The following is a 270,530-nucleotide window of genomic DNA, read 5'->3' as shown; positions in this document are numbered from 1 at the left end:
ATCCTAGGCCCTCAAAAGGCTCAAGCCTATTTCCAGGGAACACAGGATCGGATGTGCCCCAGGTTTGTCCTGCCCCTTGGCCAAGAATGGGTGTTCACAGCAGGTAAAAACAGAGCCCGGGGGTCACACATCATGCAAGGGCCCCTCACAGCATGTGATGCAGCCAGCATGAGAAGAGAAGGGGGCTGTCATTGGCCAAGATGACCCTCCCCACGGGGACACATTCCAACCAGAGATTCGAGACGTCTGACAACTTGGAACTTGAACCTGGCATTCCCGATAGCTGGAAAGGCACATGTGTTAAGGGAGCCCTTAGGACCTATTTTACTTAACAGCTATTAGCTTGATTTGAACTCCGAACTGTTGAGACCTGTGATATGTGGTCTTCCCTTTGAACCGCTGCCCGTGCCCTGCATTTTCAGGGACAGAGCTTCCCACCAGCACCAAGAACACTGCTGGCATTCAGATGTTCAGAAGATACTCACCGAACAGATGAACGTGGATGGCCGGGGTCGGGGATGGAGGGGCTGGGGCAGGTGGCTGTGAAGTGCAGGGCTTCTGCCCAGGGTCGTGAAAACGTTCTGAAGTTGAATCTGATGATGGTTGCGCAGCTCTGAATACTCTAAAGGTCACGGAATTGTGCCCTGTAAGGGAGTGAATTGTGTGGTATGTGAATGAGAGCTCAATAAATTATTAACAAAACACGACAACCCCAGAAACCTCAGAAGCATGCTGCCACACCACGACAGCGCCATTTAATGTCTAGTGCTGCATGCAATTCCTCCTGACACGTATACCTCTGATCCTTCTGGCAGCTCTGTGATGCAGGTACTCCCCTCTTCACTGTTTAAAAGGGGGATCTGAGGCCCATGGTGTTGGCTGACTTGCTCAGGCTCACCCGGGAAGCTCAGTAGCAGGGCTAGATCCAACCCAAGTACCTGTGGCAACGTGCTGCCTCATGGGGACATCCAGATGGGAAGGTTGTTCCCATGCTCAGACAAGAGGAAGCCAGATGGTGAACTTTCACGAAGCTCCAGAATGTCTCAACCCCACAGGAGGAAGGCTGTCATCCTAACATCCCACCACAAAACCGTGGATATGGTTTTGCATTGGTTAAATTTACAGATAGAATTCTGTAACAAGGCTACTGCCCAGGGGAGAGTCCCAAGTGTCCTGGGAAAGGGCCCACTGGCCTGACTTTCAGCCCTCTGGGAGATGTTTACCTGGTGCCTGGGTGGGATGGGTTGGACACAGGTGTGCTTGTCACATGGCAGTGAACCAGCATTCACACCAGACCCTCGTCGCTAAGGAGTGGGGGGCCCCCTGAGCAGGTGCATCTGAGGATGCTCTTGTTTAGATCTAGCTGGATCCTCTTTCTCTTCCAGCATCCAGATTCAACTGAACCTAACCTTCTTCCCTCTGCCTCCTCCCTGGGTTTCCCAGAGCTCTTGCTGCTAATTGTAGAGGATTCTGGGCATCAACAGTGTCTCCCTGTGCTCATTTTAAAATCACAGATACTCAACTATCGATTTCTTTTTTTTTTTTTTTTTTTTTTTTTTTTTTGAGACGGAGTCTCGCTCTGTCACCCAGGCTGGAGTGCAGTGGCCAGATCTCAGCTCACTGCAAGCTCCGCCTCCCGGGTTCACGCCATTCTCCTGCCTCAGCCTCCCGAGTAGCTGGGACTACAGGCGCCCGCCACCTCGCCCGGCGCGGTGGCTCAAGCCTGTAATCCCAGCACTTTGGGAGGCCAAGACGGGCGGATCACAAGGTCAGGAGATCAGCTATCGATTTCTAAATAAGCTCCATTTTCCTGCAATAGTCTTTGCAATATGCCTACCCAGATCTATTATAATTGCCTGGAAGACTGCTTTTCTGTATTTGTGAGGCCTTGTTGCTCTTGCACCCTCTCTGTGAGCTCCTGGAAATTACTCCAGATTCTCATTAAGTATGATCAAGGATGCTCTTTTAAACAAGAATAACCAGATAAAGCGTCCCTTTGCCCTTTCCTCCTTCCTCCATTCTACAGTCAGGAATGCATAAGAGACAGCTGGAGCTCTAGCAGCCATCTTGAGCCACGAGGCACACTAGAGGATGAAAGCAAAGGCTAAGCATGGTGAAGCAGAAATCATGAAGAAACACGATGCCCCAGTGACCCTGGAGCCATGACACCAGCCCTGGACTAACTACTTGTGGAATCGTTTTAAATGAGAGAAAAATCAGCACAATTGTGTACATCTGCTGCTCTTTTAGGCACTGCAATTTGTTTTGCTTGTTTTCAAACCTTTCATAAATGGAATCACGCTGTGTGCCCTTTTTTGTGTCTGGCTTCTTTCACTCATTCTCATGTTTGTGGATTCTTCATGTTGCTGCATATAGTTCTTGATGGACACATGGGTTGTTTCCAGCTTGAAGTTATTATAAACAATGCTGCCTTGAACATTTTCACACATGTTCCTTGATGCACAGATGTACACATTTCTTCTGGGAATATACCTAAGAATAAACAGCCAGATCATGGGACAGGCATAGGTAGGTGCAACCTTAGTAGACACTGCAAAGAATTTTCCAAAGTTTAGTCATTTGACATTCCCACTTGCACAGTATGAGAATTCCCCTTGCTCCACTTCCTTGTCAACACTTAGTATTGTTTGCCTGTTTTATTTTAGCCATTCTGGAACATGTTGTGGTATCATCTTATGGTCATTGGCCATTCAGATATCATCTTTTGCAAAGGTCCTACTCAAGTCTTCTGGCCAGTATTCTATTATGTTGTTGGCTTTTTCTCTTACTGATTTGTAGCTCTATTCTGGCTATGACTTCTTTGATGAATATATGGATTGCAAATATTTTCTCTCCTTCTGTGACTTGTCTTTTCATCCTCATAAGAGTGTCATTTGATGAGTCAATTTTCAAGTAATAAAATCCATCAACCATTTCTTTATGGTTAATAAGTTTTAGTCCTGTCAAGTCATCTTTGCCTACTCCTTTGTGTCTTTCCAGAAATGTTGTAAACATTATAGTTTTACCTTTTGTGTTTTGATTTGCAGTCCATCTCCCACACACTTTTGAATGATCCACCGTATACCCATGTAGGTGAGAAAACTGTTTATAATGGTCTGACTAGAGTCTAACTCAGCCTTAAACATAAACACCAAGTAGCTTTTGCACTTTTAATACACACTGAGTTTCCCAGAATGTAACTCCTGTGTAAATTTAGAGAAGATTGCATTTTGTTTTATTTGGAACTTTACCAAGATTTGAATCACCATTTCAGAAAAAATACGTCACTGACAAGGAAGTTGCCCGAGGCACATGAGTCCCCGATAACACGCCTGTGTCCAGCCGCATCCTAGGGAATTCTGTGCTTTATGCGCGCACACACTTCACCGGCTCTCAAACTGTTAACTATTAAGGAAAAGACGCAACAATTTTCAACTGATTTGTGTCGAACTTCTCTTCAATCCCAACACATTCTTTGTAACTTGGGGCATGTATCTGATCACTTCAAATATACCCTCTCAGGTGGTCCCGCCCGGTGCCTAGGTGTTGGCACACATACTATTTTATGATAAATCACCTTATTTTAATGTCTCTTTTCTATTACAACCAGGGAATTATATGAATTTGGGAAGAGATTATATGTGTAAATACATTGTATTTAGTGGCAAGATGGTAAGGGGGTTTTACAAAATATTTGCTATATGAAGGAGCCACATGGTCCATGTCATCGGCTTTGCCCAGAGGGCCTCACATTCCAAGTCAAATGAGCATATGGAGGTGTTTTCCTAGCCACAAGAGCAGTTCTTTTCCAAAGTGGAGTTCCCCTGGGGCCAACAGTATTTCTTCTCATTAAATGTGTCCCCCACAACCCCAGGACAAACAACAGGTGAATGCTCAAAGCCGCTTTGCCTGGGTCCCCCATCTACCTGCCTGAAATCACAGACCAGCCTGCTCTGGTTCTTTGCTGGGTTTAGATTCACAGTTACAAAGGTCTGAGATCAAGCCCCAGCTCTGCCCCAATCTAGCCATGTGGCTTTGGGTGGTGCGTCAACCCTCTGCCAGCCCATAGCATAAGCTTATTAAATGAGTCAAAGAAAACATACATGGCATAGTTATGAAAGTCACAAGGTAGTAATAACCGCGGATGCGTGCTGAGTGCTGCCTATAAGCCAACTCCTGCGCCAGTGCCTCAGAAGGAGAATCTACTTTCACCCTCACAACCCTGCCATGAGTGCAGGGACCATGACTCACCCCCATTTTACAGATGAGGAAAGCGGAGGCACAGAGAGAATAAGTAAACTGCCCCGGGCTACACAGTTGGTAAATGGCACAGTGAGAGGTGAAGCCAGGCAGTCTATCTCCCATTAAATGATAGCTTAGACCAGGCGTGGTGGCTTATGCTTGTAATCCCAGCACTTTGGGAGGCCGAGGCAGGTGGATCACTTGAGGTCAGGAGTTCGAGACCAGCCTGACCAACATGGCAAAACCCCGTCTCTACTGAAAATACAAAAATTAGCTGGGTGTGGCGGTGGGTGCCTGTAATCCCAGCTCCTCAGGAGGCTGAGGCAGAAGAATCGCTTGAACCCAGGAGGCAGAGGTTGCAGTGAGCCAAGATCGTGCCATTGTACTCCAGCCTGTGTGACAAGAGCAAAACTCCGTCTCAAAAAAATAATATAAATAAATAAAAATAAAAATAAATGATAGCTTGTAGGGGAAGAAGTGCCCAGAACAGGGAAGACACTCAGAAAATGGCAGCGCTCGGCTACTATGATGTGCACGTTAGTTGCATAGTTCTAAACACCTACATTGATGGGTGCCTCACTGCTCACCAAAAACTAGTTGCATGCCCTTGATTTAACTGCATTTAATATACACCACAGTGGCTGTTAAACAAGTTGATTTCTAATATCCCAACTACCTAAATTTGGCAAGGTTTGTTAACAGAATAAACACTAGTGAATGTGATGTTAATTTTAATTTCCTTGCCTGTGCTATAGGCAAGTCTGTGTTTGCATTGGAATGCATGCTGATATTTATCTAAAATATCCAATCCCATAAACAACAAAAAGCATACTATGTTGAAAATATTTCCAAGCCCCAGGCCACTTATGCCTGGAAATACTTGACACAATGAAGCACATCTACCCCCCTGAAGGCTGGTTGTAACGGTCTCTAGATCCTGAAGAATGTTGTCTGATGTAGACCAAGGTCAGGTATGGTAAATATAGTGGCTTCCAGCACAAAATAGACTCCACTTCCCAGCAGGTGTGGCTGCTGGAACGTTCCATTTTTGAAAACGGTTGCGGGCTGGGAGAATTTTAGGGAGCTTTGTGTGAGGTGGTGTCATGGTCCAGAAAGCAGCAGGACCCTGGAGTTTAAAGCTGACTTTCAAGTTGAGCCTCTGCTACCACAAAGTAGGCAAGAGGCCTCAGGCCCTTGAGGTTTTGCTTCGTTATCTGTCAAAGGAGAAGGTTGGGCTAAGAGGATCCCTAAAGCACCCTCAGGTCTGGACTTCCAGGATGCCACGGCAGCCAAGAAGTGTCATGCTCCCCACGATTTTAAATTGGTTGGTGCTGGATCTCATTGTGAACAAGTCAGAACTTGCTTCCCTCCTAACTGTGTGAGTTAGGCCCATCACTGCACTTCTCTGAGCCTCAGTTTCCTCCTTAGTATGATTAGGAATAATAATGCCATTCTCACAGGGTTGTTGTAGAGGTAACATTGGAAAGGCCTAAACATAAAATAGATGCTCAAAAAAATGTCAGTTTCTTGCTGCCACGCATTTGCCTGCCTTCTATTTTCTCCATGTTCCCCACTCTGCAGTCAGAGCAGCCCCACCTGTACCCCACGCCTGCCCATCCTTTCTTTCCCCAGAAGTCTGGAGAATCTAGATGTTTACTTCCTGTGCCTCAAACCAGCATCTACTCCTGCACCAACGGTCACAATGGAAACCACCTGATAAATCGATGCAATTACTTGTGTCGCGTTTGCACTAAGAATTCTAATGGTAGTATTTCGGAGCCCAGAACAGAGAGGAATCAGTCATTTAAAGATGGCAAGGTCGAAAGAAAAATTTCATTCTTTGATGTTGCTAGAAAAAGCAGCATTCAGAACGGTTTCTCTTCTCAATGTGCGTCATGCAAATGAGTAGCTGGTCTCTCCATGTGACTTGTTTGGTTCCATGATCTGTCTCTTTTTTCTCATGGCAAAATAACCCACTTTATTAGATCCATCTCAGGAGCTTTACCAGTGGGTAAAGTCTTAGAGCCGGGATTCTTATTTGCTTTCTCCTGTCAGCCACCCCAAATTCTTTTGGGAAGTAGGTGGAGCATAAATGAAAAATTGGTAAACAAAATTCTTTCTTTGGTCTCCTACGGACAGACCTCGGTCTCTTTGGGCCACTTCATGGCTCCCAAGCTGTAATTATTGGTTGCTTTTTTCAGTGTCCCTCTGAACCGACAGTCTTTAGTTGTTCTAAATTCATTTGGGCTCCTTCTGGACCCAGGAATTAAAGGTGACTCTTTATTCCTGTAAGTCAGAGACAGCCTCATCTAAGGAAACATTCCAGAGCTGTTTGCACCGCGTGTGGCGAGGAGGGCCAATTAAAGCTACCCCCAGCATCCTCTGAGTGAAGTTTGAGATGGCCTTGGGAGACAGGATGCTTCTTTGTGAGTTCCATCTCCAGCCTGGAGGATGTTTCCTTCCTGTAGCCCCGAGTCCTGGGGCCCTGGAGTCATGAAAATTAAGACAGAGCCCATTGGACCAGAAGAATGGGGGTGGTTTTATTGGCCACCAAGTACCCCTAACATCATGGGATTTGGGTAATGCCCTGAACTACTCCAGACTTCTGAAAGCAAGAGAGCCTTTCCCCAAAGACTCTCCAAGCTCTACTTTATCATAGTTGATTCCCAAACCCCCTTCACAATTCCTACCTATCCAACACACTACCTTGTGGGGAATTGAGTGGAGTGAGAGTCTGATTGAGAGACATTGCAATCTTTGGTCTTTAATAATAATACTGATAACAAATAATATCTATTGAGCACTTTGCATGCATTACTTCACTTCATCCTCACAACAACTCTCTGAGGTCAATACCATTATTATTCTCACTTCACAGAGGAGGGGACCAAGGCTGAGAAGGGGGAAAATAAGTTCCTGAGAGTTAGTAAATGACAGACATTCAAATCCAGACCTGACCGGCCCCAGAAGCCTCATTTTTAACCACCGCATGAGTTTTCTGCCTGCTTTGCCCTAACACTGAGAGGCTGATACTTCAGGTCCTGGTATCCGCATCAAACTTGGAAGACCCTAAGTGCATAGGCCAGATGGGAGGAGACACAGAGACCCCAGTGACTAGAAAGGCAGACTCTGGGGCCAAACGGCTCAGGTTGAAGATAGCCCCAATGCTTACCAACCATGTGGCCGTGGGCAAGTTACTTCATCTTCTGTGCCTTTGTGTTCCTGGCATGCACAGGAAGAATCATCTCTTATCAGATTGTCGTGGCGATGGAATGGGTTATACAGATAAACCACACAGACAGCATTTGGCCCATTGGATGAGCTCCATGAACTACCGGGTGTTTTTGTCGGCTCTACCATTTCTATCCCCCAATCCACTCAGCACACCTACCTGGATATCCAGTAGGCAATGCAAATTTGGCAGAGCCAAAGCTGAACTCCAGATCTTCCCTTCCAAGCCTGCTCTTCTCCCAGTCTTGCCCATCTCAGCACCTGACAACTGTATCCTTCCAGTGGCTGAAGTCAAGAATTTTGGAGTCATCCTGGATATGTCTCTTTCCCTCACAGCTCATTTCTAACTTATTTGCAAATCCTTTCAGCTTTACCTGTAAGTATATCCAAAGTCCAGCCCTATCTCACTATCTCCACTGATACCACTTGGTCCAAGCCAACACCATCGAGAGAAGCACCTCCCCTGGATGCTTCCAGAAGCCCTCTCCGGCTGTGCTCTCTGCTTCTGCTCTTGCCTGTGATACAGGAAGCATCACGTCACCCTACTCAAGACCCCATGTGGCTCCCCATCTCACCCAGAGAAAATGTCAACAATCCAATCATGCCTGCCTGCCAACAGCTGATCCCCTACCATGCCCCCTCTTGTTTATTCCTCTCCAGCCCCATGGGTCTCTTGCTTTCCCTCCTAGAGACTTTGGTCCTTTTTACTCCTGAGAACTCTGCCCCAGCTATCTGCATGCCTCATTCCTTTCCCTCCTGTGGTCTCAGCTCACACAGCACCGCCTCAAAACAGGTTTCCCTGCACATCCTAAGGGAAATAAGCCCTAAGTTGTCTTTTGACTGTGTGTGTCACAAACCACTGAATAATCAAACCTCCCCCAACCCCGACTCTGCTTTCTTCGCTTCTTCCCGGTATTACCTGTGGAACGGGCTGTCCTCAGATCAAATGCAAGAGAGGTAGAAAGGAGTGGCAGAGTGCTTAAGAAACACATCTAATGGAAATATGATTCCTTTGGTTATATAGGAAGATATTATATAGATAAATATGTTGTATGGCTTTTGCTGAATAGCACCTGATTGGTCAGGTCCAAATGCTGTTTTAGACCAAGTAATGCTGAGAAAGGCATTTTGGAACAAACTCAAGAAGTGCTCAACCTCCTTTCTAAAATAACACCTGAGATAAGGTTGGAAGTGCAAACTAGGGCCTCTGAATGAAGAGGTCAGATTGAACGCAAATAATCTGGCTGTAGTTCCCCAAGAAACCTTGCTAACAACCATCATGATGGGATTTTCTTTTTTTTTTTTTTTTTTTTTTTTTGAGACGGAGTCTCGCTCTGTCACCCAGGCTGGAGTGCAGTGGCCGGATCTCAGCTCACTGCAAGCTCCGCCTCCCGGGTTCACGCCATTCTCCGGCCTCAGCCTCCCGAGTAGCTGGGACTACAGGCACCCGCCACCTCGCCCGGCTAGTTTTTTGTATTTCTTAATAGAGACGGGGTTTCACCGTGTTAGCCAGGATGGTCTCCATCTCCTGACCTCGTGATCCGCCCGTCTCCGCCTCCCAAAGTGCTGGGATTACAGGCTTGAGCCACCGCGCCCGGCTGGATTTTCTTTAAAGACATAAACTTACAAGAAAAAATGAAAGAGGTGAAAACAACAAAACTTTGGGAGCTGGAAAGCTCGTGGATGAGAAGTAACTGATCAGCCCTGAACGAAGGTGAACCCCAACTCAACAGGCAGGAAAATCCATGAGCCCTGGATTTCAAGAACCTCCATTATTTTATACACTTTCCCTACAGCTTTGCTCTCAGTCCCAGCAGTACCTGTTGCCATGGATTCCTGGGTTTTTCCGAGCATTTACTGCGTAAACCCACTCGCTTCAGAAGAACTCAGGAGTCTGTGGCAATAGGTACTTCTGGAACTGAGAGCAAAGTTGTGGGGAAACAATATAAAATAATGGAGGTTGCTTGAAATTTGTTTAGAAAGAATTAAATGCCTGGATCCCCACCTCAACTCCATACTGCTAGGTGTCTGCTCCTTCTCCACTCTGCAGAAGACTGACCATTTGCTTTCCAGGGAGGGTAAAACTTAGGAACTCTGGACTGTGTGACATCAGATCTAGTAGAGACCAGGGGTATCATACATATTGGAAACAGGAGTATTCAGTGACTATGGACATACTGGATATTGAGACTCCTCTTTCCTCCACTCTCCCTCCCCTATTGGACTTCTAGAATGCTTGCAGCCATGCCTCTGCCCTCTAGACAGTAGGTTGGAAGGATCTTCTCTGCAAAGTCTGGCAAGCCCAAGTAGAAAGATATGAAGATAATCCCTGAGACTCCCCACAAAACCGGCAAAGCATAACACCCTACAATGAAGCTCACAGTCAAGAAACTCCGCCCATTCAGACAATTACAGATGAATAAACATCGGAGGGAAACCTCTGGATGTTAGGAAAGTCAGAGAACAAGGCAAACAAGAGTAACTTGGGAGAAACAGAAATTATGCAAGAAGAAAACCTCTAAGAATAATCACTGATAACATTTGGGAGGTAAGAAAAGACTTTGTACTCGTGAAAGAAAAACAGAATGCTATAAAACAAGAACACTATGGAACAAAAACTATTTATTGAAAATTAAAAATGTAAAAAGAGCAAAAAACCTTATAAAAAGATTGAAAGATAAAACTGAGGGACATTTTAAGAAAGGAAGTCAGAAAGAAGCCAGGTGCAGTGGCTCATGCCTGTAATCCCAGCACTTTGGGAAGCTGAGGCAGGTGCATCATGAGATCAGAAGTTCGAGACAAACCTGGCCAAGATGATGAAACCCCGTCTCTACTAAAAATACAAAAATTAGCTGGTCATGGTTGTGGGCACCTATAAGCTACTCGGGAGGCTGAGGCAAGGAATTGCTTGAACCGGGGAAGCGGAGGTGGCAGTGAGCCGAGATCACACCACTGCACTCCAGCCTAGGTAACAGAGCAAGACTCCGTCAAAAAAATAAATAAATAAAAATAAAAATAAAAAAAGGAAGTCAGAAAGACAAAGAGATGCAAAGAAAAGAAAAGAGAAAATAACTTGAAGATCAGCCCAAGAGAAGTCCAGCATGCACATAAGAAGAGTACTAAAAAGAAAGAATAGTGAACATAGGGCAGAGGGAGATTCATCAAAAACAACAACAAAACTAGAATATTTCCCACATTTGAAGAACATGAATCTGCAGATTGAATGGGAACTCTAAGATTGCAGCCTACTGGATGAAAACATACTCACACCAAGGTACAATATTATATAAAACTTCCAAAACACTGGGAATACAGAAAGGACCCTACCAAGTTTCTGAAGGAAGAAGAAAAACGAGTCACATGCCACAGTCAGGAATTAGAATGAGTTCAGAATTCTCAATGGCTCACAGGGAGAAAATCCCACAAAAAAGCAACCAAAAACAGGACAGTGACTTCAACATTTTAAAGAAAAATTATTTCCAACCTAGAATTCTATATCCAGCCCAATTATCACTCATATGTAAGAGTGGAATAAAAGTAATTCAGACAAGCAAACTCTCAAACAAAATTTCGACTTCTACATGCTTTTTCTAAGAAAGCCATTGCAGCAGCGTGTGCTTTATCAAATGAGGGAATAAACCAAGGAGGAGAAAAGGCAGAGGACGAGCCATCTGTGTTAATTTCCTAGGGTTTTGTTGTTTTCCACAACAAAGTCCAACAAACTGAGTGGTTTAAAACAACAGAAATTATTTATTGTGTCACACACCATTCCGGAGACTAGAAATCTGAAATCATGTTGGCAGCAAGGCCACGCTCCGTCTGTGGCTTCTAGGGAAAGATCCTTTCTGCCTCTTTCATCTTCTGTGGGGCCCAGGCATTCCTTGGCTTGTGGCAACAGAACTGCAGTCCCTGCCTTCTCTCTTCACATGGCTGATGGCTGTCTTCCGTCTGTGTCTTCACACGGTGTTCCCTCTGTGTGTGTCTGGCTCTGTGTCTCTTTTCTTCTCGTAAGGACACCAATCATATTGGAATAAGGGCACATCCTACAATTGCATGACCTCATTTTATTTAATTACATTGACAATGATCCTATTTCCAAATAATGTCACATTCTGAGCTTCTGGGAAGGATATGAATTCCTGGGAGACAATATTTCACCCAGTACAATATACAGAAACAAGAGGTGAGAGGAAGTGCTGGGATACGGGTGAACCATTAGCCCAGGCTGACAGCTGTAACAGGGGTAGAGATGAACTAGCCCAGACTGAGCAGGTGAGATTTCTTCAGGAAGCTGAAATTGAGAGAATTTATGAAAATGGGAACACTGAAAGGAGATTCAGGAGAAGAATTCGTAAGTAGAGAGAAAACTGAGCAAACGAAAATAGCAACAATAACAAGACAATTTTTAATTCCAGGGAAAACAAAAGATTGACTAAGGCATAGTTCTGCCAAGCATATATAAAGCTCTGTAAGAAACAGTGAATAACGGCCAGGTGCGGTGGCTCATGCCTGTAATCCTAGCACTTTGGGAGGCCGAGGCAGGCAGATCACAAGGTCAGGAGATCGAGACCATCCTGGCCAACACAGTGAAACCCTGTCTCTACTAAAAATACAAAAAATTAGCCAGGCATGGTGGCAGGCGCCTGTAGTCCCAGCTACTTGGGAGGCTGAGGCAGGAGAATGGCATGAACCCGCGAGGCAGAGGTTACAGTGAGCCGAGATTGTGCCACTGCACTCCAGCCTGGGTGACAGAGCAAGACTCCGTCCCAAAAAAAAAGAAAAAAGAAACAATGAATACTTCTCAAACCAAAATTCCAATATAAATATAAGGAGAAAGTGGGGAGGATGGGAAGTATTAACGTAGAAGTGGAAGGAGGAGTGATAAGCCTTCCACAGTGGCAAGTTAATGGGTAACACCAAAAACTGAAAAAGCTGGAAGCAGCAATTCAACCATATATAGAGATAGGGAGTAAATACGAAAAAAGTTGTAAACATCGTTCCTGGAGATGGGAAAATGGGAGGGAGGAAAACTGAGGCATGTAATTTGTCTTAACAAACCTTGCAAAACTAGTTGAACTACACATATTAGAAAAAAAATCCAAATGAGAATAAAAGGCACACATTGGACCAAATAATAGACAGCATTGTGCATTACACCCTGTATCATAAGTATATTTTATTATTAAAATATTCTATGGTGAAACTCTAGAGTCGGCTAACATGGTTCTCAATCAAAGGCAATTTTGCCACTGCCTTCCTCCCACCCCCGACTCAGGGCACATTTGCAAATGTCTAGAGGAGTTTTTCATCGTCACAGCTGGGGACGGGGGTGCCACTGGTGTCTAGTGAGTAGAGACAAGGGATGCTGCTAACAATCTTACAAGGCACAGGACAGCCCCCCCCAATAAAGAATTACGTGCACAAAAGGTCAATAGTGCCGAACTTGAGTTGCTTAATGGATGTGTGTCCTGCAGACTGCTGGGCAGATAAACCTTAAAATTCTGAAAATGAAGACATCATGGGAAGGCTGACTAACCTAGATTTTGGGGTGGCTTTAAAATGCCTACAGATTCTTTGATGCTCCTCTCTTCAAAAGATGGATTCTAATTTCACTCCCCTCCAATGTGGGCTGGGCTTAGTAATTTCTTTCTCTTTTTTTTTGTGATGAGTCTCACTCTCTCGCCCAGGCTGGAGTATGGTGGCGCGATCTCGGCTCACTGCAACATCTGTCTCCTGGGTTCAAGCGATTCTCCTGCCTCAGCCTCCCGAGTAGCTGGGATTACAGGTGCCTACCACCATGCTCGGCTAATTTTTGTATTTTTTGTAGAGACAAGGTTTCACCATGTTGGCCAGGCTGGTCTCAAACTCCTGACCTCAGGTGATCCTCCCACCTCAGCCTCCCAAAGTGCTGGGATTACAGGTGTGAGCCACTGCACCTGGCCAAGACTTAGTAACTTATAAACAGAATAAAGTGGGAGTGACCATGCAGACTTTAGGGACAAGATGCTGAAAAGCCAGGTGAGGCCAATTTCAAAATCCACACTAATCACCCTGTGCCACTCCACATCTCTTTGTGGAACACTTATTTACATTCCTTGAGATTGCTTGAATTCTTTCCCCTCTGTCTTCTCACTGAGAACTCTGCCAGTGTTTCCCCTGCCCCTCATACACACACACGCTTTTAAAAATGTCCTTTATTATTGTTCATTCCCGAAATTTAGTGTCTACATATTTCACTAGGGAGACTCAGAAAGCCCTTAGAGAAGTTGAATGCAGGGACTGTGAATTTAAAACTTCTTCAAGACTATTCCTCATTCTCTTTCCCCCAGGTCTAGATATGCAGTGATTCTGCCTGGCCACCTTCCTTCTCTCTCCACATTCCCCGCCCCTCCAGAGCTCCATGTCTTCTGGCAGAGCACCGCATTCTCTCAGCCCCATTCCCCCTGGAAAATGTGGAGTCTGCCTTGATATCGACACCCGTTACAGGGCTGTGCGTTTGTTCCCATGCAGCCAGCTTGAAGGTCTTCCAGACAGTGCTTGCATTCACCCATGCTCTGCATGGCACAGCCTGGCAGCTCCACAGGGCCTGGCACCCCAGGACTGTGGCTGAGGTTTGGGGTGCAAACTGGCATCTATGCTTCTTCCCCACCCCTACTCCCGACTCCCTAAATGTCTAGTAATTGAGAGTTAATAGCTAAGAAAGACAAGTACTTCCTTCCTGTGATCTAGAATAAACCGGGGGTGGGGGCGGGAAGAGATTACAACTTTTTTTTTTCTTTGCGGTTGTAGATAACTGTTCTCATCGTATTATTTAGGTCTCATTTGGTTTAAGTGGCATAAATCCAATTCCAACTGGATTTGGCAGAAACTGGAGTTTAATAACAGGGTATCAGGGTAAGCTCTAAGTAAGCTGAAGAAAGGGCAGGGATACTGCCAGATGGGGTCGCCATGTACAGTTGTGCAGGTTGCATGCTGCACAACCTCAATGGCCACTGTCACACAGTGGTCAGATGAAGGGCACTTCCTGGAGCTAGCAGGACACAACTTGTCTAGCTATTCTGTGTCTCTACTCCAGGTTTCAGAAATAACTGAAAGCAGGGTCTCAAATGCTACCAAGGCCTTGTCTACATCTCTGAAATCAGCTTCTCCCTGGGTACTTGCTAAATCCCTCTCCCTGAAGAATGGTTTCATTTGGCTTAGTCTGAATCCAATTCCCACCCTGGACCCATTGTCTCTGCCTAGCAGGAGGCAAGAGATATAAGAGCCTGGCCTCTGGGAATTTAAAGTTTTCAACCTCTACTTACTTGTCTTTATTTTCGGAACCTCCAGAGCCTTTCAGGAGCTAAGTAGCCAACAGTAGGTGGGATGATGTGGAAGTAAAATTGCTCCAACTCAGGAGTGGGTGTGAATTCACCTAACCTCCTCCAGGACATTCATCTGATGGGACCTGAAGAGTTTTGGCAAAGCGGGAGCTACTCACATATTTTGAATATTCAGGGGGATCCTGTGACCCTTGCATAGACATCTCCCAAGCTCCCTGTCACGAAAGCAAAATACGCCAAATATCTCCCCAAAGTAAGTGGCCGCTGATGCTTGGGAACTCCCTGGTTCAAGGGGTCAGAGAGAAGAAACAACACTCTGGTTATGTTAAAGTTCTCTTTCTTCTACCCCCTCCTGTTCTGTTTCTCCCCCAAGACAAGTTAGGCCAGTGCACCCCTCTTGCCCTTTCTAGCCCCAACAGACACTCTCCACATCCTTTTAGAACCCCCAGCCTTTCACCCCGACTCTGATCAGCCACCATAGCTCTGTAGTTTGAACATTAAAGCCAGGGAGGGACTCTCTTGGTGTCATGAAATCCAGGGGTTACCCTGAAAGGGCCAGGGGCGGGGAGGTGTGTGGAATGAGGGAAAACAAATACAGCTGCCACGTGCCCTAAATATTCTTGGATCATTTAATCCACACGTAACAAGGGAGTGCACGACTATTAATGACCAAAATAAATAGTCATCAATTACGATGATGGTAATTATACTTTTGAAATTAGCCTGGGAAAGGATGACCGAGGCAATTTTTTATTCCAGCTCGGGAAAATGGGACGCCAGCTGGGGCTAATAAGAGCTTTCATTAAGACACTGAGATTCATCCAGGGCTGCGAAGAAAGCCCTCTCTGTCCCCAGGCCCAGCCTGGCCCTGACATGCCTTCTGCTTTTTAACAAGAACTGAAAGGTGGCGAGACAGTTCTTGCCTTGGCAGGGGGCGAAGTCGGCCTCTGAAAAGGCAGTGATTATTCTCGACGGCGCAGCGTGGGGAGTTTCGTTTCCTTGGCCTCTGGTCTCCACGCGCCGGGGTTCCAGCACCGGTGATGTGTGCCTGGAGCCGATGGCGCCCGCGGGCTGCGGATGACCCGGGGCAGAGGGTCTGGCAAGGCAGGACGCGCCAGGCAGTTCGCAGGGACTGGCTGGGCGGGAAGACAGAGGGAGAAAAAAAAATGTGGTTTCTGTAAAAGGGGCTGTGTGTCCTTCCTCGCCTCCGGTTGCCCCAGGAGATGCTGCCGAGATGGCCACTAATATTTACCTGCCAGCCCTTCCATCCCAGATAACATATTTACCCAGGCACAGGCAGCGCCGCCTCTTCGCTCTGCTCCTCCATGCCTGGCGCCCTTGGGACTTTCATGGAAGTCCTCTACTGCTGGATCTTGCCTCAGTTTCCCTCTCTGCCTCACTCTTTTTCTCTCTCTGCCTCACTCTTTTTCTCTCTCTGTCTCTCTACCTCTTTCTCTGCTTCTCTCTTGCTATTTAGAAAGAAAGAAGGCCTCTCACTTACCCACCTAGTAGCACAGTCAAGAGTTTCAGGGTTGGTGGGAGTAAAATTCCCTTCTCTCTCTTTTTGGTTCTGATAGAGACAATGAACAGGAGGCTTACCACCTAAACATAGATCCCAGTCTCAGCTTAATTCAAAGGCTCTCAGTCAAGAGTGAGTCCCCTCCTCAGTCCCCCTACCCCAGGGACGTGGAAATTTTGCTTGTCACAACTGGGGTGGCAGATGCTACTGGCATCTAGTGGATAGAGAGGGATGCTGCTAGACGCCCGAGGATGCACACAATGAAGTATTAGCCCACCCAGAATGTCAACAGTGCAGGCTTAAGGGCTAAGTAAGCATCTAATCACCCCTCACAGGTTGGCCACCTGGAAGACTGTGTTGGGGGCGTAAGATCCTGAAGGCAACGTCCACAGCAGAGACTCAGGCAGAAAACAGGGCCAGCCAGAGGCCTCGCCCAGCCAGCAAAGTCAGCCAAGACAGTGACTCCGCCCCCCCAGGGCCAGCACTGGCCAGTCAGATTAGCAGCTCCAGAGAAACTAAGGCATGTTTCCAGGCAAACTAAGGTAAGAAGAGAAGATTGCAGAAGCTCTCTTCCCAACACCTCTGCCGGAGGTAGGAAGCTCCTCAAAGAGGCCTGAATTCAAATCCTGACTCCCCTACTCCTCATACTAGCTCTGTGAATTCAGGACAATCAGCTGGGCTTGCAAGACCTTCATTTGTGTATCTCCAAAACAGAGGGAATGCCCTTCCTTAAGACCCTAATGACATAATATAAGTTAAATGCTTGACACCTAGCAGGAATCCTCTACCCAGTAGCTATTGTGACTTTACGATGACTTTACTTTTACACCCTCCGTTCCCCACCATGAAGTATAGTTGCTTCATTATTTACAATCCTTCAGAATCAAACAAGCAAACGCAATACTGGAAGTTCCTCCATGGCCCTGTTTGCATCCTGAAAAAGGGAGCTGTCCCTTCTGGATGTATTTGAACAAGACTGCTCGTACCTCCAAGGGGCGTCTGGGAAAGGGTTCCTAATTGTATGGGAGATGGACCTGGTAGCCTCTTAAAATTCCTTTCAACTCCAAGATTCTATCTAGAATCCAGATCAACCCAGGCTCTTATCTCTAATTCATTTTTCCACAAAGAAAACCAAGCAGATTTTCTGTGAGGGAAATGCAGGAGAGATGTTACCTGTATCCCTCATAGCACAGTTCCTCCAGTTCTCATTAGACATACCTAGTCCTCAAGCTCCCCTCTCTCATGCTTCCTGTGATGGTCTTCCTCTTCCAAGCTTCCCCACAAATGCTCTGTCTCCTTTCTGTTGGGTCAAGCAATGCAGCTTTTCCCAAACATGTCTTCCCCATCCAGGTCAACTGTGGCTAGCTAAGAGAATCGACATCCTTAGCAGGCAGTCTGGAGACTGGAGAATGGCCTCTGAGGTCTGATTGTACAACCACAGAGATGGATCTGTGAATTCATTTCCTCAACACACAATTGTTTTTAGAGAAATTTCTGTAAGACAATTTCCTCCATCTTCTTGCAAACAAGTAATGACTTCTGTCTCCAGTTCCAAGAGCTTTCATTCCCTCCCTGTAGAAAAATTATGTTACCAAATATCTACATTTGTATAATATTTTTGAAGTTTTCTTGCACTTTTTGCCTATTGACTTTATGATACCTTTCGTCTGGACATTTGTAGAATCGACTGTCAATGCTGTAGCATTACAGCTGGCCTATAGTTGCCACCAGCTTACACACTTTTTGATAAATCAGCATGAAACATATTTTAAGATTGAGGTTTCAGGTTATGAGAAATTAATTAACTGCATACTTCTCTGCTTTGAGAAACTCAAAATTTACTGAATATCCTGCCAGTAAGAGAGTAGCTGAACTAGACTCCCTCTTTCCAAGGCTCTAGTTGACGACACACTTTCACAGTTGATTTACAATGTGGGGATTTCTCAGAGAGATCCCTTCCCCCGCCACACAGTTTAGCCTCATTCAGGTATTCCCACCAGGTTGTAGTCAGGAAATGTTCCCAACTCCTCTCGGGTCACATCTCAGGGAAACCTCCAAGGGCAGCAAGACCCTGGATGCAGCAATGTTGTTATTAAAGCACAGGTGTAGCCCTCTGTTGAAGGAAGTTGGCCTCCTGCCTTGGGAACGCAGCACGATTCCTTCTCAGCCAGGAGACAACTGCCTGAGCTGGACGTTGCCCTCTGGTGTTGTCCAGGTAGGCAAACTCCTGGCTCCTTATAAATCCCCCTTCAGGGTTAGACTTCTTAACAGCAATTGCAAAGCAGCTTTGGGGCGAGTCAAGGAAACTGGCATTGGGCAGCACTTGGAAAGTCACCCTGGCTAACACGCTGCCTCCGCTCAGGATGGAGACTTAAATGAAGGTGGGTGGATTTCACCAGGAGCAATTTCTTCCCAACCCTGGCAGCTGGGTAGAGAAGTGGGCCGTAGTGACTCAGAGGGGAGAGTTTGTGAAGAGCCTTTTTAGTGCACTTTGTTAGTGGCCTCATAAACCCGCTACACAGAACTTCATTCTGGTAGAAAATACCATGATACAACATAGCTTGCTGAGTGTTAAAATCCCTTCCTTTCATATTTCCTTTCTGCGCACCCTTCACCTTTACCCACTCGTATTAGCAGGCAGTCTTCTCATTCCTACCAAATTTCCCAATCAAATCAGAGAAGTTAGTTTGTGAGAGGAAATCATGTCACAGGCTCCTTGAAAAAGAGATACCGTTTCGTGGTTCTGGGGCATCCAGGTACCACAAAAGCTTTGGTGCCCTGTGTGTTTACATAGCCACACAGTAAGAGGATGGAAGGGGTCCCTAAAGGAAAGCAAACCCACATATGAACAGAGCTTTAAAGGTGCAAGCTGGGTAGGGCACAGTGGCTGACACCTGTAATAGCAGCTGCTAAGGACACCGAGGCAGATGGATCGCTTGAGACCAGCAGTTTGAGACCAGCCTGGGTGCCATAACAAGACACCCATCTCTATAAAAAATAAATAACTAAATAAAATAAATAAAACATAAAACATAAAGGTGCGTGCAGGTTCATTCGGTGTTCCCTCCTCATTTACTCAACTGCTCTTATTGAGCTCCTGCGTGGTTTCAGGCTTGTTGCTGTGGGCTGAGGACTCCGAGGTGGGGAGCACCCAGGTGCTGTGTTTTACACACCGATTGCTGCATAATAAACTATGCCAACACTTAGAAGCTGAAAACAACCATTTCATTATGTTCCTACGTTCCCTGGGTCTGGAATTTAGACAGGGTACTGCAGGGTTGGCTCCTGGATGTCTGGAACCTCACTTGGGGAGACTTGAAGCCTGGAGGAGAGTTGACAGCTGTAAACTGGAATTTTCTAAAGGTCTGCATTGGGATGACCTGAAGCTAAGACTGCAGAACACGGCATGCACCCAGTTGCTCCATAAGGCTTGGCTTTCCTTTAATGTGGTAGCCCAGGGTTCAAAGGATGAATGTCCCAGAATGAGGAAGCCGTATTATCCTTCGGTCAGTAATTACTTCACTGTATTCTATTGGTCAAAGCCATCACAAGCTTACATACGCACATACAAGGGGACATGGATACCACCTCCCCACGGAATAAGAGTCAAGGTCACATTGTGGAAGAGCGTGTGCGGTGAAACATTGCACATGCTCTTCAACGGTGGCAAAGCCACCGTTGAAAAATAAGACCCGCCATCCACTGTTCATGGCCACAGTCAGAAGTGCCCCTGGGTGCATCACACCCCTGTGTGCAATAGTCACTATTCATTCATTCATTCATTCATTCATTCATTCATTCATTCACTCACTCGCTCCTGTGTAAGCCAGGAGGCAGCCACAGCCTCATCAATTTTTGAAATCACAATAGAACTACCTACAGTTCCACAGCCCTGGAAAGCCCGAGTGTCCTCAAGATTCCTGCCATCTTCCCTTCTCCCTTGCCCAGTAGGAGCAGGACTGTGCAAATGGAGGTGTGAAACTCAACCATTGGTGGTGGGGGTGAGGCAGAGTGGATTTCCATTGCATACCTCATGCAAACAGCTTTAAAACTCATATGAGTTTGATGATGTTCCCCATCATCCTTTCCCAAATCCCCCACAACACACACACACACCCCACATGGGACTCCTCCCACTTTCCACCTGGCTAGCAGCCCCCAGCATCTGTGGCTCCTCTTCCCGTTGTCCAATCCCCAATCCCCACAAGCCACACTGGGGACTCCTCACTTTCCTCACCTCTGTTTGCAGAACTCTGCCTCTTCTCCCAGATGTGCTCACAGAAGCTTTTCAACATGCTGAGCAGAACTGACATCTTTCTAAGACTGCGGCCCACCATCTAAGAGAGCACTTCAGTCTTACCAAGTCCCACTCACTGATCATTCATTTAACAAACATTGGTTGGGCCCCTACTGTGCACCCAGCACTGGGTGGCGTAGTGGATTTAGGATTATACTATATACCTCTCTGAATTATACGGTGAGATGGCTGCTTTTACCTTATTGTTAGAAGGATGTTTGGAAATATTATTAATGTTACGTTGTTATTATTGTTATACTTTTTGCCTTGACAGAATGCTTTCACTTCTGCAAGAGATGTTGCCATAGGCTATGAGCTCTACTCCCCTGGCTTCAGTCATTGGCAAGCCAGTTTTGTGATTTTTGCTGTACGTGTGTACCACCTGTGTTTTATTGGCTTTATGTAAGTCTTTAAAGTGACTCACTTTCTCTACTTACAATTTTAAAAATTTTACATCATTACCGTAAATAGAAAACTATAATTCCTCACCATAAATGGAAGGCAACCCTAACATTAAATTCCATTTTAAACTACCCTATGAAATTTTAGCTAAATACAGATACTTGAACCTGCGCCCGCTCTCTCTTTGTTAAAAAGGGAGCATAGGATGTATTGGAAAAGCATGAAAGACAACCCTAGCACCACACTGAAATGTACTCCTTGGTGTAATCCACACAGCTGTAAAGGGAAGAGTGTTCTCCCTGAGGGATATAGTGTAATTTAATGTCACCTCTGTGCACCATCCACCATCGTCTCAGCTAACATCAGTGATATCTACCTAAATCAGTTGCAATAGCCAGATTCTGCTGCAGTAACAAACAACCCTCAAATCTCAGTAGCTTAAAACACAAAAATTATCTGTTTTCCATAGCCACTGTGGGTTGGCAAGGTTCCAGCTCATTCTCATTGCCCCGGATCCCAGGATGGCAACCACAGTCCTGAATGCTGAAGTTCACTATGTCAGAGGGAAAGAAGAGAGTGTCATGAAGCATTGCACTGGCTCTGGCTGCTTCTGCCCAGTAGTGAATACATGCTCCTGCTCACTCTTCCATGGCTAGGGTGAGTCACATGGCCAGCCCTGACTTTCCTTGAGCAGGAAGTACAACCTACCTCCTCCCAGGACAGACAGCCGGCGTCTCCTGTGAATAGCCACACTGACTTCCATCCCACCCCGTGCACTGAAAACGCTACCACAACTAGTTGGACCCCAGCCTCTCCAGGGACAGTGACCTCTACACAGCCCCCATACCCAGACAAACCAGACCACTCCTCATTCCCTGGTCAGACCCTGCACTGGCTTTCTCCCCACCTCTATCCACTGCCTGCCCCATCTCGACCAGAATGCCCTCTCCCTGCCTCCCATTCTTCTTACCCTTCCAGGTTCCACCTGCTCCTGAGGCTTTGGAAGCCCCCAAAAACTGAAAGCCATCTGAGCTGGAAGAGTTGGGCGCCCTCATTTTAGAGCAGGGTTTTTCTCCCTCAACACTGCTGACATTTGGGGCTGGATTATTATTTGTAGTAGAGGGGTGCCCTGTGCATTGCAGTAGGTTTAGCAGCATCCCTGGCCTTTGCCCACTAGATGCCCATGGCAGCTCCTCTCTCCATCTGAACAACTGTGACAACCAGAAATGCCTCAAGACATTGAATGTTTGCAGAGGGGACAGGATTTCCCCCAGTCAAGAACCATTGTTTTACAAAGTAGCCAAGAGAAACGAAATACTAACTACTGTGTCCAAGGTGACACGGTGCATTAATGACCGAACAGACTAAAGGAATCTGAGCTGTGGAGCATAGAGGGCAGGCTGGGCAAATAAACGAGGAAAATGGGCCGGGTTCATATTCTTTTGACACATTTGTTGTGTCTATTAAACGCTTCCAGAAAGATATATGCTCTTTCACAAAAAAAAAAGCAATGACGTAGACTTCTTGGTCTGTCTTTCATTTTTCAGCTTTTGATATAGACAAGAGTATAAGAAATATCTCATTTTCCTGGAGTTCTACCATAAGAAAAAGAGTGATGTCAATCCACTGACAACAGGGCTACTGGCAATGTAAAGAGAGAGAGACTAGAGAATGGTGAGACTGCAAAAATGGAGAGGAGGTGCCCCTTCTGATAGACCAAGTATTGTAGCTAGTTGTCAGGATCTTTCTAATGAGGCGAAATCTGGATTTGAATGAGAGATCCCTTGATTTTCAGAAGCTGGAAAATAATTTCTTTTTTTTTTTTTTTTTTTTTTTTTTAATCTGCAAGCCCAAACTATAGATCATGCAAAATACCGGCTCAACACCTGGGTCATGCAGGTCTGCCGCCTCTATATTACACAAGCAACCATGTTGTTTACTGGTGTAGACATCTGTCACAGCCACAGCTCACACCCTGCCCTGGGTGTCAGAGGCATCTAAGGGGCTTTGAACACTCCTGAGACATAGGCTTGTTGAACTGAAAGCCCCCATTGTGGGTCCCAGGGACTTGTGTCTTTGAAAACCTCCCAGATGATTCTGCTACACAGGTTTGGAAACCACTTCCCCCACTCCCTTCCACTCTCCTCCCCAGACCATGAGCTCCTTGCAGGGAGAGGGGAGGGGGCAGCATCTCATTCATTCATGTTCAGCACCAGCATGAACCTAGCACAGAGAAGATGCTCCTTAAACCCTCACTCATTCAAATCGAATCACCGGGAAGGCTGAAGTCGTCATTGCTTCCAGGCTTTTTTCTTGACTCTCATTAGAAAAAAAAAAATCTCTTTGGTATTTGGTTGCCACATTCTTGTATCAACAGCAACATTCCTTGGAAGAAAGATGGTCATGGTGGGCAGGAAAGGTCATGGTGGGCAATTGCCATTTCAATAACTTAAAAGGAGAAAGGATTTTTAAAAATTACTTTTATACACACACACACGCACACACATATATGAATATATATATTTGAGATGCAGTCTCACTCTGTCGCTGAGGCTGGAGTGCAGTGGCACCGTGTCGGCTCATTAAAACCTCCGTCTCCTGGGTTCACACAATTTTCCTGCCTCAGCCTCCTGAGAAGCTGGGATTACAGGTACCCACCACCACTCCCAGCTAATTTTTATATTTTTAGTAGAAACAGGGTTTCACCACGTTGGCCAGGCTGGTCTTGAACTCCTGACCTCAGGTGATCCACCCACCTTGGCCTCCCAAAGTGCTAGGATTACAGGCCTGAACCACCGCACTCGGCCTAAATATTTTTAAATATTTGAAAAGGAGAAGTAATTTTAAAAGGAGAAAGTCTATGATGTGGCTTCAGTTTCAGGAAGGCCGGATGGACTTACCTCCCGCCAAGTCCTCAGTCCTGGACAAGACTTCCTCCGGCTCCTTAGAGGGCAAACAAGCTGTGGCTTCTTCTCATGTGGGCCTCTCTGGGGAGAGACACTCCTTCAGCATCACTTATTGAATCCGGCAAATTTTAAACCCATCCAACCACAGTTCTAGCAGTTCCATACCTGGAACTTCCTTTTGAGATATGTTAAGACAAAGCTACAAAGATGTAGGTACAAGAATGTCTGTTGTGCAGCATTGTTTGAAGTAGCAAAGCCATGGACAAGACCTGGGTGTCCATCAATAGGGCATTGGGTGAAATTGACTACATACAGTCCGCCAGTATGACTAGTGACCGGCCAGCCTTTACCAGAGCTGGGCAGGAGTCACCACTCTGTTTAAGTAGGTCAGCCCTGCTAGTCTCTGTCATTGAAACTCACTCACGTCTCCCACAGCCCTTGCTACCATCTGCATTTGCCAACAGATTCACCTCTTTACCTGGTCACCATTTCTTTTCAGTCTCAAACTCTAGATTATAATTTTTGCAGACACAAGCATCATGCTCGCTTTATGAGCAGATATGAAGGTACTAATATGAGACCTATAGAAAGGTGGGAAAATGGCGTCGTGTTGGGGCCAGGCACAGTGCTGCAGCACAGATAAAGGAACCAATGGAGCCGTGGATCACCCAGGAAGCAACCTCAAGAAGCCCCTGCCATGCCTCAGCCTCAGGGGCCAGGGGAAGGGACAAGGTTCCCATAGCCCAGTGGGAGCTGGAGCTGTGGCCTCTGGGGAGTCCCACCACTTTGAGAATCACAGGCAGGTAGGGAAGAAGCAGGAGGGAGAGGAGGCAGAGTACATACCATGGCCTCTCTCTCCACCTGCCCTTCCATCCTCCAGCAGTGCCTCCCACCAGCCAACCCACCCAGAAGCCAGAGGCCATGGGGGCAGGGTGCTGCCATCTGTAGGGGTTGGCCTCCCAGACACAGAGCAGGGCAGGAAAAACAGAGAATAGTGCCTGGGCCAGGGGAGGGGAGGCAAAGGGAGAAAGACCACCATAAGTGTGGTTTCTGTAAAAAATACGTATGTATCTTTTCATGGTCTTGAAAACATCTGGAGACACACAGCAAACCACCCATCCCCAGCAGCTTCCTCTGGGAGTGGAATTTGGAGGTGGAGGAGGTGTGAGAAGGAAAGGATGATGTGACTTTGTGCACTTCTGTACTCTGGGAATCTCTAACAAGGAGCAGATACCTTTAGAATAAAAAAGTGTCATCCTCGACTCTGCAGTGCTAGCCCCTGGAAATACCAAGGAATGGACTCCTTTGCTGACTTCGTAGAACAGGCAGAGTGCCTCTGTGAACTGCTCCCAGAGCTGGTGGGGAGAACCCCCGGGGCACAGGCGTGGAAGGGAAGGAGGTGTGGAGGCTGGAAGGGGGTGTGGTGTCTGGGAAGGGCCAGCAGAGTGTCATGGCTGTGCTGCAGGCACGAGGGCAGGGCAGGGGCTGAAGCCAGATGGGGAGGTCAGCACATTCCCCTGAAGGGCCCTGAAACCAGGAGGAGGAGAAGGTTCACTCTGGTTTAGAAGGTCCTGTACTTCTGAATTCAGACAGTCGGGAACTTCGTTCCCAGCTCTGCCACTCAGCTGCAGCCCTTGGGCAATTCATATCACTTTCTGAGCCTCAGCTTCCTCATCAGGAAGACCTCTACCTTGTAAAATTGCTACAGGATTAAATGAGATATATGCATGTACCTAGTACCTAGCAGACCTTCACTAGACCACTGGCTTTGCTGTCACTGTCCTTGCTGTTACCATAGGCCAGGGTCACAGTGGATGCTAACCTGAGGTCCATCTGCTCAACTGGGATTCCAGGGAGAGAGATGTAAAGGCCCCAGGGTGAGGCAGTTGAAATTGTACATTCTATGGTCACACAGTGTCCCCCTCACCCCAGCCAGCTGTCTTTCAGCCTGTAAACAGATGGCAGGCGGGGTGACCAGTGAGATTGTGCAGATGGCACTGAGCAAATCAAGCTGCACTTTTGGGAAAACAAGTCAGAGGCAGGCCTTGCTGATGAGGGCCCCGTGGACAGTGCTGTCTATGACAGACAGCACACCCAGGGATGCCTCCAAGGAAAATCATGAGACGTACCAGATCATGGTGTGCCTCGCCAAGAACTATCTCCACCCTCAATTTCCATGGCCCGTTGCCATGGAGACATTGCAGATGGATGGAAGTCACCCTGCCAGGGCTCATAGCGTAGACTGTGTAGGCCCTCAAGGTCTGGAATCTCAAAAGGCATTGTCTTCTCCACTCCCTCCCCCTGGTTCTTGCCTGGATTCAAGGTTCCTTCACTGCTTCCTTCACTTGTACACTCCCCGCTTCCAAGGACCTTGGGACAGATGTATAGCCAGGAAGACATGGATGTTTGGACATGGAGCTGCTGCTCAGGTGATACGGCTGGGAGGATGGAGGGTGGGTCCAACCATGGCAGCATGTCCAACAGGGCCTTGTGCTGAGGAGCCAGACTCTGGCTTGGACCACATTTACAGTCCTCTCTGCCACTTCCTCTAAACTCCCTGCCTCTGCTCCCTCCGAACTTGTTCCTTGAACAAGCCAAGCTCTGCCAAGACCATGTCTTGGCACTTCTCTCTCTTCTTTACCCAGATGATTCCTTCCTATCGGCCAAGAGCTAATGCAGAGGTCACATCCTCTGAAAGCTTTCTCTGCTCTTTAACAGAGGTAATAATTCCCTCCTGTGTGCTGCACTGTGCTGGGTACAGACCTGCTCTATGGCACTTACCATATTCTTCAGCCATGTTTGAAACTTTCTCCACCTTCCACTCTAAGACTGGCTCCAAAGCTTTTACTAAAAAGGTGGGCACTCCTGATTTTCACCAAGAATTGGCAGGGCCATTCAAAACCTAGACTTATACTAATACTTACGCTAATATTAACACTCATGTTAATACCTCGCAATTTCTAAAAACAAAAACCAACATATATATCTATGGGAGAAGCATCGTCGTTTGCATTATCTCTAATGATGGGAATAATTCCATTGGGTAACCACTGTTATTATCCTTATTTTACAGATAAGAAATCTGCAGGCCAGAGAGGAAGGGTGACTTTTTCAGTCACTCAGCTGGTGATGACTGATCTCGCTCCAAGGGATGACATCAGCCCCCAAGTGCCTCTCTTTCCTTCTTTTTCTTTTTTCTTTTCTTTGCTTTGCTTTCTTTCTTTCTCTCTCTCTTTCTTTCTTTCTGTCTTTCTTTCCTTCTTTTCTTCTTTCTTTCTCTTTTTCTTTTCTCTTTCTCTCTTTTCTTCTTTTTCTTTCTTTCTCTTTCCTTCTTTCTTTATTCTTGTTTCTTCTTTCTCTTTCTCTCCTCTTTTTCTTTCTTTCTCTTTCTTTTTCTTTCTCTCTTTCCTTCTTTCTTTTTCTTTTTTCTTTCTCCTTTCTTTCTCTTTCCCTCTTTTCTTTCTCTCTTTCTCTCTTTCTTTTCTTTCTTTCTTTCTTTTCTTTCTTTCTTTCTTTTTCTTTCTTTCTTTCTTTCTCTTTCCTTCTCTTTCTGTAAGGTGCCCTTCCTGCTCCTGGCCATGCCCACACCTTCCCAGCTGCGCTCACACAAAGCCAGTGTTCCCCACCTTGTGTGATGGAGGAAGAGCTGCTCTGGGAAGGTTGTTTCCCATGATAGAAGCTTCCTCAGTCTTCCTACTTCTGTTGCTCACTTCTGCTGCTTTACATGCTTATAGCAATTTATTATCACAGGGATGCTCCGCGTCTCCACGTCTCTGTGGTCATCCAGGCCTTCAGTGCACATGTGCCCAGCGGTCTCCTAGTGTCTTCTTGGAACCTTCAGCATCTGTGCAGGGCCCTAACCTTGCTTCCATCCTACTGCACCCGGTAGGCATGCATGCAGAAGGAAATGAGCAAGGTGGGTATGATATCTTTAACCTAGCATCTCCCTATCTCCACCCCCAGTTCCGGGTAACCACCATTCTACTCTCTGCTTCCATCAGTTGGATTTATTTTAGATTCCACGTGTAAGTGAGCTCATGCAGCATTTGTCTTTCTGTGTCCGGCTTATTTCACTTAACATAATGTCACACAGATTCATCCATGTTGTCACAAATGACAGGATTTCCTTCTTTTTCATGGCTGAATAGGATTCCATTGTGTATATGTATACCACATTTTCTTTATCCATTCATCTCTCAATGGACACTTAGATTGTTTCTGTATCTTAGCTATTGTGAATAATGCTGCAATAAACATGGGAGTGCAGACATCTTTCAAGGTACTGATTTTATTTCCTTTGAATATTGTATTAGTCCATTCTCGCACTGCTATAAAGAACTACCCAAAACTGGGTAATTTATAAAGGAAAGATGTTTAATTGGCTCACGATTCTGCTGGCTGTACAGGTAGCATGGCTGAGGAGGCCTCAGGAAACTTTCAATTGCAGTGGAAGGCAAAGAAGAAGCAGGTACATCTTACATGAGCAGAGCAGGAGGAAGAGAGAGTGAAGGAGGAGGTGCTACACACTTTTAAACAACCAGATCTCATGAGAACTCACTCACTGTCATGAGAACAATGAGGGGAAGGTCGGCCCCCAAGATCCAATCCCCTCCTACCAGGACCCTCCTCTAACATTGGGGTTTGCAGTTCAACATGAGATTTGGGTGAAGACACAAATTCAAGCCATAGCAGACATATATCCAGAAGTGGATTTCTGGATGATGTGATAGTTCTATTTTCAATTTCTTGAGGAACTTCCATATGCTCTCTATAACTGCTGTACTAATTCACATTCCCATTATCAGTGTAACGAGGGTTACCTTTTCTCTACATTTTCTCCAACACTAGTTTTTTCTCTATCTCTCTCTTTTGAATAAAAGCTATTCTTACAGGTGTGAGGTGGTATCTCATTATAGTTTTAAATTGCTTTTCCCTGATAATCAGTGATGTTGAGCATTTCTGCACAGATTGTACCTGTTGGCCATTTGTATGTCTTCCTTCGGGAAATGTGTACCTGTTGGCCATTTGTATGTCTTCCTTCGGGAAATGTGTATCTGTTGGCCATTTGTATGTCTTCCTTCGGGAAATGTGTACCTGTTGGCCATTTGTATGTCTTCCTTTGGGATCTTCAGATCCTTTGCCCATTTTTTTCATCAGGTTATTTGTTTTCTTGCTGTTGAGCTGTTTGCGTTCCTTACATGTTTTGGATAGTAACTCCCTATCGGATGTATGGTTTGCAAAGGGTCTGAGATTCTGGGCAGTGCCTCTGAACTCTGGCTTCCTGGGTTAAAGCTCAGCTCTGCTTCCTGCCACCCTAGTAACCTTGAGCAAGTATGTTCTCTTTCTGACTCTGGCTTCTCTCCTCCACATATTAGGGATAATAATATGCCCTACACCTTAGGGTTTTTGTCATAAGAAAAAGAGGCCAATACAAAGATCTTGGTAGAAGCCCTCTCACATATGAGGTGCTCATTAAATGCTAGCTTATTATATTTTAAAAAGTGTTTATGTGCCAGGCAGTCTTCGCAGTAGGTTGGAGGCAGGAGGCCCAGAACCACAATTAGATTATTTTGATGTGGTGTCAGTGCCGGGATGGGAAGCCTGCTGGGATGGAGTGGCATTCACCCATCGCAGGTTTCAGATGAGGCTCTCCAGAGGAGACAGCACCAACTGAGACCAAAGGAGTGAGTACCCGCTTCACACTGTGCACTGTTTTGAGTTATTCTGAAATTGTTTCTCCCATGGATTTTTAAAATTTTACTTTAAGTTCTGGGATACGTGTGTAGAAGGTACAGGTTTGTTACATAGGTATACATGTGTCATGGTGGTTTGCTGCACCTATCAACCTGTCATCTAGGTTTTAAGCCCCACACACATTAGGCATTTGTCCTAATGCTCTTCCTACCCTTGCCCCCAACACCCCAACAGGCCCCAGTGTGTGTTGTTCCCCTTGCTGTGCCCATGTGTTCTCATTTTTCAAGTCCCGCCTATGAGTGAGAACATGTGGTGTTTGGTTTTCTGTTCCTGCGTTAGTTTGCTGAGAATGATGGCTTCCAGCTTCATCCATGTCCCTGCAAAGGACATGAACTCATTCCTTTTTATGGCTACATAATATTCCATGGTATACATGTGCTACATTTTCTTTACCCAGTCTATCATAGATGGGTATTTGGGTTGGTTCCACATCTTTGCTATTGTAAATAGTGCTGTAATAAACATATGTGTACATGTGTCTTTATAGTAGAATGATTTATGGATTTATTTTATCTTTTCCAACTTGAAGTCTTGAAGCCATCTCAGTTACAGGCATTCACTGTGTCTTACTCCTTTGTGTTGTCACTGCAGCCCACCATTGGGGATAACATTGCATCACTTATAGCTATACTTTATTGTGTCCAGCTAAAGGCCCATTTTTCCCTTAATATTTAGAAGAGAAAGAAGGAGGAAGAGATGAAGCTGCACTTGAAGGAGCACCTGCACGTGCCAGGCATCTCAGCTACGTAAGTTTCAAGCCACATGGTAGGTCTCTGAGGTAACCATGCTGTCATTTCCATTTTACAGATGAGAAAACTAAGAGTCAGAGAGGAAATGCACCCAAGTTGACATAACCAGAGATGACACAGCTAGGGCCTGTTCTCAGGTTCATCATAGCCCTAGGCATCCCACAAATGCCAAAAACACCATTTTCACATCATTATGAAATTTAAAAAGAAGACCATGATATGTCACAAAGGAAAATTAGGTTCAGCCCACAGTGGTTTCTACAGTCATTTTCATCTAACTCAGTTCCTTGTCATCCCTCTGATCATCTCTGATCTCAATAATCAGACAATATGTTAATGGCTCCCTTTCCATGAGCCAAATGGCATTATATTTGCTTCTCCAAGTTCCATTCAAGAAGCTGAACTTCATTTGCTTCCCTTATTTTTCCCTCCTCGGTTTGTCTCTGGCCTGGATGTAGTGCCTGAGCGCTGGAAGTCATTCCACAGCTCTTGGCAGCATCTCCACCTTGGCCTTCCCAAGACTCTTCTTACCAGCATCTGCCAAACCAGGGATGTGCACCCAAAGGGGCAGAACTGACTGGTCGGCCCCACCAGGCCCAAGTCAATAGAACTCAGAGCCCAAGACTTAATTTAGAACCCCCTCCCCACAACCATGTGCCTTGGCACACATGTTTGTGGCTATCTTTCTGGTGGGGATCTCTGCCAAGGTTATTTTCATGCTGACTGACACCTCTGTCTATTTTGGGAGAATATCTCAGGAGAGAAGCGGCTCGTGCCCAGGTCCCAAGACCTCTGGAACGTAATATTGGACCATCTATGGCACACTGGTTTTCTAGGTGACAGCCTGTCTATCGTGTACTCTGTAGAGACCTGGAGAAGTTTTCTGCCTCTCACATGTTAGCAGGACCTTGATGCTCCCAGCTTCTGCTGACCCACATTTTGAACCAGTCGATCCATCAACACAAACTATAAAAAGGAATGAGGGCCGGGCGCAGAGGCTCCCGTGCGTAATCCCACCACTTTGGGAGGCTGAGGCCAGTGGATCACTTGAGGTCAGGAGTTCGAGACCAGCCAGACCAACATGGTGAAAACCCATCTGTACTAAAATACAAACATTAGCCGAGTGTGGTGGCACACGCCTGTAATCCCAGCTTCTTGGGAGGCTGAGGTAGGAGAATTGATTGAACTCAGAAGGTGGAGGTTGCAGTGAACTGAGATCATGCCACTGCACTCCTGACTGGGCAACAGAGTAAGACTTCATCTCAAAAAAAAAAAAGGGATGAAGTACTGATGCATGCTACAATATGGATGAACCTCAAAACATTATGCCAAATGAAAGAAGTTAGACACAGAAGGCCACATATTATATATTCCACTTAAACAAAATATCCAGAATAGGCAAATCTATAGAAACAGAATACATGCAGATTGGTGGTTGCAGGCCCTGGGAAAGAGGGAAATAGGGAGTGACTGCTTAAGGGGTGCAGGGTTTTCCTGTGGAGTGATGAAAATATTCTGAAACTAGATGAAGGTGGAGGTTTCATAGCATTATGAATGCACTAAATGTCACTGAATTATCTACTTTTAAAATGGCTCATTTTATGTTATGTGAATTTCACTGCAACTTCAAAAGTACCTGAATCACTGCAGAAAAAAATTGACATGGCCAACAGTGTTACATACATGCATCAGGATGTGGAATAAGTACAGTAAGAAATCAGAATAAAAGGAGAATGGGGGTAAAAAAGGAAAATGAATCCTGGGTGTGGTTAACACCCAAGCTGGAAGCCTTTAGCTCTTATTCTGTCGTAAAAAGTGGCTACAAATTCAACCTGAGATTCCCAGCAGCTGAAGCAAAACAGAAAATATAAGTTTTTCCAAAATTTGCAAGGTCTAAAAATAGAATGTGTTGGGTGTTCAGAAAATGCTCTATTGAAGGTTGGGAGAATTTTCTCCCAGGGGTGCCCAAAGGTCCCCTGTGGAGCGCGAGAGGTCCAGGCTCCTGCTGACGATGGAACCTCTTGCAGACTCCTGTGTCTGGCCACTCACATGCCAATGCTGGAAAAAAACAATCCTCTCTGGGAAGAAGCAGCCTTGGCTATCTTTTCCAGTCCACTCCTTCCAAACCCATGAAGGAAGCGATCTCATTCAGAAAATTGGGGGATCTATGGACCCATGAAATAACAAAAAATGTTGCATCAGTCCCTTCACCTGATATCTGATGGGCAACTATGGGTGTGCTCAGCCCCATTGAGGCCCCCGGGATGCCATGGTCAGCAAAGCACACCTCATGAAGCCTCACTCCTACGAATGAGAGGTAGACATTATTTTTTAAAGATCACTGAAGTATATCGTTGTTAATAGTGTTTAGTACGAAGAAAAAGCAGAGGAAGCTATACAGAGGAGTGACCTATCATGGCAGTGCTTTAAAAAGGCTTCTCTTAAGATCCTGACATTTGAGACGAGACCAGAAGGAAGAGTAAGACCAGCAAAGAGAAGGGAAGGCTTCCAGACACAAGGGAGGAGCCCTGAGGGTGCCAGGAAGTAAAGGAGGGGCAGTGTCCCTAAGACAGAGAGTGACAGAAAGAGTGAAGGGAAAAAAAGGTAAAGAGGTGAGCAGGGACCAGGTTAAGGTGGATTGAAGAGGAGGAGAGATATGTGGGGTCACAGGAATGTCACATCCACCCACCCTGGGGTACAGAAGATTCAGACAGATGGCCACCAGGATGGGGAAGGAAGCCAGCTTCAAGGACCAAGGAATGTTGGGATGTTGGTTCATGCATCAGTCCCCAGGTGCAGGAATGAAGATTCCAGAATGAACCAGCCCCTTGTCCCACTGGTAACATTGGCCTGGAGAGTTCTTACTCCCACCTGAAACCTTTCCTGGCTATATCTCTATGCACCTTTGGAATGTGTATCCAAAGGGATGTTAACTTTTCTTTAATGTTTACCTCCAATATCTGTAGGATCTGTCCTTACATCCAAGGCAGCCTGGAGAATGCTGTTGGCTTCCATAGCAACCATTTACTGAGCCTTTGATACATGTTTGACCCTTGAGACATCACAAGTACTGTGCGAGATAGGCACGATTAGCCACGTTTTAAAGATGAGAAAGCTGAGGCTGAGAGAGTCTGGAGTGTTTGCTTATGTGACTCAGGTATGTGAAAATTTCAAATTTGAGCCCAGGTCTTCTTGACCCCTCAAATTGTTGCCTGTCAACCACAGTTCACTGACCACCTGTCTGATGACCCCTGAGGTCTGCCATGGTATACCTTCAAGGACTCTCAATCTTAGGTCCCATCTACTCCTCCAACCAGCTAGGAAACCTTAAGAAAGATACCAGGTGATTCTTTCTTTTTAAAATGAATGAATGCCTGACTTTGGGTGTCAAAAATGCATTCCTCCACACTTTAGCCCCTTGAGGTTCTCCATGAAAAAGAAACCCATGGTCAAATCCACTGGGGCAAGCCTGCATACTCAGTCTCCCTCTTGGTGATTCACAGGTGGTTAAGGCTTTGAGAAACCTGGCAATAGAGACCTGTGGCCTTGTGCACTCTGGCATTCCCTATACTTGTTTGACCATGGAATCCTGTTGGTGTGCAGTTTCTACAATCTTCCCAGGAAACCACATTCCCATGCACACACTTGAGCAGCACTAGATTTGAACATTTAAGCCCAGATTTGTGTCTTCTGTGTACCACAATGGGCTCTGGAAAAAAATCCAAGTGGTCATGATAAATCGATCTTGTCCTGATGGAAATCCTACTCTGGTGGGTGAGATAAACGTGTCTACAATGAATTACAGTATCATGTGCTAACAACTGCCTGTCCTGGTATTCCAAGGAACAAGCACTTCTTGGATGAAGGAGAGCTAGAAAAGATGTCAGAGTAGAGTTCTGGTATGACCTAGGGGAAGAAGCAATACATCCTGTGTGGGTGGGGACACATGGGGGTGATCAGGAAGACCTGACAGAAGAGGTCACCAAGTAGGGTCTTGAAGGATGAGCCAAAAAGGGGAGTGGAAGAAGGGATGATGAAAGCTTTGGAGCCAAGGGGATGGCTTAGCCAAGGCACAAAATGTTCAGGAAATGGTGAGTAATTTGACATAGCTGAATGGGAACCCAAGGAGGCGAGGAGAGATGAGGATCTGGGTGCTCTCTGAGGACATCCTCCCCTGAAAAGCTATGAGTGTATGACACAAGGACCCTCACTGCTTTTTCTAGATGTGTCTTGTCTGTGACCTACCCGAACTTCCTGATCTAGATTTTCTGGATACACTCTGCTGCTTTCCAAGGGTGATTTAGCCAATCTCTAACTCAGAAGGAGTGGAAAGACCATGATCAAAGAGGAAAATCCAGCCCTGAATTTACTCCCCAGTTTGCCCTACCTGGGTTTTCAAAGGTTACATCCAGCTCTGCTTACCAGTTAGAAATACTTTAGGCTGCAAGTAATAAAACTCCAACTAAAGTGACTTAAACAAGTTTTTCCCCTGTGGGACATGAAAGGCCCAGGGTGAGGTGGGGATGCTCATATCTGGGGGTTCCCCCTGCCCCACAATGGCCTCACTTCAGGTATCTGCCCCAGAGCAGTTCAGCCATCTAGGCAACCCAACTCCCACCACAGCCTTGAAGGAGTTTGTTTTTCTCACATTATACAGCTGGAAGCAGGAAGTGCTGGGATAGTCCAGCAGCTCAGTGAAGTCAGGACCACTTCTTTTCCATTCTCTTCAGCTTTTCATCGTTTTTTCAAGATGGTGGCTTTGGTTCCACACCTCATGTCTGTGTTCAAGGTAGAAACAAGGGAGAAAGGAGAAAGTGCACATCTTCCAAAGAGCTCCCAAAGCTCTCCCACGTGCATGTCTCATTGTCCACCAGGTGTTACAAGACTGCCTCTAGTTGTAAGGGTGTCTGGGAAAGTGAGTATGCCACTGAGAACTGAGTTTGTTGCTGCTCTAAACAAAGTCAGGGTGCTGTCAGCAAGAAAGGAGGCCATAGATACTGTATCACTGTACTCAGGCAATGTAATTCTGCTGCCCTCTTGGGTGGAATTCTTGGTGATGTAGACTCAAAAACACAGTTCAGCCCCTGGAAAATGATTGAGTCTTAGACATTTCTACAAACCACTCAGTTCCCTTAAGGTTAATGCAAAAAGAATTTACTGTTTAGCTGATTTAAAGAGACTCTGTGGGAATTTAACAATTTTTTTAAGGCCTCAGGAAAAAGGCACAACTAATTATGTGCCTTAAACATAACACACAGCAAACTGTGACCAGTGTACTTAGAGTTCAGGACAGCCCGTGCTCTTGGCAATGTGATGCTCTGCCTTTCTCAGAAGAAGCTGGACATCACAGCATCTTTAGAATCTCCCACATGTCCCTCGGGGCAAAGTGGGGAAGGGACTTATTGCTCTATTTGAGAAAAGGTTAGATACATTTAAAAGGAAGGGTGAAAATAGATACACAAGGAAGAAGAATACAAAGGCCAGGGAGGGCCTGCTGGGTGTCACATTATAGTTAGGTCTTCCTTTATTTGACTTTTGCCTGTCTGTGTCCTAGAATATTTTCATAATGAGGGCTTAATTTCCTACCCTTGTTTTGCCCTCTGCCTGGAGCCTTCAGGATACGATGATAAGGCTCCCCTCTGCTCAGTGCTTATTGTATACCAGATGCGATGCTAAGAGCTCTATATGCTCCATCTCATGCCCTGAAGAATAAGAACTATCATGGCCCCAACTGCAGATGAGGAAATAGGCTCAAAAGATCAAACTAACTTGCCCAGGACTATCCCGTAGCGGGTTCCAAGCTCCTCACCATCAAATGCTCAGCTCTGGCAGGTTCCTGTTCAAGCCTAAGAAAACAAAAGCTACTCAGAGGAGTGTTGAAGGCCCATGTCTCAGGGGAACTAGCCCAAACCTGGCACAGTTGCTTGTGGGAGCTGGGCGCCTCTGAGCTCCCTGCCAGATCTGATCCTCAGTACGCACAGCCATGGTCTGTTGCTCTGACTTCTCTACTCAGGAGATGAGCACATGGCAAGGGAACTAGTGAGCAGGGAGCTGCACCTCAGGTCATGCCTTTAGCCAGGCTCCTTAAACAGTAACGTCTGGCACTTGCAATGGTTCAGCAGAAAACCTAGGAGACTCTCAGTATAATGGTCGGCCCTGCAGTCTGGTGGGTTTGAACCTGCCAGCTGTGTGACCTTGGGCCACTTGCCTAATGGCTCTGAGCCTCATTTGCTCTTCTGTAAAATGGTGCCTATTCATAGGAATCCTGTGAATGCTGAATTAAATAATTCACAGGAGTAGTTTAGCATAGTGACTAAAGTTCTCAATCAATCACAGCTACTTCCATCAATAACTATCTACTAGTAGCTTCTGATTGCTACTCTAGAGGGTCGGCTCTATTCACCCTATTTTCAGGGTAGAGAGAACAAGGTGGTTTGCCCAGGTCACATGGCTCACAGTGACAGAGCCAGAACTGGAACCCAGGCCGGAGATGGCTCTGCTCACAAGCAGTGGTGTGTCCTTCAACAGGGGACACCCACGGTGCCCCTCTGTTGGAGCCACAGCAGGGCTGGAGGGAAGCAGAGTGTGCAGCCAGGAGAGTACTTGCTCTTTCCTTTGAATGCCAAAACCTCAAGGAATGGGCCTGGGCACGGCCTGAGCCTGGGCAAAGGTGACTCCTCACAGATTTCCTTTTTGTTCTAAGCCACAAACACAGGAGGAGCCTGCATTCCTGGAGCCTGCAAAAGAGAAAGCCATAAACTCACATGCTTCGGAGATGGCATCCGGCGCTCCCTGGGACATCTCCTCGAGGTGTCAGCACATCATAAAGCATTCCTGCTTGGCCCGGAGAACTTGCTCCTAATTTTGCCAAAGGTTCAGAAACAACAAGACACGTGGGTCTGCCACGGACTATTCCTGTTCAACTCTAGGGAGCCTCCAAGGCCTCCATCAGAAAACATTCAGGGACATTTTTCCAGGCCAGTGAAAATGTGATTCCAGGAGACTTTTTCCGAGTCCTCCTGCCTTCTTCAAATGGGCCAAGAGTCCCTATGCCCCTTTGAGCACCAGAAGAGTACAGCATGTATCGCACATAGTAGGGGGGGTGGCCAGAATGGTTTGGTTGTGAATTTTTCATTAGAATATCAAAATAGATGAACAGGCACTGGAGAAATAATCCTTTACAGATGTAAAGAGCCTGTACATATGAGGTGACAAACAGGGCATTCTGATCCCCATTCTCCAGAAGAGGCCATCAGGCTCAAGTGGAACAAGGGACTTGGTTGCAGCTACAAAAACCAGGATTGGACCCAGCTCTTCTTTTCCAGACTCCATGTTATTTCTGCCACAACCAGTTGCTTTCTCTCCACATCCGGGGTGGGACCAGGACCGTCCTCCCGGGCCTCTGAGCAACATGTCTGGTATCTGACTCCAGGAAGGGGGCACCTCATGCTGATGTGTGTCCTGAGCTCCATGGCAGAATAGAGGATTCTCCGCCACGGCGCTGACACTCAGTGGAGAGACAGCATGTACTTGGCAGGGCTTTTGTGGTGTGTTTTATGAATCCCTGTCTGTGCTGCTTCTCTTTGCCTACTCGCCGGTTGCATCTCATGCCGCTTCCCCTTGCTCCAGCATTCCCAGCCAATCTGACTTTCTGAGCTTTGGCCATACCCAGCTCGTCCCCACCTCAGGGCCTTTGCACACCTTGTTTCCTCTTCCCAGTTTGTTGTGAATTGCTCCCTCTCCCCATCGCTTTGGCTTCTCTCAACTTAAGAGTCGCCTGCTCAGAGAGGGTTTCCATGGCTTCCTGTATAAGGTAGCCCCCCCTTGTTTCTTACATAGATCCTATGACATCTGAGCTTATTTTCCTTAATTGTTCACTTGCTCTTTGTCTAGTCACTCGTGTGTGAGCTCCATGAATGCAGGAGCAATATCTGCCTGTGCTCACCATTGAATCACTTGCCCATGTAGTTCCTGGAATGGGGGAGGTGTCAGCACATCATAAAGCATTCCTGCTTGGCCCAGAGAACTTATGGAGGTACTCCATAAGTACTTCTCTTTCTTTATCCCCTCCCCTCGGCGCTTAACCTTCATTCCTGCTGTGGGTTGACAATGAATTTAAGTGCAGTTCCAACTGAACACTGAGGGTCCCTGGTGGCAGCAGGGTGGAGGGGAGAAAGTCGGGGAGCCAGTGGTTCTCAAAGGGTGGTCCCTGGACCAGCAGCATCAGCATCCCCTGCGAGCCTGTCAGAAATGCAAATTATTGGGCTGTTCCCCAGATGTACTGAATCAGAATCTTTGACAGTGAGGACCAACCATCTGTTCATAAGAAGCCCTCTAAGGAATTGTGATGATGAGTTGGAAATGATTTATCTGGGTCATGGTGGCAGCGCCTTATGCTCAGTGTAACAAGTATCTGTGTGGACCTCTAAGGCCTCGTAGAAGCACTCACTGTGACGTGACTTCATTCACTGCAGACTCCAGCTGAGAGGTTCTCCATTCAAGCCAGACCTGCTGAGAAGCTGGGACGCAAACAGATAGACCATCAGGAGCTGCCGCCAACTCTGGATAAGGGAAGTGACGTCACTGAGGTCTTATTGCAGAAAGAGAATTTTGCTACCTACATAGAATGGATTTTAAAGGGTTAGCGGCAGATATGGTCATATTAGTCTGGATACCCTGTGCAGCAGTTAGGACACTTCCAGCTACAAGTAATGGTTTATCAAATGGAGGGTGGCTAGAATAATACAGACCCTTATTATGTCACTTTCCAAGAAGCCCAGAGGCAGGCAGGGCTGTACAGAGGTATACCTACGATGCTAAGGTCTCAGGACTTCCCATCTAAACACAGGCCATCCTTCATGGTCACGAGGTGGCTGTTGCAGCCTCAAATACCACATGCTTACTTGGCAGCATCCTAAGCATGAAGGAAATGCATGGAATAAAAGGCCCTCCCTTTTATGAGGCCTGGAGTCCATCTTGTTATTAGGGAGGAAAAAAAATTCCCGAAGTCTTCTAACAGACTTCTCACATCTCATTGGTCAGATTTGGGAAGCACACCTGCCCCCAGACCAATCAACGACAGAGGAGGATGGGATTGCCCTGATTACCTTTGCACCATCATCAACAAAATTTGAGTTCTTAATGGAGGGGGAGGATGAGGGAGAAAATGAGGGCAGTAAATCTGATGGCACCTTTGAGGAAGTTTCTTTAGAAAGGAATGAGCTCAATGTGAAGTAAAACAACCAGGCACAGAAAGACAATGATTGCATGTTCTCACTCATGTTGCATGTTCTCACATCCAACATCCAATCCAAAGATTGCTTGTTCTCACTCATATTATTATTAAAAATAACAATAAAATAAGTGGATCTCATGGAATTAGAGAACAGAATGGTTAGCGGAGGCCAGGGACAGAGGAGGTGTGAGGGGGTGAAGACGAATTCGTTAATGGGTACAAAAATACAATTAGATAGAAGGACTAGTTGATAGTATGTGATAGAACAGTAGGGAAATCATAGTGAACAATATTTTAGTCCGGGTGCAGTGGCTCACGCCTGTAATCCTACCACTTTGGGAGGCCGAGGTGGGCAGATCGCCTGAAGTCAGGAGTGCAAGACCAGCCTGGCCAACATGGTGAAACCCCAACTCTACTAAAAATACAAAAACTAGTCTGGTGTGGTGGTGGGCACCTATAATCCCAGCTACTCAGGAGACTGAGGCAGAGGTTGCAGTGAGCTGAGATTGCACCACTGCACTCCAGTCTGGGTAACAGAGCAAGACTCTGTAATAATAATAATAATAGTTTATTGTATATTTCAAAATAGCTAGAGGAGAAGAATTCAAATGTTCCCAACACAAAGAAAAGATAATAGTTTTTTGTGATGGGTATCCCAATTAGCCTGATTTGATCCTTACATATTGTATATGTTAATCAAATTATCACATGTATCCCCCAAAATGCATACAATTTTTTTTTTGAGATGGAATTTCATTCTTGTTGCCCAGGCTGGAGTACAATGGTGCAATCTCGGCTCACTGCAACTTCCACCTTCCAGGTTCAAGCGATTCTCGTACCTCAGCCTCCCAAGTAGCTGAGACTACAGGTGCCTGCCACCATGCCTGGCTAATTTGTTTGTATTTTTAGTAAAGACAGGGTTTCACGATGTTGGCCAGGCTAGTCTTGAACTCCTGACCTCAGGTGATCTGCCCACCTCAGCCTCCCAATGTGCGGGGATTACAGATATGAGCCACCGCTCCTGGCCTGCTATTATATATCGATAAAAAATACCAAGAAAAAGACAAACAAGTTCAGAGCCCAAGAGCCAAGTTACAGATGCCAGCATAAGGGAGATGCCTTGTAGATAACGGAAGAATCTGTATAAGGAGATGTTGCTAAAATTTGAATGTCTGTCCCCTCCAAAACTCAAGTTGAAATTTAATTGCCATTGTAACAATATTAAGGTGTAGGACTGGCCAGGCCCAGTGGCACACTGTAATCCCAGTGCTTTGGAAGGCCAAGGCAGGAGGTTCACTTGAGGCCAGGAGTTTGAGATCAGCCTGGGCAACCGAGTGAGGCCCCACCTCTAGAAAAACTTTTACAAATTAGCCAGATGCGACGGTATGCACTTGTAGTCCCAGCTACTTGGGAAGCTGAGGTAAGGGGATCACTTAGGCCCAGGAGGTCAAGGTTACAGTAAGCTATGATCATACTACTGCACTCCAACCCAGATCCTGTCTCTAAAAACAAAGAAAAGGAAAAAAAAAGGTAGGACACTTGGACCAGGAGGACTCCACCCTAATGGGTGGGATCGGTGCTGTTGTAAAAGGGCAAGTTTGGCTCTCTCTTGCCCTCTGCCATGTGACGATGCAGCAAAAAGTCCTTCACAGATGCCAGACCCTCAACCTTGGACTTCCCAGCCTCCAGAACTATTAGTCAATACATTTCTGTTCATTATAAATTACTCAGTCTTGGGTATACTTTTTTTTTTTTTTTTTTCTGAAGCAGAGTTTCACTCTTGTTACCCAGGCTGCAGTGCAATGGCACAATCTCAGCTCACTGCAACTTTCACCTGCCAGGTTCAAGCAATTCTCCTTGCCTCGGCCTCCTGAATAGCTGAGATTACAGGTGCCCACCACCATGCCTGGCTAATTTTTGTATTTTTAGTAGTTCACCACGTTGACCAGGCTGGTCTTAAACTACTGGCCTCAAGTGATCTGCCTGCCTCAGCCTCCCAAAGTGCTGGGATTACAGGTGTGAGCCACCTTGCCCGACCCAGTCTTGGGTATTCTGATATAGCAACACCAAACGGACTGAGTTAGACAGGAAACATCAGAAGGGAAGGTATTAGGATGGGCACTAGACCCATGTTCGAAAATCAACTCCATGGAGAAGCAAAGCCCGAGGGGAAAGGGCAGGAGAGGTTTGGGCCCGAGAAAATGTCCATATGTTATACAAGCCGTTAGAGGAGGACAAGAAGAAAGCAAGCAGGGTGCTGTGGGCACCAGGCTACACAGCCCTGGGGGCCGTTTCCCTACTGAAAGCTTTCCCAGAGCTGAGGCTGCGGTGGAGAAATGCTAGAGGCAGCTCAGCCTCTCAGGAGCTCTCAAACATCCAGCTGGGCATGTGCTGATTTGGAAGCTGCCTCACATCATGGCCCTTTGGTTCTAATCTCAAAATTGATCTTCAGGAACCAAGAGTAAACTCAGCAGCCAGAGAGTTGGTGTGAAGAGCATGTAGGGAAAATCCAGGGGCTGACACTCCAATAGCTTCCTGTCTCAGTCCATCTGGGCTGCTCTAACAAAAATGCCATAACCTGGGTGGCTTAAGCAACATCATGGAAGCTGGAAAGTCCAAAAGCAAGGTGCCAGCCGATTCAGTTTTTGGGGAGGGCCCTCTTTATGGTTAGGAGACAGCCACCTTCTTGCTGTGCCCTCAGATGGCAGAGACAGATCATCTCTTTGGCATTTCTTCTTATAAGGGTACTAATCCTATTCCGAAGGGCCCCATCCTCATGACCTCCCAAAGGCCCCACCTCCTAATACTGTCACCTTAGGAATTAGGTTCCAGCATATGGATTTTGAAGGGATGAAAACATTCAGTCCACAGCACTTCCTTTCCAGCATGTGGCTCCATGGCTGCGAGCACTCTGTTTCCCATAGAGCAGCAAGGAAGTGGCTTTCACCCCCATTTCCTGGGTGTGCATACATCCAGCTAGGTGGGCCTTGCCTGCAGGGCAAGTGGTGAGCAGGCACTCAGGGCCGAAGGAGAAGAGAGCCCAGGCTGGCAGTGGGCTGGGAGGAAGTCAGGCTTGCGGATACCCTCCAACCCAACCCTGCCCACCTCATCATGGGCTCCACGAAAGAGGAAATGGATTCCAGAAAGGCTAGGGGTGGAGACCTGCTGGAATCCGTGAGGAGAACAGCAGAAGAGGGTCTCCAAGGAGAAAGGTTGCCTCCCACAGTGCCTGAAAGTGGGGGGGCGGTTCAGGGAAGATTCCAGCCCCTGACCTGTGAACCAGCTGGAAGCCAGGGAAACAGGGTAAAGCCGCTGGGCCTGGGGCCCCTGTCCTGGGAGTGTAAAGGTGGGGGTTGGACCACACAAATGAGCTCTGCGGTGAGAGGGCTAAGAGGCTGTTCCATAGGGCAGGGTACTTTTCCCTTCACCATCCACAGGCTAGTACTGGAGTTACAGAAGTGTCTGCCAGGACGAAGAAAAGAGGGGAGGATTTTCAGCAAGCTGAAGACAGGACAATTTCTGTGCAACCTTCTATGAACTAGAGTTCAGTTTCACTGGAAGCCTTTCTCTCTTGAAGTCCTGCGCCTGCAAGATTTACTGTTCTACAGGGTCTGTGTCAGCAAGGCCACCTGCTCTGCTCCCAAGGCCCTGGAATGGCCCTAGTCAACAGCTGCTGGCATGAACCCCCTGGGTGTATCTCCCTGCAGCAGGACAGCCCTGTGAATGAATGGGCAGCCGGCCTAGCCTCTGAGCACCCCAGACAGTGCCTCTCTCTTCCTGCCACTCTGCCTGCCCAGCCACCTCAAGGCTCAGCCGTGGCTGCCACTGCCCAGCATACTCCCGCATTCCCAGTCTCTCATCATCGCTTACAGAGAAGGCCTGGAGCCATGACACAGCACGCACAACCTTTCCACTTAGAAATCACAAGTCCAAAGTATCACCTGCTTTTTTAAACATTCATTGAGTATTTTTTTATGATCCTCTTTTATCTCTCTTGCTGGTTTATTAGCTCTGACTCTGTTTTTAAATATTTGTGATGGTCATACATTTACAATAAATTTATCACAGTCTACCTTCAGGTGATATTCTACTACTTCACATACAGCGTATACTTCCATTTCTCTCCTCCTGACCTTTATGCTACTGATATTAGACATTTTTCCATGTGTCATAAACAGAATCACTTGTTATTATAATTTTTCTGTAAATGCTCCATTATCTTCTAAAAGACTTCAATAATAAGAAAAAGAATCTTTAGTTTTCACACATGTGATTACCACATTTGCTGCTCGTCAATCGTTTGTGTTGATCTCGGTTTCTACCTTATATCATTTTATTGCCTGAAGGACCTCCTTCCGCAATTTTTTATAGTACACATCCGCTGGTGATGAACTCTACCTTTTAACGTCTGAGAAAGTCTTTTGCTTACATTTTTTTCAACAAGAATCTCATTGAAAAAAATGGACTTAACCAAGTCCAGTGTACATAATGTTTCCATTTTTTTTCTGGTTGTTTTTTAACATTTTCTCTTTTACACCGATTTTAAGCAACTTGCAGCAACATGGTGTCATTTTCTTCATGTTTCTTGTGCTTGGGGTTCACTGAACTTGGATCTGTGGGTTTCTAGTTTTTGTCACACATGACAAACTTATGTCTTCAAATATTATTTATGTCCCTCCTTCTTTTTCAGAGACTCCAACACCAAGAGCTTTTTGAGGTTGCCCACAGTTCACTGATGCTCTATTGACTTTTTTTTCTGTTTTATTTTTCCATATGTTTCATTTTATCCAATTTATTGTTGTGCCTTCAAGTTCATTCATCTTTTCTCCTGCAATATCTAATCTGCCAATACTCCCATCCAGTGTATTTTCCATTTTATGGTATGACCTACATTTGAAAGTATCACTCTGGCTGCTGGATGGAGAATAAACTAAAGGAAGATCAGTTTAGAGCAATTAGTATCAGCATCCATTGCTGGGAAGCAAGCTTTTCCAAAATTTAGCAGCTTGAAACAATAGTATACATTTATTATGTCTTCCAGTTACTATGGGTCAGGAATTTTGGAGTGGCTTAGCTTAATGGATCTGGCTTGGGTATTTCATAAGGTTGAAATACATAACCTTATGATCTAACAGTCTCAAAATAAACAGGCTTTACCAGGGTTGGAGGATTTGCCTCCAAAATGGCCTGCTTATGCCTGACAAATCAGTGCTGGTGTTGACAGGGATGTTTCTGTTTCTTGCCACATGGATGTCTCCACAGGACTGCTAGAATGTTCTCACAACATGGTGGCTGGCTTCCCAGCATGAGTGATTCAGAAGTGCAAGTGAGAAGAGCTTATATCTTTTATGACATAGCCTCGGAAGTCACACACCATCACTTCCATATTCTATTGGCCCCACAGACCAGCTCAGATTGGGTATGGGAGGAGATTACAGAAGAGCATGAATACTGGGAAATAAGGATCTTTGGAGGCCATCTTGCAAGCCAGCTTCCACAATAGGTGAGAGATGATGGTGACTAGACCATCTAGACCAGACTGGTGAAGATGGTGAAAAGAGGTCATATTTGGCACATATTTTGAAAATATAACTGACAGGATTTAGACTTAGATTATAAGTGAGTTGGGGAAAAAAACAGGGAATTAAGGACGACTCCAAGGTTTTTGGTCTGAGCAACTAGAGGGATGAAAGTGTATTTACTAAAGTGGCAGTTGGACATAGAAATCATTAGTACAGGAGAGAGGCTATGAATAGTACTGAAGCTATGAGGTTGAGAAAACCAGGTCCCAAGTATACTTAGAAAAGAAGAAGAGGCTAGGCATTGAGTCATGGGACATTCTTCAGGAGACTGACAGAGTCACCCAATGGTAGAGGCAGAACTTCAGGAGAGGAGGCCAAGAGGGAAAGTGTTTATGGGGGAGTGGTCAGCTGGGTAAAGTGCTGCTTGCAGGCTAACAGACAAGGACTGAGCATTGATGGATGGAGTTAGCAACATTGAGGCCAAGGGCGAAATGGACAAAGTGATTTTGGTGGTGTAATGAGGGGCAAAAGCCTGATTGGAGGGGCTAAAAGGGAATATGGGAAGCAAAAATGGATATTAGAAGTGTATTAGTCCATTTTCACACTGCTATAAAGGGCTTCCCTGAGAATGGATAATTTATAAAGAAAAGAGGGTTAATTGACGAACAGTTCCACATGGCTGGGGAGGCCTCAGGAAACTTACAATCATGCCGAACGGTGAAGGAGAAGCAAGCACCTTCTTCACAAGGTGACAGGAGAGAGAAGAGCTCAGGGGAAACTGTCCTTTATGAAACCATCAGATCTCAGGAGACTTACTCACTATCATGAAGACAGCAAGGAGAAAACCGCCCCCATGCTCCAATCACCTCCCACTACACTTGGAGATTACAATTTGGATTACAATTCAAGATGAGATTTGGGTGGGGACACACAGCCAAACCATATCAGAGAGTTTTGAGTTTTGTTTTATAGAGGATCAGAAATATAGGACAGAAGCTCAGTGGGGATCAGAGGCCAAATGCAATTTGCTTCCAGATGGGAGAGGAGCAACACATTTATATACCGACGTGATGTATGTTCACTGTTTCCATTTAAAGTTATTTAGCTCATTGCCTTGACTATTCCAGAATATATGTTGAGTCCTTTTTCTTTGCTTTATCAACTCTAAATACTGTCTCTTAACCCTAATATAAAAGATGAACATGTGTCTCAATTCTATTACCCTTTAGCTATCCCTCTCTGTCTCCCAAAGTTCAATTTTGTGTGTGTGTGTGTGTGTGTGTATTTTATCAATTTTGTGTGTGTGTGTGTGTGTGTGTGTGTGTGTGTGTGTGTATTTTATCAATGGGGCACCTTTACAACTTTAACTGACTTAAACCTCTCTTTCTTGTCTCATCTCTTCTCAGTTACATCTCAACTACCCACTTTGTAAGTTGAGGCTGTTAATAGTCTTCTCTTTCACCAGGCTTTGCTTTCCCACTTCCCATTCCAACTTCAATTCACTCTACAGCATTTACATTAACATTATTATATTAATATTATTTGTGTTGGCCCAAGTAGGTACTAAAATTAAATTGTCTTCTCTAGAAGTCATCTATCCACGTATTTACTTATTTGTTCATTTACTTATTTATTTATTTATTTACTTGTTTATTCAACATTTACTCACTGAGTGCTGCCACCTGCGGGCACTGTTCTAGCCAGTAGAGATACAGCATAATGAAGAAGACAGCTGATATCTTTGCCCCGTAGAGCTGACACTCTAATAGGGAGGCAGGCGTGAAACACATGAACACACATAACTCGAGGTGGGGATAAGTACTACAAAGGAAAATAAAGCAAGGTAGGAATTTAGACAGTAATGGACGAGGGGTATTTCTGATTGAGTGGTCAGAGTTTCTGAGCAGAGACCCATGGAGTGTGAAGGAAAAAGTCATCCATTGGCTGTTGATTTGAGTAGCTTACATCACAACCCTTGGGATGCCAGAAGGAAATAGCCACAAACACCATGGTCAAATGGTTTTTCTTTTCATGTTTACCTTATTTTTTTCTGTATAATTGAACCATGACATAGCATTTTAGATATTCCCATCTTCCTCCAACCCAGAATCATGACATCTCTTAACAAAAAGCGTTGCAAAGATAAGTTCCCAATGGCAGAACATCAAAAAATTTAAACGCTAAGAAGTTTCATTGCCACTCGCTAAATTTCATAGGTAAATGGTAATAATAATATCTGATCTTTATCAAAAATAGTTTTCTGTTGTGGCCAAAAACTAAAGGTGGGGGACCCCTCTGTCCCTCTTAACACACTCAAGAAACAGGAAAATGTCTTCATTTGAAAAAAAAGTTCAGGATGTCCCATCTTTCTAAAAGACTCTTACTTTGACAAGTTTAATGTAGTCCTGGTTGTCTGTGATGACATCATGGGTAAAGCAGTGCACTCAGTGAGAGCAGACAGGCCTTGATAAACTGAGACCTCTAGCAGCCCTGGGTAATGGAATCAATGTGCAGCAGTGAGGTGGAACTGCTGGATTTCTCACAAATTGATTGGGTCTGCAGACTACCATGATGAGAAAGACTCCAGGTCTTCTGAAACCATTTCCACTTCCAAAGAACTTTTTAAGCTTTTTCTAGTTAGCTCTAAGCCTATCTGCAAACAAGATGAGGTAAACTGAAGCATGCAATGCCAATGAATCAATCTAGTATTCTGTATACAAGATTGTCTCCACCACCACCATTGTGCAGTGCCTAAGATGAGAAATGGACATTCTGGAGGTCCCACCGTAATAGACTGAAGAACCTGGTGCCTGAGTATACTCACTGATTAGGATAGAAGTTTCACGCAACGGAGCGGACAGCAGAGTAGTGAGGGGGACAGGGGATGATTTCTCTCTTACATACCAAGTTTACTGAAGAGCCAATGGTCTTTAAAAACAGAATGCACCTGTAAATTCTGACTTCCACAATTCAGTAATGATAGAAAAATGTTTCAAGGATTTTGTAACAATGACTTTTGTTTGGGCAGTAAGATTTAGCAGGGGTCAGAGGAGAAAGAGTTTTCACTTTTAATTTTATTAACTTCCACTTATTTCAAGGTTTTTATAATGGTTCTGTAGTTCTTTGGTCATTTAAAACTTTATAAAACTAGTTTAGTTTTTATTATCAAAGTAAGTTCTAAGATCAGAAATCTGTCTCCTTCTCAGGATAAAACTTCATTAGAACATTCATTGGCCTGGAACTATATCTCCCTCAGGGCCCCATGCAGTCATTGTACTTTGGAAATGCTTTTAAAATGCTAAAATGATTAAAACGAGTAGTTAAAGTAAAAGGTCTGATGTATCCTCTTTTCTCACTTTTAAAGTATTTGTGAACATTGTGAACTCTTACTCTGACCATCAGGGGGTTTACAACTCAACATAACTCCAGAGTTGAACAGTAATCCAGATAGAATAAGAATCCAAAGAATAAAATATGCATGAGTAGACTTTTACTTCTGGCCATGAGGCAGGGAAGGGGACCAGATTAACCTTCCTGCCTGGAACAACTACAAAACTGGACAAAATATATGAAACAATAGTTTTCAAGATGTTGCACACTGTCTCAGTCTATTTCTGCTGCTGTAACTAAATGCCTTAGACTGGGTAATTTATGAATATTAGAAATTTATTTCTCACAGTTCTGGAGGTTGAGAAGTCCAAGATCAAGGTGCCAGCAGATCTTGTGTCTGCTGAAGGCTCACTCTTTGCTTCATAGATGGCACCTCTTACTGTATTCTCACATGGAAGAGGGCAAAAAGGGCCCAACAGACTTCCTCAAGCCCTTTTATAAGGGTATTCGTCCCATTCATGAAAGTGGAGTTCTCATGACCTAATCATCTCCTAAAAACTCCACCTCTTAATACTATTACACTGGGGATTAAGTTTCAACATGAATTTTGGAGGAGCACAAACATTCAAATCATAGAAGACGCCATGCAATAAATGACAGTGACCCCTGCAAGACCGAAAACACAGGGGTCTAGCTCTATATTTCCTCACCTTATTGCCTCGAGAGCATTTCCAGGATATGACATAGTTGTGGGGAGAACAAGGCAGGGCCTAGAGGATTCTCTGAGTTGAGGAGATAAAGCCAAGAGTCTATAGAGATGAAGGCAGCTAGAGTTTGCAGGGCACAACACAACACCAGAGAGGAGAAAGCTGCACAGAGAAAACTCCAGGGATCTGTAGAAGTTCTCTGTAAGTATTTAGCAGAATACTAATCAGGGTATGTGTGTGAAGAAACTCCACAAGTCTGGGGAGAGAACCACTCAAAAACTTAGTGGAACAATGCCTATTATAATTAGCCACACTGGAAAATCTCACATTTCACAGGGCATTGGTTACAGCACTAGGAAGGGTTTTACGTAAGTGGTGGAGATTATTAGTCCCAGACAAAATGCTTCTGTAGTCCAACCTAAAAAAAAATTAAAGCAAGACCTTAAAGGATCAAACTTTGTCCAGATAACTTCATCTCAAAGTAAAGCTCAAAAATATGTATAGAATATAAAAATATCTAGCAACCAAGATGGTAAAATTCATGTCTGATATCTAATCACAAATCACCAGGCATGGAAAGGAGCAGAAAAACATGGCACTTAAGGAGTAGAAAAATCAATTTAAACTGACTCAGAAATGACATAGATGCTAGAATTATTAGATAAGAACATGTCGCCGGGCACAGTGGCTCACGCCTGTAATGCCAGCACTTTGGGAGACTGAGGCAGGTGGATCACAAGGTCAGGAGATTGAGACCATCCTGGCTAACAAGGTGAAACCCCATCTCTACTAAAAGTACAAAAATTAGCCTGGCATGGTGGCGGGCACCTGTAGTCCCACCTGCTCGAGAGGCTGAGGCAGGAGAATGGCATGAACCCGGGAGGTGGAGCTTGTAGTGAGCTGAGATTGTGCCACTGAACTCCAGCCTGGGCAATACAGCGAGACTCCAACTAAAAAAAAAAAAAAAAAAAGAACATGTCAATAGTTATTATAATTGTGTTCCATGTATTCAAAAACTATAAGTAACATTAAATATGATAAGTAGAGACATGGAAGATATAAAAAAGACACAAATCAAACATCAAGAGATGAAAACTACAATGTCTGAAATAAAAAATATATTGAATAGAATTAGTGGCAGTTTAGATACTGTGGAAAAGAAAGTTAGTGAACTTGAAGATACAACAATAGAAATTATGCAAAATGAGACACAGAAGGAAAAACATTTTTAAAAATTAGAGAGGATTTTTTTTACTTGGACAACTTAAATTAGCCTATGTGTCATTTGAATTCCAATAGAGGAGGATGAGGACAGAAAACTATATGAGAAAATAATGGTTAAAAATTTTCCAAATTTGATTAAAACTAAAACTCATGAATCTAAAAAACACAACAAACCTCAAGCACAAGAAATATGAAGAAAACTTTAAGGTGCTTCATATGTAGATTTTCTTTTTTATTATGGTGAGTTACATTGATTTTATTTATATATAATACTGGATTCAATTGGTTAATATTTCACTGAGCATTATTTCATTTATACTCATGAGAGTTATTAGCCTCCAGTTTTCTTTATTATAATGTCTCTGGTTTTATATCAGGGTAAATCTGGCTTCATATTATGATGCTCAAAAAAGGTATGCTAAGTGAACAAAACTATAAAAATAGGGTATATACTGTACTATTTCATTCATATAAAATTCTAGAAAGTGCAAACTAATGTATGGTGACAGAAAGCAGATGAGCAGTTGCCTGGGGATGGGGGAGAGGAAGGTGTGGAGAGGTGGGGAGGGGTGTGAGGGTGGAATTCCAAAGGGCATAAGGAAACTTTTAGCAGAAGTAGGCATATTCATTATCTTGATCGTGGTGATAGTTTCACAGGTGTATACATGTGTCAAAGCTTATCAAAGTATACATTTCATATATACATAGTTTATTATGCACTGGTTATACTTCAACAAAACTGTTCAAATATGCAAGTTGGTTTTTTTATTCTAATACATTTTTTCTTGAATCATCAAAAGCATTTTAGCTCTTGAAATGTAACTCTATACAATTACCCACACAAGCAAAAGGGATGTAATCCCTGCACAACTAACACATATACATACGTATGCAAAACACCCTCATCCACAATTATTTGATTTTGAGATATGTTATGGTAATAATTGTCAGCTCTTTGACTGGGTGTATCCCTTTTTAATGCCAAAACATTTGAAGACTTCACTCAGGATGATTAGTATTATGTTAGTTTGCATTATTTGAGAAATGCATAATAACAATAAGCTTGTAGGACTTTAATAAAGCACTTACAGATACTTATTTTCTTAATCTCAAAGCATAACATATATTTGTAAAATAAGAATACATCTATTTTTTTGTAATCTTTTCTCTCACATTGATCCTTCTGTCTGTCCAGGCACTAAGACGGCAAGCATTCTCTGCAGCCAGGTAGTGTTGACCAGCAATGAAGAAATTAATTCTTAGTTCACGAGTTTCAAAGGAGATTCAGACCCTTCCAGTAAAAGGGCCACAGAAAGGACTCAGAACACAAATTCAGAAATTGCATAATGATGGAAAAGCCCAGCAAAGCAAGGTTTCCAATTGCAGAATGAGGCAGCATGCCTGGACTGAGATTAAGGACTCAGAAAGACACATTGGATGAAGGTGGGTGTGAAAGAAGAGGCCCTCCTCCCTGCCCACTACCCAGAGTGAGTTCAGAAACAAGGTTGAGAAAACTGTTTACGAATGGGTTTCATGATCTGAGAGCTCAGGGTACCTGTGCCTCTTGCCTAGTGAAGAGCCCAGCAGCTGGCAGGACCCTAAGGCTGCCCTTGCCAGGATGGAGCTGGAGCTGAAGAGGTATCTGAGTGTATAGAATCTAGGTAGAGGAGTTCAAGACCATGTCATGCAGTTTCTCACAGCCCAGAGGGACGAAGGAGTGTTATCTAATTCCTAGGTCCCGAAGAGGGGCATGGAAATATCCCACATTGCTGGCATGTGGGAACAGGCTACATGGGATAAACCAGGAGACTGCATGATGACTGCATGAACTGACAGCCAAGGAGCGGGTAGGGATGACCTTGTCTCTGGGGCTGCTGCGTGGTACAGGAGTGCTGAGGGCTGGTCCCCTCTTGACGCCAGGGCACAACCTCAGCTCCTCAGAATGAGATGCAACCCTGGGAGAGCCAGAGGGAGACTCTGAGATGATTAACACTGTTTCTAATCCTAATAAAATAGAACAGGAAAATCTTTAAAAGAGGTCAAGTCATTATAGGAAAACAGCCACATGTCTTTCCCAACTGATTTTGTGAGTTGAGAAATAGAAAAATGCTACCCTTAAGTGTTGACATGGGGTATGTAGAAATAATCTGTGCACGTATGGAATTAAAAACTTCTTAAAATAATGCCAGCTCTATCCTGTAAGTCGGGAAGAGCTACATCCTAATTTGGGTGTAAACACAGCACAGCAGTTGCTGAAATACATGACAGAGCTATGTACACATGATATACCCAAAGACCAGTAGAACGGAATAGAGAGTCCAGAAATAGACCTATGCAAATATGGCCAATTGATTCATAACAAAGATGCAAAGGGAATTTATTAAAGAAAAGATCATCCTTTTAAACAAATGTTACTAAAACAATTGAACATTCATGTGCCAAAAAAAAAAAACAACAAAATAAGAAATATGACTTATACCTCACACCTGTTCAAAAGTTAAAATAAATCATAGACCTAAATGCAAAACCTAAAAGAATAAAATTTTGAGAAGATATTCTAAGAAAAAATCTTTGGGATCTTGGATTGGGCAGAGTCCTTAAATATGACACTAAAAGCACAATCCATGCAGAAAAAAATACTATATTGGACTTCCTCGCATTTAAAAATTTTGCTCTTCAAAGTCACACACTCTCTCTCTACAGAGAGTGATGGTGGTGGTTCCGCATTTCTCTCTCTCTCTATTGGTTCTATTTTTTCTGGGGAACCTTGACTCAAATGTGTTTCAGCTGGCATATAAACAAACTACAGTACATCCAATAATGGAATACTACTCAATGATATGACAACAAAACAATGGACTACTGCCACATACGACATGGATGAATCTAAAATGCATTATGCTAAGTGAAAGAAGCCAGACTCAAAGGTTACACACAGTGTGATTCCACTTATATGACATTCTTGAGAAGGCAAAGCTATAGAGATGCAAAACAGATTAGTGGCTGCTGGCAGGGGGGAGGGTTAATGCAAAGATAGTTATTTGTGGAGGATGGGATAGTTCTGTATTTTGATGGCGGTGGTGATGGTTACACATCTCTATGCACTTGTCAAAACTAATAAAACACTGAAGAAGTAAATTTTACTGTATATTAAAATAAGATAAAATGGAGTGTGAGTACTGGACTAATACAAGGGGGCAGGAACCTAGAGCAAAAGTACTCTCCTTGTCACAAGGACGCTTCATATCTCCACCACCTCACCAATCCCAGAATCGTTCTACCTCAAGCAGCACTGCCCAGCAGAAGTATAATGCAAGCTCCATATTTAATGTCGTATTGGTTAAGTTAGAAGGTATAAAGAAACAAGCAAAAATAATTTTATATTTTTGTTTAACTCAATATTCCAATATAGTATAATTTTAGAATGTGCTCAACATGAAGAAATTGGTGAGATAGTCCTGTTTTTCATACAAAAGTCCTTGGAAGCAGTCTGAGGCCATCACCAGAGGCAGATGCTGGTGCCACACTTCTTGTAGAGTCTACATAAGCCCCTTTTCTTTATAAATTTCCCAGGCTCAGGTATTACACGATAGCACCACAAAACCAACTACTACACTGAGGAATGAAGAGAGAAGAAAGAAAGAAAGAAAAAAAGAAAGAAGGAGAGAGAGGAAGAGAGAGAGAGAAAGAAAAGAAAGAAAGAAAGAAAGAAAGAAAGAAAGAAAGAAAGAAAGAAAGAAAGAAAGAAAGAAAGAAAGAAAGAAAGAAAGAAAGAAAGAAAGAAAGAAAAGGAAGGAAGGAAGGAAGGAAGGAAGGAAGGAAGGAAGGAAGGAAGGAAGGAAGGAAGGAAGGAAGGAAGGAAAGAGAAAGAAAGAAAGAAAGAAATTGTTGGTTTCAGATGCTAGTTCAAGCTATACCTGAAGTAAGCCCTACCTCTGGATTGATCAGCAATATGAACTTTTATTGTTTTAGTCAGTTTGAGTTGTTTTCTATAAATTATTAGTGAAATATTCACAACAGATGCATTACCCAAGAAAGACTTTCCTGCTACCATCTTTACAAGTAACTCTCTAATCAGTCTTTGATAATATGGGACAATGTAGGCAATCAGAGTCAGAGGTTCAGCTTCCAGTTTAACCCTGCCACTTATCTCGAGCTGCACAATAACTATGACAGTAACTACAAGAGACTCTTTTTTTTTTTGAGACGGAGTCTCGCTCTGTTGCCCAGGCTGGAGTGTGGTGGCACAATCTCAGCTTGCTGCAAGCTCCGCCTCCCTGGTTCATGTCATTCTCCTGCCTCAGCCTCCCGAGTAGCTGGGACTACAGGTGCCCGCCACCACACCCGGCTAATTTTTTTGTATTTTTAGTAGAGACGGGGTTTCGCAGTGTTAACCAGCATGGTCTCGATCTCCTGACCTCGTGATCCGCCCGCCTTGGCCTCCTAAAGTGCTGAGATTACAGGTGTGAGCCACCGCGCCTGGCAAGAGACTCTTCATTAACTATGAGGTGCTCTACATATAACATTTTAATCTACAACAAGGAAAACAGAGACTTGTTTCTTATTTTACAGAGGAAAAATGAGGCTCATGGAGGTCAACGTAACTTGGACAAATTCTCAGCTAATAAGCTAGTTCCTTTTCTTCATAGCACAGATGTGATCATATTTATTTGTTTAGTTGTTTATTGTTGATCCCCTGCGCTAAAATGAAAGCACCAGGAGAGTGGAGCCTTTGTCTTTTTCAACCCTGGATCCTGGGTGCCTGGAGCGGTTGCTGGCACAGAGGAAGCCCTTAATAAAGATTAGTTGAGTATTAAATGAACAAGATTCAAACCTAGGTTTGCCTCCAAAAACCATCTCTTTTCACAGCTCCAGGTTGCCCCTCATTATCCCCTTGTAAAATAAATGGGGGACCCATTCACATGCTTAAAAACAAGTGTTCGTTTATGTGTCGCTTTTCATGTGCTGCTGTGGAATGAGCCTCCTCTAAGCTAGTGGAATGTCTTGAGTAACTTTTTGGTCTTTCTTCATAGGCCCTATCATGTAAGCCCTTTATTAGTCATCCTGGGTCTACTCAAGGCATTTAATGATACATTTTGTCAGCACCGTGAGTAAACAAACATTTAATCAAAACCATCTTGGTGGCAGAGACAGAGCTAGATTCTTTACAGGACATTAATCACCTCATTCCATCCTTACCGTGCCTCTGAAACACAGGAAGCAGCACCCCTGTTTGGCAAATCAGACTTGAGGTCCAGAAGATGACATGCTTTTAAGGTGGCAAACAGAGTAAGGATTATCTGACTCCAAAGATTTTACATCTTTCTTTAAAAATCACATGTTATAATTATTCTGATTAAGATTGTGAAACTTAGAATTGGATTTGGAGTTTTCATCAGAATATGCCAAAAAGGAAAAATGGACATTCAGTCATGATCATTTCAATATACACATTTGAGCACCTACTACAGTGCTAGGTGCCATGCTAGGCACTGGGGACAGTGTAGAACAAAACAGGCTTCACCTCTTCTCTCTTGGTTCCTGTAAAATGGCTGATACCTGTTCAGTCATTTCAGAGCTAATGCTCTGAAATTTTGGTGTTGGGTCTATTTGAACACTTGGTGCATTAAAGTAGGCTAAAATGCAGCAATAAATGGGCCTTGTATTAGTCAAGGTGGGCTAACTGCATTCGAAATAACCTTAAATATCAGAAGCTAAAACTAATAAAAACTGATTTATCTTTATGAAAAGCCTGATGTTGTATTCCTAGGTGGCTCTTCTCCAAGCGCTAATCCAGGGACACAGACTCCCTTCACATTGTGTCTCTGCCATCTTGTGGCTTCAGAATTGCCCTGGTACCAACTGGCTAGAGAATAAATGGCTTTACATAGGAGATTTTTATGGCCTAGGCTTTGAAGTATCATCTATCTTTTTCCCCAAGACCTATTTGCCCAAACTGAGTCACCTGACCAGCTCAACTGCAAAGGAGGCTGGGAAATGTAGAGGAGCTCATAGTATTTAGTGCATACCAAGAGTCTCTTTCATAGACTCCAAAACATCTATGAAATTTCAAAAAAGAATTTCAAAACTTCCAAATTTCTAAATATAATCCTTTCTGGGTAGCAGGGATTCAGGTCAGCAACAACTCTACTCCATACAGTCATTCAGGGACCCAGGCTAGTGGCAGTTCTGCCATATTAAAAAGTTCTCACAAGAAGTTTTAAGACCCAGACCTGAAGTTGCGCTCATAACCCCCCCTCACATTCTACTGGTTAGAACTCAGGCACATGACCATATCTTACTGCAAAGGAAGCTAAGAAATGGAGTTTATATGCCAAGCACAAGGAAAGAAGGACGGATTTTTCTAGATAGCTAGAAGATGCTACTTCACTTGGATTTTTTTAACTAGACCTGCCAAATACCAGTTACTGTGCATCTCTCTCATTGATGTCCTTTTCTTTTCTTTTTTCTTTTCTTTTCTTTTCTTTTCCTTTCTTTTCTTTTCTTTCTTCAGACAGAGTCTCACTCTGTTGCTCAGACTGGAGTGCAGTGAAATGATCTCAGCTCACTGCAACTTCTGCCTCCTGTGAAGTTCAAGCGATTCTCCTGCCTCAGCCTCCTGAGTAGCTTACAGGCATGTGCCAACACGCCTGGCTAATTTTTGTATTTTTCGTAGAGATGGGGTTTCACCATGTTTGCCATGCTGGTCTCAAACTCTTGACCTCAGGTGATCCGCCCACCTCAGCCTCCAAAAGTGCTAGGATTACAGGCATGAGCCACCACGCCCAGTCCTGATATCCTTTTCTAATCCTCTTCTTCTGTGACTTGGCATGTGTATATCTAGCTATGTCTCCAACCTGACATATCATATGGTTTCCTAATTCTGGCCTCTAAGTAGAAGTCCTTTATTTTAACAAGGAGGTAATCTGAGAAATTATTGAATGTGCTCTCCACAGCAAATGCCATGTTCTTTTGAAATTCATTCATCCGGTGATAACTCACTTAGACTTTTCTCAACTAGAGGAGGGCAACGTCCTGTCTGTTTTTCAGCACTCTATTCCCAGTGCTTAGCACAGTATTCCTGATACACTGCAAGTAACCCAATAAATATTTTCTAAATGAATGTATAAATTTTTCTTTCATCTCAGAATCTTAAAAAGTTCATATTTGATACTGGGGTAAAAAAAAAAAATTCCCTGATGATTCGTTATATGATGACACCTCCCAGAACCCTGGGAGGGCATCCCTGACCGCAAAGCTCAGCTCTTCCTAACTCATTCACTCAGATCGCACTTCTTTTTTTAACCATAGCAAACTCTGAAGAAACCACATACATTGAAAGGTCTTTAATTTTTTTTTTTTTTTTTCCTTTCTGGGAATTGCTGATCTATGTGGAAACTGGAACAAAAGAGATGTCAGAGTCTGGCTAATCCTCACTTTACAATTTTTGTCATCATTGGCGATCAAGATGGAATCCACCACGGCTGAGAAATGTGTTGCTGTGAAATGAGCCCGTAACTGAGCTGAAAAGATTTGTTTGACTTCCAGCTGAGCCACTTAACAGATGTGTGGTTTCTATAAATCACTCAAGGCCCTGAGTTTCAGCTTCCTCTTCAGGAAGCAAATACAACACCTTCTCTGTCAATACCACAGGATTGCTGTAAAAATCCCTTTTGTTTATTTAATAGATATTTATTGGTGGCTAACTATATGCCAGATATTGACCTAGGTTCTGGGGTTCTGGACATACATCCGTGAATAAAACAAAGTTTATGTGACTCACAGCTTATGCTGAAGGGAAACAGTGTAAATAAATCAATCGATGAACATATAATATACCAGGGGTAGATAGGGTTATGGGGGAAAATCACACAGAGCAAAACAGATGAGGGTCATGGAGGAAAGGAGCTTTGATTTTTTATATAAGATGGTTCAGTCTGGGACATTAGAACCGACACCTGAAGGAAGTGAGTGAGTGTGTCATGCAAAGATATGAAGGAGGAGGAGGCACAGCATGGTCAAGGCCCCTGAGGTGACGGTATGCTTGGTGTTTATGAGGAATCCCAAGGAGGGCAATTAGCTTAAGCAGGGTGAATGGGCTGGATCAGAAAGGTAGCACGAAACTAGATCAATCAGGGCTCCACAGGCCATGGCAGAGACTTCAGCCTTTACTTTGATTGAGATAGAAAGCCCTTTCTATGTTGAGCACAGAAGTGATGCATTGTGCCATTGTCCTTTAAAGATCATTTCAGCAGCTGTGTGGAGAAAAGGCTGCATGGAAGCTAGACTGGAAGCAAAGATGCCAGTTAGGAAGTGACTGCAATACAGCAGGTGAGAGATGGCAGAGGCTAGGCTCAAACCGATAGCAAAGGAAGTGGGGGAAAGTGGTCATATTGCGAATATATTCTGAAGATAGTATAAACAAGTCTTCCTGATGGATTGGATGTTGTTGTAAGAGAAAAAAAGAGTAATCAAAAATGACCTTAAAGTTTTGGCCTGATGAGTGGGAAAATGGAGTTGCTCCTTCTTTTTTTTTTTTTTTTTTTTTGAGACGGAGTCTCGCTCTGTCGCCCAGGCTGGAGTGCAGTGGCACGATCTCGGCTCACTGCAAGCTCCGCCTCCTGGGTTCACGCCATTCTCCTGCCTCAGCCTCCCGAGTAGCTAGGACTACAGGCGCCCGCCACCTCGCCCGGCTAGTTTTTTTTTAGTTTTAGTAGAGACGGGGTTTCACCGTGTTAACCAGGATGGTCTCGATCTCCTGACCTCGTGATTTGCTCGCCTCGGCCTCCCAAAGTGCTGGGATTACAGGCGTGAGCCACTGCGCCCAGCCTGCTCCTTCTTGAGATGGGGAAGACTGCTGGAAGAACGCAGAAGCTCTCACTATACTAAGACCTCTGTTTTTGAAACAGTAGTTTGAGATGCCTGTGGACGTAGGCTTCCCAAAATGGTGCTGTATGGTGGTGGCTATATGTATCTGGAGTTCAGGGAAGAGGTCCAGGTGGAGCCATCACCTTGGGAGTTGGCAGCCTATTTAAATCCTTAAGAAGGGGTGAGATCACTTCAAGAGTGAGTTAAGAAGAAATAATTCTGAGGTGAGTTAAGAAGAAATAATTCTGAGGACTGAGAGGAAACTTCAATATTTAGAAGTCTAGGAAAAGAGAGAGGCACAGCAAACAAAAACTAAGATAAGAAGAAGCAAATGAGGCAGAAAAAGGAACGAGATAGAGCAGAGTGAAGAAAGTGGGACTGGAAGGAGGGCCTGACTTTTTTCCATTTATGATGCAGTTTGGCCAAACAGCATGATGGTAGATACACACCCAAATATATCAGTAATCGCATTAAATGTAAGTGGATTAAGTAGTTCAATTAAACATCTATAATTATCAAACTAGATTAAAAAAACAAAATCTATATGCTGCTTACTAGAGCTACACCTCAAATATAAGGATATATAGTCATTAAAAATTAAGAGATGATATAAGATTTACCATGCAAACACTATCCAAAAGAAAGCTGGTATAGGTATACTGGTAGCAAAATAGACTTAAGGCAAAAAGCCTGATTAAGATCAAAAGTTTCAGGTTTCATAACAATAAAAGGGTTAGTCCCCCAAGAAATTGTCAGTTTATATCTACGTAAAAAACACAACTTCAAAATATAAAAAAACAAAAATTGACAGAATTATAAGGAAATCTAGGCAAATCCACACTCATAATGAGAGACTTTAACAAATTTTCTCAACAAAATATATAACAAGCAAGAAAAAAATCAGTAAGAATATGTAAGATCTAAACAAAACAATTAACAAATTTGATATATTGACATGTGAAGAACACTGTGCCTAAAAAAAGTATACTGCTTTTTCAAGTGTACATGGAACGTTTATGCTGGCCAGAAACGGAGTTTCAACAGACTTCAAAGGATTGAAATCATACAAAATATGTTCTCTGACCATGGAAGAATTAAGCTGGAAATCAATAACAAAATAAGTAGAAATTCTTCAAATACTTGGAAATTAAGCAATATATTTTTAAATGGGTCAAAGAAAAAATTTCAGTGGAAACTGGAAAATATCATTAAGTAAATGATAATGAAAATATGACATATCAAAATATGGAGGATGTGGTTAAACTTCTACTGAGAGAAATTATAGCCTGAAATACATAAATTTAAAAGAAAAAATATGTAAATCAATAAGCTAGTTATCTATCTCAAAAAGAAGAAAAGAATAGAAAATTATGTCTAAGAAAACCAGAAAAAAGAAAAAATATTAGTAGCACAAATTAATAAAATATAAAACAGACATTCAAGATAGAAAATCAGTATGTCCAAAAGTTGGCACTTGTAAAAGTGAAATAAATGTTAGATTTCTGGGAAGTCTTATAACAAAGTAATAGAGAAGACAAAAATTACCAGTTTTGTCGAAAAAGAAAACATCATTCCATGTCCTGCACATGTTAAAAATATAGTTACAGTTTACTATGAACAATTTAATGTTAATAAATTAAAAATTTTAGATAAAATGGAAAATCCTTAGAAAAACAAAATTAACAAAAACTGATGTAAGAAGAAATAGAAAATCTGAAATAGTCCTATTTCTGTTAGAGATATTAAAGCTGAAGATAACAAAGAAATCTCTAAACATAGATGACTTTCCTCCAAATAAATTACAATGAATTTCTCAAAATATTTATGGAAGAAATCACACCAAGCTTATATAAACATTTGCACAGACTAGAAAAAAATATTTTCTAGTTTGTTTAATTAGGCCATTGTAATCTTGACATCAAAAACTGACCATGACATAAAGGAAAATTATGCGCCAATCAGTCCTGTGAACAGTGATGCAAAAATACCAAACTAGCAAATAGGATTTAGTAAAATACAAAAATAATAATGAATAATGAGCAAGTTGCATTTGTTCCCAGAATGAAAGGTTGGCTTCATATTTTAAAATTACTATAATTTACATTAACAGAATAAAAATAAAATCATCTGATCATCTCAGTAGACACAGAAATAGCTTTTGATAAAATTCAACACACATTTATGATTTTAAAAAACTTGAAATCCCCTCTGCAGACAGGAACAGAAGGGAACCTCTTTAATCCCATAAAGAGTGTTTAAGAAAGAAAGAAAAAAAAAAAAAAAAACGCTACAGAAAGTATTATACTTAATGGCAAATGTTGAAAGCTTTCTGCCTGAGAATGAGAATGAGCAAGAATGCCTGTTTTCGCCACTTCTATTAAATATTGAACCATAGATTCTGGCCAGTGCAAAAATAAAAGGCAAGGCTGGGGGGCTTGGGGGGAAAGGTATACAATTTGGGAAAAAAATCATTATTTGCAAAAAAATATTAATTTGTTCATAGTAAATACAAAAGGACCTAAAGAAAAACTATTATCATTAATAAGTGAATTTTGGAAGGTCATTGAATAAGAAGATCAATTGTATGTATGTATGTAAAATTCAATTGTATTTCTATATAAATGCAAAAAGCTGACAAACTTTAAAAGAATATTGTTTATATTAGCATAAAACATTAAACATTAGTGAAATAAATGGAGATCTAAATAAATCAAGAAACATACGATATTCATGGATTAGAAGACTCAATACTGTAAAGATATCAATTTAACTCAAAGTTAAATATAGATTCAATGCAATTCAAACCAACATCCTGAAAGGGTTTTTTTGTGGAACTTAATGAGTCAACTATTAAATTTATACTGAAATAGGACATAAATGCCAAAGCAATTCTGAAGAAAAAGAACAAAGCTGGGAGTCTTCAACTATCAAATAACAAGACCTATTGCAAACATGGTATGTTAATAGCTAAAGGATATGAAAATAGATCCATGAAATACAATACTGAGGTCAAAATAAAGACCCACACTATGCAGTCACCTGATGTATGAAAAAGGTGCCACTGAAGCACAGTGGAGGAGGAGAGAACAACGGTCTGACTTAATAATCATACTGGGTCAATTAGATATCCATATGGAAAAAATAAATTTTGATCCCTGCTTCACACCACACATTTCCAGATGTAGATCTAACTGCAAAAAGTAAAATTATAAAGCTTCCAGAAGAAAATATAGGAGACGATCTTTACAACCGAAGATTTATCAGACACCTGCGCGTGCGCGCGCACACACACACACAAACACACACACACACACACACACAAGCATTAACCATTCAAGAAATAATTGATAAACTGGAACTATTAAAATTAAAAACTCACATTTGTATAAACAGCATTCAGAGACTGAAAAGACAAATCAAAGTAAGAAGAGATATATGTGTCATATATATGTCAATATATTATTGTCTTGCAGGAAATTTTACATATTCTATATATAAATCAGCTAATACATGCTAATTCATGCATATGCAATATATAATATTTAGCTAATACGTGCATATGTAATATATAAGAAAAATGAAAACGACCCAACAGAAAAATGAACAAAAGACGTGAATAAGCACTTCTCAAAAGAAGATATCTTAATAGCCAATATAAAAAGGTGCTCAACCTCATTAGCCATCAGACAATGCAAATTAAAACCACAGTGAAAATACCAACTCCAATGCACACTCATCAAAATGGCTGTAATTTTTTAAATCTCCGTAATACTATTCACTGCAGTGGGTGTATCACCAGACAACTGCTTTGGAAAATTAGTGATATCTACTAAAGCTGAATATATACATATACATATGCTCTATGACACAGAAATTCCACTCCAAGATATGTGTGTGTGTGTATATATGATACATATATGTGTATACGTATGCATATATATCATAAACACACACACAGACACACACACATATATCCTCAAAAGCCATATACAAAAATATTTCTAAGAGCACTATTCATAATAGCTAAGAACTACTGGCATAACATTATATTTGCATTGAAAACATATAGGAATAAATCTAACAAATAATGTGTAGGACCTCTACACATACAAACATTAATGAGAAAAATTAATAAAGACTTAAATCAATGGAAGAACACATCTAGAAATAAATTTAATGCCACTCATCAAAAGTAGAATGGAAAAAAAATTGTGGTATATTCAAATATTTGAATAATATACAGCAATGAGAATATACAACTTATAACCTCACACAACATCCCAGATGAATTTCACAAACTAAGGTTGAGCAAAAGAAGTTAAACACAAAAGCACACACATTGTATGATTCTATTAAAGTTCAAAACCAGACAGAACCAATTTTTGGTGGTAAATCCAAGAGAATAGTGGGGAGGGTGGTGCCTGGGTAGGGCACATGGGGCCTCAGGGCACTACAACGGTCTCTCCTTTGATCTGCCTGCTAGGTACATGGGTGAGCTCAGTTTGTGAACATTCACTGAAGCATATCCTTATGGTTTGTATGCTTTTATATATGTAGGCTATACTATCATAAAAGTTTACTAAAATATAAAAGGGGGCAGATTAGCTCTGTCACTTATGACGAGTGTCACTTAGGACCTCAGTGCCCTGAGGCCTTGGCTTTCGAACATAAACAACTATTTATGTACTCACTCATGTATTCCATTTCCAGCAAATATGCACCAAGCACCTACAGCGGTGAGCAAATCCACGACACCACTAGCCCTATGGAGTTGATATTTCAGTGGAAGGAGATTGACAGTAGACCAGGATATATAGTTCATGTGTTCCCTTGCTCTCTGACTTCTGGGGAGGACTGGCAGGAGTCCAGAGCTGAGGACGGGGGAGATTAGTATATTCATTCCCCCAGCTCCCTCCCTGAGGGGTGGCCACGGGCTGACCATGTCCCCTGACGGAGGCCCCGGCTTCCACCTGGCCATCCCTCCACCCAGCCTCCCTCTCTGGGTACTGACAACTGTCCCCTCCACTTGCCCCTTCAAGCCCAGGGACAGTGTCAGCTCCCAGCTGAGGCCAGGATCCTATAGCATCTCTATTGTTTCCCTAAACTCCTCCCCACCTTTATAAATAGCCCTTTTTAAACATCTCAAGTCACCTATTTTGAGTGTCACTTGTTTCCTATGAGAACCCTGATAGATACCCAGGATTAATTCCGGCCAAGGAGAAAAAGAAATATGAAAGAAAATAAAGGAAAATAAAGCAAAATGACGTCATGGAGAGCAACTGGTTGGGAGGGGGTTACTTTAGAGAGGGCAGTCAGGAAATGCCTCACCGAGAACAGACACATTGGAACTGGGAGCTGAATGACAAGGAGGAGCTGGTCATAGAAGATCCAATTAAATATTTCTATTTGTCTTTTGCAATCGTGATCATGCCCCGGGGTTAAACAGGTTCCTTTACTGCAGACCTTCTCAGAGCCTTGAATGTGCTCCCGGGCCCTATCATTCTCCAGGAAGGGGTAACCAAGCAGCATTTCTCAAACTATACGTTCAACCTAGAACACTTTTCTCTACAGCAGTCCTGTCCCTTAGAAATATAATGCGTCACCAACGTAACTTTAAAAGTTTTAGTAGCCACATTAAAAAAAATAAACAGAAGAAGGTGAAATTAACTTTGATAATATGTTTTCTTTAATCCAATACATCCAAAAGCTATCAATTCAACACATAATTAATATAAAAATTTTAGCGAGATATTTTACATTCTCTCTTGAAGACTAGTGCTGTATAAGGCTTTACAATCAGTTGTGTTTTGTGTGCTTCCAGCACATCTCAGTCTAGCCACACTTCGAGTGCTCAGTAGTCACATATGGCTACAATATTGGACAGTATTGGACAGTATACTGTAGAGCGTTGGATGGGGCTCCTGCTCTGCAAGGCGCTCTTGCTGACCTGAAAAGGGACCCATGGCCAAAGCCTCCCCTCGGGTAAAAAGCTAGGGCATGATAGAACCTGTAGATCAATTGCAAAAGGTGATATCCCAGAACATTTGTGAGGCATTTTGGGAAACATCTCAACCTGTAGAAGAATGAATGGGATTGTTAGTCTCAAATACAAGATAAGACATCGGGTCAAATATTTCTGTTTGTACAGTACTGTTCTGCTCATCTTTTGTTAGGGGAACAAATCATCCTGAAACTTGGAGGCTTAAAACAACACCAATCATTTGTTACTCATGATTTTGCAATTTAGGCTGGGCTTGGTGGCAACGGCTATTTTTTGCTCTATGTGGCATCAGCTGGGGCATTTTGGCCAGGGCTGGCAGATTCATTACCACGATGATTCACTCACATGGCTGGCAAGTTGGTGCTAGCTGTGGGCTACTTCAACTGGGCTGTCAGTATATGAAGAAGGATTGTGAGCTTCTCTATGTGGCTGCTTGGGCTACCTCACAACATGGCTGCCATGTTCCAGAAGGCAGAAACAGCCAGCCCTGTCAAAGACAAGCCTTGTACTGGCACACATCACTTCTGCCCAGATTCAAGAGTGTGGAGAAACAGAGCTCGCCTCTCAGCATAGAGAGACAAAGAATTTGTGACCATCTTAAATCCACCACAGATACTATAGTACTTTTACATCCATATTTTTAGTTGATCCATCGAAACAACATTTTTTAACTTTTATAATTTACATATTAAAGAAGCTTGAAACAAATATGACATCTTAATTATTTATGTATGCATGGAACAAAAATGTCTGCTATTGTCATCTTGGTGTACTTTTTCCTATTTTCCTTAATTTTTAAAAAATTAATAGACTTTTTGAGAACAGTTTTAGATTTACACAAAAATTGCATAGAGAATACAGAGTTTCCATCTACACCCCACCCACCCCTCCCACACACACACAATTCCCCTATCACTAGCATCTCATATGTGTGGTACATTTGTTATAATTAATAAACCAAGATTGAAACATTATTATTAACTAAATTCAATGGTTCATTAGGGTTACCTTAGTTTCAGCTTGATGTCGTTTTTGTGTTCCAGGAGCCCATCGAGGGTGCCACCTCACATTTAGCTGTCACATCTCCTGAAGTTCCTCTTTGCTGTGACACTTTCTCAGACTTCCCTTGTTTTTAGCAACCTTGGCAGTTCTGATGAGTACTGGGCAGGTATATTGCAGGATGCCCTACTATTAGAATTTGTCTGGTGTTTCTCTCATGATTTTACTGAGGGTATGGTTTTGTGGAAGGCAGATCACAGAGGTAAAGCACTATTTTCAGCACGTCATATCAAGGGTCATGTTATCCACATGGTTTATAACTGCCGGTGATGGCCTTGACCACCTGGCTGAGGTAGTGTTTATCAGGTCTCTCCACTCCCCACTGCCAAGTTTTCTCCACTTTGCATAGCAAACTCTTTGCAAGAAAGGTGCTATGCACAATCCATGCTTGAGGAGTGAGCAGTTATTCTTCACCTCCTTTAAGGCAGAATAGCCTGGCGCAGAAGCTCACACCTGTAATCCTAGCACTTTGGGAGGCTGAGGCAGGCAGATTGCTTGAGCCCAGGCGTTCAAGACCAGCCTGGATGACATGGTGAAACCCCATCTCTACAAAAAATACAAAAATTAGGTGGGCATGGTAGCATGTGTCTGTGGTCCCTGCTACTCAGGAGGCTGAGGCTGGAGGATCCCTTTATCCTGAGGAGGCAAAGGTTGCAGTGAGCCATGATTGTGCCACTGCACTCCAGCCTGGGCAACAGGGTGAGATCTTGTCTCTAAAAACAACAACAACAACAACAACAAAAATAGCTACATAAATTACTTGGAATTTTCTCACATAGGATATTTGTTATTTTCTCCTCCATTTATTAATATATCAATCATGTGTTTATATCAAAATGGACTTGTGGTTATTTATTTTATTTTATATTTTAGGTTAGAATGCACTACTACTTTATTTTGTTGCTTAAATTGGGCCAGCTTTGTCCCCTGGGAGCTCCTTCATTTACTAGGCAATGTTTTGATTGGATATTATCATCACCATGAGAAAGGTGATTCATTCAAGTGATGTAACAAGCAGAGGGCAGGACAGCCCCTCTCTGGCTTCTGACTGTCCTCTGCAGCACACTCAGCACACCTTGGCTCCTTCACTGCTGCCCAGGCCAAGTCCCGGAGGACTGGCTGAAATCACCATACAACCCCTCCAAGAAATCAAAGCGGTCCCCGCTGGTTGTGGGAGGTCCTCTTGTGCATGGCCTCTCCATGTTCTGAAAGCTCTTAGTCAAGGAAAGAGTAATTATATACCTCCAGGGATACACGCACAAAATAAAATCCGAACAGCACCAGGTCATAATGAAGGGGTTCACCGCTCCATAAATAGTGTTCCCCTAGTCCTCAGCCATCTCAGAAGCAAATTAGAACTTGCCTCAGATTCTGGGTGTGAATGAACTCACTGCCCTGCCTGACCCCCAGCACCCATAGACATCACAGGAGTGCACTGAGGACACTGGGATGTAGATCCAGGAACACTCACACAAGCCCGGCGTACAAGAGCTGAGCATGCAGCGACTGCTCTCAAAACACACAGTCACTCTGGAGTCTCGAAAACAATCCTCACGTTGGCCACAGATCCCAAGGAACAAGAGTCCTAGCTATAGGCAGCGATTGCCCAGATACTTCTCTTTTTATTCAGCAGAGAACAATCTTGAGAAATAAACCGGCTCTGGAGGAAAGAATGAAAACTCCCATCACAAAGAGGGCCGCAAAGCAGACTCATCGTTTGAAGAAACCTTCACACAGGGTCAGATACTTCAAAGGTCTACGTTGTGTCAATGGATTAAATATGTGGCTTCTGTGATGGGGGGAAGCTATTTCAATCCATATCTCTATGATGTGCTCAAATAGTCATTCAAATACTCAAGAAGAATTTCAGTACCCAAGTTCTCATTCACATAGGGCGAATTCCATATAGACGGCTTTTAAAGGCTTTCTCGACACAGGAAATTCTTTTTCATTTTATTGTTTTTAAGTCCAACATCTCTTTCCAAGTATTTTTAAAATAAAGCTTTATTATAAGCTGCAGGCCAGGAGTTCAAGACCAGCCTGGGTAACATAGCAAGACCCTGTCTCTACAAAAAATTTAAAAATCAGCTGGGTGTAGTGGCATGTGCCTGTGGTCTCAGCTACTTGGTAGGCTGAGGCAGGAGGATTGCTTGAGCCCAGGAGATTGAGGTTACAATGAGCCATGATCGTGCCACTGCACTCTAGCCTGGGCGACTACAGGACGCTGTCTCTAAAAAATGACAACAAAAATTCAAAAATTTTATAAATATAAGATATTTCAAACATACAAGCAAGTCTGGAGAATACTACCACATATTTTGTAAGCTCTAACCAAATTTATTGTCTTATCATGAGGCCATTTTTCCCACCCATCTTTTTTTAAAAAAAGAAATAAAACAGGCTAGGCATGGTGGCTCACACCTGTAACCCTAGTACTTTTAGAGACCAAGGCAAGTGGATTGCTTGAGTCCAGGAGTTTGAGACCAGCCAGAGCAACACGGCGAAACCCCATCTCTCTAAAAATTACAATTAGCCAGGTGTGGTGGTGCACTGCACTGTAGCCTGGGCGACGGGAGTGAGACCCTATCTCAAAAAAGAAACAGAATATTTCAGGGCCCCTCACAGCCTCTACATACATCCCCATTTCTTGTCCCTCTGCCTCCTTGCCCTCCCCTAGCTAGAGCTGCTATTTTTGGTCATTCACATGGGGGTCTTTTTTCCTTTCCCACCACACCTTTATCCTCTCCACTGGGAGCCATCACTGGGAAAGCATACTGGGAAATGCCCTGCCACGGAACTGCTCAGCCACAGAGCAGACTGGCAGCTGAGACAGCCTGGCAGGAAGAGGAGAAGACCAAGGATGAAAATCAGAGGGTGGAACTGGAGGCACAGGGCCTGGGAACGGCACTGGGGACCTCCTAAAGAGCATTTCTACCTTCAGAAGGCACGATAGGGTGCACCAGATAATAAGATCTGTTTTGCCTCAACTCTCCTTGTTTTCCCTAAGTCGCGTGCCCGTGATGAACATGATTCCACATTTTAAAAATCTTACACTCTTTCTCTTAAGGGACTGGGGGCCGAGGCGGGGGCGTGGTCCAGAGCTGGAGCACTAGAGAATGGCACAGTATTAAGAAACAGTGAGGGTGAGGCCAGTGCTGATCTGGTTGCGCAACACTGTTGAGGTCCAATGATGTACAAAGTGTTATCGGACTTGTAAAAATTTTTTTTCATAAGCTAGGAAATGTTCTGGCAGGCTAATGAGTTCCAAAAATCAACTTTCAGGACCTCAGCTGATGTCTTAATTAATGCTATATGGATGAGTTCTTGTAGGAACATCAGTGAAAATCAAGCCATAAACAAGAAAGAAAAAAAGTACGGGGCAGGGAGGAGGAACACACTGCTTTGCTAAATTTCCACCCAAATTAAATTTTGTTATGGAACCTTGAACTGAACCTAGCCAAAGAATTTTCAAAATATCACTTGCCAGACTGGTTAAACTGGAAGCACGTGGAAGCACGTGTCTGTTTTCAACACTAGAGACCCAGACCTCAATCCGGACTTTGAATTGCTGCATCCCCTCAAAGCAAAGGAAACCATGGGGGTCCTGCTTTTTGCCAGGCACTGCACTGAGTGTTTCCTTTTCTACGGCTTCCTTAATCCTCACAAAACCCTCTGAGGATGGCGTGAACGCCATTTGATAGATGAGGACATTGAGACTCAGACAGGTTAAGCGACTGCACAGGTAACACAGCCAGGAAATAGTTTAGATACGGGCTGGCCTTGGATAAAACACAACCAAATGTGAGCGCCTGTTTTTCTCAGTGGTCTCTCCTGTGTTCGGTGTTGGCTGGGCTGTTTCAGTTTGCAGGGAACAGAGGAGTGCCCAGGTTCTCTCTGGACTTGGGGCTGGACTACAAGAATCCAGAGGAAGTGCAGGAGCCTAGGAAGCAAATGCTTCTTGGAGGATCTAACAGTGCTTCTGCGGAATGAGCAACATGGCCACAGATTCTGCAGACTGCCCCAACGCTCTCACTCTCGCGCGCTCTCTCTTCATCAGAGCTTCTTGCCGCCCTCTGCATCCACCTATTTCCAGGTTTCTGCCTCCTGCTCCACATCTTGACTCCCACCAGACGCCCATCTGTGTGCATGTGTCTCTTTTTCTCAAAGGACAAGCTGATGAGAAATCCCCCAATCCAGCATCAACATTGTCATATGTCCAACCAATCCTGGATCCAACCATGTGTGACCGCAGTGGCAAGGTCACGTGACAAAAATGTGGCTAATTATGCGGAAGAAATCACTTTTTCAAAGAAAGGAGGTGTGAGTGTGGTGTCTCGGGGCATTCGCTATTTGGTTTATGTGACTGTGAGTGACTTCAAACAACAGATATTTACTTTCCCACGGGACAGGGACACCTTTCATGGTGTCACAGGTCTGCATTCCCTCCAAAGACTCCAGGGGCAACTCCTTCCTGGCCTCCTTGGCTTCTGGCTGCCTCCCTCCAGCCTCTGCCCCTGTCTTCACGTGGCCTCCTTCTCCCTGTGGGACTGTGTGTCTTCTCCTCTTATTACAAGGACACCAGTCATTGGAGTTCATGCCCACTGGAAATCCGGGATGCTTTTGTCGTGAGAACCTTAATGAATTACATCTACAAAGACCCTATTTCCAGATAGAGCCACATTCTGAGCTTCCAAGGGGACATGAATTTGTGAGCTACACTATTTGAACATGACGGTGTATCTCCAAGACACTGTAGCGCCGGCCCCCAAAGTGTACTGGGGTCGGAGAGAGTGGAGGCCACCCCTTTGCTGTTTCTTTGGGATCTGCCTCAGTATGGCGCCAGGTACTAAGCAGGTGGCTGTTGACCGGCCTAGAGTAAACCAGAAATAAATTCAGAAAAATCAACCGATGCGTGACTTCATTAAAGTTCCCTCCATGTATACAGTTCTGTACCCACCATTGGCATCCCCTAGTCATCACTGCTGCCTGGTAGCAATGTACTGGGTATCCCACACCACACAGCACTGTTTACAGAGATGTGGATTTGTGACTCTGTCCTCTCCTCAGGACAGAGGTCAGCCCCATAGCTTCCCCAGCCCTACAGTTCACCTAGTGCGACCTCTGCAGACCTAGCTCTGTCTTGCAGTGTTCCCCTGCCCAAGAGCTAGCTGAGTCCAAAATCCACACAAAGGGCCTCTTCAGGTTCCCTCCCAGTCCTGTTCCAGCTCAGCCTTGTTCCCTAAATGTTCTCTGGTGGGAAAATAAACCAAACCAAACCCCAGAACCCTGGGTTGGTTCTCAGTGATATAAAAACTATTTGGATTTGGTTCGAGGTTGAGCAAATGAGTGCAGTTTGGTCTGGTTTTTGGTTCAAGGTTCAGGCCAAGTCTCTGCTCCAGACAGAAAGAATGTCCCTGGAATGAATGCCTCTTCCAACTAGGACTCAACAGCTGAAAGGCCAGGGTGTCCAATGGAGGCCGCCGGCTCAAAGGACTCCCAGGGACCTCCCTGCAGCTTCCAATCCAGGCCCCCAAGGCCTCAGGGACTGGGACTGGCAGCACACCTGCCCAGTTCTCTGGGCCCATGCCACCTTCCATGGCTAGAAGCAGAAGGGCATGGCCCCACAGGCTAGGCACCAAGGCAGCTGAGCACACACCCTCAGCTCAAGTGCCTGGAGGCAGGGGCAGCTGGGGAGTGGGTGCCCCTACATAAATCTGCCACAGTGGCCACATGGTGCAGCACCTGCTCCCTCTCTCTGGTCGGGGTCTAAACTCAAACAGTGCCCAGCAGAGAACCCAGAGAACGAAATAGAACTTTACACTGAGCAGGAAACAACAGGGAGTGGTGGGTACTGTGGGAGCCACGCAGAGGTATGCACATTCAACCCATCGCAGCCTGAGTTCAATGCACAAAGCATCCAGCTGCAGCTTGCTGGTTGGAGCAGCCTGCCAGAGGCACACACCACGGCTTCCAGAGCAAGCAGTCCTGTGTCCAGAACAGAGTTTCTGGGGGCCATTCTGCTCTTTCCCGCCCCAGACAGGAAGCCAGGCAGGGCCAAGGACAGGGCATCAAAAAGCCTCATCCCCAGGGAACAACTGCAGGGGACAGAGCAGCTGGGGGTGTTGGGGACACCTGGCAGTGAATCATCCCTGAGGAATGTTGAAAGGAAAACACAGTTGCACTCTAGCCTCCCTCCCACTTGGATCCACACATCAAAGGGGTCCTCGGATGCAGTGAACTTACTGGGCTGGATTGATCGGGCTTGCCCTGAATGTTGGACACCAGAGGGCTGGGATGGAAAAGCAGACCCTGAGAGACTGCGCCAATTCTGGGTTGTGGGGACAGACGCACCTCCAGCTACCACGGGGGAGACCAAGAAACACTGGCAAGGGAAGCAGAATGAAAGCGCGCAAGAAGGGCTCTAGTCCAAAACTCCTCTTTCTCAAGGTTATTTTTCCTAGCCTTGCCCTTTAAATCACCATCCAAACAGCAGCCTTATCAAAGGCAACTCAGGTGTTCCCTGATAGCCCAAAGCCTCTGCCCAGGCAAAGGGCCGCTTCTATTCTGCCTTGGATAGAAATCACAGCCTGAGACACAATCCAGAAATATTTCCGTGTGCTGGGCGCCCGGAGAGGATTAGACAGGAGCACATGTGATTTCAGCTTGGGTGTACTCGCCTCTCAACTATGCTTGCTACGTGCTGGATTCAATTATAGGTTTTCTTACACTTATATCTTCATTAGTTCTACATTGCCGAGTGGATGGAATGTGCTGTCAGCTTAAAAAAAAAAGTGTTGGTTTTTCTTCCCCCCAAGGATTCAACACTGTCCAGTCCTGTTAAAAAAAGAAAGGAAAAAAAAAAATCTTGGCTCACGCATACATTGCTAATGGGTATGGAATTGATTCACAAGTCCCCAACTCTAGTTATATAAAAGTAATTACTGCAACCTAGAGTAATTGGTTCCATATCCAATGTTCACAGAAGGCTACATATGTATATGTCTGCGTGTGTGTGTGTGTGTGTGTGTGTGTGTGTGTGTATTTAGGATTGGGAGATTAAAAAATTTTAAATGAAAAAAAAAAACATATTCAAGAACATTTAAACTACCCATACATAAACCCCTAAAAAAATTCTTTAACTGTGATAAAGATCTTGAAACAAACAAAAACGGCAGAGCTCACAAAAGATCAGAGCCCTTAAGATCCAAGCATTTCAAGACTGGAGAACAGGCCATTGGGTGCAGGAAGCCACGCAGAACAGGATCTCCAGCAGCCCGAAGGCCCATCCCACAGCCGGCCACTTGCAGCTTGTGGTGGTCACTTCCTGCTAGGTGGCGCAGCCTCCTTCCAAGCACCCATGGCCTCTGTCCATGAGTTGCTTGTCCTATTTGCGGCTCGAGAACAAGAGTTCTCACTCTGTCTCCCAGGTGGGTCCCAGAGGGCTGGAAGGCATTGTCCTAAGAGGACACAGCAGGGGTAGCGTGGAACATTCCCATACAGCTCCAGGAGCACTTCAGGGAGGAAACAGATCCACGGAAAAGAACTGTGGATAAGAAGGAACCTTTGTGGGAGAACAAGAAGACACCAAGGGTTGGAAACCAGGAAGGAAGTTAAAGTCAGGCCTTCCCCAGTGATGTGGATCAATTCACAGATTTGTGTCATGGATCTAAACGTGAGACTTGACATTCATCTCTGTTACGTGTCACACTTGGTTGGAGCCTAAGACCTTTGGCACTTTCTTTCCATCATCTATAGCATCAGTTTTCTATCCTGGCTTTGTTTCATCTGCAAATATGATAAACCTGCCTTCCATATCTTTATTGAGACCATTCATGAAAACGTTGAATAAGGGAAAGCCCTCCCCCTACCCAGAGTCCTCCACGCAGATAGGTCTCCATCCATTCATCAAGAAGTGTTGTTCAACAGATGCACATTCACCTGCCCACTCTGCTGTCCATCACGCAGTGCCCCATTTTACCTGCATGGGGGATTTAGGGGACTGAGAGGAAGTAACAACTCGGAAATCAGGTTGCTCATGATGTCTTCTCTTAGTTTGAGTTCACGAAGAGTCAGAAAACACGGCGTGCTAAAATGACCTAGTGGAGCATGCGAGCAATGCTGTGGACCCTGGCCCAGGCTACTATTGCAAATTCCACACCAAAACTGGAGGGACTGTTGGTTTCTCCTTGTGTTGTCTCTGGCCAGCCTCTGCGGATTCTCAGCCTGGCAACACAGGCCTGTTTAAAAAGTTCTGGCTACTATGCGGGGTCTGCTACACACTGCCTTTGATCCTGGGGTCTGGACTGAAGCTCAAACTGTGTAATTTTTGTTGGATTCTGTTCATGCCTCCTTCTCACCTTTGGTTTCATCAGTCTGGAAGAGTCAGTCTTCCAGAAGTATGTCCAGGCCACCAGGGTCCTTGAGGGTGTCTCCTTGATATACAATCCATAAGGAGAGGCGACAGAGGCCTTCCTGCCTGTCTTTCCTCCACCAGGAGGCTCATCCCAAGGACATGAGACATTCTCAAATAGGAGAACAAAAAGGTGTTAAATGTTTGAAATCAATAACAGGAAATCCAGTTAACTCCCAATACATTTAGTTATTTTTTAAAAGGCAGTGTGATTTTGGGGGATGCTCCACAGACAGAGGAGAGTTTAGATTCAGAACAGCTGTAGTCCGAAGAGCCCATCAGTCCCAGAGACCTAGCCTGAGTGGGGCCTGGGGTGCTTCTCCCCACAGTGGCGGTGGCAGTGGTTCACGGCTGTCCCAGTGGAGCGGTCAAGCTACCACGTGTTCCCTTTTCACAAACTGACAGCAGTTATGATAAGAAAGAATTGTGTTGCCTATTTGAGAACAGAGTCCAGTAGGACAAGTGAATGAATTTCAGCTCCTTGTCTAGCTGGCTGGGAGGCAGCTGTTTCTTTGGAATGTAAACCCAGGTAGGGGCTGAGAGCTTAAAGTGGAAATGTATCTGCCACGGTCTTTCATGGGAGAGTGAAAGCACGGTCTAAAGGCAGATTCTTTCAGAGTCCTGGCCTCAGTTCCCTTCTCTGTAAAATGCTAGAGGCCTTGGGCAGTCGTGAAGATTTAGATAATAGTACAAGCGGGTGCACTATGGGGGAAAGAAAGCAAAGGAGGAGAGAGAAAGAGAGAGAGAGAGGACATCATCTCACCATCCACTGCTCTGTACTGCCTGAGGCTAAACCAACTCACAGAGAAAGGCCGAGGCTGAGATAATTGTGTTCATCCAAAAAATATTTATTGTTCCAGATACTGTTCCAGGTGCCTCAATTACATTAGTGAATAAAACAGATGAAAATCCCTGCTTTCGTGGAGAGAAGTGATGCTGAAGCCTGATCAAACTGTGCCTGAAGCCCTATGGTCTCTAGACATTTGAATTACAGGAGCCAACACATTCCTGTAACATGTTAGCCAGGTTGAGGAGTTTGTTTGTTTTTGTTGTTTTGCTTTATTTTTATTTTTGTTTGTTATTGTTGTTGTTGTTACTTGCCATGTGTCCTAACTGCTACTGCCATCCTCTAGCCATGGTGGCACCTGAGCAAAACCCTGGGTCTGGTCACATTTCACTCCACATTCAAGTTCAGGAAGGGCACAGAAAACAAACTGTTTCTGTCTCTTTCTGAAAAACCAGTCACCTCTGGGTGGCACACAGCTCTTATAAATAGCCGGGAAGCAGATTCATGCTGAAAAAGGAATTTTAAAAATTTCAAAAAAGATAAAAGGAATGGGGAAAAAAAGGAAAAATTCCACAGGAAATTGAAGAGGAATTTGGGAGATAGAATGTAACAAGCTTCACTGGACCACAGCCAGAACAACTGGCTGGAACAAGCCTCCCTTATTAAAAGCATCAGGAGAGCCTGTGTGTGCAAGAGCACTGGGACCTCCCTTCCCATGTCCTCATGTGAGAGCAGTTTAATGAATGGAATTTCGGGTATAATTTGTATACATTGATAAGCGATGTATACAAATTTTTATTCATTTTGTCCACTGAAAAGCACGTGGGAAAGATAATTCTCTGAACTCTAAAACCTCGCAAATGTCTTTTTTAAAAAAAAGAATTAGTGTTTCGTTCTCTTTGTCGGGTTTACTAAATAAAGAATCCCAGTTGTCTTAAAGTCTCATGGAATATGTCCTCCCATAACTAAGGAGCAGGACTAAGGATTCTGAAAAAATGTTCTAGAAAGATTTGTGAAAGCAACACACATGCCCCTTCCTTCTACTAGCAAGCAATCTAACAGGTAATTGCTGCCTTTTAATAAAGCCCTTTCTTCTACTTTGTAAGTTCCCATGGGCATTTGCTGCCTCACCAGCATCTGCACCTCATCTTCTGTTAACGGCACCCAGCTTCTCTTGGAAAACCAATCTTCCTCCTCTTTCAGGCCTGTAGTTCAGCCAGGTCTGACCCCAGGTCTTGGCTACAAGGATGGACATGGGACCCAGACCCAGCCAATCAGAGCACCACATCCCTCCCTCCACCCACCACTACATGGAAATTGGTTTGGGGATGGTCACGTGGCCCAAACCGAGCCAATGAGAATCAGCCCAACAACTTCTGTTAAATTACTGCGAAAAACATCATCCCTTCTACTGAGGCTGCTTAGTGATAGGCAGCAAGCCAGAGTTACCAGGGTGCTAACGGGGATGTGGCAGAGGGAGAGATGCAAACCTGATGATGCATCTGGGCCTCCAGATCCAGCTGTGCCTGAAGGAGGCGGGCTCTATCTATGAATTCTGTAAGTCTACAATGATACTTGAGTTCTTTTTTTTTTTTTTTTAATCTTCTCTCTCTCTCTGCATTTTTTTTTTCTGGCTTGCTATGATTTGAAGGTGTCCCCTCCAAAATTTATATGAAATGTAATCCCTCTGGGGTTGTATTAACAGACAAAGCATTCAGGCACTTTGGGAGGTGATTAAGACATGAGAGCAGAGCCCTCATGAATGGATTCCTGACCTATCAAAGGGCTGGAGGGAACTAGCTGAGGTCCTTCCTGCCCTTCCTCCTTCCGCCGGCTGAGGACACTGCAACAAGGCACCACCTAGGAAGCAGACAGCAGCCCTCACCAGACACCCATGCCAGTGCCTTGATCTTGGACTCCTCAGCCTCCAGAACTGTAAGAAATAAATTTCTGTTCCTTATAAATTACCCAGTCTGGAGTATTTTGTTATAGCAGCACTAATGGATGAAGATATGGCTTCGGCCAGTCTGTTATGCTTTTATCATTTTCTTTGTCTTTGTTTTTGTTTGTTTGTTTGCTAGTTTGAGACAGGGTCTCACTCTGTAGCCCCGGCTGGAGTGCAGTGGAGTGATCATGGCTCACTACAGCCTCAACCTCCTGGGCTCAAGTAATCCTCCTGCCTCATCCTCCTTAAACTACAGGTTTAGTAGCTTAAACTACAGATGTGAGCCAACCAACCCAGGTAATTTTTGTATTATCTGTAGAGATGGGGTTTCACCATGTTGTCCAGGTTGGTCTTTAAGTTTTGGGCTCAAGCAATCTGCTTGCCTCAGCCTCCCAAAGCACTGGGATTACAGACGTGAGCCACTGCCCCTAGCCCCGCTTGTAATATTTTCAGTCAAATTTCCTAGCTCATTCATAAGCAAAGGCTGCCTGGACACAATACAATCAATCATGGCAGTTTAGAAATAGCTTGAGTTCGCCGTCTCCATTCCTCAGGCACCTTCCAAAGGCTTCCTCTCTTTAGAAAGATGCAGGTTCACAACGCAGCCATCCCTTCACTCTCTCTCACTACCCATCCCAGTGTTCCCTAAGCTGTGTTTGGAGACCCCACCTACCTCCAGTGACCCCCATCAACCTTTACATCTGGCACTGTTGCTGAGGCCCAAGCCATTTTTCTGGAGGAACCCAAACTCCAGCTGTTGCAGGAAACATCCTTGTGGAGATAGACAGGTGACCACTAACTGGAGTCCTGGAATGCTTGACTTCAGATAAGTTAGGAACCCTCTCAGGAAGAGCACCGTGGAAAATCAGTGTGTCTTTCACCACAGATGTGTTCGAATTCTTCTCAGACAGGTTGCTGAAACCCAGCTCCCTGAGTCCTACAGCAAGCTCTGGGTGATTTCTACAAAATCTCATGATCACATCTGTTCATGTGTGTACAAATGCGTACATGACCACATTTCTATGTTCTTTTTGGGAAAGGCTGTTGAAGACCCTTTTTGCGGGGGCAAATGCATTGAGGAAAAGCCAAACGGTGGCTACTAGTGGCCCTTAAATCGAGTAGTGTTCACAGGCACACCGAGGAAGGCTGGCCTCAGACCCTGAGCACTGCCCATGGCCTTCCAGGGACAGCTGTGGGCTAGGGGTCTACCAAAGTTCAAAGGACATTTGCAACCACCTGCTCTGAGTGGGGCATGTGCTAGGCTGAATAATGGCTCCCAAAGGTGCCCATATACAAATTCTTAGGACCTGTGAATGTTAGTTATGTGGTGAAAGGGACTCTGTGGTATGTGTAAGTCAAGGATCTGGAGATGGGGAAATGATTCTGCATTATCCAGGTGGCTCTGTCTCATCATAAGGGACGCAGGAGAAGTCAAGTCAGAGAAGGCGATGGGATGACAGAAGAGGCTGCAGTGATGAGCTTTGGAGATGGAGGAAGAGGCCCTAAGCCAAGGAATGCGGGTGGCCACCAGAAGGTAAAAAGAGAAAAGCAACAGATTCTCCCCTAAAACCTCTAGAATGCCAATACCTTGACTGATTTTGGACTTGTGACCTCTAGCACTGCAAGAGAATAAATTTGTGTTGTTCTAAGGTGCTAAGTTTATGGTGACAGAAATCTAATATAGGTCCCATGACTCAAGGAGCCAGCAGGACCCCCTGTTCTCAGCACAAGCAGGCTTCCTAGGGAGGGTGCTACACAATGGCCAGCCTACCCCACAGAAGCCAAGACACCTTGGTCCCCTCAGCTCTGTCTCAGAGCCCTGCTGATGGAACTGAGCCAGCTGGAGCCTGTGAGGGGCAGGGCACTCAAGGTTACTCCACCAATCACCAACTCATCTAGAACCGAATGGCTGTGGCATCTCCCGCTACTCCTGCAGGAAGCACCATATAGGAGAAAGTCCCCCTGACACATCATGGAAGACGTGCATTAAAGACGTGATGACCAGATGAGAGAAAACCATGTGCGTTCGTTTCCTACAGCCACCGTAATGAGTTACCATTAAGTCAGTGGCTTTAAATAATTAGAAATGTATCCTCTCACAATTTTAGAGGTCAGAAATCCAAAAGCAGTTTCTTTCATAGAAAACCAAATATCTCATTTTCTTACTTAGAAGTGGGAGCTGAACCTTAAGTACACACCAACATAAAGTTGAGAGCAATAGACACTGGGGACTCCAAAAGGAGGGAGGGAGAGAGAGAGGGAGTGAGAGAGGGAAGAAAGGAGAAAGGGAGGCAGAAAGGGAGGGAGGGAGGGAGGAAGGAGGGGATGGGCTGAAAAACTTTCTATTGGGCACTCTGTTCAATTATCTGGGTGACAGAAGCCAAACCTCAGCATCACACAATATGCTCATGTAACAAACCTGCATATCTACCCCCTGAATCTAAATTTTTTTAAAAATCAGTTTCACTGGCCAAAGTTAGAGAATTGGCAGGGCAGATTCCTTCTAGAGCCACTGAGGGGAGAAACCGTTTCCTTGCCTTTTTCTGCTTCAAGAGGCTGCCCACATTCCTTAGCTCGTGACCACTTCCTCCCATCACTCCAACTCCTCGCTTCCGTCATCACGTCTCCTACTCACTGTAGTCCTGCAGCCCTCTTATGGAAACTGTCACGATCACACCCAGCCCATCCAGATAATGCAGGATCATCTCCCCATCTCAAGACTCTTAACTTAGTCACATCTGCCAAGCGTTTTGCCATATAGGGTCCTGGAGATTAAGACATGGACATTCGAGAGGCCATTACTCAGCCTACCTCTCGCCCTGGCACCCCCACCCATTCTTCACCCTCTCTGCCCTGCTCTGTGCCCTGGCAGGCCAACCTCTGCAGCCTGCATCACCTGCCCCTTGCCCTGTGGTTCCCAGCTTGGTTTGGCCAATAGGAGGCACAGTCCCACTCCCCACCTGCTCCACTGCAGGTCTAGTCATGGCTGTTTGCCCACAGCTTCTGGAAGGCAGAGCCCCTTTCCATGCCCCAGCTGTCTCTGGGCTCCAACAGCACCTGTCCCTCTTTTCCCATTCAGTTTTGGAGTGGTCATGGCTTCCTGCCAGGGCTGACCCCTGGGTGCCTCTCCATTTCTTACTGGTCCCCTTTGTCCTGCCCTGAACTCTGGTGTAACTCTCCTCTGTGTGTGCCACCTGTTTCCTGCCAAGACCTGATGGATGCAAATTGTCAGATGCAAACCCATGTTCCTTATTAGAAGAGCTTTATTCCAAAGGAGACTAGAGGTAGAGGGAGTGTGCAAACAATGACATACAGTCACTTACCAGAGGGGAGGGGGTGGTGGCCTGTCTGCCCATTGACCAGTCAGGGTATCCATCAGAGTAAACCTGGGTTTCAAATGAAATCACCTTGGCTTGTGGTATGGTTTGGCTATGTCCCCATCCAAATCTCTTCTTGAATTGAAGCTCCCATAATTCCCACATTTCGTGAGAGGGACCTGGTGGGAGGTAACTGAATCATGGAGGTGGTTTCCTCCATGCTGTTCTTGTGATAGTGAGTGAGTTCTCACAAAATCTGATGGTTTTATAAGCATCTGGCATTTCCCCTGCTGGCACTCATTTCTCTCTCCTGCCGCCCTGTGAAGAGGTGCCATCTGGCATGATTGTAAGTTTCCTGAGGCCTCCCCAGCCATGCAGAACTGTGAGTCAATTAACCCTCTTTTCTTTATAAATCACCCAATTTTGAGTATTTCTTCTTTTATAGCTTGACAGACAAGGGTGCCCACCAAGATGAATGACAGTGTCTGAGATGTGGACAGAATCCCAGTGCTCAGAGCAATAGAAGTTGCCTAGAATGTAAAGGAACATCTTTAGCGAGTCATGGGAACCAAAATAGAGGCCAGAAGGAAGAGCACAGGCTTTGAAATCAAATGTGCCTGGGTTCAAAACTTCCTAGCTGTATGTCTGTGAACACATCTTCGCCGCTGAGTCTCAGTTTTGTCGTCTGTAAGATAGGATCATAAAGCCTCCCTAAAGGGCTATCATGAGAACTAAAATAACAGATGATACAGAATTGGGCCTGGTCCATGGAAGTCTTCAGTAGCAACCATGTGTTGTTGTAACCTTTGCTAACCACGAGAACTAACTAACTTTAAGACTATGCTGGTAATGTTTATTAACTAGTACATGCTTACATTGACATACCATGTTCATTGGTGTTTATTTTGAACATCTCACTTCCCCTTACAGATTGTTCATAACAAAGGACAGCACCAGCTTGCCATTTTGACAACCACACTAAGACTCTCAGACTGGGGTTTACCATATTAACTTGTTGACCTTTCAAATTAAATTCAAATTCAAGTTAATCTTTCTGAATTGCTAACCAAACCAAAAATTTCCAAACCTCCATCTGAAGAACATGAAGACACATTTCACAATGAGGATATACAGAGAGCAAATAAACACATGAAAAGGTATTCAACATCACCAGCCACTAGAGAAAGGCAAATTAAGACCACAGTCAGATATCACTAGACTCCAAGTAGAACAGATAAAATTTTAAAATAGTGACAATACCAAGTGCTGGTGAGGATGTGAAGGGACTGAATACATATACTGCTGATAGGAATGTAAAACAGTACAACCACTCTGGAAAATAGTTTAGCAGTTTCTTTCGAAACTAAGCATCTACTCATCAAACGATTCATCAATTGCACTCCTGGGCATTTCTCCAAGAAAAAAATGAACATTTACATCCACGCAAAATACTTGCACATAAAAGTTGCCTAGAATGTAAAGGAACATCTTTAGCGAGTCATGGGAACCAAAATAGAGGCCAGAAGGAAGAGCACAGGCTTTGAAATCAAATGTGCCTGGGTTCAGCTTTATTTGTAAGACCCCCAAAACTGGAAACAATCAAAATGTCCCTAAATAGGTGAATGGTTAAACAAACTGCATCTATTCATACCCTGGAATACTATGCAACCATGAAAAGGAATGAATAATTTGTTGCATGCGGTAACTTGGACGGATTTCAAGGGCATAAGGCTGAGTAAAATAAGAAGAAGCCAATCTTGAAAGATCATATACTCTAGGATTTCGTTTGTATGACATTCACGAAATAACAAAATTATAGGGATGGGAACAGATTAGTTGTTGCCACAGGTCAGGGATGGGGTGAGCACGACCGTAAAGGGGTAGAGATCTTTGTGGTGACAGAACAGCTCTGTACCTTGATTGGGGTGGTAGCTGCACAAATCTACACATATGATGAATGACATAGAACTATACACACCCCTTGTATTAGTGTCAACTGCTTGTTTTTGACATTATACTATAATTATGTAAGATGTAACCATTGGGAGAAACTGGGTGAAGGATAGGAGGAACCGCTCTGTAATATTTTTGCAACTCCCTATAAACCCATAATTATTTCAAGTTAAAAATTTAAAAGCAAGTATTAAATACAAATCTATCTACACACCAGACTGAATCTGAAGCAAGTCCATGCACTTCCTGAGTCCACTTTCTGGAATAGAAGCAGGCCTCGACCCAGGCTCAGAAGCCAGCACGGGCTGAGTTGCTACTTGCTGCAGCCAAGGCTTTCCCTACTGACCAAATGCTGAACAATGTGGTCACTCCTTCCCTCATGACAAACCCCCACAGTCAGCCATTGGCTGGGACACAGAGGGGCTGTATGTTTTATAACACTGTTCATGGCCACAAAACTGCCACTCCTACTCCTTGGAAATCAGCCAAAAACTCAAAGCCACTTCCTTTCCCAAACATCTTTCTTTGGGGACAAGGTATATCTTTGATTACCCTTCACTTCTTTTCCTGCCTCTTTGGAATTTGGGGAAGCAGGCTGAGGACCCCTCCCCCCACCCCACCCCCACACTTTAGGTTTTGATGGATGGAGGGAACCAGAAGAAAAGGAATCCAAAACCACCTGATGCATATCTAAAGGCTGCTCTTCACCGATCAGAGAGTGGGTCTCCATTGGGATGGTTGATTTCATCATCACTGAAAACCAAGCAACACTGATACAAGAGATGTGTATAGTTTTGTGTCATTCATCACATGTAGATTTGTGCAGCTACCACCCCAGTCAAGGTACAGACCTGTTCCATCACCACAAAGACCTCCCTGGTGCTGACACTTTATGGTCACGCTCACCCCCATCCCTAACCCATGGCAATGACTGATGTGTTCTCCATCCCTATAATTTTGTTATTTTGTGAATGTTATATAAATGAAATCCCAGAGTATATGATCTTTCGAGATTGGCTTATCGTTATTGCACTCGGCCTTTTGCCCTTGAAATCTATCCTACCCGCCAGCAGACAGGTGCTCAGCGCTGTAGCCTCCCGCTCCCTCCAGGCCATGGGCCTTTGAGAAACAAACGCTCTGAACTTCCATCTCTTGGAACCCTGTTCTAAGATATTGTTTCATGACAACCACAGGACGAAAGTATTCTTCCTCTTATCAATAATAAGAATCTGAGGTCATCCCACTGGTAACAATTGGAGCCAGGCTTTAGACCTGGTCTATCTGATTCCCAAGAAAGACAGAACCCCACTCTGTGTAAATAGTGCTGTTTCCATGCAGACTGCAGGGCCCTGAGTTTAATAAGTTCATATCTGGATCCTACTAACTGGAATGCTCACTATCCAGAGTCTTAACTACCTGGGATTTGTTTTAATCACGTGTGATAAAACACACAGGCACAGAAATGATTTTCAATAAGAAGTTTTGTCTCACAGTTCTCTGGAAGCAGGAGGTATGGCACACCACACAGGGCCACGAAGGGAAGCGCCAGGACAGTCAGGAGGGCAGAGGGAGAGAGAGGGAAATGTGGAAAAAGGGGGAAACTTTACTGTGCTTTTTGCGGGAAGATATGGGTGAGGCAGGGCAAGCAGGCTTAGAATGGGCTAGTCTGAACAATTTTAGCAGGCTTTGAGGTGTGAGGGTGGGTGTCCTGCCCTGGGATAATTGGGGCAGGTGGCCAGTGGCCTAGGGCATAAGAGCCTACATAAAGGTGGTGGTGATGCCAGGAAGTGGTGGGCTCTGGATTGGTTTGTTTGCATAGGAAAGGCACATTTGCAGGCCAGTGTTTTACTATCTTTAGGAATTGGCCAAGCCCTCCAGTGTCTGCAAAATCTCAACATGACAAAGTGTCAAGTATAGAAACCAGAAAATGTGGTTATTACAAAAGTCAATGAAAATAACTGCAAGCCAAATCAAAACCCACCAAGGACAGGAATCCATTTTCAATGGGGAGTTCTCTCTGGGAGAAACCAAGCTAGGTTCCTCTGTCCATTCTGTCCTTGGTGCTTGTGCTGTCCTGGCGAGAAGTCCAGCCGTGTCCATTCAGGGTAATGTGCTTGTGTGCTCCCCTTCCCCCAACTGGACCCTTGGCTGAGACTTTAAAATTCTAACTATGCATTCATGCAAGGGAGCTAGGTGGAAAATGATGGGCTGTGGACAGTCCTCGCTGGTTTTTACCCAATCTAGAAAGCAGCCAAGTGCTCAGGGCTGCCCTCCCCTCCCACAGTCTTTCCTTCTGACCGACAGGACAGAATGTTCCCTGTCCCCAGAGACCAAACAAAGGCATAGGAAAATGGTTGCCCCAGGACATGGCTGTTAATATGCCAACAAACTATGCCTTCTGTCAAGATGTTCTCATGGGCAAAAACTTCACACAAAGCCTCAAGAGACAACTCCTGTCTCTCCCTAACTTAACATCCATACCTAAAGAAAGAGCCTCCTTTGCAGTCCTTCCATCATCATCATCACCATCATCACCAGGCTACCATGTATACATGCCACTCTGCTTGCTGTATCTCATTTATTCCTTCCAACAACGTTTCAATCAAGTATTATGTTTATTCCCCATCATGCAGATGAGGAAACTGAGGCTTAAAAGATGAAGTAATTGGGCCAAGCTCATTTACGCAATTCAACATAGGTCCTCATGGTCTTTCCAACAACTGTTGTCCGTACATATAGCCACCATCCTTCTCAGCAAACTAACACGAGAACAGAAAACCAAATACCACATGTTCTCACTCATAAGTGGGAGTTGAACAATGAGAACACATGGACACAGGAAGGGGAACATCGCATACCAGGGACCGTCGTGGGGTGAGGGGTTGGGGAGGGATAGCATTAGGAAAAATACCTAATGTAGATGATGGGTTGATGGGTGCAGCAAACCATCATGGCACATGTATACCTATATAACAAATCTGCACGTTCTGCACATGTATCCCAGAACTTAAAGTATAATTTTAAAAATTTAAGTTTAAATTTAAAAAGGCCCATTTGCAAAGACAGCACCATAGACTAAGGAGAAGCTTTGATTCGGAATAGCAAAGCTTCCCACCCTCTCCATCTCTTCCCATATATCCAGGTCAAAGTCTCCTAGACTCAGGGGAAGGAGGAGAGATTGAGGTGAAGCACAGGGAAGCACAGGAAGAGAAAGGAGTATCCCATCTCCTGGCTCTGGACTTGGCCCAAAGAAGATTCAGAGGGTAGCAGAGGCCCTGTGCAGTTTTCCCCAAACTTCAGTCACTTACGTATCACCCCGTGTATTTTGGCTGTGACTTTTCACCTGTGGTAGTATTTACTTACTATTTTTCTTTAAATCGACTGTTAAATAATTCTTTTTTAAAACTTCCTCCTAGCCAGTAGTTTCCTGGAAAACAGAAACTTGATCTGCTAGTTATATTTTTTCTGATACTCATGAAAATAACTATGCTACAATTTACATTTCTAAATGTTTGAATTGATATTCACCTTGATGGTTGCCCCGCTTGGGAAAACAGTGTGTTCATGTCATCTCTCTCAGGTAACATAACTATGCTTTCAAATCTGAGCCCTGGAGAATGGAGTGTATCACTGGAGGGGGATCTTTTGGAACGCCTCGGTAACCAGAAGGAAATGGTCGACCAGCGTGTGGTATGTGTCAAAAATGCCAAGAAGAAGACCAGAGCTGAAAAAAAAATGCAAGGAAGAAAAGGCTGAAAACATTATGTTCAGCCCCGGCTCTCACTAAAACATCATGTCCTGTGAGACCACTAGTTTGCCACATGCTGGAAGGAAATGCCTGCAAGGTATTCCTGCGTATCTTCATGAGCTTACTCTCTGAGAAGACCCTGACCTTTGAATCTCATAGATAGCAAATGGCCGACCTGTGGCTCCCTTCGGAAATGATAGGCATGCACCCCCACAAACTACTTGGTTTTGCTCTGTCTACAACCCCTCATGCCCACAGAGGCCAGGCAGATAGCAAACGAAGTGTACCTGGTGTCACAAAAGCTACAGTGTGCACAGGATGAGAAATGGTCTCTGACGGTAGCCTCAGGAAGGGGAGGCATGAGGGGACGGTGAGGACCGAGGGAAACTGGGCATCAGCTGATTATTTCGTGCCCCAGCAGGGATCTACTTTGGCCAAATGTTCAGATATTGTTTAAGGAAGCTGGAGAAAGATACTGTTATGTGTGTGCTCTTAATTTTAAAGTACTGAACATCCAAATTAAAAAGAAAGAAACTCTATAGAGGACACCATATGGACCAAATTTGGTCTAGAGGTTTCTAGTTGTAGCCTCTGTGTTTGACCTTGGACCATAGCTGCCTTCTCTGTGGAGATGAAACCTTATGCATCTTATTTTATAGTCCCCACAACGCCCGTGAGGATGGCCTAGGTGTCCCGATGTTAGAGGCAAGGATGTAGCATTGTGGTTATGAGAGCAGGCCCCAGAATCTGACTGTCTGGGTTCCTCGGCTGTGTGACCTTGGGCAAGTTCCTTCATCTCTCTGTGCCCCAGTTTCCTCATCTACAAAGCGAAGTTGAAAACAATGATAGGATGTCAGGAGGTGTAGTCAAAGGAGATTATGAATCTACCTCGTTAAGCATATATTAAGCATCCAAAAAAGTATTGGTTCTTGATATCGATAAGTGACTTGTTTGAGGTCACACAGCTTCTACATGGCAGAGTCCAGGTCTGCTGACTACAAAGCCAGTGCCCTTTCCATCAGACCACATGTTTCTCTATCACACCAACAGCAAATTAGGTCGCCTGCAAACCCACAGCCCGGTTTACCACCATGCCCAAATCAAACTTCCAAGAAAGTTACTCTGACACACTTTTAGCAGAATGCATAGCCATTGTGTCACAACCTGGGAAATTAGGTTCAGGTGAAACCTCTGTGGGGCCACAGGAGGAGCTCAGTGTGTGAAGCCAGGCAGGCCTCAATCCAGACCCAAGCTGCATGACCTCCCTCTCTAGGCCTCAGTGTCTCAATCTGATAAATGGGTATAATAGTGTTACTAATAGTTACCTGCTGCAGTGTGGTCTTAATGAAACAACATGAGGCCAAGCTCTTCAGAAACTGAGAAGAACCACACCTGCTAATGTGGTAGCTAATGTCTACAATTATTCAACTCTTACATGGTAAGAGAGTCAGCAGTCCTGGGTTTGACAGGACAAGGCCAGGCTGCAGAAGATGGAACCAGGGAGTGGCTCTGAGCCTCCTGAACCAAGGCTTAGAGCTGGAAGGGAGCAGGGAAGGGGTCTGCATTCATTGCCAGGATGTTGAGAAGACCAGACTGGATGTGAATCTGGGTGGGGCAAAAATTACTTCTCCTTACCGAGGAATAAAGAAGTCTAAGCCTCCCCTTCCAAATGGGAAAGACAGAGTAGATGAATTAATTATTACTTAATTAATGAATGAACTGTTAAGTAAGAAAGTGTGGGAATACAGGACTCAAATGGACACAGCAGTTTTTAAAAACCGATGTCTATAAATAGGATACCTTTGTGCATTTTATTGATGTTCAAAAGAAAATAACTGTAAGAAAATAATGAACTCTAGTTTACAATATCCATTCTAAAGTAAACTAGTTAGGGGGTGTGTACTGATGTCTGCAACTTACTCTGAAATGCACCCCCAAAATTAAGATGGATGGATAGCTAGGAGAGCTAGACAGAAAGTTATAAGATAAAGCTAAGTAGACTAAAATGTGAACGCCTGTAGAATCTAGGTGACAGACATTTGAGTGCTTGCATTAAAATTATTTCAACTTTTCTCCACTGTTTGAAAATCTTTTCTTTAAGTTCTTAGAAAACTGGATGCTTACAAAATAATTTTAGTGGTAAGAAAAATAGTTACATTTTAACCTTAGCGGGAAAAGCAAAATAACCATCTCAGCTACATAGAGACTCCTCTGCCACCATGATGGGATTTAAGCGCTTGAGAAAAGACACCCTTTTGAAAAAAGAGGGGAAAAAATGTCACCCAAAATATTATCATTGGAGATGAGTTCATTTGCACCTTGACGACTTCTGCCTTTCCAGAATCCAGAATCCTCTTTTCTGGTTAGGGTGTCCTTAAAGAAAACACCCTCAAGTTATTGCCAGTGTACATAGAAGGGACAGGAAAACTGGCAATCAGCTGAGAGTAAAATAGATTTGGGTAACAACAAGAGGTAAGAGGCCACCACTAAGGAGTTGGGAATAGGGTTGGATAAGGACTAACCCCTTTTCTGAACACAGTCTCCTAGTGACTGCATCACAACATTGCTGTATTGTGTCATACGGACAGGAAAATTGAGGCACAAAGCTGTTAAGAGACTCGTCCCTGGTCACAGAACTCTAAAAATATAATATGATCACTAGGAGCAGCAACTTCACCACCTCTGCTGTGGGTTCTGCTCTACCCAATGCACCTGCCCTAAAGGACAGGAAGTCAGTGGGAAGCCAAGAGCAGGTATGCCCAGGAGTGGGGTGGGGAGGATACCAGAGGAGCTGCATTCCTAGGCTTTTGTGAAGGGCATTGACTCCATCCCACTATTTCCAAGTGGGCAAACAGCTCTCTGGTTCTCTGCCATTACTGTTCGGGGAAGGCATTCTAGCCTCCGGGTTGGGGTAGACAAGGAGCCAGCAAAGTTACACACACCCCATCATTTTCCCTTCACCATCAGTCCCAAAGCAAACCTTTCTGCCATCATGTTCACCTGTCACTTTGCTGATGTAGAAATATTCAAGGGGTGGGCCATGGAAGGGTGGGAGGGAGGCAAGGAAGGGGAACAAGGGTTTTCTGATCAGGTCCAAACACTCAGTGAGATGACCAAGGCACCTCCCCGTGACCCCTGAGATGCTCCAATGGCAAGTCAGCTTGGAGCCCACGATTCCTGAAAATGCTTGTTGAACAGCCTCTTGGAGAGTCAGTCAAGCTTGGAATTGCTCAGAACATCTTTGCCCATTAAAATGCCTTTTTTTTTTTTTCTTTGCAAAATCTGGCTGTTCTTCCTAAAATGTTTTGACTAGAAATTTTTTAAATGTCTTCAACATATTTCTGGGCCATTTTTTGAAACTAGGGGGATTTCAACTGCCACTCCCCCCAGAGAACTTTCCCTGCTCCACACCACACCATGAAGCAAGGGTCCTGAGTCAGACAGCACAGGTCATAAAGCTAGAATCATTGTAACAGCATCCCGGGCCAGGGACACAATGCAAGCATGTCACTCACCTTTGACGAATAGAAGTGGCCTCCCAAAACTGGGTCCAATCCAGGAAAATAAGCACTGGGGTGGAAGAGGTAAAATGAACAACTAAAGCATTTCAGATGACAGTTCAGAATCACTCAGTTGACAAATATTTATTGAGCATCTACTAAGTGCCAAGCCCCCAGGTACAATGCTCAGCTGTCTTAGAGCTCATGGTCTATGATTCATTCATGTGCCCAATCTCCTAAGACGTGCAACATCTAAGCTGCCCTCCAGGCCCTTAATGGATTTATGTGCTAACTGAGACCACTCAGACAGCAGAGGAAGGGTGTATAACCAAAGCCATGCAGAGTGACAAGGACATGACTACATGGGAGACCGGAGCCCACTGCAGGGTGGTAAGAACTCAGGTAGGCAGCAGAAAGGAGGCCACTTGGGTTGCAGTTAATCCCAAGACAAACCCTGTTTGCCACCCAGTTCACAAACTTCTCTTCCTAGGTTTTGAGACCTCACAATGGCTAGCTGACAGCTTCCAGGAAAAGGGGAATTCATGATGTCAACAATAGGAGAAACCGGATGAAAGAGCAGCAGATTCAGAGTCCTGGGGCTTCCTGTTTTGCTGACGTGAAACCCCCTGAGAAACCTTCTGTCCTGACTACTCCAAGACACTCAACAAACATCGCTTTTGGTTCTTCCCAGAATCCTGCCAGTTTGCCAACTGTATGGATGTCCATGGGACCCTGCTGGAAAAGATGTCCCCAAGCACCTCGACTGTGAAACTGTATGTCAGATGGGTCCCCTCTTCTCCACAGAGCAGGGAGGAGGGCAGTTTGCAATAGGTAGTTTTACTTGGCTCTGTCTCTCTACCACCTAAGATGTGAGCTGTGACCCTGGAGTCCTGGAAGGATGTATCTGGACTTCTTGGAACACAGCAGGCTCCCTGGATTCTTGAACCCAATGAGAATTGAGATGCTTTGTTTTGATCTCTGCCCTGAGCCAGGGACGATCAAAATACTCTGGATTTGTACTTAGGTAGGTAGCTCCATTTTTAGGCAAAACTGCACAGGGCGACTTAACTGGTGTTGGCACGTCCCGGGGTAGCATCCCTTGCTGCCCGCGCCCAGCCTTGTAAGTCTGTGCCTTGGCTCATCAGCCCAAAGCGGGACATGAAAGACTCACTGAGCTACTGAGCTCCGTCTTTAATGACATTTTAAAAAATGTTTAAGAACCACCATAAAAATCCATTGGATGGCATTTTTTTTCCACTTTGGCAAAACTAGAGTCATAGTCTATGTTATTACAAACTCAACCACAAGAGAAGAAAGTCGGCCAGTCACAATTTAGAAAATCACATTCCAGTAGGACTGGAAGCACATATTAGCTGAGCAGAGATGTGTCCAGTCACATCTGCCTTTTTCCACAGACACAGCTCCCCTAAGTCACTGTTGAGCAACCTGGCTCACTTTTCCAAGCAGCCTCTGCGTGCTGGAGATTGACCTGACATGATTCTGTTTCTCCAACCTACAGACAGGGGAGCCTTGCACTTGGTATAGTTTGAAGAGCCGCAAAGAAGACCCCATTGACTTGGTAGGACGTGAAGTGACCCACTTCACTCCTTACCAATTTAGGATTAATTGGATGGAATATTAACTTTGAAAGTTCCCTTATAAATGTGGAGTGTCCCTGGGAGGGATAATGTATTTAAGCCACATAGCCCATCCACACTTTAGCATGAAGTAGTCTAATCTTTTCATGAAGTATCTACTCTGAACCAGGAATTTAAGTAGTTTCCTTAGACAGTCACATAACCAGACCTTAACAAAATTAAACTTTGTAAAATTTTGATGAGGGAAAGTTTGGACATGTCCTAGATAGCAAGGGGTTAGCATGAGGATGCTATATGGACAAGACCGCCAACATTCAGAGAGGTAGAGGGCCAAGGAGAAAGTGATTATCTTGTATGGGGAACTCAAGGCAGGCTTCAGAGAGGTGACATTTCCGCAGATTTTGAAGGACAAGGAGCAGACCAACAGGTAGCCAACATAAGGGAATTCTGGGTAGGAGAAACAGCATGGGGCCAGGCTCGGTGGCTCCCGCCTGGAATCCCAGCACTTTGGGAGGCTGAGGTGGGCAGACCACCTGAGGTCAGGAGTTTGAGACCAGAGCCTGGCCAACATGATGAAACCCAGTCTCTATTTAAAATACAAAAATGAGCCAGGCATGGTGGTGGGCACCTGTAATCCCATCTACTTGGGAGGCTGAGGCAGGAGAATCACTTGAACTTGGGAAGTGGAGGTTGCAGTGAACCAAGATCCTGCCACTGCACTCCAGCCTGGGTGGGTGACAGAGGGAGATCCCATCTCAGGGGAAAAAAAAAAAGAAAGAAAGTAAAAGAAAAGAAATGAAAAGGAGAAACAGCATAGGAACATGTACCAGTGTGTAAAATGACACTGTGTATAGATCAGTCTGAATTCCAGCTAGAATACTCAAGAGAATTCAAGATGAGTTTAGAAAATGGACTATTAACAAAGGTGTGTGTACATTATAGGGAAACCACAAGAGATAGTGTAGGAGTTGTGGGGGCTGGGGGTGCTGCACCACCCCTAGATGCAAAAGATGGAAGGAGGCAGTAGTTATCTGAATACAGCAAGAGAAAATTATGTAGAGAGGGCCACCTTGAAAGGATCTGAGACTTCTTAGGCACCACTGAGGGAATACCCCCACCTCTCTCCTCCCTCCTCAGATCTCTTGTGGGACCCCTCCCACCATGAGCAACCCAACCACAAGCCAGAGGTTGGGGCAGGGCAGCCTGGCCAAGCATCCCTTGCAGTCAGACTGCTGGGGTACAGAGCTGGGCAGAGACAAGTAGAGTGAGGCTCTGGGGTGGAGGTAACTGGAAAATGCCCAATAGAGTGTATGAGATGTGGCTGGAACATGGAGTATGGGTGAGATGGGAGACAGAAGGACATGGAGCAGGGATGTGACCGCAAAGGACCTGTTGGGCTGAGAGCGAACAGGAACATTGAACTCCGTGGTCATAGAGCCCCCGGCCTGTGCTGCAAGCCCTGGATGCAGTGCCCATCAAACGACCCCTGGCAGCCAATAACTTCCCAAGTTGCACTTTGGAAAGTGACCCCAGCCATTTTTATCTCCTGGAGCTCTGGACACTGCAGGTGGGAGCCTATGGAAGCAGAAGGGAAGTGTCTACCAGTGGCTACCCCAGGGAATACCACCAAGTACATCTTGAACCAGTTAAACCCAGTCTATCTCTTGTATTTCTAGTCCATTCCACCTTTTTTCCCTGCTGACGTATAAAGAGGGCCCTGAGATGAGAAACTCCACAGGCGCAGGTTTCCCAGAAAGACAAGAAATGTCTGCTTTCCCCCAGGGACAGCGCCAGGCGGCCAGCCGAGAAGCCAAGTCAGTCCTGCCCTGTAAGGCTTCAGAAAAAAGACAAGCATCAGCCCCTCCTGTCTGGGAAACATTCAAAGCAATCTCCGAAGTGATTCATTAAAAGTCCTCCTATGGCAGAAGACCATCACCCAGATGTGAAAATAAACACAGAGGGAAATTCCAGCATTAGAACGGTGTCAAGTCTTTAAACAAATGCATGGCTATTTCAGGGAAGGGAAGAATCTTCTGACTATCTTTCCAAGCCCTCAGAATCCAAGTCAGACTCTCTCCACAAAGCAGGCCAGGCAAATTCCCACGATGCCAGACTGGGAAAAATGTGAAAACACTCAGTTGACTGTGGGCACAGTGACTCTCTGGGGCCCTTCCCAATTGCACTTCTCAGCAACCCCGCTCCCCACGCCAGGGCCAGCCACCCAAGCTTACCAAGCGCCCAATGGTGCAGCCCTCAGCTCAGCCTTCATAAAGCATAAGTTAAAGCAGAAGCAATCCTTTCATTCTACTGAAATAAATCATCACAGAAAAGAAATGGGACATGAACCAATATCAAGCAAAACAGAGAGTGTATATATACCAATAGAAATAATAAAAATAATAAAAATGGGGGCCGGGCGCAGTGGCTCATGCCTGTAATCCCAGCACTTTGGGAGGCTGAGGCGGGCGGATCACCTGATGTCAGGAGTTTGAAACCAGCCTTGCCAACATGGCGAAACCTCGTCTCTACTAAAAATACAAAAATTAGCCAGGCTTGGTGGTGGGCACCTGTAATACCAGCTACAGGGGAGGCTGAGGCACAAGAATCACTTTAACCCAGGAGGCGGACAAGGCAGTGAGCCGAGATTGCACCACTGCACTCCAGCCTAGGCAACAGAGCAAGACTCTATCTCGAAAAAGAAAGAAAAAAGAAAGAGAGAGAGAGAGACAAGAGACGAGAAGAGAAGAGGAGAGAGAGAGAAAGCAGAAAGAAAGGAAGAAAGAAGGAAAGAGGAAAAGAAAGAAAGAAAGAAAGAGAGAGAGAGAGAAAGAAAGAAAGAAAGAAAGAAAGAAAGAAAGAAAGAAAGAAAGAAAGAAAGAAAGAAAGAAAGAAAGAAAGAAAGAAAGAAAGAAAGAAAGAAAGGAAGGAAGGAAGGAAGGAAGGAAGGAAGGAAGGAAGGAAGGAAGGAAGGAAGGAAGGAAGGAAGAAAGAAAGAAAGAAAGAAAGAAAGAAAGAAAGAAAGAAAGAAAGAAAGAAAGAAAGAGAGAAAGAGAAAATATGAGCATGCACACAGAATACGTGTTTTCATGTCCAGTGTCTGGCAGGGTGAATGGTACACAGTAGACATTTGATAAACATGAAGGAAGGCAGGGAGGGAGACTGTCAACTCAAGTTGTCCTGGAACCCACGAGTTGCTGAAGCACTGACCATACTTGGGGTACCCAGTAGAACCACAGCTGACTCGCACTCACCGCCAATTAACTGGTAAGATTTGGAAAAGCCTAAGTTCCTTAAAGCCAAGTTCAAATCCTTCCCATCATAAGATATCAAACTGCTCCCACACAGCTGGAATTTATTCTGTTGTGTGTGTGGTAAAATACACATAACATGAAATTTACCATCTTAACCATTTTTAAGTGTTAAGTGCAGTGGCACTGAGCACATTGTGCTATTATTAGCCCCATCCACCCACAGAACTCTTTTCATCTTGCAAAAGTGAAACTCCATACCCATTAAATAACTCCCATTCCTTACTGCCCCCAGCCCCAGGCAACCACCATGCTATTTTCTGTCTGAGTTTGACTATTCCGGCATCTCATGTAAGTGGCATCATGCAGTATTTGTCTCTTTGTGTCTGGCTTACTTCACTTAGCATAATGTCCTCTCAAGTTTCATCTATTTCATAGCACAGGTCAGAATTTCCTTCTTTTTCGCAGCTGAGTAATATTCCACTGCCTGTATACACTACGTCTAACAAGATTATCCATTCTTCTGTTGATGGACACTTGGTGGATTCCTCCCTTTGCCATTGTGAATAATGCTGCCACGAGCATGAGTGTGCAAGTCTATCTCCAAGACTTTACTTTCAATTCTTTTGGGTATATACCACTGATACTACATTTTAGCAATGAAATTTCCCCTGAATGAGTCAATCATCTAGCTGTCAAATGAGTCAAGAACACAGCAATGGTGAACTTATTCACACTTAGATTAGACTGTACCCTGTGCATACAGAGTTATGAACCTGTGAGAACCCCTCTCCCAGTCACAGGCAGCTACACATTCTCAGTGAAGATCAGTGCAAAGGGCAGCATTCCAAAGCCTGAGAGACTCAGGTGCAAATCTCAGGACGAGCCCTTATTAGCTGTGTGGCTTATGCAAGACAGTGAACCAAAACATTCCTCAGTCTCTTCCCTGCAAACTGAGGATAGCAAAATACTCTTCTCCTCCCATCAGTGAAGTGAAGGCTATCGAGAAAGTGTCCAAGGTGTCCGGTGTGTTGTGAGCGCTCCGCAAGCACTGCACTTCCTCAGCTCTACGATGCCCCTTCTTTGTTCACAATTTCACATTGCTACAGTCATATTTCCAAACTCAGGGTGTGCATTACCAGACACCAGCTCTTTCACTGCTGGTGCATTGACTGGACTTAGCCAAACGTCTCTGAACAGATCATAGAATTTTCCTAAGAAGATTCTGCGTTCCTGCAGGAGAGGGATTTGGTGGGAAGCTTGCCCCACGCTGCACACCTTTTCCAAGCTGTGCCATCAGCATTCCCTACAGTTCCCTTCGCCACTCTAAAGCTTAGGAGAAATAAAATCTGGCCCAGCCACCCATTTATTCAGCCATCCATCCCACGTTTACTGAGGGACTGCCCTATGCCAAGCGTGATGTAGCTACTGGAAACCAGGAGATGACTAGAACAAGCCTCTTCTCCACAGGAAGTCACGGTGGAAGTGGGGGAAGAACAAAAGTAATAAGAATAGCAAACACTTATATGGGGGTGTGCGCTAGGCACTGCTTCCAGTGCCATTGCCTAACTCATTAATTCTCCCAGCAGTCCTGCGAGATAGTACTGTTATGACTTCCACTTACAGATGTGGAAACAGAGTAACAGAGAGTAACTTGCCCAAGTTGCACAATTGGTAAATGGTAGAGCTGGGATGTGCATTCCAGCCCTATGACTCCAGAGTCCATACTCCTAACAGGGCTGAGAGTCAAGAAATTTTAACCTCGGGTACTACACAGGCACCAACCAGGATGAACAAATGCCAGGGATTTTGTGATGCTCTTATGTGCCTGCTGAAACTCAGCAAGCCCTGCACTAACCACGTTTAACCTCTAGACTGTAGGAATCTAAGTTTAGACTAATGGGAGTCCTATGGTGGAGGCATGAAGGAAGATCCCCACCAGCACCCAAGATTCAGCAGGCCCAGGAGTCCTTGGCCAACAATCACTGACTGCTTGTGGAACTTGAACACCTTTGCAGGTTGACAAGTGGTGAACCTGTAAATAGCTCTCCTTAGCATGGTTCTTCATAAATCACCGAGGGCCGTTGCCACACATGGGATTTCATGTAACCTTCAAGACAGCCTGTGAAGGAGGTCTCATTGCTTTCCCACTTGACAAAGGAGTAAAGTGGGGCTCAGTGGGGTGAAGTGGTGCAATGAATTCCAGGCCGCAAATGTACACCTATCTGTCAAAGTCCCCTCTTCAGCTCATATAAAGGGATTATTCTCAAAGAGAACATCTTTGACCCAATTCTATATGCTTGCCCAAAGCTGGGCTTGAATCCCACGTCTTTGCCTCCCACCAATGAGCAGCTCAGCAATCAGGGTCCTTTCCTTTATTTTCTGCCTGTTGTCCCCTTCTCAAGGTATCCACCCCCGGGCTCCCTGTTCAACCCGCGCTATCAAAAACAGAACCCCTTTGGCTCTCCACTGCCTTGTCCTGCTCCGTTCTTCTTCAGGGCATTTATGATCATCTGGAATAGTAGTAGATTTATTTGTTTAGTGGCTGTTTCTCCCTAACAAGAATATAAGTTTCATGAGGGTAGGAAATGTGTTTGTTTTGCTTTTTGCTGTGTTCTGGTGCATTGTACATGGTCAGTCAGATTTCATTGAATTAACGAACACGTAAATGAATGGAAGATGGGTTAATGAATTACTCTCTTGTCTAAGAAGCCAGAAACAAGGGCCAGGAACTCACCTGGGACTCTGCAGCTGTAAGGTTCCCCCAGGCTTGGGTTCAAGACTAATAGAAAACCTTGACCTCTTGCCTTCCCTTTCCCAGTCTCCTCCTCTTTCAAGGGCACTCTGAGTTCAGGGTTCCTTTCGAGCAACACCTTACAGCTTCAGATCTTTCTCACTTACCCATTGCCTCGCACACATGCACACTTCCCTACTTTTACCCCAAAATAGAAGCAGACCTGGACTATTTCCTCAGGTACCTTGTAATCCTGTAACCTCATTCATGCACAGGCATTGATGAATGATAACAGGTAACAGATGTAATTTTTAAAAGGGGCCCTCCAGTGACAACATCATGACACACTAGAATGGATAACTGCAGGAGTTTCTGGTGTCCTGGAAACCTAACATATCTCATCATACACACAAAAAATTGTCTGTGGATGTCATTCATTCATTCATTCATTCGATCGTTCAGCAAATATTTACTAAGTGCCTTCTGCTTGCCAGGAAATGTCCTGGGTGCTGAGAATACACAGTGAGCAAGACAGCCAAGGTCACCGCTCTCTGAAATCTGCCATCTAGTTGAAGAGGCAGAGCAGTAAGCAAAGACCTTGCTGAGGAGTTTCAATTCTTACTCTTACATTACAACACAAGGTGGTAAGAGCGCTAACAGAAATCTGTGCCAGGACCAGAGGCAGTTACCAAAGGCATGGGGAGTCAAGGAGGCCTGCTAGAAAAACTGCGGTCTCTGATGGCTGTTGATGGTAGGCTAGGAGTTCACCAGGGAGCCAAGAGGTATGGGCGTTCCAGGGTCTGCAACGATGCAGAGGTCTGAGGCAGCACAAGCAAAGCTGGCTCTGAGCCCAACCTGCTCCATGACACCTTCAAAAATTGCCGAAGCTCAGCACAGCCAAGGCATGTGTGCCAGGCAGGAGGAAAAAACAACAGGGCAGGGTGTCCTTGGGACAGATTAGATGCCAGTAATTCTTCCCTCCCTTTAGAATGTTAGAAATCAAGTATGTGTTCCTGGGGTTCTCATTCTCTATAAAATTGCCCAATTTCATTCTTGTAATAACCTACGAGGCAAATCAGCAGCCTCTGCACACAATTTCCTGTGCCGCCTTGACCCTGCCATATCCAAGGAGCTGTTTAAACAGTCTGCTGTCTTTTCCCCTGAATGTCAAGAGAAAGACAGCCGATGGCATCAGCAGCCACAACCATTATGCACGACCTGAGAGTTTTCTTTGACCTGCCAACTAAGGTAAGTGCCTTTTTACAAAGATACCCAAGACTTCACTTTTAATTCAACTTGAACCCAAGTTTCTCTCCAGAGCACCATCTCCAAAATCCTCAATTGCCCAGTGCAAAGAATCATAGCTCTTTCCTTCTCTGGCTTTCTCTGATACAACAAGCTTACAGCAACCGTCAGAAAAGAAGGCAAGTAACATCTGTGGTGGAGACCAGACTATGAAATTAGTTCAAACATACAGCAAAGCACTGTGCTCACTGCAGAGAGACACATGCTGTTCCGTGGACATGAGCCCATTCATGAGTCACCATGCATAATAGGGCATTGTTGAAAGTGTTGGGAACATGAAAAATTCCTCACTGCCCAGTTTGGCTCATGCTGGAGCTATGTTTGCCTTCAGAAATGAAGTCAAACAGAGTTGGCTTAACTTCCAGTTGCCAGGCCCAAAGACCACGGGGCCACCATGTTTATTATGCTCATTTTTGTTTATAGGAGTTGCCCTCTGAGTTGTGTTTAAAAGGATGTTTTTTGTTTGTTTGTTTGTTTGGGGTTTGTTGTTGTTGTTGTTATTGTTGTTGTTTTGAGACAAAGTTTCACTCTTGTCACCCAGGCTGGAGTGCAATGACGCGATCTCAGCTCACTACAACCTCCGCCTCCCGGGTTCAAGCAATTCTCCTGCCTCAGCCTCCAGAGTAGCTGGGATTACAGGTGCCCGCCACCAGGTCTGGCTAATTTTTCTATTTTTAGTAGAGATAGGGTTTCACCATGTTAGCCAGGCTGGTCTCGAACTCCTGACCTCAGGTGATCCTCCTGTCTCACCTCTCAAAGTGCTGGAATTACAGACATGAGCCACTGTGCCTGGCCTGTGTTTCAGGGTTGACTTCTCATCTGCATGTACAAGGAAAGTGAATTCTTTGACAAAGGACATGCACAGACCTCTGACCCTCCCAAAGGGTCCCTGAACACAAGAAGGACTGTTTTAAAGCCCTTCACAACACAGCTCTGTGCTATCAGGTGGATTGGCAGGAAAAAACTTGCCCATGATTTGGTGTGAAGAAATACTACAGGGTCTGTAGGCAACAATCCTTCTGCAATAATGCATAACATCTTTCATTTCCCGAATATCTATTATTCAGTGCTTAATATGCGTGACTCCATTTCCTTCTCACATCCCTGAGATACAGGCAGGTCACATCAGCCTCATCTTATAGATAAGGAAGCTGGACTCTGAGAGGTGACAGAACATGTCTATGTTACAGAGCTAATGATTTGCACAGCTGGGATTTGAACCCAAATACACATAGACTTATTTATATATGTATTTGTAATCAAGTAAATTATGTATATCTTTATTCTAAATATGTCTAACATATACATTAATGTCAATATACATATTTATACACATACATGTATGTTTATTTTTTGCCCGCCTGAGAAAAACCATGTTAGGCTGACAAAGTGTTCTGCAAGTTCATATAGATATAAATAAATATATTTTATATATTTTATATTTTTATTTCTTGATTTATAAATGGATGTTACATATTTCTTCATCTATTTAGAAGTAAACACCTTTAGTTGTATGTGTGTGTGTATATATATATATCTTTTTTTTTTTTTTTTGGACGGAGTCTTGCCAGGCTGGAGTATAGTGGCGCGATCTTGGCTCACTGCAACCTCCACCTCCTGGGTTCAAGCAATTCTCCTGCCTCAGCCTCCTGAGTAGCTGGAACTACAGGCACCCACCACCACGCTGGCTACTTTTTTGTATTTTTAGTAGAGATGGGGTTTCACCATGTTAGCCAGGATGGTCTCGATCTCCTGACCTCGTGATCTGCCTGTGTAGTTATACTCTTAGGTATGGTTAAGGGACACTGGAGCTATGCTGCCTCTCCAGCACAACATCACAGGACGGGATTGTGGGGCAGGAAATTTGACAGTGGAGTGGTATTGATGGCTGGGAGAGTGGTACCTTTTGAGCCTTAAGTAAGGGCAGCATGAGGACCCAGTTGCACAGATCCCAGGCCTGAATGCCTGTCTCCCTGTATTCTTTGCACCTGTCTCTATCACAGCTCTTATCACATAACTCAACATGGAGGTGGTTCATTAGAACAGTCTCCCCCACCACATCCTGGATCCACCAGGACCAGGCCCTCTATCATAGTCTTTGTATCTGCCACAACACCTGGAGTGTGCTTGCACTCCAAACATTTCCATGGGCTGCATGAATGGATGGATAGATGGTTGCCTAGATGCATGGATAATTCAGCCAACCTGGGTTCAAGTCCAAGTGATACATGGTGATACATGCTTAGTTTGGAAACCATGTTAGCTGACCTTTAACACTGATGACAGGGTCTAAATTCTGTGTGTCTCATGGCGGGCTCGAGACAGGGGCTTCAGAGCACCCAGACTCACAGGGAGGAGTGAAGCCATGAAACATGACTTTCCAAAGTGGCCCTTGTCCACCATATACAACATTCAACACCTACTGGATGCCTATTCAGTGCCTAGTACTACTGGGTTAGTGCCCTGGGAACTAACAGTTCCAAGAACAGAGGGATGGGCTGGTGTGGGGGCAGGAAAACTTGAGTTCAGCATTGTCTTTTTAAAGTGTCAAGTTCTATGCATAGAAATGAGTGTAGACAGAGCTCTCCTGGTTTGCTTTGAATAAAAAATGAACTTGGGAGCTTCCTAAAAGAGAGAAGACCCTTGCATGGATTCTTCTGTTAAGGGTACACAAGTACACACACTTGGAGCAAATTGCCTCTAATTTCCCATCTAATCCTGACATTGCTTGGTGCCATCACTGGGCATGGGACATACCTGAATATGTATTTCTCTGATTAAAAACTCATTCGTTAAATCAGCCTAGCCGTGAATCATTTCACCTGGAAAAGCTCACCCTCGTCTCAGAGCAGTTCTGCAGGGTCAGCAGCTCCTCAAGCTCCCCAAGCTCTCTCCTGTCAGTGAGAGCTGGTGAGGGGCGTGGTGGTGGCCCCCGAGAAGGGCTGCAGGTGGAAATTCGGTGGCAGTGGCCCCATCAGCTTCTCTATGTCCCAGTCATCTGCTGCATGAAGAGAGGGTGGGGTGGATGAGGGCCAGTTCCACCCCAACTCCAAGCCTGAACCCTGCTGTCTCCGTGGATGGAAGAGGGAAACATCATCACTGTGTATGAAGAAACCAGATATATATCTCCCATGCTTGCTGGGAAAAAAGTACCCAGATGCGTATAGCTTCCCATGAAAGCCAAACCAAAAGCAAATAAACTAGTGAAATTGAATCCCAATATTTCCTTTTTGCAAACTGAGTAATTTTCCTCTAACTGGACATCCACTAGGATTTTCCCAATTTCTTTTAGTTGCCTAGTCTAGAATGTGATTTCATTGCTACTTGGAGACATTCCACAAAGACACAGAAACAAAGTAGCAGTGGGTGGAGATTTCCATGACCCACAGAATGGATTTCCCAGTTGAACACGAGTAATGAATACCATGTATTAAGCAAGTATGACATACACCGCAGGCCCTGTGCTCAGTACTATATGTTTACCATCTCATTAAGTCCTGATTGTGGCTTCCTTATGTAGGTGTCATGGTTTCAGATGAAGAAACAGAGGCTGGGATCAGGTGACTGCACGTCACAAGACAGAAATTGCACAGCTAGTAAGTGCCAGAACCAGGATTCAAGCCCAGAATGTCTGACTCCCACACTCATACTTCACCTGACCTTCATCACATCCCCATCCCAGGCATTAGAGGTGCAGAATCTTGGTGCCATCCCCATCCCACCTTCTGGAGGGTCCTTTCAGTCCGCATCCCTGGGCCTGAGCCACTCCATCTCTCACTCCTTCTCCTCAGCCTGGTGTGTGCTCCTGCCTTCCTCCTCCTCCTGCTGAATTCATCTCTGTCCTTCTAAAGCCAGGTCATATATTTTGTCCTCCAAGAAGCCTTCCCAGCCTTCATCCATGTGACGCCTCCTTTCTCTGATCTCCCATGTAAAGGTGGTGACATACAACTTGACCTTCAGCTATCAGCAGATGATAGTCAAAGGAATCATTTGACTAACAGGAATGTTTTTCACCTTGTCTATTCCCACCCAAGTGGGAGCTGAGGTACACAGCCACCATCCCTTTCGATGTCAAGACCCCCACTCCCTATCTCCAGGTGGGCTTTCAGAATAGAGTGTGTCCACCAGCCGAATGGGACTTGGCAAAGTCTCCAGTGCCATTCTAATGGGTGCCATTCTGTTGGTGATCCACAAGTGACCATTAGGCCATATGCTAAAGTGACCACACAAGGAGCTTTCAGGGGTGCCCTGGCCAAGGGACATCCCTAGATGTCAGCAGAGCCCCGGGGGCATGGGCTCAGCTCCAAGCCTCTTGAAGCTGACTTTCCTCTCTCTGCCTGGACACCCCATCAGGTCTCCCTGTCCCATGCTCAGCCCCACCAACTGGGAGGCCTTCCCATGGTCCGGAGTCTGGAGAGGCCTGTGAGGCTCTTCCCTGATTCTTGTTCTAATCCTAATGTTGCAGAAGAAGCTGTGCCATTTCCCCTCAAGTCCCCACTTGTGATCCACAGAGACCTGTTTTTGTTGTCTCATCACTGGATGTAGATGCAGGCAAGAGAGCAGGCGTTTAAAACCAGCTTCTAAAACCAGCCCCTCTCATCACATTCTAACTGTGTAAACTCCGTCCAGGTCTTCACAGCAGCTATGGTGTGAAGAATAAGTGAGTTCACACACACACAGCCCTCAGAGCAGGGTTTGGCACGTGGGAAGCCCTCCATAAATGCTGGCTGCAGTTATTACTTCTTGCTCTTTTTATGCCTATGGTTAAAACCTGACTTCTAAAATAAAACAGAGGCAGCTTCAGAAAGTTACAGTCTCCCTACAGCACCCACCAAGGAGGAGTGGATGCCCACTTAAGACCCCAGGCTGCATGCAGGGGCCAGGGAGGAGCAGAGAGAAGCCCCAGGGGCTCAGAGAGATCTCCAACTCACACAGCCATGGAACTGGGACAACCATGTTTAATCAGATCTCTAGGTTGCACAGGGCCCCACCTACCATCTGAGACTCATCGCCATTACCTCCTGGAGCATCGTTTCCTTACATGGAAAATGGGGATTGAAACAATACTGCCCTCGAGGAGTGGCTGTGAAAATGAGCTGGATTAACACAGGTAAGGATCTGGAAGAGAATCTGCACATAACGCTCCCCAAATGCTGGCACCTGCTATTACATGGGTCATCTTTGTTTTATTCTTTGTGCTTTTCTGCAGTTCCCATTTGTCTGTGATGGACATGCACTACTTTTAAGACTTGGAAAACATGGGAAGGTGACATGTTCTAAAAGAGCAATAATGATTAAAGATAGAATATCAGTGCCAAAGGGTTTAAATAAGGAAGTATGTCCAGTTGAACATAATCCAGGGTGGGCTTCATAGAGGAAGCAGCATTTGAGATGGGCTTTCAAGCATGGAGCGACTCTTGTGAGGCAGCAAGGGGTTTTCAGTGAGTGCTAAGGCTCCCAGGTCCACCACTGTGAGCCAAGGAACAGGGAAACTGCTGCTAATTAATGGAGAGTGAGGAGAAAAAGGTCAGCCACATTGGTGGAAGAGACAAGAAGAAGGACAATCAAGGCCACATCTCCACAATACCTGTTTTCTGGGCAATAAAGAGGACAGAGAAAGTAGACATCTTCTTTCAAAAACAGGGAACTTTTCTTGTTACTAATCTAGGCTTAGAATTGGTGCTAGAACACATGAACTGATTATTTACAAGAGAAGAAATGAAAAATGACCACTAAAACCATGGGGAAAATGGTGAAAATGATCAGGTAAAACCAGTCAATACACACCAGGATGGTTAGAGGCAGAAAGAGGAAAGCCATCAAGATTTATTCTCACATCTGCAGAAACAACAGAATCAAATTCAACCCTTCCTGAGACAATACAGAGTAGCACATTTTTCTGTGTCACCTCCCCAAGGCCTTCCACTACATGGGATTCAATGACAAGTCCCCCACTCCACTCACCTCTTTGTGGAATGCACCACCTCCCGGGCACTGGGGGCACACTGCTCCCTGCTCTGTGGATAAGCCTTACCTGGGCCAGAGGACAAGAGCATGTGCATGTGCTCTGTCTTGACAGAAGCATCAGAGTCTGGGGAAAGGATCAAACCAAGCCAGCTGGTGCAGACAAGGAAATTCACAGGGAAATTTAGAGCAAACACATTCTTACTTTCACCAATCTTTAACAGCACATCCAACCACATGTCTGCAAATCAACAAGCTGTGCTATGGTATGTCAGGATTGAGTAGGAGTCCCACTTCTGCCACCCCAAGTGTAACTCCAGGCAAGGAGCCTGCCTCTCTGGAGCATAAGGTCCTTCACGCAGTGTGTAGACATCGTCAGGCAGTTGAGATCATTAAAAAGAGTACACATATGGCCAAAGTCAGCCTTCCATAAGGACCAGCTATCCATATTATCCAAAAGCCAGAGAGACAAGCATGACAAGCATTGCTCTCGTCTTGGCTGAAGAGCAAAGGTTTAAACTGGGGTGTGATGCTGAAGTCCTTAGTTCCTCCGATTCTCTACTACCAATTACTCCTGTCCAGGAACAAGCTTTCAAGTTGTAAAAGCCACGTCCTTCTAAGTCACACAACAGGATCAGGTGGTTAAGTGGACGGCTGGGCACACAGAGCAGTGGGGCTGGTGGGCCATGTGCTGAACCTGGCCCCTTGAGAAAACCTGAGGCAGATTTTGTGGTCCCTCTTTGGTGCTGGGCAAGGATAAAAGACCTCAGACATCTGCCTGCAGCTTTAGACCAAGAAAGGGACAAACGTGCCTGCTTCAGGGTAATTAACAAGAGATTTGGAAAGCTTCAGGCTCAATTAACTCATTCTACATGAAGCATGGATAATGTAGGAAAATGATGCCAATTATCCCAGACATCTGAGACTATGCCTAGTTCTTCCTTCCCTACTCCCCATCTCTCAGGTCACAAAATAAGCATAAGAGCCTTACATTTATGTACCAGCCATTTGATTTGGGAACTAAAAAGCTGCTTCTGCTGGCTCAAATAAGGAGCCCCAATATCTCACCCGAGTCCTTCTTGACTCAACAACCATCCAGAAAACATGGCCTGCAACAGGCCTTTCTTTTGCTCATCTTCTTCCATAAAATCACATACTGGGCAAGGCAGCAAGGGCTCAACTCCTGTGTCAACTTCTCCCTTTGCTTCACCATGTAAAATCTCACAGAAGTAGCCCCAATATATTCCACAGTCTCTGCTTACTTCTGTCTTCATTTAGCAAAGTCTACTTACACTGTTAAGTTGCTTTGATATCCAACAGAGAAGAGTAAATAAGCCATTCACATAAAACAAAGGCAACATTAGCCGAGGATGGCCACAGCTAGTGGTGGCCAAGAACTGTGCATGTCCTACTCCAGGAGACTAGTCTAAGGGGATGGTGTGGAATTTGCTGGAAGCTCAGAAAACATATGTTTAGGATAAATAAAAGAAAGCACGCCTTCTCACAGAAAGTAGGTGGCGCATGGTGGAAACAAGTCATGATTTTTAAATGCTTAAATACATTCATGGATGTCAGATCCAAAAGGGTTTGTGAGAGGAACCTAGAACAGACAATGTGTTCATAAATGAGCACAACAAATAACATGAATCAACTTCCCTCTCCCCCAGAACAATATCGCCATGGCAAAGTGAGGAAGCATTCCTGACCATCGACTTGGCAATGATTAAATCATAAATACAATTCTTAACAAATCAAGAAAGCAAAGATATCACAACCTCTAACCTTGATAACAGTGTACTGTGATAAGAATTTACCTTGTATCTCTGATAAAATGGACATTGCCTCACCAATATTAATCATACGAAGCGTCCCATTTTCCTATAAAGCATACCATAAGTAAAAAATAGAATGCCACTGTATCACCAGCTTGACCTAAAGCAGGTATGTTAGCTAAAATATGTAAGCTAGAGTACACATTACATTAGCGCCAGCTTGACCTTCCTTCTTAAAATGTAGGAGATTTTAGAGGAATAATTTCAACAATCCTGGTCTTTTCTGAAGGTGGGACAAGGAAAACTGAATGGATGCCCTCATTTTCCTTTGATAAATTGTCCTGCAACACAGAGGGGTCTTCAGCATCAGTGCCCTGCCTCAGAGCCCTGCTCCCGCTCTTAGGTGGATCATGAGGCCCCACCTTGATGGTGGTGTGGTTGCCAGTGGCAGGGTCTCTCCTTCTCGTTAGAAATCCCCTTGCAGTTCAGGTGCGGTGGCTCATGCCTGTAATTCCAGCACTTTGGGAGGACGAGGCAGGTGGATCATTTAAGGTCAGGAGTTGGAGACCAGCCTGGCCAACATGGCGAAATTCTGTGTCTACTAAAAATACAAAAATTACCCGGGTGCAGTGGCACACACCTGTAGTCCCAACTACTCTGGAGGCTGAGGCAGGAGAATCAGTTGAACCCAGCAGGCAGGGGTTGAAGTAAGCTGAAATTGCCCCACTGCACTCCAGCCTGGGCAACAGAATAAAACTGTCTTTAAAAAAAAAAAAAAAAAAAAAAAGACAAGACAAGAAAAAAAGGAATCTGCTTGCAATCTCCCAGCCTTAGCAGGGGTGCTTCCAATGCTGGACACTCACTGCAAGGTAGCTCTGGCTATGGAGGGAGATATCTCATCCCCTCTAATTCGAATTCCACTTTCTTGAGGTCAAAGAAATTAATCTTCCTTTTATAGGCTAGGTTATGCCAATTAAAATGCCTTGAGCTTCAAGAAAAAGAAAAGCCAAGTCAAAGTGGATTCAACAACATGGAGATTTACAGACTCACCCAAGAGGAAGTCCCAAGGTGGGGTGGGCTTGGGGGTAGAATGGCTCTATTGGCTCAGTAGCATCCCTGGGGACTCCGTCTTCCCATCTCCTGAGGTTGGTGCCTTTGTCGTCCCAGAATGACTGCCAACATTCAGCCAGGATATCTGCTTTCTTGTTCACTGTTGGGGAGAGGGGGTGGATTGAGACAAATAATGCCTTCCTGAACCTCCTCATAAAAAAGCAGACTGCCTTTCCTAAAAGCCCCTACCAAACCTCTCCTTGCATCTCATTGGCCTGAACTGTCTTAGAGCTGCCCATCTCTCAGTCAATCACAGAGGCAAAGGGGATGGGTCTTCAGTGATTGACTTAGCTATAGACCATCCATGGCCCATCCAAGCTGAAAGTCAATCTGCCTAACCCCTACCCAATGGGAGACAGCTATGCTGAATGTTAGCAGAGTCATCTCATGTCCACTCCTTGGCTCTTTCCCTTTCCTGATTGGAAAGTCAAGCCCTTCCCTTGCTCCTCCTTAGACAAGATCCCTGGCCTTGCTGCCTTCCCTAGCATCAGCCCTTCGGGGTGCTAATCTGTACAAGGAACCAGCACGCTGGGCTTCCAGGAACACTGGCTAAGCCTGTCTTATGGCTTTTGCAGTCTTGTCATGCTGGGGGCTTACACTGGACACATACCATGAGCTTCAGTGGATCTTGGGTTTGGATTCTCACTCTGCTGCCTACTGGATGTGTCACACTGAGCAGGCTGTTTCACCACACTCACCCTCAGTTTTCCTCATCTATAAAACTGGGAATAATAATAGTAACTATTATGTTGGGTTGTTTCAAAGAAGGAAACCAGGTAAAGTCTGAGTCTACTTCATGGTACTCAAGATTCTCATAGATTTTGATATTATCATTAATAATAATTAACTCATTCTGTTCCACCTCATACCGATACCAACTTCCAATCACACAGGTATAGGCTGTCTGCTTCTCCTTCACTCACACCACATTGGGAAACATGACTGTTGTCACCAGCAGACACCCATTTGTGCAGAAGAGCCCACATTCTCTACAGGAGACACTTGTTCTCTGCCTTTCCAGAGGCACCACCACCACCTGCTCTGCCATCACCCATCCCCAGAGTCTGAATATGTAATACAACTAAGCAAAACAGCTCTTACACAACATAAATTTCCATTTGCAGTAACTGTGTGCCTTTTTTCTGCCCACTTCAGTTGATACTTTGGGCTTCAGTTGATACTTTTGTACTCAAATATGCCAAAGCAATTTGTGCAGTACTAAAGTTAATTGTAAGAAACAATATTAGAGCTGCTGAAAGATGATTTCAGTATTAACCATACATCTTGTAAAATACATGATGTCTCCAGGAGCTAAAGAAGAAAAATAACTACAAATATCATTGTTTGCAAGTGTTTCTATGCAATATAAGCTCCTCAGCCTGCAGTGAGAAGTCATGGAAGCAATTACCAATATTAATATTTTTAAGTGGTTTCAAGAAGTTTGCCAAGATAGGGATGAGAGGGAAGACCGAATGGCCAGTTTCTTAGGGTGAAAACCAGTGAAGAAGGGGGGTCCTGTCCCAGATCTTAACAACTTCCTTCTCTCCCCCAGGTTACAAATTCCTGCTGCTCGGGGGCTTTCTTGGGGCTCTACCCTCCAATCTGTCCAGCACCCTCTTGCCTTATCCTGGTCCTGTGGGCTCTAGCCAGTTGCCCTGACTTGATCTCTTTCTGCCTAGCCCTTGGACTTATCCAGACTGGCTACCTGGCTGTTGACTTTGCTCTCTGAGCTTACCCTTGGCCCTATGCTCACCACCCCTTGATCAGGCCTCTCCCAGGCCTGCACTCAGCCCAACCGTTCCCCGACCACCTGCCTCACCAGCAGAGAAGTCCAGACAGTAAGAGTGGAGACCATCCCCTTACACACTGAGTGGAGCAATTCCTGAAGGGCTTGGGGTGCATAGCTCAACCTTGATTTTGATCTCAAGGAGGAAACTCAAGCTGTTGCAAAGACATCTCCCTTATCACTACCATCAGAGACAGAAAAGCCTAAATGGATCATGAAGCTAATTCTGTGCAGGGAACCAGACACTAATGAGTTCTCATGAAGGCCACACGGGATAGACTAGACTCCCGTTTCTTCTCTCTTCTCTCTTCCATGTGGCCTTGCAGAGCAGGAGACGCAGAATAAAGACCCCAGATGCAAACTGGCAATGGGTTTGCCTATGTGCTTTGTTGGGCCAAAAGAATATTAGCAAATGCAATGTGGGCCAAAGCTCTTCAAGGATAGAAGAGTTCACAGTTTGGTTTGCCCCTTTAACTCCTATGATCTGCTATGAGAAATGCATGTCCCAAGTATGCCCCGGCTCCAAAGAGCTCTGGAGCTCTTGGTGGGCCAATCCCAACCAAGACACAATCAACTCCAGACCCATGAACAAGAAAATAAAAGTTTGTAGTTATTTATATACAATTAAAAAAACAAAATGGAACAACCACTGCCCAAGAACACCATCAATAACATTCTGACCACAGAGCAACTCAATGCCTCAAACCAAGAGGTATCTGTGGGACAGGAGAAGAGTGGTCACTGTATCAACAACCCCACAACACTTTGCAAAGATAACGGACCAAGGAAAGAAAGCAATCAGAATCCTCCAAGGGACCTGGCTTCTGCCTTCCTTCATAGGCCCCATGGAGAGGACAGCTGTGTGTTTGTTGCCCTGCACCCCTTCTTTGGGGACCAGCTCCCAGGCTTTTCCCCACCCTAACAGTCCCTATGGGCTTATGGTTCTGGCCTGGCCATTCGGCATACATATTCCATTACCCTGGCCACAGTGAGTGGTTCAGGATAGACACGTGACGCAGGCCAGACCCAAAGCGCCAACTATGGGATTTTTGGAAGGAAAGAGGAGCTCTCTTTTTGGTAAGATACAGGCCTGGAACTGCTACAGCCACCACCAATAGATGGACTGCCCAAGAATGAAACAAACACAGAAGAAAGCCAGGGCTAAAAGATGGAAAGACCAGCCTGGGCAACATAGAGACCTCATCTCTATTAAAAATCAAAAAAATCAGCTGGTGTCTGTGTACCTGTGGTCCCAGCTACTCAGGATTGCTTGAGATGGGGAGGTCGAGGCTGCAGTGAGCCCTGATCATGCCATTGGACTCCAGCCTGAGCAAAAGAGCAAGACCTTGTCTCAAAAGAAAAAAAAAAAAAGATGGAAAGAGACAGATGCCGAAAGACTTTGTATGAGTACCTGATGAGTACCTGGATCCAGCTATGCCTGAAGTTAGCAACATCCTGAACACTTGAGGTGTGTGAGCCAGTACATTTCTTTCTGTGTCTTCAGCCAGTTGAGTCGGGTTCTCTCCCTCCCCCACTGAAAGAGACTTGATGGAGATGCTTCCTTGTTAGCCACACTGTGCAGTTGCTCCTTTCCATCCTTCCATTGTTGAGGTTTAAATTTAATGTGAAGAAAAGGCATAGAATTTTCATGCTCCTCCACTGGCATTTCTGTTGCTGGCCTCGGCCATTTTGTTAGGCCAGTGATTCCAAACATTTTAGAGTAGCAAAGCCCATCATTGTTGGTCAGGAATATTGCATAGCATGTATTTCTTACCCACGCTCTTATTATAGTCTCAGTAAGTGGTTAACCTTTCATTTTTCTTGAGAAAAAATGAGCATGTCACTCCCTCATTTCTCTGCCTCTCTCAGGATTCAGAGATAGGACAAAGTTAAACTGGATATTTCTGAACTTTACAAAGTTAAAAACCAATCAGTTCTTCCCCTTTCCCAAAAGAAAATTATCTTGTCACAGAGGGCCCTCTTCCCTCCAACGTGTTCCAAAGCAGTGGCACAAATGCATGCATCTGGCCAAATGCCATCGGCTGCTGTCTGAGGGCCATCTGAAAAGCAGCCTCTTCTTCCGGCCACCCCATCCCCAGCTGTCAGGGATCCCCACTTGGAGTCCTCATGTTCCTGAAATGATATGTCCAGGGCAGATGTCGCAGGGCTCACGTCAGGCATGAAGGCAGTGCTCCCCTGCTCAGCTGTCACGGCTGATTGAGACACAGGCCCAACCCAGGGCTCCCTCAGAGAGTCACCAAGACTGGGCTGAGCTTCCCCCACAGAGATGCTGCTGACACGCCAGTGGTGCCCCCTGGCTCTCCTGACTGACAGTGCTGATTCTAACGAAGTCACAGCCTTCGCCGGTGTTCCTTTTTTAAATTCTTTTTTTAAATTGGGGTGAAATGCACGTATCATAAAATTGAACCTTTTAACCATTTTGAAGTGTACAGTCCAGTAGCATTAAGTACAGTCATATTTTGTGCAACCGTCACCACCATCCACCCCCAGAAAATGTTTTATCTTGCAAAACTGAAACTCTATATCCATTAAACAATACTCCCCCATTTCCTCCTCCTCCCGGTCCCTGGCAACTACCATTCTACTTCTGTCTCTAGGAATTTGACTACTCTAGAGGTCCTCATATAAGTGGAATTAGACAGTATTTGTCCTTTTGTGTCTGGCTTATTTCACATAGCACAATGTCCTCAAGATTCACCTATGTTGTAGTATGTGTCAGAATTTTCTTCCTTTTTAAGGCTGAAGCATATTCCATTGTATGTCGACAGCACATTTTGTTTATTCATTCATCTATCGATGGACACTTGGTTGCTTCCACCTTTTGGCTATTTCAAATAACGCTGCTGTGAACAGAGGTGTACAAATATCTCTTCAAGACCGTGCTTCCAATTATTTTGGGCATATCCCCAGAAGTAGAATTGCAATAACACAGTAATTCTTTTTTCTTTTTTGGGGGGGGATGGAGTCTCACTCTGTCACCCAGGCTGGGGTGCAGTGGTGCAATCTCGGCTCACTACAACCTCCATCTCCCAGGTTCAAGCGATTCTCCTGCCTCAGCCTCCCAAGTAGCTGGGACTACAGGTGTGCGCCACCATGCCCAGCAAATTTTTGTATTTTTAGTAGAGACAGGGTTTTACCATGTTGGTCAGGCTGGTCTCCATCTCTTGACCTCGTGATCTGCCTGCCTGCCCTCCCAAAGTGCTGGGGATTACAGGCATGAGCCGTTGCACCCAACCAATCACACGGTAATTCTATGTTTAATTTTTTTGAAAAACCTCCATGCTGTTTTCCACAGTGGCATTTTACACTCCCACCAGCAATGCACAAAGATTCCAATTTTTCTACATGCTTACCAACACTCGTTATTTTCTGGGTTTTTGACAGTAGCCGCCCTAATGGGTGTGAGGCAATATCTCATTATGGTTTTGACTTTTACTGTTACTCATATTGTAATAGTCACTACTATAACTTTCTAACGTTGTACCAAGTTTAGTCTTTTAATATTTAAGAGGTGGGCTTCTTTCACTTCGAAGATAAATGATCCTTGGTGCCTAAACAACTTGCTACAAAAGGCCCAAGTTCTTTTAAGAGAGATAATCTAATGCTAAGTTACAGGGGCCCAAAGATTCTAAGTGATTAGTCCCATCCTCCCCTTTTCCAAAAAGGAAATGGATGTCCCAGAGGGATCATGTAGTGGTTAAGAAATATGAACTGGGCAAATCTGGGTTGAAAACCTGGCTCTGCCACTCACGAGTTGCAGGACCATGGAGCTGTCTCTCAGCCCCTCTACACTTGGCTTCTTTTCAGAGCACAATGGATAGGAACAGTGTCTCTCTTACACGATTGCTGTGAGAGTTAATCTGTGTGCCAAATGCAGTGTCTGCCGCAGGGCAAGTGCTTGGTAAATTCCAGCAGCTCTTATGGTTGTTGCCTTCTTATTCTTATGAAATAAGTTGCCCAAGTCCCATGCCTAGTGAATTGGTTTCTTGATTCCCAGTGTTTGCCCTGGCCATGATGGTTCTTAACCCCACTTTCCCCAGTGTCTATGCTCACCTTAAACAACTCTGGCTTTTACTTGACTGTAACTGATTGCCTCGTTCCTAAAATGGACACAGAACTCATTCCCTCAATGGTACATTGAGTCAATCCAGCACAGGAAGAGAGAGGATCAGCTGCTGCAAATTCTGAATGGTCCACAGTAGCAGAAGGCAAAGCGACAAATGACGGCGGTGCGGGGGGAAGGGTCTCACAAAACCTTTGACCTCAAGGAAGTTCACATGATCTGAAATGATGCTGCTCCCACATTCCTGGGGAGTTGCTTCCTCTTTGCATTGACTCCGTCATGCATTTCTCTGATATTTTACAGCTTACAAAGATTCTCTCCATTGATAACCAGTTCTTGAGAACCTACTCCAATTAAGCATGATGTGCCAAGTGCCAGAGTCACAGCCAAGAGCAATGCCAGAGGGTCTGGGGAAGGAAGCAGACATGATTTGGAAAGTGACACCAATCAATGGAAAACTGCAACTGTGCTAAGGGCAAGGAAGGAGGGAAGCAGGTGCCCTGAGAACCCACAAGAGGGGCTGTCAGCTGAGCTCTAACAGATGAATCACAGGAAGTGTTCACAAAGTAGCATATAAAATAGACATTTATTTTATGCTTCACTCCTGTCTGTCTGTGGGCCTTGAACATTTGCCGTGTGCAGATCCTTCACCAACCCTGCTGTACTTAAGGCTCAGGCATTTGATGAACTCAGGGGATTATGGAAAGCACACAACTTGTCCATTAAAAGGAGAGTGGGCAAATTAAGTGTAGTTTCTCCCAACTACAGAATACTATGCAGCTGTTAAGAGGAATTAAATACACCTGCATAGGCTACTGTGGAAAGATTAGCACAATAAATTAGAAAGTGAAGAATTCCTCGTGTAGAGAAGTATTAGTAAATGATTCATTTACGTAAGGAAAAAAATCATATACACAAATATGGGTATAGTCAGACTTTTTTTTTTTTTTTTTTGGAGAGACACAAGAAATTACTTATGTTAGTTTGTTAGGGCTGCCATAATAAAGTACCACACACTGAATGGCTTGAACAGATGAGATGTATTTTCTAGCAGTTCTGAACATGTGAAGTCTGAGATCAATGTGTCGGCAGGGGTGGCTCCTTCCGGGAACCCTGAGGGAGGAATCTGTTCCAGGCCCCTCTCTTTGGCTTGTAGATGCATCGTCTTCCTATGTCTCTTTACACTGTCTTCCCTCTATGTAACTGTCTGTGTCCAAATTTCCTGTTTCGATAAGAACATCAGTCATACAGGATTAGGGCTCATCTTAATGACCTCATTTTAACTTCATGACCTCTGTAAAGATCCTATCTCCAAATAAGGTCACATTCTGAGGTTCAGGGGGGTTAGGATGTCAACATATGAATTTGAGTAGGGGACACAATTCAACCCATGGCATTGCTGGGAGAGGAAAGGGACTCACCTTTTACTTTATATATTCCTCTATAGCATTTATACTTTTATGATGAGCATACATTTCAATTGCAAAAACAACTTTTAGTCCAAAAAGTGGTTGGAAATTTAAATCCCGCCACAAATCAAGCACCAAGTAAAAACCCTGGGGTTGTATACTATAGGTCAAAGTGACCTGTTTCCATATCTGAAACAAGAGGCACACCCTCCATTAAGGCCTCCAAGGGGGAGTGCGTATGTCCAAGAGAGGGAAACTGACCATCACTGGTCTTGCACACTTCTAGTTATTTTTATTTTTTTTAATTTCTATTTTGTTTTATATGGTATGTAGAGGGGTACATACTTAAAACTTTCTACTTGGTGGGGTTTGCCTTCTAAATAGTGTGCATGGCAAAGCCCTCGGGAGCACCTTTCATGAAGCTTAATATTTTCATAAGCAAAGAAAAAGACCTAGTCCGTGCCTGCGTATGAGTCTTGTTAGTTTGGTCTTCGTCAAAGGCTGACTACTCCAGTTGCTATCTCTGTGTGACAGTGTCTTAGGATGACTATTTCATTTTGCTCATGATTTCATAGATCAGGAATTCAAGAAGGGATTAGCTGAGTGGTTCTTGCCGGGGGTCTCCTATTTGTTGCAGTGAGATGTTGGCTGAACCTGGAGTCATCTGCAGGCTTGGCTGGGCTGCATGTCCCAGATGATCCTCTCACATGGCTGATGGTCGCTGGTTATCTGCTGAGTTCTCAGCAGAGATGCCAGAGTACCTACACGTGGCAATCTCAGGGCATCCAATGTCTTAAACAGTGGCTGACTTCTCCCAGAGGGAGTGTTCCTAAAAACTTGGCAGAAACCACACGGTCTTTTCTGATCCAACCTCAGAAATTAAGGCATCACTATTGCTGGACTGATTGCAAGCCAGTTACATTCAAGGCTCAGATCCAAGGGGACGGAACCAGGCAGAAACTCAATGCTTTTTCTGATCTAGCTTCAGAAAGAGCAGAGTGTATTAGCTATCTATCACTGCATAACAAACTCTCTCAAAGCTTAACAGCTTAAAACAACAAACTTTAGGACTGTACAGTGTCTATGGGCCAGGAATTCAGAAGTACCTCTGCAGGCTGCCTCTGACTCAAGGTCTCTTGTGAGATTGCAGTCGATATGTCAGCAAGGGCTACAATGATCTGAAGGTTTGGCCGATGCTGGAAGATCTAATTCCAAGATACTCAGTCATATGGCTATTGGCAGGAAGCTTCTGTTCCTCAGGGTTGTTGACAAAAGGCCTTAGTTCTTCCTGGTATGGGCCTCTCCATGTGTTGCCTGAGTATCCTAAAAGCATGGCAGCCAGTTTGCCCAAGAGCCGAGTGAGACAGAGATATGAGAGAGAGAAAGAGAGAGAGAGAGAGAGAGAGAGAGAGAGAGCAGGAAGCTGCAATGCCTTTTATAATCTAGTTTCTGAAGTCATACCCCATCATTTTCACTTAATTCTATTTGTTAGAAATGAGTCACTAAGGCCACATGCAAGGGAAAGGGCATTAGGCTTCACTTTTTGTAGCAAATGTCAAAGAATTTTGACACCACCCACAACATCACCTCTGTTGCATCCCATTGGTTATAAGTGGGTCCCAGCACAGATTCAAGGGGACGGGACATACATCCCACCTTCAGTGGGCGGAATGTCCAAGGATTTTCAGACAAGGACTTAAGTACAGTGTCTTAGCTCAGATTTCCATAACAAACTACCATAGGCTGGACGACTTAAACAACAGGAATTGATCTCTCACAGTTCTGGAGGCTAGAAAATCCAAAATCAAGGTGCTGGAAGATTCCTTTCCTGGCTTGCAAATAGCCACCTTCTTGCTGTGTCCTCATCTATCAGAGACAGTGTGCAGGCACTCTGGTGTTTCTTCCTCTTTTCAGAAGGACACTAATCCCATTATGGAGACCCTTACCCTCATGACCTCATATAACCCTAATTACCTCCCAAAGACCCCCCTTCCAAATGCCATCACATGAGGGGGAAGGCTAGCATTTTCACATATGAAATGGGGGGAACATAAACATTCAGTCCATAACCTTCCACTCCTAGCCCTCCAAAATGTGTGTCCTTCTCACATACAAAATTCATTCAATCCCAACAGCCCCAGCTGACTTCATTGGTTCTAGCATCAACTCTAAAGTCCCAAGTCTCATCTAAATATCACAGAAGTCAGATATCTACATCATAAAGAATTTATTCCAGGAGAAACAAAAGGGGAGAGTGAGACAAGGAAGGGAAAAGAGCCAGCAAGGGATAGATTACAGCATGGAGCTCTGTCCTGCTGGGGGCTCTTCAGAATCCACGTGGAACATGGCTCAGCCTAGGCCAATTGGAGCACGGGGGACTGGGCAATTGTCCATCTACCGTCATCCCCAACTAGCTGAGGTTTTCCTCTGGAAGCGTTAACACCCTCAGAGAAAGCCCTTAAATAGCCGGAGATGGGACTCTGTCAGTGAACTGAAAACTGTTGCCCACCACCACAGGTGAACTCAGGTGGCCCAGCGTGGATATAGAAAAAGCACCAACTACATCTGCTATGGAATCTGAGATCAAGAAGTGCCTTCCAAAATAAATGTTTTTTTATTGGTCAGGTAAAGGGCTTGCGATAACAGGTCACTGTGACTCGGCAAACATAGATTCTGTGATAGTCACATATGCTTGCAAAAATACTCACAGGTTCTCAGGCTATGGAAGACTCTGATTCACTCATTCGATGAATATATACTCAACACCTACCACAAGCCAAGAACTGTGCTAGGCTCTGGGGTTACAATAATGGACAAAACAGATGAGTTTTCTGATCTCACAGGGCTTATAGGCTAGAGGATTAGAGCAGCATTAATCAAAAATCACACAACACATGATAAATACTAATTTTGACAGCTGGTATAAAGGTGCATTTTCTGCAGAGAAGGCCCTTGACAAAGCTATAGAAGCCAACATGTATGTTCCCCAGGGTATGGTGAGAAAGCAGTAGATGGTGTTGGAAGTGGTTCTGCGCATGCACTGGGGAATGCCTTCACAGAGAAGCTTCCTCGCCCTTTCAAGAAACCTCTTGAGGAGATACGGAGCTTTCTACTCATCCGACAGAATGAGAATTTCTCTCTGAAGCTGGGATTTTACAAGGAAGGGTCGATATCACTCCAGCACAGATCTAGTCATTGAAATAACAGTACTTGAAAGAAAGAAATACAACCAATATCCAAAGGATGGTGAATTGTAAAGAGAAAAAAGTCTCGGTTTTCTTGATGACATTGCTGAACTTTCTCGCTAGCCTTAGTCTCCTCACCCTCAAACTTCTTGTAATGTGAGCTCATTAAAAGTCTTTATTGTTTCATCCACTCTAAATCAAGTTTTCAGTTACTTGCAACCAAAAACATCCCTGACACACCATATATTTCATATTTTTCCACAGTTCTTTGTGAGAACTCTTACTGTTCCCATGAGATAGGTGAAGGAAACTGATACCCATATAAGTGAACTGTCCAAGGTCACACAATGAATAAAGCTGGAATTGGGATGCAGGCCTTCTCACTGCAGCTCCTCTGAATTTGCTCTAGTGCAGTATACTGCAGCACAACATAACACAAGCCCCTTCTCTCCCTACTAGGTCTTTGCCACATGTTGTCACCTTACAGAGCTATTTTTAGTCCCCAGATGCCATGAGGCACAGGATTCCTAACTGCCACCTCCCAGCTCAGTGCCATTGACATGATGTGTCAGCATAGTGGCCTTTCCTGTCATTGCACAAGTCCAGAGTTTCCACAGGCATCCTTTTTGTTTTTTGCATCCTTGCCTTGACAATTTGTACTGCTCTCTTCCTCCTTTGAACATTCTTCTTTGTTTCCCTAGAACATTTATTATGTCACCACATACACACATTCTTGCCATATTTAAAACAGTGGTTATGAAAGTTGTGTCATAACATTAGGACATTATATGTTAAGTGGAAAGTAGGATACAAATTACGTGCACAAAGATATGAAAAAACACATATGAACATTAAAAATTAAAACAAAAACACTAGAATGTTTGCTGTGATTATGGTGGTGTGGTAAGACTGTGCATAATTTGTTTCCTTTTTTTTGATTTTCCAAATTTTTCGTTATGTGCATATCATGAAAAAAATAGGATGTTTTTAAAAATATGTCATTGTTTATCTGGCCCATCTCCTGGGAGGCATATAGCAGAGCATGCTAGTTAACAGCCTGCACTCCAGAGCTTAATTGCCTAAGTTCAAATCCCAGCCCAACCACTTAATAGGTGCATAGCTCTCAGCAAGATCTGTAACTATTCTGTACCTCAGTTTACCCATCTGTAAAAGAGGCAATATCCCATCCACCTGTCTCACAAGGTAACTCTGAGGATCAAGTAAGTTAGCAATTGTAAAGCACTTGGCATGGTGTCTAGTACAGGAAGAGTGTTATGTGTTTGTTGAATATAAGCCATTTTATCTTGCCTTACCCACTGTGGGGCTTCTTGGAAGGGACTGTGACGCAGAAGTGAGACAGACCTCTGTGTTTTTCAGACAGACACAACTGGTCAAAGTGCAAAGAGATGACTTGTGCTCAACATGAAGACTCTTTTAACCTCAAAGTCAAGCAGGCTGGAGAGGAGCTCCTTAGCAATTCACCACTGGATGGTTGTGTCACACACTCCTCAGATACTTGACATCTCATGAAGCACCCTCACATAAGGCCACTGGCGGAAATCACGTGAAGGGAAGATGACCAAACCTCCACCAGTGTAGAGAGGCCCCTAATAAGCCTTCCTCCAGTGAAATAGGATGAAGTCCTCTAGCGGCCGGGGGGTGATAATACAACTCCTCATCCAAGTCCTAACACAGAATGCCCCTCTGTTTCTTGCGCACCTCTAGCTGGGTTTGTTTTTGTCGAGCGCGTCAGGAGAGACTGCAGGGCTCCTTCTGTCCCCTTGCTGAGACTGAAAGAGTCAAAATACTTTTCCTAAGACCAGGTATCTTCATGTTTGTCGTATGAGCTCACTTTACGAAGCTCATCTCTAGAAAGGAGTCCCTCACTGGCACATTGGGTCATGTGGGCCACTTGTGTACACACGACCTCTGCTTGGAGACCAGGGCTTTCTCAAAAGCATGGCTTAGAATGTTCTTCCGATGGGTGGGAACTGAACCCAGCTCCTCTCATTTCAATCCCTTCACTTTGCAAATGGAGAAAATTCCCCATTAATTCTAAATATTTCTCAGCAATTTTTAGACTAGTGTCTGGAACAGGGTGGGTGGATCATAAATACTTTATGGGAATTTGGTGTCACTTTCTATCCTCATGATTACTGTAACAGTGGATGTCATCAAAAGGTTCACTGATGATACATCAATGGCTCTGTCTTTCTCAACTTGGCACTGGTAAAATACTCAAGAACACAGAATGCTGAATTAGGAAGAACCCGCCTTTACTTTCATATTTTATATATTATCTGATGGCTGGGAGAAAGAGAAAAAACAGGTAGGAGAAGAAAGAAGAAGCAGACAAAAATAGAATAGTCTAGCTCAGGGTTCTGCAAAGGGGCAGTTGGTAAGGATTTTATGCTTTGCGGGTCATGCAATGCTGTCGTAACTACTCAACTCAGCCATTGTAGCAGGAAAGCTGTAATAGATGACACATAAATAAATGAGTGTGGCTGGATTCCAAGAAAACTGTATTACAAAACAATCAGTGGGCTGGATGTGGCCTGCCCACCCCTCATCTAATGCAAGAATGATGACATTCCCCATCCTTCATACATGGCAGAAATGGTTAATTGATCATGGTGTCAATTAACTGCCTGAGTTAAAAACCCTGTTCCAGGCCCTTAGTAAGTGTACACCTTCAGGAAATTTGATTAACGTTTCCAAGCTTCAGTTTTCTCATCTTTAAAATGGAGCTCGAAATACTGTGAACCTCAAAGAACTCCTGTGAGAATTGAGTAAGACTGTTGGAAGAGGCTTAGTTTGGGTGACTGGTACTTAGCAAGCACACTGTAAATGCCAGCTACCTTCATCATCATCTTTGTTGTCATCATCATCATCTGCCTCAATTCACTGTCAGATGCATGAGCATTAAATGACACTCAAGTGCCTTGAGATGACCCCCATTATGCAAATGAAAAGTATCTTCCACTGAAATGCTCAAATGCCTTACAATATCCCATCCACTTACTTCCCCTTGCTGAAGTGCCAGGAGAAGCTGGACATGTCCTTCTCGTGCTAATGGAATAGTTAGGGAAACTGAGGCACTGGAAAGCTCAGGAGAGTCACTAAAGGCAGCAACTTACTGACTTGGTGACTAAGCTGCATCTAGAGCCAGGTTTCCACATTCTTTGCCCACTTTTCTGTCTCCTACCCGTGTCTTTGAGTTCCAACTACCCTACTGGGTCCTGTTTGCTTGGAGATTTCAAATATCTCCAGGGAACAGGTTCTACTTCTGAATTTTCTTTCCAGTCTGCTCCCCCATCCTCCATTCTCCTGTCACCTCTACCTACTGATTACTGGCTTTTATTATCTGCTGCCTAGTGTATTGCAGCTGCCCCCTAACTGGTCTCTTTGACTCGGATTTCTCTCTGTTGAACACTCACCATCTACCCTAATCCTGGGTGATCTTCCTAAAGCACAGATCTGACTCTCTGGCTAAAGGCCTGCACTTTAAAATTTCATGAGCCCTCTCACAATCTGACTCCCATTAGCCCACCAGTCACAGCCCTAATCCCTCCTATGTCCTTGTCCATCTGCAATGATATTTAACTCTAGCTCCTGGGACATGCTCATCCTTTGCTCAGCTGCAGACATCCACCAAGCTCCGCATGCTCTTGGCCAGACAGCCCCTCTGCCGCCACCACCACGCACACACCAGCACTTCTCATCTCAACACCACAGTCTAAGAAATCTTCAAGAGAAATTCCATCATGCCATGGCCACCACCCAGAGTCTATGACTCCCAGCCATCCTCATCACCTGGCCTTTCATGCCAAAAGATCTCTGTACACACCTTGACTCAAGCCCACTACCCTCCCCAGTCTCCTAGCCTCTCCATGGAGCCAGTGGCTTTCACTGTCCATATATAGCAAAGTTCTCTGTCTTCAGCCTCTTCTCCAGACCTCCCCTTCACCTTCTTGCCCTTAATCAAAGCCCAGTGGACTCTACTTCCTCTGCTGCTTGCTTAAGGATGGCCAATCTCTCCCCCAAACTCCTGGTGTCACTGGCCTGGAGATGGAGGAGACGTCCTCCTGGCCACTTTCAGGCTTTTGTTTCTCCCACCTCCCTAAAAAGGCTCATGGACCTTGAAGTTCATGCTACTGGGCCAGACCACCCAGCCCCTCCCTTGCCCCAACCGTGGTGTACCCTTACCAACATAACAGTAATGTTTTAGAATGCTCATGACGAGCCAGGCTCCATTTCAAGTACTCTGCATTCATTAATTCATCTAAACCTCACAAAATCTCATGAGGTAGGTATGATTATCATCCTCACTTAACAAATAAGGAAACTGAGCTACACAGAGGTTAAGTCAGTTACCGAAAATCACAGGATAAGAGTCAAGCTCAGCGTATGGCAGAGAGAGATCTGCGCCCCCATGTTCACTGCAGCACTGCTCACAATAGTCAAGATATGGAGTCAACCTAAATGTGCATCAGCGGATGAGAGGATAAAGCAAACAGGGTACATATACACAATGCAACGCTCCTCAACCTTACAAAAGAAGGAAATCTGCCCTTTGTGACAACATGGATGAACCTAGAGAATATTAAGCCAAGTGAAATAAGCCAGACACAGAAAGTTAAATATGGCATGATCTCATTTATATGGAATTTTAAAAAGTTAAACTCAGAAGAAGAAAGTAGAATAGTGGTAACCAGAAGCTGTGGAAGAGGGGGTGGTCAAGGGGGACAAAGTTTTCATTAGACAGGAGGAAGAAGTTCAAGAGATGTACTGTACAACATGATGATAGTTAATAACAATGTATTGTATTCTTGAAAATCACTAAGAGGGTAGATTTTAAGTGTTCTCACCACCAAAAAAAAAAAAAATGGTAAGTTCGTGAGGTAATGCATATGTTAATTAGCTCAATTTAGCCATTCCACAATGTCTACATATTTCAAAACATCATGTTGTACAGGAGGAATATATACAATTTTTGTCCCCTTAAAATAATTAATTAATTGAATTTTTTAAAGATTCAAATTCAGGGAATTGGTACTAAAGTCCAGCCTCCTAATCATTCCACCCACTGACCCACAGAGACTCTAGAGACCGCAGCATCCACTCGCCTCCATATTTGAAGATTTTAGCACCTTCTTCCCTCCCTTTCCAAAACCAGTCCCGTCGTGACACTGAGCGATTTTGATACCATGAAGGCACCTCTCCCAATACTTTCCTCTTAGTTCCTTAACCTCCTTGCTTCCAATAACCCTGTTCTTGCCTCCACATCCCATTTGACTCAGACCTTGTCATTGGCAATAACAGCAGGTCATGGACTGAATGTTTATACCTGTCTAAAATTCTTATGCTGAAACTTAACCCTCAATGTGATGGTATTGGGAGGTGGAGCCTTTAGGAGATGAGTCGGGTCAGATGAGGTCATGAGAGTGGGGCCTTCGTGATGAGATTAGTACCCTTATAAAAAGAGACTCCAGAGCTCACACTCACTCTCCACTCCCCCATCTCTATGCACATATAGAGAAGATGTGAGCATAGGGCAAGATGGCAGCTGCCTGCAAGCCAAAACAAAAGATCTCAGAATGAAACCCACCTTGCTGGCACCTTGATCTTGGACTTTCCAGCCTCCAGAACCGTGAAAAATAAATGTCTGTTGTTTAAGCCACCCAGTCCGTGGTATTTTGCTGTGGCAGCCTGAGCTGACTAGTTACACTGCACTTGCTCTACAATCCCAATTTCAAACACACCACCCACAGGCCACTCTCTTTTCAGTTTAGACCCTCTATTAACCCAACTCTTGCAATCTTAAATCCCCATCTGGACTTTCAATCATTGACCCAACCACCAAGAGGACCTCTCCCCCTTGCCTGGTTAATTACTTAGTCTGTCACTGCCTTTCACACACCTTCAACCACAATGCCCATGTTTCCTTTTTCACTGTAGCCTAGCAAAACCCTCAAGCCTAGTTAAGCTCAACTTTCCACTTATTCTGTGCTTGCTCCTAGCAGCTGAATGTGGCTGGAGAAACACCCCTAGCTGTGTTGACTGGCCCTACTTAAGCTATCAAAGCCCCAAATGCCTCTTGGCTCTGTCTAGCCATCCTACACTTCCCCAGGCATATCCTCTCCCTCTCACCTGGGGGACAATTCTCTGTACTTTCTCTGTCCTCCAACTTCCAACACTTCCTCCTTCATCTTCACTGCATCTCTCCCCATATTCTGGCCTTCCTTCTTTCACTAAATGGGCTCTTTGCAAGGCCAGTCCCTCCCCTTGGGCCCTGCATCCCATCACCTCTCTCTTCCTCCAGGACATTGCTCCAGGAATTCAACCCCCAGGCTCCTAAATCATCAGACTTTTCCTCTCTGATGGGTCTTTCCCATCATCTTACAAACATACTGCTATTTATACCATAAAAACAAAATGTTTCTGTACTTTAATCCTATGTTTTCCTCCAGCTACCTGCATATTTCTTTGCTCCCCTTCACAGAGCAGACTTTCTAAATGGTTAATGGAATTCCAAGTGCCCAGTCTCTCCCCTCTCATTCTCTTAAATCCACTCTAGTCAGGCTTTCAGCCTCACCACTCCCTAGACTGTTCTTTCCAGTGTCAATGCCCAAATCAATGGTCATCCCTCACTGCCTTCTCCTCTCAGTAGCATTTGACATTGAAGATCACTTCTTCCTCTTGAAATACAGCGCGATCCAGAATGAACCAAAGACTTTCAAAAATGCATTACTCAGTCCCTAGATTATGTATGAAGAGGTAGTTCACACTTATTCTTCAATGAGCTTAAACAGATATTTCTCTCATCCTACAATTGTCTGATATGCACCCCTCATGTCACTTGGCCCTTGTTGACACTGGAAGGTACTTGTCCCAGACCTGAGTAGCATATTACAGTTGAATGATTGAAATGGCAGTCACAATACATTTGTTTATGTCCCTGAGGTTGGCAAGAAGAAATGAGACAAATCAAGATCCTTGTGTGATAAAACTTTTATTCTGACTACTGAATAATGAAATTGTTATTGTGTTCCATTCATCTTGACTGACCCTGTACTTTCTTCACGTGGCTCCTGGGACACCATGCTCACCAGGTTTTCTTCCTATCTCTCCTGTTGCTCCTTCTCGGTCTCCTTCGCCAGGTCCTTCTCACCTCCCTGACCTTGTAACATGGGTGTATCCAAGTGTTCCTTCCCTGTTACACCTCCTTTGTGTCTACTCTCACTACCTGGCATGTTCATCCAGGCTCTTAGCTTTTCATGCTATCACTATGCCCGTGATACCCAGGTGTATATATCTGATCCAGGTAAGAGGCTCTCATATCTACCTACCTACTTGACATAACCACTTGGTGTCTAACAGGCATCTCAAACACCTGGCCTTCTCCTGACACAAACCTGATTCTCCCAGTCTCCCCCTTTCAGATGTCAATTCCACCCTTCAGTTACTCAGGCTGACACTCTTAATATCACAGTCCTCCTTGACTCCTCTCCTTCATACCCCACATCTAATACCTCAGCAAAGCATACCTTCACAGTGGGACAGCCTCTTGCCTCATCACTGCTCCCACCCTTGGCCAAGGCAGCTTCATTTCTTACCTGTATTTTTGCAATAGCTTTTTTCCAGATCTCCCTGCTTCACTCCTGCATCTTATATTAGTTTCTTATGTTGCCATGACAGATTATCTCAAACCTGATGCCTCAAAACAACAAAAAATGTATTATCTCACAGTTTTAGAGGCCAGAAATCAGAAACTAAGCCATCAACAGCGCTCTGCTTCCTCCAGAGTCTCTAGGAGAGTCTCTTTCCTTGACTTTACACACTTCTGGTAGCGCCAGGGATCTCTGGGCTTGACTAGATCCAATCTCTGCCCCCATTTTCACATGGCCTTCTCTGACCACCCATCTTTTCTTCTTCTGTCTTTTGTAAGAACACTTGTCACAGGATTTAGGGCCCATCCAGATAATCCAAGATGACCTCATCTCGAGATTCTTGACTTAATAACCTCTGCAAAGACCCTTTTCTAAATAAGGTCACCTTCAGAGATTCTGGGAGTCAGGATGTGGACATATCTTTTAGGGGAGTCACCATTCAAACCACTAAACCTCCCTAGAGTCTGTTCTCATATGGCACCAGGAGACTGGGAGGGTTAAATCATACCTCAAATCGTGCCATGCCTTAAAACCCTCCATAGGCCCTTACTCATCGGAGTACAAACCAAGGTCCTCACCATGGCCTTGAAGACCACACCCCAGGACACGGTACCCACAAACCCTCTGACCTCATCTGCTCCCTGCTCCTCACACACTCTGCCCTACCCCTGCTCCCCACCCCAGCCTCTAATATCACACCTGTGGTCCCAGCTCTGGGCCTCTGTTCTTGTATTTGCTCTGCCTGGAGCATCCTCTCCAACGTGGCTCTGTGATTCACGTTGCACTCCTCCTCAGGTCTCTTCTCCACCATTACCTCCCTAGACAGGTTTTCCCTCTGCCCTGCTCTCAATCCCCATCACTAGTGTTATTTTTCTTCATGGCATTTGTATTCTCTCCTGTCATCAATTGCTTATTGCTTATGTGTTTATTGTTGGCCTCCCCAACCGGAATGAAAGATCCATGTGGACAATGACTTTGTTTTGCTCACTGCAGTGACTCCACCACCTAGAACAGTGCTTGGTGAGTGGTCAATGCCTCACAAATCCTGTTGGTTAAAACCTTCCCAGAATCCTCTGGGCAGAGCTTACATCACAATTTGAAGGCATTTTCCTTCTTTTATCCAAATGGTGGAAGGCAGCATGGGGCTGTGGTTGAGCTCCTAATTCATTCTTCACTGTGAGCATGGCTATGCTTGCCTCCAACATGCTAACATAGCACTCACCACACTATCTTGTTGTGACATGTTTACATATTGTCTCCTCCACCCAGCAACTCTTCTTGGGATGAATGGGACTTCGGAAATAATGCTTCTAAGGGCTTCTTGAGGTCTTTTGGTACCACAATTTGTCCTAGACAAGCGATTCTATCAGTGGATGTTTCCAGGACCAGAGCAGACCAGCAAAAGACAATACTTTGACTTGATAGGTGTGTCAATGCACATTATTTTAGTTCCAAGTAACAGAAGACCAAACTCAGGCTTAACCTATAAGGAGAACCAAAGATCTTAGAGGTAGAACAGGTTTCAGGTGGGGTCTGATCCAGTTAAACATTTCCACTAAACATTCATTTGCTTCCATCTCTCTGTGGACCTTCCCAGTCATTCATTTGTTTCCATCTCTCTGTGGACCTTCCCATTGTCAGCTGCTATGTCAAGGCAGCTCCTCTCACTGTCACAAGAGAACTAACAGGGTTCATCCTCATTCATAGCTCAAGGGGGAAGGGTTTCTCTTTCTCCATAATCTTGGACTGCCTCTTTTTAAACTCACTCACACCACATTTCTGCTCCTAAACCAGTTCACTGTAGCAAGAATTAGGTTAATGGCCTTCCACCAATCCAGTTCTAGATCTGGGGGTGGAGGTGGGTCACTCAAACCACACGCTGGGAAATTTGGAGTCCCTTTAGGATGGAAGAAAGGAAATGGATGCTGGGGAGGTGGTAATTCTCAGGACAGTGGGTCTTCCGGAACCTCCAACCCTCCAAGGTAACTGCTGCCCCTGTCTCCACACAGGATTAGTTCTGGGCACCCACCATCAAGTTATGGCTTTTATGAGATATGAGCAAATGTAACCAAGGCTTTGGAATGTCTCTTTTAGAAATTAGTGGTGAGCAAACGAAGCATACAATTAAGTATTGAATTTTCTACAAACACGCAAGTACGCATACACACAGAACAGGCCATGACATTAAGTCCTCAAATCAGATCCCATTCCCACTAGCCTGCCTTGTGCTGAAAGACCTCTGGTTACAGAACATGCCAAATGATGGAGTTGAAACGTTCCATCGTAACTGAAGCAGATCCTCTGCTCAGTGTGGAATGCCTTTATGTAAGTGCATATCTATGTATGTTCACCCACAGCACCAGTCCTGAGGGTTCTTGCTCTCTCTCTCTCTCTCTCTCCCTCCCTGCCTCCCTCCCTCCCTCAACCCCAACCTCCCGCCACCAAGATTAACAGGAACTAAATGCTAAGGAAATCTTGACTCTATTCAACAGACTTCCCATCTCAAAGTGATTAAAGATTCCAAAAGCCTCCTTGTCTCCTACTACCTCCCCCGAGCCTGCCCGATGTCTCAAATTCCCACATTGGTCAGACCTTTGGATGGAGGGTCTTAAAATGCCAACAAATTCTGTTTTAGGAAAATAACTAGCAGCCATTGATTCTCAAGGCTGTTAGAGATGCAGAGGGCATGAAACTCTGGTTGTGTAATTTTAATGGAAAGGAAAGAGGCCTTTACACAAAGATCAGACCAAGGACTGCCAGAGGATGCCCAGGAAGTAGGCAGAGTGAAGGATCTGAATTTGAGATGGAAGGACACCAGCAGCCAACTTTTCCTTATCCCAATTTGGAGGCATTTTGCTTCTTTTATCAAAATCATGGGAAGCAGCATCTGTGATGAAACCCTAGAGTCTGACATCCTGCTCCAGACTCCATACCTGCTCCTGACAGCAACCCTGGGCAAATCTCCTCACCTCTTCATTCTTACTTTATCTACAAAATGAAGATAATATTAAGACCTTGCATGATCACATGATAATCATATTTTATAGTATAATATATATACTATCTTATTAGTAGTGTAGTACAACATGTAATATACACTTGTAGGATAATTATAGCAGAACACATTGCAAAATAGATACTGATATAGTATAGTTATAGCATATAGCTTAATACATAATATATGATAGCAATATCATATGGTTAATAACCCCTGTAAGGTTGTTGGAGGGCTAAATGACATACTTGACAAAGACTGGAATTGGTCTCATTTCTCCATTCCCCTGTGGTGATGGTGTTACGGTTCACACACCCTTGCCATGGCCTTGGGGAGCATGGAGGAGCCTTCTCAGGCCTTGACTTTAGATGTGATTATGTCACTTGCTTTGGCCAATGAAATGTTAGCAAAGGTTCGAAATGGACCTGCTTAACCTCTTATGATCCTTCCTTAGCTCAGGGAACCAGCTAGTCTAAGAAGGATAAGGATCACATAGAGCAGACCTGGATCCCCACTGCAGCCCAGAGCCCAACCCAGCCAAGCCCTGCACAGAACAGGCAAACCCCAGCCAACGTGCAGACATAGGATCTGTATACTCATGAGATTCTGTGGTAGTTTATTATACAGCCAAAGCTAAATGCATACTAAACACGCAATAAACATTTACTATTTATATAATTAACGGCATGAGAAATTACACATGGTTTATATAACCAGGATATATTTTCAATGTCAGGTTTGTGATATTTGCTCTCATATTGCCTGCTTGGAATCTGAGCCAGCAGGTATCCTGTGATGTGGCTGACCAAGAGAATCATTAGCTTCCCCTCCATTGGCATCAGTGTTTGTCATGAATCCTCTACTGCATCACCAGTGCATTATCCACTCATTGGTCTTATCAATGTGTATTGAGTGCATTCCATGTTTGCTAGACATGAGGTCATACCACAGTGAATAGGGCGGGTAAGGCTGAGCCTGCAAGGAACTTGCATTCTAGTATGGGAGACAGATAACAGATAAACACATGGAGAAAAAAGCACACACAGACTCTGATGAGAGCTGAGATGTCACTAAATGAAATGATGTATCAGAGAGTCACTGGGGGAGGCCACTCTATATAGTGGCCAAGGAAAACCTCAACCCTCAGCTCAGGCTGAGCTGAGGGAGGAAGAAGAGGAAAGCGAGTCAGCCTGCAACAAGCTGGGGGAAGAGTGTTTCAGGAGGAGGAATGGCAAGCACAAAGTGTCCGAGGAGCCGAAAAGCACCCTGTGGCTAAAAGGAGTGCACGAGAGACAAGTAGTGAGGGGAGAAGGTGGGGAAGGGCCAAGGGGGAGGAGTGTGGCCTTACGGGAGGAGGCAAGAAGCCTGAATTTCATTTCCAGTGCAGCGAAGCCTTTGAAGGGTCTTAGACATGGAAACAAAGATCACTCAGCCAAAAGGCTAGCTAGGAGGCTGTGCAGGTGTCCAGAGGAGAGGTCCAGTGTCCTGGACCAGGAAGATGGCTACAGAGAGGGATACACATAGTTGAGGATATAGAGGGACTGGAGATGTATTTTGGAGCCAGAGTAGACAGGATATTAGTTTACCATGAGCCTTGCAGAAATGTGGGCCTCAAGGAAGGCTTCAGAGTCTATGTGGGGACTTCTTCATAATGAAAATAAGCCCAAGGAAGAGACAAACTCCCCTGCCAGGGCTATCACCTCATACAGAACAAGTTTAACATATTGGTGATAAGAGGAATATGTTTTCCTCTTGTGAAACAAGACTGCATAGCCACTGGAGGAAAAGTGATGGCCATGGTGTTATTTTCTGTGTGTGACACAATGATGAAGGGTGTTTGTCCTCAGAAAATACAGAGGAGATAAAAGAATCCTGGTATACTGGTGGTGGGAATGTCAATCAGTACAGTCCTTATGGAAACAGCATAGAGGTTCCTCAAAAGATTAAAAACATAACTACTATATGAACTGGCAATCCCACTTGTGGATCTATATACAAGGGAAATGAAATCAGCGTGTTGAAGAGGTATCTGCACTCCCACGTTCATTGCATGTTCATTGCAGCATTGTTTATGATAGCCAAGATATAGAAACAACCTAAGTGTCATTGACAGACAAAAGGATAAAGAAATTATACATATACATATGGGTGTGCGTGTGTGTGTGTGTATAAAAATATGGTTTGGCCGGGTGTAGTGGCCCATGCCTGTAATCCCAGCACTCCAGCACTTTGGGAGGCCGAGGCGGGCAGATCATGAGGTCAAGAGACTGAGACCATCCTGGCCAACATAGTGAAACCCCGTCTCTACTAAAAATACCAAAATTAGCTGGGTGTGGTGGTGCACATCTGCAGTCCCAGCTATTCAGGAGGCTGAGGCAGGAGAATCGCTTGAACCCGGGAGGCGGAGGTTGCAGTGAGTCAGGATTATGCCACTTCACTCTAGCCTGGCGACAGAGCGAGACTCGGTCTCAAAAAATATAAATCTATCTATATCTATATACATAGATATGCAGAGAATCCATTTCTGTAAAGAAATATTTTTATCTATATATAGATAGATATAGATATAGATACAGATACAGATATAGATATAGATTAGATATAGATTAGATATATGGTTTGGATGTATGTCTTCTTCAAATTTCATATTGAATTGTAACCCACAATGTTGGAGGTGGGGCCTGGTGGGAGGTGATTGGGCCATGGGGGCAGTTCCCTCATGAATGGCTTGGCACCGTCTCCTTGATAATAAGTGAACTCGCTCTGAGTTCACACAAGATCTGGTTATTTAAAAGAGTGTGGCACCTCCCCACTACCCATCTCTCTCACTCCCGCTCTCACCATGTGACACGCTGGCTCTCCCTTCACCTTCTGCCATGATTGGAAGCTTCCTGAGGCCTTCCCAGAAGCTGAGCAGTTGCTGGTGCCATGCTTCTTGTACAGCCTGCAGAACCATGAATGAATTAAACCTCTTTTCTTTATAAATTACTCAGCCTCGGATATTTCTTTATAGCAATGCAAAAACAGCCTAACACAATATATACACACATATATACACAATGCAATCATATTCTGCTTTAAAATAGGAAGGAAGTCCTGTCATATGCGACAACCATGGATAAACCTGGCGAACATTATGCTAAGTGAAATAAACCAGACACGGAAAGAGAAGTACCACATGATCTCACTTCTATGTGGAATTTGAGACATTGGAACTCATAGAAGAGTAGGATGATAGTTGCCAGGGGCTGAGGGTGTGAGTTGGGGGTAAACAGGGAATGGGGAGGTGTTGGCCAAGGAGTACAAGCTTTCAGTTAAACAAGAAGAATACGTTCTGGAGACCTATTGTAGAGTATGCCGACTATATTCAATCATAATCTATCATATAATTGAAAATAGCTATTGGCAACTGTGAAGAGGCTGTTGGGGGACATTGGTTCTGCTTAGAACACAACAGGATGTGTCTCTAATGGTGTATCCTCTATAATTAGTTTTACCAAAAATAAGACAAAATATGCATTTGTTTCCCTCTGGAGCCTCCTTCCTAGTGGATCTCCAAAGTCTCCTAAACATGTTTTGAACACGTAGAGGAATCAGTGCATTTAGGACACCGTGGCTGAGCTTCTGCTCTAGCTTTTGCAATGGTTGCAGGCCAGCAGGGAGAAAGAGGGAAGGGAGAAATCTAAAATCTGGACAATGAACAGGAAACCAGGGCCCAAGAACCCTGAGTGATCATCAGAACCTGCATTTCCCTCGCCTGAGGTTTGCCTCACTGAGGTTTTGAGGATGAGTAACATCTCAGGTTCATCTGAGACCCACCTCACAACCTACCGGCAGCAGTGCTGAGGCTGCAACTCCTGGAATACAAGCTTCCACCTTGCCTGTCTGTCCTTGGTGAGTAGGGCACATTTCACTCCCCTGGAAGCCCCTCAACCCTCAAGAAACATGAAGCCAGCCCTGGCCCCTGATCTGTCTGCACCTGGTACACACCTCCAATGGGTACAACATTGACCCAGGATAATCTGTGTATCTGATGCTGTCCCCACTGTACTCTAACCTCTTTGTGGACAGGGACTGTCTTTCCATCCGTATGCCCAGCACGTGACATAGCACTGAGGAGATGTTATACCCACACATGCACACAGGAGGGAGGGAGGGAGGCCTCCACAGCCTCAGGAAGTGAGGCAGAATGATCTCAGGCCTTCTGGCCTTTAAAACATAAATATAAGTACCCCAGAGGCTACCAAATCAAGCGCAGAGTGAAAACTCACCAAGCCCTCACGCATCTCCTGTCTTACCCCAAAAGAATGCAAAGTCTCTCCCAGGAATGGAAGGGCAAGAAATGTAGAAGCAATGATGGAAATGCCTTCAGAGATGTCATAGGATCATGTATGGGAGTCCATGTACATTTGCTAAAGCTGATGTTTTAGAGGTGTGGGTTATTTATGACTGCTAACTTCAGCACAGTTAATGAGACAATGCGGTTATTTGGAGAAACTAAATGTCAAGCTGCAGGTCCCACCACTGGGAGATGAAGGGCTTCCCACTGTTCCAGACCAGCCTCGAGGCCTGGAGTAACTTCCCCCGACCTATCCATAGAGGGAAATCCTCCTTCCTCTCCCACAAGGCCAACTTAAATATCTCTCCACAAGGCCTCATCAGACCCTGTAGTGGAAGTGAACGTGGTCTTCAGAGTGTTCGGGGACACTAGGAGAAGCAGAGTGCAGCTGTGCTTAGAGGGTGGACTTTGGAGCCAGCCTGCCTGGGTTCCAATCCCTATTCCTGCTTACTATTTGTGTGCTCATGAAGGAGAAATCTAACCTCTCTTGATTCAGATTTCTCACCTAAAAAACACGGAGAGTAACAAAACCTACGTCTCAGGGTGCTCTAACAACGAGTTAAGACACACAAAAGCACATGAAGGATGCACTGTGTTTACTGTTGTTATTATTACTTATATTCCTTAGGATAAAGACTGTATCCTTTCTTGTAACATAGCCACTGTCGCACCCTAGGTGGAGGCAGCTCAAGAAAAGAAAGCACTTAGCCCAATCTTTGTTTTGCTCTCAGTGCTGTGTGGCTCACACAGAGTAAATATAAATCCGTGACTATTTCCTCAGTGAACATGCAGGTATATTATAGGGAAGACACCCCCTGGTCCATCACACACATAAGAAAAATGGAATCTTGATGCTGGTGATACTCAATCATCCCTTTTCCCCTAAGGAACTTGGGCTGTGACAACATCTGCATTCAGCAGCAGCAGGTCTAGGCCAGCTTTTTTTAGACTCCAATCCTTCTTCCTTTTTTTAAAGCACATTTGTCTCCCTCAACCTCCTTTTCCACACACATAAAAGAGATGGGTCATATGGAAGCCAAAGAGTAGATGGTAGGAATTCACAGCCAATTTGAAAAGAGGAACAAAACAGCAGAGCGGGGATGCCTGGGCTCAAATGCTGGCCTGGCTGCTGTGTCTCCACCTATGGCCTTGGAGAAGTCAATGCAAGGCTCTGAGTCTTCTCATTCCTCACCAAGTAGATGGAGCGATAATATCAAGTTCATGATCAATGTTGGTCTCGGGAGGAACAGACAACCTTGCAAATGAAGTGTGTAGCATCCATCAGAAGCTACCCAGCCCTGGGTTCCACAGGCCCAAGTCCTGCTCTCAAGTGCGCTGAGAGCTCAGTCTGTTTGACTCAGTGCTCTACAATTACAAAGCCCCAAAGAGCAAGAGGGCAGCTTGTTTAGATTCACCTGAGTGTCCTTTCCCCAAGAGCCTGGTACACTGTTGTGAGCATACCAGGGGCACTCCACAAATATCTCAGATACCTTGGTGAAGGCTGGGTGCAACAGCTCACACCTATAATCGCACCACTTTGGGAGATGAAGGTGGGAGGATTGCTTGAGGCCAGGAGTTCGACACCAGCCTGGGCGACATAGTGAGAATCCGTTTCTTTAAAGAAAATTTTTTTTTCTTTTTGAGATGGAGTCTTGCTCTGTTGCCCAGGCTGGAGTGCAGTGGCGTGATCTCAGCTCACTGCAAGCTCCGCCTCCCGGGTTCACGCCATTCTCCTGCCTCAGCCTCCCGAGTAGCTGGGACCACAGGTGCCCGCCACCACTCCTGGCTAATTTTTTGTATTTTTAGTAGAGATGGGGTTTCACCATGTTAGCCAGGATGGTCTCGATCTCCTGACCTCATGATCTACCCTCCTCGGCCTCCCAAAGTGCTGGAATTACAGGTGTGAGCCACCGTGCCCAGCTCTCTTTAAAGAAAATTCTAAACAAAATTAGCTGAGAGTGATAGCTGTGCCTATGTTCCCAGCTACTCAGGAGGCTGAGACAGGAGGATCGTTTGAGCCCACGAGGTCGAGGTTGCAGTGAGCCATGATAGTGCCACTGCACTTTAGCCTGGGCAACAGAGAGAGACCCTGTCTCGAGAAAAAAAAAAAAAAAGCCAATGAAACCACTTGCCTTTTCAGGGAGAGAGAAACATAGGCAACTGAACCATGGCATCGAACCTAGAATGTGGGTATCCTGACTCCACAAACAGAGTTGGATCCATGAGACTTGGGTCTCACAGCCATTTGGCCACTCACAAAAGGACAAGAAATGTCTGAGTGTTCCAGGGTCTGGATCCAGTGGGACACGAATGACCGAGTTTTCAAGATGGAAATGAAATAAGAGGAACACCCATCCATAATGTGAAATGTTGAAACCAAAACCAGGAAAAAGTGCAGGCCGTCCCTCTCATCAGAAGCCAGAGTAAAGGAAAGAGAAGGAGGCAGAGCAAAAAAGAGGGTGGAGGAAACAAAAAAGAAAGAAAAGAGCAACAGAAGCAGGGCACAGAGCCAAGAGGGAATAAGACTCCCTGAGAGTTGCAGTGAGATGGGGCAGCAGAGAGCGGAAGAGCGAGGGTGAGGGCGCGGGTGCGGCGAGTGTGGTGGGAGCTGGGCTGGGAGGGAGGGCTCCGGAGCTACCTCAGGGAGCCCACATGAGGCCATGAAGTAACAGGAGGTCAGGAGGGTGTTCACAGGCTCCACAGGGATTAGAATCCTCTCACAGGCCGCCACAGACAAATCACAGCTCCGTGAACACAACTGAAGGGAGGCTGATTGTAAATCCACACTCACGAGGCCAAAGCCTTAACCTGGAAGCCAGAGCAACTGCATCTCCAGGAAACAAAAGAGCTCGATTTGAAAGAAATGAAGCAGTGGGGGAGAGACAACGCTGGGCTTGGGTGGACTTCCCAGTCTGGGCCCAAGCAGGAAAATGAGAAGCATTTCCACAAGCCAGACAGAGCAATCTGTTTCCCTGATTCAGAGACTTCTCCAGCTGAACCTTCAGTTCAAAAGGTGCCCTTTCCTTGGGCAAGCTAAGTGGACAAAAGGATGGAAATCTAGTCCAGCTCCACACCACTCGAAGTCCTCAGTAGAGATGGATTGTTCTGGACTGCCCAGTGTGCATTCTTTGTCTTTTGGTAGCAGCAATGGACTTTTGTTCCAGCACCTACCCCTCCCCATGCCTCCCCCAGGTGCCACCCTCTGGCTCTACTGTAGGGCATGTGGGTTGGGTAAAAGTCACTGGGTAAAAGCTAATGTGTAGGGCGGGTGTGGGCTCACACCTGTAATCCCAGCACTTCAGGAGGCCGAGGCGGGTAGATCACTTGAGGTCAGGAGCTTGAGACCAGCTTGACCAACATGGTGAAACCCGGTCACTACTAAAACTACAAAAATTAGCTGGGCATGGTGGCGTGTGCCTGTAATCCCAGGTACTCCGGAGGTGGAGGCACGAGAATCTCTTGAATCCAGGAGGCAGGGGGTGCAGTGAGCCAAGATTGTGCCACCGTACTCCAGTTTGGGTGACAGAGCGAGACTCCATCTCAAAAAAAACCTGCTAATGTGTATAGTCCTACTGTACTGTTCATAAAAGGTGGGTGCAGAGCTGGTTTATGTTCCCTAAACTGGTCCAGTAAGAGAAAAACCCAAGATTTTGTTTAACAGTTGAAGAAAGGGATAGTCTCTTCCCTGCTGCACATGAATTGGAAGCACCATAGCCCCGGGGGCCGTAGGTAAGCATCTCGTGACAATGAGGAGAGAATTTTCCTGAACCTGGAGCCAAGCCAGGGGAAACAGGACTGAGTTTCTTCATCTATGTTACATTATTTCTGGAGCAAGGCGCTACTGAAGTCCCCCAGGGTATTCATTTAAGCAAATCAACAAATTTCCTTTAATGATTAATCCAAGCGGGATTGAGTTTCCCATCATATGCAAGGAAAAGACTCCTAGCACAGTATCTTACTGATAGTATGCATGATCACCTTACTCGGGGCAATCATCATCATCTAAAAATAAAAGCAAGTGCTAGGGTAAACACACGTGGGAAACAAATTGAAGTACATTGAATCATTTCAATATAAGGAATTACAGGGGCTCACTACCTGTTAGAATGGCCAAACTTTTTAAAGTTGACCATATCGAGAGTTGGGGAGGGATGTGGCGGAACTGGAATGCACACATACCTCCTGGAGGTTTGAGCTTTGTATAATAACAGAACTGGGAGGTGGGGAGTGATGCGGAACTCATTGAGAACCATGGGGGTCCAGGGGCAGGAGGAACTCCATGTAACATAGGGCAAGATGGAACTCATCCAAATGAGAATAATGCTGCCCTCTACTTTGTCCTAAATCCCCTCATTCCCCATTTACTCCATTCATCCCACCCTACCTCTAACCACCACCACTAACACCTGACCTGATCTGTCCACACAGATAGGCACATAACTTGATCTCTCTGGCCTCTGCTGCCTCCACTGTGGGGTGGGAATTATATCCCAAAGGCAGAGGGCTGAGCATGTTCTCCCCAAGGCACTGGAGCAGGGAAAGGTCTCAGACCAGAAGCAGCCCATTCCATGCCAAGTAGTTTCCTCGGGTTCGACTTGGCATGAGAAAAGAAACTGGGCCAGCCACATTTCTGGTACTAGGAATCTGAACAAGGGCTTACTGAGATGATGGGCAGCAATTGGTGGGAGCCGAGCTGGAAGGTCTGGGAGGAAGAGTAGAGTGATGAGAGCTCAGGGTGAATCCGAACCATGTGGAAGCTAAAGCTGGGAGTGAACAGAAGTATCAGAGAAGAGATACACAGAACAGAGGATGAAGACCCCCAGAGAGTAGTGAGGGGGAAAGAGCAGACACTCAACCAGAGGCAGAGACAGTGGCAGGGGGTTGGTCACAGCCCCCAGAGCCTCTTCAGGCCCCAACACTTCCTGGTCCCCATTTTGCTCCTCTGTATTCTTCACAACTTACCCCTCCCTTTAAGGGGTCTTGCAGGGTCCCTAAGGCTGAGGTTCGGCCAAAGATTCCTGAAGGTTCCTCTCTCCAGCTCCAGCATCCGGAAACCTCCACCCCTGAGTGCTGCAGACTGACCAACGTCCTGCAACAGGTGACCACGTGGCTTCTCATCTCTTCCAAGAAGAAACTCCCTCATTTCAGTGGCTCACTTCTTATCAGCATTACAATTTCAGATCCAGGAATTCAAAATCCAGCCAGGCAAGGTTACTTTCTTAGACATGCAACTCTCCTTGAAAAACTAAGAAGTCGAGAATCACTGTGTCTTCTAAAACAATCTCAGAAGACAAGAAGCAAAAAAAGCCCAAATGAAAATATGGAGTAAAAGCATTTCTTTGGACTACAAGGTTACAGAGAGACCGTGTGTGTGTGTGTGTGTGTGTGTGTGTGTGTGTGTGTGTGTGTGTGTCTGTGTCTGTGTCCCTTTAGTCCAGTGACCTGTTCAACCTTCCATGAGTCTCCAAACCTGGCCCATGAAGGACTCTGAAGCTGAGAAGATGGAAGAATTGTGGTCCCCTCAAGGAGAAGGCAAGGATTGCCTGTAGGAGAGCTCAAGGGTGCCTTCTGGAGTAACAGAAATCTTCTGTGGCTTGATCTGGGTAATGGTTCCACAAGTGTAAGCATATGAAAAAATTCATCAAGTCGAACACTTTAGATGGGTACACTTTACCCAGGAATTCCAAAACTCCTAGGTTTATATCCAAAATAATTGAAAGCAGGGACTCAAACAGATACTCCTACACCAGTGTTCACAGCAGCATTATTCACAACAGTCAAAGAGTGGAAACAACCCAAGTGTCCATCAACAAATAAACGAATAAACAAAATGTGGTCTATACCTACGATGGAATATTATTCAGCCATGAAAATGAATGAAATTTTGATGTATGCTGCAACACAGACAGCCCTTGGAAACATTATAAATGATACGTGCCAGACACCAAAGGGCAAGTACTGCATGATTACGTTTATACAAAGTACTTGGAATAGGCAAATTCATAGAGGCAGAAAGTAGAATAGAGGTTACCAGGGCCTGGGGATAGGGACAAAGGAGAAGTTATTGATAATGAGTACAGAGTTTTTGTTGGGGAGGATGGAGAAATTGGGGGTATAGATAATGGTAGTGACTCCACAACACCGTGAATGTATTTAATGCCACCAAATTGTATACCTACAAATGGTTAAAATGGTTAAATATTATATTATGTATATTTTACCACAAAAAAAGTCATACTTGACATATGCATGTTACACCTTGATTCAAGAAATGTGGAAGTCAGTTGTGGTGGCGCACACCTGTAGCCCCAGCTACTCTGGAGGCTGAGGAGGGAGGAATGCTTAAGCCCAAGAGTTCAAGGTCAGCCTGGGCAACACACCAAGACCTTGTCTCTAAAAACAAAAAAAATGTTTTGATACAGGGTCTCACTGTTAACCCAGGCTGGAGTGGGATGGTGCAATCACGGCTCACTGCAGCCTCGACTTCTCAGGCTCAGGTGATCCTCCCACCTCAGCCTCCCAAGTCAGGGACTATAGGCATGCACCACCATGCCCAGCTAATTTTCATATTTTTTGTAGAGACAGGGTTTTGCCATGTTGCCCAGGCTGGTCATGAATCAGGGCTCAAGCAATTCTCGCACCTTGGCCTCGTAAATGCTGGAATCACAGGCATGAGCCACCACATCTGGCAAAAAAAATAATAATAATTATTATTATTATTATTATTTAAAAATAGATAAAAATTTTTTAAAAAGAAATTGGAAAGTATAGTTGGCCCCATTGTCACTCTGAGAGCTGTAAACACCTTTTTTTCCATTAGGAGACATATCCATTCTCATGCATCCAGGATACTTTGCTAGGCTGTGTAGCAGATCCTGGATTCAAACTCAGGTCTGCAAATCCAGAGGCCAGGACTAAAGACCCTCCTATAAATCAACCCCTCTCTTCTAAGCTGGTCAATCCATTCTGCTCAGGCTGAGGACTGTCCCCAACTTGCCAGGGACAGCTGCAGCTACTGACCTCTCTTTACCGGGTGGCTCAACAAGATGAACCACAACCTGGGTCACTTGGAGCCGGTGTCCTTCCTGCATCTGAGCTGGCCCCAGGGTGCCATGAAAACTCTCTGTCTGCAGAAAACACCTGGTTCCCTTGTCTATAAAAAGCAACTAGTTCAGAAAGTGTGGCTGAAACCAAAAACGACAAAACCTCCCAAATCCAATGATGAATTTAATCCCACCTGGCACCAGGAAGCATAGACAGGCACTATCCACTCCACCCTTCCTCTTCTGGGGCGAAATAAATATAGATGCCCATGACACCAACTTTCCACCCTCTGTGCACACCAACTTGTCCTGCTCTGCCAGGTACATTGGAACAACATGTTTGTGACAAAGATCTCACATGATAGTCAATAACATCAACAACCTTTGAAGAGAGAAAGGAGGTCCTTCCATAGACCATGGAGTGTGGAGGTTAAAGTATCCTTCAAGATCATCCCACCAAATCTCTTCATTTTCCCGGAAGAAAAAAAACATAAGGAGGGGGTAATGAGGATCACTGATATTTAGGGTTAGATAGCCCCGAGTTTGAACTTGACTATGACACTTACTAGTCATAAGATCTCAAACAAGTTGAGTTACAGTCTTTGGGGCATCTTTTGCTCATCTGAAAAAATGGGGATAATAATACCAACCCCATAGAGTTGTTGTGAGGATGAAATAAGACTAAATGGCCTAGAGCCTGGCATGTGCCTTTCTCATTATGGTAGATATTCTTCATCATCACTGTCATCATCGGGATCATCATCATCATCATCAACATCATCAAGAAACTAAGACCCAGGGAGAGGAGGGATTTGTCCAAAATGGCACGGCTGTGGCTTGTGGCAAAACAAAGTGTCCCATACCAATGGCTTTTTCCATTTCATCATCCTGAGACAGCACTATTGCCTGGGCCTCGAAATTTACAGCACTTCATGGAAAATATGTGAAATTATATGACTTTTCCACATTTCCAAATTAGAAGTCCAGCTTGATGGCTAAGTGTCTTCAGCACAGAAGGAGGCTTTGCAGAGTATGAATGTTAAAACCAAAGAGTGTGAGCCTCTGCCCTCTCTCCCTCCACCTCGGAGCCTGGAATTCTCAAGGTGGGTTAGCAGTATGGCTGGAGGGGGCCCAGATGGTTCACCTACAGCAGCGATGCACAAAGCCTGCCCAGGAAGGCCACTGAACTGTTAGCCAAAGTCTGAAAGGAGGGCTAAGATGAAATTGTGAAGGGAACAGATAGTGACCATCATAGTAACATTTGTGGAGCATCTAGTAAGTTATGTGCCAGAGACCATTTTAAGCACCTTACATCCATTAGATGTTTTAACCCTCCTACCCTATGAAATAGGCAAATGAATCACCCACAAGCGGGGAAACTGAGGCAAAGGGAACATTACATACTCACTCCCCAAGGGGATTTTTCACTTCTCATTGCTGAGATCTGGCTACACCAGGATACCCAACTTGCCTTCCACAACCGTGGAACTTCCAGGTTTTCCCAGGTTGTTTTTCCATCTGAAATGACTTTCCTCTGTCTCTGTTTGGTATAATCCTATTCCTCCTTCAAGGCTTAGCAGAATTGTTATCTCCTCTGCCTTTTCCAGGCATCATTATCCATTTTGCCTTCTGACTCATTCACCCGGAAGCTCAGCATTTACCATGTTGTATTGTAGTTAACTGATGGGGGGGCGGGAGGCACAGTGTGTGCATGCACACATGTGCACACACATACATGCAAGAATGCTCCTACACCAGCAGGTGAGCTCAAGAAGGGCCAGAATTATGTTTCACTTGCCTTTATACATCCAGGATAGTATTGGTTGGTGCATACAAAAGATGTTCAATAAAGGTTTGTTGGAATTCTTTTTCTAATACCTATAGTCACACAGCTTGTACTTGGAGACACTAGGACATCATCAATAAGAACTTGTCTCCCAAATCCAAGAGCTCACGTGATCTTTTGAAAGCTGTTATCTCCAAAGTTGTTGATGGTTAAATGTGCACAGGGACATAGTTTCAAATGAGTAGTATACCATTATGAGTTAATTGAACAAGTGGACAAAGATACACATTCAAGCATGTTCATTACAGCCTTGTTTATAATGGAAAAAATGGAAGCACCCTAAATGGCCAGCCATGGAGGACTGGTTAAAGATATCTCAGTGTGTACCTGAAATGAAATGTAATGTCACTTGTAAAAATGATTAGATACATCTCTGTATACTGATATGAAAAGCTCTCTGTGATGTATTCCTGAGATTTTTTTAAAGCAGATTACAAAACTGCATCATTAATATTTAGGCACACTTACATAACTATGAACATCTTCACATGTGCTTATAGAGAAGTTTTGAAGTGAGTTCACCAAAATTAACAGTAATTATACTTGGGTGGAGATACTTTGGGTAGTTTTTACTTTCTTTTTATACATTTCTGTACTCATTAAACTTTTTACTTTGAGAATGTATTGTTTATATAACCAGAAAAAAACAGTAATTACATTTTTATTTTGGAAAAAAATCTGTATAACCTCAAAAGAGGTTTTATAGATTCATTCTTTCCATCTGAAATGCCTTTCCTCTGAAAAGGAAGCTCCAAACTGCTTCCTGAAAAGAGTTAGAGACCCTTAAACGTAGAGGGTGCCATTGCCTGTCCAGGAACCCTAATTTTTCCTTCTGGAAAATGAGTGTAGTACCACTGCTCTGCCTACCCCCAGGGCTGCAACATGGAGCTAATGGGTTTGAAACTGTTGTTGAAAAATAAAAAGTACAAATAGATGCAAAATGTGAATTAGTATAACAATTTAATCATTGCTGATTAAGAATTTGCAATAAACTGGTAAGACATGTGATATGGTTTGGATTTGTGTCCTCGCCCAAATCTCATGTCAAATTGTCATCCCCATTGTTGGAAGAGGGGCCTGGTGAGAGGTGATTGGATCTTTGGGGTGGATTTCCCTTTTACTGCTCTCATGATAGTGAGTGAGATCTCAAGAAACCCAGTGGTTTAAAAGTGTGTGGCACCTCAACGCTCTCTCTCTTCCTCCTGCTCCAGCCACGTAAGCTGTACCTCCTTCCTCTTCGCCTTCTGCCATGACTGTAAGTTTCCTGAGGCCTCCTCAGCCATTCTTCCTGTACAGCCTGTGGAACTGTGAGTCAATTAAACTTCTTTTCTTTATCAATTACCCAGTCTCAGGTAGTTCTTTATAGCAACGTGAGAACGGACTAATACAGCATGCTTTAGGAGCTGTGATTTCAAATGCCAATGGGGACCAGGCAGGTCACAGAGACCTGCAGGGCCTCTGGAGTCCTAGTGCAATGATTTCTGAAGAGAAACCTGAAATCTAGATTTTTATGTGAATTCTCTCAATTTTTAAAAATTGGCACCTAATTTAAAAATTTTCAAACATCATGCCATCCCTATAAAATGTATCCCCCAAACTACATACATTTACAATCTGTAGTATATATTCCCCTAACTTAAAGCTCAAGATTAACTCATTTATGTCCTATCCATTGACATAGTTATAAACTATCATTCCCAGGACTGAAGTACGTCTTGAATTTAAAAGAAAGATCCCACTATGAACAGTCTAATTTTAGACTTAGATGCTTTATTGCATTCTTGTTTCAATTGATAGTTTTTATATGACATAAAAAGCAATTCATTATTAACCAGAATATTAAGCTAATCAGATTACCCTATATATTCTAATCATGTCGAATGACAGAATTCTAAATAAAAACTGTGCACTATATTTATGTTTGTACAATTACACATATACCTATACTCAAAGGTGTGGATGTATCCTTAGGATGTTTTCAAACCCAAAGAAAACACACCTGTCATTTTAAAGAGGCACTGTGTTTTTTATTTTTAATTGTAATCTGAAAGATGTTAGCAAAACACAATTGAATGGCACATCTTCTTTTTATTGTATATATTTAAGGTGTACAAAATAGTGTTTTTATATGTGTGTGTGTGTAGATAGAGAAGTGATAGCTATAGTGAAATCTACATACTTATCACATTCCAGTTACCACATGCGTGTGTGTGTGCACACATGCAGTAAGAACATCTATTAATTCTACTCTCTAGGCAAATTTTCCATCTATAAAACAGTATTATTAACTATAGGCTTCATGCTATACATTAGATTTCTAGAGTAATACGTCCTACCTCACTGCAAATTTGTACCCTTTAACGAACTTCTCTCCTTTTCCTCCCCCTATTATCCACCATTCTACTTTCTATTTATACTTATTTGACTTTTGTTTTTAGATTTGCACATAGGCTGGGAGTGGTGGCTCACACTTTGGGAGGCTGAGGCAGTAGGATCACTTAAACTCAGGAGTTTGAGACCAACCTGGGCAACATGACAAAACCCCATCTCTACAAAAAACACAAAAATTAGCCAGGCGTGGTGGTGCACGCCTGTAGTACCACCTACTCAGGAAGCTGAGGCAGAAGGATCACTAGAGCCCAGGAGGTGGAAGTTGCAGTGACCTGAGATCACACCACTGCACTCCAGCCTGGGCAACAGAGCCAGAACTGTCTCAAAAAAAAAAAAAAAAAATTGCAAGTAAATATTATGTAGTATTTTCTTTCTGTGTCAGCATAATGTCCTCCTAAGTGTCTGTCTACAGACAAATAGATAAAGATACTTTGGTATACATAAATGGAATATTATTCAGCCTTTAAAAAGAGGAAAGACTGCCATTTAAAAGCCTTATCTCCAAATACAGCCACATTCTGAGATCTTGGGGGTTAGTCTTTCGACATAAGGAATGTAGGGGGACACGATTCAACCCATAGCACTCCGTGAAAGGGGCTTTTCAGTGCTGCCCCAGACTTCTCAGCCGTCTCTCCTGCTTGGTAACTCCTCTCCTTGTTCCTGAGTCCCAGATCAACACCACACATGGTGTGGGAAGTAGCAGGACACCACAACAACATGGTTGAAACTGGATGGCATATTAATGGGGTTCAACCCCACATTAAAAGGTTGAAGCTTCACTGCTTCCAACAATCAAGAAAATATATTCCAAATAATTCATATACATCTGTATGGATAGATGGATGGATGAAAGGATACAAAAAAAAGCTTATAAAAATACGCACAATATAATGAAAAGGAACGAAATCATAGATATGGGAAAGGAACCTGCACAGCAGGACGATGTCAGGGAAAATTAGCACACGAAGACCCGTGGTGCCAGCCCTGCATACTCATCGCATACAGACTGCAATCCCAGCAGCCAGGACAGACAGATGCTACTCATCAGATATTCCCAATGTGTTGCTATCACAATCAACGATCTTTGTTCTCCTGGTGATGAAACTAAATGACATAAAGTCTATCCTATGGCCTTAAGCTAAAGATGGCAGATCAACTAAAAATATTCTGAAAGCATTAGGAAGTAGAAGGCCAAGAATCTTGCTATGCCTTTGATTCAGCATTCCGAGACTGTCCATACCCAGTTCTGGGACTGTCCACTGACATCTTTTATCCCAAGACAGGCTCCTATGCACACACTGTCATCATCCACTTTCCTCAAAACTCCAATTTAAAAAAAAATAAGAAAGGCCACATTTCAAACTAGGCCAGCCTTTAATATGTGCAGACAAAAGACAAACAGTCCCAAAATATCCCCACCCACACCTCTTCATCTCCACACCCACCGTATTCAGAAGGACTTTTCATACTGTTCATGTTGTCCAGAGTCCTAGGACTCTGATGAAAACCCTATAGCTGCGTCTACCAAAATACCATGCAGTGTGGTGTCAATCTGGGATTCAGGAACAAGGAGAGGAGTTACCAAGCAGGAGAGAGGGCTGAGAAGTCTGGGGCAGCACTGAAAAGCCCCTTTCACGGAGTGCTATGGGCTGAATTGTGTCCCCCTAAATTCCTTATGTTGAAGGCCTAACCCCCAGGACCTCAGAATGTAACCATATTTGGAGATAAGACTTTTAAAGAGATTATTAAGGTACAATGAGGTATACAGATGGACCCTAATCTAAAATGACTGGTGTCCTTACAAGAAAAGGAGATTAGAACATAGACACACACAGAGAGAGATCCATGCAAAGGCACAGGAAGAAGATGGCCATCTACAAGTCAAGCACAGAGACCTCAGGAGGAACTAACCTGGCAGTACCTTCATCTCCAACTTCCAGCCTCCAGAACTGGGAGAAAATACATCTCTGTGGCTCAAGTCACTCAGTATTTTATGGCAGCCCTAGCAAACTAATGCAAGGATTTAAAAACAACCACGATAACTCTTCTGTTACTGGGGAGACCATCTTGATGAGAGGTTCTTGCTGATGAGAAAGAACTCTTGAAGAAGGAAAGATGGCCTCTTGCATGCTAGGGCTGTACATTCTTAGTTCACCCTTAAAATTGTGCTCTACTTTACTACCTCTCATTGTTTGTTTGTCTAGCCTTAGACTTTTCAATCTTCTGATTGAGAAGTCTCAACTGCTATTTCCCATCATCTTGATGCCGACTGTTGCAATTCAAATGTACGTTCAAAATTACCAGGCTGGTGAGAAGGAAGATGGGACTTGGTGGGACAAAGATGCAGCTGGTGAGAGTGGCAGTGACATCTGTGAAATGTGAATAGATGAACAACGTAATAGCATTTATAAGCAGTTCACCGTGACTCTTATATTGGCTACACATTTGACATGCCAACTCATTCAATCATGTCATGTTACCCCACAGGTGCAAAAATGGACATGGAACTGTTACATGGTTTGTCCAAGGCCATATGCTAAGTGGTGGAGTCAGCATGTGGATCCAGCCAGTCTGGTTCCAGAGCCTATGCTCTTAACTCCCACCTCTCAGTGAGTTCCCTCTTTCCCATGGGGCTTGGGCTTCACAGAACTTGATACAAACTAGGAGTCTGCCAGCTGTGGCAGAAATGCAGCCCAAACTCCCATAATGTAGACAAAGAGTGGCTCACTAGACAGGATGACTCTAGGACACCAATGAGTTGCTGGGGTTTTGCATCTCTCTTCTCTGCTTCTCTCTGAATGTTAGCTACATCTTTCCTACTAGCGATGGACCCTCTCCATGTGGTGGGAAAGATGACCATGAGAATCCCCAAGTTCACTTCATGCCAACATAGCAAGCTCAGAGGCAAGAGGCAGGCATTCCCACCAGCACCAGGAGAAATGTCCTGGCCATCTGGAATCACTGTGACTGCAGGACAATGCTCTGAGTGTCCTTGGACCAACCCAGTTCTGCCCACTCTTGCTGGTAGATCTCATGAATAAATATAGAACGTGCTGAGATTGTAACACCCTGAGACAGGGAGTGACTGGCTGAACATCTTGGGCTCTGGTCCAGCCTCCCCTAGAAACAGAATGTCCCTAAACACTTTAGCCCAGTGAGTCATGTGACCTTGTGGTATGTAACCTGGCTAGGTGGCCTTTCAGGGTCCCTGTTCTATAGTGCAAGTCAGATATGCACCGTCAAGACTCCATCCACCCCAGGGAGATTTCTTAGCATTGGGAGACCAACTCACAGTGAATCCTAGGCTTCTGTGTCCCTTGCTGCCTACCTGTAAATAATGGATCCATTTCACACAACTTGTTGCATATGAGTGTGTTCTGTCTCTCTGGACTCAGACAAGTTGGTAAGCAGTGCACAGTGGACCTGCTTCACAGACCTTCCTGGGACAGATAACTGTCACCCGGGCAGTTATTTGGCAGTACCAACTTGAGTCATGTCTCCACACTCGTGATTGGGGTTGCGGTGTGGCAGTTTGTTACCAAGTGAAGAAAAAAGAAGCATTAGCAGAAGTTTGACCTAGATAGGCAAAGATGTTGCCCAAAGCATCACAGCTAGGGAGGGAAAGAACTTAGCATCCAGGCCGCGAGAAGCCATGAAAGAGGTCCTGATAGAAAGTTCTCCAGGTGCAGAACACTCCACATTTCTAATACCATTTGCATAAGAAAGGGTAAAAATAAGAGTGTATATTCCATTTGTATGTGAGTAAAGAAACTCTGGAAAAACAGATGCACCAAAAAACTAGGACAAGTGATTCCTTACAGGGGGTGGGAAGAAGAGAGTGGACAGAGATCAGAATGGTTGTGACATTGCTCACTGTATGTCTCTCTGTATGCTGTTTTTATTTTTAATCATTTAAAAATATTACCAGTTTGGGCTGGGCGCGGTGGCTCATGCTTGTAATCTCAGCACTTTGGGAGGCCGAGGCGGGTGGCTCACCTGAGGTCAGCAGTTCGACACCAATCTGACCAACATGGAGAAACCCCGTCTCTACTGAAAATACAAAATTAGCCGGGTGTGGTGGCACATGTCTGTAATCCCAGCTACGTGGGAGGTGGAGGCAGGAGAATCACGTGAAACTGGGAGGCGGAGGTTGTGGTGAGTGGAGATTGTGCCATTGCACTGCAGCCTGGTAGCCTGGCCAACAAGAGTGAAACCCTGTCTCAAAAAAATTATATATATATGTTTATGTTATTTATATATATACGCATATATATATATTTAAAACCAGTTTTTAAATATATATGTAAATTAAAAGTAAACCCCAAAAATGCATAGACAAAAGATAGGAGGGAAACAGGCTAAATGATAACAGTATCTGTCTTTTTTCCCTTTACATTTGTTTTCCAAATTTCTTAAAATGAACATGTATTGCATTTTTTTTTTTTTTTTTTTTTTTTTTTGAGACGGAGTCTCGCTCTGTCGCCCAGGCTGGAGTGCAGTGGCCGGATCTCAGCTCACTGCAAGCTCCGCCTCCCGGGATCACGCCATTCTCCGGCCTCAGCCTCCCGAGTAGCTGGGACTACAGGCGCCCGCCACCTCGCCCGGCTAGTTTTTTGTATTTCTTAATAGAGACGGGGTTTCACCGTGTTAGCCAGGATGGTTTCGATCTCCTGACCTCGTGATCCGCCCGTCTCGGCCTCCCAAAGTGCTGGGATTACAGGCTTGAGCCACCGCGCCCGGCCTGTATTGCATTTTATAATGAAAAGAAAAGAAACTAAAAAGCTTAAACTAGATAAATATTTTCAGAATTATTTCTGCTGTGTATATTCGTCAAATACATGACACATGATGCAGAAATAATAATAATTCTGAAAATATCCTATCAAATGATTTTTTCTTTCCTGTAAATCAAGTCACCCTACAGCTCCCCAACCATTCATTGACTCAGAGGGCTAAGCAATGGCTGTGCTTTGAATTTCAAATGAGATTTGTGATGGCAGCAGCAAAAAAAATAGTTTTGAAAGTCAGGCTTCATTGAGAAAAGGGATTTCTAAACTCCACATTGCTTCCCTTGTAAAGAACACTGTGTGCTAGTCTGAACCCACTAGTTGGAGAAACGGCAGGATTTGACAAAAGGGGAGCTCTCTCCCCCACAGAAAGGAGAAAGAGTCCCTTTGGCCTGGAGAGTGGCTCAGAGGAAGCAGAGAGATTGAGAGGGGCAGAGGAGGTGGGTGATGGTCTCACCCTCAGCCTGATCTCTGCAGACCCAGCAACCATACCCCTCCCTGAGCCTTGGCTAGGTGGGTCAGGGAGAGCTCTAGCAAGCAAGAAGAACTCCCAGACAAATCAAGGGAAAGGAAATTGTTACTAATTGATTTGTGTTCTCCCCAAATTCATACGTTCAGGGCCAACCCCCAGATATCAGAATGTAACCATCCTTAGAGATAAGGTCTTTAAAGACATGATTAGGTTAAATGAGGCCTTAAGGGTGGAACCCTAACCCAGTAGGACGAGGGCCCTTGTAAGACAACGAAGAGATACCAGGGACACATGTGCAGAGAGACAACCATGTGAAGAGGCAGCAAGAAAGTGGCAGGCTACAAGCCAAGGAGAGAGGCCTCAGGAGAAGCCAACCCTGACGGCACCTTTATCTGGAGACTCCCAGCCTCCAGATAAATTTCCATTGCTTAAGCCACTCACTCTGTAGCATTTTGTTACAGCAGCCCTACCAAACTAATACAGAAACCATTTTGCAGAATGTCCCTGCTGCAACATCACATGGCCAAGCAAAATAGAAATAGTCACACGTCATGGTTAGGCCAAGAGGCCAGGATGAGACAGTGCTCCTAGTGGGCAGTGTTCAGGAGACCCAGAGGCTCCCATGAGTCCTGGTTGTGAGACAGGATCTGCCAGTACCAGCAGACCCAGAGAGGCCCACACAGTGGGACCAGGCTGTGTCCAAACACAGGGACCTCACCACCAAGGAAATGGAGAGATACTCATGTCAGTAGTGGGTGCCTCTGTGGCCCTAAAGAGACCAGGAAAAGTGAAAACCTCCATTCAGGACACGTGCAGGATGTCAGGGACTGGGTCCCATCAGCTACGCCATAGCAGGGTACACAGGAGGGCTGCAGAAGCTCCCCACATGGTCACAGTGCTACTGAGCATCCTCTGGCCCCTCGAGCTCTCCTGGGGAAAATGGAAGGAGAAGCAGGAGGGAAGAAGCTCTAAAAGATGATCCCAGCTCCCAGCCCCCCGCCTGGGTGCAGTGGCTCATGCCTGTAATCCCAGCACTTTGGGAGGCCAAGCTGCAAAATCACTTAAGACTAGGAGCTCAAGATCAGCCTAGGCAACATAGTGAGATTCCCATCTCTACAGACAAAAAACAAAAAAGATTATTTCTCCCCAAAGAGTCTTTTCATTCAGAAATATTTAAGTTGCCTTTAACTACCAACTTAGTTTTTCCACCATATTTTTGTTGCACCTCTGCATTGCTGTGGATTCATTTCCAACCAAACCATGAGTGTTAGTGGTGGTAAGAAGACATCTATGAGACACCAAGAAAAATGACCTAAACCTGGCCAAAGCAGTTATTAAGCCTCAGGCATCGTAGCACAGAATTCAAACTGACCTGAAGGACATGCAACCGGGTAGGGTTCCAGGAGCCCTAAAGGAGCTGCATGGGCCCTCTCTTGAGAAGTGGTGGGTCCCCAGAAGAAACGTTATATGAAGCTCTGGTTGGTCTCACTTGAGGGTGAGTTCCTGTCCAAGAGCTTGGAGGTCTTCCTGCTTTTTTCCATTTTTAAAAGAGCAGATGTTCTCCTGGGAAAGAGATATTTAGCTACCCAAACAAATCAGAGAAGCGGAGGAATGGAAATAAACCAGGCATCTGCCTGCCACTGTGGCAGTGCCCAAAGCAATCACATTAGCTGGAAGGGAACATCCGGCCTGAGTGAGGGCTGCTCAGCTTGGCACGGTTCCTGCCTGGAGCCCATGACGAATACGACTGTCTTTGTTCTGGTTCTCGAAGTGAAGACGATCTGTGGGGTTATTTGTCTAGTTTGTTGACTCTCATAAAAGACATTCATAAATTTATTCTTGGTGCCAGGGGTGCTTACTGGTGTCAAAGTGGAGTCTTTTCAGACAGTTGCTCCATGTTAAAACAAGCCACTCAGATGCATCTATAAATAATTGTCTGGGGCTTCGTTGAGCTAACAAACAGGTTTTTTTCCCCCTCTCTCCTCTCTTTTTAAAATCAACTCTAAAATGATTTCATAAACAACGAGAGGAATTTCCCATTAATATTAAAGTGTGTCTGGGTTGGTCATTTTAATAGAACTTTCCAGAGGGAACAAGCAGTTCTTCCATCTTGTCCATGTGAAACCTGTTCCCTTTTCAGAACAAGACATTTGGCAGCCCAGCCTCACTAGGACCAGTCATAGCTTCCTCTCCCCACCACCCTATGTCCATCTCTTTCTCTGATTTAGCCAAATAGAAGGACAGAAAGGCAGTGAGCAGCTGCAGTCTGGGCCCATCGGAGAGTTTGTCACCACCCCTGAGGCCTTCAGGGTTTCCACTCTGACCTCAGGTCTCCAGAATTTTATTTTTCAAGTTATCTTGGTTAGAAAGGTAAAATTATGGCTGTGTAAGTTTCACCGATATAACAAAACTCCCTCCTGCCAGCCCCCCTGCAAATAATGGTAGCTTAAATAAGACAGAAATTTATTTCTCCTTTACCTAAAAGAAGTCCAGAGGTAGAAAGCCCTGGGTTGGTATGTTGGCTCCACAGTGTCACCTTCTGTCTTCAAAATTTACCATCATTGACAGGTCACCTCATGGTCTAAAACAGCTGCTGAAGTCCAGGCATCATGTCTGCATTCCAAGCAGCCAGATGAAGAAAGAGTAGATAAAGGTTGTTCCTTCTCATTCAAGGACATTTCTTGGAATTACCACACAATACTCCTTACACTTCATCAGACAGAATCTAGTCAGATCACCTCACCTAGCTGCAAGGGAGGCTGGGACATGAAGTCTTTTCAGCGAGGCAGCAGTGTTATTTGAAAAGGAATAATGGACTTCAGGAGGCCACCAGCCAAGCCATCTAGGCCATGAGGATGAGTGCATTTGATAACCTCCCATAGAGTCTTCTAACAACTACAGATCCACACCCCCACACAATCCTGCCACTGTCCTATTTTTAAAGAGTTTCCATTTTCACATCCCTTCCCTTTAAAATTCACTATCTTTCACTTTTTCTTTCTGAGTTGGGATTCTGAGAAGTTGGACCAGTAGCCTGATTTAAGTTTAGTTCTCACCAGGTCAGGAACACACATTGGCTTAAACTCCTGCCCTGTGAACTGCCTCCCACATTCTGAAGGTCATAAGAAACCAGGCATGTAGATCATTCCAGAAGGATTTCTATAAATACAACTTGAAAGAAAAATGTGAGTCTTGCTTCATTCCTGTTTCACTCAGGGACCAGCACAAATCTTCTGGGCCTTGCGAGCCCCCACCAGGGATGGTACCAAAGTCAAGGTCAACAGCAAAGCTGCTATGCCCCGGATCACTATGGATGGACAAACCCACTGCCTGGGCCAGCCCTGCAGACATGATGGACAGTCAGTTGCTCCCTTAGCCCCAGCCTGGATTCTGAAGATCAACCTCAGCTTGGACTCCACACCTTGCTTGAGACCCCAGACACTGGCCCTGCTTTGTCATGTGGGATTTCAGCAGACCATACGTGGTCTTTATTAGCTGGCCTCCTGGTGCCCTCCTGCCCTTATATGCCACCCCATCAGCCCAGCTCAGTGCCTCTCCACTCCACACCAGCCTCATTACTGCCACAACAAACGCCATTGAGGATGGAGTGTCAGAACATTCTCAACATGAAATCCGCCCACCTACACTGAGTAGGTCACACGAGTAGAGTGAGTGGTATTAGGATGCCCATGCAGTTGTCATAGAAAGGTGGAGTAAAAAAACAAGTAGGAATGGCAAGGAAAAACAAGCCACAAAGCAGCCTTCCTTATATTGGATTCCATGACATACCAGCTCCATGCAATGTTGATAGGTGTGTCCAACCCTGAAAGCATGTTCAGCTAAGTTTAGAAACTGTTGCCTTTAGAAATTAATAACTTAACAAATTAAAGCCTCTGAGAAGGCCTGCAATAAAGAAAGCTACTTGTTTCCTATATTTGACCCAGCAGTTTCTCAACTGCTTAACTACCCCAACTTTCCTTCTGGAATGTCTATTAATGTCTCATAAACCAAGGTTCATCAGGACACTAAATGATGCAGTAAAGCACTGATGGCCACAGCTACTTCTCTGACTCTGGAGTCAAACCACTGACATTCAAATCTCAGCTCTAGCATTTTTTCAGCGGTCTGAACTTGAGCATGTTATTAAATCTCTTTGTGCTTAGTTTCCTCATCTATAAAATTGGGGTAATAATAGTATCGACTTCATAGAGTTGTTGCAAGGATTAAGTGAATTATGCATATGGAATGCTGAAAACAGAATAAAGTTCATTGTGACGTGATGACAATGATGAAGATGACAATTATGATGATGATGATGATGACAACCCTGTCCTGGAAACTTTCCACAGCTTATGAATATGTTTCTCCCAGTGGCCAGCACTATGGTTATGATTGTCACTACATCTCCAGCATCTAACACAAGGCCTGGATGCTCCATAAATGTTTGTTGAGTGACTAACAGATGGAAATCTGAAGTACAGCATGAGAAATCACAAAAAGCAACAGACTCTTCGAACAGTAGCTACAAGTGAAAATCAAAGCAGCATTTCCCCTGGGAAACGGGACTCATATCTGTCTTCCCAAACATGTAAGCAGGTCTCTATTGGACACCTAGAGGGTGGAAGGACAACTGGATGTCACACACAGTGTCCCATAAGCTGAAATAGCACATTGGCACCTTTCTTCCCCCTTCAGCCAATTTATTGATCTACCACGTGGCCTGGGTTAGAAACAAGGGTGGTTAACTGTACCATACCATTTTGATCCTCGGTCTTAGTGAATGTGAATAAGAAAACTTACAGAGAGGGTCAGCAGCTGGTGCAAGAAGCTGAAGTTGGAATTCAAAGAGAGAGGAAGAGAGAAAGAGTCAAAAGTGGAATTGGTAAAGAAGAGAAAGGGACAGAGAGAAGTCAGGTGATGGTGGTAGCAGGTGCGGTGGAAGCCTGGAGACAACAAGTTTGGTCAAGCTGCAAAATCAAGTACAGAGCCTCTTCCTGGAGGAGGGAATCTTTGTGGCCAGAAGTGTCCATTGGCCTGGAAACTCCAGGGACATTTTGAGGACCCTGAGATGGAGGGAAGAAGGCAAGAGGAACTCAGCTGGGAGTGGAGGAGGCAAAATGCATCCAGCAGCAGCAGCAGCCACAAGAGCACCCCTTGGGGGAGGCTCCTATTACATGCCCCTGCCCACAGCCCCACAACCAGGGCCTGAGCATTACACAGTTAGAACAAAGACACAAGCTTCTACAAGATACAAGAAATGGTACAGAAGCCACTTTTGGAAGTTCCCCTTACATGCTGTATTAGTCCATTCTCATGCTGCTAATAAGGACATACCCAAGACCGGGTAATTTATAAAGAAAAAGAGGTTTAATGGACTCACAGTTCCTCATGGCTGGGAAGGCCTCACAATCGTGGCAGAAGGCAAAGGAGGAGCCAAGGCACGTCTTACATGGTGGCAGAAAAGAGAGCGTGTGCAGGGGAACTGCCCTTTATAAAACCCTGAGCTCTCGTGAGACTTATTCAGTATCACCGGAAGAGCACAGGAAAGACCCAACCCCATCATTCAATTACCTCCCACCAGGTCCCTCCCATGACATGTGGGGATTATGGGAGCTACAATTCAAGATGACATTTGGGTGGGGACAGAGCCAAACCATATCACATGCCCAATTCCTCCTGCAGCCCAGCTCTGGATTTCCTCAGTCCTTCCTTATTCTTCTGTGTACACATCTATGTATTTACACACTCATACCTGCAAGCCCATACTTTGCCTACATGGTGATAAAGGTCCCTGGGTCCTTACATCACTTTGTCTGCCTCAGCTGTGGCCCACCATGGGAAATGGAGGGAGCCCCACTCAGGCTGAAGATAATGTGGGGACTGGGGAGCAGGAGAAAGCCAAGAGCAGCCTCGATGGGAACCCAGAGTCATCTCTCCTCATGCACAGCCTGCCTGTGGCTCCCCATTTTGTCTGGTTAAAGCCATGCCCTCCCAACTTCCAAGATTTGCCACCATGTGGACCTGCCTCCCTTCCTTCCACACACACACTTCCATGCATGTTCCCAACACGAGAGACTTCACGCTGGCTGTTCCCTCTGCCTGGGACACTTTTCCCTAGGCAGCCACCTCCCCGCTTCAAGTCTCTGCTCCAATCCCACCTTCCATGAGAGGCCCACCCTTACCCCCTAGATACTGCTTCCACCTGCTGCCCCACCACCTATCTCAGTCCCCACACCCTGCGTCTGGTAATAGGTCATTTATTTGCTCATTGTTAACTGTCCAATCCCCACAACATGTAAGTTCTATACCGGCACACATCTCAGCCTATGTTGGTCAACAATGAACTCCAAGCACCTACACATGCACCTTATGTCACAGGCACCAGGGAGAAAGTGTTGGAATGGACACTTGGGGGTGGGAGGAGGAAATGCCAAGTCACAGTCAGGGGAGACGGGCTTTCCTGCAGCCACAAAAGGTGGGGGTGCAGTGATTTTATTTGGCTACTAAAGAAAGAAGCAGAAATTTGGGTAACTGAGATGGTGGAAGGGGTATGTAGAGAGCTATAGTCTCAAAAATACAAAGAGCCAATTTTCTATGGGGTTGGGATTATGAGTGCTTTGCACTTCTATTTTATATTATGTATATATAGTGAACATGGATCAATATTTATGTGTAATATATACATTTATGTAGTAAATATAAATATATATAATATGAATTGATGCTTATATAAATGTAGACATTTATACATAAATATAAATATTTATAAATATATTATATAAATTTTATAAATATATAAATATAAGATATAAATATGCTTAATATAGTATTTTTGAAATATTATATTTGTATTTTATATATTTATGAATTTATATATTTTATATGCTATTTGAATGTTTATTATGAACCTACATGTGATTTTGGTAATTTTTATTGAAATCCTCTATGGAAAAGCATAGTGAATGAATGCACATAGCAACAACCACTGCACGCACACAGAGAAGACTCTGGCCCCTGAGATCTGAGGTCAGCCTCTGAGGTCAGGGACAGGGCACCATGAACATTAGGGGAGGACACGAGACCCTTGTGGTATAACCCTTGTGGTATAAGGCCTCAACCTTAATCTAGTCTCCTCTTCTATTCCCAGAGCCCTGATGTTCCTTGGGAGAGTGCCATACATGTGTATATGCACACACACACACACACACACACACACACACACACACTGTGCACAGGTGAAGTGACCAGGCCTGGTCACTCAGAGCATCAGAGATTAGTTCAGGGGTGTGCATGTGACCCAGTCAGAGTGCATTACCCAGCCCTTGCTGAAGGTCTAAAACCAAAGTACAGTTGACCCTTGAACAACGCAGGGATTGGGACTCTGACAGCCCATGTAGTAGAAAATGCACACATAACTTTTGACTTACCAGAAACTTAACTACCAATAGCCTACTGTTGACTGGAAGCCTTGCCATTAACATAAATAATTGAATTAACACATATTTTGTATGTTCTATGTATTATACACCATATTCTTTTTTTTTTTTTTTTTTCGAGATGGAGTCTTGCTCTAGTCTCCCAGGCTGGAGTGCAGTGGCGCCATCTCAGCTCACAGCAACCTCCGCCTCCCAGATTCAGGTGATTCTCCTGCCTCAGCCTCCCGAGTAGCTGGGATTACAGGCGGGCACCACCACGCCCGGCTAATTTTCGTACTTTTGGTAGAGATGGGGTTTCGCCATGTTGGCCAGACTGGTCTCGAACTCCTAACCTCAGTTGATCAGCCCACCTTGGCCTCCCAAAGTGCTGGGACTACAGACATGGGCCACTGCACCCAGCCTATGCCGTATTCTTACAATAAAGTAAGCTAGAGAAAAGAAAATGTTATTAAGAAAATCACGAGGAAGAGAAAATATATTTACTGTTTTATAAGTGGAAGTGGATCATCATAAAAGTCTTCATCACCTTCACATTAAGTAGGCTGAAGAAGAGGGAGGGGTTTGTCCTGCTGTCTCACAGGTGGCAGAGGCAGAAGAGGTGGAGGAGGTGGAAGGGGAGGCAGAAGAGGCAGGCACACTCAGTGGAACTTTCCGTTTTTTAAATCCACATGTAAGTGGACCCGCACTGTTCGAACCCATGTTATTCAAGGATCACCTCTACTCTCTTTTTCCACTGTTGGCAGCCATCCCCCCACCATGAGGTGAACACCAGCCCGAGGATGGAGCCAGCAAAGAGGGAAGCAGAGGCAGGAAACAGAGCCCCTGCTACACCATCTGACACCTGAGTGCAGCCATGCCTGAAGCCAGCATGCCCTTGTCCTGCTCAGTGTGATGAGCTAATTGTGCTTAGGTCAGTTTTCTTAGACGCAGTTAATACAGGGGCCCTGGAGATACAGACTTGGGTGTTCTCCAGACTTGTCCACGTGGGGAAGAAGTCTGCACGTGGCTCTCAGCACACGTGTTCTCAGTCCGAACACATGTGGTGAAGTTTTGTGACCAGAAAAAAACCTCCTGGAGCAGAGAGTGTCCCTGCTTCATCCAGTGTCCCCTCCACACTAACCCCCCAACCCGCCCCCACCCAGGAAAGTGTCTTTGCTGTTGCTGGTGCCCATCCCCCACCTTCTGTGTGTTTTTGTTTCCAAAAGTCTGAACCTGAGAGAAGCTCTTTTCCAGCCCTGAGTAGTAACTGACACTCGGGAGTCCCCTGCAGGATCAGACTGAAGCGACCCTCATGGGCCTCCGGCTGAAGCCTCCCTTGGCTTCTTCCCCTGCCCTGTGCTGCCTCCCATCCCTCGCTGTTTCCCTGGAAGCACTTCCTCCACACATCAACCATGTGCAAATCCTCATCTCCCTGCAGAACATGGCTGAAGAGAGCAGCTGCAAACAGGGAAGCCAGGTGGGCTCTGAGCATCCCGCACAGCCCGGGGCTGGTGTGCCTGCAGGTCACCTTTCCCAGCCTGTGCTTTCCATCTCACTCCGAAGACAACACACAACCACACGGGCTCTTGCTTCCCTCCTCTCCCCGGCAGCCCCAAAGCAGGGAATGAGCTGTCTCCGGGATACCCACCAGCCACAGTGGCCACCGGGGCCAAGCTGGCTCCCTGCCCAGGGGAAAGACAGCCACGTGCCGTGGGTCGCTCAGGCATGCAGTGTTCATCCCAGCTCTGAACCTGGCCCCTAGGCCTGCCTGCACCGTGCTTGTGGACTCCTCCCCTCGTCAAGCTTGCCTTTGTCTTACCACACTGCCTCTGGAATCTCCAACAGTCACCAGCTCAACTCCCGTGGTTCACTGACCCGGAGCTCTAATAGGCAGCTCTCCAGACCCATCTTGGATCGGCCCCATAGTGCATGTGCCAGGACCACACAATGGGCGCCCGGCTTCTTCTGTTCCCGGGGGCATGGGCAAACTATATAGTTATTCTGCTACCACTAGCTAAGCACTGACTCAGAACTCAGAGTGAAAAGGAGCCTCTCACCTCTTGGTGGTGGTCCCTCTCCTGCTCCCTCTCCACAAGAAGTGTGTAAACCTTGTGACCACACTGAGCGGGCACTGCTGTTTTTGTCTGCCCAGAAGCCACTCCCTCTTCTACCAGTAAGAACGCCCCAGACCGTGTCATTCTGAAGACTCCAAGGGTGAGCGGGTGGTCAAAGACTGGCCAATCAGAGCACAACAAAATAAATAACAACTGTCACCACAGTCATTGGTTTGGGAGGCCCGCGGGCACAGCTAGGCTGGTGAGACTTGATTGTCTGACATGGGATTGTTTGAAGGGAGCGAGATGCTTTCCTTCTCTCCTGGATGTGAGGCTGGGAGCAGGTAAGCTTGGAGACGCCAGGAGCCACCGCGGGGAGAGTCTGTCCGAGAGAGAAGTCAATACGTTCTCTTCTGTGTTATTGTTGGGATGTTGCTGCTGTTGTTTTTCTTTTGGTTTTCTGCTTAAGCGACTGTGAACTGAGGTTTTTTCATGTCACTTGCAACCAAATGCATAGTGACTAAGAGAAATACGAATGGCCAGCAAGGTGTGATGGAAAAAGTACAAGAGAAGTCACTGCCTCTAGCTCCAGCTCTGCTACTAATTTGACATATGGCTTTGCTCAAGGCCTTCAACATCTAAAACAAAGGCAGTGGGGTATATGATGCATAGATCTCTTCCCAAGCTCTGAGAAGAACATGCTAGGTTTGTCTTCACCTTCCTTTCAATGGAATCCTCTTTTGAGGCCCAGTTCAAATCACCAGAATGCCTGCCCTCCCTGGAACGCTAGGGAAGCCCTCTCTCCCTGCTTTGAACTCCTGCAGCATTTATTCATCTGTGCACTTACTGGTTCTTATACCACCTTCCTATGTTCATGCATGTGTGGTGTGTCCCTCAAAACTCAAGAGTGGCTAAACTTGTGTTTCACCATAATCCAGGCACTATGCTAAATCCATTACGTGCCAGCGCCTATGTGATCCTCACGTCCATCTTGCAGGTGGAAGACAGATGTTAGCTCAGCCTCTCTACTGTAAAGATGAAGACATGGAAGCTCGAGGGAAACAAGTCACTTGGCAGAGGTCACCAGGCTAGGTGCACCAGGACGGGGATTCTTGAAGATGACAAACTTCTGCATCATACCGCTCTGCTTCACAGACACGGCCCTGGCACAGTGCTGCTTGTTCTATAAGGCTTCCTTCCGGACATCTGCCGATGGATTTGTCTGTGGCAAACAGATCTCCAGAAGATGCAGTTCTGGCAAAAGGAAGGGTCAAATGGCATTTGGGGCTGCCTCTCCCAGCAGCCCAGGTCTGTGAGTTGGTGGGGGAAGCATCCCAAGGAGCACGCCACTTGCCTCCCGGCTTTGTCTGCTCTGCCCAGACTGCGTCCCCTCCACACAGAGCTCCATTCACCATCTGGCCAGAAGGTGAGGCGTCATCCAGGGAGTTCTGAGGCCACCCTCCAGAGCTGGAAGGCGGCTGGCTAACAGATGAGCAATTCACCCCTGCAGCAGAAGAAATCCAGTCCCAATCAAGAGCTCTCACTGTCCATCCATGACCAAAACAACCCGCACCCGTTCACTGAACTCTGAGCTGGGCCCAAACATTTAATTTTGTTACCGAACAGTGGAACAAACCAAAGTGTTTTTTTCCAGAAAAAAAAAAAAATAGTAGACCAGCTTGAACCTGAGCTGAACCCATATATTTTCTAAAACTACTGAACAGAAACAAAAATCAGACATCAAAATGTTCTGCAAATGAAACCAGCCTTTCACTCTATCCAACTTCTTGATTTGGAAAGCAAATCAGGCAGGCGCAGAGGGAAGAGGAGCATTTGACTTCCCTCGAGTGACTCGGTGGAGTGTGTAATCCTGTTCTAAGGAACACCGTGTGAAGGTTGGAGACTGGCTTCTGTTCAATGTGGTGGGAAAAAATGTTATTTTTATTTTAACCCTCCATAAAGATGAATCAGAAAATTTCCGAGCATTTAGTTCCTGTGGTGTTGATGAAAGCATTTCAAGGATTGATCCAATATAATAATATATCCTGAAAGTATCAGCTGAAAGGACAGGGCCTTTGGTCCCGGCCCCACTGCCTGGGTGGCCTTAGGCATCTTTGAGGGGCTGGGGTTACCAACAGTCAAGGTTAGGTGTGGCTCTCGACAGCCTGACTTGGTTGGGCATGGAGCGTCCCCATGGATATCATCTTTTAGAAAGTCTGATTCACACAAAAACAAAGGCAACCATACTTCATGCCCCAAAGAGAGAGGGCCTGAGCCGGCTAGACTTGCCTTCCTGATCTCATTCTCCCAGCTGCTACACAAGCGACATTCAGAGTCCCAGAGCAGGAACCAGAAAGTCTATCTGCAGAGAGTCTCTCACCCTAGCTCTGAACACACGCGGACCACACCAATCCCAGGGCCGGAAGAAAGAATGCAGTGTGGACACTAAGGAGCTGATAGAAAAGAGGTTGGGCAAAAAGCCACAATCATCAGCAATCCACACCTCCAAAGCGTGAACAAGTGAAAAAGATCGTTCCATTTGCCGAAGACCAATTACATCTGTTTTAAAGACTAAGGGCAATCAGAATGTTAACAGTAGGGACTTCTGGGGCAGAGGAATGCAGAGGTAGGGGCAGAGGAGAGGACTTCTACTTTCTATTTTACACTTGTATCTCTCATTTGGCTCCTTCCTAAGGAGCATCTGTGCATTGCATTTATAATGTTTAAAATAAAAGGCTAAAATGCACACATACATACACAGCTAGCCATATGTCAAAGGCAGAAACCACAAAGGAATGATGATGGATTTCACTGCATAAAATTTAAAAACTTCTGAATATAAAAAAGGAAATTACCTTAAACTATATTAGGAGAAGAAGTTGTTTACAATGTAAAAGATAGCAAATATTTATTATCCTTAACATTAAAAAAACACTTAGGGCAAAACCATACTCCAATAGAAAAATGAGCAAAAGATATAAATAAGCAATTCATGAAAGAAGACACACAAATAGACAATCAACACGAAAACATTCATTCTCACTAATAATTAAGGAAACCCAACTAAAAGTCAAATAACATTTTTCCCTACCAAACCAGCAAATATGCTTAAAATGTTTTAAGTACTCGTTGATAGGAGGCCAGACAGGAAAACAACCTCATAGACTATTCTAAGAGGGCAAATTGGTAAAGCCTTTTTGGAAGTCAATATTGTAAAACCTATTAATAACTTTTAAAATATGTGTAAACGTTGTCATAGCAATTCCATTTTTAAGCATTTATGCCTAATGAAAATCATCATGGCTAAAGATATATGCATTTGGATGTTCAGTGAAGCATTGTTTATACAAGCAAAAAGCTGGAAATAACCTCACTGTCTAAACAATGAAGGACTTAATATATTATGGCACTACACACAGGGAATCACTATGCAGCTATGACAATGTTGATAGACAAAAAAAATATGAAACAACATGGAAATTTTCATGATATATTGTTAAGGGAAAAAAAGCTAATTACAAATGGCATGTATAATATAAAACCACTTTTGTAAATAAATATAGATATACATCTGCTTTTAATTTTTAAATATCTGATTACAGGCAACTTTTGTGTTTTCCTCTTGTAATTAAAATGTTCTATTTGTTAATAAAAAATACCCAGTGCAGAAATGCATCCAAGAATCATTTTCAAATAATCAATTAGGAAACAAACATCTTTAAATCAACAAGTTAAGAACCAAGGACACATCAAATAAGATAAAGTAGTATCAATTGTTCCAAATAACCTCTCCAATTAATCTTCTATGCCGTTTTTTGTAAGACCACAGGATCTGAGTTCATACAGATGAGGTAATTGCATTGCAAAACTCGTTGGACCAGGACAACATTCTAAAATCATAACCTGCTCTTACCCACAGAAAATAAGAAAATAAATTTGCTCCCTTATTTTTCCAGAAAAAAAATAATGTATCGTCAAAACTCAAGGTGGAATGGCTGAAGCCAGATTTCACAGGACAGCTTGGTTCTCCAGTGACATTGCTTTGTGGCAGTGTGAATTTTCGATTTCCAAAGAAGGAAAAGGATAGTCTTGAAGAGCAAATGCTATTTGCAAGCTGCAAAATACTGAGGTGCAATGCTGAGGAAAGAGATAAAATAGCAAAGAGGGAGAACTATAGATCCTCAGTGCCTGATGTAACTCTTCTGGTGCTAGAAAATGCACACACATGTGCGTGCGCACCTGGCACACAGTAAGTTCTCAGTAAACACTGGCTGAATAATGTTGTCAGTGCTCTCACTAGGTTTCTCTCACAACCCCTCTTTGTCTATTCACCCTTAACCAGAAGTATTTTCCTCTCTCAGTAGAGTCCAGCACAAAACATGTAGGCCACAGAACTAAAACTTTTAGGACAATATATCTCAATGTAGGGGAAAACTGGACACATGAGAAAAGTGTAAACGGGACATTAATGAATTATTCCACTAATACTTCTTCTCTGTCTCTAGAGATAGTCTCTCAAGGCAGTGCTAACCTCCAGAAATAGCGACGAATGACTGGCAAATTCATTAATTATTCCTTGTGAGACACATGTGTGCTGGAAAGGTCTCCTTGTTTCATTCAAGTCCTTCAAGCAAGGTAGAAAGAATGTTTTCACCTATATGTGAATTTCTATTGTCACCAAATGATTGCCCACACAACAGAATTACAAACAAATCTCCTATTATTGTATTATTGATCTTCCCCAGGATCCAGACAATAGTTCCTCTCAATCTTTGACCTAAGAAGTAAATAAAATTTCATTTCTAATGCCATATTTTAACTTAATAATGGGATTTTAAAAGCAATTTATCTTCACTAGCTTTTAACCCCCCACGGAGAATTTTTTCCCACTTTTTGCACATTTCCTACCAACCAAATCATAGATTGTTCAGACACAGAGAAGCACAGTTGGAAATGATCACAACTGAACCTTTCCTAACCATAACTATCAAGGAAGGGGATGTTCTGTTTTCTTTTAGTGGCCTGCTTGGCAAAAAGCTAAATACAAAAGCTCCCCAGGGTAAGTTTTTGTGCAAGAGGTGGGTTCTAGAAGACCCCTAGAGATCAGATGAAAGTGTATCCAGTGCAAAGGTGCTGAACACTGTGAAGATCGTAAGACACTACAGGCAATCAATGTTTGCTGCGTGACTATGCCAGGGTATGAGGATTTTTAGTCCTGAGGAACGGTATAAAGGTAAAACACAGGGCGAGGTTTTACGACCAGAGCAGGTGAGAGCACTGAATATAAGACAGACATCAGGCTGGGCACAGTGGCTCACACTTGTAATGCCAGCATTTTGGGAGGCCAAGGCAGGCGGAACACTTGAGGTCAGGAGTTCGAAGTCAGCTTTGCCAATATAGTGAAACCCCATCTCTACTAAAAAACAAACAAACAAACAAAAAACATACATATATATGTGTGTGTGTATGTATATGTGTGTGTGTGTGTGAGCCAGGTGTGGTGATTTGTGCCTATAGTCCCAGCTACTCAGGAGGCTGAGACAGGAGAATTTCTTGAATCCTGGAGGCAGAGGTTGCAGTGAGCCAAGATTGCGCCACTGCACTCCAGCCTGGGTGACAGAGTAAGACTCCATCTCAAAAATAAAGAAAAGACAGACATCAGAAAGACAAAAGCTCGCCTACATCGCTTCGTCCCATCAGGATGACTATATTTAATTATCAACCTGTCTTGGTAAGCAACAACCATTGAGTGTAAATTGTTTAAAAATCACTATACTGAAAGAATTGGACTTGTATAAATGTTCTTTGTCAAATACATGATGTTTTCCATTTTTGGCTGGAAATCTAGTTTCTATTATTTATACAGAGATTTATGTAACTTCTAAATGACTTTTGTGTATCTTTATGTGCACTTGCTCACTCCTTTTTTGCATATGGTTAGCCCTGACTATGTGTTTGTGGAAGAAAAAGATAAATGAACAGCTGTCTTTAGAAAGCAAACATTTCCAAACATTTGGCCACAAAACTGGTGGAAATGCTAGAGATATGATAGGCTATGAAACCGATTCATTCTTATACAACCTGAAGGATCCCATCTGGAAATCACCCCTCAAGAAGACAAAAAGTAAATGTAAACAAAGAAGAAAAAAAGAAGTGGACCCAGTCAGAAGTTTTAAACATTGAGAATAATGTTCATTTTTTTCTAGCTCATATCTAGTCAGGTCAAGCAACATCAGGTTCTTTCCCTGAACTTCTTCCATTAGGCACTCCACGGAAGGCCAGAGTGGATGAATTAGCCCTTAACTGATCCATAACATAGTCATGCCATGCCCAGAACCATGGTAATCCAGGGCCCGGGCCACAGAATACAGTCACTGACTTCTCCTCTGCCTAATCCTCATCACGTCTCAGAGATGAGACCCCAAATCCACAGAGGCTTAGGGGAAGGACAGGTGAAGTCTACACCTCCATCTAGAAGGCAGTTTCCCAAGTGTGGTAGGCAGGTTTGCCACCGGACATATGCAAGACCATTTTAGGAGGGGCCTCATTGAATACTTATTCTTAAAGTAGATGTCAATTTATCTATCTTATTCATTTATATGTCCTAGGAAGGTTATAACCAATACAGAAACCATTGCATCATTTGAGTACACTCTAAGGTGACACTCACCAGCATTCCTTTCAAAAATAAGCTTGGGGTAAGGATGTAGTTAGGGAACAAGATTGTGTGACTCTAGCTTTGGATTTGTGGGTCCTTTCCTTGCTTTTAGTCCCCCCCTCTCCACTGGGCTTCCAAGATGCTACAGACACACACAGGATTCTTCAGTCATGTAGGCTTTGGAAAGACAGCAAATCACAGAAACATGAATGCATTCACACGTGATGGATTCTAAGAAGTCTTGCAATTTTTTAAAAATCCTGCCTACCTTTGTTTGGTCTTTTCTTCACATCGCACATATTCTTATCCCACAGGACTCCCTTGCAAGTTACTGTTCCACACTGTCTACATTTTACCTTTGGGTAAAATCCAATCATGAAAAAGCTGAATGTTTGGGCCAGAGCGTCTGGGGTCCTTGTACAGTTGTTTTATTGGAGGGATCTGCTTCCACTGCGAGATTTTTGTAAGGCATATGAAATTCATTGCTCCATGTATTGTACAGCTATGGTGAGGAAGTACTTGACTTCATCACACATGGTTTCCTCCAGGAAAACCCAGCATAGAAATCTCTTCAGCCTTGGTTCCAGTAAGAATTGTGCTTCTCCTAAGTGAGCTGGTTTCTGTTACGTTGATGGACAGCATGAGTCCTTTTGTAGATCATATTTCCCTCTTTGCTTTGGCCACCAGTAAGCTCACAACCAAACTTGTAGTTTACCTTTATACACTGGGCAGGACTTGAAGGCTCAAATATCTGTGCGCAACTCTATCTCTGGCTTTTTCTTATTTTCTTACCCTTGTTCTTCTTCGCCCTGACATCCTTATTTACACAGGTTGTCCTGTTGTTTTCTGTGTTTGCTATAAGGTGTCTTAAATAATGTAGGAATAGATCCATAGGTGTTTTGGTCCTTCTTTCACTTCATAAAGTTGGAGCTGGGAAGAGCATCCAGCCCACAGAATGGTAAGGCCTAACTGCACATAGGAAAGCAAACATTCTGTTTGTCCCACAGAGGAACATTTTGCATTTCTATGTGGTTTGCTTTTTATACTTTTGGTAGATTGTGGCTTCCTCAAATTATTTGTTTGAGCGTAAATCATCAAAAGTGATATTCGTATATAGCTTGACTATTTTCGTTTTTCAAAAAATGTCTTATGTACTTATAGCCAGGGCATACATGGATCCCACCCAGCCTCTAAAAAAAAAGTTGGAGCCGGCTGAGCGTGGTGGCACATGCCTGTAATCCCAGCACTTTGGGAGGCCAAGACAAGCAGATCACAAAGTCCAGAGATCGAGACCATCTTGGCCAACATGGTGAAACCCCATCTCTACCAAAAACACAAAAATTAGCTGGGCGTGGTGCTGCACGCCTGTAGTCCCAGCTACTTAGGTGGCTGAGACAGGAGAATCACTTGAACCCGGGAGACGGAAATTGCATCACACCACTGCACTCCAGCCTGGCGACAGAGAGAGTCTCCATCTCAAACAAAACAAAAAGGGGCCACTCACCTAAAAAGCTCAGAAGCCAACCTGGCCCCTCTTCCCCACTCTCCACTGATGACAACATCTGGCACAACTGGATGACGATTTGCAGGCTGCAGCCAGCATCCTCTTGTCCTTCTATTCTCACCAGAGCCCCTACTGCAACCTCCCAGCAATTGCAGCATTCTTATTTTTAGTACTATTCCACATAGCGGTAAAGGAAGACACTCTAGATTTTCTTTTATTGTGTTGAGAAACCAGAAGTTCCTTACAGACTCCGTGCTTGCTTCCTTCCATGCATAACCTCATTTAATGGTTCTCTCCATTTCCCCAGCAGGAAAATCAAGACTCAGAGAGTCAAGATTTACTTAAGTTTGCATCCTTCTCTCAATCCCTCAGTAAATGACAAGGAAGTTGGGAAGAGTGAGAGACTAACAATTCAGCTCAGAATTCAAGGAGCTCAGGCGGAAAAACAGTAAGAGATTAAATTATAGGATCTTTTTTCAATGCCCCTGTCCCCTCCCTCTTCAGCTCCCTCTTTCATTCTAGAAATACTCTTTCTACTCCACCTTTTCCCTCCACAGATAACTGCCAGGAGGCCTCAATTGTCCCCTTCACCACTGGCCCCAGATCTCCAAACATTTCGTGTGCTTGGCATTTCTTGAGCCTTTCTCTCCAGCCTCTAATTCAAGCGAAATGCCCAAGGGGAACAGGCGGTATGATCAATGAATCCACGAAGGCAACTATGACAGCCCTTTCATAATGTTTTTCTTCTCTCGGAGAGTATTTTTAAAGGAGATCCCAGGGAAGCATGCACACTTTGACTCAAAGGAATAACATTCCTAAGGCAGGACATTCAGGCAGCCAGGAGGCTGGGGAATAGCACAGGGTGCAACTGACTTCCTGGTGCCTCCTTCCCCTGCCTGCTGCGGGAAAGAAAGCCTCAAACCCCGTGCCATGGTGTGGTGCAAGAGGAAGTCCATCCCTCTGGCCTCCAACCAGTGCCCAGCCACCTTTTCTGGCTGGCCTATGACAAGGAACAGAGCTGTCATTGAGGGAGGATGGCCTGCAGATGGGTCTGGAGGTCAGGACTGCTAGGGGTCCCAGCTAGAGTAGCTGCCTTCCCTGGTCCGCCTTGGACCAAACTGGGCCAGACCCAAATGCCCATCCAGACTGCCTCCAATGGGCCACTCCTCTGAAAGCTCCATCCCTATTCAGTCCCTGAGGCTGACCCAGTGTTTGAGCCCCCTGCGTTCCTTGCCGGCTGAGTTCTAATGCAGGCAGCCAGCCTCAGCGCCAACATCCAAACTCCCCCACCCCCTAGTGGAGAGAGGACAGCCATGCGCCTCCCACCCAGCTCCAGGCCCAGCTCCTGCCAAGACATGGCCATCTCTCCACCCACTGGGGACAGAGAGCCATTGTCGGGAGGAACTTCCATGCAGAGCCAAGAGGTAGCCCCGCCGGGCACATTTGTTCCTCCTCAGGCCTCCCTGAGGGTGCCTCACAGCCTTTGCTCAATGTTTTCCTGGCCTGCCCATCCGTGCCAAGTCTTAGACCATGAGGGATCAAAGATGTGAATGAAAATGGAAAAAGCGTGTTGGCACTCGCTGCCTCAATGGGAGTACGGGGTGTTATGGAGAAAAGACACGAGTCTGTGGATTATTCTTCCATAATCATCCAGATGTGCAGGCTGGCCTGTGTTGCAAAGGTCCAATAAAACTTTGCACTGCCAACTCGAGGTAAATCATCTGGCTCCAGAGGCCCGTGTCGAGCTGCCCTGTGCCTGTCACAGCTCAGAGGTTCTGCAGAGGCAAGTGTGGCTGTCCCTAGGCCAGAGAGCCGGCTTGACACCTTCTCTTTGGAGTTTGCCTCTGACACGCTGAACATGTGGGGGACCTTTGCGCTTGGTTTTGGAAATTTTTTTTTTTTTTTGGTTCCATAGCTGATTTTCCATAAGTTGACAAAAAATGTGAGAAAATTCCATTTTCTTGAATTCCTTAGCTAGATGAACATTTGTGCCCAGTGACTCACTCTGATGTAGGGTTCCAAAGAAAGGTGACTGGGACTGTGACACGCAGCCTGCCTTATGTCGAGAACTGTCAGAGAGGACAAGGAGAGGGGGAGCAAAGAACGTTCCAGGCATCCACCGGGTCACCAGTCAGGGCATCAGGATGGAAAAGTAAACCAGTTCTCCATGAGGCCCTCCAGGAGCTCCCCCAAATCTAATGAGGGAGACAGATATGGGGGGGGGTACAGTGTTTATTATTTGCCCTATAGAGGAATGAGCTGTGTTGGGGAGAAGCTGACAGGAGGTGGGATTTTGTCTGAAAAGAAAAATCCCTCCTGAAAGAGGTTTTCAGAAGCATTCCCATCATGTCACCATGTCCATCAGTGACTCAGTGGTCCACAGCCAATGAAGCCTTGGGTCCTCGTCCAGCCCTCTGCTGGCAGTCTCTAGAGGCTGCTGCTGGCTCATGTGTCCCCCACCCCCATCCCCCAAAGTCTACTTTTCTGGATCAGGGAGAATAATCGGGGCAAACACTGGACCCAGTAGCAAGAAGAGGGATGGTCTGAAGGAGATGAAATCCAGCCTCCAGTTGTCTCTTTGGACCTGTAGAATGTTTTTAACATTTTTAATTAGTACTATCATTTAAAGTTGGAATGCATCACATAAAAATTGTCTTGAATTTTCTCTTGTCTTGAAAAGAACTGGAAGACATGGGGACACGGGGCCATATTCCAGCATGGCATCTCTAGGCTGGCACTGGGTAGGAGCTGCCTGCTTCAGATGGAGCATGTACCAGTGAACCTTTGCTGCATAAGAAACCACCCCAAAGCTTAGTGGCTTAAAACAATGATAATATATTAACTGCAATTCTGGATGTCAGCAGTTTGGGCTGGGTTCCGCTGAGCATTTCTTCAGCCAGTTTTGCCGAGGCTCACTCATACTGCTTGCTGCAACCAGAGGCTGACAGGCTGTTGGTGGAATGCCTCGATTCTCCTCCATGTGGCCTGTCCAGCAGCCAGCTCAGCTCCTTCACGTGGGCTCTTCCCATCAGGACAGGGGACAGCCCCAATAGGCAGGCACTTTTTGAGCCTCTGCCTACGTTTCTTTCATTAATATTCTATTGGATAAAGGAAGACAAAAGATCAGTCCAATTCAAAGTCTGGGGAAATAGACACCACCTCTTGATAGGAGGAGCTGCAAAGAATTGGTAGTATTTTTTTCATGGACTCCCCGCCACACAGAAACTGGAGGTCAGTTGCTATTTCTTCTTGAACTTCAGCTGCTGAATTTCATATATCTGATGTATTAGTCTGTTCTCGTGCTGCTAATAAAGACATACCAGGCCAGGTACAGTGGCTCATACCTGTAACCCCAGCATTTTGGGAGGCCAAGGCTGGTGGATCACTTGAGGTCAGGAGTTTGAGACCAGCCTGGCCAACATGGTGAAACCCCATCTCTACTAAAAAATACAAAAATTAGCTGGGCATGGTGCCACGCACCTGTAATCCCAGCTACTTGGGAGGTTGAGGCAGGAGAATCACTTGAACCTGGAAGGCAGAGATTGCAGGGATCTGAGATCGCACCATTGCACTCCAGTCTAGGCAACAGAGACCCTATCTCAAAAAAAAAAAAAAAAAAAAAAAAAAAAAAAAAAAAAAAACCTTTGGGTAACTTATAAAGGAAAGAAGTTTAATGGACTCACAGTTCCACATGGCTGCGGAGGCCTCACAATCATGGCAGAAGGCAAAGGAGAAGCAAAGGCATGTCTTACATGGCAGCAGGCAAGACAGCATGTGCAGCAGAACTCCCCTTTATAAAACCACCAGATCTCTTGAGACTTATTCACTATCGTGAGAACAGTAAGGAAGAAACTGCCCCCGTGATTCAATTATCTCCACCTGGCCCCACCCTTGACATATGGGGATTATTACAATTCAATGTGAGATTTGGGTGGGGACACAGCCAAACCACATCATCTGGTCTTCCTCAATTTCACTAAACCTGTTGGACCCCTGTAGACATCTAAGGTAACAAACTAAACTGACAACTCTTCTGCTACTTGGGCTCAGAGCTGAGCTCACCTGACCCTTCTACTCATGCCCATGAGAAGGTGAAATGGATTTGATGATGAAAATAAAACCCAGAAAGAGGATCCAATGTCATTGACAAAGGCTTTGCTCAGTGATCCCAAAGGGAAGTCAGGATGGCCAAGATCCAAGGTGTTGAACCGCAAAGCAGAGAACACATCAGTGATGCTGAGACAGACCAGAGTCTCAGGTGAGAACGGCATGATTACAGATGGGGTGAAAATATGACACAGTGCAAGGTTTTAAAAGGCAGCTTCAGAAAGAAATCACAAAAATGACAACTGGGGACAAGAAAAGAAGAGAAAACTCCCCCTTCACAAACAGACCATTCTCACCACACTGGCTCTGCAGCAAAACACTCAGGGGCAAGGCAGTGGAGAGCCAAGCCACAGTGTAGGTTCCAGAGTAAGTGGGGGACCTGGAGGGTTGTAAAACTGGATGCTCAGGGGGACAAAACACAGTCTAAATGAGCAGAGGTTCCCGTACATAGTACAGAACATCTCCAGATGATGCATGAAGACAGCAGGGCAGGGTTCAGTGCTTGGGGACCAGAGCAAGTTCTACCAGAACTAACCAGCAACACCTGTTACAGTGAAAACTGATGTTCTTCCCTGTCTTTCCGTGAGAATTGTTTGACTTTTGTTCCCAGGGGTACAAAAGTGTATCTGAAGTTAATAAATATATTCAAAGAGGATACTATAATTCATATGCTAATATATACATTGCAATGAAGGGTGTACCACCACCTGCGAAGAATTCTTGACCAAAACAATGAATTTACTCAATCTAATCAAGACTTAACCTCTAGGTTACAGGAAATATTGAGGATAGAGGAACAGATAAAGCAATACCATGAAGAAACACTCAGATACTCAGACTGTAGGACTTTGGACAACTCGACTGGCCCAGCCTTTCATCATCGGTATTTAAAAGAGGGGGAAGGAGTAGAAGACTGTTCTAAAATAAAAGAGACTGAAGAGGTATGTCAAGTAAATGCGATGCAGGAAACATGAGTGGTTTCTCATCCTAACACACTAAAATCCCAGTCATAACAAAACACTTGGAGGATAATTAGAGATACTGCAACATGGACTGGGTATGTGATATTAGGAAATCACTGTTTCTTAGGCATGAGACTATTATTGTCTATATGTAGGACCATATTCCTAATTTAGGAGGCACATACTGAAGTATTTATGGTTCATGACAGTTATTAAAATATTATCTTTCTGCTCCAAGCTTCCCTTTCTATACTTGACCTTGTGATGCTGGATCCAGGACTCTGCAAACCATGTGATAGGCTCCGTCAAAAGCGGGAGCTAGAGAGAGGCTGCAAGGCTGGAGGGGAGGAAAGGGTTTGCTTCTTCCTACTTCCTGTTTGTTTCCGTTCTGTCACCTGATAATGCTTCACCCTGGCAGACGCACTTCATTCCTGTAGCAGCCACTGAATTAGGCCCCTTTCTCAGAGGTCTGGGGCCCAGCCCCACAGCTCAGAGACCAGCACCAGACTAACAGCTGCTCAGTCTCAGGGATCAGACTTTCAGCAACATAGGGTCCCTCCTCAGCCCTAGGGATGGTAGCTACTTCATAAAAATTGCTTCCTCTATGATTCTAGGGAATCTAAGGAGTTCTCTTTTTACTCTTTCAGTTATGTAGTTAATAAATTTATACCTAATTAACAAATCATTATAGTAAATTCTTTCCATTCAAATAAAAGGTATGGTTTCTGTCTCCAGAAGGGGTAAAGTATATCATAATGTTTGCAAGTTGCAAAAGGAAAAAATACAGATATTTAGTTAGATATACATACTTGTATATACAACACACACACATACACAAATGTATATTGAGATAAAGGATATAGAAGAAAAATGTTGAATCTAGGTGGTGGGTGACACAGTAGTCATTGTATTAGACTTTCAACTTTGCAAATTTAAATGTTCTCATATTGAAAGGTTAAAAAAAAAGGACCAGGCATGGTGGCTCATGCCTGTAATCCCAGCACACTGGGAGGATGAGGCGGGTGAATCACTTGAGGTCAAGAGTTCGAGACCAGCCTGGCCAACATGGTGAAACCCTGTCTCTACTAGAAATACAAAAATTAGCCAGGTGTGGTGGGGCGTGCCTGTAATCCCCGCTACTCAAAAGGCTGAGGCACAAGAATCACTTGAACCCAGGAGGCGGAGATTGCAGTGAGCCAAGATGGCACTATTACACTCCAGCCTGGACGACACAGCAAGACTCTGAATGAAAAATAAAATAAAATAACAAAAGAGGAAGACTAGGATGATGATGATATACAATCATTGTTCACTATGGTATTACTATGAAAATCAAGTTGAGATAACAATTAGAAAGAAAGAAAGAAAAAAAAAACACCTTTACCATTTTCCCAGATACGTCTGCAGCCCCAAAGGCCAGTAATCGTGTGAGAGGTTCGAGTCCTGCTGGCGAGGCTCCCCAACCTTCTTTGACAGAGAAAGCACGTGAACTTGTGAGTGGCAAGTCAGGTCTGCCAAGAACAGTTACATCTGCAGTCAACCCACGGAGGCCCTGCCTTGGCAGAGAATCCAAGCCTGGAGGGTCTTTCACACAGGACTCCTCCAGTTCATTCCAATAGAAAAGAACATATGCCTTTATCAAAGAAGAGAAGGACATTCCGCAAACTCCCTGACAAATCGCTTGTTTGGATTACCTCAGTCAGTTCAAATCTCTGACCTAAATCCCTCATGCTCTAAATTAATCCCCTTCTTCTTGCTCTTTCTTCCCACAAAGGCATTTTTGCTATGAAAGAAAGCCTTGCCTATAGCTTAGTAAATTGCCTGCACCTGTCTCTTGGCAAAACCTCATCAAGACCCTGGAGCCACCTCCATTGTTCTTTCTGCCATGCCATCTTGCTTCTCCTCCAAGCCTCTGACCATTCAGCCAAAATGAAGAGCTAGCCTCTCATATGGTCCTGATCGCTATAGCACATATTGTGTTGGGTTTCCATCTGTCACTTGTGGGTGAGGTTTTATCTGTTTCATATCACTGACCAGATCAGTCCATGTCCCACCACAGGTCGTTTATTCTGTACTCTTTCCTTCATTGGCTGCACCCTCACTTGACCCAATTTTTGGTGAGCACAGTTGATTTCACTGCCTTAAGAAAAACATTTGGCTATCTCAGCCCACAATTAAATCTCACTCAGGCAAGGAAGATGGGTGTGAATTCTTATACTACTTTACATGCAGGACCAGGGAGTAGCTCTCCCATTCCTGGAGGCCTCTTGCAAAGCTCGTCATAGAGAAGACCATGAAAGCAGCGGCACCAGGACAAAATAGCAGGCCCCACCCCAAGAAAGTGGGGGATCCAAAGTCTACACTTACTTGGCCTTCACTTCCCGGTGGTTGGCTCTGTCATTTCCTACATGTGAAATAGCCTCCCTCCTTGCCTACTTCCTAAAAGCCTACTCATCTAGTGAGGTCTGGCTCTACCGTTCCATCCCTCACAAAGCTTCCTCTCCTCCCTCCAGCAAGAAGACAAAGGGCCAATAAACACAGGAAGAGCTCCTCACCCTTTCTTACAATGTGGAAAATGAACATGAGGCCAATCAGTCCACATTTTTCACCCCTGGAGTTGTGTAAAAGCAACATGTTTGTAATACTCAGCATCAGAAAGTGTCTGGAAAGATGAGGACTCTCATGTCCTGTTTGCTGTGATCTAAATTGGTGGGGCCACTGTGGAGAAGAAATTGACACTATCAAGTAAAATTTTAAACATATACACCTTATGATCAAGAAATTCCACTTCTCATCAGCTACCCTCAGAGAGAGAGATACTCCTAGCATAAATACACAGAGTGTGTAACCAAATGTTCGCTGAGAGTTGCTTGAAATAGGGACAAATTGGAAACAACCTAAGCATCCACTCATAGAGCAATGGACAAATAAACAGTTGTACAACTATTCTATGAAATGCCAGGAAGTCATTAAATAGAATATAGTAGGTAAAAGCAATGAGACCCAGTAGCAATGAGTGTGCTAGCATGCAGATCCTGGTGTATGATAATATTTTCTATGAAAAGAAGGAAACAGCAGGGCTCTTCAGAGAAATAGCTGATTCCAGAGTCAAGGCAGGGCGGGTACAAGATGGGCCTAGAATATTTTTTAATGCCAGAAAGGAAAGAGATACTAAAAAAAAAAAAAAAAGATGAGGACATCCCGTAAGGACATGGGGAGAGGGGACCCACTGGCCAAAAATCAAACAACTTGAGCACCACAATAATTAAGGATACTAACATTACAGACCATTGAAAAATCAGAACCCCTGAGTCCATAATAAATGGGTAAACAAATACGTAAGGGAGAAGGGAGGACTCGAGCTTACAGCAGAATGCCAAGCCCACTGGTATACATGGAAGAATTGTTGCAGCTAGAAAATCATCATTTTGCAACCATCACAATAAAGTTTGGATCTGGCAAGAATCATCAATGGATGCTAAATCTGGGGAGAAACGGTGATGAGGAGCAGGCTATTCGCATGACCTTCAGTATCTTCCAACAGACTACATATTGGTTGTGGTTGTGAAAAGAAAATCATAGTGACTACATGGTAAACAAATCAGACGACACTTTGAGTAGATGATCAAAGTTAGCATCACCAACAAGGGGCAGATAGACACTGTGAGTGAGTGTGCAGATGTGGTACCTTGAGAAGAACTCATCACCTATATAATATTCTGGCTGAAAATGCCTACCTTGAAGCTCATCATCAATCTAATCATGAGAGACCATCACAAAACCCCAAATAAGAAAGTGCCAATTTTATTAAAAGCGACTATATTCAAAAGTGTCAATATCATAAAATACAAAGACTAAAAATGTTCCATATTAATAGACAACCAAAGAGGCATAACAACTAAAAGCAACATCTTATCCTAGATGGCATCTTAGATTAGAGGGAGGAATATTATAAAGGACCTTATTTGATTAGCTGACAAAAAAAATTTAGATTGTAAATGAAATAAAAGTAGCATATCAATATTGAATTTAGAGTAGTTGACAACTATTAAGGCTATTTCAGAGAATATCCTGCCAGATGTGGTGGCTCATATCTGTAATCCCAACACTGGGAGGCCAAGGTGGGTGGATGGCTTGAGCCCAAGAACTCAAGACCAGCCTGGGTAACATGGTGAGAGCTTATCTCTACTAAAAATTTAAAAATTAGCTAGGTGTGGATTCACATGCCTGTGGTCCCAGCCACTCAAGAGATTGAGGCAGGAAGATCATTTGGGCCTGGGAAATTCAGGCTACAGTGGGCCATACTCATGCCACTGAATTTCAGCCTGAGTGACAGAACAAAACCCTGTCTTAAAAAGAAAAAAAAAAAAAGGAACATCCTTAGTCTTAGGAATTATGCAGTGAAACATTTAGGAAAGGAATATAGCATATGCCACTTATTCTCAAATAATTTGTAAAAAAAAAAAATAAATTGTATATTTATACGTGACGGATATATAAAATATATTAAAATACATATATGCATACATACACACAGATATATACACATACATACATATAACAAATAGGGCAAAATAATACATTTGAAAAAGGGGTATTTGAAAATTCTTCTAGCTATTCTTATTCTTGCAACTTTTCTGTTTCAAAATAAGAAGTTATTTCAAAACAAAATGTTGGGAACAAAAAATGATGTAGCTATACATGTTAGCATAGAAAGAGCTCCAAAATACACTGCAGAAGAAAAGAAGAAAAATTACAAGGTAAATCTTTCTGTGTGATATTTCCCATATTGCCTACATTTGTGCTAAGTAATATATAGAGAACGGTCTGGAGAAACACACACTAAATTGATTACATGGTTGACCTTTGTCACAGAGGAAAGGAGACCAGGATAGCAGAGTACTTTTGCATATCTAAAATGCTTTTATTTTTAATAAAAAGAATGTATTTATTAATTGCTCAGGCAATTAGAAATAACTTTTTTTTTAAAACCAAAAAGTAACATGCTGGCAATGTTGTGGAGAAAAAGGAACACTGATATGGTGTTGGTGGGAGTGTAAATTAGTTCAACCATTGTGGAAGACAGTGTGGCAATTCCTCAGAGACCTAAAGACAGATATACCATTCGACCCAGCGATCCCGTCACTGGGTATATACCCAAAGGAATATAAACCATTCTGTTTTAAAGACACATTCATGCATATGGTCGTTGCAGCATTATTCACAATAGCAAAGACATGGAATCAACCTCAATGCCCATCAATGATAGCCTAGATAAAGAAAATGTGGTACATATATATCATGGAATACTATGCAGCCATAAAAAAAGAACAAAATCATGTCCTTTGCAGGGGCATGGATGGAGGTCATTATCCTCAGCAAACTAATGCAAGAACAGAAAACCAAACACTACCTGTTCTCACTTGAAAGCTAAATGATGAGAACGCATGGAGACATAGAGGGGAACAACACACACTGGGGCCTATCAGAGAATGGAGGGTGGGAGGAAGGAGAGGATCAGGAAAAATAACTAATGGGTACTAGACTTAACACCTGGATGATGAAATAATCTGTACAACAAACCCTCATGACGCAAGTTTACCTACGTAGCAAATCTACACATGTACCCCTGAACTTAAAAGTTTTTAAAACATCAAATAAAATAAAGATAACCTAAAAGAACAGAAAAAAAAATACCTTTTTTAAGGTTAAAGTCTTCTTCTCAATTCCCATCAGTGACAAGAATCACAGCTCAGCTTTCCTGAGATAGTACTTATTTAAACATTAGAGCCCACTCTAATATATGACAGTCTCAGAGACTATCTGGATTTAGGTCTCGAGAAACCTGTTCAGGGAATGGCAGCAGCATGGGTATTTGGAAAGACCCTGGGCTTCAGAGTCAGAAAAGTTTGAACCATGTCTCCGTCACTCACAGTGTGATACGGGGACAAGAGACAAATCTCTGACTCTCAGTTTCTGTATCTGTACGAAGGGAAAACAGCCCCTCAACAGCAGAGCTGCAGTGAGCATTAGGTATAATGCATGGAATTTGTGTGTGCCTTAGACAGCGTGTACTTTGCCTATCCTGGGGCTGACATGGAGCATTTATTTATTGCTATTCATTCTCTCTCTTTTTTTTTTTTTTTCTTAAATAAAGACAGGGGCTCACCTTGTTACCTTGTTTGGGGCTGGTCTCAAACTCCCGGGCTTAAGCAATTCTCCCACTTCAGTTGCCTCAAGTTCTGGGCTTACAGGCGTGAGCCACCATGCCTGGCCATTCTACCTCTTTTTAGTGATTTGTTTGCATGTACTCTTCCCACATAAACCCATGGGCTTTTTAAGGAAGTGTCCATCCCTTATTCACCTCTTTGCCTCCAAATGTGCCTCACAGAACACTTTGTACATTGGTACCTGAAAAACATGTGCTGACAGAGTAAATGAATCTAGTCACAGAAAATCCGTACCAACATGAAAGTCGGCTGTAAGGCTTCAGGTTTACTTTAGAGTTGTCAAATACAGGGAAGCGTGGACTCTGAAGTCACCGTATAGAAACCTGCAAGTGCCAAGAAGAAAAAGAGGTGACTATGACCTCATGTTCTCAGTGGAGGTAAGAGAACTGTGACTCAGAACTCCTGAATCAAAAGGCAGTCATAGGTGTTAGGTAAAACTACTACCTGGTCAAAAAGAGTTGGAAAATGCCAAATGAGACAAAACTAAGCAGGCTTCTTTACTGCAGGAATTATCAGGGTCTTTAAAATGCTAACGTGCACCATGAATATCCAACAGACTATATAATTTGCAATATATTATAACATCATCCAGAAGGTGACATCTTTGATAAACCCTAATGATGAGGTAAAGGCACTATCCATTCCAGGCAGAGGGAACAGTGTTCACAAAGGCCCTAAGGCTGGAAGGGGAATTGTGCATTCATGGAACTGAAAGGTGAAAAGGCATGGAGGCAGATGAGCCCAAGGAAAAGCATCTCTCGAGGGGAAGCCAGGGAGAGAGACCAGAGCTAGATGGTGCAGGACCATGCAGGCTGCGTAAGAGTTTTATACCAAGCGCAATGAGAAGTTCCTGAAGGGTTTTCAGCTTGAAAGTTATACAATCTAATGTATCCTGTAAGATCAGATTTCCGTTTCCTCCCCTGTAAAATGGAGATAAATAAGAGAATGTGTAAAAGGTGCTGAGTACCTTGCCTGTATCAAAAATGAATGGGGCCAGGTACGGTGGCTCATGTCTGTAATCTCAACACTTTGGGAGGCCGAGGGGGGTGGATCACCTGAGGTCAGGAGTTCGAGACCAGCCCTGACCAACATGGTGAAACCCCGTCTCCACTAAAAATACAAAAATTAGCTGGGGGTGGTGGCACACGCCTGTAATCCCAGCTACTAGGGAGGCTGAGGCAGGAGAATCGCTTGAGCCTGGGAGGCGCAGGCTGCAGTGAGCCGAGATTGCACCACTGCACTCCAGCCTGGGCAACAGGATGAGACTCTGTTTCCGGAAAAAAAAAAAAAAAAAGAATGGAAGATATTCTCAAATGTGAGCTCATCACAAGCAACTTGGGTGCTTGTTAAAACCAAGACTGCTTGTTCTTACCTCCAGAAATTCTGAGCAGTCAGCCTCGGGAGGTCCAGGAACCTGCATTTCTAACAAATTTCCAGGTGATCAGGCTGCTGGTCAGAGGACTTCTCTTCAAGAACCCTTGGGTGGGAGGAGAAAATAAAGAAGTGGGAGGTGCCTCTGGGAGGCCGCTGCAGTGAGTAAGAGCTGGTGGAGTGAAATGATACCCTTGAGATGGGGAAAAGTGGTCCAGAATAGAAGAGTTCTATTTTGGAGGTAGAATGGACAGAACTCATTGATGGATTGGAAGCTGGGGCTGAGGGACTGGGAGAAGTCAGGAAGGACATTCCTAAATCTCAGGGTTGAGCAACTAGGCAGGGATGGCAGCATCCACCGAATGGGCGCCCCCTTGTGGAAGAGCAGCATTGGACATACAGACTTGGACGCACGAACTCTGATCTCTGCAACACCCAGATAGCCAAGGCAGGTAGGCGTGGGGGTGGGGAGTCTTCATGAGGGCAGTGATCACATCTATCTTGCCATCCATTACGCCTCCAGATCTGAGCCCCGGCCTCCTGGTACATATTCCGAAAACATGTTTAAAGGTTGGTGAACAAAGGGAGGCTGAGAAGCCACAAAATCAAAGGCACTAAGGGATGGACGTGCTGCCATGTTTCAGGAGGCCACAAATGGTTCATCTACGGAGACTGGGTCACTGGATGAGCTAAACTGTAATCTCCATCACTTCCAAACCTTGGCATGTATGGTCAAGTGGGAGGCTGGGAACAGAGCAAAAGACAGAAGTGAGCCACTTGCTTCATGGTAGGGTTCTTCCTTCAGAAGTCAGAGATACCACATGTGTGCCTTTCTTGGGTGCGTCTTGAGATGGGAAGGTTTGAACTGGGAGCTAAATGAGCATGAAGGCCAGAGGAGTCTGGTTAACTTGGGCTTTTTATAAAATAAATCATGGGAAAATCAAGCTGTGCAACTCAGGCAAATGAGGAGGGAGGGGTAGGGAAACAGGGAGAGAGGACACAGAGGACGGAAGAGAAAAATGCCTTTACCAAGGCTATCTACCCAGTAAGGGCTCAAGGGGTCAGCCCCCAGAACTTGACCTCCCAGGCCAACCTTGACCCTTGAGTTCTTGCCATGTTTTGAGCAGGCATGATGGACCGTCAGTCTCCCCACTTACCAAGTTGTAAATTAAAAGGCTGTAATTCCATCCAGGGGTTCTGGTGACATCATAAACCACAGAACCACAAGCTCAACTCACCAGAAGCCCCAAGATGGAATTACACCCTTTTTTCCTAATCCAGGCAGCTCTGGTCACTGCCATTTTTTCATGATAAAATAGAATTGAGCAATATTTTAACCATTTGTGTGGGGCCTTTCTCATCCAGCCGTAGGGCCCCATCTCTCCTGTCCTCTCCCACCCACCCCACTGGAAGCCTTTCGGCTGAGGGTGACCTTCAGGGATACCCTTGCCTTCCAAGGCTCCCCTTTCTCCAAACCTGCCCCTCTCCCCTCTTTCCTCCAGGTCTCTTCTGCTCCTCCACCTCCTCCCAGGAGCTAGCAGTGCTCTGGTTTCTACCTTAAAATGTTGCTTTTCGGCTGGGTGTGGTGGCTCACACTTGTAATCCCAGCACTTTGGGAGGCCAAGGCAGGCAGATCACCTGAGGTCAGGAGTTCGAGACCTGCTTGGCCAACATGGTGAAACTCTGTCTGTAATAAAAAATACAAAAATTAGCCGGGCATGGTGGCAGGCGCCTTAATCCCAGCCACTTGGGAGGCAGAGCCAGGAGAATCATTTGAACCCAGGAGGCGGAGGTTGCAGTGAGCCGAGATCAAGCTATTGCACTCAAACCTGGGGGACAAGAGCGAGACTTCTCTTAAAAAAAAGAAAAAACCAAGTTGCTTTTCCAGAGAAACTCAGTCTCTTCTGGGTCTGTCAGGGACCCAACCAACAGACTTCATGGTCTACCTGGAATATGGTCCCCAAAGTGGCATGAAAATGAAGTCATGTTTTAAATGAATGAGGGAAGTTTACAACTTCAAGGGGAATCTTTCTGAAGCAAATGACTGCTCCCAGTGTCCTTCACCCCTCAAGTCCTAGCCTGGCACCTCCCTAGCTCCTGGGGCCCCTCATTTCCTCCAAACGCCATGGAGCAAACCTTGGCAATTCCCATTTCTTTGGGCATCCTGTTAGATCAAGTTTCTCCCCTTTTCTAAATACTGGCTGGAAATGTACTTCTTCAGCTGCTCCAATAAAAAAGTGCCGGAAGAGGTGACCTCTCAAGCACTCACACATGCTTTCCCACCTTAGTCCTAAAATTGATCCTTAAGTTCCTATGGGAAGCTTATCCAGGAGAAAATCCACAAGGGAGGGTAATAATAAAGACAGCCATCTCAGCTAGGCACAGTGGCTCATGCCTGTAATCGCAGCACTTTGGGAGGCTGAGGCAGGCGGATCACCTGAGGTCAGGAGCTCGAGACCAGCCTGACCAACATGGCGAAACCACATCTCTACTAAAAATACAAAAATTAGCAGGGCATGGTGGCACACACCTGTAGTCCCAGCTACTCGGGAGGCTGAGGCATGAGAATCGCTTGAGCCTGGGAGGCAGAGGTTGCGGAGGTTGCAGTGAGCCAAGATCGTGCCACTATACTCCAGCCTGGGTGACAGAGCATGATACCCTCTCAAAAAAACAGAAAAAAAAAAAAGCAAAAAAAAAAGCAATGTCTCAGATACTTATACTATGCTTCATCCCTTGTACATAGATAGTATTTTCCCCCATTTTATGGATAAGGGAAACTGAGGCTCAGAGATACAGAGTGTTTTGCCCAAAGCCCTAAAGCCACTAAGTAAAACCCTTGGATTTGACCCCAGTCTGTCTGACTCCAAAGCCTATACATGTTTTCTGTCTCCTGGAGTTAAACATTTTGAGAATAAATGTTGCATATCCTTCTAAAAAGACTTTAACAGTTGATTTTCAGGTAACGTGATTTTTTTGTTTGTTTGTTTTAGAAGGGATACAAATTCTACATTATTTTAGGGTGCATTATGAGTCAAAAAAAAACACATACTAATGTTCTGTGTATTTTTTAAAAAGTAAGTCATTTCAAAAGGATTACAACTTCCCCCTAACAAAAAGCAAAAATTTCTTAACTCCGCATTGATATCATATGGCTGAAATGAAGCAGATCAGTGACTTTTTTACAAAGTGTCATCCACAAGACATCAATATTTCAGACGGAGCTTACAGAAGGGTTTCTATGCACAAGTCCATCTGCCCACATTATGTGTGGTGTGCAGAGTGAACCGTGGGCATCTTGGAGATGTTCCCCTCACGGCAAGAAGGAGGTGAGCTACAGAGAATCAATGCTTCAGGGGCCAAGTGACTTCAGTACTCTGTAAAACGTGATGATGTTACAGTTTCAGAGGGCGATGATATTACAGTTTCAGAGGGCTGCAGGTTGAGCATCTCATGAATAAGAAACACATTCAACATTGCCTCAGAATGCTACCTGCAAACATTTGAGAACACAGCCATTTTAGAGAAAAGCTGGGCTATGACAGAATGACTCAGGCTGGGCGTGGTGGCTCACGCCTGTAATCCCAGCACTTGGGAGGCCGAGGTGGGCAGATCATGAGGTCAGGAGATCAAGACCATCCTGGCTAACGTGGTGAAACTCTGTCTCTACTGAAAATACAAAAAAATTAGTCAGGCGTGGTGGCGGGCGCCTGTAGTCCCAGCTACTTGGGAGGCTGAGGTAGGAGAATGGCATGAATCTGGGAGGCGGAGCTTGGAGTGGGCCAAGATGGCACCACAGCACTCCAGCCTGGGTGACACAGTGATACTCCATCTCAAAAAAAAAAAAAAGAAAAGAAAAAGAAAAAAGACTTAGCATGGATTATGATTTCTTCAGAAAATGCCTCACTTTGTCTGATGAAGCACGTGTTACGGACAGTTTCAGGAAGATGCGTGAGGCAGTGACCTAATTTTTTTTCCTCTAGCATCAGGGACAATAAATAACATCTTCCCAGAGAATGCAAATGGGGAAACACCGTCAGCAGATATTATATGAACTTACAAAGTAGAAGTGGATGCCACATTGAACAAGCAGGCGTCTTTCTTCTCCAACTTCAAAGTGAGTTGACAAAAATCTCCTAGTGATGGAGAACAATTTATTCATTCCCACAACAAACATTGAATTACCAAATTAATCCCATATCATTGTACTGCATGATGGAAAATCATCATCATCTTCTAAATGTAGAAAGACAATGAGTCTGAAAATATCTTGTGGATTTTTCCCACAGACTTGATGTCCAGGATTCCACTGGCTATGCTAACGCACGAACCTGTAGGCAAAGAAAGGCAGCCTTGATCAACTGCAGGGGAAGCACCCGCCCTTCATCGCCTGATGCAAAATCTCTGAGAAGGTTTAAAGGGCAGGCTGTGATGTCAGACCGTCTAGGTCCAAGCTTGCCTGTGTGATCTTGGGCAAAGTTTTTAAACTGTATGTGTATATCCCCAGTTTCCTTGACTGTAAAATGAAAATAAGAGTGCCCTACCTATCTCATAGGTTTGTGGTGAGAATTAAATGAAGCAATCCATATAAAGTGCTTAGAACAGTATGGAGTGAACACTCAGTAAGTGACAGATGCATGAGTGTCTGCTCCTCCATCAGTGTGTTTGTGTTGGCTAGAACTCTTGTCAGTGATCTGCCTCTGACTCAAACTTAGCTCACATAACTGAAAGGTCCAGGGGAGTACTGGCCACTGGTGCAGCTTGATTTGGGGGCTCCAGTGACACCGTCAGGCCCTGGTCTCTCTCTCCATCTCTTACCTCTTCTTTCTCTAGTGTGGCTCCATTCCCAGACAAGCTGTCCCCTCCTGGTGGCAAGATGGCAGCACCAGTGTCAGCCTATATCCTCACAGGTTCAAATCCAGTGGGAAAGAACATGACACAGGTAGCAGTAGGTCCCGCACAAATTTGAGTATGAATCACTGCCCGTGATTTCCCTCATTACTGACAAGGTTGAGCATGTTTTTGTATGTTTATTGGCATTTATAATATTAAAGAATGTTAACCTCATCACTTCATTCACGTTTTATTCACGTTCATTGTGCACAAAATGAGAGAAGGCGTAATTTCTTCCAAGCAAACTGCTTTCCTGTGAGGGGTGTTCCAGGGTCTGCCAAAATTAGAGGTGCCTCCTCTTTTGGCACAAGCCCCTCACCCCTGTGATCTGTCACTCAGCTATAGCGTTCTGCTAAAACGGTAACTCCAATGTGACCTCAACCCCTCCTGAAACCAAGGTAACACTCCAGCTTTTCATCTCACGTACTCTTCACCCCTCAAGTTCTAACCCCACACCTTCCTAGCTCCTGGGGACCCTAGCTTCCTCCAAACACCGTGGGGTAAATCTTGGCTTTCCCATTTCTTTTGGCATCATGTTAGATGAAGTTTCTGCCCTTTTCTAAATCCTTGGTGGAAATGTGCTTCTTCAGCTGCCCCTACCCACAGCCCTCAATAAAAAAACGCAGGAAGAAGTAATTTGTCAAACACTCACACGTTTTCTGAACACCGTGGTTCCAGGAAGCTTGCCACCTAATGCCCCTGAGGAGCTGGAGCTGACAGTTCTGCTCACCGACATGTTTGGTTCTTGCTCAGCTCCCAAGCTGGTTTTAGCCTAGGTAAGGCCTGTTTTCTTTAAGGACTGGAATCAAATGTCACCTGAACCTCCTAAACTGGGGTTAGTCATTCCCACCTCTCTACTCCCAGGCCAGCTGGCTCATGCCCTTAACGGTGCTGAGCTGAGATGATCGGTTTCCTACCCACACTTTCCCCCATTAGACTCGGGGCTCGTGGAGGGTCCTTGAGTGCCTACACCTAGCCCAGCACCCAACACAGAGTGCAGGCCAAGCACATGTTGGCTGAGTGCCCCTTCAATGATGGGATGTCCTTTTACAACGGAGAGCCCCATCCTCCTCTGGACACCACTACAGGGCTTCCCAGGGTGTGTTATACATCCTCATGGCTCAGTAAGGAGCAAGAAGACATGATTGGGCTTTCTTTCTCTTCTTCCTCTTTTACCATATTCTGTACCACCAAACGTGGCCAAAAACAGTAGAAGACCACTCGCGTGGTGACTGTAGATTTGGGAGGAAATACACAACTTAACAAACATCTATCATGGGCTTCCAACATGCAGAGTGCTGAAGGGAAAAGTGGGTGAAAGTACGGCACATGTATCAGTCAGGTTGGGCTAGGCTTTGCTGTGGTAACAAATAATCCCTAAATCCCAGCAGGTTTTTTTGTCTGTTGGTTGGTTGGTTGGTTGTTGTTTTTGAGACAGGTTCTGTCTCTGTCACCCAGGCTAGAGTGCCATAGCACAATCACAGGTCACTTCAGCCTCAGCCTCCCAGACTCAATCAATCCTCCCACCTCAGCCTCCTGAGTAGCTGGGACTACAAGTGTGCTCCACCATGCCTAGCTAATTCTTAAAAAAACATTTTCTTGTAGAGATGGGGTTTTGCTATGTTGCCCAAGCTGGTCTCAAACTCCTGGGCTCAAACAATCCTCCCATCTCAGCATCCCAAAGAACTGGGATTACAAGCATGAGCCACCACACTCAGCCTCCAGTAGCTTTTAACAGCAAAAGTTTATTTCTTGTATAGAATACACGTCCATTGTGGTTTGGTGGGGGAACCCAGGCTGATAGAGCAGCAATCATCTCCAGTGTCACTGGTCAGCATCCCAGATGGGATAAGAACAATTAAATGACACATGTCACTTTCACTTCACAACTCACGGGCCAGAACTAGGCCCCACCCAACCGTGAGAGGACCAGAAAGTACAATCCTTCCATGTACAGGAAGAGGGCCAAACTGAAAATGTTTCATGAGCATCACTCAAGAGATCCATGGTGGGTAAGTTCTGCCCTTGTCTTTGACAGAGGGGGAAATAAAATGTAGAGGGGGAATCGAAAGGACACCACTCATATGGAGGCAGGCAGAAAGGTGGTAAGGGGAGGCTGTGGGTAGAATGAACAGGCTTCAGGGTCACCTGAATGTGTCACTCACTCTGCTTGATTAGAGCTGATTTGCTGCATGTATATTATGTATCAGGTAAGCTCCTGTGCTAAGCTCTTGGATCACTTCATTAGGTCGCTTAGGAAGTTAACAACAGTCAAAGATGGGTGATATCAGAAGACTCCCAGGAAGCTCAGGGAACTGGAGGGAAAGTGGAAGAACCAGGCCTCCCACTGGAAATCAGATCAGCTCCCAACAGCAGGACCAAACCACAGCCTCTTCGGCTCCAATTGTTTCCTTTCTTCACATCATGCAGGCCTCAGATTCCCAGCAGAGACACTGCTGGCATGGCTTGGGTTTTGTGCAGTCTTGTCAAAGAAGGGAAGGCCAGGGTTCCTCAACTGGCAACCCCACTAAGACTGAATGTGGTAGGAACTTCCGCAGAGGGAAGGCAAGGAGCTGCTTCTGAAACAAGGGGAGTGACTGGTGACTGCTTAGACAAAAAGATGTTCATAAAAGCACTTTAAGTCCAAATGGATTCTCACAACCGTAACATGAGTATCACTATTTCTATGTTTTCAGACAAAGAAGCTGAGAGCCTCAAAGCCTAAGTAATGTCCCAATATCATACAGTTTGTATTTTAGTCTGTTTGGGCTGCTATGACAAAATACTATAAAGTGGGTGACTTATAAACAACAGAAATTTATTTCAGACAGTTCTGGAGGCTGGGAAGTCCACGATCAAGACTCTAGCAAATTCAGTGAATAGCGAATGCCTGCTTTCTGGTTCAGAGACGGCATCTTCTCACTGTGTCCTCATTGACAGAAGAAGCTAACTAGCTCTCTGTGACCTCTTTTTTTGCTTGCCTGTTTGTTTGTTTGAGATAGGGTCTTGCTTTATCACCCAGGCTGGAGTGCAGTGTGTGATCACGGCTCACTGCAGCCTCAATCTCCAGGGCTCAAATGATCCTGCTGCTTCAGCCTGACAAGTAGCTGGGATTATTGGCATGTGCCACCATACCTGGCTAATTTGTAAACTTTTTTTGTAGAGACGAGGTTTTGCCATGTTGCCTAGGCTGGTCTTGAACTCCTGGGCTCAAGCAATCCTCCCACCTCAGCCTCCTGAGTAGTTAGGACTACAGGTGTGCAGCCATGCCCAGCTAATTTTTTAATTTTTGTAGAGACAGGGTTTCCCTACATTGCCCAGGCTGTTCTTGAACTCTTGGGCTCAGGCAATCCTCTCACCTCAGCCTCCTGGGTAGCTAGGACTACAGGTGTGCAGCCATGCCCAGCTAACTTTTTAATTTTTGTAGAGACAGGGTCCCCCTACATTGCCCAGGCTGTTCTTGAACTCCTGGGCTCAAGCAATCCTCCTGCGTTGGCCTCCCAAATTGCTGGGATTACAGACATGAGCCAACATGCCCAACCCCGATTTATTTATTGAGCAGTCATTGAACAAGAAGTTTTTCCTACATGGTATCATTTAACAATTTAATCCTCACGACAACATTTCAAAGGTGGAATTTCATCCCTATTTTATAGATGAGGAAACAAGGCTCTGAGAGTTCTTGTGACTTGCTGAAGGTCACACAGCTGAGAAGGACAGAGTGGAAAATCAAACTTGAGTTTCTGTGCAGAAAAAGCCCCAGAATAAAGTTTTGCTCATTATAATCAAGGAATGATAAACAGGAACTGTGAGTTTATTTGCTGTGGGTCTCAGACCATTGTCAGAAAGCAGGAAACAGACGTCCTTCCACCTCTGGGTCCATGAATAAACATGAAAAAAATTTTGTTAACATTAAAAAGTAATTGTACAATGGGACCAGGAGACTTGGGGATTAGGAAGCCACCATGCATGCCTCTGCCTAAAAGCAGACAGTCCTACATAGAGTTGAGGCAAGAAGCTAGGACCCCCTTCCCACTGCCCGGTGGGGAGGTGCTCATAATCAGACATTGCTGGGGGAGTAATTTAAACGGTTGTTTTATGTTAACAAGGTCTTTGAAAAGGTGGTCCAGCTTGTCTGTCATCTAGATGGCATCTATAGCATTCAAACTGACTTCTGTGCTAAAAGGCCTTTTTCTTGTGAGGGGCACTCAGCTGCACAGGTTATCATACTGAGGTTAGTGTGGAAGTTTGGCCAATGAGACTCAAGGGATCCTAGCCATCTGGTCGGGAGTGGGGGCGGGTTCTTAACTTAGAAAGTGGTTCTGTGGTTGTTCCCACTGGCTGCTGGAGTCAGCATCTGCAACCTTTCCCCTGTAGTGGATGTTGGGGTGTGTTAGTTTTCTATGCTGCCATAACACATTACCAGAAACCCAGTGGCTTAAAACAATGTGAATGGCTGGGCACAGTGGCTCATGCCTGTAATCCCAGCACTTTGGGAGGCCGAGGCGGGCAGATCACCTGAGGTCAGCAGTGCGAGACCAGCCTGACCAATACGGTGAAACCCCGTCTCTACTAAAAATACAAAAATTAGCTGGGCGTGGTGGGGGGCACCTGTAGTCCCAGGTACTTGGGAGGCTGAGACAGAGTTGCTTGAACCCAGGAGGTGGAGGTTCCAGTAAGCCAAGATCGTGCCACTGCACTCCAGTCTGAGCGACAGAGCGAGACTCCATCTCAAAAAAACGAACAAACAAAAGCCAATATGAATTGATTCTCCTGCAGTGCTGGAGGTCAGAAATGCAAAATGAGCCTTACAGGGCTGAAGTCAAGGTGTTATCCAGGCTGTGTTTCTTCTGGAGGCTCTGGGGGAATCAATTTCCGTGTCTTTCTAGCCACTAGAGGCTGTCTTCTCTCCTTGGCTAGTGGCCCCTTCCTCCATCTTCAAAGCATATTACTCCAGCCCCTGCTTGCATTATCACATCTCCTGTCTGCCTTGGAGATGTGACAACGTCCCATCTCCTCTTGCCTCCCTTTTATAAGGATGTTTGCGCTTATATGGGGCCCACCTGGATGAACCAGGACAATCTCCCAATTTCAAGATCCTTCACTGAATCCCATCTGCAAAGTCTCTTTTGCCATGTAACATACATATCCACAGGTTTGGGGGATTAGACCACTGACAGCTTTACGGGAAGCATTATTCTACCTGCCACATGAGGAATAATACCAAAGGCATCACCTTACAAAGTCATTGTCGCCCACCACGAAGGACTTGGAAAGGCACTGCCTCTAATGGATCTAATGGATCAGCTTAAAATGGAAACTAGTGGGGAAATGTTCTGAACATCGTTGTTCTCATTTGAGATTTGAGATTTTAGTTTGATAATATTTAACAGAGTTTTCAGGCTGTATATACATACATGTGTTTACACGTAACCAGGAAAACGAGAAAATTAGCTGGATGATTCCAATTCTTAATACGTATTAGGCCTGATATTGCACATAAATGACCTCCCCCTCACCCATCAGGTAGTTTAAACCTGAATGGCCATTTTCCTTTCTGTGCACAGGCTCCAGATGTGTCATTGTGTTGCCTCTTCCTACCTGGTAACTGTAGAAGGTTGGTCACAGGTGACCAGTTGTGGTCACCACAAAGCCATAGCCACCATGCTGCAAGTGGACAGAGAATTGGTGACGCCAGGAAATCTGAGAGGTGGGGGGGCCAGGGTAGGGGAAGCTTGGAACATCTCCAGTGGGGTGGAGTTTCCCAAACTTCGAGCATTAACAAATCGTTAACAGTTCGTCCTTCCCATATTGGTGACTTACGGTACTATAATTTACTTAATATTTTTCTTTAAACTGACTAAATATTAGTGAAATAAATTATTATATCTCATATAACTTTCATAAATGAAAAAATAGTGTCACTTATAGAGAGAATATAATAAAACAAATAATTATTAAAATAAAAAGATGTCCTTAGACCACCTAATATATTCTCATCTGGTGTACATATTAGAACTTTTCAAACTTTAATATGCATGCAGATCGCCTGGGGGGTCTTGTAAAAATGCAGTTCTAATTCAGTCTCATCTTGGTAGAGTCAAGAATTCTGCATTTGAAAGCAATAATAGTAACTTGGGGTTCAGCATACTCAACAACAGACTCAAGGGACCTGGGGTCTGTTCATTCCACCCCCAGCATCCCCCCGACACCTCTCTGCCCACTTCCATATGAGTGGTGCTCTTTCTATTCCCCTTTTACATTTTATTCCCCCCTCCATCAAAGACAAGGCCAGAATTTACCCACCATGGATCTCATGAGTGCTTCTCACCAACTATTTCAACCCCTCCACCTTTCAACACATGAAAAGATTGTTCTTTCTGGTTCCCTTATAGTTGTGGTTCTAGTTCTGATCCATGAGTTGTGAATGAAAGTGACATGTGTCATTTAATTGCCAGTACGTGAACTCCTAGAGTTCTTATGCCCTCTAAGATGCTTTCTGACCACTATGGAGATGGTGACTGCTCTGTCACCTTGGGTAACATTGCCAACCCCCAGTGGGCATGGAGTGTGAGTGGGAAATAAACCTTTGTTGTTAACATTCACTGGGACTTAAGGACTATTTGTTACTGCAGCAAAACCTAGCCTAACCTGTTTCACCCACTTTTCCCTTCAGCACCTTTGCATGTTGGAAGGTCAAGATAAGTGTTTGCTAAATTGTCTCTTTTCCTCCCAAAATCCACAACTGCCATGCTAGCATTCTTGTTCTATTTTTGGCCATGTTCAATGGCACAAAATATGGTCAAAGAAGAAGACAAAGAAAGCCCAATCATGTTTCCTGGCTTCTTACCCAAGCTGCATCTCAATTACTAAGTGAGACCCACATAGTAATTATTCTAACCCTCTCTGAAGGCCTACACTTTCCCTGCTAGCCCTGGTTCCCAGTCATCTTCTACTCTGAAGTTTCATTCTGAAGGGATTAAACAAGCCTTCCGAGGGTGAGTGAAGTTTCATCCACTCTTCCATGCAGCAAATATTTTCTCAGATAACCTGCTTGACTGATGTGGACAGGTTTCCATCAGGATAGGCAGCAGTTTCTTACACATGTGATAACATCACCTCTTGCTAGATCACAAATGCGGAAGTAGGCTGGCATGGAACACATGACTATGGGGGAAGGACCCAAGTGCAGTGGAGCATGAAAACCATCTCAAAAAAGTTCTCAAAAAATGTCAAGAAGAAACCATTTCCCTTTGTAACAGCACCCTGCTATCTCTGTGTTGGCTCTCTTCTCAGATCTGCTCTCCTCAAGTGGCAACCAAGATGACCACAAGCAGAGAGGTCCAAGTTTAGAGGCCAGTCGCTCAGCAACCCCTGGTGAAAGGAAGAGCCCTGCTTTCCAACAATTCTATCAAAAGTCACAGAATGGAATTTCACTGGCCTGGATTCAGTCACATGCCCATCTCTGAACCAATCACGTGACCAGGGAAATGCAAGTGCTCTGATTGGCCAGGCCTGGGACACATGCCCACCACTGGAGTGGGCAATGGGAGTAGTCTCAGTCACAGCATGTGGACTGAGAGTTGGGGAAATGTGGTTCTTCCCAGGAAAATCAGGGTGCTGTTACCAAAAAGGGACTTAGTAGACTCAGGAAATCAATTCAGACAAACCAAACTGATGGGAGGTTTTATAAAAGCCTTAATTCCATTAGATGGATTTATCATAAGTGATGTGAGAAGTCTAAAGACCAGGATCAGTTGTCTGTACAGGTAAGTAAGTCCACTCAAGAGCCCAAATTGAACAGGAGTGCAAAGTAGAAGGAGTGAGGGCAACAGCCCTAACATTCAATGACTGCCCAACATAAACAAATTCTAAGGTCATCATCAGTGTCACATCTTTAAATACAGAGGGTTTCTCAATTAGCACAAAATTAAAGCAAAGGAAAATGTGTGGATTTTAAGTACCATTTACATCAAGTTAGAATAGCTGAATGAATTGCTGTGGTAGGCAGAGAAATGACCTCCTCTTTCCCCTACCCCTACAAAAAACATCCCTGTCTTAATCCCCAGAACCTGTCATTCTGTGACTTTATTGGCAAAAGGGAACTAAGGTGGCTAATCAGTGGATATTAGAATAGAGTATCCTGGGTTATCCAGGTGGATCCACTGTAATCACAAGAGTCAGGACAGAAGAGGAGGTCACAGAGATGCTATGTAAGAAGGACTTGACCTGCCCAGTCTGGTTTTGAAAATGGAGGATGGCGCCATGAGCCAAGGAATGTAGGGTGGCCTCTAGAAGCTGCAAAAGGCAAGGAAACATTCTCCCAGAGGGTCTGAAGAAGGAGCTCAACCCTGCCAATACCTTGATTTTAGCCTGGTGAGACTCACGTAGAATTTCTAACCTACAGAAATGTAGAATAATTTGTGCTGTTTTAAGTCATCAATTGCGGTAATTTCTTTCAGCAGCCATAGGAAACTAATAAAATTGCCAATTTCCAGTTAAAAATGTAATTAAGAAAAAAAAAAAACTAATAGGACTCCTTGGTAGCCAAGGATTTATTTCATCACCGTGGCTAAGGAGATGAAGTGCCTGGGACATATGCCCATCCCTTGAGTTGGAGATGGGAGTGACCTCAGTCAAACCACATGGACTGAGAGTTGGGGAAGAGCTGGTCTCCCCAAGAAAATCAGGGTGCTGCTACCAAAAGGGGTGAAATACTTGCTAGAGAGACAAAACTGGCCAAGTGCAGTGGCTCCCCTGCTGTAATCCCAGCGCTTTGGGATTACAGGAGGATTACTTGAGGCCAGGAGTTTGAGACCAGCCTGGGCAACATAGCAAGACCTTAGCTCTACAAAGGAAAAAAAAATTAATTAGCCAGGCCAGGCGTGGTGACTTATACCTGTAATCCCAGCACTTTGGCAGGCCAAGGTGGGTGGATCACAAGGTCAAGAGATTGAGATCATCCTGGCCAACATGGTGAAACCCCATCTCTACTAAAAATACAAAAATTAGCTTGGCATGGTGGTACATGCCTGTAGTCCCAGCTACTTGGGAAGCTCAGGCAGGAGAATCAGTTGAACCTGGGAGGCAGAGATTGCAGTGAGCCGAGATCACGCCACTGCACTCCAGCCTGGCAACAGAGCAAGACTCCGTCTCAAAAAAAAAAAAAAATTAGCGAGGCACAGTGGCATGCTACTCAGGAGGCTGAGGCAGGAGGATCACTTGAGCCCAGGAGTTTGAGGCTGCAGTGAGCTATGATGGCATCATAGAATTAAGCAACAGAGCTAGACCTTGTCTCCAAAGGAAAAAAAAATAGAGGGAGAGAGAAAGAGACTGAGAGAGACAAACACAAAAGCAACTTTGGGCTTCTCCAGCTGCTAACCTCCTCCCATCCCCCTAATCTCAGCAATTCTAAATCAAATTCTTTGCCAAGTTCACCAGGAAGCTGAAATGCCCACAAGGCAATATCATTTTAATGCAAAGTGACACTGACAATATTCCCAAAGATGCAAGAAGTCATGAAGTCGGGAGAGCAATGGTGAAGAGCTGCTCAAATCAAATGCAGGCCTCTTAGCAAAGGAGCATCTGGCCAAAGTCAATTAGCTAACAATTAAAACAGAAAAAGGAAATGTCTGCAGGAATACTTTTTTAAATGAAAGGTTCAAAAAATAATTACTTGATTAAAAAATAATTATTATTTGAACATCAGAGTTTGATGGCCTCAAATATTTTTGTCAACATCAGTCTTTTTTATGGTAAGACTCTGGATATCAGGTAGTGCTACCTTATGATTTTTTTTTAATTTATGTTTTAAAAATAATCACACACACATACACACAAAACAATAAACATTTGATTCTTACTTTGTATGTACCAAGAGTTAGTGCACAGTTAGAATTATAATGTAAATTTGGTTATGTATAACGTACATTTTTCCCAACTAAATGGATGTGGAGGGCAAACTCTTTGAGGTCTTGATCTGAACTTCCCTGACCCTAATGATACTGAGCAAGAATTCATAAGTTAATTGGTTTCTTGCACTTCCTCTTCTCAGAAATATCTGTTCATGTCTTTTGCCCATTTTTCTACTTTCTTTTCTTATTGATTTGTAGGTGTTCTTTTCATATTCATGGCACTAATCCTTTGCTGTGTGTACAGCAAATATCTTCTCCAACTTATCATTTCAATTTATTGAAAGTAGCTTTTAATTTACCAAGTACCAGTCAAGGTTTTTTTGTTTGTTTGTTTATATGTTTGTTTTAGATTTGATAAGAAATATTAGCCCTGATTTTAAGAAGATTTACTTTAAGTGTTCCCTGTACTAATTATCTTTCGATAATCAGGATCTTCTGGAGTTTAAAATCAACACAGTGAAAGATGCTGATACATTTTTACCCTGACTTTTTTCTGTCAGCATTCCTAATCAGCACCAGGAATTAACTCAATCTTTCTTGGGATGGACCAGGTCAGATATACTTAACAGGGTTAGTATTTTCCTCACATTATATTGTTTGTCTTAAAATTGATGCCTCTGTTAAAGACTTTCAAGTTACTTTCAGTTCCTTTTTGGAAATTAGAAAACACTCTAGTTGCATCACCATTGCACTTAAAAACTATCAGTAAGGTTAGCCATTTTCAAAGATCTCTAGAAGAAACCAATCTTGTCATATTCATCTCCAGTATAGAAAATTACATATTATCTTTACAAAAATTCTGTACATAAGTGGGATCTAATTAAACTAAAGAACATCTGCACAGCAAAGGAAACTATCAATAGAGGAAAAAAACAACCTACAGAATGGGAGGAAATATTTGCAAACTATGCATCTGACAAAAGTGTGATATCTAGAATCTATAAGGAACTTAAATCAACAAAGAATAAAGAATCTCACCAAAAAATGGCAAAGACTACCCACAATAGCAAAGACATGGAATCAACCTAGATGCCCATCAATAGTGGACTGGATAAAGAAAAGGTGGTACATATACCCTATGGAATACTATGCAGCTATAAATAAATGAGATCATGTCCTTTGCAGCAACATGGATGTAGCTGGAGGCCCTAATCCTAAGGGAATTAACTCAGGAACAGAAAACCAAATACCACATGTTCTCATTTATAAGTGGGAGCTAAACCTTCAGTACTCATGGACACAAAGGGAAAAACAGACACTGGGACCTATTTGAGGGTAAAGAGTGGGAGGAGAATAAAAATTGAAAAACTACCTATCAGATATTATGTTGATTACCTGGGTGGCAAAATTATCTGTACACCAAATCCCAGGACATTCAATTAATCCATGTAACAAACCTGCACATGTACACCTTGAACCCAAAATAAAAGTTGGAAAGAAAAATATGTGATACTTCTCAAAGGAAGATACACATGCAGCCAGTTAGCATATGAAAAAGTGCTTAACATCACTAATCATCAGAGAAATGCAAATCAAAACCACAATGAGATACCATCATATACCAGTCAGAACGGCTATTACTAAAAAGTCAGAAAATAACAGATGTTGGCAAAGTTGTGGAGAAAACAGAACACTTATATACTGCTGGTGGGAATGTAAATCAATTTAGCCGCTGTGGAAAGCAATTTGGAAATTTCTCAAAGAACTTAAAATAGAACTACTCTTTGACCCAGCAATCCCACTACTCACAATATACCCAAAAAAATATAAATCCGTCTATCAAAAAGACACATGCACTTATATGTTTATCACAGCACTATTCACAATAGCAAAGACATGGAATCAACCTGGATGCCCATTGATGGTGGACTGGATAAAAAGAATGTGGTACATATACACCATGGAACACTATGCAGCTATAAATATGAGATCACATCCTTTGCATCAACATGGATGCAGCTGGATGCCATTATCTTAAGCAAATTAGTGCAGAACAGCAAACCAAATACCACATGTTCTCTCTAATAAGTGGGAGTTAAACACTGAGTACACATGGACAAAAAAGGGGGAACAATAGACACTGGGGCCTACTTGAGGTTGGAGGGTGGAAGGAAGGTGAGAATTGAAAAACTACCTCTCAAGTACTATGCTCACTACCTGTGTGATGAAATCATTTGTACACCAAACCTCAGTGACACATAATTTACTCATAAAAATCCTGCACCTCTACCCCTGAATCTAAAATAAAAGTCAAAAAAGAAGAAAAAAATAAAGAAAATTCCATACATGCATTGGATTTCATTCGCCATCATGCACTAAAACAAAAATAATTTCTGCAGCTAGAAGAAAAATAAAGTTAGATCCCTACCTCACAGCATATAAAATCATTAATTCCTGGCAGAGTGAAGTTCTACATGGACAAATAAAACAACATAAGAAGAAAATACAAAACATTTTCATAACATCTTTGAGAGGCCTTCCTGGTAAACAAGGATGAAAGTCAGAAACTCTAAAGGAAAGAGAGTAAAAATATCCAACAACATTTTTAATTTTTTAGGGTGCAATCTTCTTATCAGTCCAGTTAAAAGTCAATAAACAATAAGTATTTAAGCAACCAAAATAGATGCTGACTGGGTTAACTTGAATTTTATCATGTCATTGAAGACCCAGGCTCTATCCTGGTACTCTGCCATCCTCAGTTCTTTGGCTTTTGGCTTTGGGGCTTGTCCCAAGATGCCGTCACTGCTGCAACCCTCACATCCTCCCTCAACAGTGTCCAGAGGCAAAAGAAGGAAACGCAGTACCCCTCAGGTCCCTTTCAAAAGTGTGAAACTGACTCATAGGCTTTCTTCTCAGAAGCCCCCCATAGGTTACCCTTCACATCTCTATGGCCACAATTCCATCACAAGACTGTGCCTACACCTCAGAATGAGTAGGAGTGGGATAACTACCATTGGCTTAAACTAATCAAGATTCACCCTCTGGAGCTAGGGAGAAGCCCATCTCCCCACAGCCCTGAAATTCATGGCTGACCCCGTTAGCAAGGAATAGAGAGGAATGGCTGTTGGGTAAGCAACCCACAGTTCCCACTGTGGATAATATAAAATCTCCTCTTGAACGTAAACAAATAATTACTGAATTTACAATATGTGCCAAGCGGCCTTCTGAAGCTCATAGACCAGTACAAGAGTCGGCAAACTTCTTCCGTAAAAGGATACATGACAAATATTTTAGGTTTTGAGGGTCATTTGTTCTCTTGCACAATTACTCAACTCTGTTGGTCATAGCTCAAAAGCAGCCATAGACAATACCCAAACAAACAGGCATAGCCATGCTCCAATAAAACTTTCTAAAAATAGGTGGCAGGACAGATTTCGACCAAAGGGCTGTAGTTTGTGAATCCCTGGTCTGGTGGAAAGATAAGCAAGTCAATATTTCATACTTGCTGCAGACATGCTTTATTTGACCAACCCAGGGTTTAAGCAAGATATGCATTGTCTGATTGACCACAGTCTCCATTATTCCCTATTGTCTTATGCCATGGCACTTTTCACATTTACTGCCGTTATTCCTGGGTAAAAGAAAAGACTGTTTCACTCAGAGTTCTGAGAAACGTCCATTTACTTATTTATGGCATCTCTAGAGGCATATTTTTGTACATAAACTTCATTAACAAATGCCATGTAATGAAACTGTTTGTTCCATTATGACTCCTGGGATACTTTGGCACTATAGTACCAAACATACATACACTGTCTAATAAACTTCATGAAATTATTTGGGCACTGATTTTCTAGGCACGCAGTGTAGAGGAGCCCGGTACTAATTCCTTCTCTGAAGTGATCAGCAGTGGTCCCTGTTGACAAGCTCCATGGTAACCCAATCTCTGCATTCTGCTGACAAGCCACACTCCCGTGGTTTATGAGCTCAGTGGAATCCCTCCATAGAATTATACCCTTTTATTGACTCCTGAACCATATATTATCATGAATGCTAAACCAGTCGAAACGGTCCATCCCCTCTGCCTTAACATTAGACAAAGCCTTGAGCAATTACCCTTCTCTGCAGAGAATGTGCTTTCTTTGGCATCAAACCCTGCTGAAGCTTTATGTGCCTGGGCCTCCTGCACTTTACCTCCAGGCTCCAAGCTGGGCTGCCCACAACTAGCATCGGAGTCCAAGGCTATTTGGACAAGGACCACGAGGAAGTTGAATGTCTCCCTTTCCATAAAGAAAGAATTAGCAAAGAAAATTAAAAGTGTGGGCTCAATTTCAGAGGGAATGATTATACCCCTGACAAAGAGTAGCAGCCTTCAAGGGATGTCAAGCACTTGGAAAGCATGCTTTCCACCCACAAGGAGCCAAGTAGTATACCGAAGGCTTCCCAGAAAATGATGCTTTCTTAGATGATTCAAAACAATGAGACATTCATTCAACAAACATTTCTTCAGCATCTGCTGTGTGTCAGATACTGTGCTGGGCACAGCAGATGCAACAGGAAATGGAAAAGCCCAGAATTGACAGTGTGTTTCATGTTAAAGAATCACACCTGTAAGACCAGCACTTTGGGAGGCCGAGGCAGGAGGATCGCTTGAGGCCAGGAGTAAGTGACCAGCCTGGACAACATAGTGAGATCCCATCTCTACAAAAAACACAAAAATTAGCTGGGTGAGGTGGCACATGCCTGTAGCCCCAGCTACTCAGGAGGCTAAGGTGGAAGGATCACTTGAGTACAGGAGGTCAAGGCTGCAGTAAGCCCTGATCATGCCACTGCACCGTAGGCTGTGCAACAGAGTGAGACCCTGTCTCAAAAAAATAAAAATAATTTTTAAAAGGGAGCCGGGGGCAGACAGTAAACAAGTCACCAAGTCTGTGATATGAAAGTAAGTTGTCATAAGTGACACAGAGGGAAAAGACAAAGTTCTGTGTGTGTTAATTTGCTGTTGCTGCTCTCACACATTACCACAAACTGGGAGGCTTAACACAACAGAAATTTACCCTCTCACTGTTCCGGAGGCCAGAAATCTAAAATACAGGTGTCAGTAGGGCCATGCTCCCTCCTAAGTTCTTGGGGAGAATTGTTCCCTGTCTCTCCCAGTTCCAGGTGGCTGCAGGCATTCCCAGGCTTATGGCTGCACCTCTCTATCCTCTGCCTCCAACGCCACACAGCCTTCTCCTCTCCCCGGGTGTTTCTCTTCTGTCTGCCTCTTATAAAGACATGTGTCATTGCATTTATAGCCCACTCGAATAATCTAGGATGATCTTATCTCAAGATCCTTAATTGAATTAAATCTACAAAGACCTTTCTCCCCAGTAAGGTCACATTCATAGGTTCCAGCAAGTGGATATATCTTTGGGGAGCACCATTCAACTCACTACATTGTAAGAGATAATAAATAATGGGGTAACTTACTTTAGACTGGGGGGCCAGAAAAGGCCTCTGAGAAGGTGAGACTTAAGACACAACTTGAAGAATAAGGAAGATCACACCATGCAGAGAAGGGGAGAACTGGGCACAGGGAGAAAGCATTGCTGACCGAGGGCACAGTCTGTGCAAAGGCCCCGAAAGCAGCTGAGTTTACAAAAACTGAAAAAAGACCGGTGTGGCAAGAGCAGAGCGAATAAAATGGCCCGAGATGTGCTGGGAGCATGGGCAGAGGCCTGTCCTGAAAGCTTTGGAAGCCACAGAAAGAAGCTGGCATTTTACAGCCAGGAGCAGTGCCTCATGCTGAAATCCTACCACCTTGGGAGGCCAAGGTGGGCAGATTGCTTGAGGCCAGGAGTTCAAGACCAGCCTAAGCAACACAGTGAGACCTTGTCTCTACAGAAAATACTTTTTAGCATATTTTAGATTTTTTTAAAAATACAAGCAGCTGGCATCTGACCTCAAGTGCAAGGGAAAGGCACTGAAGGTTTGAAGCATAAAAATAGCATGAGGAAATTCACATTTCATCTTGAAGGTTTTTCCAGCAGTATAGCTAGCCTCCATTGAAACCAGAAGTTATTGCTTTTACTGTAGCTTTAGCAATAACAAAAGCATAGAATCATTTACCCTGTTATATGCATTAATTCATTTAATAACACTTACATATAGTGCTCACTTCGGCACCACATCTACTAAAATTGGAACAATACAGAGAAAATTAGCATGGCCCCTGCGCAAGGATGACACAAAAATTCAGGAAGCATGACAATAAAAAAGAATGCAATAACCCATATACAAGCTAGGGCGCCATGTGGTCCAAAGTACACCTGTGTTGTGGACCGAATTATGTCTGCCCAACAAAAATGCCTAAATTGTAGTCCTAGCCCCAGAATCTCAGGTGTGAGCTTATTTGAAGATAAGGTTATTCCAAATGTAACTAACTCAGATGAAGTCGTACCAGAGTAGGGTGGGCCCCTAATCCAATATGTCTGGTGTCCTTATAAAAGTGGGAAATTTGGACACAAGTACTCATACAGAGAGCACTCCACATGAACATGAAGACGTCCACCTACACACCAAGGACAGAGCCCTGGAACAGAGCCTGCCTCGCAGCCCTCAGAAGGAAACAGCCTCGCAGACGCTTTGACCTTCAACTTCCAACCTCCAGAACTGTAAGACAATAAACTTCTGTTGTTTCAGGCACCCAGTCTGTGGCACTTGGTTATGGCAGTCCTAACTGACTAACACAGTCTGATAACATTTTAGGAAGCGAGGTCTTCCTAAATGTGAGCAATTCCGATCTTTACCAGCACCCCCTCTAGAACACTGAAGGGGTTCTGATTCACAACCCATACCAACCTCATCAAGCCATCTTTCTCCACTCTTCTCATTCTCCACTTCCCTTCCCACCCACAGAGCCCCCAGCAGCCTCTTTCCTTATGCCTGGCCTTGACTAACTCCCCACCAAAACTGCTCCCAAAATCTTACAATATGGCTCTTGATTCCTTCATGTCCCATGCCCACTTCCTGGACCTGTTCTGTTTTTCTCTCCAGTGGTTCCTTACACCCAAGTACTCATCACCATCCCCTCCCCAAGGATTACCCCATCAGATACAGGGCCTGGGAGCTCTGCCAGATCCCTTAGCAGAGAGAGAGAGACAGAGCTAGAGAAGGGAGAGAGAGAGAAAGAAGAGGAGAGGGAGAGAGAGAGAGAGAGAGAGAGAGAGAGAGAGAATATTGGGGCAGGAGTAAAAACACAATTTTGTATCTTATCCATTTCTTTTTATCACACAAACTTTTAATGATAACCTCCATGAGAACAGAAACTACATCTTGTACATTTTGCACCCCCTGCAATGTGGAGCAGACACTCTGCATGAAGGTGACACAAACTGATTTTTAAAATCTTGCCTGCGACCCTGAATCCTTGCTCTATGATCAGGCATTCTTCCTACACCATCTATGAAGTTACTGAGCTGAAACCATCTCATCTAGTCTTAATTAAGCTTTGGCGACATCTGTCATGAGTGACTGGTGACATTTTTCCATCCACTCATCCCTCCTAAAAATGGACTCACTCCTGCTAACAAGGAATCAACAACCTAAGGCAGCCAGGAGCATAGGTGAAGAAGGGTGCAGGAGGCCTCACAGACATATGCAGGGAAGGAGAGGAGACCCTGCTCCCAAATGCAACTAGCATAGACAGCAAAACCTCTTCTACCAGAAACATGTTCTATCGATCAGACACAATCCTAAAAAGGATGGAGTAAAGCAGAAAGGGAGAGTGTCTCCAGCAGAAGCCAGGGAAGGCCAAGATGCTATGTACTTCACTATGGCCTGCAGGCTCCTGAGGGAAGGAACTATACATAATTCAACTTTGTACTTCCTGTCTCCCCTCCAATCTCTACGTCCAGGCTCCTAGCCTAGGACCTAGCACTCTTTGAAACTGGCTGGTTGGTTGGCTGATTAGTTGGTTGGTTGGTTGGATGGATGGTTGGTTGGCTGGATGGATGAATAAGCAACCAAAAGCTCCATTCCCTTCCTGAGTACTATTCTTCAGGGATTTTGCAAAGCACATGTAGTCCAACTTAACTCTACTGCCTTAAGCCAATCATCAACATCCCTGACCAAGAAAGGAAAGTAAAGATTTCTTAGTATCCCAGAGTCCCCAGAGATGCTCATGAGCTATCAAGGAGAGCACATCTAAGGTATCACTAGAGAATCTTCTATATTATAACTTTCTAACTTTATACTTTTTTTTGACCACCTTAATTTTATCCTAATGTTTTACAAACTTCAAATATAAACATTTTTAAGCACTTACTGTGCATAAGGTCCCATAAAGCAGCCTTTTAACTTTAAAAGTTAAAGTCTTCAAACTTTTAAGCTCATGTTACCTCCTAAAGAATTTTGATACACTAAGTCCTTGCACATTTTTGGTTGACATCTAAAATTAACATAAATTTAAATAATGTGAAGGGTACAATTCTCACTGTATTGTAAATATTGACATTTTATAAATAAAACTGTTACATCACTCTTTCAAATATTTCCAATGGAATCTAAATACCATAGTAATTTGATACTCACCATCAGCTATTTTAAAAAATACAAGAACAAACTCTTCTTTATGAGTCATAAAATTTTACATTTTTCCTTTTTCCTCTTTAAAATCAAATTTATTTGTTCTAATATAATTTCGTGCTAGTAAGTTTTTTATAATCACATCGTTATCCTAATTCCGTGCAAGAAAAAATGTATATAAGTTGAAATTCTAATTTCCTTTTTACCTCCTGCGACCAATAGGCTCTGAGTGCTAATAATTTTCCTCTGGATTGAGTATCATTGTAATCATTATTTGTGTACATTTGATCAGGCAATGTAAACATATTACGATTTTTTGTATATGAGAAATAAATCTATATATACAATCTATTGAAAACATGTCTTAATCAGGTTGAGGGGGACATGGGGGCTTTGCAGACACCAGTGTTTTGAATGTCACTGGCACTTCCAGGGAGATAGGGCTGGGTCTTTCTTTGTTAAGGTGAGAGAAAAACATCTGGAAAGAGTAGGAGGCAAAAAGAGAAGCAGCCTCCACCACAGGCACCTTCTCAGGCAGACGTGCGTTAGCAAAGGACACAGGGAATTCCTTTGATGCCACCTTGCCCACACACCCCTTAGAAAGTTCTCCCATACCTTCTGGGGTATCAGTAGCTAAGGTCTGAAGATCAAATCATGAACAATTCAGGTCAGAACAAGACCAAATTTCAGTCTGTCATGAGTTTACATCTGCATAGGGAGGTGAGCCATAAACACTCTACCTGAGATGTGTAACAGTGGGAGATGGAAAGCACTGTCTAAGACAATAGATGTGGTGGGCAGAATAATGGCCTCCAAAGATGTCCACATCCTAATCCCTGCAACCTGTGAATATGTTACCTTATGTGGCAAAGGGAATTAAGGCAGCCAGTGGAATTAAGAGTGCCAATCAACAGATCTTAAAATAGGGAGATTATCCTGGATTATCCAGGTGAGCCCAATGGAATCACAAAGGTTTTTAAAAATAGAAGAGGGAGGCAGAAGAGGAGATCAGAGTGATTCAGATGTGAAGAGGACTCAACAGACCCAGGTAGGCTTTGAAGATGGAAGCAGCGGCCATGAGCCAAGGAATGCAGGTGGCCTCTAGAAGCTGGAAAGGGTGGCCTCTAGATTGCCCCTCAAGCAAGAGCCTCCAAAAAGATCCAAAGCGAATGGCCTTTAAAAGAAAAAAAATAAAAATAACAAAAAGAATGCAGCTAGCTAGCCCCTAGATTATAGCCCAGTGACACAAAGTCCAACTTTGTGTTGGACTTCTAGGCTGCAGAGCTGTAAGATAATAAATTTGTGTTGTTTTAAGCCACTATGTCTGTAGTAATTTGTTACAGTAGCAATAGGAAACTAATACAATAGAGAAATGGTCTCCACATAAGACAGCAGGAGCCCTGGGTGCTCAGAAACAGGTGCCTACTCCTGCTGGGGTTGAAGGGTGTTGTGATCAGCACCGGCCAAGTGCAGGCAGCCAACACCCGGGTATGAAACCCAGTTCCTTCCAGCTTGGTGCTGCCAGCCTGAGAACCCATTCAGCCACCTGCCACTGCTGTTCTCATGTTCACCCTGTTGGCTGCAGGGCCCCAGCACGTCTGAACAAAGGCTGAACCCTCACAAGCAATACCTCACCTGCCTCAGCCTCCCAACTAGCTGGGATTACAGGCATGTGCCACCATGCTCAGCTCATTTTTTGTATCTTTAGTAGAGACAGGGTTTCGCCATGTCGACCAGGTTGGTCTCAAAATCCTGACCTCAAGTGATCTGCCTGCCTTGGCCTCCCAAAGTGCCGGGATTACAGACATGAGCCACCACGCCTGGCCGAAACTTCATCTTCTTTTAGAAATCATTTTAAAACATCATGGACTCATAGTCATGGTGAAATGAGAGGAAAGCTTTTTACAAAAAGGATGTGAAGAACAGTTCCCATTGTGTACAAATATATATGTATCACCATTTTTAAAACCAGAAGAATTTATACCAAGATGTCAGCGAAAGAAATAAAAGGGCTTTTATTTCTTCTGACTATCTGGGGATTCTAATTGTTAGACAATGAATTTGCATTACTTTTGTAATAAGGAGAGGGGAAATAAAAGGTTTTTTTAAAGCAATGGTCTATAATAAATGAAGATGTTTGAAATTCTAACCAAAAGTATTTTTATACCTAATCCTATATTAGTGAAGGTTGCTAAGGAACCATGTGCCGCAAATTAGGAATAATCCCAACTATAGCTCAAAAGGGTAAAAATCAAAGCTGACTGTCAGGTAGACAGAAGTCTATGGATGGGAGAAAAGAATCATGGGCCTGTGTCTAATCTTGCTGCCACCTTCTTCCCCTAATCGTGTGGAAAAGAAAGATAACTTCTTTCCTAAGCATAAATACGGGGCGGATGAGCACAGAAGGACGAAGGCCCGAGATAGCCAGAAGCGTCTCTCCAGAGAATGGCCGGGGCCAGGGGGAAACAAACCATCACTAGTATTTATCTGATACTACATGCCAGGCACTGGACTCAACATTCATTTAATTCTCACAACATCCCGAAAAGGCAATGATATTATTTTCCCCGTTTTACAAGCAAGGAAACCGAAGCAGAAAGAGGTGACTTGCCCCAGGTTACACCACTAATAAGTATCAGAGCTGGCCTCAGAGACCAGCTGCCGAGAGTTTAACCATCAAAGGACACTGCCTCCCGAGAAGGCAGATCCAGAGCTTTCATTCAAGCAGAGAGCAGGAATGAGACTCAAAGGCAGTTTTCATTGCCAAAGTAAAAGCGAGAGGAAGTATTGGCCTCTTTTCCCAAAACAGAATGACAAATAGAGATGGAAATGACAAATAGGATGAAGAAGTATTCATAGTTAAGGAGAGAAAAGTATAAGATTTTATGTTGGCATTTATTTTATGTATTTCTGCTCGATTTCTTGTTCCATAAATAGGCTGTTGTTTGATGTTTATATTCCTCTGCTTAATTAAAGAGCTGCATGGTGAGTGTGGGTCCACATATGTGCATACTTGTGTGAGTGTGCACTCGTGCTTGTGCATGAGAGCATTTGTGCACATGAGTACCTGCATGCAGGGGTATGGTTGCATGTGTATGTGTCCACGTGTGTGTGTGCACGTGCGTGGGTGTGCGTGGGTGTGCAAGTGCAATGAGTAGCCACACCCATAAGAAGCGTGACTGTTCAGACCATCACCAACATACTTGTGTTTTCCCATGGGCAACCTGGCCTAATTGCCAGCAAAATTCCTCAGAAGAAATAAACAATCTCCCGGAAGCCAGCCCTGAACCCCGTGCTGGAATCAAAAGCAATGTCTCCTCCTCCAGCTCCTCGTGGGCCCACAGGGCCCTCCGGACAGAAGGGCTCAGTATGAGCTATTGACTAACTGACAGCAAGCGGGGCTGTGGCAGGCAGGCAGACGCATTTGCCAGAGGCGGAAGTAGTGGCCAACTCTCCTGGTCTGACGACTGTCCTTCCTCAAATTCCTAGGAGATTTAAAAGAAGAAAGCTTCCCTTACTTCCCCTTCCCCTGAAGATGCACAGCGTGTAAATGACCACAAGCACAGGCCCACCCAGGCAGGGCAGCAGCAAAGGCAGCCCATCTCCAACCCCACCTCGTGCTCAAGCGTCAAATTTGACTCACACCTTCTGGAGCTGGCCTTTCCCTGCTGTGATGACAGCCACCTGTCCCTCAGGTGGTACCACTCATGTCCCCGTGGGAGGGCATCCCTCTTTTTGACGTTTTCTTGGAAATAGCAGAAACGCAAACCCTGATAAAACTTCTTAGCAAGCAGGGATCTTCCTTGTCTAATCTTAGCATCATCGATAACTTCAAAGCATATTGCAAGTATTTTTTTAGTCATTTTTCAGCCTTTATTCAACTCGAGGCACCCAGCAAAGCTTTCGCAGGGGCAGCTTTGGGGAGGCTCCAACTCAATGTGACAGTGGAATCACCCAGAAAACAGGTCAAACGGGGAAGATCACTAAAGAGCGGCCTCCCCACAGATGGCGGTGTGGGAAACTAGAGAAGTTCCTCCCCGTACACTTACCTTCCGGGGAGATCCTTGTCCAGTCTTGAAAGCCAGAAAGCCCTGAGATCATTTCCAAACTAATGGAGCCAAATGTAAGAAATGGGGGGAACACACTGCAGCAATGGAACCTACTGAGCATTTAGGTTATTTTTTTTAACATTCAGAAGAAAGGTGACCTTTCCCCAAGAAGGTAAATTACAGAACAAGAGCAGGCTGTGAATTGCTAACGCAAGGTATGATGGGCTGGCGGAGGTGGGCCTGAGGCAGCTGATTATTAGAACTTGAGGGATGACTGCGGAAAGCATCACTGAGAACCCAAATCATGCCTTCACCCCATAAACACCTCATTGACAGCTGCTGTGGACCAGGCCCTGGGATGCACATTTTCTGAATGTCAGCAGGTGACACGAGTCAGTTAGCTCACCAAGCAAAGTGGTGAATAAGGACTCCGCTCCTTCTCCCTCTCTCCATCTCTCTCCACCCTTCTGAGGGAGCCTTGTACCCCTCTGCCTCGCAGGCTTCATCCACTCCCACAGAGCCAGCAAAGAACTACCTTCTATTTTCAGAGATGAGGCCCAGGAAGTTCAAGTTCCCCCATCAACCACAGGCAAAGGCCAGACTAGAACCCAGATCTCCTACACCCCAACTCGGTAGCACCATTTCTCATGGCAGGACTAGCCCCAAGCAGGTGCTTGGAATCAGGGAACACTGGTTGGCTCTTGGTGTTCCTTAAATTATGCACAATGAGGCTGCCCAGAAAAGTACCCCGTCCTAAGTCAGGTGGAATCCCAAGCTGGAGATGTCACCATTTCTCATCTGCAAAACAGGCATGATTCCTGGATCCCTTATCCCTCAGGCAGTGCATGTTCAGAGAACTCCCCACACTTCTTGAGGCCTGTGTGCCAAGAACTGAAATTTTAAATGCCTTAAATGCCATGCTAATGAGGCCTAGCCTACTTCTGGAGGGAAGGCGTGGGTGGAGAATGGAAAGACCCTAAGGCTAACGGAGATCAGATTTGCATTTTAGAAGGACTGGCTTACAGACACAACAGGGATTAGAGGGGAGCAGAAAGCCCGACCACCAGGCCACTGTAATAGGTAAGAGGGGACAGGGGTCAAGCTGAGGCTGTGGATAGCCAGCCACGGACTCCAGAGATATTTTCATGTTAAACATAAATTCTGCTGGGCACAATGGCTCATGCCTATAATCCCAGGACTTTGAGAGGCCGAGGTGGGAGGATCACTTGAGGCCAGGAGTTTGAGACCAGCCTGGGCAACATAGCAAGACCCACCTCTACAAAAAAATAAAAATTGTTTAAAAATTGTTGAAATAAAATAAATTACCTTCCGGAAATGAATGGCGGTGATGGTTGTATAATAATGTGAATGTACTTAAATGCTACTTAACTGTACACTCAAAAATGGCTAAAATGGCATGGGCACGGCAGCTCACACCTGTAATCACAGCACTTTGGGAGGTTGAGGCAGGAGGATCACTTAAGCCCAGGAGTTCGAGACCAGGCTGAGTAATATAGGGAGACCCTGCCTCTACAAAAAAAATTTAAAATTAACAGGGCATAGTGGCTCATGCCTGTAGTCCCAGCTACTCAAGAGGCTGAGGTGGGAGGATTGCTGAGCCTGGGAGTTCAAGGCTGCAGTGAGCTATGATATGTGGCCATTGCATTCTAGTCTGAGCCACACAGCAAGACCTTGTCTCACACACACAAAAAAAAGGTTAAAATGGTAAATTTTATGTTTTGTATATTTTACCACAATTAAAAGGGGGCGGAGGGAAAGGCTGGTAATGGTGGCTCATGACTGTATTCCCAGCACTTTAGGAGGCTGAAACAGGAGGACTGCTTGAGGCCAGGAGTTTGGGACCAGCCGGGGCAACACAGCAAGACCCCATCTCTATGAAAAATGTAAAAATAAAAAAAAAAGTAGCCGGGCATGGAGATGTGCACCTGTATGCCCAGCTGTTTGGGAGGCTGAGGCAGGAAGATTGCTTGACCCCAGGATCCTGGTCCAGGCTACAATGGACAATGAGCCATGATTGCACCACTGTACTCCAGCCTGGGCAACAGAGCAAGAACATGTCTCTAAAACAAATAAATAAATAAATAAAAGCTCTCCCCCTCACCAAGTAACACTTCTCATTTGCCAAAAGGAACAAAAGTCATAAATGCAAGGACAAGGACCACCCTCCCTAGATCTCAAATATCATGAAGAATGAAGAGGCTAACATTTACAGAGAGCACTTACTGCAGTTAGATATTGTATTGCATATGTGTATTAACTCGTTTAATCTTCACAACAACCCTACAAGGTAGACACTGTTATTGCACTCATTTTACAGATGGGAAAACTAAGAAGAGAGAACCTCAATAACCGCCTCAACATCACAAAGCTGGTCTGTGGCAAAGCCAGGATTTGAACCCAGTCGGTCTAACTTCACAGCTTTCATGCTTACGCACGACGCGAAGTTGTCTCAATCTAGTTAGATGCGGAGCATCTAAATTAGAACAAAAACATGTTGTCTACTGACCAGCTAGCCCCACTTTTCAATTATTTGGCTCCACAGAGAACAGGAATCCAGACAGCTGACTGAATTTTTTTCCATTTTCACCCAGATGTTTGGCATCACACAAACAAGATGATGAGTGGGAGCCACTTAGGAATTAAAGCTCTGTCACCAGTAGAAACACTGTCTTAATGCAAGGTTGTCATTTCACGAATTAACATCCTACCCAACAATGTTTGCTTAACCTCCTAGGGTATTTTACTTTTTGAGGATCTGTTTCTGATAGCTGTCTGGTCAACACAGCGCACGCTCAAGTAGTCGTTAATAGACATCCTGACCATCCTTCATTCTCCACCCAGTAATAGCTGAAGTCACATTAGATTTTTTTTTTTTTTTTTTTTTTTGCATCACAAATAACAAAAACCATGCATATTTTAACTTCATCTCTGGGATTAAAGTAAATACATAATTTTGGCAAATTACTCGGAATTACGGGCTAGCAACATCTGGTTCGGATATTCTCAAGTAAATTATTGGCACGGTCCCTGCTACATTTTTAATTTTAACCAAAATGTTCTCAGAAACATGTGTTTTCTGTCCCGCTTGCATGTAATCAGTTTGAGAGCGCCTCAGAGTTTTAAACAGGGGTTTCAGAAATGAGCTGCTCTACCTGCACACCTCCCTCAGGCCTCAAAGAGCTGCCCTCCCTCCCAGCACCAGGGGAAGCGGCCACCTGGGCCAGCCGCCCCCAGCCGCCCTTGGCTTTCTGTTCCTGACTCTAGCGCTTCAGAACCAGAGAGGCCCACAGGTACTGTGTGTGCGCGCTCCTCGCCCTCCGTTCTGCTCCCAAATTACATACCTCGCTTTTATGTCAAGTCCAATATAGCTTCCTTAGCAGTTTTTTTTTCCTCCCCTCCTTATTCCACATCAAGAGTACCCAATTACTTTTATAAATACTTGTTTTAAAAATATCACAGTGGTTTCCTGCTGCTTCGAATTCTGAAGGGCTATGCAGGATTTTAGACTCTTATAAATCTTTCAAACAGTTCATATTTTATCAACAAAGTGTGTTTTTTTGAAAACCCTTAGTAGAACATCGAGGACTTTTTTTTTTTTCAATTATTTGACCTTTCCATAAAAACGACAAAATAAAAAGAATTTTTGCCATTTCAAAAGTCATTTGCAAAGCCCTCCTTGTGTTCATTAATTCCGCCTCACTCACCAACAAGGGTGGTGTTTTTGGTTAAAAGAGAAAGCATGAGGGTTGTCAATTCCAAAACATCCCAGCAGAGGTAAAACAGGGTTATGGACGGGTCTTCAAAAGAAAATTCCAGGAAGACTTTGGCTTTTGTTAAAACTGAAAAGTTCTCTAGTTCAAGGCAGAGACTTCTTAAGTGAATGTTCACTGTGGCCCCAGGGCCATGTGGCGAAATGTCAACAGGGATATGGAAGGGGTTAGCCTATACTGGAGAGGTGTCCTCGGGATGCCGCCATTCTGCACAGTCTACTGAGCTATGTGGATTTACATAGGCACAGCTGTGGTTTTTCCACTGGAAATGACTTGGAGATACCCAAGGGATGGCCACTTGGGTGGGAACCCCCAACATGATCAGGTAGCCATGAACAAGATGCAGTTATAAGCATGACAACCCTGAAGCCATGGCTACCATTCAAAAAATGTCTGAAAGATCAAGTACATTGTGTCCATCTCAGTCCATTCCTGCTGCTATAACAAAATATGTTAGACTGGGTAATTTATAAACAACAGAAATTTACAGGCATACCTCAGAGATATTGTGGGTTCGGGTCCACTCCACCACAATAAAGCAAGTCCGACAAATTTTTTGGTCTCCCACTGCAAATAAAAGTTATGCTTAGGCTGGGCACGGTGGCTCACGCCTGTAACCCCAGCACTTTGGGAGGCCAAGGTGGGCAGATTCCCTGAGGTCAGGAGTTTGAGACCAGCCTGACCAACATGGAGAAACCCCATCTCTACTAAAAATACAAAATTAGCCTGGGGTGGTGGCACATGCCTGTTATCCCAGTTACTCAGGAGGCTGAGGCAGGAGAATCGCTTGAACCCGGGAGGCAGAGGTTGTGGTGAGCCAAGATCATGCCATTGCACTCCAGCCTGGGCAACAAGAACAAAACTCTGTCTCAAAAAAAAAAAAAAAAGTTATGCTGACACCATACTGTGGTGTGTTCAGTGTGCAATGGCATTATGCCTATAAAAGCAATGTAGATATCTTAATTTAAATATATGTAATTGCTAAAAAACGCTAGCAATCATCTGAACCTTCAGCAACTTGTGATTTTTTTGCTGGTGGGGGGTCTTGCCTTGATGTTGATGGCTGCTGACTGATCAGGGTGGTGCTTGCTGAAAGGTGAGGTGGCTGTGACAGTCACCAAGACAAGACAACAGGGAAATTTGCTGCATTGATGAGCTCTTCCTTTCATGAAATATTTTTCAGTAGCAGATGATGCTGTCTGATAGCATTTTACCCACAGCATTACTTCTTTCACAACTGGAGGCAATCCTCTCAAACCCTGCCACTGCTTTATGAACTAAGTTTATGTCATATTCTACATCCTTTGTTGTCACTTCAACAAGGTTCACAGCATCTTCACCAGGAATAGATTCGATCTCGAGAAGCCAATTTCTTTGCCCATCTGTAAGAAGCAACTTCCCATCCATTCAAGTTTTATCATGAGATTGCAGCAATTCAGTCATATCTTCAGGCCCCACTTCTCATTCCAGTTCTCTTGGTATTTCTACCACATCTGCAGTGACTCCTCCACTGAAGTCTGGAACCCCTCGGTCATCTATGAGGGTTGGAATTGACCTCTTCCAAACTCCTGTTAATGTTGATATTTTGACCTCCCCCCATGAATCACAAATGTTCTTAATGGCATCTAGAATGGCTAATCCTTTCCAGAAAGTTTTCAATTTACTTTGCCCAGATCCATGAGAGGAATCACTACCTATGGTAGCTATAGCCTTACAAAATATATCTCTTAAGTAATAAAACTTGAAAGTCAAAATTACTCCTTGGTCCATGGGCCACAGAATGGACGTTGTGTTAGCAGGCATGAAAACAACATTATTCTCCTTGTGCCTCTCCATCAGACCTCTTAGGAGACTAGCTGCATTGTCAATGAACAGTAATATTTTGAAAAGAACCTTTCTTTCTGAGCAGTAGGTCTCAACAGTGGAGTAAGCCATGCTCCAAACAGATGTGCTGCTATTCAGGCTTTCTTGTTCCATTTACAGGCTTAGGCAGAGTAGATTTAGCATAATTATTAAGGGCCCTGGGATTTTTGGAATGGTAAATGAGCATTGGCTTCAACTTAAAGTCACCAGCTGCATTAGCCCCCACCAAGGAGTCATGCTGTCCTTTGAAGCTTTGAAGCCAGGCATTGACTTCTCCTCTCTAGCTATGAAAGTTCTAGATGGCATCTTCTAATATCAGGCTGTTTGATCTACACTGAAAATCTATTGTTTAGTGCAGCCAACTTCATCAATGATCTTAGCTAGATCTTCAGGATAACTCACTGCAGCTTCTCCGTCAGCACTTCCAGCTTCACCTTGCACTTTTATGTTACACTGATGGCTTCTTTCCTTAAACTTCTTGAACCAACCTCTGCTAGCTCCCAGCCTTTCTTCTGCAGCTTCCGCACCTCTCTCAGCCTTCATAGAATTGAAGAGCATTAGGGCCTCACTCTGGATTGGGCTTTGGCTTAAGGGAATGTTGTGGCTGATCTGATCTTCTACCCAGACCCGTCAAACTTTCTCCATGTCAGCAATAAGGCTGTTTTGCTTTCTTATCATTTGTGTGTTCACTTGAGCTACACTTTAAATTTCCTTCAACTATTTTTTATTTACATGCACAACTTGGTTAACTGGAGCAAGAGGGCTAGTTTTCAGCTTTTGACATGCCATCCTCACTAAGCTTAATCATTTCTAGCTTTTGATTTAAAGTGAGAGGCATGCAATTCTTCCTTTCACTTTAACACGTAGAGGCTATTGTAGGGTCATTAATTTGCCTAACTTCAATATTGTTGTATCTCAGGGAATAACGAGGCCCAAGAAGAAGGGAGATGGGGGAATGGCTAGTCAGTGGAGCAGTCAGAACACATACAACCTGTGTTGATTCAGTTTGCCATCTTATATGGGTGCCGTTTGGAGTGCCCCAAAGCAATTACAATAGTAACATCAGTGATCACAGATCACCATAATAGATCATGAAAAAGTTTGAAGTAGTGTGAGAATTACCAAAATGTGATACAGACACATGAAATGAGTACATGCTGTTGGAAAAATGGTGCCAGTAGGCTTGCTCAATGCAAAGGTGCCACAAATCTTCAACATATTAAAAATAAATTAATTAATTAAAATTAAAATTTAAAAAAAACACAGTAACTCAAAGCACAACAAAGCAAAGTGCAATAAAACAAGCTATGCTGGTGTTTCTTACAGTTCTAGATGCTCGGAAGTCCCAAATCAAGGCCCCAGCACCTTCGATGTCTGATGAGGGATATTCTCTGCTTCCGGGGTGGTACCACAAACACTATGTCCTCCCAGGTGGAAGAGACAGAAGGGCAAAAGGAGCAAACTCTCCCCCAAGCCCTTTAAAATGTCACTAATCAGGCCAGGTGTGGTGGCTCATGCCTATAATCCCAGCACTTTGGGAGGCCAAGATGGGTGGATGACCTGAGGTCCAGAGTTCAAGACCAGCCTGACCAACATCATGAAACCCCATCTCTACTAGAAATACAAAAAATTAGCTGGGCGTGGTGGCCCATGCCTGTAATCCCAGCTACTTGGGAGGCTGAGGCAGGAAAATCACTTGAACCTGGGAGGCAGAGGTGGCAGTGAGTCAAGATCATGCCATTGCACTCCAGCCTCGGTAACAAGAGTGAAACTCTGCTAAAAAACAAAAAACAAAAAAAAAAAACCACTAATCTCATCTATGAGGTCAGAGCCCTGAGGGCCTGATCACCTTCCAAGGGACCCACCTTTAAATATCACCATCTTGGGTGTTAAGTTCTAACATATGAATTTTGGAAAGACACACACATTCAAACCCTACCAATCTCCTAATTTTCTCTAAGATGTAAGTTTATTTTGTCTGGAGACCATGCTGGGCAAGGAGATAGGAAGAGTGAAAATAAGAAGAAAAGGTAGTTAAGGAATATTTCAGAGCCTGCGGCCTCAAACACCAAAAGAGTAAACCAACTGTTTAGATTACCATTTCGTTGTTGTTGTTGTTGTTGTTGTTGCTGCTGCTGTTGCTGTTGTTGTTTGTTTGAGACGGGCTCTTGCTCTGTCACCCAAGCTAGAGTGCAGTGGCACAATTGTAGCTCACTGCAGCCTCAAACTCCTGGGCTCAAGTGATCCTCCCACCGTAGCCTCCCGAGTAGCTGGGACTACAGATACACACCACCAGACCCAGCTTTTTTTTAAATTTTTAGTAGATACAGTGTCTCGCCATGTTGCCCATGCTGATCTCAAGCTTCTGACCTCAAGTGGTCCACCTGCCTCGGCCTCCCAAAGTGCTGGGATTACAAGCATGAGTCACCACACCTGGCCCGGGAATGTGTTTCTAATCAGCTTAAAGTCACCACTATCCCTGATTTACCACTCAGTCCCACCACATGCATTCATTCAGCAAATATTTAGTGACCACCTACCATGTGTTTCTCTCTCCTGAGAGCTGAGGGAGAGCCAAAGAAGTACAAAAGGGGTACCTATCCTCAAGAACCACACAGAGTGTGCAACCTGAAGCTCTGTAACTCCACAGGCACTGCATGAGCAAAGTCTCAGGAGGCAATAGGAATAGGGTGGGAGGCGCAGCTCCTAGAGGCTGGATGCTCAGAGAAGGCTTCAGAGGAGGTAAGTGAATTCGGGTTTGCCAGAGGAATCAGAACCAGTAATGCAGTTGACCTTTGAACAACACAGATTTGAACTATATAAGCCTACTTATACATAAATTTTTTCAGTAAATGTATTGGAAAATTTTTTGAAGATTAGCGACCATTTGAAAAAACTCGCTGTGTAGCCTAGAAATACCGAAAAAACAAAAAGGTATGTCATGAATACATAAAACATGTAGATACTAGTCTATTTAATCACTTATTACCACAAAATATACACAATCTATTATAAAAAGTTAAAATTTATCAAAATTTACACACACAAAATAGACCACAGGCACAATCACATTCTAGAGAAATGTAAACAAATGTAAAGATGCAATATTAAATAACTGCATAAAATTGACTGTAGTACATTCTGTACTACTGTATAATTATATCAACATCTTCTGTCTACTGCAATGAGCTCAAGTGTTTCGAGTATCCACTTAAAACACTGTGTGACTGTGTGACACCAATTATCTATGTGTGAGCAGTTCATCCCTCCAGTAAATTGCGTATTGTAGTAAAAAGTGATCTCTTGTAGTTCCTGTGTATTTTTCATTGTGTTTAGTGCAACCTTAAATAACACCATGGGGCCCATACGAAGTGCCACTGATAATTCTGGAAGTGCTCCCCAGAAGCAGAGAAAAGTCACGACATCACAAGAAGAAGGTGACTTGCTTGAGATGTACTGTAGATTGAGGTCTACAGCTGCGGCTGCCTGACATTTCAGACAGACAACTCATCTTGTAAACAGATGATGAGAACTTACTTACGGTATTGATAAACACAGTACAATCCTGTACACATATTGTCTCTTTCTTACAATCTTCTTAATAACATTTTCTTTTTTCTTTTTTCGCACTGTCTCAGAAGAATCAAATTTCATTTTCTCTACTTTATTGTCAGAATACAGGGTATTATGCAGTATATAATATTGTAGGAATACAATGTATAACATACAAAATGCATGTTAATGGACTGTTTGTGTTATCAGTGAGACTTCTGGTCAACAGTAGGCTATTAGCAGTTATGTTTCTGAGGCATTGATATGGTTTGGCTCTGTGTCCCCATCCAAATCTCATGTCCAGTCATAATTCCCAATGTTGGGGGAGAGGCCTCATGGGAGGTGACTGGATCATGGGGGCAGATTTCTGCTTGCTGTTCATGATAGTGAGTGAGTTCTCACGAGATCTGGTTGTTTAAAAGTGCATAGCACTTCCTCCTTCACTCTCTTTCTCCTGCTTGGCCATGGTAAGATGTGCTTGCTTCCTCTTTGCCTTCTGTCATGATTGTAAGTTTCCTGAGGCCTCCTAATGATGCTTCCTGTACAGCCTGCAGAACTGTGAGTCAATTAAAGCTCTTTTCTTCATAAATTGCCCAGTCTCAGGTAGTTCTTTATAGCAGTATGAGAACAGACTAATACAGGAGTCAAGAGTTATACTTGGATTTTCAGCTGCAGGGAGGGTGGGCACCCCTAATCCTGAGTTGTTCAAGGGCCAACTGTATATGTGCAGGGCAGTGGGGGTAGTGTGGAGAGAGACAAGGATTTCTTGTAAGGAACTGGCTTACGGGATGGTAGAAGCTGGAGAGTCTGGCCTGCTAGGACAAGCCAGTAGGCTGGAAACTCGAACAGAAGTTGAGGCTGCAGTCTTAAGGCAGAGTTTCTTCTAAGGAGACCTCGCTTTTGCTCTTAAGGCCTTCTGCTGAATAGATGGGTCCACCCACATCATCAAGGGTATCTTCTCTACTTAAAGTCAACTGATTGCAGCTGTTAACCGCGTCAATAAAATACCTTCACAGCAACACCTAGACTAGTGTTTAATGAAACGACTGGGTAAACAACCTAGCCAAGTTGACACATAAAACTAACCATCGCAGGAGGCCTCCCAATAAGGAACAAGAAAAGGCAGCATGAGGGTGTGCAGGCTGGGCCTAGGAAAATGGTAGCTCAGAGGTCTGATGTCCACCGGATGAAAACAGGGCCCATGAAGCAACACCTGCTCTCTGAGAGTCACTCGAACTCCCTGCTGAGAGGTTTGCCACCCATGCCACAGCCTCTGGGAGCTGCCCAAAGTTCCCCACGATACAGGCACTACCACAATCTGGGAAGTCTAAGGATGGGCTGGAAGGAACAGGCCACTGAGAAATCTGCTCTACAAACCCGAGGGCAAGACCAGAATCCAGGCTGGGGAGGGGAGCGGAGGGACTGAGTGTGGGAAGGATGCCCCACATGAAGGACACCCCTGGGCAGACGCGGGACCACGAGGAGACAGAGCCAGCTCGAGTGCAGGGTGAGGAGTCTGACCCTCAATGTTGACTGAGACCACGGGGGACCTGCAGACAGACTCTGAACACAGATGGGGACCGGGTGGGCTACTTGGCAATCAGTGATAGAAAACTGCTGATGCCACGGAAACTGATGGAGTCTCCAAGGAAGAATGCAAGAGAAAAGGTCAGAGAAATTGACCAAGGGGCTGGGAGTGACCCTAGAAATAAAGACAGGCCTGGCCCTCAAACCTTCTCCCACATGTGAGGGTACCAGATGCAGTCAAGGATGGGGGAGACACAGCCTGGGGGAGAGTTTCTCCATGTGGACTCAGCCCCTCTGCAGCCTTGAGGCCGCCAACACAGGCCCCAGGAGAGGATGAGTAGATTTGAACCAGGCTGAATGGAAGTCCCTGGACACCTAGAAGGATGGGCAGGGAGAGGATCGGGGTTCCTGAAAGCAGAGTCGTTGATAACAGGGATACAGACAGCAGTAACCTGGGAGAAAGGGTGAGGTGCATGGAGGATGGGGAAGGACTGGGCGCACGGGGCCTTGTTACTTGACGGAGGTGAAAGGAAGCGGGAGGAGCAGATGCAAATTAGATGATACTCACACAACCAGGATACAGGACACCCAGGCTCAAGTTCAGAGTGGAAGGTTAGGCCAGGCACAGTGGCTCACACCTGTAATCTCAGCACTTTGGGAGGCCGAGGCGGGTGGATCACTTGAGGTCAGGAGTTCAAGATCAGCCTGGCCCACATGATGAAACCCCATCTCTACTAAAAATATAAAAATTAGCCGGATGTGGTGGCACACGCCTGTAATCCTAGCAACTCAGGAGGCTGAGGCAGGAGAATCACTTGAACCCTGGAGGCAGAGGTTGCAGGAAGCCAAGATCACGCCACTGCACTCCAGCCTCGGTGACACAGCGCGACTCCATCTCAAAAAAAAAAAAGAGACAGAGTGGAAGGTTAGTGTGGCAGCAACCTCAGGAGGAGGCAAACACTGCCAACAGAGTTCTCGACTTCACACACCTCCCTCATGCAAAAGGGAGAGGTGAGGGAGCAGTCCTAGATGATGTGAGAAGCTCACACTTCTATGTAGAGTGTACACCACCAGCCATGGCTTGGGTACTCTCCACACTAACGTGTGTTAAGTCTCTTAATTACCACAATACCCTAAGAGACAAGTACTAGAATTGTCACCATTTTACAGGAAGAGAAACTGGGGAACAGAGAGGCTAATAACCTGCCCAAGGCCACACAGCTAGCAAGTGGCAGAGCTGGGAGTCAAATTACACCGTCAATTTAGGTGTGAGAGGTTAAGTGACCTGTCCAAAATCATAAGGCAAGGAGATAAATTCAGGACTCAGGCATAGGCCCCAGCTATATATATGGCAGCTGGTTTACCCACCCAGAAGCAAGCTAGCTGATGTGGCTTGGATCTGTGTCCCCACCAAATTTCATGTTGAATTGTAGTCCCCAGTGTTAGAGATGGGGCCTTGGGGGAGGTGACTGCATCACAGGGGTGGATCTGTCATGAATGGGTTAGCACCATCTAACCCATTGGTGCTATTTGTTCTCATGATGGTGACTGAGTTCTCCTGAGATCTGGTTGCTTACAAGTGTGCAGCCCCTCCCACCTCACTCTCTCTTGCTCCTGCTCTTGCTTTGTCTTCTGCTGTGAGTAAAAGCCCTCAGGCCTCCCGAGAAGCAGGTATTGCCATGCTTCCTGTACAGCCTGCAGAACTGTGAGCCTATGAAACCTCTTTTCTTTATAAGTTACCCAGTCTCAGGTAATTCTTTATAGCAATACAAGAACAGACTGATACACCAGCCTAGATGATCCTGTAAGCAGGAGCTTGCGATGCCCTTTCCAGACCCTCAACCAGGCATCCTGGTTCCCAACATCCTTGCAAAGGCTCGTCCCAAATCAGCAAGATGTCTTCACAGGAGCCCGAGGCCTGGCATCCAAAGGGCAAGGGTTGTAGCTTCAGGCACCAGCAACCTGAGCACCTCTAGAGGTGCCATGGGGAGCTAGCAGGTCACCTGCCAGCAGGTTTACATTCAGATTCAGGGGATGCCAGACATGCTAAAAGTGGCTCAGCCCAGGGGCTCTGAGGAGATGCCTCACACCAAGGTCCCTGCCAGCTCTACGAGACTCTGTACCTGTGCTGAGCCATGTCACACAGATTCAGCATTTGGAGGTTTATCGATGATGCACTGTGCCATTGACCTCTTAGCCTGCTGAAATCCCAACTGGTAATTAAACCAAATCCAAACAACTGAGAGAGAGTGAGTCTACACTTTAGTAATCATCATATTGCTTTTACTTACTTTACTTAATTTTTGTAGAGACGAGGTCTCACTTTGTTGCTCAGGCTGGTTTTGAACTTCTGGCTTCAAGCAATCCTCCTGACTTGGCCTCCCAAAGTGCTAGGATTACAGGTATGAGTCACCACACCGAGGCCCATATTGCTTTTACATTTGTACCTTGCCTTTTACTCCTAAACTCCTTTGTCATACAGAAGGGTCACTCACCGCAACCTAAGAACCAAAATACTGCTTTGGGGCTCGTCCACTCAGTCATCACCTTAAGACTCAACAGACAAACAGATACTCTGCTGACTTCTCATTCTCAGGCAAAACCCTTTTCTTTGCAGAAAGGCAGTACAGCCAACCCTCCAGCACCTCTCAGTCCCCATCCCTCCATCTTCCAGCTCCTCATCTATGCCTCATTCTCTCTCCTCCCTCAAGCCCACTGCTCAGCCTATGTTCCACAGGCCCCGTTCCTGTTCCTGTTTGCTCCACCCAGCCTCCTCCTCTGCAGCTGTTCTAGGGACGAAGCTCACGGGGGAAGGAGAGAGTGAGCTCTACTCCCGGCAGGAGGCTAGAGTGGGTAGGAGGGCAAGAAGTCGAGCTTGATGGCTAAGCCCTAGTTTAGCCAGTGGCCAAACTCACTGGTCACTCACGCAACCTCCTCAGAGCCACACATGGCGAGTGGCAGCCCTGGCTACCACATCCACAGTTCGTGGACGGGGAAGTTGCCCAAGGTCCAGAAATTTGCCAGGGACAGTTAATATTTTCCTAAACATATCCTCACCCACGATACAAATCAGAGTTCCCGGGAGTGCAATGTCTGTTTTATGGTGCCCTGGAGATGACTCAGGGAGAAATGGACATATGCTTTCTATTTAGGAGTTTTGTATTTAATTTTACGATCACCTTCTATTTATAGGTCAGGATACTGGATCTCATGTGCGGTCATGGTATAAAGTTTCCTGCTAAAATAAATTTTCTAAGTGAAAAAAGAGAGCCAATCTTTTTAAAAAGTAGAAAGTAAGTCACTGCAGGAGTGGAATGCAGATATGCCAAAAACCACAAAGGTGGTAAGCAAATTAGTGCTGACTGAATGATTCTGCCATCAATTGCATAAACACAGACCCATCCTGTAGACCCACCTTGGTCCTTTGTTAATCGAGAAGAGATCAGAATCACAAACCAATTCCATTCGATGGACAGATGTCCGCCAGGAGCCTCTGCTGTGTACAGAACTGTGAGAGTCACACAAAAGGGGAGTTTCCACAGCAAGCCCTGACTCAGGAATCTTACTTGCTGCAAAGAACAGGTGGAGACTCATGGGATCTGCCAGAGAATGGAGCAAACCAGTATGTAAGAGAGTGAGGCAGGCACAGCACAGTGCAGGGCATGAGAAAGGGGGTTCAAGAGACCCGGATGAGCGTGCAGGAGACCAGAAACATTCTTTCCACTCCGACCTCACCACCTGAACCCTGAGAAGTCCCTCTGAGGCCCTGGTGACCTTCCTGTGGCAGTGACAGCCACGAGAGGACCGTGCTTCTAAAGGTGGAGAGCATAATGAGAAAATGACAGCCCCACCTGCCTGCCATTTCCCCTGCTGCCCTGTGGCCCAGACAGCCCCCGTAGGAGCCCACGGAGAAGGCTCTCCTGGGCTATGTTTGATCAGGCATGACTGAGCCTCACTCTCCAGCCAGGCTTCCGCCTACTCTCTACCTTCCTTGTACTGTTCCCTGACTTTCAAACTCCGCATGCTGTTCTCTGTGGTGCTTGCTCCCTCCCATTCAGAAACTGACCTAGGAGTCCTAGACCTTGAGAATTCCTGCGTGGCAACGGAGGCAGGCATATGGAACCACCACACCTTCTTCCAAATCTTCACAGCTGACACCTTCGGGGGCCTTTTGGTGTCTTGTGTACCATGAGGCTCCACGGTAGGGGAACACCCTCCCCACCCTAGCCACAGGGTCCCAGGGTGGGCGCCAGTTCACATCACATGACCACAGGCATTGGAGTAGGAATCTGAGCCAATCAGATTCTCCTCTGGAATTAGAAACTATTAGGAATTTGGAACTAGAGCCAAGAGACTCCAGCTCACTCTGGGCTGGGCTCTGTACAGCAGAGGTGCAACATTCCAGAGTTAGGGGAGGCCATTTCCTGCCAGGTGACCCAGAGACATGGAGGAGGCAGAGCTGCAAACAGGAGCAGAGATGTGAAGGCAAATAAGCACTGCCCAGGCCACCATAGTCTACCCAGGCCCTAACATGCCGTGCCCTTGCACAGCCTTTGCCCCGTGCTTCCTCTGCCTAGGTGTGTACTCCCTGCCCTTCTTCTCCAAGTCCTACAGGGCTCAAGAGTTCCATCATGTTCTACAGTAAAATCCACACTCCTTCCCCCGGCCCTTGGCCCTAGGACACTCATCTCTTACCACCCTCCTAGCACTCACTAGGCTCCAGCCACACCAACTGTCTTAGTCTGTTTTCTGTTGCTTATAGCTGAATACCTGAAACTGGGTCATTTATAAATAAAAGAAACATATTTCTTATAGTAATGGAAGCCAAGACATCCAAGGTCAAGGGGGAGCACTGGCAAGGCCTTCTTGCTGCTGGGGACTCTCCACGGAGTCTCATGACAGTGCAGGGCATCACATGGCGAGGAGGCTGAGCATGTAGGCCCAGGTCTTTCTCTTCTTATAAAACCACTAGTTCCCCTCCCATGATAACCCATTCGTCCATTAACCCATAAGTGAATTAATCCATTCATGAGGGCAGAACTCTCATGACCCACCACCTCTTAAAAGCCCGCTTCTCCATCCTGCCACACTGGGGATTACATTTCAACATGAGTTTTGGAGGGGACAAACATTCCAACCATAGTGCCAACCAGTTTTCCGTTATTTGAACAGGCCAACTTATCCCAGCCTCAGGTCTCTGCGCTTGCACTGCTTTTGCCTGGCTGGCTTTTTTTGTGTCTTTCAAGTTCCTGGAGAAATGACTACAGTTCAGGTCATTGCCTGACCCCCCTGGCTAGCACAGGCCCTCAGTCACGTCCCTTTTCTTGTTACTTGATTGGCTGCATATGACCAGCTGGCTTGTCTATCTAAGTCACCCTGTGTTCCCAAATCCCCACACAGCACCCAGCACCTCAAAGGTACTCATCAGCTGTTTCTTAGTAAATGATTGAGCTATGAAGCTCTGGCCTCCACTAGTCCAGCTGGAGAACCACACTGTTGCAGGTAAGAGGAGAAGGGGTGACACTCAACAGGGCCACCACCATTAGCTTGGCCCATGTTCAGAAGTTTCTCCATCAGCGGGCTGGCTGAAGCAAGTCCTCCTAAGGAAATACAAGTCAGTCAGTGAAGAACTTGACAAATGGCTGGTCAAAAGACGGTCACACTAAAATATGCACGACCAGATTTCGTGCACCGCGCAAGTTTTATCTTTGACCGTACTTATGGAAACATTATTCAAGAACATCGTGAACACACAAAAATAAATCTTTAAAAATACCATTTGGACGACATACACATACCAATGAAAGATTTTCTCTTTCTACTACAGCAGCCCATTAAAGCGTTTTCAAAGAGCAAATGTGGTAAGTTACTGCACACAGTAACCCGCAAATAAAAACGTACCCAGTTACGACCCACGCAGCTCCCTCACAAATCAAAGCCACCCCAATCTCCAAGTCTAGATGGAGCCACCCAACCGGGGGGGAGGGGGAACAGCTCACTGACTCTGTTTCCTTGCTTCCTGCCTTCTGAGGACTTGACGACAGTGCCCAAAGGAACAGAAGGTCACAACTCTTACTGAAACTCAGATGCCTGTCAGAGAATGGCTACAGCCACCACCCCCTGCTTTGATCACTGAGGGAATCAATGGCTATGCAGTGCCCGCCAGGCGCCAAGCGCTGAGCAAGATTTATGACACATTATCACATTTAACCCTACAACAACCTATAAAGTACATAGTGTTATTCCCGTGCCTATGTTGACCAGATTGAAGCTCAGAGAGGTTAAGTAACCTGGCCATGGTCACACAGCTAATCAACATCAACTCAAATCCCTCGACACCTAGCTCCAAGCCCCTACCCTCCCTACTCACACCAAAGCCATCCCCACCGGCACACCCCATAGATCATCTCTCCTTGCCCTCGAACATTTCCCCATGTGGCTGCCATCAGCAAACTGAAGTCAAGGGCCTAACATCTTCCTCTTTTCTGTCTCCCCTAAACACCCACCACACGCTGGGCCTCCAGTGCTCACCGTATGGGAATGGCTTGGCCAGGCTGAGCTGTCTGATCCGTGGCTGTCTCCCGCTGCCCCGCCTCACTTTTCTTCTGCCTCCCCCCAGGAAACTGTTTTCTTCTCTTTTTTTCTTCATCAATTATGAGCCTTCTTGCTTTAGTTTTATGTGCCTAATTTATCTTGTTACCCACATCTTTTTGTTGGTAACCTTGCCAAAGAACAAGAAGAATTTAAATATGTTCTTTGTCTTTCTTTTAGTTTATAATCTTACCTTTGTTTCTTTTCATTTGTTCCTTCTGAGCCCTTTCTTCTAGTTATATTTTTATCTCTCCCTAGTTCTTCTGCCTTTCTCGAAGTTTTAAGATCTTAGGGAGAAAATATATCCATACGCACATATATATGGCTTAGCCTTTATATATATATATGCAAACTAAGCTCACTTTGATCAGCATCAAAATGAAAGTGTTTTGCAACATGATTCGTCATCCTTATTGTTCACTGGTAAAGGTGGAGAAAATGGGTTATGACTTCTAAAACCATAATAAAATACAAAGATCTGGGGATTTAAATACCTGGGTTCAAATCTGGACTTAGAGCCTTCCAGCTGTGTGAGCCTCAGACAAGAATCTCTGTGCTCGAGGTCTTAATCTGTAAAATGGAAATAATCGTTCTACTCCCTTCCAAGGTTGTAGAGAGATCTAAAGGGGCCATGTCTATAAAAACACTTTTAACCTATAAATAATCTCTACATAAAGCAGTATGGAATGAGGAAATGCTACAAGAGTAAGGAGGATCTGAATTCTCCATTGTACATCCCACCTGGATGGCCTGTTCATCCTTTGCCTTCAACACCTTCCTCTGCAAACTGAACTCCCTCTCTCTGAATCCCAGTTCCGCAAATGGAACTAGGGGCCTTGTTGTCATCCAACACACACACACAACCACACACACACAGGTGCACACACACACATTTAAAACTGTGTGTCAAGAACTGTAGTGGGTGCTGGGGATTGGACACTGAACATGGCAGGCAACGTCCTCTCCATCAGGGAATTTATCATTCATTTTGGGTAGGAGAAGGAATAATACAAGAAACAGTTAAAACAAATAAATAAACAAGGTAATAACTGGGCAAGACCTCTGATTTGTAGGAACAGCCTACATTAAGGCCCTAAAGCAGAGGAAAAAGCTTGGCTCATTTGCAGTAAAGAAAAAAGGCACCAGGGCCGGGCGCGGTGACTCACGCCTATAATTCCAGCACTTTGGGAGGCCAAGGCGGGCTGATCACCTGAGGTTAGGAGTTCGAGACCAGCCTGACCAACATAGAGAAACCCCATCTCTATTAAAAATACAAAATTAGGCCGGGCATGGTGGCTCACGCCTTTAATCCCAGCACTTTGGGAGGCCAAGGTGGGTGGATCACGACGTCAGGAGATCGAGACCATCCTGGCTAACATGGTGAAACCTCATCTCTACTAAAAATACAAAAAATTAGCTGAGCATGGTGGTGGGCACCTGTAGTCTCAGCTACTCTGGAGGCTGAGGTAGGAGAATGGCATGAACCCGCGAGGCAGAGCTTGCAGTGAGCTGAGATTGTGCCACTGCACTCCAGCCTGGGCAACAGAGCAAGACTCCGTCTCAAAAAAAGAAAGAAAGAAAAAAGGCACCAGAAAGGAATGAGAAAATGAGAGAGTAGGTTCCATGAGATCTGCACACCAGCAGGGCCAGATCTCCCAGGGCCTTCCATGTGGACAGGAGAGGGTTTTATTCCAAGGAGGCCTCCGGAGTTAAGCGAGTGAAAGGTATGATTTGGTTTGGGGGCTTTTCGTTTGTTGATTTGGGTTTTTATTATTATTATTAATCTGGCTACATATGATGCAGAAAATTTGGACTGGAGGGAGTACTGGCGGGTGAAGTGAACACAAGAAACCAGCTGGTTAACCCCGCAGTGGTTCAAGACAGACATAACTGAGGCTTGGAGGGTGGAAATGGGAAGAGGGAGACAAGAATTGATGGCGAGTTTCATGCCGGGGTGTGAAGGAAAAGAATATACCAAAGATCACCCTGGGGTCTTTGCTGGAGATGGGGGATAGCTGAGCAGGGGTGGGAAAGGTGTTACAGGACAGGAGGGAGGAAAAGGTGACAAGGGGATAGTCAAAGAGAGGCTTTAAACTGCCATTGTTTTTCCCACTTATCCTTCCTGTGTGAAACTTGGTTATCATGCCAGTTTGTCCCTACAGGCTCCTCAAAATCACCTCTTCCTTCCCATCTCCAATTTACCACCTGACTTCTCAATGGGTCCCTGCTTTAGGGGTCTCCCCTCCAATCCATCTGCGGTTCCCACAACCTCAGGACTTCCTGCAACAATGCAGTCCCCTTTATTGTTTAAGAGTTTGCATTGGGCTTTCTGCTACTTGCAGATGAAGCCAGATATACCAAGTCCTGGGGTCTAACCCGAGTCAAGGTTCCAACGGCGGGTCCTCTCCTCCCCCAAACACTGTCCCTCCCAGCCATGCTAAATCACCCAGCTTTTCTAACCTGCTGCTTGCTCGCTCCTCTAGGCCTCTGCGTGTGTTGGTCCATCTGCCTGGATTCTTCTTTCTCCTCGTCTCCATCCTCTAAATGCCACCCTCCAATTCTTCAGGATCCAATTTCTACTTTTTTAAGTGAGTATAAAAACTAAAATTTGTCGTTGTTGACACCTTTCATGTGTCCCTCGCCCGTTCTCCTGGTTCATCTGTATCGTAATTCCTGCCATGTGATGCTATAAAAATTACTGCTTCCTCCCTCTGGATTGCTACCACAATAAGGGCAGCAACTGTGTCTATCTCTTCCTATTTCCCAGGATGCAACACCTAATCTAGTACACAGACATGCACAAGAGCTTGTTGAATGAATGAATATATGTCAGAGTGGGTTAGATTCTAAAATCTTCAAAGTGAAAATGTGGTCAAAATTAATCTTAAAACATCTGTCAAATATTCATTAAGATATAATGTCCATGAGATATTCTATCAGCCCTGTATAGTAATTCTTATCCCCACCAGAATTTGAGAAGAACCAAGTTATACCAAAGAAAGGAATAAACAGAGAGGCTATGTGACGATGTCTCACATTCAAACCACCCATCTTTAAAGTAATCATCAATCAATGGTGGGCCTGTGTAAGAAAGGGTTGGGAATGGATGGAGACCTCTATAGTGACTCCCATTTGCTGAAGGAGTTTATTTCATTTTTGTTTTAATATTTTACCTCTATACTCTTAACCCTCAGTGTAGCAGAAAAACGTCATCATCATCTTTTACCATCAGGGTCCAATGAATTCTTTCTATTTTTATGAATAAATCTACAGAAGTAAGACTAAAAGGATCATTTTTTAAAAGTTTATTAGAGACATCAGTAATAGCAAATTTTCACAGCATATTTTCCTGGTTTTGAATGCAGAGAGGCCCAAAATGAGCAATATCCTCTGAATGCAACTAACTGCTCACCAGCTGTCACGCATAAACCTGGGACAGAGCCATCTTATAAACACCAAGTCCAGATTTCAAGGAAATCTCTAATAAGTTCTAGCTCAGCATTACTTCTGGTTCTTCTTCTTGCGACATAAAACTTATTACCTTTGAAACCTTTGATAGTTCATAATTTTGTTCAGGAGAAGATGGTCATCTTCTTTTCTCTGTAATTGAAAAGCATTTTTATTTTTAAATTTATAAACACCAATTAGAATGTTTAGTCCAGTGATCTTTTTTCTTTCCTTTCCATACCACCTATTTGTTTTCAATCATCTTTGTACTCACCTTTAATCTGACTTCATCATTTGTCCCCTTCACACTGTATCAAGTAAATTTCAATAAGCAAACATAAAAAGTAAAAAAAAAATTGGCCCCCATTCTTTCAGGAAAACAGGATGCTCCAAGTTTTTGCTGCAAAATATAGTGTGATGAAATCATTCCTGGTGAATGACTAACAGGATGGAATATCATATTTTTTGTTATCCTTCAAAATATATTGTTTACTCATGAATCTTTAAATCTGAGGAAATTAATCTAGGTTATTATCATGTAGGACTCACAGTCTGGGACTTTGCTTATACAGTTCAGTCCGTTTCGCCATTATCGAGTCTTCCACAGTGCTGTCTCTTTACATTCATCTTCTGATTTGACTAATAATTGTACAACATTTCCCTCTGTCATTTTTCTTCTCTTTATAGTTTGTGCAGAAAAATGAAAAATACAGCGTATTTACAACTATATTTAATGAAAGCAAGAAGAAAAAGTCTACAAAGATGGAGTCCTCCATCTTCTTTTATACTTTCTCAAGAAATCATGTAATACTTTGGGCAATGTGATCAAAAACCTGAAGGATGATACAATAGTGATAATTTGTTTCATTCTTGTACCATCCTTCTAGGTGATTCCATCATTCTCCCATTTTCTTATTAGTGTTTTTCTTTTTTATACCATAACTGGCAATAATTGATGAGTAATGACAAAATAATTTCTAGGGTGATAAAATGGGGGATGTTTAAAGCTATAAGAAAATTAAGATCACTGAGATCCTATGATACATCATAAATTTATAAATTATTTCAACGGTCATATGGTAACTTCAAGACAGAATGAGTTTTATTCTATTTTTGTTAAAAACTAGATGTTATCTTTCTTTCATCTTCAGAAGACTTCTGAAAACAAACAAAAGTCATGAAATACCAATCCTTACAAATTGTTAGAACTTCTCAGGAAAAAAAAAAAAAACACCTTCAAAATCTAAAATTGGGTTCAATGGACCCTGATAACATACTGAAAGTTAAATCACATTAATAGATTTGGTCGTTTCCTGAAGCTTTCAAAATCTGGCTCCCTAGAAAACTGCCCCACAAAAAGATTCTTCCTTCAGCCACTTGAAATCCAACCACTCCCCAACCAAAGTTAAAACCCACCCAAGGAGAGCTCTATCATACTATTCCAGCACCACAATGCCTGCCTCTCAGCCCAACCAGCACTCTCCATGGAAGTCAGGCAGCCCCTTGCCTGAGATATGTTCTCCTGGAGTTTGTCTCAAGATACAAGGAAGCAAAAATTAAGACCCATGTGAAACAGAGAGGCCTTCTGGGGTACCATTCAGGCTTCAGAGAAAGGCATTAACAAAACTCAAACTACAGTCAGATGCCCAGTGTTTACTACTTTATGTTCCTTCCAGTAAATGGGTTTATTGTGAGGGACACAGTGTTCCCACTCTCTTGGGTTTTTTTTTTTTAATTCTTTTTTTATCTTTTGTATTTCCAGTCAATCCATGAATGGTTTGACTATTGATCTGTGACACAGAAGAAATGCCCAGTTCACAAAAGTATTGTGTTCCAACACTTCAAAAGTTGGTTGTCTTGGGAACTCAGAATATATTTTCTTCCAAGAAACAATATTATACATGATAGGTTTACAGGCCAGCACCACAAAATCCTTCTTAACTCATTGTGTTGTTGGGCACTGTACTTTTATGGTATAAATTAGTAGAATATAATTTGGTTGTAGTATTAAGAATAAACAAACCCAAATATTGAAGATATAATCTCATTTATCCTGAATTATATTTAATGAAATAACCAGTTTTAATGAAAAAAAGATAAGAGCAAAGATAGAGGCTTTTTTATTGAACAGGGTCTTGCTCTGTCACCCAGGCTGGAGTACAGTGGTGCAATCATAGCTCACTGCAGCCTCAACCTCCTGGGCTCAAGCCATTCTCCCAGAGCCTCAGTCTCCCGAGCAGCTGGGATTACAAGCACATACCACATCCGGCTAATGTTTATATTTTCTGTAGAGACGGGGTCTCGCCATGTTGCCCAGGTTGGTCTCAAACTCCTGGGCTCAAGCGATCTACCCACCTCAGCCTCCCAAAGTGCTGGGAGATGGAGGTTTTTTAGGGAGAGACCTCTGCTTGCAAGATAATTTGGGAGGCCTAATAGCAGCAGTTTGTTATTTTTTTCTGTCCGGTTTCACCTTGATACCTTTTTTCATTTTCCTTCATACAGGTATGATGCACAGGAGCCAGGATTAGGGTCAATTTGAGGCTCACAAAGGAAAACAGCAAAGGACAGGGGAGCAAGAGGGAAAATAAGTTTGAAAGAGATCTCTTTGATGGGGGGATTAAGACATGTTATTGCGAGGAGATTGGCTAAATCTGCATTAATTGATTTGCTAAGAAAAGGAAAGGAAACTAGGGAGAAGGCTGGAGACCAATTATTAGAGCCACAGGCCTTCCAGGCAGGCAAGGGTCACGACTGTATAGTCAGACAGTTCCCTCTCTGACCATAAGGTGGTGCCATCAGCCCAGACAGTCGGCACCAAGGGGGCGGGGCGTGCAGTGGGCGGAGCTCCCCACGTGTAAGCCATGTTCTCCACTCAGGTTCCGGAACTCAGAGAGCCTGGACCAGGCAGCACGTGTCAACTTGCACATCACTGACTCAGCACCCACGAACTGTGCCCATATGCTAAAGCCCCTTCAGCTCACACTCGAGCAAGAACACGTCTGTCTTGCTCAGCATCGAGACGCACTTGAAGATTCCAACTAATTCCTTCCCACTCCTCTCCTCTTTCTCCACAATGGTAGCTCTGGGCCCCTGAGCATTTCCTAATTCCTAAAGAGAACCTAGTCTAAAGTGCCCTACAGTCTCATCCTTAAATACCGTCAGATCTTCCCTGAGGAGTGCAGATTTGTCACAAGGGGCCCAGCCTTGACAACATGCCCTGGCCAACTTCCCCAGTTTGATGTCCCACTTTCACACCTAACTGGGCAACCCCTATTCCTGATACAAATCCCACCGGATCCTCTCCATGCATTTACCCCTGCTGGTCCTCCCACCTCCCATGCCCACTCTTTTCCTTGCCTCTACTTGTCACTATCCTCTCCCATCCTTCATAGTCTAACCCAAATACCCCCTCCCCCAAAACCTGCCACTCAGTGTTGACCACATGTAACTAGCAAAGTGGATTTAGACAGGAAAATGTGGGCTCCAGGCATCAACCACAGAAGGCCCTGGATGACACAAGGTAGGTCATGTCTGCCTCTTCATGGCTGTGTGTGCGTTAAATTGAGGAGGAGGGCCCATCCAGACAGGTGCTGCTGAACCTCAGGGCAGCAGCAGCTGGTCCATCCAAGAGACCTCCCAGGTCTCAGTTCCCATCTAGGGAGGGCCCTAGGTCTGGAGGGACACCAAAGGCATGAGTGTGGTGTGTGGTGCGGTGTCTGTTCTCCAGTCATGTTAGCTATATAATAGTAATAATGATTACTATTATGGTCTCCTGCCCCATCGTCATCAGCCACAGTCTGCCAAACTTGGCCCCAGTTGTAGAGCTAAAGGAATCAGCCAGAGAGAGGGGGAATCAATCACAACAAAGTCACCTGTCTGAGCCCCCATCCCACTTCTACCCCTGCGGCCTAGACTGGCAGTCCCAGCAAACTGCCTAGTGATTCTGCAAGGGAATCACTCGCAGATGGTGGGTCTGACTGAGATGGGCATTCTTATCTGGATGCTTTGAACTTGGCTAAGTGGCCCAGAGATAAACCCTTAAGAACTAGTGCCTGTGCTTACAACACCTCCAATTCTAGCTACTATGTGTTCTTTTGGTTCCAAAGGGGCAGTTGGCTCAGGTGGAAACCAGGAATGTCCCTTGTAAGGCAGAAGCAAACAGCCTCAGGATGAACTTTGAAACTATGTAGGTCCTCTGAGGGCAGCCCCAGGCGCCCCATGGTAGCAAAAGGTAGCGCCTAGCCAAAGGCTGGGCAAAGCAGGAGCGAGGAGAACTCCATCTGCCTGGCCATAGCTCCAGGTACCCTGGGAGGCCTCTGCCCAGTACACTCAGTGACTACATCTGCCAAAGGAGGGCTTGCTCCTGCCCCCTGGAGCTCTCTCCTATTTCTGCTTCTCAAAAAAACGGGTGACCAGATGACTTCTTAATGTCAATATTGCTCATGTTCTCACCTACAAAAGAGGCCACATAGAAAGAAAGTCTACCCAGCTATACCCATAAGCAGGAGTGGGACCAAATAGCCACTTGTTCTCAGGAAATTCAGAGCCTTAAAGAGTTAGTTAGGAGAGGCCAGAATGCCACTGTGTTGTTTGTTTGTTTGCTTTGTTTTTAAGGATCTACAGGAGGTGGTTTTCTATAAACTAATAAAGGAAGCTAAGGTAACTACGCAAACAAAAGCAGCGTGGGCAATGTGACCTGGCCGTTTTAATGTATTTGTACCCGCACGTCCTTGCACAAAAGATCCGAAGTTGCGGGGAGTAATTGCTATTAGAATAGTGGGCATAGATGGTCAGTTTTTCCCCACCGCTGCAGGTTCGGACCTTCAAAGTGACCATTTATGGATGCTCCCTGGCGCTCCAGCCCAGGGGAAGCCCACTCTGAACATGCCCTCCCCACCCCCTTCTCTCCTTCCTTCCGACTCAGGAGAGTTGGACACGCCGGACAGCTGCGGCCAGCAGTGGTCATCCTGGCACCCCGCCTCCGCCTTCCCCACCCGCGTGCAGCCGGGACACAGGAAAGGAAAGCTTTGGAAGTCAAGCGCCAGCCAAAAGATAACCTGCCAGCGCGTCTCCGCACCCCCTCCCCCAGCCGTGTCGCATGGCGGCCCCAACCAGGCGGGCAGTGCGCCCCGCCGCGGAGACCCAGGGCCGCGTCGCCTGGGCAGTGGGTGATGAAACTTCCCAGGCGCATTACCGCAGAGGGCGCGGGCGGGGCGCGGGGTGGGGGTGGGGGATGGAGAGCTGGTACCCGGGCTCACCTGTTCTCCTGGAGGAGGGTGGGGACGAGGGGAGGGGCGAGTGCGCGCCAACGCCGGGTGCGTGCCCGGGGGCGCTCGGTCGCGGCGCTCTTGTCCCCGCCCTCCCTCAGCCCTGAGAGCCCCCCGAGCTGCGCCGTGGGGTGACGGGACGGAGAGCAGTTCCTGTCCCAGGCCCCGGCGCGGGGGAGACGTGAGCGTGCACACGTACACACATAGCAGGGGAAGAGGCGCTCCAAGCGGCGCCCAACTTTCTCCTTCCCTCCGCGGGCCGGGGGAGAAAGTAGCCGGGGCTATCCCCACCCAGCGGTTCTTGGGGAGGGGGCCGAACAAGAAAAGGGAGGAGATGGAGATAATTTCCCCGGATTTAGCTTTTTTGTCTTTGTTTTTGTTCTCACCACTTCCATCGGATGACTGGAGAGTAAAAGGGAACCCAGAGCGGGGTGGCGAGCAGCGCTTTGAGAAAATGCAGGAGTGTGTTTGGAGACGCGTAAAGTTGTCTTTCAAGCTCTAGCCTCCGGGCACGCGATGCTCCGCGGCGGCTGACTCAGGGCTGCCTTGGGCCTCCCTGCCACCCTCCTGGAAATGATGCAAGTCCCGACTGTCACCTGGATCCCTGCAGCCCAACCTGGAATGCGTCTGGATCAGGGGAAGGACAAGAAACGACACTCCAGGTGTTGCACGGCCCACCAAAGCGGGAAGATAGGGCAGTTGCTCAGACCAAATACTATATCTAGTACTTCTGCTCCTATCTTCAATCGTGGGGTTCTTTTTAATGCAAAGTGTCACAAGGCTAGGAATTCCCATGTGTGCTCAGTTGGCCCACAGCATCATTGTGCCCGGGAAACTGCTTCAATTTATTAAGTCCTCTGGGCTGAGAATCTCACTGAATTCCAAAAGGCGGAAAGAGGAAACTGTCCCAACCCGATGCGGGTGTGACGTGAGCCAGGGGCCCGAGGGACTCTGTCCCAGAGCAGACCGTCCCCCTTTAACAGCAACTGGAGCTTGGATTCGCGTTTATATTCTACAGTCCTTTCGACCATTGCCCTGGAGCACCCGCACACGCACGCATCTCCGGCCGCGCTCACACACACTCATACACACGCACGCAAACGCGTGGCCGCCGCCAGGTCGGCAACTTTGTCCGGCGCTCCCAGCGGAGCTCGGCTTCCTCCTGTAGTAGTTGAGCGCAGGCCCCGCCTCCCGGCCGTGTTGTCAAAAGGGCCGGGGTCTCGGATTGGTCCAGCCGCCGGGACAACACCTGCTCGACTCCTTCATTCAAGTGACACCAGAGCTTCCAGGGATATTTGAGGCACCATCCCTGCCATTGCCGGGCACTCGCGGCGCTGCTAACGGCCTGGTCACATGCTCTCCGGAGAGCTACGGGAGGGCGCTGGGTAACCTCTATCCGAGCCGCGGCCGCGAGGAGGAGGGAAAAGGCGAGCAAAGAGGAAGAGTGGGAGGAGGAGGGGAAGCGGCGAAGGAGGAAGAGGAGGAGGAGGAGGGGAGCACAAAGGATTCAGGTCTCCTGGCGGGAGGTTAATACCAAGAACCATGTGTGCCGAACGGCTGGGCCACTTCATGACCCTGGCTTTGGTGTTGGCCACCTTTGACCCGGCGCGGGGGACCGACGCCACCAACCCACCCGAGGGTCCCCAAGACAGGAGCTCCCAGCAGAAAGGCCGCCTGTCCCTGCAGAATACAGGTAAGTGCATGTGCCCCCGCAACCGGGAGCTACTGGGAGAGGACACCGTGCACCCACGCGGCGCGCCCCAGGCGTTTCACCGGGAGCCAGGCGCCCACCCACGGCCACGCAAACTCTTGGGATGGCACGGGACGTGCAAAGGGAAGCGCGAGGCAAGGCGAGGTCCGCGCCGGGCTCCGAGCGCCCGGAATCTGCACGTGCTAGCAAGGGTGATGAAATGGCTGGGGCAGGACTTGTTGCTGTCCTCCCCAGGGTCGAGGGGAAATGAGGCAGCGTCTGACGCTGGCAGCCCCAGCCCCCGCCCCCGAGTCCCGGGTCCGGTGCAAAGCGCGCTTCATCCCGGCCGGCACGCGGGAGGCACAGAGGGTCCCCGGAGCTGGGCTGCGCCCTGCATCCGGAGAACTTCTCTTCTCAGCCTGACGGCCTCAGTAAGAGTGCCGCGTCTTCCCCCTCCTCAAAAGATGCCGGACATCCTAGAACTTTGCCGGCGAGACAGATGGCACTGCGAACTTTCCCCCTGGGGGCACTGCTTTCGGAAGGGAGCGTGGGGGCGGCGCAAAGCGTACCTCCGCGGTGCTGCCGCCATCCCCAGCTCCTGGCCAGGTCAGCAAGCCAAGAAATGGTGACATGACCCGAACCGTGCGCCTCCTCTGCTCGACCGGCTCTTGGCTCACCAGCAAGCTACAAAGCAGAGCCAGGCGTGCAGGGCACGGGGCTGGCCCTTTTCCCAGCTCGGAAAGAGAAAGAAAATCTGCCTACAGCTCCTTCGCTCCACGACCCCTCCCCCGACTTTGGGGGGCCGTGTGAACGCGGCGGCGTGCGTGCGCTCACCGCACGAGCAAGAATGCACGAGTGCCCATTAGGGACGCCCCAAGTGAGTGAATCGCGGCCCTGCGCGGTCCTGCCCCGGCGGCGCGTGGGGTCTTACGGAGCCTGTCACCTCCACATGCTGGGGCCGGCACCCCCACCACCCCAGACCCTCGCCCACCCTCCCCCTCTTCTGGCGCTTCCTCTGAGAACTGAACGTGATTCTCGGTGGTTGGGGACCCTCAACAATAAACGCCCCTCATTCTCTCGCTGGATTTAATCTGATGCGGATTATCTGCTCCGACCCCGCCCTTCTTCCAAAATATACTTTTCTGATGTAATTTTGTGGTTGGTTTAAATCAGAGACTTGGGTAGTGGGAAGGGAGGGAAGAGGCTTTGCACGCTGCAGCCTGACAGTTAACTCCCTCCGTCTGCCCTTTCCGAGAGAGGAATGGGGGCCACATTCAGTGAAGAGCTGCAAGCTCCCTCCCGGGCGGAGGGAATTCTAGGGGATTGGGTGATATACCTCACCCCATCCCTAATTAAAAGGAGCCTGCAACCGCGGATAGTGGCGTTGCTGAAGGCTCGCCCCCATCTGACTCCACTCCTAAGCCTGCTGGCCAACCGCAGCTTCCCTAGCTGGTATTTTAATGCGAAGGGTTGGGAGGCACTGCCTTAATAGGAATTTTGTTTTGATTTTTAGGTGTTGAATCATAAAGCTGAATTGAAACTGCTTTTTAGATGCTGTCATTTGGGTGTCAGGAAGCAAATGGCTGTAAGTTAATAGCAGCAACTTCTACAGATCAAGTAGAGAACGGTACTTCATTGACGAAGTACAGTCTTCAACTCAAAATTTTATTTTTGTCTGTGGATTTAAAAAGCTGAAATATATTTCGCTCTCAAACTAAGTATTGCCACAAATACTTTAATAAAATGGAAAGGATGAAAAGGAGGAATGCTCAGACCAGCCTTCTGGTTGTAATTTTTGTAATTTTCGGCTCTTTTCTACAAATATTTACAAATATATTTTTCATGAGTAGATTAAAGGAGGAAATTTTGTTTCCCAGGCTTTTTAGGTCCTGAAATAGTCATTACTAACTCTTTTTTCCTCCTTAAATTTTCCTTGAGTTGTTACTAACTTTTATTTCAAATGACCTCTCTGCACTGCCCAGCATGGGTTCCAGTTTTGTATATATTTGTATGTGATTTTCCTTTTAGCGGAGATCCAGCACTGTTTGGTCAACGCTGGCGATGTGGGGTGTGGTGTGTTTGAATGTTTCGAGAACAATTCTTGTGAGATTCGGGGCTTACATGGGATTTGCATGACTTTTCTGCACAACGCTGGAAAATTTGATGCCCAGGTAAAAATCCATCCAGAGCATGAAGAATGTTTGGGGTGAGCGTACATGATTGAAATGTTCATTGGAAACCCTTGTTAACCAACTTCCTTTGCTGTTCCTTGTGGTGTGTTTTAGTGCTTGCAAGCGACAGTCTAGGTATAAAACATTATTCCAGTGTCTCCCCTCTGCACTCATAAACTGTGTCTACACAGGCAGGGTGGACTGGAGACCAATGTCTTAATAAATAATAAACACCTTGTAAGGGGACATGCTGTGTCTGGCCACCCAGAACTCAGTCTCCAAAGCCCATTGCATGAGAGGTAGGGGCAAGAACCCCTAATTATACATTTCAGAAGCCATTTTCACCTACTAGGGAAATGAGACACAAAGTGTGTAGAAATCCATCATGTGGTGTGTGTGCAGGCAACCCAAATAACTCAGGACCTCCGAAAGAGCAGACTTCTATTCCTCCTGAGTAGCAGATCCTTCTCTCCCAACCTGTCAGGTCAAAACCCTGATCGAGTCCTTCAATTCCACACTTTCCTTTTGCTCTATATAATAAATATAGTCAGGGCCTGACCCACTTCGGTTATCCCAGGGTCCCAAGGGCAACGTGGAGTTGCTGCTCAGGGCAAGGCAGGAACACAACAAGCAACCTATGGCTCCAGTGCCAACAACGCAAATTCATTTTTAGATGGCATGTGGCTTCAGACTCACCTTCTTCGTGTTCTCCCTGGCCACTTATATGTCCTGTTGAAATGCCCTGTTACTATATCTCAGAAACCTCTCTCCTGGTTCATTGGAGAGCAATGCCAACATTTGGAGGTGGCCATCAGTTTAGGTGAGATTTATGGATGTCACCAGTCCCCATCCACTGACATACAGTAGTGAGCCTGACAAAGCAGTGCCTGGGAACAAGGAAGGGAGGTGATGACGGGGCAGGCAGCCTAAACTGCAGAGGATGTGCAGTGGCCAGAGGGGAAACTGAAACCAGGGAAGGAAAGAGGTAGAACTTTGAACTCCTTGAGGCTCCCTAATAAAGCATCACTCTGGATTAACGGGAATTAGGAAACGTAATAGGAAATCCGGAGGAAAGACGTGTATTTAAGGGCAATCCCACAGGATGTCAGGGAAGAATACCAAGAACAGATTGCCACAGCCCTCGCATAAATTCATCTTCCTCTTTTTTTCTCAACCAACAGGAATATGTTCTCAAGTTAGAGGCATCCCTTTCAAGTCGATGCTCAGCACATAACTGCTTAATAAACGGGCACACCCTGCCCTCCATTCCGTTTGGCTCTGGCTGGAGAGTCAAAAGAGAGGGGGCCACGGGGAGGGTGCTCAGGCCACATGGTTTTTCAGAGATCAGATGCTATCTGTAGACATTTCTATGGCTGCTAAAGAGAGAACCAAAATAAATGTGCTGGCTAGCTTCCCACTTCCAACCTAAACCCATTTACTTTCTCAACTCAGTGACTTCTGGGTCTGTCTAAAAACAGAGGGGTGACCTCTCAGAGGACAGCTCGTTTCTATAGTAATGTGGGGTGCGGGGATTCCTGGGTAGGCATCCCACAATGCCTCCGGGCCGCGGGAGGTTGATAAGGGAGCAGCACCGAGCTTGCCTCCACACCCCCAACAGCTGTCTCCTTTCTAGGATAAGCACAATCAAACGGGGTTGCCAGGAAAGAGAACTGCAGGCCAGATGTATGCCTGGCTGCCTTCGCCACTCCGAGGCAGGGAGTGTGGGGGAGGGGCCGCCAGTGCGGCAGTTCAGACTCCAGATGCTGCCAGGCAGGGTGCCAGGCCGGCCTTTTAGAGGCAATAATCCGAACAGTTTAAAGGAGTAGAGTCATTTTCAAAAAGGAAAAGAACGCTCTTCCTGGTAGGGTAGGAGGAGACAAGGGTATGGATTTGGGGCGTGGGAGGCACTGAGGCAGAAAGGGAGGCACAGTCAGCAGTCAATCTTGGTGTCGCCCCTGGAATCAAGAGAGAAAGGAAAAGTGTGAGATTTGGACATGCAGGCACCTTCCACCCAGGGGAAACTGCTTGTGAGAACCGTGAAGGATTTATGGATTTGTGTCTGGCCAAATTCCGTTTGTGTTCCAGAAAAGTTGTCACCAAACAACCAGCACTGGGCTACCTGAGAGACACATAGCCACGGAAGCCCCCGTTGGAGGGAAACTCACAGAGTAGCTGGGGAGGAAGGAGGAAGATGTGTTAGTCTACAGAATGAACATCCCTTGTTGCCAAGTGCTGGGGGTGTCATGTCACTCTGGACATGCCTCCTGATGTGGCATTGCCTGTCACCTGGGAGGACATCCGTCTCTGGTGGGGCCTTGGGGTTCTGATGTCAGGAATATCCTGTGTAAGCCCAAGAAGGGCTGAAATGTCCAAGCGTGTAACGAGGTCTCCTGCTTTCTGCCCCTCTCTCCCTTCCCCGGCCTGTGTGTTCTCAGGGCAAGTCATTCATCAAAGACGCCTTGAAATGTAAGGCCCATGCTCTGCGGCACAGGTTCGGCTGCATAAGCCGGAAGTGCCCGGCCATCAGGGAAATGGTGTTCCAGTTGCAGCGGGAATGCTACCTCAAGCACGACCTGTGCGCGGCTGCCCAGGAGAACACGCGGGTGATAGTGGAGATGATCCATTTCAAGGACTTGCTGCTGCACGAGTGAGTACTGCCCCACAGAGGGCCTGGGGTGGAAGGGCCACACCAAGGACGGCAAGGTGTATGGGAGGAGAGCCGCGTTGCTTCTACAGGTTGAATGCCTGTCAAATGGAGGTTTCCATTTACTTCAGAAAGCTACCCTGACTCTCCTAAAAGGCCCCTTTCCTGCTGCTTTCAGGAAAAGAGAGAATTCCCTCATCAGTCTCAAAACCACGAGCAACAGAAATGGAAATCGTTTTACTAAGAATGAAATGTGTCAATTCAGAAATGCTCTTCATCTTCCCCTTAGCCAAGAACCCACTAGCTCTCAGAATATTCTGAGTAGCTGTAGAGGTGTCCTTACCAACAGCAGATTGCTAATAACATTGGTTGAATATTTACCAAGTGCCAGGCACTGGGCTAAGAGCTCCTTGTGAATTTTTCACTTGATCCTCACAACAGCCCTTGTCACCTCCATTTGACAGATGAGAAAACTGAGACTCACTAAGGCGAAGCTCACACAGCTAGTGACAGGCAAAGCCAGGCTTGGGACCTGGCTCCAGTCTGCTGAGCAGTCTGGCTCCAGAACCTATACTCTCAAATGCCGAAAACAGAGCTATAGATGCATTTCCTGCCTCCTTAAGTTTCCTTTCCCTTAGAAGGTTGAGTTCACCTTCTCTAATACATTAGTACTCTCTCAGAAAAATGCAAAACAAATGCCAAAAACTTTAATCAGCTAAACACTTTTATGCCAAAACAAGGAAATGTGAACTTACTTATTTCAGTACTTGAAATTCAATGATAAAATCAGGATGCATCATTCCTTACAAAATATTTCTGCTGTAGGATCCTAAATTTTGCAGCATGGTAAAGCACGTTGGTACACAATTGTTCCTAACATGAGGCAGGGCCAGGAGCCTCTAAAGATAACTTTTTTTTTAATATTGACAATGGCTCTTTCCTCAGAGACACAGGGCAGAAAGAAAGCCACTAGCCAAGCAGTTTCGTACAAGTCATTACCAGTTTGATGGTACTGTTGGTCTCTCCATGGTGACTCATTGAGCCAAATCAGTATAATTTTATGAACTCTTGATCCTCAGTTTGTGCCACAACCTTCTTCCAGTTATGTCCCTACCACACCAACACCACTCAGACGACAGAGAACAACCACCACCTCCTGTCTCTTTCCACTTGGTTATAAGGTCATAGGCATCTTGCAACACCCTTGGTACAGTGTTAGAATCATACAATTCATGGCGAAACTCTGCAGGAAGCTCTTGCCAAAAGCAAAATAATATTGTATTTTCCTTGAATTAGGCTAATGCCTTACAAAATATTTTTTATCCTTCAAATATTTGTAAGGGAACAGTAGCAAGCACAGCATCATCAACAACAATGACAGCTGTCTTTTTTTTTTTTTTTTAATGTGCTAGGCCCTTGGCCGGGGCCTTTACATGGGTTATCTCATTTATCTTCCCCAAAGATGCTACAAGATAGAAATTACTATGCCCAAGAGGAGGAAAGTGAAGCTAAGACATTAGAGAACTCGCACTGAGGTTTGATTCCTGCTTTTAAGCTTCGGAATTGCTGGTATACATGACTCTAGCCAGTCGTCAGGAATAGACTTCAAACTCGCTCCCAGCCTATAATCTCCCTGCTAGACCAGAAAGGTCTCACAGCTCCCCACATGTGGTGGGCTTCTTGTCCTTTTATCAAATATATCCCCATTACACAAGGAGAACACTCTAAAATTTCCTTCCTTCAGGTGCCTCTGGAAGAGACAAATGCCCCCATGGCTAGGAAATGCCATAAGCTGCACTCACCTCCAGCCCTGTCCCCCATTAGAGAGAGTTTGCTGGCCTCAGGAATGGGTGGGTGATGGGGCCCATTCCTAGTTTATGAGGCTATAATGCATGCCTGGAGCACAGGAAGACTATCTTTCTTGGAGAAAAGTATTCTTTGGGAAAACTGAAGGTTGGAAGTCCCGCCCCCTCCCCTTAATTAAGTAGTAGGTAAAGCCTTCTTCTAGTGTCTCCTTCTTGGGAATGTGGCCCTCAGGGCCATGGTCTCCTCACACCATTCAGAATGAGCCTATGACCCCCTACCCCAGCCTGCTCTGGAAATGCAGGCAGCCCATATAAGAAGCCTGGTCACATGCTGTTCCTCTTGCTTTCCCCTAAGTCATCTCTAGGCAGGGGTCTCCATTAACTCCAGCTTCCCAAAAGCCCCCATTACCTTTCCTTCTGAAGCCATGATGTGACAGTGCATCGACTTGTACTTCTAGCTGAACTGCCTGGTTTTTAGTTTTGTTTTTTTTTCAAGCATCTTAACTGATTAAAGTATCTTATCAGTCCCCAAATATCAAGAAGGTCATTTCCGAATGTGTGGTATTGGTCAAAAAAATTTAAAAAGAGAACTGAATTTGCTTTTCACTTTAGAGATGAGGAAATCACAGTCACCCCAGAATCTGCACCACCCCATCCTTCAACCCAACCCCCATCCACACCAGAACACTCACCCCCAATTAATGCTGCTCTTTTTAAGCTCTTCCTCTCTGCTCCCCTCACCCCTTCCTGCCCGCCCCACTTTCTGCATAGCATCTGTCTCCCCCTAGCTGCAGCCGGCCTGGCTTGACCCCCACTCGCCGTGTTGCTGGGTGCTGGCAGGCTCCAGGCACATCCCCCTCCAAGTATTTTTTAAAATCCTTTAGCCTTGCTGACACCCAGTTGAACGAGCTGGACTTTGTCATTAGACACGGGCTGAGCTTGCAGCCTGAGAAGGCAACATGCCAGCTCGGAACACGGCTTAGATTAACTTGGTTCGGCACACACACCCCTCCCCGCAGTTCACAGCTTCCTCCTGGAGAGAAAGAGGGCCAAGGGCAGGGGAGAGCATGGGCTCGTCCAGCCTTCTCGGATCCAGATCCACCTTGGGCTTCTGGGGGCTCATCTGGCAGACAGAACGCCCTGGCAGAGAAGGTGAAAGAGAGACAGTCTGTATATCCCCAAGACAGCCCTCCCCTTAATCTGGGGCAAGAAGCTTGAAGACAGCATCCAGTTAGTATCTCAGAAAGACAGACACTCACCCCTGCAGTGTGCTCATCTAGCCCTGGTGCCGTGGCAGGCACAGTCAGGTGCTAAAATCCCGTTGCTGCTTTAGCAGACACACTCAGTGAACTTGAGCTCCAGAGGCAGCTTCTAGTTTTCAAAAAATAGAAGGAAACAAGCACTCGTGAAGCATTTCCCTCATATTGCCTCCTGCATGCCCACCTCAGGGCAGTCCAAGGAGACAGCGTTAGGTTGTCTTGCGTTGTCAGGGGCCGGCCTTAGAGGGTTTACAGCCCTTTGCCCAGCGACCATGCACAGACTTGCTGACTCCAAAGTCATCAAACTGGCCCTAAACAGCAGCTTGATCTCTATCAGCCAGAGCATTCCTCCTCTCTGCTCTGCTCTCAGCCAAGCCCTGGGCCCTGAAGCCCAGAAGCTTCCAAAAGCCACCTTCTCCCTGCTCTTCTCAGTTTTTACATCCATGAGATGAGGACAGTTCACTCAATTCCAGCTTGAGGACTAATTAATAAAAATGCAGTAAACTACTTCACGCATCTCAAAATACAGTCTGCTCTTTCCACATAGCAACAGCTGCCAGCTTGCAAAGAAAAGTCTCCATGGGCTGTAACGCAGCCTCGATGGTGGCCCAGGCTTAGGGAGGACAAATCAGGTTGCTCCTTGTTATGAATGACCTCACATTCCAGGGTGACTTCCCTGCTCAGGGTGATGGCCCAGAGCTGCAGTGCTTACGGTCAGATAAATCAGAACGTTTGCCAGCGAGGACTGCCTAGGAATGCTGGTTAGCCATGTGAAACATTCTATACCCCCCTTGGGGGGGTTTAAAGGCCAGTGAGAGGTTAAAATAAAAGCTCAGTGAGTGACCCATGAGAGCCCATTGCTGGGGACACTCCTTATCAGATGGACTTGTAAATATAAAAAGCAGATGCTCCTGCCTTCTGCACACCTTGTCCACCCCCTGGAGTAAATTCTTCCAGCAGTTTTCCTAAAGAACAGCCCAAGGCAACCGGAATGGCCTGAGCAACTGGCTCTGCCCTCCAGAACTAGGCGAGTTCGTTGCACAGCGAGCTGTCTCTCAATCCAAACACAGGGTCCCCTGACCGCCAGCCTTCAACTCCAATCTAAGGAAGCCCAGACTGAAAGAATAAAGATGCGTAGATGGCCACAGCTACTCCCCAGCCTCTGCTACTGAGAGAGGGAGTCACTGCATGCGCGGGCAATGACGTCCCAGGGAGGCGGTCTTCCTCCCTCCCACTTCAGCTCTTCCATACTCCTCCAGATGCAGAGGAAATGCATCCAATAACTTCCAAAAACACCCTTCTTCATCTTGAGCCTAAACCCGGGGCAAACACAAACATGGGGAAAATGGTTTCTTGGGAGCTTCTCACAGAAGGCACACGGCCCTAAACCTTCATGGTTTCCTCTTCCCTACCAAAAAGAATCTTCTGTTTGGGAGTCTATGTAAGGCCCTGCACCATTTGCCTAATTATGATTCCACTGGACCGCAGAGCCAACTCCACTCTAGCTGAAACTCACCTAGTTAGTGTAGCCTAAAGGCACCCAGAGCTCTCCTGCCATTATTCCCGCAGCCGCCCGGATTTCTCACCTTCCCCAGAGGGTCTTCCTTTTAGGGTCCTAAGCTCTCATCCTAAGAGCCATAAGCTCTTACCCTATGCACCTGTGAGCCTGGGACACAATGGCCACCCAATAAGTGTTGGTTGAGGCCAGTACTCCATAAACTACGAGAAAAGGCTTGAAGTCATTTGAGAGAGACCTTCCATTGAACCCAAGCCAAGCACCGGCCATGCCTCCTTCCCAGCATTGCCCCTACCCTCTGTGGTCCATTTGGGACTTGCTCCATTCCCAGCCCCTCTCTCTCTCTCTCTCTCTCTCTCTGCTTTCAATCTTTAGACCCTACGTGGACCTCGTGAACTTGCTGCTGACGTGTGGGGAGGAGGTGAAGGAGGCCATCACCCACAGCGTGCAGGTTCAGTGTGAGCAGAACTGGGGAAGCCTGTGCTCCATCTTGAGCTTCTGCACCTCAGCCATCCAGAGGCCTCCCACGGCGCCCCCTGAGCGCCAGCCCCAGGTGGACAGAGCCAAGCTCTCCAGGGCCCACCACGGGGAAGCAGGACATCACCTCCCAGAACCCAGCAGTAGGGAGACTGGCCGAGGTGCCAAGGGTGAGCGAGGTAGCAAGAGCCACCCAAACGCCCATGCCCGGGGCAGAGTCGGGGGCCTTGGGGCTCAGGGACCTTCCGGCAGCAGTGAGTGGGAGGATGAACAGTCTGAGTATTCCGATATCCGGAGGTGAAATGAAAGGCCAGGCCGCGAAATCTTTCCTCCACGCCGTCCATTTTCTTATCTATGGACATTCCAAAACATTTACCATTAGAGAGGGGGGATGTCACACACAGGATTCTGTGGGGACTGTGGACTTCATCGAGGTGTGTGTTCGCGGAACGGACAGGTGAGATGGAGACCCCTGGGGCCGTGGGGTCTCGGGGGTGCCTGGTGAACTCTGCACTTACACGTACTCAAGGGAGCGCGCCCGCGTTATCCTTGTACCTTTGTCTTCTTTCCATCTGTGGAGCCAGTGGGTGTCGGCCGCTCTGTTGTGGGGGAGGTGAACCAGGGAGGGGCAGGGTAAGGCAGGGCCCCCGGAGCTGGGCCACACAGTGGGTGCTGGGCCCCGCCCCGAAGCTTCTGGTGCAGCAGCGTCTGGTGCTGTCTCCACGGAAGTCAGGGCGGTTGGATTCCAGGACAGGAGTGAATGTAAAAATAAATATCGCTTAGAATGCAGGAGAAGGGTGGAGAGGAGGCAGGGGCCGAGGGGGTGCTTGGTGCCAAACTGAAATTCAGTTTCTTGTGTGGGACCTTGAGGTTCAGAGCTCTTGGCAGGGGTGGGGGGAGGAGTGTCATTTCTATGTGTAATTTCTGAGCCATTGTTCTGTCTGGGCTGGGGGGGACACTGTCCAAGGGAGTGGCCCCTATAAGTTTATATTTTAACCACTGCTTCAAATCTCAATTTCACTTTTTTATTTATCCAGTTATATCTACATATCTGTCGTCTAAATAAATGGCTTTCAAACAAAGCAACTGGGTCATTAAAACCAGCTCAAAGGGGTTTAAAAAAAATTTTAAAAAAAACAAAAAAACAAAAAACAGCCCATCCTTTGAGGCTGATTTTGTTGTTGTTGTTGTTAAGTTCTATTGTAAAAGCTATCAAACAGCGACATAGCCATACATCTGACTGCCTGACACGCACTCCTGCCCACTTGGGGGGAACCTTCCACCCAGAGGAAAATGCACACATGGGGAGTCCATTTGACAAATTTCCCTTAGGGTTTTGTTATCTCACCTTGACCCTCAGCCAAGACTGGTAAAGCTGTGTCCTGGCGATTCCAGGAGGCCCAGCTGGAAACCTGGCTTCCCCATGTGAGAGGATGGGAAAGGAAAGAAGAGAATGAAGACTACTTAGTAATTCCCATCAGGAAATGCTGACCTTTTACATAAAATCGAGGAGACTGCTGAAAATCTCTAAGGAACAGGATTTTCCAGATCCTAACTGGAAATTTAGCAACAAGGAGAGGAGTCCAAGGGGACAAATAAAGACAGAGAGAAGAGACAGAAATAAAATTACGAGGAAAGGAGAGTGAGGATTTTCATTTAAAGTCTCAGCAGTGGGTTTCTTGGGTTATTTAAAACATCACCTAAATAGGCCTTTTCTTCCTAATAGGCCATCAAATTAAAGCCTATCCTTTCTCAAGCAGGAGCTGGTATTGTAGGGAGTGGCCTGGTATTCTGGGCTGGGCTCTTCTGGAGCAGGGGTCGGCAAACATTGTCTGCAAAGGGCCAGATAGTGAATCCAGTACTTTCAGTTTGGCGAGCCATGAGGTCTCTGTCGAAACTACTCCACTCTGCCGTCCTAGCACAAAGGCAGCCACAGACAACACACAAACGAGAGGGTTTGGCTCCCTTCCAGGAAGATTTATTTAACGGGCCCCCAGCTGAATTTCACTCACAGGACACAGTTCACTGATCTCTGTTCTAGTGAGTGGGCCAAAAAGCATATGCATCCTTATCTGTCAACTCATCAGCTCTTCCTCAAGGCAACCTGAAGCCAGACACCAAGAAACTAAGTGTATCTGCTCCAAAATGACTTGTTCCTGGAGAATGCCTTCAACCAAAACACAGCTAGTATTTCTATGACCCAAATCCAATCCCAGTCTTTCATGATCCATGCCGGGGTGGGGGAGAATCATTGGTTGGGGGAGGGGAGGAAACCCCACCTCCAACCCCCGCCACCGGTCCCCCCAGCACCCAGCAAGATCTGGGCCTGCAGAGAACAGAAGAGCTGGTGCACTTAATCCAGCTCTGCCCTTGTGGGGAGGAGGACCTGTGTGTCAGGCTCTGCCATGGGAACGCGTGTAAACCGTGGCCGTCTCCTGCAGTGAGCCACCGCAGCAGGCACGTTGACTGTTTTACTGACATCACTCAAAAGCCAAAGCAATAACATTCTCCCGCCTTGCTGAGTCAGCTGTTCATTTGTCCGCCAGCTCCTGGACTGGATGTGTGAAAGGCATCACTTTTCCATTTTCCTCCGTGTAAATGTTTTATGTGTTCGCCTACTGATGTCCCATTTGTTGCTTCTATTGTAAATATTTGTCATTTGTATTTATTATCTCTGTGTTTTCCCCCAAGGCATAAGATTGCTCACTATGTTCATTTGAACCCGTTGACTGATCTCTGTTGTATATTTTTCACGCCACTGGTTTGTCTTCTTCTCAGAAGTCAGGTAGATGGCATTTCAATCCTGTCCCTCATGTTATTGGAAGCATACAATAGTATTTATTGCTCAGGGTCTTCTGCTCAAAACCGAGGAAGGTCCAAATTTCTGTAAGCATTGATTGAGACATTTGCACAATCTAACATGTAAGCAAAGTAGTCATTAAAAATACACCCTCTCCTTGGGCTTTATACTGCATACAAATTTACTCATGAGCCTTCCTTTGAGGAAGGATGTGGATCTCCAAATAAAGATTTAGTGTTTATTTTGAGCTCTGCATCTTAACAAGATGATCTGAACACCTCTCCTTTGTATCAATAAATAGCCCTGTTATTCTGAAATGAGAGGACCAAGTATAGTAAAATGCTGACATCTAAAACTAAATAAATAGAAAACACCAGGCCACAACTATAGTCAGACACACACACAAAGGGAGAAATTTAAACTTGAACCAAGTAAAAGGCTTCACGGAAATAGCATGGAAAAACAATGCTTCCAGTGGCCACTTCCTAAGGAGGAACAACCCCGTCTGATCTCAGAATTGGCACCACGTGAGCTTGCTAAGTCATAATATCTGTTTCTGTTACGGATTTAGGCAACAGGACTTGTACATTGTCACATTGCATTATTTTTCTTCAAGCATTAATAAAAGTTTTAAATAAATGGCTTCCACGTGAGTAGCGTCATTGTCTGAGAGGGTCATTGATGTCCAACGCTCAGGGGCACAGCTTTGAGCAAGTGGACTTGTATGTCAAGAGAATTCTATGCTTCTGCGGATGTTCAGCCTACAGGGAGAGAAGCCAGATGAAGAGGTCCACCCTAGGCTTCTCCTCCATCAGAGGGACTCTGTCCAAGCCCCTGCCTGAGTCACCCAGACAAGGAGGAGAATAAATTTCACGCAGTCGGCCTGGAAGTACCAGCCCCACACCCCATTAGGGAGGTCCTCAAGGCTCACTCTAGTCTCACCTTTGAGTCTCCCCTGTGGCCTGGCCTCCCCTACTCTCAGACTGAGCCTGCAGCAGGCACCACCAGTTTAACAGCTGAGTGGCCTGGCACACACAGGGGAGCCCACTGCCTCCTCCCCAGCTCTTGCTCACAACAGCAGAACAGAGCTAGAGCCCCTGGTTTACGCAATTTGTGCCACTGTTGGTGTACCTACTACATGCCAGGCACCACAGTAGGCATTTTGCATGCGTTATGTCATCCTCATTACGTCCCACAAATAATAGGCATCATCCTCATTCTACAGGTGAAGAAACTGTGGTACAGCCTTGTCCCAAACTGTGTGGCTAGTGAGTGGGGTGGGGTCTGAAATCAAACTCAGATCAGGACTCCTATGCCCACACACCTTCCCCGACTTGAGGCCTAGAATCTCCACTTTAATTTTATTTTTAAGTTAAACCCATCAGTGTTATTCCTATTTTACACGAGGCTTGGAGAAAGAATAATTATACTCTTATATTTATAGTTCCAGGCCTCCAAGGAGTTCTGCTTCAAAACGGAAAGAAAAGTTAATGCTCTCACCTTTGCTCTCAGCAAAGACTCAAATTTTGGTTCTGATAAGGAAAGCAGGAGAATCATGGAACCTCCTCATTTTTCTTTGCATGTGGATATTTTTTATAAGGTTCTTATCATGCACCACTGGCAAAGCATTTAGGGAGCATCTGGCTTTCCTGAAACATGCAGCTGGCGCTTTCCTCACTAAACTCACCCCATCACCTTTCTGAGAAGCCAGGCTCCTCCAAACTCTTCACCAACATCATCAGCCTCATCGGGACAGTTGCAGGTTCCTGGGGACCCCTCATGTGCTCTATGCTTTGCCTGGTGCTTTAGGGATATTATTTCTGAAACCCATTTTAAAGATAAAGAAACTGAGGCTTCATGGCATTTAATATGCCTGGAGCCAGTCACAAACTAGTGAGCTCTAGAGTCAGCATGCAAATGCACCCCTCCGCCTTGTCTTCTTGCACCCCAAGTGTGAACACATGGGATAAATGCACCCAAACGAGTCCAGAAATGCAGCTGCCTCCCTCTAAACCCCAGGGTTGTTCCAATCCAACTGTTCTGGAACTATTAGGCTGTGGGAGGAAGAAGTCAGAGAGCTTCCAAATATGCTGGGATTTAAACAGAGTTTCCAAAGGAAGCTGGATCTATGCACCCCAAAATCTGGACACAGAAAACCAAACTGGTTCTAAAGTCAACAAAAAAGAAAGCCCCCTGCTGAGAGGGGACAGCCCCTGGCCAGAGAAGTTTTTATGTGAATTATTTTTTGTGGGTGGAGAAGAGAAGAAAAGAGCAATAGAAGCCTTGGGCAAGGAGTCCCGTGTTGCTGCTTGCATAAGCGGTTCAGTTTTTATCACTCCCCAAAAAGAACAACAAAAAATGTCACTTCCCAAAGAGTACAGAAAAAAAAGAGTCACAAAGCCAACCGAGGCTTATGCATGAAATGGACTCCACACCAAGATGAACCCAGATCTCACGGCACCTTAGAATCTGTAACCACCTTGCCACCATTGAACATCACGCCTGCCTGGGTGAGCTAAAACTTGGGAGAAACAAGGAAAGCTCTTACATGGAATTCTCAGAGGCAGAGTATTGTTCACAAGGTAAGGAGGAGAATCAGCTGGTTCCATTTCCCATTCGATAATTTCCAGGAATTTTTATAGTTCTTAAAATTCAGGGGGAATGTGCATGTAAAAAGCAGTGGCAGGCTAGAGAGGACAGGGACCACCTGCTTGTCCCCCGAGATATGAATAACATTCTGCAAAGGGCTGAGTGCTCCAGAGAGGGCTTTGTTCAGAAAGAATGATCAGTCCCTAGAATTCTGTCCCAGAGGTTTATTGCTATGTTTAACAAAACTACCCCTGAAGCTTAGTAGGTATAAAACAACTATTTTATTTTGCTCATAATTTTATAGGTAAGAAATTTGGAAAGGGTGGTTAGACTCTTCACATGGTGGTGGCTGGGGCAACCGGGGCTGGAGGATCCACTTCCAGGATGACCTTCTCTGGATGGTGCCTCGGTGCTCCAGGCCTCCTCTCTTCTCCCCTCCCACTTCTCCTGCAGTCCCCATTGTGGCATCTCGTCCCCCAAGGCCTGTCAGAGCATGACCATCCAGGGGTAGTCTCACTTCTTCCATAGTGACTGGCTGTCCCCAAGACAGGCTGGAGGATCTTACACCATACTCTTCAAATCTAAGCTGTTTTCACCCTTGGTACTATAAGAGCCACAGGTTCTAAACTCCATGAGGACAGAGGCTGTGTCATTTTTTGTACACTGTTGCCTGTATCCCCAGCAGCCCTGCCATTGCTCGGTGTGAGTGAATAAATGAATGGAAGAAACCTCTTGTCTAAAAGGGTGCCAAAATGTCAAATCAGATAAGTTTCAATTTACTTTAACTTCTAAAGCAAACATATCCTTGCATCCTTGTACAAGGGATCAACATGTCATAGAATCAGTGAGAGGGTGTCAAAGTTGAAAATCGCTGGGAAACCTGTAATTTTGGAGTCAAGAGACATAAACAGGGGTACCAGTCCAGCCACCTACTCATCTTGCACCAGGTAAATCTCTTTGGGGATAAGAAAGAAATATAAATAATGACTGAAAAAATCAGGACTGGCCCTGAGACCTTGGCGAATCAGTTCGATTTTCTAAGTCTGTTTCCTTAGCTACAAAATAAGGAAACTAACAGCTACCCTGCTTTCCTCAGGGGAGTGGGGGGCAGCTGAAGATAAAATGACTTAAGCTATATAAAAAGTCACAAAGCCTAGGAAATGCTTTGATGACTATGACATGCCACGTAAAGGGTGGTGATTACTTCTTGCGGCCGTTTCAGAAGACAGTGGCCTAAAGCCAAGATCACGGATGGGATGAGCCGCCTCATGCTTTTTCCTCTGTCCTGTCCCTTCTGGGGCAGGCTCAGGTCTCTAAGGGACCTGACAGAGGGGCCAGCCCCACAGGGTGGGACTTTGCCTGAAGTGGGCATGAGGGGCTGGAGGCTAACTAAGTGGGAGCCCTGAGCGAGTCCCAGCCCCTGCCCCAGCGAGGTGAGTGGACACTGAGCAGCCCCTGGACAGCCCCACGGTGCTCTCACCAGGCTGAGTTCCAACAGGAACGCCATGTGGCAAGCTCCACAGGGTGGCACCAAGGCCCACGCCCGGGAGCAGAGGGCCCTTCCTGCCAGGGCTCCCTCTGAAAACCTCAAGGCAAAGGACTCACAGAAAAGCTAATTAATAAACCTCTTTACTGAGAAAGGAAAGCAGAGCCTGACAAAGACGAGGGAGGAAAGAGATTTGGGGCCAGAGCCCACTCTGCTCTGTGCCAAGGTTCCTAAGAGTTTGACATTTGGAAAAGATCTGGCCTGCAGGAGCCAAGGATTCGGGACAGGGCTCCTTCTGGCTCCCGGGAGTGTCAAGAAGAGAAGGAGGAGGAGGAGGAGGAAAATGACTCAGCTGAAATGAAGAGAAATGTATTTTTAAAAAGTGAAACAATGAAAGGCACAAAGGAACGAAATGGAGCCCCAGGACAGGGTCCAAATGCCTTCTCAGAGTAAGTGGGGCAAATTTTCAAAAAGCTAGAGAGCTCGCCTGGGTTTCTTAGCCAAGAATAACACCATGAAAATGAAGACAGTCCTCTGGGCTCGCCAGACCCACTATTCTCAGACCCTCCCCTCCCAGGTCTCTGTTGGGGCCCGTGCCCACCTCTGCAGGAGAAACACTGACAGCCACCTGGCAGCAGAGACACTTCTCCTCGTTTCCAACTTGAAAAGTGCAGGCGAGGTCTGCAGCAAATGAGTTAGGGAGACAGGCAACCCCTGGGCTCACGTTCACCTAGTAAGGCAAGGACAGAAAGGGCGGTCCCATTGCTCCATCGAGTGCATGGGAACTGTCAGGGGGGCAGTGAGGAGAGGGAGATGGAAGGAGTCTCCCTCCCCAGAAGCTGCCACAGCCCCATCCCTTTCAACAGCCAAGGTCAGGTGACCCTGATTGCAAAAGTGTCATTTTGAAATATTCAATGGAGAGCAAGCACAATAATGAGATATGAGAAGAAAGAGAAGCCACCGCCTCCACTGCTCAGACCTCCCTTCTCCAGGGTCATTCAGCAAACATCGTCTTCGTGCCTTCGTGCAGGGCTCCTACCTCTTCCTTAGCATGCCACGCCATGGAAACTCATATTACCAGGAAGCCAGCATGGCTGGGAGCACAATGACCAAAGCGACGGAGGACCCCCAGGAAGGATATCAAACTCCCCTGCCCCAAGTGTCTCGAAGCAGGGCCAGGGTAGGAGGCTCCTCACAGCCCTCAGGAGAAAGCAGTCTAACTGTATTCCCCACATTCCAACAGAAAATAGCAAACCAGCAGAGAGCTCTGGCCCTCCAGCCCCTGGGTCATCCCAGTGCCTCCAAGAAAGGAAGCCATTCCTGTGACCCCTCCAGATGGTCACCAGCACCTGGTGGGGAGGTCCCCAGCCTCCTAATGGCTGCAGCTGTGCAGAAGGAATGGGGCCGGCTGCCCTCTGAGGCCCCCACTGCCAACCTTGAATGTCCTGAGATTCCTTTTCCAACCACCACTTGTCTACGCAAACATGTTAGGTCAAGAGGGAAGCCAGCTCCATACTTATATTTCCAAGCCTGGAGCCCCAAAAGCTGTGCCCGTTAGGGTCCTCTAGGAAGCAGAGACAGAATCAAACGCAGGGGAAACACTGCGAAGGATCATGTGAAGAACAGGTGTGGGTAGGCAGAGCCTCAGCCCGTGGTACATTCTGACACTTTTGGAGGGACAGAGGGGCAGAAGGAGGGCTGGGTGGGACTGCAGTTCAGCCCCAAAAGTCCCTGCCAGGATGATGGGGAGCCCCAGAGTGAAGCATGAGGCCTGTACTGGACAGACAGAGGCCCTGCTCCAGCACCCCTGCGTGCTCAGTCACTGCTGGGAGCAGCCTGGGAAGAGTGTGGCTCAGCAGGGACACCGTCAGGGGCCCTGACAGTGGGGCAGCTGGAAGCTGTGAGCAAACCTCATTCTTCACAGCAGGGAGATCTGAGCAGCACACTCCAAGGCTACCTGAGGTCAATGCTTTTTTGAAAAAAAAGAAAAAAAAAAACCTTGCAACAGAACACTGTGCTTAGTTCCTGAGACAGGTTCTACACATGACAAGATCTCTGGCAAGAGGCTTCACAGGGTTGTTGTAAGAAACAAAAAAGAGACAGAACGGAACACTCATTTGCACACTGTAGGGCCCATACCTGGGGGTGACAAAATGGTGACTCATAGGCTAAATAGTGCCTGTAAGTGTGTTTTGTTTGACTTACATGTTGATTTTTTAAACACCAAGTTCGTTGCAAGCATGTGCAAGCCACAAAAATCCAAATTTCCAGCATCTTTTTAAGAAGGAAAACATCTACCAATACTGAGCCCACATTCCAGTTCGACACAGTCCCCAGCACTCCCTATTGTCCCCTACCCTGTCCACTTCACTCAAGGGCTTCACCAGCCTGGCCCTTGTAGGCCTCCTGCCCACATTCACAGGTGTATCTAAGCTATTCATGGTCATCCCATTTCTTAGGGGGATATAAAGAAGAACATTCAGGAAACCAAACAAGAGTTCCTGAAAATTAGAATAAAAGAGAAAAAATAAAAAATACAATAAAACAGTTGGAAGATACATTTGAGAAAATCTCTCAGAAAGAAATAGACCATGGAAGGAAAAAGATAAGAAAGCTAGAAGATCAGTCTAGGAGATTTAACACCCAAGTAGTAAGAGCATTAGAATGAAGGAACAGAGAAAATGGTAGAGAGAAAATTATCTAAGAAATAGTACAGAACTGAATGATAAGAGATTCCAGATATAAAAGGCCTGCAGAGAACCCAAGGCAGTCAATGAAAAGTTTCCCAACAAGACACATTCTTGTGAAATTTTAAAACTCCTACTGATTAAAAAATCCCAAAAGGTTCCCAGAGCAGGGAAAAAGTCACATAATAAGGATCAAGAATCAATATGGCATCAGACTTCTCAACAGCAACTTTGGAAGCCAAAAGGCAGAGGCTCGATGATTCAGCCTGCCGAGGGAAAATAATTCTAAACCTAATCAGATCATCAATCAAGTGGGCTACTATCAAGAGGTATTTCAGGCATGGAAGGTCTCAAAACATTTCCTTCTCAAGTATCCTTTTGCATGGAGCTCCTGGGACCGTGCTCCACCAAAAATGAAGGAGTACACTGGCTAAGACATGATCTGATTCGCGAAGCAGAGATCCAGCCCAGGAAAGAGGGCAGGGTCCCAGAATGTGCAGATGTGCAGTGGTGGAGAGAGCAGCCAGCCCCATTGGGAGGCGGGGACAGGAGGGGCTGTAGGTGATCATTGCATGGCTCTCTCAGACGGCTTGGGGACAAGTCAGTTATGATTAAATTAGGCATAGATAACTAAGGAAGCCAAAAATGAGCAAAACACTTGAACAGGCATTTCACAAATGAAGATGTTCAAACAGCCCATAAGCACATGAAGGGGGCCTCAATATCATTAGTCATCAGGAAAATGGAAATTAAGACCACAATGACAATCACTATCCACCCAGCAGAGTAGATAAAATTAAGAATAACAGACAAGCCCAAGTGTTACAAGTCAGCAAAGCTACTGGAACTCTCATTTGCTACCGGCAGGAGCATGAATGGTACAACAACTTTGGAAAACTCTTTGGCAGTTCTTTTTATTTTATTTTGGTTTTTTGGGGGGTTTTTTTTGTTTTTTTTTTTGTTTTGTTTTTTTTTTTTTTTTTTTTTGAGACAGAGTCTTGCTCTGTTGCCCAGGCTGGAGTGTAGTGCAATCTTGACTTGCTGCACCCTCCACCTCCCAGGTTCAAGCGATTTTCCTGCCTCGGCCTCCTGAGCAGCTGGGATTACAGGTGTGTGCCACCATGCCTGGCTAGTTTTTAGTAGAGACAGGGTTTCACCATGTTGGCCAGGCTGGTCTTGAACTCCTGACCTCAAGTGATCCACCCACCTCACCCTCCCAAAGTGCTGAGGCACCGCACCCAGCTGGCAGTTTCTTATAATGTTAAACATACACCCCTCAATGGCCCAGCAATCCCAGTCTCAGGAATATCCAGAAAAGTGAGTGCCTATGTCCACAAAGATACTGGTACAAGAGTATTATAGCCAAAAACTGGACCAGCCAAATGCCCATCAAATAAGAGATGGATAAACAGAGTGTGGTGTTTCCATCCAAAGAATATTACTCAGCAATTAAAAGGAATGAATGGCTGATTCACACCACAACTTGTGGATCTCAAGACATTATGAAGCCAGGCAGAAAAGGACACATGTAGTAGGAGTCTATTCATATGAGATTCAAAAACAGGAAAACTAATCTATGGGAATAGAAGTCAAAACAGTGATTATATCTGGAGAGAAAAGCCTAGGCAGGTAATAATTGGACGGAGACACAAGGGAACCCTCAGGGATGACAGGAATGTTCTATATCTTAGCCTTGGGGGAGGTGTCACAGGAGATCATGTGTAAAAGTCATTAAGCTGTGCACTGAAGATTTGTACATTTTACTACATGTAATTTGTTCCTCCACAAAGTACTGAAAGAAAAGAGAACTAGACACATCCCAAAAGATACATTATTAATTCCATGCAAAGTAAAGAGTTATTTTCAAAAAGAAAATGTCATCTTAAAACGCTCCCTGTATAGGGACTGAGCTCAGATGTGAACAATATTCACGTGGGTGTAATAAGGGACAATTGCACGATATGTGGATTCAGCCAGACATCTGCACTGGGAGGAGGAGCAGAAGGACAGTGTTTGGAGGCAGTAGCAGAGGATTGGGGGTGAACAGAGAGCTGAATCCCAGTATTTTGTAGGAAGATATCAATAGATAACATCTAAAATAAAATAAACACATAAACAAGACATAGCAGCAGAGCTCTGTTGTTCAGATATCTAGAGGGAAATATTAGAAGAGACAGCTCAAGAGCAGCAAGTGATTGCCTCTGGGAGAAGACTCAGCAGTGGGAAACTGTAGCACAAGATACAGCTACATGTAACTTGGTTCTGCTCCAATCAGTTTTAGCAAAAAGAAACTGGAACTCAAAACAAAAGCCCTTAATTAAAACAGAAATGTGGCCGGGCATGGTAGCTCACGCCTGTAATCCCAGCACTTTGGGAAGCTAAAGCAGGTGGATCACCTGAGGTCAGGAGTTCGAGACCAGCCTGGCCAACTTGGTGAAACCCCGTCTGTACTAAAAATACAAAAATTAGTTGGGTATGGTGGCAGGTGCCTGTAATCCCAGCTACTTGGGAGGCTGAGGCAGGAGAATCGCATGAACCTGGAGGCAGAGGTTGCAGTGAGCCGAAATCATGCCATTGCATTCCAGCCTGGGTGACAGAGTAAGACTCCATCTCAAAAAAAAAAAAAACAGAAATGTATTTCTATCTCAGACAAAAGGCTGGAGCTTGGCATCTCAGGGCTGCTCCAAAAAGTTCTAGAAGACTGGAGCTCCTTTTTCTCACTGCTACACCATGCATGGCCTCCATTTCCAAGATGACCTTCTAGATCAATATGGCTGCTCCAGCTCCAGCCATCAAATCCACCTTCCAGTCAGCAGGATGGAAGATGGAAGGGACAAAGATGAAAAAGAGTACACACCATCTATCTTTTTAGACCGTTTCCCCCGAAGCTACTACATAACACTTCTGGCCAGAACCAAGTCTTCACTGGCCAGAACCTAGTCCCATGGTTACTCCTAGGTGCAAAGGAGGCTGGAAAATACCGTCTATATTCTGGAGCACCATAGCCAGCTATGGAAGTAGGGAGTCTCTGCCATTAAGACTTGTAAAAGTTGTCAACTATCTATTGGTATTACTTTGATAAAATGTAAAATGTAAACAAAAATAAACAGCATGAGCTGCCAATAGACAAAGTGAAGAGTACTTGGGCAGGGTGCATTAGTCCTAAAGTGCAACCCTGGGCAGATAGTAGGGATGCCTGATGAGATCAGGACCGCCAGCCAGGCCCCCCAGCCCAGGAACCAAAAGAGGAGCTCCAGGAGGAAGACTGAGAAGCCGGCCTGGCAGAACGAAGGTATTACGTGCACGCTGTCACTATGGGGCCAAAGAACTCCATGTCAACAGCCTTGCTGATAGCCTCAAATATTGAACTCTTTCTGGCCTCCCACATTTACACCAGTGTTTGAAAAAAATATTGTCTCACGATGCCCGCCAGTAAGGTGGAAATGGCTATTCCAACTTTAGAGATCAGGAAACAGACTCTCAGAGGTAAAGCAACTTCCCTCAGGTTGTAACTGGAGGGTCCTACTCTTAACCTCAGGAATCCAAAGACCTAGTCCAGGTTTCTCTCCTCCGAGGGGTCTGGGCGGCCACCCTCAGCTTTGGGGTTCTCTGCAGGGCCAAATCGGGCCTGTCAATAAGTCACAAGAAGCAATGATTCATTTGAAGACAAGATACACACCAGGGAGGCCCGGTGGGATGAGCAGTCCTGTTTCCTAGGAAGTGGGCCTTCCGCAGGGCTGAAAGAGTACACAGTTAGCAGGCAGGATCCCCTTCTGCAAACGCCAGCACAGCAGTTTCCAGACAAAGAGAAAGTGCTGCTGCTGCGAGCCGGGAGCTGCAGTTATTTCAGTCTTCAAAGGGCTTTTGTCAAGACGAGGCCACGAGCTGGAGCATATAGAATTAGCTTTTCCCTTCCGATTCCTCCAAAACCAGAAGGGAAAGTTGTTCTTCACTACTCGAACAATATTTGCCCCCTGAGTACCATCTGAGAACCCCAGAATGCTTCACTAACATTTCTGAATAAAACTGCAGAACCTCCACGTGACCTTGGGACGATCATTGCCTCTTACCGCACCCCACGTGTCATGGAAGGTGCTGGAGAGACACTGGTTCTTGGAGAGAAGGAGGCAAATTGGCAGAGGGCTGAAGGAGTTTACTGTCCCCAGAACCAGGCCTAGCCACGCCTGTCTGGATGCAATGAATGCATGAGGACCGGCCAAAGCCCGGAGCTCAGATGGTCCAACCAAGAGGGGCAGGCAGATTAGGGAGAGCCAGGCAGACAGAAATAGGCGAAGAGCAGAGCAGAAATGTGCAGAGCCTCGGATGGAGGCAGGAACCCCCGCCCCCAGATGGAATCAGGTTTCAAGTGAAGAATCTGGGTAGAGCTGAGTCAAGGCGGGGTCACTGAGAAACAAGACAGGAGAGGGGCCTGCTGGGGCTGTAGGTCACAGTGAGGTGACGACGTCATGTTGACTCAGCCAGAGAGACATTGGAGGAACTGTTCACACTCCCCGGCTGGTCACAGAACTCATGCCAGAGTCTGCAGTTGAGGCAGCTTCAAATGTTAGGGGTCAATGGAGACTGAATGGGCACCACGGAGGCAATTTGTTCAGCAGCGACTGCTGTGCCCCTCCCCCTGTTTTCTTACTGTGGGTAGTCTTTCTCCAAGTCATCAGAGCCAAGCGGGTGACCTTCAGTGCAGGCCTGCCACCCTCCGACAGCCCCCAGAACGAATCCCCGCTCCTCCTTGACCCCTCCCCAGACTCCTCCAGCTTGAATGAACCTTCCCAATGTGTGAGTTTCATCTCTGACCCAATTTAAATCTTCTATTTTAAAAAAAAGGTTTTTTTTAAGATGTTCCCCAGATGTTTAATTGTATGTTGCCCCGGCTGGTCTCAAGCTCCTGGGCTCAATCGATCCTCCTACTTCGGCCTCCCAAACTGCTGTGATTACAGGGGGTGAGCCACTTATAATAATAGAAGTCCCGGCCTTCTCTTAGTGTGTTTAAATGACTTACTCTCACTCCACCCCAGCCTCCAGCACACTGTCACACAACCGGAAGAGTTTAGTAAATATCTTTGTTGTTGCTTTTTTTTCTACTTGACTTGAAAATATCTAGTTAAGGACATAAAAGAGCAATACCATCAAATGACAATACACAAATAGGCACAAAAGGATACCACACAAATAACAGTTATCAATCCTGAGGGAGCGTTGAAAAGAAGTGAATCCGTAAGACAGGGTACTGATCTAGGAAGGCTGTGTGGAGGAGGTGAGTTCTGAACCAGCTACTGGGAAAAAATAGAGTTTGGGTTAATAGATTAGACGTATTTTGGTTGTAAGCAACAGCTATCTAATTCAAAGTAGTTTAAGACAAAGAAAAAAGAAAAAGGATGGAAGGAGGAAAACAAGAGGGAAGGAGGAATACATAAAGGAAAAAATAGAGGACACTATATTGCCCCAGGTAATGGGAAACAGGCATGGCCGGTTCCAGGTGCTCAAATGATACCATCAGGAATCCACTTCTCTCCATTCAGCTTTCTTCTGTGATAGCTTCATTCCCAGGCAGACTTCCTGCAAGGTCCCGGAGTTAAATCCACAGGTTTGCAACCCCAGCAGGAAGAGGGATCTTCTCTTTTTCAGTAGTTGAGGGGCACATTTAAAACACACACACACACACACACACACACACACACACACTTTTGTTGTAAAGAGATACTAGCGCGATGATTTGTTCCCGCAGTTTAACTCGGCCTATCCTGAGTAATATATGCTTCACTGGTCTAGCTTGGGACACACACTCATCCCGGCGGCCAGAGGGGCACAGTGCTCTGATTGGCCAGGCTGAGTCAGTCCAGCCTCCATCCATGGATCTGAGGGCCAGCCCCACCCTAATCACAGGGTTTGAGATTTCCTTCAAAAGAAAATCAAGATGAGGTTGCCAAAAGAGAAAGGGGAATTGGTCACTGGACAGCAAAACTCAGCAGGGCTCAGCAAGCACTTGGCAGAAGGTGGAGGGAGGGTGGGCATCCTTCACCTCAACAGTTTCTGGATCTGGGGCCCACCACTCTGTCTAATCCCCCCTCCCCCCACCACAAGGCACATGTACAAAGATGCCAAGCTCCCTGCCTCCCCACGGGTTCCTCAGGAGAGCTTGGGGCTCCCAGCGCAGGCACAGGTTCTAGCCTTCCAGGTCCACCACCTGCTGCAGCGAAGACTCCCCGCTGAGACAATCTCCCAGCCCTGCAGGGAGACCTGAAGGTGACCGAGGGTGACCTGGAGGCCAAGCATCCACACCTGCAGCCTCTGAGGGCCACCAAATCCCACCCAGACCCTCCCAGCAGCCAGTGCACGGATGCTCACACATCATTCCCGCAAAGCCCATTCCTCCGGGAACTGAGCGAAGCCATCCACACTTCTAGCCCTGCCATTCCCCTACATATTTTTAACCTCCTGGGCTCAAGAGTTCAATCCTGCTTCTCTGCCTCTCCCACAGCCCCCTGAATCCAGCCAGAGTCCGTACGTCACACTTCCTGCAGCAGGCTCAAGGGTCAGGAGTTCACCCGATTGAGCCATAGCTTGGGGGGGGCGGGGGTCCTAATAAGCATGACATCCTCCCCCAAAGCTCCAGCAGCTGTGTTTCCCCCTTGCTCGGAAGGAAAGAGACCAAGTAAAGCAGCAGAAAGAATTTCGTGCTGCAGAAATGCTCAGGGTAGAACTCACGGTCAAAAGGTCAGACTCTCAGGATTTCAGGCAGGTCATTTTTTTTTTTTTTTTTTTTTTTTGGTTTCTGCCTTGGTTTTCCTGTTGGCAAAATGGGGGCGAAGGGGGCAATTTTAGGAAAGCAAACAAGCCTGTGATAGGGTACCAGCCTCTCCATTCCAGCTCCACTGGGTCCAACAGCAGTCCAGAATCAAGCCAATCCTGCTACAGAGAACTTTCCAGACTCCCAGACTCACTTTAGGAAAGAGAACTGAGAGCTGAGCATGGTGGCTCTCACCTATAATCCTAGCACTTTGGGAGGCTGAGGTAGGAGGACCATTTGAGGCCAGGAGCTCAAGACTTGTCTGGGCAGCATAGTGAGACCCTGACACTGAAAGAAAGAAAGGAAGAGAGGAGGAAAGGAAGGAAGGAAGGAAGGAAGGAAGGAACAGGAAGGAAGAAAAGAAAGAAAGAGAAAGAAAGAGGAAGGAAGGAAGGAAGGAAGGAAGGAAGGAAGGAAGGAAGGAAGGAAGGAAGGAAGGAAGGAAGGCAGGCAGGCAGGCAGGCAGGCAGGCAGGCAGGCAGGGAGGGAGGGAGGGAGGGAGGGAGGGAAGAAAGAAAGAAGGAAAAAGAAAGAAAGAAAGAAAGAAAGAAAGAAAGAAAGAAAGAAAGAAAGAAAGAAAGAAAGAAAGAAAGAAAGAAAGAAAGAAAGAAAGAAAGAAAGAAAGAAAGAAAGAAAGAAAGAAAGAAAAGAAAAGGAAGAAAGAGGGAGGGAGAAAGAAAGAAAGAAAGAAAAGAGAACTGAGGGACTGAGGGTCTAGCTAAGCGTGCGTGGTTAGTTCTTTGTTGACACCAGCCTCTGGGTAGAGTAGAAAGCCAGAGGGTTGAGCTATCAGCTGATGGCCTAATGGCTGCTAAGCATCTCTTGAAGGTGACCAGAAGCTGGCCAAGAAACAGAAGCAGAACAGTTCACGGTGTCCCCAAAACACGGGCCTGGCCTCCTACACTGCGCCTGAGAGCACTGCAGGAAGGGGCGCTGCTGGGAACTCACAGCCTGCCACACTGAGTTCCGTGCCCATTTATAAAGGCAACGAAGGCCACAGAGACAGAGAGTCTGCAGTCTGGGGAGGGGCTTGAAGAGAATTAAACATGCAATGAGGTCAGAAGAGACAACAGAGAGATAGATCCCAGCTGTTAGTCTAGAACTCAAAAGTTATTTATTTAAAAAAAAATACACAGTAGAAAATGTTAAAATCTAGCCAACGCACCTTCTATGCTCTAGGCTGGGATGAATACAACTGAATATAAGGTTCCAAACCTTCTGGGAAGCAATGCTGACCATAAGGCCTACGTGTGGAAGGGGCTTCAAAAAGCCGGATCCAGCAAAATCATTTAAACAGAAATAGAGTGAGTTCTGGCCATTGTATTAGATGACTTCAGTTACTAGTAGCAGCCACCGAATTCACACTGGCTTAAGCCAACGAGGAGGATTTACTGGTTCATTTGACTAAAAAGGTCAGGGTCCAAGCTTCAGGCATAGCTAGATCCAGGCTCAGACAGGGCCATGAGGCCTCCACCCTCTCTTCTCAGTGTCTCATCTCTGCCTCCCTCTGTGGGAGGATGCCACATGGCATTGCCAAGGCTGCAGGCTCCCAGCCTCCTTCCCACGGGCAATCCCAGGGAAAAAGGAGTTTCTCCTCCCAAGGGTCCTCATTGGTCCTGTTTGTGTCACTGTCACTGTGGTCAGGGACAGGGAATACACTGATTGGGCAGACCTGGGCCACACAAGGAGGCCTGATACAAGGGTCTTGAATTCGGGAGGCCTGGGCTGGAAACAGAAAAGGGAGTCATGCCGAATGAGGTGGGTCACACCTGTAATTCCAGCACTTTGGGACGCCAAGGCGGGAAGATCACTTGAGGCCAGGAATTCAAGACAAGCCTGGGCAACATAGCACAGAGACCCTGTCTCTACCAAAAAAATTTTAATTAGCTGGCATGATGACACGCGCCTGTAGTCTCGGCTACTCTGGAGGCTGAGGCAGCTGGATCACTTGAGCCCAGGAGTTAGAGGTTACAGTGAGCTATGATTGCGCCACTATAATCAGAGTGGTGCTCAGAGCAAGACAGAAGGAAGGGAGGGAGGAAAGGGAAAGCAAAGGGAGTTCCTGGGATACAGATGGAGCCCAGGGTTACCCAACTTTGCCACTGACTAGCTGTGGGGCCTTAGGCAAGTCATTACCCCTCCATGAACCTCTGTTTCCTCATCTGTAGATGGGGGTCACGATACCTACTGGGGATGGCTGCCGTAGAGATTAAGCATGATAAGTTACAAAAATTAACTAGCACAGGACACTAGCAAATAGTAGCTACTAGTATTCTTTTCTCTATGTCTTCCATTTGTTTCTCCCTTCAGTTTCCCTTTGCCTTGTTTCCACTTTAAGACGGCCAGGGGCTGGCCCTTCAGCATCACTCAGCGTCCTGGGAAGTGCAGAGGCTAAAGAGAGGGCCTGTCCTGCCATTCATTCCCACGTGTTCTTGGGAGCCCTGATCTGAGAGACAAATTGGGGATGCCAGGGGCCAGCCAGGAGGCTGAGGTTGAGATGGGGTTCCAAGGGGCTGGGAGAGCAGGGAGTTCCATCCGCACTGGCACCACCTGAGAATGTCCAATGCAGAGCCCCCAAGAACACAGCTTTGGTTTGGAAGCATCAAGGAGGCAGGAATGGAGCTGGGACTGCCAAGCAGGAGGGCGGGAGCAGGAAAGGGAAGCAAAGGGAAGAGAAGGGGCAGAGAAATGATCCATGGAATCCAACAGCTCATCAGGGGTGGGAGGCCTCCTCAGTAAGGCTCTAGGGCCTGGCTGGGGCCATCCCTGAGTTCTGAGAGATTGGTGAAATTCTTGAATTCAGAAAAACATCAGGACAGCCCGACCCACTGTTTCTGGAAAGGGCCACCCAATCACGACAGCAGCGCTTATGGCCAGGATGCCAGGTGGGAATCCAGTGAGGGACAGTCACAGGGAAGAAAGAGTGGCAGCCGGCCGGGCGCGGTGGCTCAAGCCTGTAATCCCAGCACTTTGGGAGGCCGAGACGGGCGGATCACAAGGTCAGGAGATCGAGACCAGCCTGGCTAAATACGATGAAACCCCGTCTCTACTAAAAAATACAAAAAACTAGCCGGGTGAGGTGGCGGGCGCCTGTAGTCCCAGCTACTCGGGAGGCTGAGGCAGGAGAATGGCATAGACCCGGGAGGCGGAGCTTGCAGTGAGCTGAGATGCGGCCACTGCACTCCAGCCTGGGCGACAGAGCGAGACTCCGTCTCAAAAAAAAAAAAAAAAAAAAAAAAGAAAGGGTGGCAGCCGATTTCAAAAGAGCAGCCATCCCGAAACCCTCGCATGCCCTTCCCTTCGCCTCTGCATTCGCAAGAGTCTTCTCACTGAGAATGCCTTCCAGACCTTCCTGCACGCAATGAGAGTTCTCCAGCTGAGAAGAGCCCCCTTTCTCCTTTTCCCATCCGCCCTGCAGCCCAGAGGAACCGTCCATTCTACAGACAAGAGAGCTGAGAAGGGAGGCTGGCAGGAGAGCAGGGAGAGCAGATGATGCGGGGTGTCTGTCACTCCTGGATTGGGGCACCTCGGCAAGTCTCATTTCCTTGTCTGGAAAGTTGAAATAACTACTTCTCACAGGGTTTCCAAAAGGAACAAACATAATGTATTTGAAAGTACTTTGCAAAATCTCAGGAGCAGTTTAAATGCTAGTTTTTAATATTATTATGAACACTTGCAGAAGCGAGTCTTCTGCCCCTCACTCACCTGCAACCTCTGTGTGGCAGATGCTGCCATGGCCGTGCCCCACCATCACACCAGCACACTCCGTGCTGACACACACACCTGTGCCTCCCTCCCTGGAAGCTTTCCCAAGGCCGGCGCATGGGGCAGGCAGAGGCGCTGGGGAGCTGGTAGCCATAGGAGCAGCCTTTAGCTGGGACAGACACTCCTGCTGTTTTTACCTGCTTGGAGCCCACTCTGTCTTCAGGTAACTGCACGACAGTATGGGGGCAAGGGGAAACTCCCCTCAATCCATGTGCTACAGTTGTGGGGACCAGTCCCTCCCAGCAATCCCAGGATAGCCAATCAATATCGGAGCTACTAGGGAATGAGCCTGTATCTGTCCCCAGGCCAGGGGACTCACAGTGGGGAGGCAGCTGGAGCTGGCAGCAGAGGCCTGCCCGAGAAGGCAGTGGTCTTCGGTGGGCTTCCCGGGAAATAGATTCAAGACAGAAAATTGCAAGGTTTGTTGCGAAGAGCAGTCAAGAGATACCCCTGCACAGAATGACCAGGCAGGAGTGGGCAGCGGGGAAGGCGGCCCACCGTGCCACAGTAAGTGAGGCTGCTGCTGGTCCTACAAGGAGATCTGAACATTGTGACCCTGAAGAGTAGCCCCAAGGGCATCAGGAGCCAGCAGCCACGGGCCAGCCCACTGGAGGTGGGGCGTGACCTTGGGTGAGGTGTTCCTGGAGTCCAAGGGCGATTCCTGGTGAGGGGAGGGGAGGGAGGTATTGGCGGGCCCCAGCGTCAGCAGCTCAGGGACCATGGGCCCTGAGGAGGGGCTGGAGCTGCTCTGAAGAAAGCGGGGATGGGCCAGAGCAAGGAAAGCGCACAGGTGGCCTGTGTGACCCCAGGACCCACTGCCCAAGGAAGGCTCAGGTTGGGGAGGTGATGCAGTCACTGCAGTGGAAACAGCCCCGTTCTGTGCGCCACGCGTTTGTCGCAGGACAGTCTCTGGCCAGAGTTCCTCCTGGGAGAAAATGTAGGGGCAGGTCAGAGTCCAGAGAAAGCTGGAGGGGATGCATGTGTCCCCACCTTGCAGATACCCTCCGCTGGGTACATTACCCATTCGATCATGTCCTCGGTGCACACTCATTAGTGCTGACCATGGGCGGGGTGGGGGATGGCACAGAGGTGAGCAAGGGGCACTGCCATCCTTGACAAGCAGCAGGGGCTTCCCTGCTCCACCTGCTACCCTAGGGGCCCCCTGGCTTGGAAGCCCAGAGGCAATACTTCAAAGGCCTCTAGTTCTCTGCCCCCAGGTCCTCCCCTGGCAGCAGAACTCTGGCACATCGCTGGCCTTTTCTGAGTCTGACTCCCTCATCAGAGTGGCGGCGCAGCTTGCTGGGAGGCAGGAACGCAGCAAGCAGCTCAGCACCTATGTTTTGGGGCTCCATGGCTGGATTCAAATACTAGCTTACTATTAGCTGTGTAAATGACTAGCTATGTAACTATGGGCAAGTCATTTTTCCGGCCCTCAGTTTTGCCACCTGTAACATAAAGATCATAATAGTTTCTATGTCATAGGCTGTTGAGAGGATTTCATGAGCTCGGCAGCTAACACATAAAACATCACTCAGTGATGAGAGCCACTATCTCGGTGTTGTTGTTATTGTTATTATTAGGCTTGGGGGATGAAACGATGTCTTCAGCAAGACATTTCAAAATCCACAAATTTAAGAGAGATGACTCACAACCTAAAATTCCATTTTGTCACTCCTTTATCTCTCTGCTTTCTTGTCTTCTGGGACCTTCTTTGCAAAATTGCCCAAGCGCTTACCCTCTGTGGATGAGCAGTGCAGAAATGGATGGCCAGAAATCAGACAAGGAAAGGGAAAAAGCTATAGCCACAGACAGCAGCTGGAAAATCAGACCAGGATGTAAGTGTTGGCATCTGATTAAACGGGTGAATGCCTGTGGAGCTTTAAAACAGGCCTGGGTTAGAATTCTGCCTCTGCCACTTATGATCTGTGTGACTTCTGGCAAGAGGTTTAACCTCTCGGAGCCCCATTTCAGCGGTAAAATGGGGAGAATAATAACTAACTCACAGGGCTTGAAAAGGATTAAATGAGATAATGTATGTGTTCTTGGCAGAAAATAGATGCCCAATGAATGTCAGCTCCCTTTCCCAGAAGATGCACGCCAAGCCAAGCAGTGGAGTGGGTTGCCTTTACCAAACACAGGGATAAAATCAAGGGTCTCGTTCTAAGCACAGCCCAGTGACCACTTACATTATACACACTGAGGTCTTTGTATTAGGACCGAGGTCCTTACAATGAGTCTCTGGGCTGGCAACTCCATAGCTAGGATCTGGGGAGCTGCCTTTAACAAGAACACATGTACTGCCTAGCTCATCCCTAGTCCAGGGGTTCTGTGGTCCATGAGACCTAGTGCTCACCCAATGAGGTGCCCATGGCCCTATTTCTTGGCTCCTCACCCCGCCACCCACAAGGAGGGGGCCAGTTGTAGTCATTCGCACTTCACCAAGGCAGCTGATGGAGGAGAGGGACAGAGAGTGCATTGGTCTCGAGCAATCCCTCCAAACCTTTCAGACAATCCCTGTCCTAACCTATCCTTGCAGATGAGGATTCAGACATCCCAAGGGCCATGAGCCTCCAGAGGCCTGGGAGCATCCGGGTCTCAATGACCACACTGACATCCTTCAGCTGGGCACCTGAGCCCACTGCCCACCCCGATATCCTTTGTACCTGGCAGGTGCCTCAGCAGACAACAAACTCCTCCAGGATCTCACCCTTCACAGCTGGCCAAGGAAGGAGCATTTGGAACCAAGACAGGCTTGATTGGGTGGCTGCCCCAGGGACAGGCATCCTGGACTTGCCTGCCCAGAGGACCACATCTGCCAGGGCAAGTCTGAGCACTCTGGCTGGGATTTTAGGGCTTCCTACGAGGCGTCCTCCTCCCCAGACTGCTCTGATTCACTCACCCAGCACCAGGAGCAAATCATCTATGCACACCACATCCTTTCCTACATCCAGGCCTTTGCTCATGCTGTCCCCTGAACCTAGAATGCCAGGATTCTAATCTCCCTATTCAGTTCCCACCTGATTTCTCAGACTGGCTCAAGCTCCACCTACTCCAAGAAGCCCTCGTGGCTCCCTTATCTGATGGCCTGTAGTAGCTACCGTCTAGTTCACAACTCGAAACCCTTGATCATTTTCTGTAGAGTACACCCGCTCAACTGATTCAATGCAGCCGACACAGTATTGGACGCTTTCTACGAACAAGGCACCCAGAGAGGGCTCGGAGGAAGATGACAGTGCTAACGGGCACAGGGAGAATCGAACGCCGTGTAGAATCGTGAGCTTACTGCACCTTCCCAGCAGGTGCGGTGAGCCCGTAGAAGAGCCCCCTTTCTCCGTTTCCCATCTGCCTTGCAGCCCCGAGGAACGGTCCATTCTACAGACAAGAGGCCTCGGGCTCAGAAGCAAAGAAACTTGCCACAGTTGCATCACTAGAAAGTGCCTGAAGCTGCATCCAAGCCTGAGCCCTGTGGCCCCGCAACCCACAGGAATTCCACTTCCATCTCACTACCTCTCATAGGAGGTTTTTAATGACAATGTGTTCATTGGCTCGTTGCTGCTGTATCTTTCTCCCTCAGTGTGTGTCTACTTCTGCCGGGCTCTCGCCCTCCCTCCTCACTCTGCATGGTGCACATATCCTTAGTGGCTGAGCATTTTCAGCTCGCTTCCTTCTTTTCTCTAAAAATCTCTGCTTGGCTCTACCTTTATTTCGCCTTTCACACACTGAGCAGCGATTCGTTTCCTATTCCACATCGCCACCTGGCGGCCGTGGAGAGAGAGAACACCGCGCGTTTTTTACCAAGCGGGCAAAAGCAGGGGAATCCTCACGCCAAACGGGTTTGAAGACCTCTTCACATCAACGGCCAGCGCTCTACGGGACTCGCGCTTACACTGACTCGGCCACAGTCCGCTCTGTCGGTGGAGGAAATAGACGTGGACGGCTTCCCTTCATCACCTGGTGGCTGCTGGGCCACATCCTGTTCAAGCCAGGGGAAGCCCTTCCTTCGGGGCAGTCCTGCTGGTGCCCCAGGCCCTGCTGCTGCAGTATAGGACCAGCTCTAAGTCTACCCCAAAGCCTCAGCATGCCTCTTCCCCCTAACTCAGGAGACAGTACATTCAAGACAGTCCTGGACGCGGTGGCTTACGCCTGTAATACCAGCACTTTGGGAGGCCAAGGCAAGAGGATCACTGGATCACTTGAGCCCAGAAGTTTGAGACCAGCCTGGACAATGTAGTGAGACCCCTGTCTCTACAAAAATTAATTAATTAATTAATTAATTTTTTAAAAGAGACTATTCCTCATTCTTTTGACATCATTTTAAATGAGAAATGCAGAATATGACACTGTACATACTGATATTTTATTCTTTTTACATAACCTTTCATGTATTAAAAAACTGCACTGAAAAATCTAGAATTAAGTTAAAATTGATGTGGGTTGTTTGTGAATGGTGGGATTTTTAAAATATATTCCAACACCCATATAGTCCAACTTTTCCACATTTCCAAAGTCTCCTGGAATACTTTCATGATGGGGAGGAAAGATATGTTTACAGTCTTTGGAAAACTGAAAAGCATTTCCTGTGATGTACTAGGGAGATGTGGCATAGGAGCCAGCCTTGAAGTGGAAACCCCAGGCCATCCACTCACAATCTGAGTATCCTTGGGTGAGTCATCTCTCTAACCTCCCATTGTGTCCCCTGTAAACTAGAAATAATTATAGCTGCCCACCTCACAGTCTTACTATAAGAGTAAAATGAGATAATGTATTTTAAAACGTTGGTATAGTGTGAGTATTCAATAAATATTCTTTGAGTGAATTTAGTGGGTTGTTTTGTTTTGTTTTGTTTGAGACGGGGTCTCACTCTGTCACCCAGGCTGGAGTGTAATGGCGCAATCTCCGCTCACTGCAATCTCCCCTTCCTGGATTCAAGAGATTATCCTGCCTCAGGCTCCTGAGTAGCTGGGATTACAGGTGCCCGCCGCCACACCCGGCTAATTTTTGCATTTTTAGTAGAGACGGGGTTTCACTATGTTGGCCAGGCTGGTCTCGAACTCCTGACCTCAGGTGATTTGCCCACCTTGGCCTCCCAACGCGCTGGGATCACAGGCATGAGCCACCGTGCCTGGCTGAATTTAGTGTTTTATATACTTTGGATTGATCAGTTTAATGCAAGTGACGGAAATCCAACTCAATCCAGTTTAAAAAAAAAACCAAAATATAAAATATATTGAGTTATTAAACTGAAAACTAAAAAGATTAGGGTTTCAGGCACAGCTATATCAGTGTGCTCAAATGGTGCCATTAGAAATCCGCTTTCTCTGTCTACAGCAATATCGCCCTGGACATGCCTGGTCTTGTCTGATCTCAGGA

The 270,530-nt window shown here is 45.4% G+C and overlaps 1 protein-coding gene, 1 long non-coding RNA gene and 1 other non-coding gene across 4 annotated transcripts; 2 read left to right on the top strand and 1 right to left on the bottom strand.

Moving 5' to 3' along the window:
* Positions 1–35,070: 35,070 nt before the first annotated feature.
* LOC102123682 (uncharacterized) lies at positions 35,071–235,964 on the bottom strand. Its single transcript, XR_010587718.2, has 4 exons — positions 235,726–235,964; positions 107,700–107,859; positions 50,057–50,166; positions 35,071–38,941 (listed from the first exon to the last, which is right to left on the bottom strand). It is a non-coding gene; the product is annotated as an uncharacterized lncRNA (long non-coding RNA).
* LOC123574190 (U6 spliceosomal RNA) lies at positions 200,964–201,070 on the top strand. Its single transcript, XR_006699087.1, has one exon. It is a non-coding gene; the product is annotated as a U6 spliceosomal RNA (small nuclear RNA).
* Positions 234,699–246,110, top strand: STC2 (stanniocalcin 2). Of its 2 annotated transcripts, XM_005558547.5 has the most exons (5): positions 234,699–235,159; positions 236,670–236,741; positions 237,185–237,327; positions 239,763–239,974; positions 244,927–246,110. In XM_005558547.5, exons 2-5 carry the CDS (start codon positions 236,708–236,710, stop codon positions 245,327–245,329), a joined length of 792 nt encoding a protein of 263 aa, XP_005558604.1. In that variant the 5' UTR covers positions 234,699–235,159; positions 236,670–236,707; the 3' UTR covers positions 245,330–246,110. The 2 variants fall into 2 exon arrangements, with proteins under 2 accessions (XP_005558604.1, XP_005558603.1); XM_005558546.5 differs by lacking the exon at positions 236,670–236,741.
* The last annotated feature ends 24,420 nt before the right edge of the window (positions 246,111–270,530 follow it).

The sequence above is a fragment of the Macaca fascicularis genome, chromosome 6, assembly GCF_037993035.2.
Source record: "Macaca fascicularis isolate 582-1 chromosome 6, T2T-MFA8v1.1".
NCBI lineage: Eukaryota > Metazoa > Chordata > Mammalia > Primates > Cercopithecidae > Macaca > Macaca fascicularis.
The sequence above is the reverse complement of the archived record's forward strand: the minus strand, read 5'-3'. Positions and strand labels throughout refer to the sequence as shown.

What these genes read in the sequence shown, in the direction of transcription:
- STC2 (XM_005558546.5), top strand. Translation starts at nt 235,009, where the DNA reads ATGTGTGCCGAACGGCTGGGCCACTTCATGACCCTGGCTTTGGTGTTG. An exon ending in CCTGTCCCTGCAGAATACAG is followed by an intron (nt 235,160 to 237,184) that starts GTAAGTGCATGT and finishes TTTTCCTTTTAG; the next exon opens with CGGAGATCCAGCACTGTTTG. An exon ending in CTGGAAAATTTGATGCCCAG is followed by an intron (nt 237,328 to 239,762) that starts GTAAAAATCCAT and finishes GTGTGTTCTCAG; the next exon opens with GGCAAGTCATTCATCAAAGA.